A 243793-nucleotide genomic window follows, 5' to 3' on the forward strand; every position below is an offset into this window, starting at 1 on the left:
GTACTCACCTTCCGTCCTCAGGACTCCTCTATATCCAGGCACCTGGTACCTACCTGAGGATGGGGAACTCGCAATATACAAGCTCATATTATTAAGAACACCACTAAATCTATAGGGATACTAAGAATACTCACTGATTACTAGGGATATCCATACCCTACACCACACTTATTCACATCAGTTGGTCTCGCGGCCACCCTGACCCAGACCGTTCTACCCTAGGGCAGATCTGACACACAATCTGGTGCGTCTACACACGGGCCTGCAGAACCCAATGCTCCCTTTTCCAAATTGTTCGCGATCCTGCGAAACTACGCGTCAGTGTCCTTCCTGACGTTCTCACTTATTCAAGCCACAATCTGGTGGATTTACACGTCGGTATCCTCCCCGACGCTCTCATTAACGCCGCATATCAACGACGACCACATTCCTATGAACACCTATACATATATATATATATTGGGATATTATCTCAGCTGTCTACTCGGGATGAAACTACAATAATGACTTTGAATATAGTTCCAGATTATATGATGTACTCTCTGCTCTTGGCATCAAAGGTTCACTCACTCCCTATTTATGTGATCACCACTTACCTGATTGGGATTACTCATCCATTCACGTGCCTAGCAAGCACCTAGAAGCTATGTTTACCTTCAGTGAACAAGAATAGGGGCTACACACCAGTTTGTTATAAACTGGGGATCGTTTATTATAGCAATATAAACATTTATACAAATCTAACAAAGACTATAGGTAGAACACACCGCTTGAAAGAGAAGGATTACACATAACAGGAACACTCCGCTGAAAGGGAAAAGATTAGACATAAAGTGTAAATGTAGCTAATGTGATGAAAACAATATCACCTGATTAGTGTGAAGTCTTGTTCTAGCTGTCATCTGGGTTCCTCTCTCGTCTGTGCCTTGGCTCATCTCATGCTCTCTCTCTCTCCTGCACTCTTGGGTACACCTCTGCGCTGATCACTCTGTCTCTGGACTCCTCTCCCCCACACGAACTGTCTCTCCACCTTCCGTCTTCAATCTTAATGGTTCCTGCCGCTCTGATCACCGTTCATTCCACTAGCTTATTCACTCTGTCTCTGCGCCAATGTCCAATTCCATCTGCTCCCATAGGTTAATCCACGAGCTCTCCTCTATCTCTTCTAAAAGGCATTACTTCAGACTCCAGCTATTCACACCTCCTCCTGATAAGCAACTGCTTCTGACTGCTTCCTTCAGTTCCAGCTCACTATTCAACTCAGCTCTTCTCCAGATTGAACCCTCTCTCTCTCTCTGCCAACTCCACTCCACTGCTGGACTCTCTGCTGGACTCTCTCCTCGACTGCCCTCTGCTTGACTCACTCCTCGACTGACTGACTCCGCCTCTGCACTTCACAAATATAGAATGCTGTTTCCTCATGGAAAGTTCCAGCCAGCAGCTTCTTCCCACCAATCCCATGCACCAGGCTCCTTGCGCTAGACGCTCCCACAGTGACCAGTCTGCTTGTTTCGTCTAGAGACCTGAGCCCGGGAACAATTCCTGATTAGATTCAGCTCTGGCCGGTTCTCTCCGGTCCGCTTAGGGCGAACAACAGTTATAACTATAAACATTGCTTTTGCCCTAAAAAGCCTCTCTGCTTCCATCAAGATGGAGTCTCTCTAGCTTTAGGCCTGTAGGCCTGAAAGGGGTGAAATGCTCCTTAGCTCTGTCAGAATACCTACATAAACCATACCAATATGTCTAATATGTCAAAGCCAATAGGCAATAGACAGGTTAAAGTCAAGAATAAAGGCATATTAAGCAGCTATCCTCTTCTAGGTCTGGAAACAGGGCTTAAAAAGGCTAAGAATACCTATACTAGATGCGAGCAAGACTAATGATCTATATCACTGCTAAATAAAGCCAAAAACTCTGCCATTACACTGCACCCTAGATCCTTATCTTGCGAGCATCTTATAAACAACAACAACCATCAAAACAAACATCAACATAATCTATCCAACATAGGCTAAAAATACCTATCCTAGATGTGAGCAAGATTAAGATCTATATCACTGCTAAATAAAGCCCAAAAAACTCTGCCATTACACTCCACCCTTAGATCCTTATCTTGCGAGCATCTTATAAACAACAACAACCATCAAAACAAACATCAACATAATCTATCAACAAATCAAAACCTAAAAAACTCCCTAAAAACAATGACAACTCAAGGAAATTCCACCTGAAACTCAATTGTAGGGAATAGAAACCTAAAAACAAATCAAAGCACCCTTGACTTGAATGCTGAAAATATCTGAGATTGGATCTGATAACAACAGAAACTAACCAAAGCATCCTCAAACTAAATGTGCCTCAACTTCTAATGATAACTGGTGAAATCTAGTGATGTAGGGACTTATGTGTTGAATGAAAACAGCAAGGGGCCTAAATGGGCCTACTTCGGACAACTTAAGACTAAATGAGGCCTACCTACTAATGTCAATTTAAGAACTAAATGTGTTACAACTTCTAATGAGAAAACAAGAAAGGGCCTAAATGAGCCTTACGTACTATAGGCAACTTAAGCTAATGATGACACATGAAACTATTGGTGTAGGGGTTTGTTTGTGGGATGAAAATAACAATGGGCCTAAATGAGGCCTACCTGCTGACATTTGTCAATTTAAAGTGAAATCTGAGAAATAAAGTTGCAAGGTCTGGGCAAACATTAATACATAATCATACTAAAAGACACACCACCCAGAACAATCCAAATTTTAAGGTAACCACCCTCTGATCAATCAAGGTGAAAATGTAAGAACAGTAAAAAAAACTACAACAACCCCATTTAAGAACACATGTGGGCACCGCCATTCAAAAAAGTCCTTCATTGGCAAAAACTTGTGTTGAAGAAAACAGAAAAACTATAATAGGTGGCACGTTTTTTAAAAGTGGGGCCTGCTTGTCCAAGGGATTACGCATCAAATTCTTTTATAAGACTGTGACAAATAAAACATTTTTTTTTTTTAATTTTTTGTTCTTTAAAAGTGGGGCCTGATTGTCCAAGGGATTATTCAATGTCCAAATTCTTCAGTGTAGGCCACCACCCTGCATCCTCGGTACTTCCTCCAATGCGGCCATCCATCACCCGGTCTGGTCTGGTCTGGTCTGGTCTGGTTCCATCATCCAAAACAATAAACTAAAATAAAAACATGAAAATAAAAAGCTAAAACAAATAAAGGGAGTGGGAGGGGAATGGGCCGATCCACGCATAATAGCCACACCCCAGCAACCTAGGAACAAGAGAACAAGTATCATTATTCTTGCAAAATAAAATTTTCCATTTAAAAAGCACCCCGGGTGCCTTTCATTATCGAAAAGAAAATATCCTAATTAATTAAAAACATTCAAAATTTAACTTTTAATAACTTTGAGTGGGGCCTAATCATACCCTAATCCTAACTAAGCCAGTCCCACCCTTCAGGGCAGGAGCTAGGCTACAGTATGGAAAAAAAAAAAATTTGTATTAACGCCAAAGGATGAGTTCATAGCATCAGCAGGGCACTGCAAGCCTCCCATTTCCCTGGTCAGAGAAGTCCGCCCAGGCCCATCAAACTAACTAACTCCAAGGGAAGAGCCAGGCCACCCCGCCCTTAAATAAACAAGCCGTGCGCGGAAGAAAATTGAACTGTAGCCAATCATAACACACTGGGACGTGATCGAAACTTGCAGAATGAAGGCACAAACCAGCTGGTCTGCCAAGGTCGAAAAACAAATTTCTCATGCCTTATTTTGTAACTAACGGAAGCTCGAATTTAACAAAAAACAATTCTGTTACAGTGTATTGCCAATTAAAAAAGCTCCAGTTTTTTTTTAAAAAGACGTTAGTCCAACTAACTCAACTAAAGGCAAGACATTTAAAATATGGGCACTTATTTAGAAAGGGGAAACTACCTTTGGCATACAATATTATACATGCTGCATTTGAGAAACGAATTAACATGGTCCATTTGTCAAAGAGAAATAATTTGTAAAACAACATAAAATGCAGATACATTTCAACATTGTATTTAAGTTAAAAGCATACATTTTCATTTTAACATTTTGGAAAATAATAATGTTACATTTCAACATTTTTGTTTGTCTTTCAAAGGCACATGGTTGCATTCCACTAATTAAAAGCACATGTTACCATGCACAGTCGGGCAAGATTTATTAGTCTCAAACCAGCACATTCATGTCTAGATGGAAACCCCTCACAGAAATTATTAATGAAAACAGCTCGTAGCGTGCACTCTAACGGGCTATCTTTTTAACATTTCACTCAATTTAAAAGAACACAGCTTTCTCCGTAATCCACTGGTTGATTTATAACCACATCAGTTCCAAGGTGAACCCACACAAATTCGTAGACGCATTTCAAAAGGAATGTGAAATGAACAGAACCCTTCTCAAAACACAAGATGTTACCTTTCCGTCAAGAAACTGACAAAGCACGTAGGCTGACCAAGGAACCAAAAAAAAAAAAAGTCAAAATCAAACCATCAAAAAAAAAAAATCCACTGACTTTTATAGTCAGGTCAGATAACCATGCATGTTGACAGCATGTAAAAAATAAAGGCTGCCATCTCAACTCAAGATATTAACCCTTTGGCAGCTCAAATAGAAACATTTCCCAACGTCCATTTATACATGGGAAAATCATTAGCACATTTCTTCACGTTTACAAATGACACGTACACATATTTTCAAAAACGTTATCCCCAAGCACCCGAGAAAGATCCAGCTCTCTCCTGCCAAACGTAATGATAACATGCCCTGTCCAAGCCATGACCACATGGCGCTATTCACAAGCCATATTTACAAGACAAGCCTTTCACAAGCAACATTTCCAAGTAGCAATGCACAAGGAACACAGCAGATCAACATGAGAACATGCACCTCACAAATCACATTAATATGGCGCTATTCACAAGTCATATTTACAAGGAGCTATATTCAAAGAACTCCACAGATCATATTACAATGAACACATTTCACATTGCACAGCATAAGCAGATGCAGCAAGCAATTGAATGGGCAATTTAAAAGCATTTTTTACACACATTTATACAATTGGACCATCACATAGATGTAACTGGCTTCCTCATGTAATGCCATCCTTCAACTCTGACAGTTTAAACACCAAGATGAAAACCATTCCTTCCACCCTGAATAAACCAAATGCCATGATGTAATGCAATCTCCTCACGCTGCAACTGTTCAAGCCAATAGGTCTAACAGGCTACATAAACTGCAACATTACGCCAGATGGAACCAGCGTTCAGGGCATTCCCTCAGAACACATGGGCAACTCTCTAAGCACATGGCCAGGCACACAGGCTTCGTAAACTGTCCGACTACGCCAAAATGTAATGTCTGGCGCTCAGGGCACTCCCACACAACACATGGGAAACAATCTAAGCACATGGCCAGGCACACCGGCTTCGTAAACTGTCCGACTACGCCAAAATGTAATGGCTGGATTTTCTGAGTAGGTGGGATCAGCCCCCAGGGGCCCCTCCAACCCAGCCAGAACATACTCACCTTCCGTCCTCAGGACTCCTCTATATCCAGGCACCTGGTACCTACCTGAGGATGGGGAACTCGCAATATACAAGCTCATATTATTAAGAACACCACTAAATCTATAGGGATACTAAGAACACTCACTGATTACTAGGGATATCCATACCCTACACCACACTTATTCACATCAGTTGGTCTCGCGGCCACCCTGACCCAGACCGTTCTACCCTAGGGCAGATCTGACACACAATCTGGTGCGTCTACACACGGGCCTGCAGAACCCAATGCTCCCTTTTCCAAATTGTTCGCGATCCTGCGAAACTACGCGTCAGTGTCCTTCCTGACGTTCTCACTTATTCAAGCCACAATCTGGTGGATTTACACGTCGGTATCCTCCCCGACGCTCTCATTAACGCCGCATATCAACGACGACCACATTCCTATGAACACCTATACATATATATATATATTGGGATATTATCTCAGCTGTCTACTCGGGATGAAACTACAATAATGACTTTGAATATAGTTCCAGATTATATGATGTACTCTCTGCTCTTGGCATCAAAGGTTCACTCACTCCCTATTTATGTGATCACCACTTACCTGATTGGGATTACTCATCCATTCACGTGCCTAGCAAGCACCTAGAAGCTATGTTTACCTTCAGTGAACAAGAATAGGGGCTACACACCAGTTTGTTATAAACTGGGGATCGTTTATTATAGCAATATAAACATTTATACAAATCTAACAAAGACTATAGGTAGAACACACCGCTTGAAAGAGAAGGATTACACATAACAGGAACACTCCGCTGAAAGGGAAAAGATTAGACATAAAGTGTAAATGTAGCTAATGTGATGAAAACAATATCACCTGATTAGTGTGAAGTCTTGTTCTAGCTGTCATCTGGGTTCCTCTCTCGTCTGTGCCTTGGCTCATCTCATGCTCTCTCTCTCTCCTGCACTCTTGGGTACACCTCTGCGCTGATCACTCTGTCTCTGGACTCCTCTCCCCCACACGAACTGTCTCTCCACCTTCCGTCTTCAATCTTAATGGTTCCTGCCGCTCTGATCACCGTTCATTCCACTAGCTTATTCACTCTGTCTCTGCGCCAATGTCCAATTCCATCTGCTCCCATAGGTTAATCCACGAGCTCTCCTCTATCTCTTCTAAAAGGCATTACTTCAGACTCCAGCTATTCACACCTCCTCCTGATAAGCAACTGCTTCTGACTGCTTCCTTCAGTTCCAGCTCACTATTCAACTCAGCTCTTCTCCAGATTGAACCCTCTCTCTCTCTCTGCCAACTCCACTCCACTGCTGGACTCTCTGCTGGACTCTCTCCTCGACTGCCCTCTGCTTGACTCACTCCTCGACTGACTGACTCCGCCTCTGCACTTCACAAATATAGAATGCTGTTTCCTCATGGAAAGTTCCAGCCAGCAGCTTCTTCCCACCAATCCCATGCACCAGGCTCCTTGCGCTAGACGCTCCCACAGTGACCAGTCTGCTTGTTTCGTCTAGAGACCTGAGCCCGGGAACAATTCCTGATTAGATTCAGCTCTGGCCGGTTCTCTCCGGTCCGCTTAGGGCGAACAACAGTTATAACTATAAACATTGCTTTTGCCCTAAAAAGCCTCTCTGCTTCCATCAAGATGGAGTCTCTCTAGCTTTAGGCCTGTAGGCCTGAAAGGGGTGAAATGCTCCTTAGCTCTGTCAGAATACCTACATAAACCATACCAATATGTCTAATATGTCAAAGCCAATAGGCAATAGACAGGTTAAAGTCAAGAATAAAGGCATATTAAGCAGCTATCCTCTTCTAGGTCTGGAAAAAGGGCTTAAAAAGGCTAAGAATACCTATACTAGATGCGAGCAAGACTAATGATCTATATCACTGCTAAATAAAGCCAAAAACTCTGCCATTACACTGCACCCTAGATCCTTATCTTGCGAGCATCTTATAAACAACAACAACCATCAAAACAAACATCAACATAATCTATCCAACATAGGCTAAAAATACCTATCCTAGATGTGAGCAAGATTAAGATCTATATCACTGCTAAATAAAGCCCAAAAAACTCTGCCATTACAGGTGGTGTTGTCGGCCTGCCCCCTCTTGGATCGCACTGGTTCCGTTGCTCAACATGGCGGGCAGGGGTGATCCAGACAAAGGGAAGCCCCCGAGGGTCAGCAGAAAACCCATCCATTCACAATCCACCATCCCTGAACGATTCTCCCACTCCAGGGGATCGCCGGGAGCATCGGGCCACACCAAGGACCCGCAACGGGATGTGTCCCCAGATGATGCGGAACCCACCCTCCGGGACGTGATGGGAGCCATTGCTGGAGTGAAGGCCGAGATGCATAGCCAACACGAAGCGATGTCCAGCAAAGTGGATACCCTCAAGATTGAGCTTAATCTCATCAGGGCCGACCTCGGCAAAACCAACGACAGGGTCAAGTCACTCGACATTAAGACGTCGAGTTTGACTTCTGATATGTCGGATGTGCAGACCGAGGTACGGGACCTGAAGGCAGCTAATATGGCACTTGCTCGCCGGCTGGACGATTTTGAGGGACGGGCAAGGCGCCAGAACGTCTGTATTACAGGTGTGCCGGAGGGAGCGGAGAAGGAGGCCGTGGACTTGTTCGTGGAGGACTTGGTGGAGAAGCATTTGGCGCCGGGTGGTTTGAGTAAATTCTTCTCGGTCGAGAGAGCTCACAGACTGCCTGGAGGCCAGCCGAAGTTGGGTGCACCCCCGCGCCCCATCATTGCTAGACTATTCAATTACCGGGACCGAGACGCCATTTTGCAAGCGTCGAGAAGAGGAGGCCCGCTGCGGTTTCAGAACGCGGACATTAACTTCTTCCCCGACTTCACTCAGGCCGTCCAGAAACACCGTCAAAGTTTTATGGGTGTGAAACGGAAGCTGAGGGAGATGGGGTTAAGGTACTCTATGCTTTACCCGGCGAAACTGCGCATCGAACATGGCGATCGGACGGTGTTCTTCGATTTACCGGATGCTGCAGGGGACTGGTTGGACACTTTGCCTCAGCGTCGGACCACTCCGGAGGACCAGTCGGAAGGGGCGTCAGGTGGTCCAGGTTCTCAGGAATAAACTTTATGATGTTGGCCTTCTCTCTGGGAGGGATGCTGCGGACGGCATCATTCACTGACATTTGTTTCTTTTTTCTTTACTTCTTCTGTTTTCTCAACTCTGGAGGGTAACGGGGGGTGATAGGATGTCTCCTTTCTCCTCTGGGGGCTTTTTGTAGGTTAGTTCTAAGGGGCGACAGGCACACTGCTAGTTGGGGTGGCTTCTAGTCTAATGCAGGGGTGCAGGGTGGGGGTTGGTTGGGTTGCGTGCTTTCCTTTTACTCTTCTTTTCCTACTTTTCTCATGGCTAAGGTATTATTGTTTTGCTTTTGTTATCTCGGTGGCTGCTTTCTGGGTGGGAGGGCTGGGACGGGACGTCATTGATGATGGGTGTGAGAAGTTGGCCCGATATGCAGCGTTCGCTATTCTAGCGACCGCTATGTATCGTTCCAAACGACCCTTATGGTGATTGGTTGTAAGTCAACCTATAGACCAGCTATCCTAGTAGCGTGGATACGAGCAGTCTAAGGCTAAAGACTCGAGAGGGCGTGTTAAGCCAGCTGTTTACCACACACGTACCCCTTGAACACCAAGTGAAAGGACACCACACAAGTGTTATGAAAATAAACAGTTATTTATTAAAGATCACAACAGCCCTGGACTCTTTATGAGGACAGGGTACTAAGCACAAACCAAATCTCTTTAGGAAAATACTTCAAGTGCACAATTAAAACAAGTGTCCGAGGACACGGAAAGTTTAGTGGTCTCGGGCGGACCCGATAAGGCAAGTCGGAAGCGAGGGACTCGGGACCCTAGAGTAAAGAGGCTATGCAGGCACCGAAATGCCGAAGTTACCTAGCCACGAGGGCTGCGGCTGCACAAGTCTTACAGGCGTCGGGGTCTTCGCTGACGAGCCAGGAGCCGGAAGAAAAGGAGTTGCTGGCCGGCGACCAGTGATGAATAGTTCGTAGAGATCCAAGCCTGGATCAGAGATCGTTGACACCTGAAAGCAGAGGGGACCAAGTTCGTACTACTAGCCAGTAGTCAGAGGGTACCAGGAGGGCACCGGTTGGCCGTCACCTCGACTAGGTGAGTGGGCGACGCTAGGCTCTGCAGTCTCACGGACCAGGAGGCGTTGTCGGCGACCAGGATGGAGGTGCGAGCTGTCCCACGAAGGATGATGCTGTCGGCGTCGCTGGGCCCAGGATTGGGGCAACAAGCCTTGGCAGATTTCAGGGCCACGTGGTGGGCCTAAAATGGCGTCTTGAGTGGACCTGGAGGGTCCGGGATGCTTCTCTCAAAGATGGAAGCAAAGGCCAGTCTGGAGCAACCAGACCAGCAGCGTTGGTTGTCGGATGTCGTCAAGGAAGGGCACGAGCCAGCGGCTAGTGACCGGACAACGTGCTGAGCAGCGAGCAGAAGGGCCCCACGCAGATCGTGGAGATGCTGGGAGACTGCACTTCGGTGCTGGAGCGGCTCAGGGTCGGGGCTTCTCGGACCCCAGAGCACTCACCAGAGAATTACTTCGATGGTCGTGCTGATTAAGAAAGCGTGCAGGTTTTGATGATGGCCGGTCCCTTGAGGTCTCGTCGCACCCACAGATCACAGCTGAGCTGATGACGTGGGTAGAGGTCAGAGGTGCCAGGGAAGCCGGTTCTCGTCGAGCTGGGCCGTCGGATTCCTTGAGGAAGGACTTGCAGCAAACCGCAGAGTTCTTAGATGGTGCCCGCGGATGCAGGGTGACTACTCCTTAGTCACAAGAGAGAAATCTTGAGAAGAGTCTCGAATGTCCTTTCGTAGAAAGTAGTTCTTGATTCAAAGATGATCTGATTTGGAAGGGTCCCCGCTCCGGCCTTTATCCTAAAGAAAGGGGTGGGTACATGACTAGGTCCTGCCCTAAGGGTGGGACCAGGAAGGGGGGTAGTTACACCCCTCTCCCCTGCCGGACTTTCCCCAGGCCAGGGCTGGCGCCCCTGGAACTGGTTCTGACCGGCAGATGCGTAGTGAGCACCGGGGTGCCACTCCGCAGTCACCTTCTCGCAAAAGCCCTACCTACCCAGAATACACAAACCCTGTCTGGGACGGTGCGAACACCGCCCTCGACAGGAAACCCTTTGTCCAAGCGCTCCTCGCTGGAAGGACTCCCAGCAGCAGGAGGTCAGACTCGTGTCTGTGGTGGCAGCATCCATTTTGTGGAGCTGAGGCTTTCGTTAACTTTAACCGGGGTTCACAGTTACGTACATGTTGTGTCCCTCTAGAAGGGCGGAATGCTACCCTCGTCGCCAGAATTGGTGAGGGGGCAGTATCCCGATTCGTATGACACCTTACTCGACATGTCTTGATAACGCGATACCGAAGTTACCGATATGGTACGCGTTATCATGGAACAGCCATTGGGTCTTGATTCCGCAAGCTGCAACCGGGCTCGGCTCGGGCCAGAACCCAATTCACACGAGCCCACGCACTCTGCCTTCAGGATTGTCAAGGCCTGCCATAGGAGTGACTGATAGGAACTCGGGTGTCCATTGTACGGTTAGGTATAGGGCTACTATACCTAATGCAAAGGGTGATTACACGACTTTGCCCCAGCTGTCAGGCAGCCAGTTGTGTCAAATTTAGGAGGCCAGCCAGGGGTGGCATAATACATGCTGCAGCCCCTGGCGGCCCTGGGTACACCTATGCCCTGAGTTACAGGGTCTGATAAGGTGGCCCAGTACCAATTGGTAAATGCACCTAGGGTACATGTTGTAATTTAGAAAGAGAACAGCCAGGCTGTGGGTCTGATTGGCAGGCCCACAGCCAGAGAAAGTCGTAAACCAGTGAAACAAAAGCAAAAAATCTGGGTGATCATAGGATTGCAGACCCTACTCTCCTACAATGGGGGGTAAGACTTTAAATGTACTTAGCTGGAAAGTGAATGGGTTGGGGGATCGCATTAAATGTGGTGTTGTGCTGCAAATGCTTAAACGTTGTGTTCCGGATATTGTTGTAAGGCTCTTAATAGGAAGGGGTTCAAAATGGTGGCCCATTCCGGGTTCTCTACGGGGTCCCGAGGAGTGGGGATAATGGTGCGCATGTCTCTTCCCCTGGAGGTGGAGTCCACGCTGGTGGATGATAGGGGCCGCTATGTAGCCGTGGTGGGCAGATGGGAGGGGCGCACCCTGGTTTTGGTTTTGGTTTATGTCCCCCCGGGGTTGCAGGCGGCCACCTTCCGTGATCTTGGAGGCGCCATTTTGGGTGTCCCGGAGGGGCTGTTGATATTGGGTGGGGACCTCAACTCTGTGGTTTCAGGCACCTTGGATCGTTTCCCGTCCAGAGATCTCCGCAGCGCACAATCATGGCTCCCGGACTTCATGAGCACCATGGGCTTCGTTGATTGCTGGCGACTTCTACATCCCGCCCAGCGACAATATACTTTCCATTCTGGGGCTCATGGTAGTCTCTCTCGCATTGATTACATTCTGACGCCCTCAGCTCAGGCGCAGTCTGTCTCTGGTGCTCGTCTCATGGCTAGGGGTATCTCGGATCACTCTCCGGTTTGGGTGTCGTTTGACTTAGGCATCGTGGCGGCGACTGGGGTGGCGCTGGTCAACCCCTGGTATTTTCGCAATCCCAAAACTCGAGACCTCCTTGCTAAATCCATTGACCTGTATTTCACCGAAAATACGGGTTCGGTAACGTCGGCCATTTCCCTTTGGGAGGCCTTCAAAACTGTCCTTAGGGGGGAGGCTTTCTCCTTGATAGCCGAGGTGGTCAGACGACGAGATGAGGACATAGTGAGGTTGGAGTCGGATATTGCGGACCTGAATTCTCGGCTAGCGCTGGGACCGACACCTGAGCTGCTCCATGCTCTCTCCCTAAAGCAGTCGGACTACAGGGCCACTGCCACGGATGCGGCCAAGGCGATGGGCAGGGAACAGCAAGGGAGGATTTACGACGCCGGAGACAAGGCGGGCAAGCTTCTTGCCTGGTTGGACAAGAAGGAACTGGCTTCTCGGGTTGTGTCTGCTGTCCTGGGAGATGACGGACTGGTGGTTACTGACCCTCCCGCTATTGCCGCGACGTTTGCCGACTATTTTGAGTCGGTTTATACATCGGTTTCCGCTCCGACCGAGTCGGACTCAGCCTCCTTCTTGGAGGAGGTTGAGCTTCCTTGTCTGTCTGATATTGAGCGTGACGACATGGACCGCGGCATAACGGTTGACGAGGTGGCGTTGGCAATAAGGTCGTTACGTTCCGGAAAGGCTCCGGGACCCAACGGTCTCCCAGTGGAGCTGTACAAAATCAGGGCTGACACTTTCGCCGCTCCATTGCGGAATATGTTCCTGGCAGCTCGAGAGGCTGGCGAACTCCCGCTGGATCAACGCCTGGCCACCATAGTGGTCATACACAAGGAGGGGAAGCCCCGTGACCTTTGTAGGTCGTACCGTCCTATTTCCTTGTTAAACGCTGAGCCCAAAATCCTGGCAAAGTTGCTGGCCAATCGGCTCGTGGGCGTGATAGCGGACTTGGTCCATCCGGACCAGTCTGGTTTCATCCCTCATCGGAACACAGCCCTTAATCTGAGAAGGCTTCACGCTGTCATGGCGCGAGCGCGTCTGCTCAGTGAACCAACAGTTCTTGCCTCGCTTGACGCGACGATGGCGTTCGACTCGCTCGAGTGGAACTACCTCTGGGCGGTGCTTTCTAAATTTGGATGCGGCCCCGACTTCATTAGTTGGGTTCGGCTCCTTTATTCTTCCCCGATGGCCAATGTGACGGTCAATGGCCGCTTGTCAGCCTCTTTCGCTCTGCGCAGAGGAACCAGACAGGGTTGTCCGTTATTGCCGCTCCTCTTTGCCCTAGCGTTGGAGCCGCTGGCCGCTTGGATCCGCATTCACCCTGATATTACTGGTATCAAGTGGTCGCCCGGCTTTGAGGATCGCGTCTCGCTCTATGCAGACGATATTCTCCTTTATCTCACCTCCCCTTGTCGGTCTTTAATTGTGGCATTTGACGTACTGGGCACCTTTGGTAGATACTCGGGCCTGGTCATCAACTGGTCTAAGTCCTACCTATATGTGCTGCACGGAGACACTCCGCGTCTCCCTAGAGGCTGCGCCATACAGGTCTCGCAACAGGGCTTCAAGTACCTGGGCATCTATATCTCGACGGATGCCCGGACACGGTATGTGAACAACTTGCTTCCCCCTCTGGCGCGCCTTCGGCGTGACGTGGAGGGTTGGAAGAGACTGCCGCTGTCCCTGTTGGGCCGTGCGGCGCTGTTCAAAATGATGTCCCTGCCGAGGTTCCTCTATGCGCTTCAGAACACGCAGGACCCAGTACCATCTAAATACTTTGGGGAGATTGAGAGCCTGCAGCGTGCCTTGTTGTGGGATGGTAGACCGCGCATTGCCGTCGTCAAACTGACCATCCCGTGGTATGACGGTGGTATTGCTCTGCCGGACATCCGCCGCTACTATTGGGCGTCTCAGTTGGCAGCCATTAATCACGGCTTCTATGGGCCGGCGGTCAACCCGGGATACGCCATGGATCGCTGGCTCATGAACGACGGGATGTACTATAGAGCGCTGTACTCTAGATCTCTGGACCGGAAATTGACTGGTCCCACCAGGACTGCGGTGCACTTGTGGAGGGCTGTGACAAAGGCTCTGGGGTGGAAGGATAGGCTCACCATGGCTACTCCCCTTTATGATTCCGACTTATTGGGGAACCTGTGGCACTCTAAGGGGTTTGACCGATGGGACCTCATTGGTATCTCCAAGGTGGCGGGTGTGATGACCAAGGGGGACATTAAAACGTTTGCTGCTCTGCAGGCAGAATTCCAATTGGGGGCCACAGAGTATTTTCGATATGCACAGCTGAGACACGCCCTCATGTCTTCCTTGCCTGTGGGTGACAAAGTTCCCGAGTCATCCCCGCTTGAGGATAGAGTATTGGACGGCCACATGCCGGACAGCGCCATTTCCCTGACCTACAAGAAACTTATTAATGTACGGACGGACCTGTTGGTGAAAGTGCGAGACCTCTGGGTGAATGATGGGATTGAGATGGATGACGAGGACTGGCAGTCAGCGGTCGCCTCCCCTAAGGAGGTGGCCATTTCGGCCAGGTTGCGTTTGGTCCAGCTGAAAGTGCTCCACAGGGTGTATGTCACTGGCCCCAGGTTAATTCGTATGGGGCTCTCCCAGGATGGCCTTTGCAGGAGAGGATGTGGTGCGACGGCCACTTTCATGCACACTATTTGGGAGTGCCATGTCATAGCCTCCTACTGGGAACGAGTGCATGCAGTTATGAGGGTTGTGACTGGTGTGACTTTGCCTGCGGAGGCTCGACGCTGCCTGCTGAACGTGTGGGGTCCGACTGACTATAATACTGCTCAGACTCGCTGGGTCACCCTGGGTAATATGGTTGCTAAGAGGGACATCGCCCAGAGATGGGGTGCTCCGACCCCCCCCCCCCACTGTTAGTCTTTGGAAAACCAGCATAAACTGGTGCATGCTCCGGGAAAAAACTGTTTACGTGGCCCGGGGTAAGCCCAAGATGTGGGGTCTGATCTGGAGTGCCTGGAACTCGTATAGAGGAGACATCTGTGTCCCCCCAGAGACAGTTCGACCGGAGGTCCGCCTCTCTCCATAGTTTCCCCCTTACCCAAGTTTCACGTGGATTAATCCTGTATTTTTACTCCCCCTCCCATATGCTTGCTTTCATGTAATGGTTATTTCATGATGCTGTTGTTCCTGCCTCTCCCCCTGGATGTGTGCCTTACCGTTTTTCTATGCTCCTTTGCCTTGCCACCTTTCTCTTCCTCTCTCCCTTCTTTCTCTTCTTTGCTTTCTTTTTCTTGTTTTCTCTGGTTTTCCTTGTTCATCTTCAAAATTCATAAAATTAAACCTGATAGCTCCTTTTTCTGTTTTGTACGCATTTCCGAACTGCTTTCCAATGCTGCCTAGCCTCCGGGATGTATGGCTGAATAGCGGTGTACTTGTTTTAGTAAACAAAGGTTTTCCAAAAAAAAAAAAAAAAAAGAGTGTAGTTAAAGTGGAGTGATGGGTACATTACCAATAGTACTGCTCAGAGTGGACCTCCGTCCAAACTTGTAGGGGATGGGTCACCTATTGGATAGAAAGGGGATACTGAGTCAGAGCCCATCTCCCAAGGGCAACTTGGGAGATGGGCTCTGACTCAGTATCCCCTTTCTATCCAATATGTGACCCATCCCCTACAAGTTTGGACGGAGGTCCACTCTGAGCAGTACTATTGGTAATGTACCCATCACTCCACTTTAACTACACTCTTGTGTCTTTTTTAACATAGCCCTAACACTTACCTCATTCTTGTACTACAGGTGTTCACCTTAGATCACCCGTTGGAATACGGCAGAGCCTTCCCTTCCCTCCCACTCCTATCCCAACATTCTGTCCTGAAGAAGACCCGCAGCTGAGGTCCCAAATACCCCAAGAGCAATAGGGTCGAAACGTCGACGCTTATCATTTTGGATGCCTGTACCCGTTTCAGTTCAAGCCACTTCCCCTTTTAATTATTGTGGACAGGTTGTTATGATAGCGGAAGCTGTCCCGCTTTGGTTTCTGTAAAAAGTACAATTGTATATTGCACTCACTCCCCTTTCCCTTTTCCTCTCTACACCACCAAAAGCACCCCTTTTCCCTTTCTCACGGACTATACTCTGATAGTCCTTTGCGCCGTTTAGAATTGTTTTATGATATTGTAAATAAATACGTGATTTTTTGACATGACGAGAAATCAGAGTGTGGTTACAATCAATATTTCCTTTCACAAATTGATGTTGTTATATTTTGGGTACCCTTTATGATTGCAACCAATGTGCACAAAACTGATATTTCCTAAATATATCTCCCCCATGTTGCTTTAATCAACATTTGCAGATCTAATCGCACTATTAAGTAACAACATGAGTTTAGTACTAGTTCATAGTCAAGGACCATCTTTTTCTTTATACTATTTATACCCAGGTCCTTTGATTCTGTGGGTGAACCCCATTGATTTAACGGTTATTAGGAGGAAGACACGACAGTTGGGATTTGTTACAGCAAAGCAAAAGACAAATATTCCTGGCACTAGAGAGATTTCCCCCTGCTTCTCAGAGACAATTGAACATTTCTCTTCCCAGAGCTACCATGCTTTCCTAGTCTCCTCCCACAGAAACCATTTATTAACATATCACCATATCCCAGACCTACATATGGGTACAGTACGGGAATATCGTCGCAAAAATATCGACTTACCTAAATATCGCTGCAAAAATATCTACAGGAAGAAATATCGATGGCAAAAATATAGTCTGACCAGAATATCGACAGACAGGTAAGTAATATCGTTAACATTAATATAGTTGTAATAAATATCGTTTACAAAAACATAGTTTACAATAATATCGTTTTTTAAATAATTATAAGTAATGTAGTGTTTTTAATGTGTATTTGTAGATAAAGTAGTATTTTTAGTAGTATTTTATTAGTTAATAATGTATTTTATGTTGAATTTAGTATTAATAGTTCCGTAGCGGGTTGTGGGTTTATAGGGGAGTAGGGTGGGAAGTAATTTAAATATAATGAAATAATAGATTAATTAATGTTTTAAATGAATATAAATAGTGTAATAAATAATAGTTAATTAATTTCAATTAGTTAATTGATTAATAATTATGTAATTAATTATGTTAATTTATTAATTAATTTTAGGTGTGTGTACAGGAATTTTTTAGGGAAAATGTAGTAAATTAATTACAATTTAATTGATTAATTATTTAATTAATGAATAAAAAAATGTTATTTTATAAATGATTAAATACATTTAGTAATTTTTACCCCTACGCTATCCAACGCTTTCCCTACTGTTGCACCCTCTGGAGTGGGAATAGTAATTTTTACTTCTACGCTATCCAACGCTTTCCCTACTGTTGCACCCCCTGGAGTGGGAATAGTAATTTCTACCCCTACGCTATCCAACGCTTTCCCTACTGTTGCACCCCCTGGAGTGGGAATAGTAATTTTTACCCCTACGCTATCCAACGCTTTCCCTACTGTTGCACCCCCTGGAGTGGGAATAGTAATTTTTACCCCTACGCTATCCAACGCTTTCCCTACTGTTGCACCCCCTGGAGTGGGAATAGTAATTTTTACCCCTACGCTATCCAACGCTTTCCCTAGTGTTGCACCCCCTGGAGTGGGAATAGTAATTTTTACCACTACGCTATCCAACGCTTTCCCTACTGTTGCACCCCCTAGAGTGGGAATAGTAATTTTTACCCCTACGCTATCCAACGCTTTTCCTACTGTTGCACCCTTTGGAGTGGGAATAGTATTTTTTACTCCTACGCTATCAAATGTTTTAATTAGTAATATATTGTATATTTTAATTATATGTATGTATTATTTTTGTTATATAAAGTAATGTGTTATATATATGTATATGTCCACATTTATTAAGTTTATAATTAAAAAGTGTAGTAAATTTGTTTTAAATAGTTAAAAAATAAAAGTAATGTAATGTATTTTGTTAATAGTACTTATATTTATTTATTATTTAATGTAATTTTAATTATTTTAAAAAGTCGATATTTTTTACATCTATATTATTTACAACGATATTTTGGAGTCGATATTTATGTACTTACCTGTTTAAGTATAGGGAGTCGATATTTTTGTAAACGATATTTTTACAACTATATTTATGTCAGCTATATTTTTGTAATCGATATTTTAACACCCTACCCTACATATATGCTAACATTTTCAAGCTGTAAAGAGGGAGCTTTTGGAAACAAATAGGGGGAAATTATTTTCGCTATTGACTTACATGGAAGCAGAGGCAATTTTAAGCTGTAGACAGCTGAAATAAAGCCTTTTTTGGCTTAAAGAATCAGGAGTCTCCCATCTGAATCAGGTGTGTTGGCATGTATGCAGCTAAGCTGCATGTTACAACCACCCAGACATTGTAAAGAGACACGCTGGGTGACAGAGCCCTCCCATCCCACTTTCTGGCTAAGTGAACAATGGCACTCGCTCTCTGAATGAGAATTGCATTGCCCATTTTACTCTGCCTATCCCGCTTACTGTTTTGGCTCGGTTTAATACTCAGATAAATAATATCATTGACACTATCAAGATGAACATTATTCAAAGTGGTGTTGTGTCAGAATGTTTTATATGAGTTAAATGTAATCACCTTTGCTTTAAATGTATTAATAACAAGCTAATTCATTTCGCAGTAACTCTGAAAACTGTTTGCCCTGTTATGAATTCCCAATGGGGTAGGGGAAACAAGTACGTGTCATCTGCAAATAATAGTGTTTGCACCTTAAATTCTCGTAATGAGGGAGCATCATTTAAACACTTAAGCCAAGCCACTACATCAGCAGTTTTAACCTGAGCTCCGGGACTCCTGGAGGTCCACGACACCCACTCAGGGGGTCCACAACTCTGTAGAAAACTAAATATTATTAACAGATTAATAAGATGTGTATAAACAAAGAACTAAAGAAGCAAAAAGTAAACATTAACATTTTTAAAAGTTCTGTAGATGTGAAGGAATTTGAAATTGGAAGGGTAACAAAATTTGTATTCTCAGATTGATTCACGGGAGAAGTGCAATAGATAGTGGCATGAAGAATGGGTGACCTAACTTGATTTAAAAAAGACTCCACCCTTCACATTAAAATTAAAATGTAGAATTTGTTTTACATATATGCTTGTGAATTAAATTAAATATTTCATCATTTGCGTGTTTGAGAAATACTTGGTTTTGTATTTTTGTGTATTGTTTTGCGGTTCAAATCATTGGAATTACTTAGGCCAGGTCCCCTGATTCCAATCTCGACTCAGTAGAGGTCCTCTGATTCCAATAATGATTCAGTGGTGGTCCCTGGATTCCAGTAGGGATTATGTTGGGATGTATAGAAGTCAAAAGGTTAAGGACCACTGCATTACATTATGAAAATGAACTTTGGTCTAGCACACACACTGTCCGGACTCCTTGTTTAAATGGGAATTCATTAGTCAGTTTCCCACCATCTCTCCAATGCATTCAATGATAGATAACCTTGTGGAGCCATTTTAGTATTTTAAGTATATCAGAGTACATCCAAAGTTTGTCCATGGCAACCCATAATCATTCCAGAAGAATTCTATCAAAGCTGATTTTAGATGGTAGATTGCCCCAGCTCGCGGCCCTAGTGGGCTTCCGGGGTTGGGACGCGATAGGCATCTCTACATTAGGTGATGTCATGTCTGGGGGTGTGCTCAAGTCATTTTGCACTCTGCGGGAGGAATTCGAAATGCCACGTACCCAATTCTATAAATACCTCCAATTCCGGCATGCTCTGACCCCGTACCTTCAGGGAGTGGAAGACATACCGGAATTCAGTCCCATCGAGGCCAAGGTCTTTATGGGAGAACTACCAGACAAAAAGATATCCCGCATCTATCAAACCTTAGTGCGCCACAGCTCCACAGACCTTGCCCAACTTAGGACCAAGTGGGAGCAGGATGTTGGGGAGCTAGATGAGGAGGATTCGGTGGAGGCACTAGAGAGGCCCAGGGGAGCGGCAGTTTCCACACGCTTGCGACTGATACAATTCAGGTACCTTCATTGAACGTACTACACTAGGCAGCACCTGTGGAGGGCGGGATTGATAGCGTCCCCAGATTGCCTTAGGTGTGGATCAGAAGTGGGTACGCTGCTACACACAGTATGGGATTGCAGGGTCCTACAGTGGTCCTGGGATAGAGTATTTAGTTGTTTGAATGAGGTCCTGGCCTGGGCGCTTCAGAAAGATCCCAAATTGGCCCTTCTTCACGTGCTGGCTGGAGTGGGGGGCAACCGATATAAGCGTCATTTACTACTGTTGGGACTCACCCTGGCCAAAAGGGACATTGCACGATCTTGGAAGGAGCCCCGAGCCCCGTCACTCATAGCTTGGCAGAATGGGATGGACTTTTGTATGGGCCTGGAACAGCCAGTATATGTAGCAAGGGGGTGCCCGCTTAAGCACTACAGAATATGGAAGCGGTGGGCAGTCTATCGGGGCCTGGACCTGGAACCGCCTCCGGAGGAAGATGTCTTACAACTCTCTTAATAGTCTGACAGCCTATGATATGGGTAGGCACAGTGGCACGTTTGGCAGGAGTACCATGTTCCAAGCACAACACGGGCGGAGTAGGCAGCGGCGCGCGCGGGGGAGAGGGGGGGTTGAGGGTGGGTGGGGGGCGGGAGGGGGGGTTGTGCAACCTTGCATTTCTTTGTTTGTTTCAACTGTTTGATTACCAATGAAAATGCTTGCATGTCATTGTACTTGATAACTTGCCTCTAGTGATTGTCTCTGGATGTCAGAACATTACTTGATATGCTTCTACCATGCAACTAATAAAATCTGTTTTAAAAAAAAAAAAGCTGATTTTAGGTCGACAAAAACACATGAAAAATGTGTTCTTGAGTTTAATATACTTTTCAGTCAGCAGGTGGAACCTAAATAGCTAGTCCCTTTCCAAAATCCTGCTTGGCAATGTACAAGTATGCCATTAGCGACCACCTATTCCTCAATACCATTCAAAAACATATGGTCAAAAATGTCCCCATCATTCAGTAAATCCCGCAAAAATGTGAGGTTTGTCTCCCGTGGTAAAGCAGCAGGTACTAAGCAGGGAAGTCCCAAGACAACATACAGATTTGAATGCGACTGATGTGCTACCTCATAATAAATAAGGGCGGCCGTATGAGACTTTTGCTTTACCGACATTCCGTGGAGGTTTCTATGCTTACGGATACACAGCTAACTGGATACTTTTTGGTGTACGTCGTTTGAGTTTCTAATCCTGTTGGACTTCAGGATTCTCTGATTTAAATTTGAAGCCTTGAGAAAGTTGGTCTATGACGAAACACGTGTTGGCTGTTATCTAATGACAACTACGTGTCAACACTGCAAGATATTACCCAGCATTTTAATGCTCTTGTCATTATGATTGTTTTTGCCTATATTGCACTTTGATAATTAAAAACACTACTGACTTTTGTTGGTCAGTGATTACCATTGGTGTTGTTCTCTGCCTTTGTATTGTTATTTAGCGAAAACAATACAGCAGCATCTCCTTGACCAGTCCACACAAGTACAGCATATGATGTAAATGTATTTGAGCTTATATAGCGCACAGCTACCCGCAGTGGGTTTCCCGGCACTTGCTTAGGGAACCCGTCCTGGTATTCCCCTGTGAGATAACCCCGGCAGGGTATCCACAAGGTGAAAGCCAGGCATCCCGCCGCAAGGGGCCGTTGTGGAGATTAAGCAAGCTATTGCCCAGAGTCGCAGAGTGTGAACCCATGAGTCGAGAAGGCACCGGAGCGAGAATTATCGAGTCCGTGGAATTTTTTTAGCCCTAGACCCACTGAGGCGGGGAATTGAACCCTGGTCCAGGGCCGATCTCAGCTTCCGGGTCTGCCGCCTCTAACTCCTGAGCCACACTTCTCCACTTTGATTACATCTTCTAGAACATTTTGTGAGATCACACAGTATGACCACCTTATATATCCTCGTCTGAGATGTCCATCCCACATCTCGCGCCATTGTGGTAATTGTTCTGTAATGATGGGGATTGCATATGTTACCTCTATATTTGTTCCACTTTCGCCAGACCCGGTCCCATTTCTGCAGGCAGCCTCTGTTCTTATAAGCTTCTACTTCTGCAATCATGCACCAGTCCATGTCCCTTTTCTATTCATCTCGGGTTAGAGGTTCCACTGCTCCCCACCTTCGAGCGATGTTACGTTTTGCGATTATTAGGACCATAGTGGTCCAGGGTTGTTCGGGCCGATTCATATCCGTTGCCTCCCACACGTTTAACAGGCACAATTTATGAAATGATTGAATGGCCCCACTGCCTGCCTCCTGCATACCCTTTAGTGTAGCTTCCCAAAACGTGTTAATGGATGGACACTCCCAGAGGATGTGGATGAAGGAACCAACACTCCATGCATACCTTTTTTTGCACACTCAAATCTGTAATGGTTTTGGTCATTGTGAAAGGTGCAAATAAACATGAGATTGAACTAACCCAATTTGGCACTCTCCAATCACCTCTTTCGGAACCGGGTGTTACATTTTTATGAAGTGCAAACACTGGTGCCTAGGCATGATAAAAAGTACCCTGTGCCCTTTTTGATGGCTCTCAACAACATTTTCTGACCCCGTTGAAATCCCATGAGGCGACACCCCTGGAAGACTCTTGATTTAGTTTAAGGACTAGCTCCTGAATAACATTTTAGCAATTATATTTTAACTGGGGCCTCATCAAGCCATATTATGGGGGCCTTGGGGGTACGTCCGCAATTCATCAAGGGGCGATTTTTTCACTTTATTGCATGCACTTTAGACAAATGTATTCTTGATAGGCATATTGACCAATTTTAATTGCACTTCTCTATGAATTTTAATAACTTTTACCCCCAGCTCAGGGATCAGATCTTCAGGGTTTCTGTAAATTCTGCTGTGGTTTGGTTTCATTGTAATGATTTTAAATAATCGCACAATAAAGAATTCTTCTTCTGATGAATAAAGGTTGGAAAAGTGATCAAAAAATTATCTTCCCCTATATGTATTTCTGGAAGGAATGATACCTCTTTTGCTCAATGACCTATAATATGCCAAATTGTGCAGGCATCATTTCTGTCCGCTGCTTCTAAAAGCGCTTATCTATGTACATCTACTCATTAGTCTCTTTTGCTCTTCATCAAACTCTTGTAGATTCTATGGGCTGATGTAGCATCTTCTCTGTCATTTTTAGGTTTCGGCTACCGTCCCACTGCATAAGCAGTGGGTGGGCGGAGCCGAAATCTTTTGTTAGTAGTATGGGGGCCTGAACACGACCCTCTTCTCCATTGGCTGGCCTCGTAAATGCTGGCCAGCCATTGGAGGAGAGGAGCGTCACTGAATTCAGGGCCCTCCTTGACGCGATTCGGGGGCGTTTCCGTGTCTTTTTTTAAGTCACGCCCTCTCCTCTTCCCATTGGCTGGAATTTTACCTTCCAGCCAATGGGAAGGGGAGAGGGCGAAAAACACCCCCGAATCTCACACTGACCTTGTTTATTTTTTTTTAGATAAGACGCAGTAGCTCAGTAGGAGCTGAAACATGCAGAAAGTTCTCCTCAACCTTGCTTGGTATTAACCAGACATTAAAAAAGACACGTCATCAGGTATGCACCCACCTACGTGTGAGCCCATCTCACGAACGGGCACGAATTACGAAAGGTTGTCCACGGGCGTCAGAGTCCGTTTTTTCTTTCTTTCAATTTCATGAAAGCACTGACAGGTAACCGAGCGCAAAAGTGTATCCATCACAATTCACTTGAAAGAGGCCTTGAAGCAATGCCCCTCCTCCCCCCCCCCGCATGGAGACAGCCCCCCCCACCCGGCCCCCCAAGCACTGAGACCCCCGCCCCCACGCAACGCCCCTCCCCCCCGCATGGAGACCTCTCCGCCCCGGGCCCCCAGGTATGGAGACACCTGCCCGCCCCCCCCAAGCATTGAGACCCCCGCCCCCCCTCCCCTGCACCAGACTGACCGCCAGAGCCTTCACCAGCAAATGATGCCCCCCCCCCCACAGAAGCAGCAAAATACTGGTTTACGCGTTTATAAGCAGAGCCCTTAATTCCATCGTCTGCGCCCCTCTGAGACCCCCAGTGTTTTCATCCCACTTAACCCGGCCCTCCCTGCCTCTGCGGGCTGGGGGGCGGAGGGGGGTGGGGGGGGCTGAGGGCGAAATCCAAGAATTCAGGAATAGGCAGGCTACCAAAAAAGAATCTGAGACGAGCATTTAAATAACCCCTCATTTCCCAAAAGCGGACATTGCATTTAATGCATCTAAAAAATATTTACAGGGAAAACCGCTCTACAAATGACAGCATAATTCCGCCACCGAAACCACCCCGCACCACTGTTCGCTACACACCACGGTGCTCCCCGCCAACATCCATAGATCTCTGCTGCAGGTGCCTCAACCCCCTGTGGTATCTCACATACAGCCTCTCGGAGCAGCGTTCCTCGCACAGGCGGTGTCACGGGTTCAACGCTGGCTGCTGACAAGTGCAGTCATCAGCATGGGCCGAGCTCGAATCCCTCTTACAATTCAGGCTTCCATTACCCCTTCCGGAAAGGAAGAGACGGTTATTATTTACTGCATTTTAAATGCAAGTTGCTTTTTCATAAATTGTCTGATGTTCAATTCGTGCTGCTGGTTTGCTTGCTCTTCCTCCGTGAGAAGCAGGACTGGTTCCCATGGGTCCTCCCCCACATCCACGGTGCACTGCAGAGTCCACCTCCCACATCTGGAGCAGGTGTTCTTTCATGTCTTCTGCTCTAACAACGTAAAATAACAAGCTTTACCTGTCGCTTTCTGGACTGCTCGGTGGTTCTACATCTGGCCTCATCCAATGAGTAAAGGGACAGGAGTTGTGCCAAAGCACTGATAGTTTAACAAGTTCAGAGAGTTCACTCACTTCAATTCGAGGCAGGCGACGAGCAAAAACGTTTATTTATCTTATGCAACCAACAACCATCGCCAAAGCCAACAGTCCTTGCTTTTTTGAAGTGTAATGCTCCGGGTTATATTCTATATCTGGATGCAATGATCGAAGCAGCAAAATACTAGTTGACGCGTTTTTAAGCAAAGCTCTTAATTCCATCGACTGCGCCCCTTTAAACCCTCCCCCCCCCCCCCAGTTTTTCCATCCCACCTAAACCCCTGCCCGCCAGATCTACCCCCTCCTCTCGCCGAGCACCTTTGCTTATACTTACAGACACTCCTGCTCTTCTCCATTCTAAATAGGAGGGAACGGAGGCTGCAATGTCTTCTAGCGCCAGCTCTGCAAGTTTGCACTCCTGCTGAGGAGAACTGTATACAGTCTGTATACAGTTGAATTAACTTTGATTCCCCACTCTCTGACATGCTGTTATTTAACCAACACATCGGAGTCGTGAAACAATTTGCGGCATCGCCCCTCCAGTCTCCAGCCCGCCCCCTCCCAGCACAAAAACACACAATGCTTTTAGCGCTGTCACTGGTGATTGTTATCCGAGCAGCGCCAGATTACAGGCTGCTGTGATAATACCAGGGCGCTCGTGTGTGAGGGGTTGTGGCGTTGCCCCTCCTGCGGCAGGAGACCGGTACACTGCAGGGGGGTCGGGGGGTGGGGTTGGCAGGCTTGCAGACTCACTGTGGCTCATTCGAAAGTGGGGTGAGGGAGGGGGGTTTCATCATTGAAGAGAGGCGGGCCCAGTCTGAAGAGATGGCAGAGAGGGGCTGTTTATGTAACACGGAGACATCCCTGACACCAATCACAGTATCTGCTTAGCTGGCTGGTGAGGCTGTTGAAGATCCACTCCTATGTCAGGAAGGCCTGACATGCAACTACATCCTCTGCACACGCCAACGTTAGAGCCAGCTACCTGTCAAGCATTATCTCCGTTTCTCCACAGGCAGTCCATTTCTAGTCTCAGCCTCTTATTTGTTTCGGACATCGTTCGGATGTGGCTGAGCATGCCACCCAATGTGGTGCTAATGGTATCCGAGCAAAATCCTTTGGGACATGGAAAAGGTGTCATGCGTCATACGGAATGGAAGTTTGTGCGAGAGCACGCTTTGTCCCATTGATTCTTCCATTGTTGTCTGTCCGTGTCAGGTGTGCCTGCTGCATTGTTAGTGACTGCAGAGGCTATTGGCAATGTAAATGACAATGCCACTTATTTATGTTTTCAAAACCAACACATAAATGCAAATTTTGTCATTTACAATGCCAATAGCTCTAACTTCCAAAGGCGAAACCATTGCATTGTAAATGCTTGTTTCTTAATGTTATCTAGCAGGACTTTGTCCCTCTTTTAGTCTTAATCATACCAATTATGTGTCCCAAGGTGTCTGGTACTGGACACCAAAACTGGACTAGTTCTCTAGATTGTTGACTGTACATGGGAGATTTTTCTTGAATGTCAGGGTTAGACTCAAAGGATGAAGATCGCACTCTATCCTAGTGTCTATGAGCATATCCTCCATTAGATTTCAGTTATACTGGATTAAAAACATAATCAATGAAATTGCTATTCCCACCGGAATCAAACATTTGCCTGGGTATCTGCTTTCTCCAATTTGTCATCCTTAGGCTGTGTTTTACTGCCAGCAGAGCTATATGAAGGAGGTTTACCTCATGTAAATTAGTTTGGGGAACACCCCAGGTTCTACTTCCTTCCAAAGCTATGTAAAAGATACCTATCAATGATTCAAAGGCTGTATTAATATCTCCCGCTACTATCCATAGCGAAATTCAGTTTGCAACATCAATCTCTCAATTTGACATTAGATCATCCAGCAGATCCAAGGTTGGAGAGCTACCATTCCTTCTCGTTGTCATTAAAATGCAATTATATCTGTTAATAATGATCCAATGTGGACAAGGCTGGAATTTCCAATCCTCCTGCTGAACATCTCTTGACTGTGTATGTGTATGTATATATATATATATTCACAGAAAAAACCATAGGTTTCACACCAGTTATAGTTACCTGGAAATTTTACTGACATAAAACCATTGAAATTTCCACGTTATAGTTAGTTGGACTCACTATAACTTGCGCGTGTAATGCACTGCTGATGACATCACATATTACATCACTCATGACATGGTCAGTGACATCACTCATGACTCATCACTCATAGTTTTTTCAGTGAATTTAATAGGTTTTTTAAATGCTAATTCCTAACTATAACTGGTGTGAAACCTATGGTTTTTTCAGTGAATTTAATAGGTTTTTTAAATGCTAATTCCTAACTATAACTGGTGTGAAACCTATGGTTTTTTCTGTGAATTTCATAGGTTTTTAACTGCTAATTCCTAACTTTTTATAGGGCCTCATACCTATGTGTTTTTTAGTGAATTTCTAAGGTTATTTTTTCGCAAATGTCTATAGCTTAGAAAGGTATGTTTGTATATTAATATAATATATTTTTTTTAAAGTATATTCATTTTTTTTTTATATTTCACTCTGGAGCGCTCCCGGTGACATGGTCAGTGACATCACTGATGACATCACTGAATACATCTCAAATGACATCACTGATGACATCACGGATGACATCATCCGGTGACCTTATGTTTCTGTGAAGTTTAAATATGTTTTACATATTGAAGAATGAGTAGATGTATAAGTGTCTGGATGAAAGATTAAGTAGGTGCGTGACTGACTGTAGGAGTGAGTGATTAAATGTGTCTTTCTGAATGCATGGGTTAGTGACTAAACTGTCTGAATGTGTGTATCATTATGTTTGTTGTTGTATAACCTGTTGCATTTGTTGATCAGTAGCTATATGAGTGGCTATATGTGTTATTAATTGGTTGCCCAAGTATTTGTATGAGAGAATGAGTGTGTGTGTGGGTGGCTGGGAGGTGTGTGATTCTGTGCATAGATGTGTGAGCAGATGATCCACAAGATGTATGGGTTCAAGAGTGCATGTGGAAACACCTGTATGGGCGGTTGACTGTCTGCATGAGTGTATTGGTGAGTGAATTGATATCTCAGTGCTACATGTCCAAGTAAGTAAATATGTAAAACACAATGCGTGTGACAGTTGACATATATAAATGACTACACATGAGAGCCAGTGATTGTGCCAGTTCCTGTATGGATCATTGTGTACTTGTATCAGTGATTGTATTAGAGAGTAAGTATGTGTTAGTATATGTTTGAATAAGTAAGGTGTTGTATGTATAACTGTATAGTTGAGAAAATGGAAGTGTGATTGATTATTTGCATAACTGACTAGGTGTGTGAGTAACTCCATGGATGAGTTGTCGCGTTCTAATCTAGGACCCTGATCGATAATGTGACCTTATGCCCCTATACGGCTATAAATCCATTTATTCCCTATATTGGCATAACCGATCAAATGCAATATTCAGAAACTCGTCTCTGGCCTCACACGAGCAGAGCCACATTTCAGAATCGCTTCCTCTGCCACTTCCTTTGCAGCCAATTAGTGCAATGACATAGCAGAAGTTACTATCTAAGATTCCTAGATTAACACTCCGAGTTCTTCAACAAGATAAAAACTCAGCACCCTGCGAAAGCCCCGCTTGCTGTGTTTTGATTAGTAATAGAACTCTAATGAGCATTGATAGACGATCACTTCCTAGTGACATCTTTATTGACGTCTTATGTCCAAAAACTTACGTCAAACAAGGCACCTTTCAGGTATAAATATTACCAATGTTGCCTTAAGCAAATGCTGCTAGCTGCCTCAATGCCATCGCTGCTGAAGAAGCTGCTGTTATGCTGATGATACTATAGCTGCTATCGCTACTGCTATCGCTGCTAACTAGCGAACGATGGTGTGGTGAACTTAGGAGCTGAACAGCCGTCCCCTGCAAGAGCCCAGCAGATGCAAGCTGCCCGCGGACGCTGCCCCTCCTCTTCCTCGATGCGCTGAGAGAGACGCTGTCTTTTCTCCTGCAGAGAAATCTAGCTCCGGCGTTTCCAAGCCACTCTTGCGAGTGACTGGGATATCAAGTTCCCTGAAGGAGATACCAGACCTCCGTCATTCTATTCCAGAGGTATGGTGTTGACTAAACCCTTAGAGAGAATTCTTGAAGCAAACCTTGGCAAAACCAACTTAACTTAAAGCTACTTACTCCCCTCCCAAGTATTAGGCTTAGGTCAGGTACACTGGGGTAGGCGTAGTAAGAAGCACCAGTTGAGTATTTTAGCCTAATGTATATATGAATGTATATATGTTTTATTCATTTTAAACCATTGTATGGCTAAGAAACCATATCAATGCTTTTACAGTATTATTTCGCAATACTCATCTTACTGTACGTACTTTTTATAATAACAAGTCTTGCAATTGTGGCAATTCATTTCTCTTGTACGAGAAGAAAGACTGTTCAATAAATGTTACCCTTTATTGAAAACGCCTGTCTCTCTATTCTCTACATATTGTGAAAGTAAACTGCACAACCACTGACTGAGTAAAATAACTGTCTATTGTTTCACACGACCCTAGAGATTGACTCTTATCTGAGGAGCAAAGTTGTCATGTTGCACGGTTGTTGGAAAACTGAATCCCTTCTTGTCTGTACCAGGGAAGCTGATCACTTCCTATTCAGAGAAGAAAGTTTCCAGTGACCTCTGAGCTAGTTGGTAACAAACCCAATTAAGTTTAGCATAGTCAGTGGAGGCCTGGAAGATCTGCACTTCTACGTTGATACTACTATTTATGTTATTCCAATGCGCAGGGCCTATTGGGAAAATAGGAACTACACTACATGGCGCCCAAACGTTTGGTAAGGCGATAAACTAACGCAAGACGTTAGAGTAACTCAGTCGTGCATTTTTCACACAGACCCCTTTCTCCCGTAAATACTAAGATAGACGTCTGGGGTGGGTGAAAGGTTAAAATCCGCCCGAACTCAGTAGGAAGAGATTCCTATGTAAAGCTCTGGTTTATTCAACGTTGAAGGATACAGTGTTCCAAAATATTGTGCACCTAATCTTTGTCTCCATGGAGACCTGCTCTGCAAACCTTGTATTTATACAATGCCAGGAGAAAACGGAACCACTGGGGGTGCAGTAAATGCGACTCAGCAGGGTCCCGACGGGACTACTGAACCGGGTGCAATAATCATCCCAGCACATTTAAGAAAATCTATAACATTAAAACTTATAGAAAATGGACTGACCACACAAGGTGGCACAGTCGTCTTCGTGATAGAGGCACACGAATATCGGCAGACAGAGGTATTCTATTCATGGATAAAATTTCCAGCGGCAAACGCCGCAACACACGAGTTCCACTACTATGAAGTAGGAGTTCCACCGGATGAATACGCTCCTTTCGAGGAGATTGAAATCCCATTAAAATACCAAGAACATTTACTTTGGTTCACCCCTATCGAGGACGTCGGGGCTGTGGCCCACAGCGTCTATTCCGTACTCTACAGCGTGGTCTCTTCTGGGGGAGGTGTCGTCCGGGAGAGCTCCCGACGTCTGGCATTCACTATGGAAGGAGCTTAGCGTTTCGTCCCATAGCGTCACAATTGGGAACTGTCTCAGTCCTGCTGTCTCCTCATTATGAAGGGAAATGCTTTCTGCTCTTGCCAAGTTGTCTAGGGAGGTGCGCCAGTGTTCTGTCAGGGTCGGTTCTGCACGTTTTCAGTGTTTGGTGATTAGTCTCTTGGCCGTAAGGAGGCCAAGGTCCCAAAAACGGGAAGGGACTTTATTGTGTTTGGTCCTCTGGTAGAGGCCTAATAGGCGTGCCTCCCATGTGTGCGGTATTGGCATGGCTGTGCTCCACTCGAGTAACGGCAACACCGACTGCCAGTATGTTTGGATCCGTGGACACTGCCATAGCATGTGTAGCAGGTCCACCCCGGCCAGTGTGCATCGCAGGCAACCTGCCGCAGCTCCCGGGAAGTACTGGTTGATTTTATCTGGTGAGAGGTATGCTCTATGTAATATGTAAAACTGGATCTGTTTAAAGCGTGCATTGCGGGGGATGTTTTTGGGGCTCGCTAGTACCATCACCCATTCCTTGTCCGTCCAGGCTTTCCCCCTGTCAACTGCCCATTTGTCGCGCAGTGGTTGTAAGGTATGTTGTGTGTGTGATAACAGTGATTGTGTCAACCAGTGTACCACGTGTGAGCCATTTCCCATGACGTGCAGGCATTGTATTAGCTGGTGTGTGGGAGGTTCCTCAGTGATGTTTCCCCATTGTTGTGTGAATGCCTTGATTATGGAAGCGTATTGTAAGAACTGCCCCGCCGGTAACCCCGTGTCGTTGGCAAGTGTCGCGAAAGATATCAGGGCCCCGTCAGCGTATAAATCTGCCATGGTGTCTACTCCTGAGCGTGTCCAATTTTCCAGTGCCGCTTCTGTGACCACGGTTGTGGTCTTGGGGGTGCCTAGGAGTGGGAGCGCTGGGGCATATGGCTTAATAGTTTTAGTGAGTCGTAGACTCCGGGTATAGCATTTTATGGCCACTGATACATGTAGTTGGGTTTGTTTCCTTGCTTTTGTCAGCGGGTGGAATAATGAGTGTATCTGTAAGGGGGTCTGCGTGTCCACAGCTGTGGCCGTGTCCTCCTGGTTCCTGCCAGAGAGCCAGGCCGCCACCCATTGTAGTTGTGCCACCAGGTAATATAGCTCTAGGTTCGGTACTGCAAGGCCACCAGCACTGACGGGTGCATATAGTTTTCTCAGTGCTACTCTGGGCCTTCCAGCGTTCCAGATCAGATCTCTGATCATGGTTTCTAGTTCCTTGAAAGTGCGGACCGGGACGTATACTGGGATGTTGGCATAGTAATATAGGAGTCTGGGTAGGACAATCATTTTCGTTAGCGTCACTCTGCTTGGCACATTGAGTGGGAGAGTCTTCCAAAAGGCGACCTGGGATCTTATGGACGTGATGGTGCACGTCAGGTTGCCATCTAGGATATCCGGGGGCGTCCTATATATATTTATTTATTTATTTATTTTTAAGATTTGTAGAGCGCAACAAATACCACGTGTGGTGTCTCGGCGCTGGTTAGCAGAAAAAGAGAAAAAAAAGGCGGCACTCCCTGTAAGTTATTGAGTAAATAGCCATGTCTTCAGTTTCTTTCTGAAAATCATCAAAGATGGGCTGCTTTTTATGTGGGTAGGCAAAGAGTTCCAGAGTTTAGATGCGGCCACAAGGAAGCGTCTGTCTCCCCATGTGACCGTTCTCACCCGTTGAATACATAGAGCCGCAGAAGAGGCTGATCTTAAGACTCTGTTAGGGACATATCTACACAGAGATTCCCTGAAAAACTCAGGTCCCAGGCTGTTTAATGCTTTGTAGGTTATGCAAAAAGCTTTAAATTTAGTTCTCTTTCTGATCAGGAGCCAATGAAGTAGGGTGTATAATAGGGGAAATGGAAGCAAACCTTGGGGTTTTGGTCAGAATTCGTGCGGCTGCGTTCTGTACCGTTTGTAGTTTGTTGAAATTTGTTGATTCCTAGATATTTGAACGTGGTGTGGTGCCACGGTAGCCTCTCGCCATTGAATCTGATTTCAGGTTCTGGGGCGTCAGGAGCAAATGAGTACGCCCCCGATTTGGTCCAGTTTACCTTTAGGCCCGACATGGACTCAAAGGATCGGAAGATGTCCGATAACTCCGGCGGTAAATGGGTAAGGTCTCTGATGTACAGGAGCAGATCATCAGCGTATAACGATACAATGTGCGTGCCGTCTGCTAGTGGAATGCCCCAGTGTGCGCCTCTGCTACGCAATATCTCAGCGAGGGGTTCTATCGCTAACGAGAAGAGCAGTGGGGACAACGGGCAGCCCTGCCTGGTACCCCGTCGGACTCTAATGGCATCGGACAACAGCCTGCCCGTGCGTACTCGTACCTCGGGGCTCCTGTACAGCAATCCGACTAGCTCGATGTAGTCGTCTCCCAGGTCGAACTTTCGCAACACTGCCAGCAAATAGGGCCATTCAACCGAATCGAAATCCTTTTCGAGGTCTAAGATCAAGCAGCCCGATCTCGGCCAATTCCGCACCGCATATTCCTGCACTCGGAACAGTCTCCTAATATTCTGGGAGGTGCACCTAGTTTGCACAAAGCAGTTCTGGTCACTGTGTACCAGGGCGGGCACCAAGGTTGCCAGCCGTTGGGCTAGGGTTGATGCCAGGATCTTGTAGTCCGTATTCAAGAGTGCCAGAGGTCTGTATGAACCGAGTAGTGTGTCATCCCTACCTGGCTTAAGAAGAGACACCAATGTCACCTCATTCATCGACTGGGGCAAGGACAAGTCTTCTAGTGCCACTGAGTACACCCTGAGGAGCTCCGGGATCAGGATATAAGAGCAGGCTTTGTAGTATTCGGCTGGTAGCCCATCTGGGCCAGGGTCCTTGCCATTTGAAAGGGCGAAGATGGTGTCACGCAGCTCATCTGCCGCTATCGGTGACCCAAGGTCGTCCCGTTGGTCATCAGTCAGGTTGGGCAGCGTGACCTTATCTAGGTATGTGGCGATGTCTGGTTGTGGACTCTGCAGTTTCGACCTATACAGTACACTGTAGTGCGTCACAAAGGCTTCGTGGATTTTTACCTGTGTATATACCACTGGGCCGTCAGCTGGGTGTATTGCCATCACAGGTGACGTTCGATCCTCGCGCTGTATCAGCCAGGCTAACAATTTGCCGGGTTTATCTCCAGTGCTATGTGTGCGGGCCGAGTGAGCAGTATAATTAACGTGTTTTAATCTATTAACCAGTTTATCATGTTTCGCCCGTGCCTCTAGTAATCTGGTGTTTGTGCCCTCAGTCGCTTCCTGTTCCGCCTGCATCAGGTCTAACACCAGGCGTCTCAATTCTGTCTCTATCTGCCGTCGGGAATGAGCCTGTGTGCCCAGACATTGCCCCCTGAGGACTACGTTGAATGCGTCCCATTCAAGCTGAGGTGTCGATGCCGTGCCCGTGTTTTCTTCGAAATATTGCGCTGTTTGTGTGCATATGGAGCTCCTAAATGGGCCGTCCAATAGCAAATCAGGTTGTAGCCTCCAAGTAGGCACCGGGGGTCGCGGTTGCTCCCATGCCAGATCTATAAGGTGTGGGTTATGGTCAGAATGTGTGCGACCCATGTAGTAAGGGTCTGTGACGTATGGTAGAATCTCGCTGGTGACCATGTACCTGTCGAGGCGCACGTGTAGGGCATGTGCCCCTGAATAGTATGAGTAGACTCTGGTGTTGGGGTTACGGTTACGCCACGCATCTTGTAAGTCCCATTGCGCGGACCAAGCCTGAAGGGTGTTCGCGGCGTTCAGCGCCTGTGAGCTAGGTGGCGGGGGTGGGATCGGTCTAAGGTCAAATCTAATGTGCAGTTGTAGTCTCCACCCAGTACCCACGGGATACCATGCCAGGGCGCCAATGTGTTTGATAATTGTGCAAGGAAATCTGCCAGTACCGTGTTGGGCGCATACACCGAGGCCAGCACCAATGGGTTCCCGTCTAATCTACCTTTGACCACAACGTATCTCCCTCCGGGGTCCACGTAAGTGTCTAGTGTTGTCCATGGGGTGCCTGGCCTTACCCACACCAATGTCCTCCTAGCGTAAGATGAGTAGTGTGTGGCATATAGTTGCCCCCGCCATCTGCGTTGTAAGGTGTGAGTTTCCGATTCACTGAGGTGTGTCTCCTGTAAGAGGGCTATTTGTATGTGGTGGCGTTTAAGGTACGAATAGATCTGGTAGCGTGGGGATGGTGTGTGCATGCCCCTCACATTCCATGTACATATTTTAATAGCAGGCATTACAGTTCTTCAATAATTCCCCTCCTCCAGCTCTCCCACCATCCTCCCGCGAGCCCCGCAGTCCTCATCAAGCAATTGCTCCTTGCAATACTTAACGAAAGTGCATCTATTTCTTCACACCATTTCATCAAAATAGGGGGAGGGGTAAGAAACATGGCTAATGGAACAATAAGCCATTGAACTTGATAAACATATACAATACCAAAAGGTCGGAGGCCAAACATGCTCCCGTCCATACTCTCGAGGAGAGCAACAAAGTCTAAATCTAAGGGGGCTGCTGTGCGATGCGCACTATAACAGTGGTTTTAAGTCAACAAAGTCATTATATGAACGCCCCCCGCCTTCCCGGTAGGCGTATGCCAGTCTGAATCACACTTGCAATACAGGGAACCATTCGCACAAGTATTAACCACCTTACTTTACGTGTCCCAGTTGGTCGGCTGCTAGGTAAGTCATCTCTGGACTCGTGTGCCGGTCGCACACAAGTTACTGGGCCGTCCCCGGGTCGTGCACCCACTGAAGAGGTATCGGGTGTGCGCCCGCTCCTCAGATTGCAGTCAGGGTCAAGCTTGCTGCCTGTTGCTATGAACGTCACTTGCGTCCGTTGCGCCGCAGCTCAGACCGTCCATTTCTCTGCGGCCGCTGCGGCACTCCTCAGTAAGTGTCTCTGGGGTGTTGTATCCTATGCTGCAATCAGCTGATGTAGTCCGCTGTCTGAGGAGTGACGTCCGGTCTTTCCTCCGAGGCCTGGGAGTCCGGTACGCCATAGATGGCTTCGTCGCCACTGGGGAGGTCCCGTGGGCTGCCGCCTGCCGCTTCGCTTTGCATAGGGGATCGGCTGAGTTCCATCACCAGGCGGAGAGCGTCCTGTTTCTCTTGCTGTGCGGCGTCTGCTGGGGGGGTGTTCTCGCCGCTCCTCGCGTGCTGGTTTGCGATCTCTGGCGGGGTCTGCATCTCCTCCGGCTGCCTCCGGATTGGCGTCGAGTAGCGGGGCCCGCGGCTGTTCTGGGGTCCGTGTCTGTGCCACCGTCCAGCCATGCCTCCACTTCGGTTGGGTCAGTGAAGAAGTGCGTTCGTTCGCCAGCTACCACTCTCAATTTCGCGGGAAACAACAGAGAACATTGCAGACCCAGCTACCTCAGGCGTCTTTTCACCGCCAGGAAGGAGTGTCTTTGCCTCTGCACTTGCACAGTGTAGTCCGGAAAGAACATTACTGACGTATTCTCAATCCGTACCTCTTGAAGTTTGCGTGTTTTGCGTAGGATGGAGTCTCTGTCTCTTTAGTTCAGTATGCGGAGAAGCATGGGTCTCGGGTTGGAGCCCGTTGTCAAGGGTCTTGTAGGAACTCTGTGAGCACGTTCTACTACGAAGTGTGGCGAGAGTGACCCCTCCGGCAGTATATCTTTCAGCCGCCGTTCCATATGCTCCTCTGGGCTCCTTCCTTCCCATTTCTCCGGAACCCCAACCAGTCGCACGTTGTTCCTTTGTGCCCTACCTTCTGCATCCTCGGCTCTGTCTTCTAGAAATTCCACCCTGTTCAGCAGGTCTTGTATTTGCTTATTCGATTGGCTGACTTGGGGCTGAAGTTCCTTCACGTCGCTTTCCAGGGACGTGGTGCGGTCCGCCAATTTTTTATGGTCCGCTCTCAGATGTGTGAGGTCTATGACAACCCTATCGATTTTGGTGGCTAGGGAGGTGCGGGTAAGCTGGATGGACTCTTCCAGCCTTTCCATGGCTGCCAGCAAAGTGTCCAGTTTGGCCGTTGTTTGGTCCGGGTCGGTGTTCTTACCGGACTTGTCCATCTTGCCCTTAGAGCTTGCGCCTCCGGTTCCGGTCCGGGTCCTGGGTCCGTTAGACATCAGTGCCCTGGCTCTCGCTCAGCCACAGTAGTGATATCTGCAACAACACGGCCGCCGGAGGATGGGCCGGGGCGTGGGCCTGTATTGTGGGGGAAGCAGGGTCGGCTACTCAATGTCTGTGGCCGGTGGGTGGGGTGCTGCCTGCTCCTCTGCCCCTGTGGTGGCGATCGGCAGTATTCAGTGCCAGCCAGGCAGTTGCGCCATCGCGTGCATGCTGCGCAGCCCCAGAGTTCTCTCCCCAGGGGGGATACGTATGTGTCGTCTGGCCTTGCAAGCCTCCGTTAGCTCCTCAGGTGGCGCCGTGCCACGTGGCACTACCAGTTATGTGGGCGTCACGTACCTCGTATCTTCCCCTCTGTCCTGCCTGGTCATCCCTCAGCCGTGGGTACCCTCGTACTCTCGCCGCACACTGGTGGAGGGTGGGTGTTCTATCCCCGGCTGTGTTCGCTGGTGTCTGCCTGCAGTCCGCGCCCTTGGCCTCAGCCGCCCTTGTCTCCCGGGCCGCCTCCGCTCACCTCCGCCTGCCCCGTGGTGCGGGCCCGTGTTGTTCGTTGTCGGGAGTCCGGCTGTGGGCTTCAGTGATTGCCGGTTTCAGGCCTCTGACCTCAGCGGGTCGCGCCTCCGTTCCTCGCCTCCGGACCGCAGCTTTCCGGCGGGCACGTCACGTCCTTCTGTCGCCACCCCGCCGGGTCAACCCCAAGTCCTGCAGTACGCAGGAAACGGTGTCCCCAGGTGGTTAGGGTCGGGTCCCGGGTAGGCTGCCTGTGAGGCTGTGCGCTCCGCCAGCGCCTGCAGCAGGCCGCACTTTTGGGCCTGCCGCTTCCGCTGGAGCCTCGAGCTGTCCTGTGTGCCCGCCAGGCCTGGATGCGACGTGCTCGGCTGTGGCTCCGTGAAAACCGCGGTGCGGTTCGGTGTCACCGATTAATGCCAAAATCGGTGGGACACTTGGTCATGGCGTCTCACTGCAGCGCCTGTGGTTGCCGACCGGCTGCGAGGGTTAATTCACCGGATAATTACGCCGGGAAGGGGAGCTCGGCGCGGAGCTCTACCCGAAGGCGTCCATTGCAGTTGCGTGCGTAGCCACGCCCCCCTTGGGGAACGCAACTCCTCATAAGTCATTTGAAACATGTTGTCAATAGTGGTGACCAATGATAGTCAGCATCGTTTGGGACTGTACTGCTGCAGGTAAGGGAATGTAGGGAAGAGGAGATAGCTTTTGTATTGTGGCTCTCAGGGGTGCTGAATCGACCTACTCTGTGATAGAACGTGAGGCCTGGCTTGTTGGTGGGGCGTTGACCACTTTAGAAAGTACTTGTGGGGAACTAAATTTACCATCTGTATGGATCATAAGTTATGAGTCAGCTTTCTTACCACAAAAGGGGTGAGTAAAGCCACTCCCTGCATTGCCAAATGGCACTATAGACTGCAAGAATTCTAGTTCCAGTTGGAATACATACCAGGTGGGAAGAATGTTTTTTCAGATTATCTGTCGGGGTTGCTACTCAAAGATGAAGGGGAGGTTAAGGATGTGGATGATGACTTTTGCATTGTTGCAGTGTGGTTGAACTCTGAGTGTAGATGTAGATGCATATCGGCAGAAGAATAAAAAGGCTGCAGTCCAGGAAGAAGAGCTGTTGCAAGAAATTACAAATCTCTTCAGCAAGGATTGGGTGAATTAAAGTGCGAGTGAGTATGTGTATGCCATCAAGCGCTTATTATTGGAGTTGAGTGTCAAAGATGGGATATTAAGGAGAATAGATTTGCTGGTTGCCCACATGGCTTGCAGAGCAAATTGCTGAGCTTAGCACATGAGGGACACAAGGGGATGAAAGCCATGAAAAGGTGGATTATAGAAACATTCTGGTGGCCTGGGGTGGACAGAGTGTGAAGCATTTCATGAGAGAGTGTGTGGCATGGGCTCTAAGTGGCAAGATTCAGATCACTTTTATCCAAATCCAGTGGAAGCCATACCTGTCACAGAGAAACCCTGGCACAAACTGGGTTTGGATATCATTGCGGCAACGTAAATGTTGGATGATTGGTGCAAGTACGGTTTGTTGCTGGTAGATTATGGGCCGTGATGGCCTGAAGTGGTATTTGTTAGATATGCAAATACCAAGGAAGTGCTGGAGGTTTTATAGTCCCTGTTTTTGAGGGAGAGTGCCCCCGTGGAGCTTGTCACTGACAACAGCGTGCAGTATGTGTCAAAAGAGTTCCAGAAAGTCATGTCTCCTTGGGGTAAAACGTATCAACATCTTTGTATCACCCCCACAGTAATGGTTGGTGGTACATTGCAACTGAATAATAAAGGGCACCATTCATCTCTTTGTGGCTAGTGAGTTGAATTGGAGGAAAGAGCTTAAAAATGTAATGTGGACTATTCGCAATACACCTAATGCCAGAACAAATGTGTCCCCTTTTGCATTATTGAAGGGTCGCTTGGCTGCCACTAAATTAATGAGGCCCTGGATGTGTCAGTTGGTTGAGGCTAAAGAGAAACACGTGCAAGTGAAGGACAGTTGTGAAAAAGCTCAGAAAACGTATGTGAGCAAGGTGGAGGACAAAGGAAGACAACGGATTTTATAGTTGGAGATCGGGTTAAGATTAAACTGCATGGCCATAGTATCCTAAGGACAGTCAAAGTTTTCCAACTTGAAGGAAACTGTGTGTCAAGGATCCTGTGGTCAAGCTAAGCGATAGAAAGTGGTGGAACAAAGAGAAAATTTCCAAACAAAGAAGGGGGAAAACTTGGTTACCAACAAAGGGAAATCTTCATCCATATCAGTGGGTGCAGGGTGCCTAAGATCAGATGAGGAGAGAAGACCACCTGCCAAGTTCAAGGACTATATGTAAACCTAGACAGTGAACTGAGTATTAATGACATTCGAACTTTGAAAAGTTTGAACTTTTGATTAATTTCTTGAATTTGTCTTAAGGCGTGTAGAAGGTGGTATTTTGTACCGTTTATACTGTTTGCTTATTATCATCATTGTTGTTATTATTTGTATTTTCTTTAAGGGAAGAGTTGTGTTGGGTTCTGACTGTACAATTCTATTTAGAATTCTGACATGACAAAGGACATGGAATGTGGGACATGTGATGTTTGAAAAATAAAATATGGTAGTCGCTCGCCATTGCAAGGCCTGCCAGTTGTGTTGAGGACTTGGGCAATAAATCTTGAAATCTCACCTGAGTATTTTGGTAACTCAAGACTTTTCAGTAGGATTTAAACAAGTAGACTGAATTTCTGTGATTTCCATGGTGTACCACCCACTGCTATTTTGATACCTGTTTGAGCTTTCTATTATTGGATCCAGATATATAACTCAACAACTGATATCCACCTAAAACCAGACAGAAATATTGGCTTCGACAATGGTTGTTTAATATAAATGAATAACAACAATAATTTTGTTGTAAGTAATATTGAAAATATTTTAATTCTGAAATGTATATTGTATTAAACATTACTGAGGCCTGTGGAATGGATAGTCATCTTCAGATGTGTCTCAATCACACTTGTTATATTCACTTTATTTTATACATATAGACCCTTTTTCTTTCCAGATTTCGTCCATCTGGATAACTTACACCTCATTTTATTCCTCTTCAGCACCCTCTTTTACCTCTCTACTGAATGCACTTCCTCACAGCTCCTTCACTTTACTACCCCTTAAACACATAATGCATGCATTCACCTGTAAGCACTGCATATTCTTTTACTCAAGTCAATAGTTTGACAACTGTGTATCCCCTTCACACACATTTGCAAAGAATAACCATTGCAACTGAAACAGGTGACCATTGTTCTGTGCACTCTGCAGAGAGGCCAAGGATTGGACGACCACTTATTCTTAACACCTTTCTCATTGACAGGCACTGTGAAAAACTCACACTGCCTTCAGCTTCAACACCAGAGCTCAGAATCGAGGACCATATTAAACATCTGGAGGTTTCCCCGTTCAAAATATGCACTGAACAAGAGAGTAACACGAAAAAAACATTAACTCATCATCCTGAAAATAGCTCCATGGAACTAAATAACTGACATGGATTACCTCAAAAAAATTTACATTCATTGTTCAGAAGTTGATCACTGTTTTTGCCTGTAAAGTGAAGGAGAGGAATATAGTGCCAAATAGTGAAATCTATCAATGTCTGCTTTTAATTACTACCCGGAAGACCCAGCCCACTTAAAACTCTGACCCTAACCCTCTTTTATTACCCAGTTTAGTGTGAGTGGGGGGAGGGTTAGCATTTCTTATTTTGATTCCTTTCCTTTCAAAGGGTTACATTCCTAATGGATGTAATGACTGGGACATAGAGGTAAGGATTCTATGTCAGGAACGGAGGCTTCGGACTATGCTTCTCTTTCTTTACGAGTAAAACACAGCAGTCAACCAAACCTTAAACTACATAACCCATTGGCCCTCATGGCTCCTTCTCCCCATCAATCACCAGGTCTATTTTATGCATTTCCTCCATTTGCCATGATTCAGAGGGTCCTTTCACAAGTGAAAATCTACAAATAGCAGAATTGGTTGATTCACTCCTTGTTGGAAGGCACAGTCTTGGTTTCCAGTGGCTGTGATCCTGTCTTGTGGGCCTCCATGTGTGTCTTCTCTCCTTTCTAGTTCTTCTCTCGTACCCGAAGGGCATACCACAACCACAGGTGAATCAGGGACTATTGTCCCACGTGGCCTGGAGACTTTCAGGCAATGCTGGCAAGTACCAGGTTTTTTTCAGAGCGCTTTGTTCTTCCCGTCACAATCTTGGGTTCCCTCTACAAACAAACGTTATGAAACAGCCTGGCATAAATGGGTTGGTTGGTGTAGTGAGTGGGGTGTGGATCCATGGGATACGGAATCCACATGATTGTCCATTTTCTGTCAGATATTGCTAGTCAGGGCCTGGCTTAAAGGACAATGAACAACTTGTATTTGGCCATTTCAGCAGGTCATCCTCATCTGGATGGTAAACGGGTAGGTGATTATCCATTAGTGTACCATCTGTTGAGAGGGATTTGGATGGTTCGACCTCCTCAGCCTAAGCATTACATGGTGTGGGTTGTGAACATGGTATTATGTTTCCTCAGAAAGTGGCCCGCAATCGAGGGCCTTTCGTGTAAACAATTATCAGTGAAACGTACTCTCTTCTTATATCTGATTTCTTTTCTATGTGTCTTGGATGTAAAGGTTCTAGATTTAGCAGGTAGAGTATTTACTCCTTCAGGAGTGTCTTTTACTAGCTCTAGACATACCAAAACTGATTCCAGATGTTAGTTATCCTGCTTTTCCATATCATCAGAAATTGTGTCTTGTCAAGTTTCTAAAGTGTTACGAAGACTGTACATGTGAATTGTGTAATAATGTTACAGGACAATTGTTAATCTCTTTGCAGAGAACTTTCCACCCAGTTGCTTCGGCCACCTTGACCCGTTGGGTTAAATTGGTTGTTGTCTGAAGCTGTGATTGATGTCTGCATTTTTGGAGCTCATTCGGTGAGAGGGACTAAGGCCTCTAAGGCTTTTTCCACTGGTTCCCGTCTGGAGGACATTATGGCTGTGGCGGATTGGTCTTCTGATCTGACTTTTAAAGTATTCTATCATAACCCAATTGTAGATGTTGTGGCGTAACTTTAAACTTGCATAATCCGAAGCCTCCGTTCCTGACAAAGAATACATTTTTTATAGCTATCGCATCAAGAATTTTCTGTTCTATTAAGGACACGGAGGCAAGGATTATCCCGCCCGTGGAGGTTGTCTACTGAGTTAGTGCAGTATTTTGCTTTCATATATATTTTTGATGTTATAACAGTATGTTTTACTGTGATTAATGTAACTAACAATTCCCCCTGATGTTAGGACAGAAATTTCTGGAGTTGGGGTATTATGGATTTGATTTTTCTTTTCAGGCATTGATGCCAAGGCAACTTAAAGCTGTCTGATGTTAAGCCTGGCACTACGTCTGTTCCTTTGAAGGAAGTTCAAATTTGCCCAATAAAGCTGGCCCATTTGCTTCCTGTTCACACGGTTCACGGTTTTATGGATTTACGTTTGTTTTTCGCGCCAAGAAAGAGGAAGGACTACGATCCGATTGACATTTATAGACAGTCATGACCCTCAGTGATTTGAGGGATGAAGGAGCCGTGTGGGCTCATGGGTTAATAATAGAAATGGGGGTCTCTAGTTGGCAATGACTTGCACCTTTGTCCAAATAGGGAATCTTCCTTCTAGGCAGGATAAGGGAGATACACTACTGAAATAACCCCTGCTCATCCCCTTGATAGCTTGGCACGAACAGTCAGGCTTATCTCAGAGCCAGTGTGTGAAGCATTTGCACATAACCAACAACAATACAATGAAAACACTACAAAAGGACACCTCACCAGTTTTAGAAAAATAACCAATATTTATCTGTGCAGACAAGACCAAAATGATAAGACCAAAATACAGTAATCTAATAGGTGCACTTTGCAAGAATGACTTTAAAATGCAGTTCCTTAAGGCCTGTAGCTCTGTCCAGGGCTACAGCAGTGCTGAAAATAACGGAATCGGGGGGCGTGGCCAAGATGGCGACGGAGTGAGACGCGTTTTGCGGTCCCTTCGGCGCCGAACTCCACAAAGCTTCGTTTAGCACCCCGGAGCCGTGAATTTGCCTGGGAGCTTTCTCCTCGGGACCGTTCTCGCATCCACGGAGAGCAATTTGGCTGCTTGGCCCGGCTCCGTGAGACGTCTGGAGGGAGCGGGCCCGCCACAGCAGCAGCAGCGAAGAGAGGCCTGGACGTCCCCGCCCTGGCGTAGAGGGCGGACGCCGGAGCGCAAGAGTAGGCCGGCGGCCGGAGGGGAGCGGCGAAAGACCGGGCTCCGCTTAGAGCCGCGGTGCCCGGAGAGAGTCAGCGGCGCTGCCGCGGGGCGGACCCCCCCCCTCCTCGCTTGCGGAGTGGAGCCCTGTGTGACCGTGGGTTTCCGCCAGAGGGGGGAACTGGAGCGACGGAGCGGAGGAGCCGGGACGCTTGGAGAGGTGAGCGGCCTGGAGGTGTCTGTGGCCTGACTAGCCCTCGGTCTGGAGCATGAGGGCAGCCCCTGTTGCGGGCGGGCAAAGCAGGAGGATCGGACCTGCGGTGGTCCGCCGCACTCGATCGGAGCCTTCTCCCTCTGATCTGCGGTGCCACACGAGACGGGGGGAAGGAGGAGGCAGCTTACTTCACCCGGCAGAGCGGTGACCGGTGCGGACATTGGCTCCATCGGAGGGCGCATTGAACAGGGCACCCCGTGGCACGCTGGAGCTGCGGCCTTGGAGGTGTCGCCCCATCCCCCCAGCTTAACCGGCGTGGGCGCAACGGCAGGGTGCCGCCATTGCGGCCTGGCGGCCAGGCGCAGGTAGCGGCCTGCGGATCAGCACGAATTTGGCGCCAACGACTGGGACCGGCGGCGGAGGCTCTGGTCTTGACCGCGCATTGGGGAGCCTGTTCATCTGCAACCATCTGACTTACTGTGGATCGAGTGCTAGGGGCTGATCTCGGAGGACTTGGGCCTGATCACGACGGGGGGTAGCTGGTCGCGAAGAGCCACTTCCTGGGGGTCGCAGCTGAGCACGGAGGAGTCTGCTTGTGTGGAGTACAGTCGGTGGCCTGGTCCGGAGGTGCCTCCTGGTGGACCGGCGGTCGGCGTTGTCGGCCCAGTTACACGTTGGGGAGGACACACACGACCACTGGGGGAGACTTTCAGCGGCCAGGAGGGTCGAGATGGCAGGCAACCCGCGGGGAGGGAAGAATGGCAAGAATGGCCTAACCAAAGGATCCCAGCATCCACCGTCCCCTGGGACGAGTGCTTCGTCTACGTCGAGGGACGATGAGGCCCCAGCCACCAAGGCGTTCATGACGGAGCTTTTCGCCTCCATTAAGGAAGACATATCCGAACTGCGTAACCAGCTGGCGTCGGACCTTCGAGAGGTGTGGAGGGACGTGGATGGTATCGGGGAAAGGGTGGCCACCTTGGAGGATCACGACCTGAATGTGGCGAATGATGTGCACCAGTTGCAACAGGATGTGCTTCGCCTCACGGAGCAAAATCTGGACCTTCAATCGCATGCGGAGGATCTGGAGAATCGCTCTAGAAGGAACAACATCCGCATACGATCGGTGCCATGGGACGGGGAGTCTGACGATCTGAGGGGCTATGTACTGGCGCTGTTTCTACAGATTTTGGACGATGAAGACATCAGTGAGATCAAGATGGACAGGGCACATAGGGTTGGGCTGCCCAGGCGTGGATGGGGCCCTCCGCTGGACATCCTAGTCTGTGTCCACGATTTTCAGTTGAAGGAGCGCATTCTGCGGAAGGCACGGGAGACTCCATCTCTGCAGTTTCGGGGTCATCATCCTCAACTATATCAGGACCTGGCAGCATCCACTCTCCGGAAGCGGCGTGAGATTCGACCCGTGACTGCATTCTTGAGGGAACGTAACATTGCTTATTCCTGGGGTCATCCGTTCCGCATCATTTTCTGATGGCAAAACAGGCTTGCGCAGATCAGGTCACTGCAGGTGGCGAAGGACCTCCTGGGCATTGATGACGCGGGGTCTCCCCCTGGCAGCGGGAGTCCTCCTGCGAGGGGACGGAGGCGGTCCCCCTCCTGGTACAGAGTGGGCGGAGAGGTAGAGCGGAGAATGCCGGATCGAGCTACCAGTCTCCAAGAAAGAGATGAGGCGGTGGCTTCGGTTGCTTCCGCCACCCTGGCGGCCTCACAGCTTGGCTCCGGGGCGGCATGACCTGTGGAGTGTGGACTGACTGGCGCCGGAGGGACATGATCATGCAGGTACCGTGGGTTCATTTGTACTTTGTGGGAAGACGCCCCGGTATATGGTCATTGGGACGCACTGACAGATGTTCCTCTCTCGGCCCCTAGAGGACTTCCTGGACTTCTTGGACTGCCATCTTCGCGGGTGGTTTGGTCTTTACATTTTTTGCTTGTTTTGTTGGGTATGGAATTGTGTTGGGGTTCTTTCTGGGGGGAGGGTGGTCCTGTGGGGAGGGGTTGGGGAGTTGACGGGGGAAGGGATGGGAGGGACACTGGTGGTGACATGGGTGAGCAGAGGAGTGTGTGGCTGGGTGTGTGCGGGAGGTTGTGGTGTGCATGGGGTGGGTGCGGTTTGCCCCGAGGCCACTGACGACTTACTGTCAGATTGGTGGTGGCAGGGGGGGTGCCTTGGGACGTTCTCCTGCATTGCCTGCGATCGATGGACTTTCAGATGTGGGAGGGGGGACTTTTGAGGTGCTTCTAGAGAGGGCTGGTTTGTTGCTTCATTATGCCTGTTAGTATAGGAACTTGGAACGTTAAGGGCCTGAATTCCCCCGCAAAAGCGACAGAAGGTATGGAAATATGTGAACGATCATCAGTTGGATGTTGTGGGGCTTCAGGAGACTCATTTAGCGCGCAAGGATGAGCTGCGCCTTCGGCATAGGGCGTATCCCCTTATCTACAGGTCTTCAGCTTCCACGAAACCTAGAGGGGTGGCACTCCTCTTCCGCGCTGCGCTGCACTTTCAACCTCTGGAGGTGCGCAATGATAAGGATGGCCGCTGGCTGATGGTGAAAGGTCTTGTTCAGGGGAGGTTGTGTACCTTTGTAGTGGTGTATCTCCCCAATGCTGGTCAGAATGGGTTTCTACAAGGCTTGTTGCAGAGGGTGGGAGACTTTGCTGAGGGGCACTTGTTCTTAATGGGGGACTTTAATTTGGTGTGGAACAGGACGGTAGATAGCTCTGGTGCCAACAGGGCCAACACGGGCGTGTTTTCTGCTTCAACGCAGCAGTTGGTTGGGGAACTGGGGCTGTTTGATAACTGGCGATCTACTCACCCTACATCCCGGGATTACACATTCTTCTCACATGTTCATCACTCCTATTCACGATTGGACCACATCTTCCTCAGCCAGGCTCTTAGGGGAGATGTCCTAGACTCTACCATTCTTCCGCTCTCAGTTTTTGATCACAGTATGCTGGTGCTCAGCCTACGCTGGCGACGGGCAGCGGAAATGGTATTTCGCAGCCTCGGTGGTCAGGGATGATACCTCTAATAAGGCGCTGCGAAGAGCAATAAGGAACTTTTTTGAGCTTAATCCCGTGTCTGATACCTCGGTCTCCACTACCTAGGACGCCTTTAAGGCGTCGATCAGGGGCACGTACCTGGGCCTCAATGCACATCTCAATCGCCTGCGGCGCCGGGAGCGGGAGGAACTGGAAGCAGAGTTGGCGGTCCTCGAACAGGCCCAAAAGCTTAACCCCTCGAGACTGACCCTCCGGCCACTGACGGCGGTACGGGGGAAGCTGAGGGCCCACTATAATAACAGGGCAGAATTTACGTTATTGAGGCTGGGAAGACAATCTTATTCTTGTGGGAATAAGGTGGGTAGACACCTGGCTCGCCAACTGCGTGATAGGAGGGAGCGTGAGTATATCGGGGGATCCGAGATGCGTCGGGCGTGATGCAGCACCGGGACGAAACGAAAGCGGCCATTTTTGGCCACTTCTATGCGGAACTCTATGCGGGGGACAGGCTCCACGCGGGTGACCAATGGGAGTACTTGCGGCGCCTGCCCATCCCCCAGGTATCTAAGGAGTGGAATGAATTGTTGGAGGCCCCGATTACCAGAGAGGAGGTGCTGGAGGCCATCAAGAACTTGAAACTTCACAAAGCGCCTGGGCCTGATGGCTATACCGCCATCTTTTACAAATCGTATGCCACGGAGCTCTGTGATTTTCTAGTCTCCATTTTTAATGACATGGCCATGTCTGGCTCTTCCGCTGGCTCCCTTGCAGAGGCCGTGATAACGGTTTTGCCTAAACCAGGGAAGGACCTCGCCCATTGCTCTTCATTCCGCCCCATAGCTCTCCTTAACATCGATGCCAAACTGTACTCGGCGATCTTGGCACATAGGCTACAAGACTTGATGCCGGCGATTATACACCCTGACCAATCAGGATTCATCAAGGGGCGCCAGACTCATGACAACACGCGAAGGGTGATTCACTTAATAGAAAAAGCAGACAGGTTCCGAATCCCGGCGGTCCTCGTGGGTCTGGATGCCGAAAAGGCTTTTGACCGTGTAGACTGGGGATTCTTGTTTAATACTATGTCGGCCTTCGGTTTCTCGGATAGGTTCATCACCATGGTGAGGGCGAATTTTTGCGGTCCCAGGTCTCGAGTGGCGGTGAATGGCCATCTGTTGGCGTTCTTCCCGCATTCTCGCGGCACTAGGCAGGGTTGCCCTCTATCCCCCCTTCTCTTCGCGCTGAGCATTGAGCCCTTGGCGATGGCGGTACGGGATCACGAAGGGATCCGGGGCCTTACGTTCACAGGAGAGCAACACAAAATTACGCTCTTTGCGGACGACATCTTGTTTTCTGTCGCGGATCCGGTACACTCACTACCATGTATCAGGGAGGCCTTGCTGCGTTATGAAGAGGTGGCCGGCTTCAAAGTCAACTACGACAAGTCGTATATCCTGAATCTTACGCTTTCGCAGTCGGAGGTGGACCGAGTACGCCCCTTGACGCCTTTGGCATGGGCCATCGGTTCGATTGTCTACCTAGGGGTCCATCTGACACCGACGGTGGGGAAACTGTTCTCAGCTAACTTCCCACCTTTGTTAGCGAAGACCCGAGCGGACTTAGATCGGTGGAAACCTAAATTCTTATCGTGGCTGGGCAGAATTCATGCCATTAAGATGGTCCTTCTGCCTAAATATCTGTATCTATTCCAAGCACTGCCTATTCCACTAGACAACGAATTTTTCTGACACCTCAAGACACAGATGTTGCGGTTTGTGTTACAAGGGGGTCGGGCGCGCTTTTCCTTTGCGGTCTTGCGACGTTCGAGCAATGAGGGTGGCGTGGGACTTCCTGACTTGCAGCTTTATTACAAAGCGGCGCAACTGAGAGTGCTGGTGGAGTGGTCCCAACAATCATCGGAGAAACATTGGTTGCACATGGACCGGAGCGTGGCTGGCATATCGGTCTGGGACTTGGCTTGGAAACCCAAGAAGGACCGGCCATTGAACACCTTTATTAGTACCCCAACGAGTACCACTCTGAAGGTTTGGGACACGTTGGCCGTGGATGAGCACTGGACCACATTACCCTCACCGTTCACGCCTTTACACTTCAACCCAGCCTTCCCGCCGGCGATGCGAGAGGGGGCCTTCGATGTTTGGAGGGAGGGTGGTTGCAGGGCTCTGACCCATCTATTTCATGTATAACAACAAAGCCTGTAAGTCAATTGGTGCTGAGGTATGAAAGTTGACACTGGTGTTATTGCACATGAGTAAATCAAAAGAACGACTATCAACAATGGCTGATTAAGTCCTATCAGCCCACCAGATGGCGGAGCCTCATCATGTAGGACTCCAGTACCAAGGTAAGAGTGCAGTCGCCCAGTTGTAATTTGGCGACGCAACCCAAAACCATGGTATGGTCACCACAGTTGTTAGACCAAAGAGTGAGGCTGATATGTGCAGTGCAGAAAAATAAAAAGAAGTGAAGTGCGTTAAAATGGCGATCAAGGCAAACAAAGACCTTTATTCGCGTTTGCCTGGACGTCAAATAAAAATAGTGGAGTAACAGTGTGAAAGAATCACTGTTTGGCTTGCTTAGTAGAAGACGAAGTAAGATATATAAAGGGCCAACATGTTTCTGCCTTAATGTGAAGGGTCACTGGCATTCGTCAGGGCCATGTCAAAATCTGCTACTGCAAGGGCACTATGATATGTGCAGAACTTGTAGAAAATTAAATTAACAAAAAAAGTAAACATTACAGAACCATCCTACCACATCTTCTCAGTAATTGTTCTGGTGATGCGATAGGTCTTTCCTATATAGGGAAAAGAGGAAAAAACAGACAAGAGAAGAACAGTGTAGACATTGCATATAATTCTTGCTCAAAATTCAATCTAACATCAACCTATTGGAAGTGGATGATGTAACTGTGCATAACCTGTGCATAACCAGTGAAAACTCAAAATACCATCAGACTGGGCCATCACTAATTAATGATAGTCAAATGTGAAATGCATTGCATTATGTCACTCAAGGGTTAACAAGATAAAAAAATTTCACTTACCCAGCTGTGTGTGGGAACTGGACCTCACCTCACCCGGCAACTGCTCGGACGGATAAGGCACCGCTCTAAACACATGAAGACAAACTCTGTAAAAGGTGCTTGTCTAGAGGATACGGCCTCAGTGTATTATTAAAACCCACATACTCTCTCATCTGTCTATCACATGTATCCCACTGGTGTCTAAGGTGGCCACATCTAGCGACTATGGCATCCTACCCCTTCCAGTGTACTCATTAGAAGTACTAAGGCAACTAATGTTTTCATCTAAACTGCCCAGTAATGGTGTTGATTAATGCAGTTTGAAACTAATAGATAAGTAGCCAAATATTCTTTAACACCAGAAAACAATCAAAACAGCAGAGTAATGATGTTATTTACTGCTGTTCAAAGCTAGTGGAAAGAACTCACTCCATTCTTATCTAATCAATAAGGTAAAAGAAGGTAAAAGAATCCACCCTGTACTCTTTGACCCTTTTTGTCTCTAAAAACCCAGGTCACTCCTTACCTGTCCGTCGGTACCTTGAGGCTGAATGGCGAGCCGAAGGGGAGGCACCGATCGGACGGTCTGGTGTCTATTTATAGCGCCGCTTAATCAGTAATTGGGCTCAGCTGAGTTTCTTAGTGACTGCGTTGCATTTGCGCGAAACAGGGCTGCTAAACCTCACGCATGCGCTCAACTAAGGTCTGAAATGGCGCGCATGCTTGAAAACAAGGACGCTCGGTAGCGCGTCATGCACTGGCGCGCATGCCTGAGAACAAGGACGCTTGGTAGCGCGTCATGCGCATGTCCATTGTCACCGCGCTTTGTTATTGGTTGGCGAGACACTGCTGTCTCGCGCTTGCGCGTAGTGACCTTAATACAACACTGTTTATCGCGTGTTGTTAAACAGTGACGGCGCGGTTGAAAATCTAATAACTCCGCGATGTGGTCGCAAAATAACCGGGCAGGAGCCATGTTTAAGCTAATAACTCAGCGACCTGAATGTTAAGTAACTGGACAAGAGCCATGTTAAAGCAACCATGGTTAGCGGTACTCTCAGGATAAGGACCCAATGGTTAGTACCCAAACCTAGGGGGCGCGATCGAACCCTATACTGCAAAATCGGCAGTGACTCGATGTAGGACTGGGATATAGACAAAAGTCCTTGAACAACTTCCATGGAGACCTATACCCCATCTATGGATGTTGTGTCATAATTGGTGTAGGTCAGTCAATGATGAGTTGTCTGTTATAAAGTCCAGGGTAGAACTATGGACTGACAAAAACTTAGGAACCTGAAAATAGTTAACGAAGAGCCTGGTATGATCAGTGCCACAATATTGTGGCAGTCCCCAGCTCTATACATAACTCGTCGTGACAACAAAGAGCACCAAATGGCAAGTGGACCATTTAGATGGATAACCATGGAATATTGTCATTCAATCCATCGACATCGGAATGTAATCTGTAAATCCACCGTTGCTCCTTAGCAAAGAGGAAATGGGAGACATTGGTGATATGCGGAGGGATAAATGGCATTTCCAGCACTACCCAAAACAAATCCTCAGGTTTATGTTTTGCTTCGAGGAAGTGATTGGTTAGGCCTGTAGATTGCTTCCTGCACCGGATTGTGCTTTTGTGTTCACTGATGCGGGCCTTGATCATCCGCGTTGTATGGCCCACGTACTGTTTTTTGCAAGGGCAGGTGATCAAGTAAATCAGTTTTTCTGAATTACAGTTCGTATGTTTTGTCAGTTTCCAGGGTCTATTGGTGCCAATGTCTACTGTTAGAGTTTTGCGTGTCTGTGGACAAGCAGCACAATTCCCACACGGGTAATGACCTTGAACTGGATTGCTGTTCCAGAGGGTATTAGTACTTTGTCTCATATCGGTGCGGGGTCTAGTGTGCACCAGATTATCTCGAATAGAGGGTCCTCTTTTGAATGCAAACAAAGGGCGAGGTATTGTGCCTGCTGCTGTATTCAGAATTTTCCAATGCTTAAGTATAGTTTTCTTTACTTGATTGGAAGATGTGGTGAAGGTTTGAACCATAGTCATCTGGTCTCTTGTAGTCTCTGGCCTCTTGTGTTCCAGAAGTGCCTCGCGATTGTTATTAAAGGCTCTCTTCCGCGCTTGACTTATTAGATGATTAGGATAATGACGATCTCTCAGGTTGTGAGTTAGTATTTTGGCATGTTGTTCGTATAGTATGTTGGACGAACAATTCCTCCTCACCCTGAGAAATTGGCCAACAGGTAAATTCTCACGAAGGGATTGAGGGTGAAAACTCTGGTATGACAAAAGAGAGTTACGTGCCATTGGTTTCCTAAAGAGCTCACACTGTAAGCCTCCTTCTGCCGGAAAGATCTGGAGATCCAGGTACGCCAACTTCTCTTTGCTGCTCTCCATGGTGAACTTAAGGAACTGATTCCTAGAGTTTAACCATGTGTGAAAGGATGAAACCTCCGTTGACGTCCCTCTCCAAATTACCAAAATATCGTCGATGTAACGTTTCCACAGTACCACCTGATGGATGAAGGGGTTACTGTGGTTTAATACATGCTCTTGTTCAAATTGGTGCATGTAGGTAGGTAGAAAAAGCTTTATTCGAGTTATACACTCATAAAAGCACACACATGTAAATACATACATTTCTAAAAAACTTCAAACATTCTATAACAATAAATTTATAATTAAGAATACATAATACATAGCATAAAAATTGTTATCGATTAGAATTAAAATAGCTTTTTCATGATATGCGGAAACTAAATGCATGTTACAATATAGAAACCTCCGCGTTACGGACCATTCCCGAGTTTATACAATAAAAACTCATACCATACATATTAGCCGCATTTTAAAGTTAAAATTCATATATATCTCCCAGTTGTTGTCTGCAAGGATAAATCATACATAGGAAAATGTAAAATTCAGAACACATTAGAGGATAGAGCCCTCCTCCTTATGGACCAAGCCCACCCCAGATATTTAGCAGTTCCAACTACGATTGACATTTCAGTGGAGGAACAAATAATTCTCAACCCCTCAACACCACTTTGGACACCGAGGTTCCTACAAACTGGAGCCAACCAAGATTTTCTTGGATTTACATAAGCATCGCATAAAAAAAGAAAGTGTGCGATGCTTTCATTAGGGGCCCCACATGACGGACAACACGAGCCACTATTAGTTCTCCATCTGGACGTCATACACCTCAAGGGGAGAGAACCTGCCCTTAACTGGAAAAATAATTTCCTGTCTAATGGAACAGTTATGCTGTCCCAATACTTTTCTAGGGAAGGTCTTTGTTAAATTTTCCATGAATCTACCCCCCATGGATTCCGAGGTTACGCTCCTCCAAAGTTTCTGATCGATGTGGTTCCAATATAGTTCTTTAATACTGGATTTACTAGGGAATACTTCCCCAAGGGGGTTTTCCCATAATTTGGAGAGCCCAAGCTCAGCAAGGATATCCCTTAGCATTTTTAACCATGTGATTTTGCGAAAAACATCTAATTTGGCTAATGCTAAGAACCCCTCAGCATAGTGTCTTATTTCCACGATTGTCCATAGCCGTCTCCAATAGAGGATAGGCCTCAGTCGGGCACGGTCACTCAGCGATCTTCTACCTAGATCCAAACCAAGCGGTATCAGTGGGGTACTTTGGGGGAGGCTAGTTATCCCTCTCACAAACCTGTTCTCAGATCTTTGAAGGGTGGTAAGACTCTCAAAGCCCCAGACTTCAGCCCCGTAAAGGGTTGCGCCCAAGGCTTTTGCGTCGTAAACCATGAGAACAGGTTTTATAGGCCTGGTTTTGGATTTTACTTGCTCGACCCTGAGGGCTCCTGAAATCTGCTGGTGTTTCAACACCGCCTTCTCTATGTGTCTTGACCAACCAAGTTTACTTGAGATCTCGACCCCAAGGTATGTAAAAACATTTACCAACTCTAATTTGATATTGTTCAAAAATACATTGGGTCGAGATTGACGCTTTTGCCCAAAGGCCATCAACTTGGTTTTATTTACATTAACCTCGAGACCCCGTTCTTTACAGAATGAGTCAAAAATGTTCAAGGCTTGCTGGAGACCCGACGGGGTTTTGGACACGATCAAAGTGTCGTCAGCGAACATCAGAATTGGAACTCTGATGCCCGCTAACGAAGGTGCGTCAACCATTGCGTCCATCATCCTGTCTACAATGCCATTAATGAACAGGGAGAACAGCAGGGGTGCCATTGCACATCCCTGCCGGACCCCCCGCTCGACTGGGAAGTTGGTGGTGGATTCCCCATTCCTCCCCCACTGGACCTTTGCATAGTTGCTTTCATGCAGACGCATTATCAGCGTAAGCAAATCAGGTGGGACCCCTATTTTGGACAGAACCTCCCACAGCGTGCACCTGGGCACCAGATCAAAGGCAGCCCTTAGATCTACAAATGCTACATAGAGGCTGCCTTTGCCCAGGAGTACAGTCCCCCACCGCAGCATGGTGAAACGAAAAATTTGATCGACCGTACTAGTTGCACGTCTGAATCCTGCCTGGAAGGGGAATAAAGCATTGTTGTCATCTACCCAGGCCATGAGTTTGTCGACCAGCATCTTCCCCACTACTTTTTGCATGGTGGCCAGCAAAATTATTGGTCTATAATTTGCCGGGAGTGACCGATCGCCTTTCTTAAAGATCGGTATTATTATTGCCCCCTTCCATATATTTGGGATTTTTGCCCCTTTCGCTAGGCCGTTTCCCAACAAGATCGCGTATTTTGCCCACTGGACCTTGTCGTGTTTAAAAATGTCTGAAGGGATTCCATCTAGCCCAGGGGCTTTCCCCCCCTGCAAACTTGCTATTACGTGTTCCGCGTCCTTAGTTGAAAATAAATCACCCTTGCAAAATACCATAGGGATTGGTTCAATGGCCATTATATCCCTACTCTCAGCATACTGGGGTTTAAAATATTCGACCCACAACGCCTCATCGACATTGTTGTCGGGATTGTTGGGGGCGCCCCCTCTTCCCCATTTCACAATTTTCCAGAAAAGTCTGGAATCCTTTTGCCCTGAAGCCTCGAGTAGCTCCTCCCAGTACTCCTCGTCCCACAGCTTCTTGGCCTTGCGGATACTGTCATTATAATATTTCCTAGTGGCGCTAATCGAGGCCTTGTCCCTGCTTTTGAGTGCTCTGCCCAACTCCAGTCTGGCTACCCTGCACTGTTTGTTGAACCAGGTCGCCATTGTGCTTGGTACTTTTCTGATAGTCTTTGAAGGCTTGGTAAAGTGCGGTTTTATCAAAGAGAAGAATGTGTCATGTATATCAGTTAATTGGACAGAGTCTGGTGTTACCGGGTCTACTTTTGCCATGGCATCAATAGCATTGACTGTCTCCATATTAATGGACTCCATAGTGGACAAATTGGCCAGGACATATGGCCATCTCACCCGTCTTGAGTCATTAGCCATAACAGGTACACTCCCACTACCTGACACTAAGTTGGTTCGTGCGGCCTTCCACCATGAGTGGGAGACACAGAGGGGGTTATGGTCACTTTCTACTCTCCCCACAATTTCCATGTCACCCACGCCACACCATAACTCAAGACTACAGATGACATAGTCAATCCTACTTTTATTATGTCCATTGTCGAATGTACAATTGCCACCTTGGTCGCTTTTTGTCCTGCCATTAAGGGCCCTCAAACCATACTCCAGACATAACGCATTCAACAACAGAATATCTTTTGTCCACCGCTTCACAGGTATGAGGTTTAGATTTGGGATGCCCCAAAGGGCATCTTCCTCTATTCCTATTGGGTATGCAGTATTTTCTAAAGGCTCAAATGTCCTATTCAAATCACCAGCCAAGATTACCCTGTTTCCAAGTGACCGGGATTCGAGGGAGGCGGATAAGACCTCTAGGGTAGCAGAATTCCCAAGACTCTTGCCCCTAGCATATATGTTATAGATGTCTATCAAGCCACCCTTTCCTGCAGATAATCTCAATAATTGTATATCCTTGCAACCTAGATCAATAATTTTTACTTTGACATTAGAGTTTTGCTTGATCCAAATTGCGAGGCCTCCCATAGGTCTACCCCTGGGGCCTCTCGTAGCTGGTATACAAAAATTTAAATATCCTGGGAAATATATTGGGTCGCAAGCCCACGTCTCTTGGAATAGGCACATTTCAAACCCACTTACAAAATCAATCCAATGCTGTGACAACAATCTGACCCCCAGCCCCGCTATATTCCATGACAAAAGTCTCTCCAGGGTATTTTCTATACAAGTCCCCTTTTCGTTAGATGCCATGGGCAAGAAATCGTCCAGCTTCCCACAATCACAATCCTTTCCTAGAACAATATTTATACAGTTTGCATCTATTCCCTCCTTGATGCAAATAGTGGTTGGAATGGCTAGTTCACCCGCACAACCTGCCGGACTTGCAATGATGCTCCCATCACTCACATTCACTACTTCAGATGTTGGGCTCATTTCAACTTCCTTGTGTATCATTGTTTCAACAGGGTTACTTCCCCCAACCTTTTCCCCTTCCAGATGTAATTGCTCAACTGATCTATGTCAACATCCCCACCTCATCTGCCCCTGCCCATTCTGGGGGATAAATGCCGGTATATAGCAATTATTTGTTCTTGATATGGGAGCAGCAGTGGGGCCAGCCTCTACCCCGGTATAGAGACTGGATCTCGATAGCTCCCTACAGCCCCCTGGGTAGATGACCGGTCTGGGATAAAAAAAAGGTGAGGTCCACAACCCCAATCCCACCAATGCTAATATTCCAACCAGGTCCCGTTATCAGCCCCACGACCCTTGGATCCTGGAAGTTAATTATAATACACTCACCCCCCTGCTTTTTTAGGGTATTCCCTATCCAGTTGACCCTTCTTGCCCCAATTATCAGGCCATCCACTCCCCCTGGCAGGGGTCTATTGACACGAAGCCAATGCATGGCCTTATTTTTTAGCGTGTCATAAGTTTCTCTTTGGCCCTCCATTAACGGTGGAACATTCGTAAGTATGGCCAAGTATGGGTGGGAGTCCGGGGTGAGCTGTACTGGGGGGATCCTAGTCAGCAGTTTAGTTATATGGGGTTTTGTTTGTGCTTGCTCTGGGAGAACACGGCACTGTGTAAGGATGTTTTCCACTGCCACAACAGAATTAGTCCCGTTCCCGATACTAGGGGCATCCCTCGTGGGACCACCACCCATTACTATCTGGGAGGTAGGCCCCCCCTTATTCCCGTTGCCATTACTAGAAGGGATTTTGTCCTTTCCTGGCCATTTGGCCACAGTTTTCCCCGGTCCGGTCGGCAGAAGTGTGGCATTTTTACTAATAATGGTGGGCAGGTTTTTCACACTATCCTTACTACCCTTGTTGGTAATGTTATTGGGCTTAGTTTTCCCGCTATTACTAATGATTTTGGTGGACATTAAATCAGATACATTCTTACTGTTCGCCCCTTTATTTTCCTGGACAGGAGTAACACTTACAGGCGGGGATTGTAAGTCTACCAACGCGACTCCTTGGTCTTTATCAACTATCTGTAGGTGTTTCCCAATCTCACCCATTTTATTGCCAGCCTTAATTAGAGATTTAATAGAAAAAAAATTATCTAAGCTAGCTTGTTCTAGGTGGTCAAGTTGTTCAGCTAGCTTTTGCAGTCTGAGCTCTACGGGATGTAGGAGGGAACGCATTATTTTTTCCACTTCTACCAGGAAATCATGATTGGGAGATAGTGGCCCCGGCAGTGCTATGCAGGTTGGATCTGCGGCTGGTATCGCCAATTTTGTAGAAGGCACCATAATTACAGGGTCCACTTCTAATTGGACTGCTATAGCCTCCCCCATTGGTATTACTGCGCCATTCTTTGCAGGGACATGGCTTAAGAGTGGTTTGGTACCCAGCTTCCTGTACTTTCTAGCAGGTTTTTGAGGTTGTGGTTTTTTAACAGTAACTCCCCATTTCCTTTTAACACCGGGCTTGGGTTTAAGCACTTCCAAATGCACACAGGGTTTTTCCACAACTCCTTTCTCTTTAGATAATTGACTAGGTACATCAGAATGCTCAACAGATAGACTAGTTGCTACAGTGACTAATGATGAGATGTCAGCTAACTCATTATGGGAGGGTAGATCAAGTAGTAGGTCCTGAGTGACTGGTAAAACAATAGATGACAGAGGTGTAACCAGCGCAGGAAAGTTCAGACCTTGGTTTTTCTCAGGCGGGTTTTTCAAAAGCTCAATCGAGAGCCTACGCCCAGCTCGTCTTTCCGCCAGTGCGATCTCTTTATCAATATCCTGTGGCAAGCGTTTAAAGTAGGAATCAAGGGGGGCCCATGACAGCCGGCTCTGCCTCGGCCATTGGAGGCAACAGGGTAGAGGTGCTTGTTGAGCAAGCCATAGTACAGGGATCCCCCCTTCAACCCCCCAATAAACCCACAAGTCACGAATCAGTTAATATATCAGTAGGTGGGTCAATACCTGGACCGTAGATGTTAATGGGGTAGCCCAGCCCGGCCTCCCTCGGCCCCGGACGGCCACAGACGGTCCCGCCCTTGTCCCGGGCTTCTCCCGCGCAGCGGGGATGCAAGGTGCGTAATATACGGTATGTGCACAAATAGGTGAAGAGGGGGGAGGGGTCGGGGAGAGCGGCCCAGGTGTAACAAGTCAAGCAGGCAGGCGGGCGCTCCTGGGATATGCAGTCCCAGTTGAGCGCGCGCACTCGCTCGCAGCCCCGGCAAAAATCCTTCCCTCAGCGTCCCCTTGTGAAAAACGGCAGGCAGCACTCCTAGCGCAGCGGGACCCGCGGAGCGGGTTCCGCAAGTAGTGGGCTGATGGCAAACTCCAAACTCCAAATAGGTCACAACAAAATGCAGAGAGGCGTCCCACTCGCCAAATCCAGAGAAGCAGTTGATAAGCGCTCGATGAGAGGGGGGAGGGGTCGGGGAGAGCGGCCCAGGTGTAACAAGTCAAGCAGGCAGGCGGGTGCTCCTGGGATATGCAGTCCCAGTTGAGCGCGCGCACTCGCTCGCAGCCCCGGCAAAAATCCTTCCCTCAGCGTCCCCTTGTGAAAAACGGCAGGCAGCACTCCTAGCGCAGCGGGACCCGCGGAGTGGGTTCCGCAAGTAGTGGGCTGATGGCAAACTCCAAACTCCAAATAGGTCACAACAAAATGCAGAGAGGCGTCCCACTCGCCAAATCCAGAGAAGCAGTTGATAAGCGCTCGATGAGAGGGGGGAGGGGTCGGGGAGAGCGGCCCAGGTGTAACAAGTCAAGCAGGCAGGCGGGCGCTCCTGGGATATGCAGTCCCAGTTGAGCGCGCGCACTCGCTCGCAGCCCCGGCAAAAATCCTTCCCTCAGCGTCCCCTTGTGAAAAACGGCAGGCAGCACTCCTAGCGCAGCGGGACCCGCGGAGCGGGTTCCGCAAGTAGTGGGCTGATGGCAAACTCCAAACTCCAAATAGGTCACAACAAAATGCAGAGAGGCGTGTATGTATAGGTTTGCCAAGCTCGGCGCAAAGACACTACCCATTGAGGTCCCTGAGACCTGGAGGTAGAGATCGTTTTGATATTGAAAATTTTTTTCCATCATGGCGATCCTCGCAAACTCCATAATGAAAGCGACGGGTGTAATGGTGTCCATTTGTTTAGACTCTAGGAGGCCCCTGATGCAGTCCAAAGTTTCTTGTTGGGGAATTGACGTATACAACGATTCAACGTCGAAACTCACCAAAAGGTCTGTCTCAACGTTGAATTCCACATTGGCCAGAAGTCTCAGTACATCACCAGTATCTTGGAGGTACGTTGGTGTTTCCTTCACGATAGGTTTGAGGAAGACATCTACAAAAGTAGATAAAGGCTCGAGTAACGAACCTATGCCCGAAATAATGGGCCTACCAGGAGGCGGTCTTTGGGCCTTATGAATTTTGGGAAGGCAGTAAAAGTATGGGGTGACTGGATGCGTAGTGATTAAACATCTTGCTTCATGCGAAGTGATCCAGCCCTCTGCCATTCCTTCCTCAACCAAACTCTTGATGTCATTAGAGATTCTCAGAGTTGGATCTTCGTTGAGGCGACGGTAGGATTTAGTGTCATCAAGTTGTCTTTGGCATTCTTGTTGGTAAACTAAAGTGTCCTGTAACACTATAGCACCGCCCTTATCAGCTGGCTTGATGGTAAGGGATCTATCGTTTGACAGAGTAGCAAGTGCTGATTTCTCCAGATTGGACATATTGTGGAAGGTTTTACGTCGTTGCTCAAGGTTCATAACGTCATGCGTCACTGCTTGTTCAAAGGCTAAGACATTAGCTGGTACCTGTTGGTTCAAAGGTGTAAATGTCGACTTTGGTCTAAGGCCCGTGTTCTGCTCGCCCTGGTCAATCAAGTTCGGCTCGTTCATGTTGGAACTGGATGATTTGAAAAAGAAGTGCAGGCGTATTTTCCTGTAGAAGCTTTCAAGCTCGCACCTCAGTTTAAACAGGTCACCTGTGTTGGTAGGGACAAAGCCCAACCCTCTGTTGAGGACAATGTTTTCAGTTGGTGTAATAGTCCTCGAACTCAGGTTTACTACTAAGTCGCAGCTCCTGTTGTTGGGCCTGTCTTGTTGAGCTGAGGAGCCCAGTTCACATTCAGTTGGCCTCTCCTTTTGCCGCGGTTCCTGCCTCAGCCCTGCCATAAAAAAGACTGGTCATAGTAGAATGACGGGCCAGTGCATGACGCGCTACCGAGCGTCCTTGTTTTCAAGCATGCGCGCCATTTCAGACCTTAGTTGAGCGCATGCGTGAGGTTTAGCAGCCCTGTTTCGCGCAAATGCAACGCAGTCACTAAGAAACTCAGCTGAGCCCAATTACTGATTAAGCGGCGCTATAAATAGACGCCAGACCGTCCGATCGGTGCCTCCCCTTCGGCTCGCCATTCAGCCTCAAGGTACCGACGGACAGGTAAGGAGTGACCTGGGTTTTTAGAGACAAAAAGGGTCAAAGAGTACAGGGTGGATTCTTTTACCTTATTTTACCTTATTGATTAGATAAGAATGGAGTGAGTTCTTTCCACTAGCTTTGAACAGCAGTAAATAACATCATTACTCTGCTGTTTTGATTGTTTTCTGGTGTTAAAGAATATTTGGCTACTTATCTATTAGTTTCAAACTGCATTAATCAACACCATTACTGGGCAGTTTAGATGAAAACATTAGTTGCCTTAGTACTTCTAATGAGTACACTGGAAGGGGTAGGATGCCATAGTCGCTAGATGTGGCCACCTTAGACACCAGTGGGATACATGTGATAGACAGGTGAGAGAGTATGTGGGTTTTAATAATACACTGAGGCCGTATCCTCTAGACAAGCACCTTTTACAGAGTTTGTCTTCATGTGTTTAGAGCGGTGCCTTATCCGTCCGAGCAGTTGCCGGGTGAGGTGAGGTCCACTTCCCACACACAGCTGGGTAAGTGAAAATTTTTTATCTTGTTAACCCTTGAGTGACATAATGCAATGCATTTCACATTTGACTATCATTAATTAGTGATGGCCCAGTCTGATGGTATTTTGAGTTTTCACTGGTTATGCACAGGTTATGCACAGTTACATCATCCACTTCCAATAGGTTGATGTTAGATTGAATTTTGAGCAAGAATTATATGCAATGTCTACACTGTTCTTCTCTTGTCTGTTTTTTCCTCTTTTCCCTATATAGGAAAGACCTATCGCATCACCAGAACAATTACTGAGAAGATGTGGTAGGATGGTTCTGTAATGTTTACTTTTTTTGTTAATTTAATTTTCTACAAGTTCTGCACATATCATAGTGCCCTTGCAGTAGCAGATTTTGACATGGCCCTGACGAATGCCAGTGACCCTTCACATTAAGGCAGAAACATGTTGGCCCTTTATATATCTTACTTCGTCTTCTACTAAGCAAGCCAAACAGTGATTCTTTCACACTGTTACTCCACTATTTTTATTTGACGTCCAGGCAAACGCGAATAAAGGTCTTTGTTTGCCTTGATAGCCATTTTAACGCACTTCACTTCTTTTTATTTTTCTGCACTGCACATATCAGCCTCACTCTTTGGTCTAACAACTGTGGTGACCATACCATGGTTTTGGGTTGCGTCGCCAAATTACAACTGGGCGACTGCACTCTTACCTTGGTACTGGAGTCCTACATGATGAGGCTCCGCCATCTGGTGGGCTGATAGGACTTAATCAGCCATTGTTGATAGTCGTTCTTTTGATTTACTCATGTGCAATAACACCAGTGTCAACTTTCATACCTCAGCACCAATTGACTTACAGGCTTTGTTGTTATATAAGTAGTTACACAGGGGGTATTAGCCTGTTTTGTCATTAAACACCTCCCTCGGACCCTCCCTTACGAGTTGTTTCATAATACCATCTATTTCATGGCCAGGAACCCCTCACCTTTGCTAACTGTATGAGGGACTACGGGGTCCCTCGTCGGAACGATATCGCCATGTCCAGTTACTTCACTGGGCCACATCACCTGGGGTGTTGGAGGCAGCTACGAGACCCCCGTCGCCCTTTGAGGCCTTCATACTACGGACTTCTGCCATGAAAGGGGTCATCTCCTTTATACACCAGCTCTTACTTAAGTCAGCGGTGGCGCCTCGCCCTCGCTACATGGGACAGTGGGAAGAGATGTTGGGGAGAGATATCTCCGATACAGAGTGGTCGGCGTTGTGGAGGGATTTAACAGCGTTTAACCACTCGCTGCATTTGAGGGAAGCCCACCTCAAGACGCTCATGCACTGGTATCTATGCCCAGCCAGACTCCATCGCATATACCCGGCCACCTCTGACAGGTGCTGGAGGGGATGTGGGCTTCTTGGGGACTTCCCCCACATTTGGTGGGATTGCCCAGTAATCCGACCATACTGGGAGGAGATTCTCTCGCATATCAAGGACATGCTTGGCTACCCCTTGGAGGACTCTATGGCCTATGTCCTATTGGGCCTTCGTGAGCCCGGCCTTGAGTATCAGACACGTGCGGACAAACAGATCCTGTGGCTCTGCCTTGGAGCAGCCAAGCTTACGCTAGCCGCCGCATGGAAAAAGAAGGAGGCACCAGCAATTTCCTTATGGCACGCGCTGCTCTGGAAGCTGCTTAGCATGGAAAGAGTAGCGGACATCTTCCTCGGCAATTTCAAGAATTTCCAGTTTAAGTGGGGACCCTTGGTTGCCTATCTCTCTAAGGGCTTACCATTGGCTGTCTGCCCTGCATCATTGCGGTCACTGCACATCTTTGAGGTCTAGAATGAATGTTTGTATGTATGCATGGTTTGTATGGAGTCACCACCCTGGGGGGAGGGGGTGGGGGGGGAGGGGATGGTTAGTCTCTTGGTTCTTGGGTTTGTTGCGGTGCTCGCAGACGAGTTCAAGGCTTTTTCAATCTGGTACGAGGAATCGTGGGCCAGGCAGATTTCCATCTTTGGCTTTCCTTAGCGTGCATTGCCCTCTGACAGGCACAACGGCATTATTGCTTTAATGCTTATGGCACCGATTGATTGATTTCGGACTCGATGCGCATCTGCTACCATAGAATGCCGCTGATCTTTGTTTTCTGATTGTGCCCCCTGCATGGGGAAATGTGCGGGACCTCCGCAGTTTCATTTCTTTATGTTTCTACTCATAAATAAAGATTTTACACAAAAAAAAATAACGGAATCCAACAGTTCTGGCCGACGGCATTGGTACGGTCCAGCATTAGTGTCAGCAGACTCGTAAACAGTAACTTTGGTTCCAGCCGACCGCGTTGGTGCGGGCCGGACGTGGCAACCATTGTGGTTGTGATGGGAAACATAGCAGTGCGGCGTGCGGTGCCCTCAAGTTGCGCTGCAGGCAACGGCACGGTGACGGTCGTCCAGCAGCATCAGTGCGACCAGAACTGCAGTGCGGAGTGAGGAAGTGCTTGTTTCTGTGCTCAAAGTGGTAGTGTATGCGGAGCCCCGCAAGAACATCCCCTAATGGAGCACACCAATTGGGATCACACAAGGTGCTTCTGTTTAAAGCAGTGAGGCTTTATTGCTTCATTTAATGATAATTTTTCTGGTATGCACGGCTTCGATATTTAACAGCATATCGAGAATGTTATAATCCATTTACATGTGAACATTATGCTCCAATGCATTTCGGGCGAATGCGCCCTTGGTCACGGAGAGCTAAAAGAGGAAGCAGAACAACAGGGTGGTGAGGGAAACGGAAAAGTAAAAGGAGTCTAATAGGGTGCTCTTGGGTGTGGGACCTCTAGGTTAAAAGTGCGCGATAAAAGTGCAAGGTATCAGAGTGATAAGGGTATTACTGCCGGTGGAATACGTAAATGGTGAGTCTCTGGGTCTTCAAAAACGTGCTCTATAGTGTGGGGCTTTGAAGTTAAGTGCGCGTCACTGAGGTGTGGGGTAGGGGGGTGATGGAAGTTTTACCGCCGTTGAAAGTAAAGTCTCTGGGCATGCATTAGTGACCTTACTTACTTCACTGTAAAGCGTGATGTCCTCGGGTATAATCCTATGGTCATCTGTAGCCGCCAGAGCCGCGTGTAAAACAATCGGCTAAATGGCTTGGGTTGACATAGATGACGGACTCGCGTCCGTGTGTACGGGGGCCATCTTGGAGTGGAGTACTCCACTAAAGACATTACGTAGTGAGTACATGCGTGTGTACACGGGTGGGGTAGACGGGATGCGGGTGATACATATAGATTACGGGGAATGTGGGAAAGGTGGGAAAGGTTTCTGTGCTGACAGGTCACGGTGGAAGCAGCAGCGCCGGTTGATAGGAGCTGGCGTCAGTCGGCCCAGACTGCGGTGTGGGATGAGGCGGTGCGTCGTGTGACTTAGGAGTGGTGCCCCCAAACCACGTTGTGGTCATGGGTCTCAAGGTCAGCGGGCAGCGTCGTCGTCGGTGAGACCAGGGCGGCGGAGTGAAGCGAGGCAGTGCAGAGTGCGGTGCCCACAGGTCGCAGTGCAAGCAGCGGCTTGGTGGCAGCTGCAATCGTCAGTGAGACCAGGGTTGCGGTGCGAGGTGTGGCAGTGCCCTCTGCGGTGCCTTTAGGACACGGAGCCAGCAGCGGTGTCTGTGATGATGTTGGCTGCTTTCCCCCTCTGTGGCAACTGAAACCCACGGTTCCAGAGGCAGTACCCTGAGGTAAGTGAAGTCTTTTCTAACCCTGAGAGTTTGTGAACAGGAGGCAAGCTCTAATTCAAGCCATTGGAGATACTCAGCAACAAGTAAAGAATGTTCAGTCCAGTCCTTTCACTGCCCAAGGCAGAAGCAGCAACTGCAGGCCAACCCACCAAAGCAACAAAACAGCAAAGGGGCAGTACTCCTCCTGACAGTTCTTCCAACTCTTCTTCTTGGCAGGTTTCTTGATCCAAGCGGGTTCTAAAGTTCTGGGGTTTGGGCCTCAATATTTATACTCAGTTTCTCCTTGTTCTATTGGGCAGAGAGTGTCTGTGCTCAGTCTAAACCAGTTTTGTCCTCTCTGGCCCAGCTTTCCGGGAGGAGGTGGAAACAGCATTGTCCAAGGCAGAGTGGGCCCATTCGGGTGAAGGGAAATCTCCTCCAACTACTCTAAATGCGGCCCAGGTCTATTCAGCCCAGAGCTGACTCATTCAGGAAAGACAGGACACAACCCGACCCTCCCAGTGGCTGTCTAAAGAGAATGCACATCCCCAGCCCCTGCAACTCCAAAGCCAGACAGTCAATCCACAACCCAGAAGAGGCACACAAGATGGCTAGGAAGAAAATGCCTATTTTCTAAAAGTGGTATTTTCAAACACAGAACATAAAAGTCATCTTTACTAAAAGATGCATTTCTACATTCTGAGTTCAGGCGTACTGAACTCTATTTCTCTATTGTGTTCCCATGGGAAGATATACTCAAAAATGTTACGAAGTAGTCCCCATTCTGTCCTATGGGACAGATAGTCTTTCGTCAGTGAAAAACGAAATACACTTTATTTCACTATCAAGCAGGCGCGGTTCGTCCATTGGGGCGTGGGGGCGTAGCCCCCCCTGCCCGACGCCGCTCGCAGCTCCCTCATGACAATCATGTCAATGAATCAACATGACGTCAGACCGCCGGGCGGGCGTCATGTTGATTCATTGACATGATTGTACAGACGGCAACATAAGTACGCATGCGTGGGGACGGAGGGTGAATTTTTACCCGTGCTCACGCATGCGAACTTGTGTTTTGGCGACGTTGCCCATGCCCATCAGGAACCCTAATGGGCGTGCTGCGGGCGAGAGGGTACCTGTGCCCCTGGCGCCAGGATTGGCCAGGGGCGCTGTGAGCCTGTGACGTGTGCGGGACCGGCAGCAAGGTAAGAGTGTGTGTTTTTCGGTGTTCCAGTAAACTAGCTTGCACAAATGACTTCAGATAGTTCAGTGTGTTAAAGCATCTGCTGCAGAAATGTGTGTGTCTATTCCAGGTCACCCGTTTATTTCACGGCATGGGGTTTTGGAAATGTAAAAATTCTCAGAATTTCTTTTTTGATAGTTGCAACAACAGCCTTCAACAGATTTCATTTTATAAACATTTTCCAGAAAATGAGTTAACAACTGTCACCACAAATATAATGTACTCTTTGAACTAAGGTTATAAAATTTCAAAATGTTAACAAACGGTAGAGGCGGAATAGCATGATATATGCATTTATTATTGCATGCATGTTGGTGTATGTTTGTATGTGAATTTGTATAGTACATACCTAGGGCTTACAGGATGGCAAATACATGGGCGGTAGAAGGTTTCCAGCATAAAAAGGTAGGGGTGATGTAATATGTAAACTGGCACATCCTTCAACATTGATCCTAAAGGCTTGTTAGAGTCCATAATTTATTTTTATATGGTCATAAAAATACATGAATGATGGATGGATGCAGGGTGGGTGCATTAATGATTGTTCGGTGGATGGGTGGGTGGATGGGTGCATGGATGGATGCATGCATGATGGGTGGATGGATGCATGAATGATGGATGCAGGATGGATGGGTGGGTGGATGGGTGGATGCATGAATGAATGATGTATGGATGCAGGATGGGTGGATGGATGGGTGGATGCATGCATGATGGGTGGATGCATGATGGATGGATGGGTGAATGGATGGATGGATGCATGAATGATGTATGGATGGATGCATGCATGCATGATGGGTGGATGGATGGGTGGATGGATGGATGGGTGGGTGGGTGCATGAATGAATGATGTATGAATGCAGGATGGGTGGGTGGATGGATGGGTGGATGCATGAATGATGTATGGATGGATGCATGCATGATGGGTGGATGCATGATGGATGGATGGGTGGATGGGTGCATGAATGAATGATGTATGGATGCAGGATGGTTGGGTGGATGGATGGATGGATGCATGGGTGGATGCATGAATGATGTATGGATGGATGCATGCATGATGGGTGGATGCATGATGGATGGATGGGTGGATGCATGAATGAATGATGTATGGATGCAGGGTGGGTGGGTGGATGGATGGGTGGATGCATGAATGATGTATGGATGGATGCATGGATGCATGCATGATGGGTGGATGCATGATGGATGGATGGGTGGATGGGTGGGTGCGTGAATGATGGATGGATGGGTGGATGGATGGATGGATGCATGAAGGATGTATGGATGGATGCTTGCATGATGGGTGGATGCATGATGGATGGATGGGTGGATGGATGGATGGGTGGGTGCATGAATGAATGATGTATGGATGCAGGATGGGTGGGTGGATGGATGGGTGGATGCATGAATGATGTATGGATGGATGCATGCATGATGGGTGGATGCATGATGGATGGATGGGTGGATGGATGGATGGGTGGGTGCATGAATGAATGATGTATGGATGCAGGATGGTTGGGTGGATGGATGGGTGGATGCATGAATGATGTATGGATGCATGCATGCATGATGGGTGGATGCATGAATGAATGAATGATGTATGCAGGGTGGGTGGGTGGATGGATGGGTGGGTGCATGGATGCATGCATGATGGGTGGATGCATGATGGATGGATGGATGGGTGGATGGGTGGGTGCATGAATGAATGATGTATGGATGCAGGATGGGTGGGTGGATGTATGAATGATGTATGGATGCATGCATGCATGATGGGTGGATGCATGATGGATGGATGGGTGGATGCATGAATGAATGATGTATGGATGCAGGGTGGGTGGGTGGATAGATGGGTGGATGCATGAATGATGTATGGATGGATGCAAGGTGGTTCGGGCTCGCTCGCTGCGCTCGATCGCTGCGGTGCAATATGCTAATTAGTTTACGCTCCACCACTTTCAAATGTCACCAGCCGCCCCTGCTATCAAGGCATATCACACACACCAGTAAATGCCCTACCTTTCAAATACAGTGTACCCTGCCTATAGGGGTACCTTGAGCCTACCTTAGGGGTAACTCATGTGTAATAAAAGGGAAGGTTAGGGCTGGACATGGCAATAAAAAACGCACAGACACTGAAGTGGCAGGTCTGCAAACCCTTTGAAAGGCTGCTCGTGTGGGTGGTACAATGCTGCAGGTCCATTATCAGCATTTAATTTACAGACCCTGGCACTCTCAGTACACTTCACTAGGGAAGTACCAGTAAATCAAATATGCCAATCATGGAAACACCAATCCATAATACAATTTACAATAGGAGCACTTGCACTTTTCCACTGGACAGCAGTGAGAAAGTGCGCCGTGACACTAAACCAGTAAAAACACAGTCAAAACCAAGAGGTCAGAAAGCAAAAAGACAGGGAAAACACGCCAAGACATGCCAGCTCTAACAGTTTTGTAGTTTAAAACAGCTGCTGTGTTAGAATGGCCTTAGTTAGTATTTGTTATTGTTCTTTGGTGTAGAAATTTGTCAGGTCAAAACATCGTGAATAAAAATGCTATGACATCCCCATGTCATATAGCTAGTGGCTCACGCGCTACTAGTTCGCGTAGCTTGAAGCACGCACGACCATAGTATTTGAGAGGACGGAAAAAAGCCAAACAAAAACATACTCCGGCCGCTTGCGCGCAAGCCCATACGTCATAATGTTTGCAAAGCGGCCTCCAAAGGGAGGCTTGGCCCCGCCAGCACGGCAGTTGGTGAGTCACGACGTTGTAATCACACAAACATTTTAGTCATGACATCGTGGAATTCTTTCGTACAACTTTACTGATCATCGAAAAGCCTAGGTAGGGCCTGGAACGATGCTAGCGCAAACCATGAGGAGTGACGTCCCATTCTTAGGCGGCGTCAAAATAACGACGTCATAAGCACTGCACATGACGCTGCGCGCAAGCGTATGCGTTTCCAGCCAGTAGGCAACATTGGCAGTGGTCGTTCTCCGCCTTTTTCCTTTGACCTGCCCCCGTTATTTGTTGACACGCCTCCTGTCGTTTTTGATTGGCCAGGAGAGTTGACGTTGGCCCCGCCCCCGGGCCGTGGTTGTACCTGCAGCAGTGAGGGTTGCTGCCAGGGCTCTGAGGGCAGCGGCTGCCGCAGCCCCGCCGAGCGCGGCCCCAGCCCCAGCGGCATGAGCGGCCGGCGGGAGTCGTCGCGGCTCGCAGGCCCTGTGAGCCCACTTCCCGAAGCCCCGGGGGAGACAGAGGAGGAGGCGAGTGAGTCCCCGCCACAAGGCTCTTCCTCGTCGGAACCGTTGCTGGCGCCTGAGCTCCAGGGGCAAGAGCCAAGCACAGCTACCTTCCCCGCAGGACCCAAGAATGACACTGACTCCGAGTCAAGCGGCGCCGAATGCTGCCCAACACCCATCTGCAAGATATGCTTCCAGGGAGCCGAACAGGTATGAATGCCCCTCCCTCTGGGGGTTATTGAGGGGAGGAGAGCACCGCCAGTGGCACCCGCCTCACCAGAAAGTCCAACGTCATGGAGTCCCTGAGCCCAAGGTATAGCCCCGGGCACCAGAAAGAGCCCACACAGCTCCAGGGATAATTCTTCAAACCAAAAGAGCCACCCCAGCCCTGGAGCAAATAGGCTACAAAACACCACATCTTTCGCCAACATGCCGGACCCAGTATACCATGGAGATCCTACAAAACCATGGTTTGGTTCATCCCCTCTCCAGATCGTAAAAGAGCGTCTAGCCCAAAGGAGCCTCCCCAGTACCAGAAAGGACCACCCTTAGGGCCAGATCCTCCCGTGATCAGGCCCCTACCACTGCTATTGAATTGCCCTCTAGTTTTTACAGGGGGGCAGAAAAGTCTCCCAGAACCAGGAAGACACCCCCCCCCCCCTTCACTTACCAATGTGTGCCCCCTCCTCATCCCCGCGTCCAAGGGATGCCCTTCAAACACTAAGGCAGCGCAGCATCAGTTATCAGCGAGAGCCCCCCAGCAAGCTGCCCGTGTTCCACTGCATCGGAAGTCTCTGGTGACCCCACCCCAATCTCCGGTCGGGGAGAGTTTATAACACTGGTGAGAGCTTTCTGCTACGCCCCCACCCTGCCCTCCCTTCACCAATACATGGCAATGGCAACTCTCCTTCGCGAACTTCCTAAACCCCAAATACCCCTCGGCGTCCCCTACCAACTCAAAGCACATCCATTCCCTGCCGCCACACAGCTTCAGCACCATGGACAGAAGCTGCGGTTGCCTCGGGAGCTCTCGCATATCTTCGCACTGTCACTTCCTGATCAGCAACAAGTGCGTTTGTAAAAAGCAGATCAGGCACCATTCGAAGCTGCGACTTCCTTATCTGTGCAGAGGGGCCACCCGAACCCACTTGTGAATTTGGCACGTTCATCATTACAGCCTACTGCGTCAGGTGGCGACCCAGCGCATGACCCCGCTGTTCCGACAGCTGCCTTTCTTGAAATGTCAATTTCTTCTCCATGGTTGCGTTTATCTTTTGAAAATCTCATTTTGCGTTCAGTGTGAGCAAAACCAAGAGCTGTGTAGAGAATTTTTGGGCGACATACTTTTTTTACCAATCCAACGTAAAAAAACGCATTGCTTACTAATATGTATGCTATCAGCAAATAAAAAAGAGAGAATGGAATGGAAGTCGCATTCAAGCCATTGACGAGGATGCTTTGCTGAAGCTCGGATAATACAGTGCAGCAAAAGCGTTACTTTTAAATCGCATTAGTGCTTCGCCCAGAACGCTCTTTCTTTACTTTCACTACAATCGTTTTTTTGCACCCAACGTATTTAATTTGCAAATATGAATAGTTATCTCTATGACTGCGTAGACAGCCTGCGCTAAGGTACGTCTTCTTGCCTTTAATCAATCTTTACGTATAGAATAAGTTGGACCCTTACCCGAGGTGGCGGTTTAGTTTGGTGTTGGCTTGATAACGTCTATGTTTTTTTTATAAACAACCTGGTTCAAGCCTAGTTTATCGTGTTAGCATTTAGCATGTTATCCAATATTGTTTTACATATCTTGAAGACAGGCAGTCTCTGATTAGCAGTGTCAGTATTACCAGTTCGTGATTTCCATGGACCTACAGGTGTTCATAGTACTTAGATTGAAGTTGACTTGCCTGCATTCAGAGTAAGACATTTAAAGACCATTTCGTACCTACCCCTTTTGCGCTCTACGGAACAGCTGGGAATGGCAATTTCCAATATTTAAACAGGTTAGGCTACGTTAGGACCCACATAAATTCCAACATTGTTACATTATGCTGTATTTAATCCAGAAAAGCGGCACATTTAAATTATCAGCAATGAAATATATTGACGGTCGCTGCTTTTTGTATTTGTCTCCCAACAGTGTGCGTTTCCAGCTTTTGAGATTTTTACAAACCTCTTTCCAAAATTAAAACCGTTTGCATTATGCGTGAAGTCTGCATGTTATTGATAGTATTTCTTTTATGTTGTATTATTGACAATTGTGTAGCGCCGTGACTGCCATTCATATTGTTCTTTGGTCTCCAGCAGAGACCGGGTTCTATGTCGTCCTGGGATGCGTTGCATGTATTTCTGTTCTGATTGGTCTTTGGTTGGGGAGCACTGTTTTGGTAAAGGAGCTATGAGTGGATGCTTGAATGTTGCCTCGCCTAATGGTTGCAATGATGGACAAGTACCTTCTTTTTCGAAACCATGCAGGCCCCACCAGTGACGTAACGCAAAATGATGGGCACCCTCTGCAGAATGTGAAGAGGGGCCACCGAGTCCCGCATTTATGAAAGATATTCACTGACCTCCGGCTGAATGCCCCTCCCCCTTCCCGAAAAATAAGGGGCCCCTGAACCTTTGCGCCCCCTCCCCTGCACCGCAGGGCCTGCCTCACGCCCCTGGCCGCACCTTTAGAGGTTAGTTTGTAATTGACGAGGTAAGATTTATCAAGGATAACGGGGCATCACGTGACCAACCTGTTGTAGTCGTGTAACTGCTGAAATTCCAGACAACGTTCTTTTCCGGCTCGTGGGCTTGTGTGCCTCTTCACACTGGAAATACTGGTATTTATTGCAACGATTGTTCGAGGTTTACTAAAGTTTGCACGCACACCGAAACGTTTTGAGAGATGGGCAAAGTGGGCTCTGGCCAATGGCCCCAACCATCCAAGGGGCCCCTGATAGAGCCAGCTCTGTTATGAAGAGAATCTTTCCCTGATGACCTTGAATAATTCTTAAACAGATTGTTTTACATACTTTTTCCGTTACAATATTTTTAATGTGGGTGATGAGTGAGAGTCTATTACAGACATTTTGCAGAGAAATGTGTTTGTTTCATGCAACATCCATTAAAAAGTTTCTTTTAGATCAAAACATGAGAAATAGGAGGGGTTCACACGTAACAGAGAATATTTGTAGTGATGTTAGTGTGCTGCTGCTGTGTTACAACATTGAAAACACACATCACTATCCCCTCAGATCATAATTTCAAATATGTTCCGAACAGGGGTCCCCAAAAAATATTTGGCCAAGGCCCCCCCAATCCTTAAGATGTCACTGCACATACAGTTATTACATCACCAACTCTGACCCCAGAGACATTTCCACGGGAAACCTGCAGTCTGCATGGCTTTGTAAAATAAGTGATGTGCTCGAAAACGACTCCACTACATACACAAATCGTTTTTTGGGCCGTAGCATTGGCAATCTTTTTTCCACAAGTGCACACTTATTACTTTTAAACAATTTGAAGTTTACAAGTTAATATATACATTTTCTCTTCACTTTTTTTTGTATTATTCTGGTATTTTTCATTTTGTAAAGCCATATATTTAATGTATATGATATCCTTAATCAAGTTGGTCTGCAACTTACAGTATGCCAAAATTGATGCTAGGATACAATACCAGGGACCCACTTAGATTTATTGAAGCCAGATGATGAGCCCAATGGCTAGTATCATGTTCTTACTCTCGTACGACTGAACGTAATATGGACCGAGTGTGATTGGAGGATATTTCTACTCACTGTCAAGGTAGAAAAAGACACAGATAGAATCCAAGTGATCAGCAGGCAACCTATAGACTCCATGCTCTCTCTTCTTGAAACGGCCGTGATTTTTAAGACATTCTGTAAGTCCAGGTTTACTTTATTCTATTCATAGCCACTTTCCAGTGGTACATTTCCTTCAAAACTGCGAGCTTCCTAATGGCTTCCGCGGCTTAATGTAATCTTCTATAGACCTCAGCGGATGTACTTCTGTGTTCTAGAGCTTTTCGAATGTGACTAATGAGCCCATACTGCCAGTTAATCCTCTCCATCAAACCCCATCAGCTGTTATATGTTGCCTCTATTCACTCTGCCTATTTGGTAATCCATATGTTTAGAAATCAAAATCTTTTGACTGTGATGCCCTCGCACGAGCTTCAGGGAATTATGACTGCTGCATTACAAATATTACATGTTTATTTCTAGCCTGATTCGCTGCTCTGTGGGAAACAAAACCACCTGGAGGGAGAGATTTGATGGTTGGGGAGTTAACATTTACACGGATACATCCATGGAGGGAAACAGTCGATCAGGGTCATTTCTATTGCTCTTATGTTGAATCACCGGGGTCTTAAAGTGAATAGGGAAGGGTAACTAGAGTATGGAACATTTTGTCCTTCCCGCTTATTTTATCCTCTTCATTACTTTCAGATGACAGAATTCCTCACAGATGTAGTTGCCACTTTAGACATTTCGTCGTTGTATCAAATTCTCACAGAGCCCCTGACAGGCTTGTAAACAACACTTGGGCAAAATAAATCCTTACAAGCTTAAACATCTGGATTTTATTTGATCGCAAGTGACACTGTATTTAACTGTCTAGTAAAAAATAAGACGGTCTGGCAGGGTTCAAGTAATATTGTTGCCCCCTTACAGAAGTTGCCATAATGATGATTTTTTTTATAACTGACATAATCTAGCCAATGTTGAAAGCAGTTATTCTGGTTCAAAATGCAGCGAATAACTGGCAACTCGTATAAGAGTGGCTATATTTTAATTTTATTATTTATCAGTAATTGTGCAGTAGGGAGGTATGGTATTTGCTTAGCCACTAATAGGGAACATTTTCAAATGTTTTGTTATTCACCACATGATGCTTTCTCGTGGGTGCCACAACATGTCATCATTCGGGAGAGGGTTCTGGAGTAACACGTTTATTATTTTCATGAATTTTCCTGCTGGACACAGAACCCTGATGATGACAAGGTGACAGGTGTATCAGGAAGAAGTTTGAGATGTACAATATACGCCTCAATAGCTCCTGTGTTGCAAGCGGACTTGCAGCTCCTCAGACCACTCCAGGTCAGCATTACCATCCCAAGACCTCAGACACTAACAGGCCAGCACCCCACTGTCGTTGAAACTAAGAGCTATGCAGAGGTTCACTGGGCAGTAGGTAGAATTAAGCAGTTACGCCAAAGATGGCTTGAATCTTAGAGGGCACATACCATGTTTTGCAGTGGATGCAAGTGACAAGAGGATTTGTTTAGTTTGCTTCCACGTGGCGATTCAGCAGCCTGGTAATGGGCGAACTCGCAGCACAGCAGACAGTAGCGCCTAGAAATGCATCTCGCCAGGCTGCATATTATTTTTTTGTGGTTGGTAGTATAACGCTACTTGGTTAGCATAGCCTTTGTTACGCCTTGACTGTTGGAAATTGGGCTACTGATTGAGGGGGATGAAACCCTACTCAAGCAACAACCTCAATTCCTGTCACGGTGAAGTCACAAGCAAACCACAAATTAACCTGTACTTAACCCTCTGGTAGCTTGGCACAAAGCAGTCCGGCATAACACAGAGGCAATGGGTAAATAATTTATCCAGCACTTCAAACAGTAATAAGGTGAAAACACAAAACAAGAAAAATCCCACACCAATCTAGAAAACTAGAGTGACATTTATTAAATTAGTTGAGACCAAAATGACAAAAATCCAATCAGTAGAACAGGAGGAATGCAACTGTAAAGATTTCAGGTAAAGGAAGCACCTAAAAGCACAAAGGGCTACTCACAACTATTTGGTCATGCCAGACCGGGCAAAGTCACAAGTTCAGACCGGCCACAATAGAGTATGCACCGGATACAGGGACCGGAATATTCCAGCCTAAAGAGCTACCTTCCAAAGTTCAGCATGAAGAGTTCAGTTTGCGGTGGAGGGGGCCGCGAGGAGTAGGAAAAGCGCCGCAGATGGTTGTCAATGTAACCTGAAAAGCAGGCTGGGCATCATGGACAGTCGCCGCTGTAGCTTGAAGATCCTGTTCACCATCTCAGATGGTCATTGCTCATGTTGGCGGTCACTGCAGGCTGTGAATGCTGTAGTGCGAAGTGCAGATCTTCCATTTCCAGATGTCGCTGGAAGTTGATGCGGTGCGAAGAGTCAGGCTGCTGGAACTTGAAGTTGGCAGGTGGCAAGATCTTGGCGCAAACACATTCGTTCGCGAGGAGCCCAGATCTTCAGGATTTCTCCTTTTCTTTGGAGAGGAGCTGAACTGATGCCACACCAATTGTCCAGGGCCTGAGAGGCTCCTCTTAGGGCTCAGGAACTCACTCAATCAGAGGTTAATAGAGCTGAGGGAGGTTCAGTTGCAGATCCTCCAGGCAGCAGGTCCGCTGGGCAATTGCAGGGGGCCTCTGAAGCTTGTTATGTCCGTGTAGCTCAAAAGAGGAGGTCAGTCAGTTGACCCTTGAAGTTACGCCTGGGATAAAATGTGCAGGTCCAGTCTTCTTTCTCAGCAAGCAGAGTAGTAGGGCAGCAGAGTGGTAGTCCTGGCAGCAAAGCAGCACAGCAGTGCATCTTCTGTACCCCCCATAGATCCAGGAGCGTAGTATGGCGTGTGCCTGATGGTTTCCCTTTTCATACATGGTGCCTTCTTTGAAGGAGGATAGGCTCCTGGAGGATTTCCTTTGACGTGCTTGAAGTTTCCTGACTCCCCCACCCTGTTGGCTGCATGAACAATGCAGGGGTGACAAGTCCTTTGTGTGAAGGCAGAGCATAGCCTATTCAGGTGCAAGTGGGCCTGTACCTAGCCCGCCCCCATCCTGCTAGGTGTTGGACCAACCAGGTCCATCTAATCCCTCTGTTGTGTGGCTGTTTGGGAGGAATAAACAATGTCTACCGGTCAGTTAACCCCAGCCCAGAGATCCTGGAGCAGGCACCAAATAGAGCAGGAACATGCTAACTTTCTAAAAGTTTTTAGGACACAAGGGAACCCAGTAGGGGACCTTCGGACCGTGGGTTACTTAACTTATTTCAAAGAACAATGGTCTTAAGGGATCAAGATATAACAAAAAATGGCAATACAGACTACAATGAGTACTATATTTTTTTGAAACACGTCCAGCCGGGCGTAAGTTTATTCAAAAGATAACATGAAGTTGTTGGCCCAAGAGGAGGCCAAAAAATAATGGCAAGATAGGGTACAGTCCTGTACCTATCCCGAGAGGTTTAAGAGAAGATAAACCAGGAAGAGGGAGATAGAAAAAGGAAAACACTTTTCAGGCAAAACAAGAAGTTTTTGAGCCAATTGGTGACTTGTAGTTAAAGTAAATACAAATACAACAAATTCACCATGCAGTGCCAAACATTTCATATGACCATATTAAATAATATGCTACACTGCTTATTGCGTCGACGTTTCGATCCCTAAGGGCTCATAGTACAATGGGATCATCATCAGGACTATTTTTATAGTTATTGCCTGCAATACATAAAGCCTGTAGAAAGGAAGGGGGAGATAAAAGACAATTTTTAGGCCTAGGCCTACAGCAACGAAAAATCAGACAATACTTGACAGGGCACAATTAAAAGTTTAAAAGCGGTCATTATTTGGGCTCGCCGGTTTTTTGCTAGTGTGTTTGTGATTTTAAGGAAAAACATTTTGTGCCGGTGAAAACGTGCGGAAAAACGGCGCAGTGACATCGGTGTCATTCATCAAGACTCGTGCTGTATCGACGGTGACATTAGGGTCGCTTTTGTTACATTGTCATGGTTTGTGAATAAGTGACATAGTGAGTGAAACAGTGCCTAACAGCATCTACCATTAAGGATTATGCATGCTTAGGGGGTTGTGCAATCTAGGTTGTTTGCGCCCCCACGGGAATTGCTGAGCTAAAATCAACGCCTTTGTATAAAGGTGTTGCACCGGAAAAACAAGATGTATTACCCGGTATGCAATGTCAATTGCAAGGAAGTATTAGAGTAAATGAACCATTATACATTATGGAAGCATCGGCAGCAAGCAGGAAGCTTACCTACCAAATGATGTTGACTAATGAGGCCTGGAGAGATAACCTGTAATTGGTTGTGGCAGCGAGGTTCCCTCTGATGGATCCTCGTGGTTGCTGGGGGTTAAATGTAAAGGATAAGTGGCGCAGCTCCACTTTTGGGAGTAATACTACTTTTCGTTTTGGGCTGGCTTACCTAGCTACATGTGTTGTAGCAGGGCATCGGATGGTCTCTGTTTTCGGTGGGCTTGGAGTCAGACCGTTCTTTTTACTGGGGATAAAAATTAGCGTGATAAGGTGTCGGGCTTCGAGAATGGCGGATTATTGCAACCATCGGTATTTAAACCGTGGGCTTACCTTGCTTCCAGTTGAAAAGCAATGGAGGGTTAGGGCGAAGCTCAATCGGCTTTGGCCCCTTCTTGGTTACAGCGCGAGTCCGCTGTATGTAGACCCTCAATGCCAGGCTAGTAGGGATGGTAGAGATTCTCAAAACGTTCAGTGGCTGGGAAAATAGAATTAATGACTGGATCAGAGGTCGGGCTCCGTGGGTGGCGGAGTTTTACGATTAACGGCTTTTACAGGGGCTTACCTTGCTTTCCGATGAAAGCAGCGGCGGGTGGGGCGACGCACGATCTGCTTCTGCCCCCTTCTCAGTTGCAGCGCAGGTCCGCTGTATGTGGAACCCACGTTGGACAGGCTTATGGGGTGGTTAGTAGAAATTAAAGAGAGACTTATTCCAGGAATGTGGCGATGGCAGCCATCTTGGAGTGGTTTTCAAGTCAATGTCGGTTCACTAATGTGCGGCAGACATCTTGGAATGGTTTAGGAGGAGCGTGATCCAATGCTTGCGATTTACCCGCTGATTATATCAGAGTTTAGAGGAGTGATATATACAAAGTTTACACATGGAGCATTATGGCATGCAGTGCTGCTAGGAAAGTGGAGTGAATTATATTAATGGAACAGGCGAGTGGTGCTGACCGACCATGCTTTGCATACATACACATCTGGGTTAATATAGTGACAACGTCAAAATTCAGATGTTCAATTCAAAAACATTATCTGCAATGTAGGACTGTATACAGTTACTTAGAGAAGTGATGTCCAATCCTCTGTTCGATTAAGTCCCTTGTGAATAGAGTCCAGTAGGATTATACATTTGAGCTCTTCTTTGTTCAGTAGGTGGGGCATGCTGCCCCCTCTGGGTGGGAGCTTTAGTGATTTCAGTATAGTCCAGCGAATGTCATCTTCATTATGGTTGAATTCCTCGAAGTGTTCCACCAGTGGGGCGTTAGGTGTGCGGCATCTGATGCGGCTCCTATGTTGGCATATCCTGGTTTTGATTTTCTGAGCAGTCTGTCCTACATAGTTTTTCTTACACGGGCATTGGATCAGATAAATCACATTGGTGGTGTTACAATTTGTTAGTGTAGTGCATGTGAAAGTGACCTTGTCAAATACAAAACTTTTCCCTTCAATTGTGAAATTGCAAACTACACAACCACCGCATTTAACATGTCCGACTGTGGGGGACAGACCCCAAGCGGATTCCAGAGTGGAGGAGTTGCTAGGGCTAGGAAGGGCAGCACGGACCAAATGGTCCTTAAGGTTCCTACTCTTTTTGAATGCAAAAAGTGGGCGTTCCAAGTCTAGGATTCCTGCATTTATTACAGGCCAGTGTTTCAGAATCATTTTCCTTATATTATTGGAAATGGGAGAGAATGTTGTGACACAAGCTATTCTGTCCTGTTTAGTTTTCTGGTTAGGGACAAGAAGTGTCTCTCGTGGGCGATACCACGCTCTTTTGAGTGCATTTTTAACAATCTTTCCTGGATATCCCCTATTTTTCAGTTTGTTCGATAAGATGGTGCTTTCAAGGAAGTAGTCTTCCTTGCGGGAACAATTGCGCCTGATGCGTAGGAATTGGGAGAAAGGTAAGGAGTCCCTCAATGCCCTAGGGTGGTTACTTGAGTATTCCAACAAGGTATTTCTCTCTGTGGGCTTCCTGTAAAGTTTTGTGAACAGCTCACCATCCTGATGTAATATTGTCAGGTCAAGAAAGTTAATGGACTCTTTGTCAGAGGTATGGGTGAATTTAAGACCCATGCAATTGTTATTCATCCAGTGTAAGAATTGGGAAAGCACATCGATGTCTAATCTCCATAGCATGAAGATGTCATCGATGTACCTCCGCCACATAATGACACCGGAGAAAAAGGGGTTGGAAGGTACAAGGATGGTTAATCTCTCCAACTCGTCCATGAACAACACGGCTTAGTTCGGAGCAAAAATAGCTCCCATGGAGGTCCCCTTGACTTGTTGGTAAAATAGGCCTTGGACCGCTTTTAAACTTTTAATTGTGCCCTGTCAAGTATTGTCTGATTTTTCGTTGCTGTAGGCCTAGGCCTAAAAATTGTCTTTTATCTCCCCCTTCCTTTCTACAGGCTTTATGTATTGCAGGCAATAACTATAAAAATAGTCCTGATGATGATCCCATTGTACTATGAGCCCTTAGGGATCGAAACGTCGACGCAATAAGCAGTGTAGCATATTATTTAATATGGTCATATGAAATGTTTGGCACTGCATGGTGAATTTGTTGTATTTGTATTTACTTTAACTACAAGTCACCAATTGGCTCAAAAACTTCTTGTTTTGCCTGAAAAGTGTTTTCCTTTTTCTATCTCCCTCTTCCTGGTTTATCTTCTCTTAAACCTCTCGGGATAGGTACAGGACTGTACCCTATCTTGCCATTATTTTTTGGCCTCCTCTTGGGCCAACAACTTCATGTTATCTTTTGAATAAACTTACGCCCGGCTGGACGTGTTTCAAAAAAATATAGTACTCATTGTAGTCTGTATTGCCATTTTTTGTTATATCTTGATCCCTTAGGACCATTGTTCTTTGAAATAAGTTAAGTAACCCACGGTCCGAAGGTCCCCTACTGGGTTCCCTTGTGTCCTAAAAACGATTTGAGCGCAAACGCTGGTTTGCAAGGTCTCCAATCCTGTCCAAACTAATTAGTTTGGGTCCCCTAGTACCTAGTACTTTTTACCCCACTGTTTCTACCTCTATTCCACACGGGCTATCCTCACTCTTCCCCTTTGTTTCTTTTCCTATTTTTTGACAGGGTTACTATGTCAAATCATGCCCCGTTATACACAGATGACTACTTAAAACATTTATGTTCACGTCCATCACTACTTTCTGACAATGCAGACATTTCCAACCAAGTTAACAACTCACTCCCAGAACAGCTTGAAAAATTGAGGAAAAAACAAGTCCGCCTACAGCTGATGATTTTAATGTTAACTGACTATCTTAAAGCAGAGGTAATCCCTGTGGGCTTACAAGTCCGGAATGTACCAGGTATCTTCACGGACAATCCAAAATATATAACAGGATTTAGTTATATAGGTACCACCTGCTCCCGCCATTGGCTGGCACTAGGGATAGACACAGCCTCCGAAACTCTAAAAACATTGGAGACAGAAATTGAAGAAATCTTGAAACAACTTGAGGCTCCTGACAACATTGCCGACAGTAAAAAGCTAATAGAACAAGTAGACAAAACCGTAGCAGAGTTCTATAGGATTGAGCAAAATAAGAAATCAAATAAAATTAAAAAGGACATAAAAACCTATAATATTGAAACAACCTATCCCTATTTACAAAAAGATTTTTACACCACTAAAGCATACAGCAACCCCCAACAAAACAGACCTTGGGGTAGATTCAACAGGAGACAGAACCTGGTCGGTTTTTCCGATACTTCTGCCGAATCTTCTGATAATTCAGACGCAGGCGAAGGCCCAAGTACATCAAGACGAGGTGGTACATATCAGAATCAGAATTCTTTTTTAGCCAAAGGCCAGCAAGAACCACCACAGCGAGGGAAAGTAAAAAAACCCCAGAGATGGGTAAACCCACCCGGGGAAAGGAGGACCAGGAACAATTACTACCAATGGTAATACAGCCTAGCCCCATAACAGAGACTATTCCTATCTTTAATCTTTCCACTCATGTGCTTGCACATGACGAACTCTCCCTCCTGAAAAAAGGCCTTACTTTTGTCCCAACTGTGGCCCCTAATTTTATGGAATTGCACACCGAACTCCTAAGATTCTTTAGAAGAATACGCCTTAAAGCATTTTTTCAAATCCATCCCTCTCCCGAGATAAATGCTCAAACTCCCTTTCGGCCACCATCTACCTTTCTACCATCAGCCAATATGATCCCATCTGAGGTCACTACATTTGAGAAATTGATCCTCAAGGACCTAACGCACCTAAAAGGACAAAAAAAGTTTGTACCATATAACATCACCCTTAAAGAGAAAGAATCCATTGCCTCCCTAAAAAACAATGACTCCATCGTGATAAAAAGTGCTGATAAAGGTGGCGGCATTGTTATACAGGAGTTAGACTCCTACACAGCTGAAATTCAGAGGCAGCTAGGAAACAAAGACCACTATCTCAGACTAGCATCCAACCCAACCAAAGCCATCCAAGAAATAATACTGAAAATAACAACTGAGGCATTGCATGAGGGTTTTCTGACCAAAAAAGAATTTAACTACCTTAATGTAAAAAACCCAAGATTACCGGTAATATACACCCTACCTAAGATTCACAAGAATCTGAATGCTCCGCCTGGCCGCCCAATCGTGTCAGCATGTGGCTCAATATTGGAGCCCCTAGGAGCTTTTGTTGACTTCTTTATCAAAGAATTTGTCCCTCAAACATTCTGCTATGTGCGAGACTCCATGGCCATGATCAATCTGATTGAACACCACCCCTTCAATCCCACCTCTGATACACTCTGCACCATGGACGTGGAATCATTATATACGAATATCCCACAAACAGCAGCCCTACTTGTTATACAACGGACCTTGGACAATCGTCCTCGTCCCCATGCCATTCCTACATCGTTTATCTGTAAACTTTTGGAAATATGCCTGACTAAAAATTTCTTCACCTTCCAAGGCCTATTTTACCAACAAGTCAAGGGGACCTCCATGGGAGCTATTTTTGCTCCGAACCTAGCCGTGTTGTTCATGGACGAGTTGGAGAGATTAACCATCCTTGTACCTTCCAACCCCTTTTTCTCCGGTGTCATTATGTGGCGGAGGTACATCGATGACATCTTCATGCTATGGAGATTAGACATCGATGTGCTTTCCCAATTCTTACACTGGATGAATAACAATTGCATGGGTCTTAAATTCACCCATACCTCTGACAAAGAGTCCATTAACTTTCTTGACCTGACAATATTACATCAGGATGGTGAGCTGTTCACAAAACTTTACAGGAAGCCCACAGAGAGAAATACCTTGTTGGAATACTCAAGTAACCACCCTAGGGCATTGAGGGACTCCTTACCTTTCTCCCAATTCCTACGCATCAGGCGCAATTGTTCCCGCAAGGAAGACTACTTCCTTGAAAGCACCATCTTATCGAACAAACTGAAAAATAGGGGATATCCAGGAAAGATTGTTAAAAATGCACTCAAAAGAGCGTGGTATCGCCCACGAGAGACACTTCTTGTCCCTAACCAGAAAACTAAACAGGACAGAATAGCTTGTGTCACAACATTCTCTCCCATTTCCAATAATATAAGGAAAATGATTCTGAAACACTGGCCTGTAATAAATGCAGGAATCCTAGACTTGGAACGCCCACTTTTTGCATTCAAAAAGAGTAGGAACCTTAAGGACCATTTGGTCCGTGCTGCCCTTCCTAGCCCTAGCAACTCCTCCACTCTGGAATCCGCTTGGGGTCTGTCCCCCACAGTCGGACATGTTAAATGCGGTGGTTGTGTAGTTTGCAATTTCACAATTGAAGGGAAAAGTTTTGTATTTGACAAGGTCACTTTCACATGCACTACACTAACAAATTGTAACACCACCAATGTGATTTATCTGATCCAATGCCCGTGTAAGAAAAACTATGTAGGACAGACTGCTCAGAAAATCAAAACCAGGATATGCCAACATAGGAGCCGCACACCTAACGCCCCACTGGTGGAACACTTCGAGGAATTCAACCATAATGAAGATGACATTCGCTGGACTATACTGAAATCACTAAAGCTCCCACCCAGAGGGGGCAGCATGCCCCACCTACTGAACAAAGAAGAGCTCAAATGTATAATCCTACTGGACTCTATTCACAAGGGACTTAATCGAACAGAGGATTGGACATCACTTCTCTAAGTAACTGTATACAGTCCTACATTGCAGATAATGTTTTTGAATTGAACATCTGAATTTTGACGTTGTCACTATATTAACCCAGATGTGTATGTATGCAAAGCATGGTCGGTCAGCACCACTCGCCTGTTCCATTAATATAATTCACTCCACTTTCCTAGCAGCACTGCATGCCATAATGCTCCATGTGTAAACTTTGTATATATCACTCCTCTAAACTCTGATATAATCAGCGGGTAAATCGCAAGCATTGGATCACGCTCCTCCTAAACCATTCCAAGATGTCTGCCGCACATTAGTGAACCGACATTGACTTGAAAACCACTCCAAGATGGCTGCCATCGCCACATTCCTGGAATAAGTCTCTCTTTAATTTCTACTAACCACCCCATAAGCCTGTCCAACGTGGGTTCCACATACAGCGGACCTGCGCTGCAACTGAGAAGGGGGCAGAAGCAGATCGTGCGTCGCCCCACCCGCCGCTGCTTTCATCGGAAAGCAAGGTAAGCCCCTGTAAAAGCCGTTAATCGTAAAACTCCGCCACCCACGGAGCCCGACCTCTGATCCAGTCATTAATTCTATTTTCCCAGCCACTGAACGTTTTGAGAATCTCTACCATCCCTACTAGCCTGGCATTGAGGGTCTACATACAGCGGACTCGCGCTGTAACCAAGAAGGGGCCAAAGCCGATTGAGCTTCGCCCTAACCCTCCATTGCTTTTCAACTGGAAGCAAGGTAAGCCCACGGTTTAAATACCGATGGTTGCAATAATCCGCCATTCTCGAAGCCCGACACCTTATCACGCTAATTTTTATCCCCAGTAAAAAGAACGGTCTGACTCCAAGCCCACCGAAAACAGAGACCATCCGATGCCCTGCTACAACACATGTAGCTAGGTAAGCCAGCCCAAAACGAAAAGTAGTATTACTCCCAAAAGTGGAGCTGCGCCACTTATCCTTTACATTTAACCCCCAGCAACCACGAGGATCCATCAGAGGGAACCTCGCTGCCACAACCAATTACAGGTTATCTCTCCAGGCCTCATTAGTCAACATCATTTGGTAGGTAAGCTTCCTGCTTGCTGCCGATGCTTCCATAATGTATAATGGTTCATTTACTCTAATACTTCCTTGCAATTGACATTGCATACCGGGTAATACATCTTGTTTTTCCGGTGCAACACCTTTATACAAAGGCGTTGATTTTAGCTCAGCAATTCCCGTGGGGGCGCAAACAACCTAGATTGCACAACCCCCTAAGCATGCATAATCCTTAATGCTAGATGCTGTTAGGCACTGTTTCACTCACTATGTCACTTATTCACAAACCATGACAATGTAACAAAAGCGACCCTAATGTCACCGTCGATACAGCACGAGTCTTGATGAATGACACCGATGTCACTGCGCCGTTTTTCCGCACGTTTTCACCGGCACAAAATGTTTTTCCTTAAAATCACAAACACACTAGCAAAAAACCGGCGAGCCCAAATAATGACCGCTTTTAAACTTTTAATTGTGCCCTGTCAAGTATTGTCTGATTTTTCGTTGCTGTAGGCCTAGGCCTAAAAATTGTCTTTTATCTCCCCCTTCCTTTCTACAGGCTTTATGTATTGCAGGCAATAACTATAAAAATAGTCCTGATGATGATCCCATTGTACTATGAGCCCTTAGGGATCGAAACGTCGACGCAATAAGCAGTGTAGCATATTATTTAATATGGTCATATGAAATGTTTGGCACTGCATGGTGAATTTGTTGTATTTGTATTTACTTTAACTACAAGTCACCAATTGGCTCAAAAACTTCTTGTTTTGCCTGAAAAGTGTTTTCCTTTTTCTATCTCCCTCTTCCTGGTTTATCTTCTCTTAAACCTCTCGGGATAGGTACAGGACTGTACCCTATCTTGCCATTATTTTTTGGCCTCCTCTTGGGCCAACAACTTCATGTTATCTTTTGAATAAACTTACGCCCGGCTGGACGTGTTTCAAAAAAATATAGTACTCATTGTAGTCTGTATTGCCATTTTTTGTTATATCTTGATCCCTTAGGACCATTGTTCTTTGAAATAACTTTCTAAAAGTGGCATTTTAGAAATTGTAACTTAAAATCTGTCTTTGCCATCAAAGAGGATTTTTAATTACAATTTCTCAGACATCAAACACGAAAAGTCTACTTATTCCCAATCAAACGTTTCCACTTATTAAATGTAATAAGGAAGCCAAATGTTAGCCTATGGGAGAGGTATACCTCACAGTAGCAAATATTTTAGGAGTTTTTCACTACAATACATGTAAAGCTAAAAGGACAAGTCCAACTTTTTAAATACATTGCACCCTGCCTTATAGGCTGGTTAGGGCCTATGCTAGGGGTGACATATACGTATTAAAAAGGAAGGTTTAGGCCTGGTAAAGGTTCATTTTGCCCTGCTGAAAGAGCAGTTTAATAGTTTAATACTGCACACATGATATACCACTTTGCAAGGGACTTCTAAGTAAATTAAATGTGTGAATCAGGTGTTTTACCATGATTAAAGAAAAGAGCACAAGCCCTTTAGCTCTGGCTAGCAGTGGCAAAGTGCATAGAGTGCACTATTTTGTTTGATCTCCTAACCTACATTTTTGATCAATGTATAATAAAAATGTAGTCCACATATAGAGTACACATGACCCCTGACTTGCCTCTTAGTTAACTGATAGCACTGTCATCAGGGCGGGGCAGGAATCTTTCTTAGTTGTATTTAAAAACTCTTGTGTTTAACAATATATATAACTTAAGCGTGATGTGGCAGCACACTGTCATTTACAGACAGACATTTTCCATTTTTGAAATAATTGTACAGTTCATTTATAAATCTAGTGTGCCCAGCACAATTGTCCACTATTCACTTTACGAAATCCTCTAACTATTCAGTCAGAGGAAAAAAACACCAATCTCCAGGATAAAATAAGCAGCAATTTACAAGAAGACATATGCTGACTTTGACCCCTGTCTTTGAACGCATATTAAATGTGAAAAGATAAAAGCAAGATTTAAAGGCACCTTTTTTGCTCATTTACTTTATTAGTGAACAAAACACTTGTTCGTTGCCAGCTCAAGCTCTTTCTTTTTGCATAGCACTCTCTCCAGACCAGGCCAGAAGGCCCTAAAAATAGTTTGCTCTGATAAAATGTGGCTTGTAATACTGAGTGAGCGAGTAGATTTCTCGAGGCCTGCAATCTTCATCACAGTTTTAAATCAGTGCTCAATTTCAACATCTCACTTTACTGAAGATAACTTGAAAACTAAAGTAACTAAACATGTCACCTTTCTCAGCCGGATTAAGGAGGAACAACAACATCGGCGATGTTTAAGCCCTATCATTATCACCTCTAGTTATCACGTTATGCCAAGTGTTGACTGCCTCTCCCATCACCCTTATTTATTCAGGGGAACATCACAAGGAGGATCCTTTGGAACTCAAATCAAGCATTTGACATTTGTTCCCGGCCTTTTCCCCTGGTTGCTCCCACATTTGGTCTCCAGGAAGTCTTGGATAGAGGTAACTGGGTGAACATGTTACCGTTATCACCCTTTATTACTCTCAGCTTTGCTGTATTCACAAGAGAAGGTACCACATTTAGTTTTATAAGGTCTCTCTTACTTCCTATAGTCTCCACATTATCATCCTGCTCAAGTTAGGGAATACACACATTTTTGTTTTTTACACCTCGGAATTGAAGATTCCGCTGTCTTGCAGCACCCTGAGTGACTGTTTCCCTTTAAGCCAGACTACTCAACCCCACAAGGCTTGTGCCTGCTCCGTTTGTCTCAGACATATTCCAATCTGTTCTTCTCGTGGGAATTCTCTCCACGCTTATAATGGGTATCTCAGCCTCTGTCGTTGCTTGCAGGACATTTCCTCGCAGGGTAGAAAGTAGCAGGGCTTCTATATCTTCCAACTCAGAGTGTAGGCAATGCCAACACTGATTCGAGCAGCTCTTATTCTATTCTAAGGGCTTTCTATCTCCGACTCCATTTTGAACAGGATTTCCAGCATTTCCTTGCAATGTCTTACCCTGGCATTTCCTATTTTGACACACCTTCCTCTGGGTCTCTCACACAGCAAGATTTTGGTCCAGCATTGTGAATCTGTTCCGCTTATATATGTCGCAATGTGAGGTCCCCCAGACAAACCTTTGTCTTTTATCTTTGGTCTTCTATGGACACCAAAAAATGAGTGTTCTCATCTCCATCTTAACTATTCTTTGGTGTACTCTGGACACTGAAATATTAGTGTCCTCAAAGTGCCCCAAATAAGGGCCCCCCTCTGCGTAAGTTGTGCTTCCCTCTGGCTCCCTTCCTCCCGTTTAGTTTTATTCAGAACATCAGTAGAGGAGCAATGTTGCTTGAAGAAATTCTGTTTTTGCTTTGAGGCATTTTGGCCTCTGCTTTTTGGGTGGCATACTTATCCCTCTTGGCCAGTGGGCCACCCTTGGAGTGTTACCTTAGACTCAGCATCTGGGATTCCCAGGGAGCACCTCTTTCACCATCTCAAAGGCAGCCCTGTGCTGATTCACAACAGTTAGCAGTTCCTCCTTCACTGCCCGCAGGGCCCTATATCTTTTCCCTGGGGTGAAGGAGGTAGGTGTGCACTTCTTGTGCTTTCCATAACCACGCTAGGCATTCTAAGGCTGGTGTGTCCTGACAGCGCCAGTTCAGAGCAGGAAACTCTGAGATATAGTGTCCTCACCAGTTGCCTCCTCGCTCGCCAATTTCTACAGGTTAGGAAAATACATGGCCTGACCTCAATGTTTTTAAGTCCCATTTGGGCCATTTGCTCATCTTGCAGTCCCTTTTGGCACCACCTTAAAGTGAACAGCTGTTACTAGCCTTACAACTTCTCTATTTATAGCCACCAGGGAGCAGACCCAGAACATTACATTGCTTCTCAATGCATGCCACAAGTACAGGGTCCACCCACCCCTGGCTCCACCATCAAGGTCAGATTGGCCCATAGGGCATTAAAGCAGTGCCTAAAGGGCTGGTCTGATGGATCAGAGTGTGGGTCGTTTTTTTGAGGTTTGTGAGACAATTGTATGGTCTGGTGGCCTGAGGTTTCCTGGTAATTTCCCCATTATTACAGCAAACATTTCCTTCATCAGGTACAAATGTAAGCAGTCTTCCACACCTTGCAAAACACCTATATAACATGTTTAAATCTGCCTTATTTGCAAATATGGGCCACTTTTTCTAGCTATCGAAGTCGCTAAAGGGAGCAACTTTTATTTTCTATTTTCTGTCCCAGTTCGACACAGTCCACCGTACCCTCTAAATCATGGGTACTAACAAACTTTCTCTCGGGGGCCAAATTTACAGTGTGGTTTGAGGCCGAGGGCCGCACTGGTGGGGGTGGGGCCAGAGGGGGGGGGGGGGGGGGGGGGGGGTGGGTCTAGAGCAAAATAAAAACTGTGACCATGAGTTTGAACACAGGTCTCTGCATCGGACGCCTTCGTCCACTGAGCCACTTGACCCGGCGCGCACACACACACATGCGCACACGCACACACACACACACACACACCTCTCTCTCTCTCTCTTTCACCCGCTGTCACCCTCACTCTGACTGGCTCTCTCTCCCTGTCTCACTCCCTCTCTCTCACACCCTCTGTCACCCTCACTCTGACAGTCTCCCTCCCTCCCTCTGTCTCTCTCCCTCCGTCTCCCTCTCTCCCTCTATCTGTCTCTCTCCCTCCCTCTGTCTCCCTCCCTCCCTCTGTCTCCCTCCCTCCCTCTGTCTTCCTCCCTCTCTCTGTCTCCCTCCCTCTCTCTGTCACCCTCCCTCTCTCTGTCTCCCTCTGTCAGTCACCCTCTTTCAACCTCCCTCTGTCTCCCTCCCTGTCTCCCTCACTCTGTCTCCTTCCCTCTCTCTGTCTCCTTCCCTCTCTCTGTCTCCTTCCCTCTCTGTCTCCTTCCCTCTTTCTGTCTCCTTCCATCTGTCTCCTTCCCTCTGTCTCCCTCCCTCCGTCTACCTCTCTCTGTCTCCCTCCCTCTGTTTCCCTCCCTCTGTCTCCCTCTCAGTCTGTCTCCCTCCCTCTGTCTCCCTCTCCCTCTGTCTCCCTTCCCCTCTGTCTCCCTTCCCCTCTGTCTCCCTCCCTCTGTATCCCTCCCTCTGTTTCCCTCCCTCTGTCTCCTTGCCACTGTCTCCCTCTTTCTCTCTCCCTCTGTCTCCCTCCCTCTCTGTCTCCCTCCCCCTATCTCCCGCCCTCTGTTTCCCTCCCTCTGTCTTCCCCTCCCTCCTTCTGTCTGCCCTCCCTCCTTCTGTCTCCCTCCGTCTCCCTCCCTCCGTCTCCCTCCGCTCTGTCTCCCTCCCTCTCTGTCTCCATTTATAGACTTCTGTCTAGTAAACCTTTATGTAAAGACAGTACACTTCTAAATGATAGCCCTTCAGGAAGTGATCCTGTATTGAAGGAGATAGGAGAGGGACTTTCTCAGTTTTATCTTCTTTTGTGGCAAGCAAACGTATTCCCAATTTAGTCTTGCGTTGCGGAATAATGTCAACTACATGGACGTTTACAAATTGTTTGACGGTAGTTGCGGCACATTTACATTGTGAAAGGGCTCATGTATATCATAAGTCTATAATTAGATGGCTGGTGTAGGAGAGCACAGCTCAAAAATACCATTTACTGGCTCAAAAACTTTGCTACTCAATCTTTGTTTTAATACCATGGTCAAAAAGTCGGATCACTGACATAATATCAAGGGACATAATATCGACTACCTAAAATATCGGCGACAAAATATTGACAGAGAGAATATCGACTTTGTATCTACAAACAGGTAAGTACAAAAATATTGAGTAAAAAATATCGTTTACTAAAATATAGTTTGTAAAAATATCGACTTTAGTAAAAACAATGTTAAATTAAATTAATATTAAAAATTATTTACTAAAATATACTTAAAAATACTTACATTAACTTATAATAATTAAATAATTAATTAAAGTTATAAAAAAAATTACAATCATATTTGTTAAAACATATATATATAGTAACATAATATAATTAAAAAAATATCCAATATTATTACCGTACGATCGCGGAAGTGTAAAATTACTATTCCCACTCCAAAGAGTGCAACAGTAGATAAGGCGTTGGATAGCGTAGGGGTAAAAATTACTATTCCCACTCCAGAGAGTGCAACAGTAGGGAAAGGGTTGGATAGCGTAGGGGTAAAAATTACTATTCCCACTCCAGAGAGTGCAACAGTAGGGAAAGCGTTGGATAGCGTAGGGGTAAAATTTACTATTCCCACTCCAGAGAGTGCAAAAGTAGGGAAAGCGTTGGATAGCGTAAGGGTAAAAATTACTATTCCCACTCCCGAGAGTGCAACAGTAGGGAAAGCGTTGGATAGCGTAGGGGTAAAATTTACTATTCCCACTCCAGAGAGTACAACAGTAGGGAAAGCGTTGGATAGCGTAGGGGTAAAAATTACTATTCCCACTCCAAAGAGTGCAACAAATCCAATAAATACATTTACATATTTAATTAATTATAAATAAATTACTTCCCACCCTACTCCCCTATAAACCCACAACCCGCCACAAAAATAAAATTAATTAAATTAACATAATTATCAATTAAATAAAATTAATTGGCAATTAAAATAAAATTAATTACAAAATAAAAATTAATGAACAATTAATTATAAACAAATACCAATAAATAAATTTACATATTTAATTATTTACAATGAAATTACTTCCCACCCTATTCCCCTATAAACCCACAACCCGCTACAAAAATTACATTAATTAAATTGACATAATTATCAATTAATCAATTAAATAAATTTAATTGGCAATTAAAATTTAATTAATTACAAAATAAAAATTAACAATTAATTATAAACAAATACCAATAAATACATTTACATATTTAATTAATTATAATTAAATTACTTACCACCCTATTCCCCTATAAACCCACAACCCGCTACAGAATTAAATTACGCAAAATTTAAATAACATTACATTCATTAATTAAAATACATTATAACATAAATAAACACTTTTAACACATAAAATACACTATAAAAATTCGATATTATTACATTTTCGATATTTTTAATAACCTATATTATGTACTTCGATATTTTGACTATCTATATTTTAAATTTCGATATTACATTACTTACCTTCAAAACGATATTTTTGATGTCTATATTCTGTCCATTCGATATTCTGTCCAGCCTATATTTTAAACTCAATATTATGTCCATTCGATATTTTGTAGTCGATATTTTGTCTGTTTACCGTAAAAGTCACATCTGCATTCCTAGTAAATACAGAATTTTCTGGATGAAACTCTCAATTTAATTATGGAAAAGGTTTACTCTTAAACCAAGCGACTATGGTTGTTTCTTCTTAACTACATGTCACAGCCTCTAAGAGTGAGAAAAGTAAGAAACTTAATAGTAATGCTGGTGGCACGCATCGCATTGGCTCTAAATGCTCATTTTCAAATGAATTCCTTGCTGGAATCATTGGCACAGAAGAGGTTAGAAGCAACTAGTGTTCTTCCATTCATTCAGCACGCCTGGTCACTTTTCAGGCATTTTACACATGCACCAAGAGTATTTCCTCACTCATTGCCAGACAGGGCTGTTCCTCAGCTGTCATATGACAGAGAATAAAATAAATCTCTTAAGCACTGACACAACAAACTACTGTTTGACCCCTAACCACATTGAGCAATAATGTGCTTTAAATAAACTTCGCACAAACACGGCCAGCGCTTCTGGGCAGTTTTGCAGACCCACATTCACTAGTAACTTTGTCTCCCTCCCTCCCTCTGACTCTCTCTCCCTTCCTTCCCCCCTCCCTCTGTCACCTCACCTGGCGTGCGCGTGTGTCAGCCGGGGCTGAGGCAGCTTGCCGGCCGCACCGGAGTACTTCACAGGTCTTTAAAAGACCACTTACTTGTTAATGAGGCTTTGTTGTATTTCGCCTCTTCTTAGCACCCCTGCAATACTCTCTGACCTTCGCTGGAATCGCCCGGCCCCCATAGAGTGCTGCTGCAACCGCAGTGTTTGCAGACACTCTTTAAATGAAAAAAAATAAAAAACACAGGTAGGATGTCGGAAAGGTCCGCGGTAGGGTGACCAACTGGCATTGGTGCAAATTCAGGACGGTGAGTGTAAAAATTCAGGACAAAGGGTCAAAATTCAGGACACAAATTCAGGACAGGAGGTAAAAATTCAGGACAAAACATCAGGACAATTGGATACGTTTTACAGACACGTCAGAGGTCGCGCAATAGTATATAAGTAAGCCCAGCCATATCCAAACATATTCAACCATTTGCAAACCTATCCATCATGTATCCTTCCATCTATCCTTTCACTCATCCATCCCTTCATCCAACCTTTGTATATAAGTAAGCCCAGCCATATCCAAACATATTCAACCATTTGCAAACCTATCCATCATGTATCCTTCCATCTATCCTTTCACTCATCCATCCCTTCATCCAACCTTTATCCGTCCATCCACCCTTTCACCCTAGCCATCTGTACACTCATACATCCACTCTTCTACCCATCCATCCATTCACTCATCCATCCCTCCATCCACCCTTTCACTCATCCATCCATTATCCATCCATCCACCCTTTCACCCTATCCATCTGTACACTCCTTCATCCACTCTTCTACCCATCATCCATTCACTCATCCATCCAGCCATTTACCATTTCACCCATCCAGCGATCCTTTCACTTATTCATCCATCCACTCAGTCACTCATCCTCCCTCCCATCCACCCTTTCAGTCATCCATCCATCCTCCCTTTCTCTCTCCATCGACCCTTTCACTTAGCCATCCTTCCTTCCATCCATCCACCCACCCATCCATCTACTCATCCACTCATGAATCCATCCATTGACCCTATCACTCATCCATCATTTCTCTCATCCATTTATCCTTTCACTCCTTCACTCATCTATTCATCCTTTAGTCCATCTACCATCCCTTTCACTCACTCATCCATCCTTACATCCACCCTTTCACTCGTCCATCCATTCACCCTTGCACTTATCAATTCATCAATCCATCCATCCATCTTTTCACTCATCCATCCACCCATCCACTCACTCATCCACCTTTTTACTCATCCATACTTTCCCTCATCCATCCACCCTGTTACCCATCCAGTTACCCTTCCACCCATACATCCAGCTATTTACCCTTTCTCCCTTCCATCCTTCCACCACTCACTCATCAATCCACCCATCCTCTTTTATTATCCATCTATTTAATCTTTCATTCATCCATTCACCCTTTTACTAATTCATCCAGCCATCCACCCATCCCTTCACTTACTCACTCGCCCACCTTTTCATATTAATTTTTTGAGCTGAGCCTTTTTGAGCTGCAGGAGCCATTCCTGGACTGGGACAGAAGCCAACCAGGGCAGAGACAGGATCCACCACAGGTGGGGGGGCGAGGGACAGGAGCCATCACTGGGGGAGGGTAGGCAGGAGGGGGACCAGGATCCACCAGGGTGGGCACAGGGGTGGGCATGCGGTATTCTAGTATCATCTTGGTCTCTTCCAGGGTGGGGTAGGGCTCCTCACCCCCTCCTGGACAAGACAATGAGAAGTCAGTCTCTCTTTCCAAAGTGTTACTTTTGTCATCCCCCACTGTGATGTACAGCGCTTAAAGGAGATACTCAAAGAGAACTAATTTAACCATTGTCCTCCATACTTTGTTAGTGTGGGTGCGATTGTGCCATTTCTTTATTTTATTATATTAAAGACTTCATGTTTGAAGAATCGAGGTTTGTTTACAATTTAGTGACAGTAATTAAGCTCTGTGCTGTGAAGAGAACAACGTGCTGCCTCGGTGCTGCTCGGTGTAATCCAGACCAGTTGTAGGATGTTTGGGGCCCTGGTCAGAAAGGGAATATCTCACACCTCACACAAATTGCAGAGCCATGACGCATTCATCTGAATAGATGCCCCCTGCTCCTGAACCGCCCCCCCCACCCCCCCTCAGTCACCTTCGAGCACCTCTCAACAGCTCATCAAGGGCTGGAGGTGTGAGGGGAGGGGCGGCAGCTTCAAGAGCAGGGGCATCTATTCAGATGTAAACAGCCCTGTAAGCGTCACGTCAAGAAGGGAGGTGAGTGGAAGCTGTGCCGGCTTTAGGGAGGTGCCACCGGTGCCCGGTTAAAATTACGGACAAATGGCGTCCGTTAAAGAATCCTTCACGGACAACGGACAGACGGCCGAAATTACGGACTGTCCGTGAAATTTACGGACGGTTGGTCACCCTAGTCCGCGGGCCGCCAAGGAAAGCTTGCCGGGCCGCTGGCGGCCCGTGGGCTGTACTATGAGTACCCCTGCTCTAAATCATACATGGGTCTGAAAGGGAAGCCTAGCAGAAGCGGTGGAGAAACACTTCTGTCTGCTCACATGTCTGGCCCGCCCACTCTTTGTTTTTAAACGAGAAGAACCTATCACTCGAGCAGTTACCACAAGCTTGTATACCATGACATTTATTGTGGTAAAACAAAAAACACACAGTGGACATGAATAAACTCCAAGTAAAGTAAGTTGATCAGTTTTCCAGGAGATAAGTCCACCTCTTACCTTGCGGAATAGTCCGCCTCACTCTATATAGTACATTCAGGCAGAGGAGCATGCATATTCACCCATCCCAGGCATTCTCCATCAGTGGCAGTGAAGGGGGTACGCCCCAGTCCAACCCCTGGATACCTTGCGGCCTGCCTCAGGCCTGCTCGCGTTAGGAGACACACTGCATCACACTTGTCCCACGCTATCTAGTCTTGTAAAGTACTTACCTTCCAATTTCTTATAGTCATCCTGGCACTCCCAGGTGTGCTGAACTAACATTTTGTATAAATATTTAATCCGTTTCATAGCGCTACCTGGGTTGCTTTGAAGGTAGAAATGCGAAATTTAAAAAGTCTATAGAAACAGATGTGAAAGACAGTATGTAATGTGGGAAGAGAGATGTATGCCTGATTGACAGTGTGAAATGGAAAAAGGAAACCTCCCTGCTGCAGATGGGCAGGAGTCTCTAAGCAAGAGAGAGCCCATTACTGTAATAGGAACAAACCGAATCAGCACATGTTCCTAATTTTATAAAGCCCAAAACTGCAAGGTGGCATATCCAAGCTTTTATACCCTGGTTCTTTCAGTCAATATTTACGGTTCATTTTCCGACAACAGTAAAACAGGAGGCAGGTTTGCTGTCAGCAACTAGCTGCTTTCTTTGATGTCATGCAGCCAGAAAGCACAGATGCACTCGCAAAGCCATTTAAAAGTTTTAGAAGGATGCATTATTACTCATTATTCCCAAGGGCAGCCCTAGTGGAGTCGATAAGCAAATATCAAGGCATATTGTTTTAAAAAGACACTAGCAGTCGATAGTAGTTCAGATATTTTAGATATAATTTGCTTTGCTTTGTTACAGTACACTGAAGGGAATTATGATAGTAGGTTGCAGTTTCCATTCAATGGTTTTGCTTGAGGATATTAAGGTCAGGGGACTGTATTTTCAGAGTGTGTATTAGGTCCACTGGTAGACAACTTGAGAGCTCGATCGAATGGGTTTTCTGATCACTGGCAGCCAGAGTGGAAAGGGTGACGAGTGATATTATTTCGAGGGGGCCTGACCGTAAATAAAGTTACTCCAGCTTGAAAATATTTTAGTTATGAATGCCTCAGTTACCCCCCTCACCCCATCTCATGTCGTTATTTAGAAAATATATTTTTTATTAATTTTCATTATTTAAAATCATTATTATATCATTGAAAAACACATATTTATAGCTCAGGAATTAAGCAATGTTCATACATTAATGTTTGTCACACATATCTTCAATTATTGAAAATAAGTAAGGTGCAATAAAGAAGGAGGGTGGGACTGGGTGAGTCAACTCTAATTTTCAATGTTCAGTCTAAGCTACAAGGTTTACCGCAAGTTTATTTTATCATTACGTATTTCCTAGTGCAGCCTCTACTTTCATGTGTGCTCTTTTCGACTAGCACACGCCAGTATCAATTGGTCTTTTAATCTGACATTTTTGGGGCATGTCCGCTACCCCAATGTCTTCTGATATCTCTCCTTGCCCCCACTAGACCCGCATTTATAAACATTTGCGTACATATGTGACTTATGATCATATTCCCAGTATGGAAAGTTAGAGGCTTGCACCCTGTGTGATCTGTGCTACTTGTGCCATAACTCAAAGGTCTCCAGTCCTGTCGAGAACCTTTTTGGGTAAAGCCCCAATTGTGTTTTGAAAAGTTCCTACTTGGCCAAAGCCTCTTAGTCATAGATAAGTTGTGTCCCCTCCGAACTTCACAATTTGAATTCTGATAAAATGGACTACAATCTTGGTAATTGCATCCACCGAAAGCCTGACTTGATAGTGACTTTTCCAGGGTGTTGGGTTGCTTCTTCCCATTTCAGTCCTCTACAGCTCGTAGATCCTCCCCACGCCTTGACAATGTGTTTGGTATTTTATTGATGAAGGTTTTATATATTAAAGGTGCAGCTTTTTTTGGACAGAACTCTGTTTTCTGTTTGGGGTGTACTCTAAAATCTCTGTCACGAAGGTTGCATGCACCTTCGGACATGCTTCAGCCTGATATACCAAAAGATTTCGAAATTGTTGAGGTTGAAATCAATTTGTAATTCTTCAAACCATTCATGCTACTTTGATTCCAAAAATACTCAACGGCTGATATACCTATCAGGTCCCATTTGATAAATCCTTCAAGCTATGCTGCTTCTTTTAAATATAGCCACATCCATAGTGGTGGGTTATGTGTTAGTCTTTTTTAAACTCTATAGCACAGTTGCGGTACGCCATACTTTAATTGTCATTAGGTTGTTATGGGGGGACCAGTCCCACTAATACTTCTGCATATGACTCCTAGTTACCCTTCTTTGCCCATCACATGTCAGTCTATTCTAAGAGAGGGTTATTTTTGATTGAAGAAGGCCCATTCATTGATAACAGTTAGATGGACTTCTCAGTAACATTTACGTACGTCCGGTAGAGCTATCCCTCCACCATAGACTTCTCCGCTGAGAGTTCAAGTTGAGATTCTGTCCGATTTTCCCATCCTATAGTAACCCTCTAAGTTCTATCTCTACCTTTTGGAGGAATATATCAGGGATTCCCTATGGGATATTTTGCAGTATATAAAAAAATTCGGCAGGGCCATCATTTTTATATAATATAATGCATTATATAATATAATGCTGCTCTTCCCATAAATGAAAGGGGTAACTCCCCCCAATGTTGCACTCTAGTGCTGACTTTTCGTAGGATTTTGTAGAGGTTGTTATTTAGATATTTTGGTGGGTCCCGTGTTACACAGATACCTCACTATTGAAAACTGTTATGCACAATCTAATATGGATTTCTCAAACAGTAACTAAGTAATCATTGTGTTAGTGAATTTATAATAGATCTATCCCAATTAATAATGAGTCCGGAGTATTTATCAAATATTTGAAGGAGTTGTATTCGTTTTTCTACGGTTTTTCAAGGCTCGTTATATATAACAGAATATCATTGGCATTAAGTGATATTCTTTCCTCCCATTATCTCCCACCCACTCCCACAATCCCTATATCAGTATATCACCTCTTATCCAATAAGCTTGTGGCTCAAGGGCCAAGCCAAAAAGCACTGGGGAGAGGGGACAGGCCTGTCTCTTTCTCTTTTTTGTTCTTGATTTATTGAAATCTCCATTTATATTGACTCTTGGTAGTGGTTTCCTGTATCCATAAGATAAATTAATCCGAAACCTGTTTTTTTAACCTTTATTTAAAGAATTTCTAAGCAATAAAGAGAGAGAGAGAAAAAAAGAGAGAGGGTCGGAGTCCAGGGTGATCTCAGAAGAAGAAGGACATAAACCAGAGGACTAACATCAGGGCAGTTTGTAACTTCAAATGACTCGAACATAGGAAAAACTATTAGACAAGTAAATTGTCATTGCACAATGATACTGGTGCTGGAACTTGTCTTAACAACTAATCTCCCTCCCCTCCAATTCGCTATCTGAGACTCCTTATACAAGCTTGTCGTAGGGTATATTTATAGTGGTGGTTGGGTTCACATTTGCCCTATTCCTTTTGATGTAAGTCTTGAAGGGTAGCCAAGTACATCTTGTCTGTAATCATTTCAGTCACTCGTTCCATGATATGTATATATGCCATACCTTAATCCACCACAGAGCCAAGTTCGGTGGATGAGGGTCCTTCCAGGTGTGGACTATAGTTAGTCTTGTTGCAATAAGAAATAATGTGAGCAACTACCTACAAGGGGTTGTATATGGATAGACTGAATCTTCTCTTACATCGCCTAGTAAAAACACTAGGCGGTCCATTGGCAGGGTCACTTAACAAATCTGGGAGATCAAAAGGAGCACCTCCATCCAGAAGTTATTAACATGTGTGCATTACCACCACATAAGTAAATAGGTGGCCCTAGATTCAGAACCCCACCAGCAGTGATTGGGAGTTCCTGCCATGGCATGCAATCGGACTGGGGTGAAGTACCATCTTGTGAGAAGTTTATAAGAAATGGCCTTATGTTGTAAGCAAATGAAGGTTGTGTTCGCCCAAAGCCGATGCCAGCGTGTCATCAGCAATAGTGATGCCTAAATCCTGTTTCCATCATGACTGTTTAGGATATTGCTGTGAATGGAATAGGCCACATGTCACTGTGGATGGATTAGGCCTCATAAGGACACGTGGAGGCAGATAATACCCTTCCTAGTGGATCCTTGTGCAAAGAGTTGTTCAAGGGATGTTTTGGCTCTACTACCTTTATCTTTCATTGTGGGTGCATTTGCTCAGTGTAGTAGTTTATTAAGGCGAAATTCATCTGTGGCGGTCAGGTGAAAGCATTGCCTGAAAGTCTGCGGGTCCAAGGTGGTCCCGTCATGGTAGAGATCTCCCAACAATGGGGACACTTTCCCTCCCCAGTCTGCAAAGTCAATGCCCAGAGTGCACGGCAGAAATTCCAGATTATGCGCAATGGGGGAAAGTCGAGGAAGGCGATGTAGTGGATGCCTGGCTACCATTAATTTTGTCCCAGTGCTTCAAAAGGGTTGCAGTAGCATACAATGGTGTTTTTGAAGGAGGAAAGCAGCCTCGGGCCTCACTTACATGATATGTTATAGGGGAATGACGGAGCATCCTTGTTCCAAAAGCCCCCAAGGTTTATGTGAGGCTTAGAGTTATGCCACACAAATTGAGTAGTTGCTTTTGGGCTTGCTGGACAGTCTCACAGGAGATCCGAAGGGGCGGAGTGTGTGTTATGTACACTAGTTGGTGCAGATAGTTTATCTTCACAGCATTGATTCGACCAAGCCAGGATATCTCCAGCCTGCCCCAGCGGTAGAGATCTTTGAGTAGAACCTCTAGTACCGGTGCTATGTTCTGATCATAAAGCTTACAACTGGAGCTAGCCAGGTGGATCGCCAGGCAGCACAGGGAGGTAGCCCCCGCCCCGGCCAAAAGTGGAAAGTAAGTGGCGGATCCTATGGGTGGGATTAGTTACCCCTATGCCCGTTGACTTTGGGCTATTAATGCGGAATCCCAAGCTTCTTCAAGTTGTTTTAGTTCTTCCAACAGCCGTGGAAGAGACGACTCAGGGCACATGAGAAAACACAGTCTATTGTTGGCAAAGAGTGCCAAGTTATAGTGTTTCCCATCCACCTTGAGCCCCTGAATCCTGATATTCATTTCAATGCAGTGGGCCGTTGGTTCCATTGGGAGTGCAAATATCAATGGTGACGGGGGCTTCCCTGTGTTTGGCCTTTGTTAAGGTGTATTGAAGAGGAGAGGGTGCCATCAACTCTGATTCGAGCTGTTGGGGTTACATAGTTGACCAGAAGGTATGTCGTCATATGGGGACCTATCCCCTTCTTCGAGAGTACAGCATGTAGGGACTCCCTGTTCATTTGGTTTAAAGCCTTTTCCGCATATAGTGAGAGAAGGAGGGTCATTGTTTTGGATCTTTCTGCCACATTAACCACATTCACTGCCAGCCGCACATTATCTCGAGCCTGTCTATTTCGAATAAAACCCGACTGGCAGCTAGCATCAATGCTGGCCCAATGGAGTGTGGGCAAGAAACCAAGACGGAGGTAAATATTTTAACATTACAGGTTAGCAGGACAGTGGGTTTATAGGAAGAGCAGGCCAAAAGGTCCTTGCCCAGTTTAAACCACAGAGTTACAGTAAATTCCAAAATGGTCGGCATTACTGATTTGGTAAAAGACCTTGGTTAGGAGTTTCGCTAACAGTTCACAATAGGTAGTATGAAATGATACCAAGAACCCATCTGGCCCGGGCAGCCTATTGGCTTTCATTCGGTGTATGGCTGACTTCATCTCTTCTGGGTTATGGGCTTCTCTAGTTCATGGACAAGCACAGGGTAAATATGTGGAAAGGTAAAATCTTGTAAATAGCAGTCCTGGTGCCTGCAGATGGGGAATGGACTTGATAGAGAAATGCATCTTATGTCTTGAAAATGTCGAGGATATCAGTTGTATCTGTATGAGAAACCCCCTCCTCATCCCTAATGGCAGAAATATGGTTTCTTCTTAGTTTCTGCCTCAATGTATATTCCAACAATCAATGTTCCCTATCCCCCTTTTCATAGTGTTTCTGGTTGATGTATAGGAGTTTTTGCTCTGTTTTTGTCAAATAGAGCTGCTCAAATTCACCCTGAACTCATCTCAGTTCTCTATAAACCCTATTTGAGCCTGTGGCCTTGTGCTTCGACTCAAGCTGGGAAAGGCGGGCCCCAGGTCTGCCCTTTGAACCCTGGTTACTCTTACAAAGATGGATGTGTGATTCATAACTTTACCTCTCAGTACCGCCTTTGTCGCATCCCATAGGATAGCCCATGATACCCCCCGGTGTTGTTTTCCTTGAAGTAATGCTGTAAGGACTCTTGCACTGTCACACGATTCTGCGAGTGCCCAACCTCCGAGCTAGATGCTAACTTTTAAAGCAAGAATCGTCTAGTGGGTTGTCTGTCTTCGTCCGGTTCAGTCTGGTCTATCTGCCAATTGTGCCAGCACATGCATGAGTTTCCTTGAAGCCTTGCTGGTCTTCTTTGAGGGTGGTCTCTGCTATTTGTACGACTGTGGGGAGCTGGGGGGTGCCAATGGGTCACCCCAGGCTTAGAGGAGGGGCCAATCGCAGTAGGGTTTGGGCTTCGGGTGTGCATGTGTCTACTCGATTTGTTGTCAATTGCGAAGATTAATTACAGGGGGAAGCCCCAGCGATACAGGAGTTTCTTGTCCTGTATTTAAAACATTACTTTCCTAAAGTCAGTGTTTGGCCAGGGTCTAGAGCAATATATCCTGAAAAAGTGTGAGGTTGTCGCACCTGAAGGTGATGGAATCCATCTTCCGAGCGACTCTCAAAATGTCCTCCTTGTCTCGGTAGAAGGGAACTCTGGTAAGCACAGATGGGGCCAGTTGGTTCACACACTGGTACATGGAGAAAACATGAGTGCATTCGAGGGTGGGTTTCTGCCCCTCAGAATCCTGGAGGATGTTTTGGAACAGCTCCCAGACATAGTTTTCAAGCTCATTGATAGGCACAGTGGCGCTCTTCCCTCTTATCTGTATATTGTTGTGCTGGGAGTGGTTCGCGTAGTCCTCCAGGGCATCTCCCAGGAGTCATTGTTGGGTTTCAAGTGCCAACACCCTCTCTATCAGGTCATTCTGCACCTGGTCCTGCTGCGCCACTGTCACCTCCTCAAGGTCCACACAAGACTCGACCCCTTTTACTGATTGATCAAGCTCTGTGAGCGATATGGTGAAGTTTGAAGTCGTGGCCGAAATATCCCTCTTCCTCTCCTGAATGCGTGATTCAATATCTCCTTTCGTTGCTGGCAGGGATAGATTGCTGTTGTCGTCCCTATCAGACCCATTGGATAGCGGTGTCAGCCATTTGCAGGAACCCCGGCTCAGGAGCTCAGGCTAGAGACGCCATCATGAGTCCTCGTTCAGGCAATGCCCCCTCTATTTTCTTTTTTAAGAATTATCATTTGTAAAGGCTATTTCAATGTGTCAAATGCTTTGGTTGCATCCAACGAAAGCACCAATATTGGTTCTTGTTCCTTCATGGTGTAGGGCAGCTAGTCTATCAGATATTCATTGTAGGTTCAGTCTAGTGCTTCTGTTTGTGATAAACCCAAATTGATTACAGTATGCCAGCCATTCTATAATTTTGCCTAGTTTTATTGCCAGTGTCCTTGTAGGAACTTTGTATCCACATTTAGGAGTGATATTAAACTATATGACACAGTCACTTTAGGATTTCCCTTTTTAAATATCAGTATTTGTGTAGCCAGTTGAAGAGGTCCTGTGAGTTTTCCTTTTCCCAGAGCTTCTTTGTCCATGAAAAGCAAGTGGCACATAATTGCTTGATAGTCTCTTGGGTAATTCGCTCGGAAGTCCACTAGGACAAGGCGCATTACCACTCTGCATCTGAGAGATAGCATCAGCGATTTCCTCCTCAGTTATCTATGCTTCTAGCAAATCCCTTGTTTCATGGCGCATTTGCAAGGTAGGGACCTCTTTAACTAAGTTTGTGAGCCCCTCCTCATCTAATCTGTTCTATGGTGTAATTCCAGGCGATCTGTGAACATTTCTGCTATATTGGAATTTCTGCCTACTCTTGTGTTATTTGGAGCATCTGTCTCGTTCACCCACCGACCGACCTACTGTCGTCTTCTTACCCCAGCAATAAGTTTGCCTGCTTTATTTCACACGTCGTATAGTTTTTGCCATGTGCGATATACTGATTCCTTACGTCTCTTTTCACTGTTGTCTAACTAATGTTTCAGTTCTAATTTGTTACATAAGTCTTTTCAACTTGTATACATTTGTCTTATACATGTTTGACTTGCTTTTCTGACTTCTTTCCTATCATGTAGGTATTTGCCTGTTGTCTTCTTATTACTGTTTTGTAGGCTTCCCAAATTGTCATTTTATATTCCACTGAGTCCTTATTATTCTCAGAGTATTCTTCTGTGTTAGATCTAAGAGAAGGGGCGTGGAATGCCCATCACTTAAAACCCAAGACATATTTATTGTCTGGGGACAGGTACAAAAAGTCTACATGTTTATTTTGTCCACAGGACAAATAGTCTTCAGTGTTTAAAATGATCATGTTTGGAAGTCTAGATATGGCTTAGTCATACAAAGCCTTGAATGTTACTGTGAACAAAGGGAATGCAGTGAGCTGTCATCCCTGCTTATATTAATTACAGTTCTAATATAAAAATGTGTACACGTATGCAAAATTAAACAATTTGTGGCTATTGCTCCCATAATGCTCATTTATGTTACGCTAATACAATTAGAATAATATAAGCAAGATTTGGGTTTTATTTTGGAATCAAACAAAATACCCCAAAATATATCTGTATCTTGAAAACAATGGATGAAGGATTGCAGACAGTATTTTAAATATTGCTCAATTTGTTTGCTTTAAAAAAAAATGTACCACAATTTGAAAAAATGGACAAAGGTTACATACAGCTGTACTGAACTGTAGTGCACTTTTAATATCACCTTTAAATAGCATCATTTAATTAAGCGTGTTTGATGCATGTAATAGCTAAAAAATAATGGAAGCGGGTGTGTAAAACCATATGGGTAGTGTAAATCCAAAATGTGTCCCAAATTCAAAGAAGGCCATGAAAGTGCAGCTGCAAGTCTGACCTTGCATTGGTGCAGATTTACAACTTTCAAGAATTCACAAGATTTTCCAGAAGTAGTCCTGGAAACGTGCAAATTTTAAGTTTTCTGGCTTCAACACATTTGAATCCTCAGGGGGATTAGCATCTGGGTCCATTAACTTAGAACTCTGATTGGTGGGTGTGGCTGGGGTCGGGTTCCTCATCAGGAACCCCCTCCTCCACACCCCATACGCGCCGCTGTCAGTCCCAAGGTCCTGTTCCACAAAAGGAACCGGAGCCCCAACAGCCTCAGGAACACAGGTTAGCTAACCCACTGGTTTGGAATGCATTAGAATGGTATCCCAAGTATTGTGGTGGGCTTTCCCCACATACTTATATTTAGCCTTTACTTTCGTAGGAGCTACAGACGATACACTATCACCCTGGGGTTTCTGGCTCAAAGGAACCTTGTGGAGGTGCTTCCCAACTGGGAAAAGCTTCTGGGTAGGCAGCTGCCAGGAGCATCAGCTGTCTGCTCAGGAGTTGTAGAGCCTCAGACACTGCCCTTTTGACCGAGTTATCGATGGCCTTAGGGTTGGAATCATAAGTTTAGTATGAATCTCACAAAACCTCCTTACAGAGGGTCCTCCTCAAACAGCTCTGCCATGCTTTTCAGAGATGGCTTACAAGAGGGTAATGAGCAAAAGGACTCCCTTATAACCACTTTAAAATTAGATTTTACTCAGTGACTTGCCCACTTTATGTTGAAGCTCTGCAGGGTTTCTCAAGGTTCACACAGGAAGCCGATAAGTGAGCAATGAGCATGAGGGTCCTTTGCCAACTTTTCCGTTATGCCTTATTAGCAACTCATGCGAGGTCTAAGCAGGGCAGGCCAAAAGGGGAAAAAGTGCTTTCTCTATGAAAAGGAAAGCAGGAGATCAGTGCACGAAGTGCACGCCTCCACAAAGGTCTCAGGTTTGCAAGAAAGATCCCCCTGGTAGGCTGGACCATGAACCAAAGACAGAAAGTGCAGATGAGGATATTGCTGCAAGAGTAGGAATCAAAGAGGACGTCTCAGGGAAAGCAGCATGTTTTAAAGACGAAGATGGCCCCAAACTGGTTTAGGACCTAGGGCAAGCATGCCTCTGGGACGTGTAGTTCTTTTTCTCATAAGCTGCTTGTTATATATATGTGAGATTTGATTGAAGTTCTTAAGCTTGTTGTGCTGCTAAAGCTAGTAATTAAAGAAGTGTATGCATAAGGCTCACCTCCGGTCCTGACATAGAAAATGTCAGGACCGGAGGTGAGCCTTATGCAGTGAGTCATCTGATATCCATCTTGCTAGGATTGTATTTCTCTGACTTTTCAGGGAGAGTATGCAGTCAATCCAGGAGAATGGGTTATGTGCCCCAGAGTAGTAGGAGTACTGTGTAGTGTCTTGGTTGTGAGTTCTCCAGAGATCACACATGCCCTGTGCATTTAGGAATCTCAAAGGTTTTCTGTTCTAGGCTGGCTTTTTAGGTGCACTACCTCATTTATAGCCAGATTTAGATCCCCGTATTATCGAAATGTTGTGATGTGTTTGGATTAATAGTGAACTGATCTTGTCCATTGTGATGGTTTTTAATTTCAGCTGTATAGCGATATGAGCCTTTGTTATGGCAGATTTGAGGATCTTTGCGGCTACATAGCATCCTTGGGGATCCCTCCAAATTTGTTCAAAATAGATTGGTACTAATTCGTTTTTTATAATGACTTGCCTCTAGAATCTGTAGTAAAGCCGACATGTGCAACTTTCTTGTATATTTCTCTACTCAATAACTCCCATTCTCTACCTAGGAGGTGCGTTCTTTTTTGCTAGTAGTACCCCTGGGGCATTGTGAGTTGATCCATTTTCACATTTATTTATATCATTCTTAACTCACCCTTTGCACCTGAAGGCCCACCCAGAAGCATTTTGCATATCTGTTATCCTGAACTGAAATAACTTTAAACATGAACATATCACCCTCCAACTCCCCCCTCTGCGCATCCCCATGCCATAGGGTTCAAACCTTCTGCTTCCTCAATCCTTGAGGGGCCTTTTTCCCTTAACTACCCTTCCCTATCATTGTGACTCTGGCTTATATGGGAATCACTTCTCGACTAGGATGAGGGACGTTCTTTACAACAGATTGTGTGTGCCTTAACCGCTTTCCTGCATCTTTTCTTTGTATAGCTTTATTGTACCTTCAGAAACATATAGACTTGGAGTGGCAAGTTTCTCACTTAGATGCTAAGATTCTTAGTGTTGGCTAATACATTACCAGAAAGAACTTACTTTACTTCCCCCCCATCTTTGCTCTGGATGATATAGTTCCAAATGTATCAATCAGTTGTTTTTGGTTATCGTACTCAGTTTCTGGGGTGTTTAACAATTCCACTTTTCTCTGACGATATCTCTGCTTGTTCATGCTCTACATTTGCCTCAATGGTACTCTGAAGTCCTTCCTCCATCTGTCCCATTTTTGCATCACAGCTAGCATTTCTTTCTGATCTTTTGGCTGTTTGTGATGGTGGATGCTTGGTTGTCTCATGTCCTTTCTGTTTTACTTTACTTTTTTAATCCCTAAATCCCTTTCCAAGCATTGTTAGGACTTGTGAAGTACCATGTTTTCAAACAATAAAATCCTCTAGGTGGCTGGGATTAGCATCATATATTTGATGCCCATCTTTCTTAGCTCTCTTTTAATATTCTCAAATGCTCTTCTTTGTTTCTGTACCACTTTTGTAAAATCAGGGCAGAAAAGCACCAAAGATCCTTAAATTTCAAGGGGACCCTTTTGCTTTACTGGCTGAAGAATAGCATCCCCATACCTATAACTTAGCAGTCATGGTATAATGGCTCTGATCCTCGCCCCGGGCTTGTGCTGAGGGTCCGGCACTTGAAGAGCTCTTTTTGGCAGGAAGAATATAGATAGTCCTTTGTGCTGCAGACACAAAAGAATCAGATCTTCCACGAATAGTTCAAATGAGGGCCCTTCTGAGCATAACCCCAAATATACTAGTATTGTCTTAGCAATATCTACTTTCTGCATCATCCGGTCTAGCCATAAGGAGGTCTGTTTTATGATTTTGTGCTGCGTTCTCTTTCACACTTGTCATGTCTTTCATTTGGTCCCTCACCTTCCACTTTACCATCCCCACTGCTACCTTTGCAAAGATGCACTCTTTTGCAGTTCACATTGATCGCCAAGGTGTCTATCTTGTGTTGTAAAGCAGTTCTCAATTGGACAACAGCCGTGTACTGCTGCCACTTCCTTCTTGTGACAATCGAGATGAAGCATGTCCTCCTCAATAACAGCCGCGTACTGCTGCCAAGTCCTTTATGTGGTAATCTAGACGACACATGTCCTCCTCGATAACAACCGCGTACAGCTGACACTTCCTTCATGTGACAATCTAGATCACGGGTACTCAAAGTAAGGCCCGTGGGCCGCCAGCGGCCCGGCAAGCCTTCCCTGGTGGCCCGAGGACCTTGCACATATCATACCAGTGTTTTATTTTTTTTATTTGAAAGAGTGTCTGCAAACACAAGTAGCCGCAGCGCGACTCAGAGACTGCTGCTCTTTGGGGGCCGGCCGGGCGATTCCTGCCATAGTTAGAGTGGAGCTGCAGGGGCGCTGAGAGGTGAACAACACAGTTAACATGTTAATGGTCTTATAAAGACCTGTTAATGCGCTCGGTGCGGCTGTGTGTGTGTGTGTGTGTGTGTGTGTGTGTGTGTGCTCTGAAGCTGTCTCAGCCCGGCTGACACAGAGGCAGGGTGAAATTACAGAGGGAAAGGGAGGGAGAGGGAAAGAAAGTGAGACAAAGTAAGGGAGAGAAAGGGAGACCGGGATGAGGGAGTGAGAGAGGGAAGGAGGGAAAGGTAAAGGGAGGAAGGGAAAGGGAGGGCGAGGGAGGGAGGGAAAGGGAGTGGCTTTACTGGCTACCCTCAACCAAAGTTAAAGGTTTCGAACAAGAATGAACTCTTAACTGGTATAGCCTGCAGCAGAAAGGCTATTTGACATTCTGTACCCTGCGAGTAGAATGTTGTAAATTAAAGAGTGCAACAAAGACCAATGTTGGATTGCTAATCTACAAGTTGTATGCTACACCATTTTCTTTAATTGAGCTCTCAACATTCTAGTGACCAAATAGACCAGTTTAATTTGCTGTGACTAGTAACTTTTCCTTGGGTTGTGGGACTTGAAGGTGGCTTCCCCGTCCCCTGCAACTTGCGTTGCATTATGTATTCCAAGTCCTCGTATGTAAAAGTTAGCACAAGAACTGATGTGTTGAGGAATAGCCTAATGTTATCGTGGGCACATAGACACATTAACTACTAACTTTACAATTCACTTGTATCCAACTTGACAATCCTCTGGCTCAAATTTTCCTGTCATTTTGGTTAGTATCTTGGGTTGTAGCAGGTTAATTGGATTGGTAAATTAGAGCTGAAAGTAGGCGGATAAAGTTATCATGGCAGCATTACGAATGTTAAAATGCTTATCTTTACTCATATTTAACTATGTGACGTTTAGGAGGGTGCCATGTGCTTTACTGCAGAGTCATTTGCACTTGAGTCTACTGCATTCAAGATCCTATTAGCTTTGATTCAACAATAGTTTCTGCCTAATACTAATACACTGGTAATAATTGTGAATTATTCTTACTGCAGGCAAATAATGAAACAAATCAAGGAGTGCGGAATCCCTGAAGTTGAGACAAAGTGAGGGAGGGAAAGGGAGACCGGGTGAGGGAGTGAGAGGGAAGGAAGGAAAGGGAAAGGGAGGGTGAGGGAGGGAAAGGGAGTCACAGTGAGGGAGGGAAAGGAAGGGAGGGAAAGGGAGTGACAGAGTGAGGGAGTGATAGAGGGAAAGGGAGACAGAGTGAGGGAGTGAGAGAGGGAAAGGGAGGGAGGGAAAGGGAGTGACAGAGTGAGGGAGTGAGAGAGGGAGAGAGGGAAAGGGAGACACGAGTGAGGGAGTGAGAGAGGGAAAGGGAGACAGAGTGAGGGAGTGAGAGAGGGAAAGGGAGACAGAGGGAGGGGACAGAGTAAGGGAGAGTGAGAAAGGGAGGGAGAGGGAGACAGAGAGAGAAAGAGAGCGAGGAGAGAGGTGTGTATTCGCGGTCTGGTGGCTCAGTGGACGAAGGTGTCCACTGCAGGGACCAGTGATCAACCTCATGGTCAGTTTTTTTTGGTTGCTCTAGCCCCGCCCCCTCCCCCACTGGCCCGCCCCCACTGGTGCGGCCCTCAGACACAAACCACATTGTCAATTTGGCCCCCAAGAGAAAGTTTGTGAGTACCCATGATCTAGATGAAGCATGTCCTCCTCAGTAACAGCCGTGTGCTGCTGCATCATCCTTTATGTGGCAATCTAGAAGACACATGTCCTCCTCGATAACAGCCGCGTACAGCTGCCACCTCCTTCATGTGACAATCTAGATGAAGCATGTCCTTCTCAATAATAGCCACGTACTGCTGCCACCTCCTTCATGTGACAATCTAGTTGACACATGTCCTCTTCAATAACAGCCGCATAAGCTGCCACCTCCTTCATGTGACAATCTAGATGACATATGTCCACCTCAATAACAGCCGCGTACTGCTGCCATCTCCTCCATGTGACAATCTAGATGACACATGTCCTCCTCAATAACAGCCGCATACTGCTGCCACCTCCTTCGTGTGACAATCTAATGACACATGTCCTCCTTAATAACAGCCGCGTACTGCTGCCACCTCCTTTATGTGGCAATCTAGATGACACAGGTCCTCCTCGATAACAGCTGCGTACTGCTGCCACCTCCTTCATGTGACAATCTTGATGAAGCATGTCCTCCTCAATAACAGCCGCGTACAGCGGCCACCTCCTTCATGTGACAATCTAGATGAAGCATGTCCTCCCCTGAAGAATAATTTCTGGAATAATATATTGAGAGTAATCTGTACACACATTGTACCTGCTTGTATGTTATTGCTTATCTACATTGCTGTGCTCTTTGTTGTGTTGCCTAATAAAAAGAGTTTTAAAAAAAGCATGTCCTCCCCATGCACACTATTTTAGCGGTGCGTTAAGTTTCTACCTGAGCATGCTTACATCTAGATGCTTCATGCACCCACCTTCGGTGTACACATGGCCGTTTTCACTGCTCCTTATGTTAATATAGTGAATGTAAGCAACAGATATTTTCACAATCGAAGTCCACTGTCCAGTGACAAGATGAAGAGCTGCACCCAACTGTTGAAGGCCTCCTATCTCTTAGATTATCGTGCCCCCCCCCCCCCAAAATTGGGACTCTTGGTCCATGTAATATAGGCTAGTATCGTCCCGTCCTAGCCCCCTTACCCGAGCCTGTTGAAGAGGCCTAATGCATACAAGTACCCTGACATAGCAGATGGAAGTCTGCAGCACACCATGAAAGTAATTACATTGTAAAGTTCAACACCCCAGGCTCAAGACTTGTGCTTATTGCTTTAGCACTATTGGATCCAACAGGCTTACTGGTCTCCTAATCCTTATTTTTGTAAAGCGCGAACATATCACCCCTTATGGTTTCAAGGCACTGGGGGATGTCAGAGAGATTAAGGGCCAGATGTAGTTGGCCAAATAGCGAGTGTTGATCATTTGCAATCGCTATTTGGCAGCGAGCAATGTAGATAAGTTGAAACCTACTAGCAAAATAAGGAGTCGCAAAATTGCGATTCCTTATTTTTCTCTTGCTTTTAAGGAATCGCAAATTGTGATTTCTTAAATGCAATGTAAGTAGCATAAAAGAAAGTGCACTTTAGCCATTAAGGAATCGCTAATTACCACCAACTTCAAGTTAGTGGTAATTAGCGATTTCCTTTAAAAAAGGACTTTTTTGCTTTTGTTTAAGTGCCATGTGGCACACATTCCTGCCCTTGGGGCATGTATGTGCGCTACATGTGCACCCATGCACATTTCAGGGGTGCAACAGAGTGTCCTTTGGAACCCTGGCACCCTTGAAATTGCACCCGCAATTTGCGAGTGCGTCTTGGTGACTCGCAAATTCAATTCCTACTCAATCCTATGGGCATCTTGGCCTATAGGAATGAATGGGAAAGTATTCCTTAATTGCGAATCGCAATTTGCGATTCACAATTAAGAAATCACAAAAAATATTGCGATTCCTACCTACATGGCATTTTTCAGATCCTTAATAGCGATTCCCAAAAAATCGCTATTAAGAAATCGCAAACATACATTTACCTACATCTGGCCCTAAGTGAGCTATTGCCCAGAGTCACATGGAGCTGAGCTGAGCTGCCACCGGCGATCGAACCGTGATCACTGGGCTCCGGAGTCAGCCGCTCTGACCGCTGCACTACACCTCTCACACACCTCGCCACAGCTCTCTTCCACTGCTTTCCCAGTATGTGGCTGGTTACTTTTCACTAGACCCTTCACTGGCTTAGCTTAAAGTAGCCTTTCCATCCTGCAAGATCTTATTTCCAGAAAGTGTCAGCACTTGAAATACAAGACAAGACTGATAGACCAGTAATTAATAGAAGCACCAGACAGGATTTAGTCAGATACAAACTGAGCTCTTTCTTTCTGTTGGGATCCAGGTTACATATATAGGAAAAGCCAAAAACAACAGAACCTGCATGTCTTCTCCACTCTGCTACCTCTGCCACTGGTCCAGCAGGCAGAAATACAAACTATTGTGCAACTACGCTCTAAACCTCATTCCACAATCCAACTTTAACTTGAAGATAGCTAAATGCTCAGAAGAACAGGCCAACACAGATTGCATGCCTATAAAGCAGAGAACAAACTGACGTCAGGTAAGAAAGGAATCCATGCATCAATAATGTGAGAGATCAATTGAGGAATGGAAACTGGAAAATATCCAGATTTTTGAGAAGTGAAATGAAGAAGGCTGGCAGTTCTTTGCTCTCTGGGAAGGAAGCACTTCTGAAGAGAGATAGATCTGAGAGAAAGTTTTCTTTACAATCTGAGTAGATCTAGACAAGAGAATTTATTCCTGGAGTTTCTCCGAAGAATCCCCTAATTCCCTTCGCACTTGTAGAAAAATGCTATTGTTTCAGGGCAGTAAGTGGAAGATTAACTACCCTACACTGTTTCAAATTAAACTTAATCACAGTCACCAAATTGTTTGCCCGGGAAGCACTAGTCCTCTTTCAAATCCAGTGCTGATCTGTGTCACTCTTTGGTCATTAGAGAGAATGCAGAATTTTAAGCTGTTATTTAATAATTTTTAACATCTAGCGCCAGATGTAGGAAGCCTAATACCGGTCGGTAACGGCCGAAATTACTGAGGGCCAGATGTAGGTAAATACTATTTACCTATTGTTAAATACCGAATCATACCCATTCGGTATTTAAGAATAGGTAAATAGTATGTAGGTAATATTTCGGTAAATTTGACAGAATCTGTAAAATTCGGTATTTACCGAATCGGTATTTACTGATTCGGTAATTCCCATTCATTCCTATGGGCCTGGAGGCCCATAGGAATGATTGTCAATTACCGAATCAGTAAATACAGATTTGGTAAAAGGGGGAAACATTGAAGGGTGGCAGGGTATCACTTTGACACCCTGTTGCACCCCTCAATTGTGTATAGGTGCACATGTTGCAGACATACATGCCCTAGGGGCATGTATGTCTGCAACATGGCACTGTTGGAAAAGCAAAACAAATGCTTTTTCAAAGGTTTTCATTATTTACCACCAACTTCTAGTTGGTGGTAAATAACGAATCCTTAACTCAGGAATGCACTAACTTGAGTGCTCCCTACATCCTGGATTCGGTAATTTACTGAATCGGTATGTTAAGAATTCGGTATTTTCCCGAATCCTTAAATTACTGATTCGGTAAAATATCGACTCCTACAAAAATGCCACCTACATCTAAAAAGCCCAATACCGGTCGGTAACGGCCGAAATTCGGTAATTTCGGCCGTTACCGACCAGTATTGGGCGACCTACATCTGGCCCTGAATTTCGGCCGTTACAGTCCGGTATTAGGCATTTTAGATGTAGGGGCCTAATTTAAGGATTCAGTAGTTTACTGAATCTGTAATTTAAGGATTCGGTAAATTGCCAAATTCTTAAATACCGATTCAGTAAATTACCGAATCCCTAATGTAGGAAACACTCAAGTGAGTGCTTTTCACTTGTAAGGATTCGTTATTTTACACCAACTAAAAGTTGGTGGTAAATAACGAAAACCGTTAAAAAAGCAGTTTTGAGCATTTTTAACAGTATGATGTGTGCCACATGTGCACCCATGCACTATTCAGAGGTGAAACAAGGTGTCAAAGTGACACCCTGCCACCCTTGAATGTGTTCCCCATTTTACCGAATCAGTATTTACCGATTCGGTAATTCCCATTCATTCCTATGGGCCTGGAGGCCCATTGGGATGAATGTCAAGTCAAGTCATAAAATTTGTATAGCGCACTACATACCCAGAGGGTTTCAAGGCGCTTAGGAAGGGGAGGAGGATTATTTGTCAAATATCCACGTTTTAAGCTGCTTTCTGAACGCTAGGTGGTTCTGGGTGAGGCGAAGGTAAGCGGGGAGTGAGTTCCATGTTTTAGCAGCCAGGTATGAAAAAGATCTGCCTCCCATGGTGGTCTTGTTGATGCGAGGTACAGTGGCGAAGGCTTGGCTGGAAGAACGTAGTTGGCGGGAGGGGGTGTAGAAGGGCAGTCGAGAGTTGAGGCAATCTGGTCCGATGTCGTAGAGTGATTTGTGTGCGTGGGTAAGCAGTCGGAAAGTGATCCTCTTATTGACGGGTAGCCAGTGGAGGTCTTTAAGGTGACCGGAGATGTGTTCGTTGCGTGGGATGTCTAATATGAGCCTGGCTGAGGCGTTTTGGATTCGTTGGAGTTTCTTCTGGAGTTTAGCGGTGGTACCTGCGTAGAGGGTGTTTCCGTAGTCCAGTCGGCTCGTGACCAGAGCGTGGGTGACTGTTTTCCTTGTTTCGGAGGGGATCCAGCGAAATGTTTTTCTGAGCATGCGAAGAATGTTGAAGCAGGAAGAGGATACGGCGTTGACTTGTCTGTTCATTGAGAGTGAAGAATCCAGGATGACGCCAATGTTCCGTGCGTGGTCTGTCGGGATGGGTGCTTTTCCGAGGGCTTCCGGCCACCAGGAGTCGTCCCAAGCAGAGGGGGATGTGCCTAAGATGAGGACTTCTGTTTTATCTGAGTTCAGTTTCAGACGGCTTTGTTTCATCCATTCGGCGACTTCTTTCATTCCTTCGTGTAGGTTAGTTTTGGCGGTGCTGGGGTCCTTGGTGAGAGAAAGGATCAGTTGAGTGTCGTCCGCGTAAGAGATGATGTTGAGGTTGTGTTGGCGGGCGATGGCCGCGAGGGGGCTCATGTATACGTTGAAGAGGGTGGGGCTGAGTGATGATCCTTGAGGCACGCCGCAGATGACTTCAGAGGCCTCGGACTTGAATGGAGGAAGGCGGACTCTCTGGGTTCTTCCGGTGAGGAACGAGGTGATCCATTCAAGTGCTTTTCCTTGGATTCCGATGTTATTGAGGCGTTGTAGAAGGGTGCTGTGGCAGACTGTGTCGAATGCTGCAGAGAGGTCGAGAAGGATGAGGGCGACTGTGTCTCCATTGTCCAGTAGAGTTCGAATGTCGTCTGTTGCTGCGATGAGGGCGGTCTCAGTGCTGTGTTTTGCTCGGAAGCCAGATTGTGAGGGGTCGAGTGATTTGTTGGCTTCGAGGAAGGCGGCGAGCTGGTTGTTGACGGCTTTCTCGATGACTTTGGCCGGGAATGGAAGAAGCGAGATGGGGCGGTAATTTTTGAGTTCGGTGGGGTCCGCTGTTGGTTTTTTCAGAAGGGCGGTGAGTTCAGCGTGTTTCCAGTCTTCTGGGAAGGTCGCGGATATCAAGGAGCAGTTGATGACGTCTCGGAGGTGCGGTGCTATGACGGAGTCTGCTTTGTTGAAGATGTGGTGAGGGCATGGGTCTGTGGGGGATCCAGAGTGGATGGAATTCATCAGGCGGATGGTTTCCTCAGTGGAGATTGGGTTCCAGGCGTTAAGGGTGTTTACGGGGGGAAGATGGTCACCAGATGGTGGGGTGGGTTGGTTTCCGGGTTGGTTGTCAAAGCTGTTGTGGATGTCTGCAATCATGTTGTGGAAAAAGGAGGCTAGGGAGTCGCAGAGGGTTTGAGAGGGGGTGATGTCGTTGGAGTTGGCCGAGGGGTTGGAAAATTCCTTGACGATGTTGAAAAGTTCCTTGCTGTTGTGGGCGTTGTTGTCAAGTCGATCCTTGAATGCTGTTTTCTTGGCTTTTCGGATCAGTTGGTGGTGAGTGCGGGTGGCGCTTTTGAAGGCGTCTTTGGTGCTGGTGGATGGGTCTTTTTTCCAGGCTTTTTCAAGGGAGCGGCAGAGTTTCTTGGATTTCTTAAGATCATCGTTGAACCATGAGGCCTTCTTGCTGCCAGGTTTGCTTTGACGTTTTTTCAGTGGTGCTAAGGTGTCAGCGGTGTTGGATAGCCATAGGGTGAGGTTGGCTGTGGCTTCGTTGGCGTTAGAAGAGAGGGCTGGGGGGTTTCGAAGGAGCGAAGCGGAGATTTGGTCCGTGGTGATTTTCTTCCAGTTTCTTTGCAGGGTAGGTTGGGTGTGGTTGATGGGTTTCGGCTTGTTGTAGGTGAAGTGAACGCAGCTGTGGTCGGTCCATAGGAGGTCCGTAGTGTGGCTGAAGGAGACATGATTGCTGGAGGTGAAGATAGGGTCGAGTGTGTGACCTGCGATGTGGGTGGGGGAAGTGACCAGTTGTTTAAGTCCGAGGTTGGCGAGGTTGTCCAAGAGGGTGGTGGTGTTGTGGTCGTTTATCTTTTCAAGGTGAAAGTTGAGGTCTCCCAGAAGAATATAGTCTTTGGAGGGGAGCGCGTGTGGAGAGATGAAGTCCGTGATGTCTTCACTGAATTTTGCGCGGGGTCCTGGTGGTCTGTAGAGGAGAGTGCCTCTGAGTGTTGTTTTGGGGTTGATGTGGATCTGGAAGTGAAGGTGTTCGGAGTTGGCGAGGTTGGCGTCAGAGCTGGTTGAGATGCGGATAGATTTCTTATGGACGATAGCGATTCCTCCTCCTGTGTGGCTGGTACGGTCTTTGCGGGTGATCTTGTAGTCTTCAGGGATGGCAATGGTGATGTCTGGTGCGGAGGAAGCGTTCATCCATGTTTCCGTTAGGAAGGCGACGTCTGGAGAGAAGGTGTCTAGAAGGTTCCAAAGGTCAATGGCGTGTCTGTGCACCGAGCGGGTGTTGAGAAGGATGCATTGTAGGTGGTTGGGGTCGGGAATCTGTGGTGTAGTCGTATCGGAGATGTTGTCGGTGCCGCTGAATTTGCAGGAGTAGCAGGAGAAAGGTCCATGGGTGTGTCCAGGAGCGGCTTGGACGCAGTTGGGGGCGCGACCGGGGTTAAGGGCTAGGAGGGAGGCGGCATCATAGGTAATGCGGGAGGGCAGGGCAGCGCGAGGGGCAGGGGGTCTGGCGCTGGGCGCGGTCCAGGCGCGGACGGGCGTAGACGGGCTTACCTTTGGCGCACCTTCGGCGCGGATTGGGCGCGGACGCTGCGCGTGGACGCTGCGCGCGGGAGTAACTGTCATATATTGATGGTGGAGGGGGAGGGGCGAGGGCGCTTCAGCTGGGAGGCGGGGCGGGCTAAGGAGGACGACAACAACAACAAAATGGAGGTGGAGGGGTCAGGGCGGCAGGAGAGCTTGGGGGGGAAACGCAAATACTGCAACAGGGTCGCGCTGTTCAACAAAATGCAAATGAGCAAAAGCGGCGAGAAGTAAATAAATTAAACAACAGAGTCACGCTGGCAGTATCACACTGCAAATGGGCAGATCGGCAAATACAGCAAACAAAATGGGCAAAGCGGCAGTTTCAGCACACAGCGGCAGTTAGAGCGCACAGCAGGCTGTAGTAATTAATTGCAGTCCAGAACAGAGCAAAAGCGCTGCACAAACGATACCTCAGCAGCAGGGGAGCGACCACTCAGCTCGGAAGCGTAGAGCGAGTCACGGCGCTTCTAGGTGTGTGAGCGCTGTTTGTTGTCTGTGGGAGGGCGCTTCAGCTGGGAGGCGGGGCGGGCTAAGGAGGACGACAACAACAACAAAATGGAGGTGGAGGGGTCAGGGCGGCAGGAGAGCTTGGGGGGGAAACGCAAATACTGCAACAGGGTCGCGCTGTTCAACAAAATGCAAATGAGCAAAAGCGGCGAGAAGTAAATAAATTAAACAACAGAGTCACGCTGGCAGTATCACACTGCAAATGGGCAGATCGGCAAATACAGCAAACAAAATGGGCAAAGCGGCAGTTTCAGCACACAGCGGCAGTTAGAGCGCATAGCAGGCTGTAGTAATTAATTGCAGTCCAGAACAGAGCAAAAGCGCTGCACAAACGATACCTCAGCAGCAGGGGAGCGACCACTCAGCTCGGAAGCGTAGAATTCCGTAATTGGTAAATACCGAATCGGTAAATACCGATTCGGTATTTACCAATTATTACCAATTCGGTAAAAAATACCGAATGAATACCTACATCTCATTTACCGATTTTAAAATACCGAATCGGTAAAATTCGATATTTTAGAATCTGTAAATCTGAATTACCTACATCTGGCCCCTAGTGTGCTGGCAAAATTATCCCTATTATCATTTATACCCTTACATAAGGTCAGTAATACTGTGTATTGCCCCTTATCGCCATTATACATCTTTGGATATGACTTCAACCTATTTAGTTAAGTAAAGGCCTTTGACTAGTATTTTCAATGAACTCTGCAGTCACTTCAAGTGAGTTAAAAAATCCTTGAACAAACATAAGGCAAAATTCTGTAAAAAATGTCTATAATCAAGCTTGCTTTCTTTTTAGGGCGTCCTGCTGAATCCTTGCAGATGTGATGGATCTGTACGGTACACACATCAACTCTGTTTGTTAAAGTGGATCAGTGAAAGAGGATCGTGGACATGCGAACTTTGCTGCTATAGATACCACGTCATAGCAATAAGGATGAAAAGACCTTGTCAGGTAATGTCAGATCCAGTCACACTTTTGGGACCTATTAAGTAAATAATACAATAATATCTTTGTTTTTAGGTTACAAATATGTTTTTAAAGACTGGGTGCAAAGTATTTCGTGCGTGTCCCTTTATATAGTTTATTGCAATAGTCTTAAAACAGATGTATTAAAAACAAACATATGCAGTGTCACTGGCCCTTCAAAAGTGTCTTGCTCCATTTCATAAGAATCATAATCTCATTGTCACAGACACCTCAATCACTTCAGATTAGGTACATCATGCAGAAGATAGATCGGTTGAAGGATAAAATTGACATACACTTAACAGAGCACCATGCAGCTTCCTTGTCAGTGCAGATGTTGCAGGAAATACTTTGATGGTTATGGTGGCTTCTTACAGGCCATAAGCTATCTTGAACAGCTGAGTTTTTTAAAATCTACTGTTGACCTTATTGTCTGACTAATGTAAAATATTAAGAGTAAGATCATTCCAGAAAATCACATTGCCATAGAAAAGAGGATCTCTCACACATGTTCTTTAGCCAGGATTCAGAAATGGTTATCAATAGAAAGTTGGATGACTTAAATTTGAATGATAGAGTTAAAATGTAAGTTTCTAATCTTTGGAATTAATGAATTAATCAGCACACACGACAAGCTCACCCTTGCATCCCATCCTTGATACATGCATGTATCAATGAATCCTCCCCTCTGCGTTTAAATAAGCAGCACTATGTCAACAAAAAGTTAAAACCAGTGTCTCACACTGCACTTCATATTCCTATATTCAGGGCCTGCTCTAGAGTTTAGGGTCCAGAGTACAGTTTATCCGGGTGGTGGAGCACATTATGTCTACCACCCTGAATGATAGTGGTACACCAGATTGTGGCTCACTGCCTGTTCACCAGTGATCTCTGTACCTTGATGGAATCGCCCTCTTGGTGGTTCCTGTCGAGATGCAAAAGGTTTGGGGTACACCTCCAGCAGTAAGGACAACTGTTCACCAAGCTTTACCAAAGTTTTTGTTTTTCAAAAACAAACTCCCAAAGTGGGAGTTTGTTATTGAAAAACAAATAATGAATAACCCCACATCCCAGGAGTTTTTCCATGGGTGTGGCGGTTATTGTTTTGTTTTTTCTGTCTGTCACCACCAGGTCATTGGCGGGGACAGACAGAGAAAAAAGGACATCACACTTTTATTAATATACAATAAAACACAAATGTACCTCACTTGGACACTGAACTACTGCCCTTGTGCCAGGTGAGATAAGTTTGGCAGCAATGGCAACACATTTCTGAGTCCTAGTTACAGGGTAGGTTTTGTTCCCTGTACCCCATGCATGATATTGGGTAGATTCTAGATTGAGCCAATGGAGTGTATGGAATCTGTCTCAGTAGAATCCATTAGGGATTTTCACTGCCTAAAAGCTGCACAAAATGGTGGTGGTATGTAGACTGACAGACTGGCATTGTGTATTGCTAGCCTTTCTGAGACACAAACTCTGAATTGCGGGAGCATGGATAACATGGCTCCATGCAGAAGTGACTATGTTGTGGGACCCTTCCTTTAGTTACTTCTTGGAGCACTCCACTTAGTCTGTATGGAGGGTGTGGTGAGACGGAAACAGCAGTCTTTTTGTTTTTTTAGGGACAGAGTGAATGTTTTTGGTTGGGCCTGTCATTTGTTCTTTCAGAGTTTCTGCTTCCAAAAAGGCTAATAGGTGCTAGGTGTGAGTACTTCACTCTTTATACTAGTGTTAGGGGTGCTCATCTTGGAAACTCCACTCATCAGCCCCCTGATGCTTAACCATTACCTGAAGACAACGACTGTAAGGAAGGATACACAAACGAGGAAACCAAGTCAAACAGGTACAAAGAACAGAGCATAAGTAATCCCGTTTTTGAAAAGCAGTATAAAAGGATGACTGTACTAGACACAAATGATTCCAGGATTACTCATTGACCAGTGTAGATGACACCCCACAGAGTGTCAAGGAAACCTTTGAGACCCATGGCTGGTGTTGATTACTGCCTTTCTCCCAGAGGTGAAGAGACATCACTGGAAGACCCACATCCGCACCTACAACATCGGTCCTCCAAGAAGCTCAGGAAGTTCCACACTGCTCTAGAGGGTGACCCAGTTACCATTAAGGCCCCCTGAGACCAGCTCTAGTCATCCTAGAAACTCCTGCGAGGTTGCCAACAATCTTTTGGGTGGACTTTTCACCTTCATTTGGGTGGTGTTTTTTTGTTTGGGCCTGAACCACTTCTTCCCCAGCATGAACGCAGCATCTACAAAACCCATCACCCATGCCTAGGAAAAGGCGGGGCAAGACGTGCCGTATAACAGCAGGGACCTTGTGACTAAATCCTACTGTAACATGCAGGTTGTTACGCAGGCACTGACATTGCTGAAGAGTCCAAGTGCATTCCAGAGACCTTGTTCTGATTTTAAAACTATTATCTAATGAGGTGCGAGTACAAGAGACTGACCTACGGGAATGCCGCCCCACTGCCGCACCACTCTTACCTTCACGAGCCGCTCTTGTATAGCAGTTCCTAGAATGGGGAGAGCAGAACATTGCTTGTAATTTGCTTTACTAAACATGCTATTTGCAATCACAATCTTGCATCTGTGCCTCACTGAATTGTGTTTTATTAGGTTGGACCATGTTAATGAAAATACTTTATTTTTACTAAGATAAGCACGGGTCTGGAACACATAATTATTGTGTTTGTTGTTTGACTGTGGAATTCTGAGCTCTTTCCCTCCACACTACCTCTCTGAAAAGCCTTTAACGGCTCTCCAAAAGCTACCATTTTTTCCTGTCCCCAGAGAAGGGATGGGATTAGTTGGATGGTTGGGGGAAACCTTGATGATCCTACATGGACAAAACTATTTCGGGGGCGTGGCCACGGAGCGGATGAGGGAAGATGTGTGAGCTTGGAGCTCCGCGCCGAGCCCGACACTTATCCTGATTCGGGACACTGAAATGAGCCCCTAAGCGCCTGGAGAGGTGTCGGCAGGGGGCTGGGGGCTTCCGCAGCGCTGACGGGGAGATTTCACACCTTGCTAGCCGAGGAACTGACGAAGCGGCTTGATCGAACAAGGGAGGCACAAGATGGCGGCCATGGCGGAGAAGCAGACTTGGAGAAGGCACTGAGAGGTGGCTTCGAAACTCGCCATGGGAGCAGTGGAGATCGGTGAGCCGTTCGGGGCCTCGAGAGGACACAAGGCTAGGAGTGCATGGATAAAGCCATGACACATTGAATATATCAATGATGCGCCGCTAAGGGAGACGGGCAGCGGACGGACTGATGTATGGCGGTGAGGTCCGCCGACTTGGGATCATATGTGAATGAAAGAGCAAGCAAAGTACAACAGATTGAGTGGTGAAGGTGGGCGCAACCGAGAGAGAAGGGACTGGTCTCGGGTGGGCATTTAGGCGGTGGCGGACTGCGGGTAAAGCACCAGAGGCTGCATATAACGGCGCTGGTTGGGGAGCCCTGAATGGGAGCGGAAACCGAAAATAAGAGAGTCCACTCACTGTAACTGGAAACGCGGGGAGGCTATAGGACACCAGTAGGTGCAGAGGAGGGGCCCTGGGGCACTAAGAAGCGGATGGTGCGGCACCACTCTTGCTAAGGCGATTCATGACCCGGCCTCCAGCACATAGAGGGTCTCCTCCCGCTGCTGTATGGCGGACCTTGAGGTGGAGATCCCCCACATAAGGAAACAAGCGGGGGTAAACTGATTGAGATTCTGCATGTGGAAGTGAGTGGTGGGCAGTTGCACTACAGTGAAAGGGACGGGGCAGTGGAGACTGCGTAATAGGGAAGACACTGGAAAGGGTCATAACGGCTGTACGGGACCCTAGACCATATTCCCTACCCCTGTGGGTTAAAACACTGTCACAAGGAGAGGCCTGGATCTCCAGTGGACCACTGCCTTGTATCTGACCTGCGGCGGTGGGTGGAAACTTTGTGGAGAGTTGGTGCATTGAGTGGACTGCAGCTGGGGGTGCTTATGAGATGAGCCAGTGGGGCGGAAGCCTACAAGGTGAGATGGGAGAATTGTGTCGGTGAGAGCAGCCCCTACTGTTAGAGTCACTTACTTAAAACTGAAGCTGGGCATGCACAACCTTGGAATTCGTAAGGGGGTTTGCCTGGGTGCTACTAATGGGGAAGCCCAGAGGGAAGCAGGCGGGGCACCCCCTGAGCTGGAAGAAGATACGGGTGCATCGGACAAGCAGGAAGGGCTCCCACAACAACCAGAAAGGATGCTGCAACAGCAAGTGGATCAAACACTTAAGGCCATTACCGACACCAGGGAAGCTCTCCAGCTGGACATTGCACATGTGGCACAAGGGCACGGATTGCTTTGAGCTGATCACGCTAAACTTGTTGACAGGGTGAAGCAGGCGGAAGTCACCCTAGAGACCCTGGAACCTGCCCAAAAGGCAATGGACGCTCAGATGACGGATGTCCAGAATCGCTTGCAAATCCTGGAACGGAGGGCAAAAGACGCCAAAGGGAGGAATCGAAGGCACAACGCCCGAGTGGTGGGGCTGCCGGAAGGAGTGGAGGGGACTAACATGGTGGACTACCTGGAAGCCTGGTTGAGAACGGAGGTTGCACCTGAAGGCCTGTCGTCGTTTTCTACTCTGGAAGGAGCACATAGAGTTCCAGCTCGACCACTGGCTCCCGGGAGGCCGCCCAGACCAGTGGTGGCTAGACTGCTCCACTACAAAGACAGGGACCTCCTGTTGCACAAGGCACGAACCATGGGCCCATACAAGGTGGGCAATGGCAAAGTGACGCTATCCCGGACTACACACTCGAAGTACAGCGCCGCAGAGCTATGTTCTTAGAAGTCAAGAGGGCGCTCCGAGACGAGGGCCTCCAGTATTCCCAGATGTTCCCGGCACACCTCAAGATAGCCATGGATGACAAGACGTACTTCCAGGACAGCCCTGAGGAGGCCTGGAATTGGCTGGAGTCGTACAGAGCGGGCACAGGGGAAGCGGGTGTGACATGAGCACACTTGCGGAGGGGCCGGGTCTGCGTCGATCGCTGCGCATCAGAAGACACCGCCCTGCAGCTCAAAAACCTACGGAGACACAGACGGAAAAAGAACGCACTGCCGCTTTGCAGGCCATTATGGCCATTTCGCAAGAACAAAGACTAGAGATGCTGATAGCATCAGAATAGGAGAAGGGCTTGCTGGGATCGGACACCGAAGTGTCGGAAACAGGAAGTGTTCATTTGCCACATTTGACACCTGGGACAGCAGATGAGATATTAGATGCATAACACCATGGATTGTCTTGTAAGGATGTAGGAGAAGAGGGAGAGTTGGGGACGGTTCTGGGGTTTGGTTGGGGTAGTTAGGTCCACTGGTGTGTTACAATGTGAGGGGCAGATGCTTAGGAGGACTTGGTCTCACAATGGAAATGTTCCTTGATTTGAAATGCATTACCTGGAATGTACAGGGGCTCCACACCATGCTGCGATGTCACGTAGCCTTTCTTCAGGAAACACATATTAATCGAACTGAGGGGTTGGCACTGAAACGTAGATGGAGGGGACAATTGTTTTATACGACCTACTCTGCTTTTGCTAGGGGTGCACTGATATGGGTCAGAGCGGGAGTCCCATTCCAACTGATGCAACAATTGGTGGATCCAGAGGGGAGGTTTGTGGTGGTGGCAGGTCGCTTGAATGGCATGGGTGTGACGCTCTGTAGCATATATGCCCCTTAATGTGGATCAGGTCTCTTTCTTTAGTCACTCGTCAGGGAGATTGGCACCATACCGGACTAGTTTAATACTGATGGGACAGGACTTTAACTCAATTGCAGATGTAGAGATGGATAGGTCCTAACACCCCAATACATAGACTTTCCAAGGTTAGATGCACTTGGCAGGATAATTGGGGGCTAGTAGATACATGGCGTGCACATCATTTAGAGAAGCGGGATTACTCTTATTACTCCGGCCTCCATGAGCTGCACGTGAGGTATGATGCGATACTGTGTACCCCTGATATTCATGCCAAAGTGATCCATAGTGAATACCTCACTAGGACAGTATCGGATCATAACCCGCTACTAGTACAGATACAATAGGTCTGAGAGAGAGCTGTGATTCTGAGCTGCGACCGGAGGCACTGGAAGACCCAGCCTTCCGCGAAGACCTGGGAACGGGTATAAATCAGTACGTTGCTGAAAATTAGGGCACAGCGACAACGGTGGCTTTTGAGTGGGATGCTTTTAAGGTGGTGGTGCAGTGCTTATGTATCACCAAAATGGTGGTAGTGAGGAAAACGTTATTAATCGACATAGAGGCAGCTGAGCGCCGGTTGCGTAGGGCTGAGACAGACCGCCCTGAGGACTTGGGGGGCACAGGGGGAGGTCTTGGAAGCTAGAGCGGCAATGGTGTTTCAGGTGGAGAGGCTACGCTCCTTTGACCATTAGTCATATCGGGCGAGGGTGCATGCAGAGGGAGATAAGACAGGCACGCTGCTGGCATGGATGGCTAACCCAACTCCCCGGAGACACCTATGCTGGGACTGACAGCCCCGTCAGGAGAGTTGGTGTACACACAGCAGGGGATAAATGGTTTATTTCTGGACTATTATGCTGAACTCTATTGCAGCACATTGCGACAGGACGGGGATGCTATAGAGGAGTTCGTCTCTGGAGTGACCCTATCTAGATTGGAGAAGGAGCAAGCGGACCTGTTAGGGCAGGAGATTACGCTCGGAGAAATTTGGGGCGCAATTAAGCATATGGCGCGTAGCAAAACGCCTGAGGTGGATGGCCTACCAATAGAATTCTACTCCGTGTACATTGATTGCTTAGCTTCACGACTATTAGCGATGTATCAGGAGGCACAGAAAGTGGGGTAGTTACCAGTAACCACTCGCGAGGCTATTATTATTCCGTTGTTGAAGCCTGGGAGAGAACCGTCTGATATGACGGCATATCGCCCACTGTCAATGTTGACCACTGACTACAACATTTTGAGTAGGATCTTGAGAGAACCGTTTGATATAACGGCATATCGCCCACTGTCACTGTTGACCACTGACTAAAAATTTTTGAGTAGGATCCTTGCCACCCGGCTCCTCCCATACATAACACAGCTGGTCCAGCAGGATAAAGCGGGCTTCATCCCCACACGGAACACATCTGTTAACGTGTGGCACCTACTTAGTATATTGGAGGGGGACCACAGTTCAGAACCTACTGCAACGGTCCTTTCGGTTGATATTGAAAAGCTTTTGATAGTTCGGAATGGCTGTTCCTAAATCAGGTTATGCGAGTGATGGGCCTGGGAGAGGCTTTTGTGGGATGGACTCAGATCCTTTACAGATCAGCAACAGCCAGTGTGCGGACGGGGCGATGGTTTCTTTAACCTGTTCAATTGGGGGGGAATGAGGCAGGGGTGCTCACTGTCTCCACTGCTGTTTGCTCTTGCAATTGAGCCACTGGCTGCCCGTGCCAGATCGGGGAGGCACTATGCTGGTCTAGAGTTCTGTGGAGACATGCAGTACATCTCGCTTTACATGGATGATTTACTCATGTTCCTGGCCACTACAGGAAAGGCTTTAACGGGGGCAACAACATTATTGCATACGTTCGGCGCAGTGTCAGGGCTCCGGGTGAACTGGGCAAAGACTTGCTTCTTTCCTGTGAATCAGATGACAGTGAGCCCTAATCAGATGGGAACAATACGATGGGAGCCTCATTGTTTACCTTACCTTGGAACTAACATCTATCACACGCAAGAGGACCTGCTGGAGGGTAATGTGGGCAGAGAGCTGAGAGGGATCAAGGGGAACATGGCATTCTGATAGATACATCTGCCTTGTGGATTCCTCACCTTGTGAATATCCCCCTTGCGCCAGCAACGTTCGGAAAATTCTTTGTAGCACGCCGGCGTGGAACGGCGTCATAGGAGCACGGCATCGCGCGCGACTCCATCTGACGTCACCGACTCCTTATTAGACCCACGATGGCGTGATGACGTCAGTTCCCTTTTTTCCGCGTCGCCGACGCTAACGCTTTCTAGGATCTTCTCTGATTCAGATAGTAACTTGTTGCTATTTTGTGTTACTGTTTCCCTGTCGAGTGTCTCTTCTTCGTCGAGGATGTCGTCGAGGAAGACGGGTTTTAAGCAGTGCGGATCATCTGCCCGAATGATGTCTATTACCGATCCGCATGACGATTGTTTGTGGTTTCTTGGATCGGGCCATGATGTTAAGAACTGTCGATCCTGCTTCAAGATGAACCCTAAGGCTTTGCGAGAGCAGGAGGCTAAGCTTCTGCTTGCGAAGGTGAAAGGAAGAGAGGCTGGAAGGTCTTCGAGGTCGACGTCGAGACGTTCGAGGTCGAGGCAGAAGTCGCGATCGAAGTCGAGGTCCAGATCGTCTTCGAGGTCGAGATCCAGAGTGAGGTCGAGGTCCAGAGAGAGGTCGAGGTCCGGATCGAAGTCGGCTTCGGGTCATGCTTCGGGCTCCTCGAAAAAGAGGCACAAGAGGAGGAAGCATAGCTCAAGACATCACTCTGGTAAAGATTCTTCAGATTCGAAGAAAAGGTCTAAAAAACATTGCAAAAACTTCGTGTCTCCTTCTCCTACGCAGTCTCGTGGAGGTTCCCCGGTTCCGGAGCAGGAACCAGATCCGGAGTCGAGTCATTCTTCGGAACATGAAGGAGATGGTGGGATTCCTCGGGCCCGACTCCGGTGGAAGACCCTGAGAATCAAGAGGGCCAAGATGAACCGACGCCGGAGCAGCCTCCTTCAGAGCAGCCGTTGGGTTTGTACCCTCCCTTTCCTAGTCCTGGACAGGACCCCTCGCATTTCCTTAATGCTATGTTTGGCATTTATGCGAGGGCAATGTACCCCACTGGTGCACCGGCTGGTCCCATTGGTCCGTTGTCTTTTAACTTGGGCGTCCCTCAAGCTTACGCCCCGGCGCCTTTTATGCCGTTTATGCCGACGCCTTTTACACCTTGGCTCGGTACGGCGCCGCCGAGGTCATCGACTCCACACACGGCTTCGCCGGCTCCGGAGCGACCTCGTGAATTGGATCGAGGTGCCATGCCGGTTTGAGAATCTCAACCTCCATCTGTCCCGGCTCCTCGTTCGACGCCGGTTCCGGCTCCGTCGGAGTCTTTACCGGATTCGTCGACTTCGCTTCGTATGGAGTGGTCGAGGCGCAGAGCTCAGCGCCTTTTGGAGGAAAAGGAGTATGAAGATCCTGAAGTAGAGGAAGGAGAACTTCTGGATCAAGGGGACTGTTTTGAGGATCTGCATAGTGCTAGTGGCCTGGAACTCTCTCCTAAGTGGGGTTTGCCATCAGTTTCTGATGCTCCATCTAAGGACGTGGCACCCTACCATGTAGTAATTAGGAAAGCTGCGGATCTCCTTAATCTGACTTTACCTACTGTTGAGTACAAGCCTAATATTCTCACTGAGGTTTTGCATTCGCCTTCTTCTGTCATAGAGCCTACACTCCCATTCACTGAGGCTTTGACTGAGCCAATAATGGAGGTATGGAAGAGACCTTTGACTGCTCCTGCGGTTTCCAGGTCGGTGGCGAGACGTTACAGGGTGGCACCTGGTGACCCTGAGTTTCTCTCTTCACACCCTTCTCCGGAAAGTCTGGTTGCGCAGGCCGCTTGTTCCAACAGGTCTGCAGGTTCTTTTTCTCAGGTGTCTGCAGATAAAGACTCTAAAAAATTGGACCAGTCTGCGAAAAAGATTTTCTCCTCGGGTAGCATGGCTCTAAAATCTACCAATGCTACTTGCCTGCTAGGAAGATATGTTCATGCATTGATGGACTCTGTGAAACAGTTGTCAACTAAGGTTCCAGAGGAGGATAGAAAGAACTTCATTGATTGAAGTAGTCTCTGATACACAAGCTGCAGCCCGCTTAGTAATTCAGAGTGGCATGGACACGGCGGACTCTGTGGCCAGGATAATGGCCTCTACTGTTGCCACGAGAAGGGCCTCATGGCTTAAATCTTCTGAATTTTCGGCAGATGTACAATCTACTTTAATGGACTTGCCATTTGACGGGACAGGCCTCTTTGGGAAGAAAGCGGATGTAGCCTTGGAGAGGTTCAAAGATAGCCGGGCAACGGCAAGGTCTTTGGGCCTGCAGGCTAGAGGCTCTACCACTAAGATATTTAGGGGATTTGGTAGATACACTTTTCGCCCCTATAAATAAGGCCAGCAGCAGCAGCAGCAGCAGCAAAACCCTATATATAGATCATACAGAGGTAAACAAAGGGGTCGTGCTCGTGGACGCCAAGCCTCCTCCTCCTCAACTTCCTCCTCTAACAATCAACCCCCACCCGCAGCAGCAAAGCAGCCCTAGATCCGCCATTCCGAATCATGCGGGTCCGGTAGGGGGTCGATTTACTCATTTTCTACGGGATTGGGAATCAGTTACATCAGATATTTGGGTTCTCAATCTCGTAGAAAATAGGTATGCACTTCCTTTTCAGGAGTTCCCTCCCAATTACCCTCCTTGCCAAGGTTATTGTTTGGAGGACCACCTGCTTCTCCTGCAGGAAGAAGTCCTGGCACTGTTCCGGTAACGTGCAATAGAGGTGGTTCCAGAGCAGGAAAGGGGTCAGGGGTGCTACTCCTGGTATTTCCTGATCCCCAAGAAGGATGGCAGGTTATGTCCAATCCTGGACCCCAGGATTTTGAACCTTTATCTCAAACAGGAGAAGTTCAAAATGCTCACACTTGCACAGGTTCTTCAGGCGCTGATGGAAGAAGACTGGATGGTGTCGATCGACTTGCAGGACGCGTATTTTCACATCCCCATTCTGAAGTCGCACAGAAAGTATATCCGTTTTACGGTGGGATTGCAACACTACCAGTTTGCGGTCCTTCGGTTTGGGCTTACTACTGTGCCTCGAGTTTTCACCAAGGTGATGGCAGTGGTGGCTGCGCATCTCAGAAGGTCGGGGTCCCTGTGTTCCCCTATCTGGACGACTGGCTGATCAAAGCAGAGTCACCGGAGAAGGTGCTCCATCATCTGCAAGAGACAACTCAGTTGTTGCACAGGTTGGGCTTTTCGATAAATGTACCCAAGTCTCACCTGGGGCCCTCCCAGCGCAACCTGTTCATAGGTGCGGTACTGGACACTTCTGTATGTCGTGCATTCCCTCCTCCTCAAAGGATTCGCGACATACAGGAAATTATTCCTTTATTCTACAATGGAGCGGTTGTTCCAGTCCTGAAGGTCCTTTGTCTGCTCGGTTTGATGGCTTCTTGCATTCTGTTAGTCAACCATGCACGCTGGCACATGAGGGCACTCCAGTGGTGCCTCCGTAGGCAGTGGTATCAGCACAACGGAGATCTCAGGGAGTCTGTGAGGATCTCCAGAGAAACTGCAGCGGATCTATCATGGTGGATCATGGAAGGCAATCTATCTCAAGGGAAGCCTTTCCAACGACCTCCATTGGTTGCCACAGTGATAACGGATGCATCCACTCTCGGGTGGGGTGCTCAACTGGGGATCTGGAGATCAAAGGTCTTTGGTCTCCAGAGGAAAGGTTTCTTCACATCAACCTTCTAGAGTTGCGGGAGATACGTCTGGCGCTCAAGGCCTTCCTCCCTTCCCTTCGCGGTCGGTCGGTTCAAGTCCTGACGGACAACACGACCGCGATGTGGTATATCAACAAACCGGGAGGAGTGGGGTCGCAGTGTCTCTGCAGGGAAGCTCTGCGTCTCTGGTCCTGGGTTCAGGACCATCAGATTTGTCTGATGGCAAATCATCTGGCCGGAGTTCTGAACGTACGTGCAGACGTTCTCAGTCGGCAGTTCTCTGCCGACCACGAGTGGAGGCTCCATCCGGAGGTTGTTCACGACATCTTTCAGATGTGGGGGACTCCTCGGGTGGACCTGTTCGCGCTTGCGAGAATGCTCACTGCCTGTCATTCTGCAGTCTCCAGTATCCGATGCAAGGAGCTTTGGGGGACGCGTTTCAAATGAATTGGGGAAGTCAGCTCCTTTACGCATTTCCTCCCATACATTTGACTCCTCGGGTTCTGAGGAAGATTCGCCAGGACCGGGCCCAAGTCATAATGGTCGCCCCGGATTGGCCAGGAAGGGTGTGGTACACGGACCTTCTCCACCTCTCCTCTCTCCCGCCGCTCCGTCTCCCTCTCAGGGCAGACCTCCTCTCACAATGTATATGTGGCCCCCTTGGTGGACATTGTGAGAGCGTATGGGTTCACCCTGGTATCGTACGCTGACAACACCCAGCTTTTGTTCCCGTTTCAAACCCTCACACCCTCAATTAGGAAATTTTTCGCTGAAGGTATGAGAGCAGTGGCGGATTGGATGGCTTCTAACTGCCTCCAATGTAACGTAGGCAAAACTGAGGTTATGTTGTTTGGGGACCTGGGCCCGTCTCCATGTCCCAAGCAGATAGCAAAGAATCTTGGAGTACGCCTAGACCAGGCCTTGTTGCTAAGAGCACATGTTAATCAGGTGACTGGGTCTTGTTTCCATACTATCGGACTCTTAAGACGTATTTTTCCATTTCTGCCTGATTTGTATAGAAAGACCCTTGTTCAGACCCTTGTAATAAGTAGACTAGACTACTGCAATGGCCTTTACATCTCTGCCAATGAGGAACAACTCAGTAGATTGCAAGTGGTCCAGAACACCGCGGCAAGACTGGTCCTTAATGCTCCGGCCAGATCCCCCTCCCATCCCCTCCTTGATACACTTCACTGGTTACCAGTGCGACAACGTATCAAGTTTAAGGTTTGCTGTACCATATTTAAATGTCTTTCTGGTTCTGGACCAAAATACCTGACAGAAAAATTCATCCCCTACAGGCCTGAACGTGTTTTACGTTCCAGCAATCAAATGCTCCTTCAGGTACCACGTGTGAGGAAAGTAAGACAGGGAGGTCAAGCTCTGTCCTACAAGGGTCCCATACTATGGAACTCGCTCCCCTTTATCTTGAGACAGGGTACCAACTTCCAGAGCTTTAAGAAATCCCTCAAAACCCATCTTTTCCCGTCCTTGTAACTATAGCACATCTCCCTGCACAAGATTAGGTAACACAGCTTTGGCACAAGCGCGGAGATACCCTTTAGGGGGTCGATTCCTGCGCTATACAAGAAATTAAATAAATAAATGGAGGGGCAAGTTCTACACCTCCACCTCCAGACATTACACCTTCATGCCTGGTGATTGAACGGGGCAACTTGAATTTCTTTTCTCTCCCTCACGATGTGGTGGATGTCATTCTTTCTGCCAGGCGTGACTCCACTAAGTCCATCTATTCTTATAGGTGGTCTAAATTTGTCTCTTGGTGTGGGGAGAGGGCTGTTGACCCTTTGAAGGCTCATTTGTTTGACATTTTGCAGTTTGCTCTTTCTCTGGCGCAGCAGGGTTTTGCTGTTGCCACAGTCAAGGGGTATCTTTCGGCCTTGTCGGCATTTCTTTGTTTGCCGGATCAGCCTTCTCTTTTTAAGTCACCTGTGGTTTTAAGATTTTTGAAGGGTCTCACTAATAAGTTCCCTCCTACCCCTTTTGTTGTTCCTCATTGGGATTTGAATCTTGTGTTAACTTATTTGATGGGTTCTCCTTTCGAACCCTTACACAAGTGTCCTTTGAGGCTTCTATCTTTTAAAACGGTCTTCCTGGTTGCAATTACCTCGGCAAGGAGGGTAAGTGAGCTTCAAGCTCTTAGTTCCAAGCACCCATTCTTGGCCATTCATGCTGAAAGAATGGTTCTCAGGACCAGGGCTGCTTTTCTTCCTAAGGTGGTAACTCCCTTCCATCTAGGACAATCCATTACCCTTCCTACCTTTTATTCTCCCCTCACCCTTCCAAGGAGGAGGAGAGGCTTCATCGCTTGGACCCTAAGAGAGCAGTCAGTTTCTATCTTGATAGGACTAAAGACTATCGTGTTGATGATCAACTCTTCGTGGGTTTTGCTGGCTGCAAAAAGGGCAGAGCGGTGCACAAGTGCACACTTTCCAGATGGATAATCCTGTACATCAAGATTTGCTTCTCTCTGGCTGGTAAGGACATTCCTGAGGGTATCAGAGCTCATTCAACTAGAGCAAAGTCTGCAACATCCGCTTTGTCTAGAGGTGTTCCTGTTGAGGACATTTGCAGAGCCGCGACTTGGGCCTCCCTCCACACTTTCGCGAAGCACTCCGGCTTGGATACTGAGGTGAGGAGGGACGGCCACTTCGCGCGTTCTGTCCTCCAAGATTTCCTGGTATAGCAGAGTGGACACCCTCCTCCGGGAGTGGGGACTGCTGTGGGACTCTATTCACAAGGTGAGGAATCCACAAGGCAGATGTATCTATCAGAAGAACAAGTTACTTACCTTCGGTAACGCTTTTACTGGTAGATACAGTATCTGCCTGTGGATTCCTCACTGACCCACCCGCCTCCCCGTTGTCCGCTCTGCTATACCTGGGTTTATGTATTTATATTTCTGGTTTTTTTTTTATACCTTTGCTACACACTATGTGTGCAGTTTTGATTTGTATGTACTATGTGCTCTGTATATATGTATATTTACTGTCGTTGGTCCGTCCGGGTGCCTCGAAGGCACGGAAAAAAGGGCGGAACTGACGTAATCACGCCAACGTGGGTCTAATAAGGAGTCGGTGACGTCAGACGGAGTTGCGCGCGATGCCGTGCTCCTATGACGTTGTTCCACGCCGGCGTGCTACAAAGAATTTTCCGAAGTTGCTGGCGCAAGGGGGATATTCACAAGATGAGGAATCCACAAGGCAGATACTGTATCTATCAGAAAAAGTGTTACCGAAGGTAAGTAACTTGTTCTTCTGGAGCACATTGCCACTGTCGGTGGCGGGTCGTGTGGCACTCTTGAAGATGGTGGCGTTACCTCGGCTGCTGTATTATTTTAGGACGCTACTGATCTGGATTCCAGGCTCATTATTTAAAACGCTCCGCTCCTTGATAGGAGGGTATATATGGGGGAGTGGCAGACGACAGGTGGCACTGAGTACGATGATGCGACCCCGAGCTGAGAGAGGATGAGCGGTCCCGGACTTTGAACTATATAATCTAGCAGCTCAGCTGCAGTGGCAAGAGAGTTTAGGGGTCCAGATGGCCCAATGAGCCGGAGGATTCCGCATCATGAGTTGTCCTTTGTTGTACTCTGTCAACGGCTACAGATTGGATCACTAATTCAGGAGGAGAGGACGCTGAGACTCTGTTGGATCCGAAGCCAACGTAGGGGCGGAGTTGCCCGGCCGTACGCGCCAGAGATTTATTTGGGCATGTGCACAGCACTACCACATGGAAGGGACTGATCAGCTCTGGCAGCGTGGGAGGAACAGGGGTTACAAGTGATGGGGGTTCTATACGAAGAGGGCATTCTCTTGCCCTATCAGACACTGCACGATAGATATGGCTTTCCCAGGGACGATTTCCTACTGCATTCAGCCCTTGTATCAGCAATTCAGCGCCTTTGGGGAGGAGTGCTAATGGAGCCACAGACATCGTTAGCATGTCACTATGTAGTGATGGCAGCGGGGACCTTCAAAGCCATAACGGGCTTTTACAGACGAATGATGGGTGAGGGGATGCAGCCATTGAGCCAATTGAAAAAATATGGGAGGCGGACCTTGGTAAGGAGATTCCTGAAAATGCGTGGCCTAAGATAGTGAAGAGCGTGGAAGAGCATGCGTAATGCTAGGTTCCAGCTAATCCATTTCTATGTGTTACATAGGGCGTACCTAACCCCGGCATTAATAAATAGGTACTTTAAGATGGACACAGCTCGGTGTCCTCATTGCATTTCAGAAGAGGTGGACTTTATCCATATGCTGTGGAGTTGCCCGCAACTGGGAACTTATTGGGAGGAAGTGATAGACATATTATGTGAGGTGACAGATAGGCAGATAGAACCAAACATGGGCGCGTGTATATTGCACTGGTTTCCTCATACGGCTAGGACGACAATTACGAGTAAGTTCTTAGACCTAGGGTTGTTACTATCTAAAAGGTAGTTAACGATGCATTGGAAATCCAGGCAGCGACCCAACATTGGGCCCTGGAATGCAGAATTAACCAAATAGGCAGCCAGTGAGGGCACGGTAAAGTTCCAGCAAGCTAGGAGAGCTAACAATGATAAGGCACTAAAAACTGCAAAAGCGTGGGAGGCGATGGTTGTGCTGCTGCTACTACCTGAATCGGGGTCAGATGAAAACTCGTTGGATACGCTGATAGAAACACCCTGGGTTGAGGGGCTATAGTGTGTCTCCCAGAAATTCCAGGAGGCGTTGCGGCGGAACTAGAAATGACCTAGATCAGGCTAACCAATTCAGATGTGGAGGAGAAGTGCATTCCCCTGAATCATTATATATTATTATTGGTATTTATAATTATGTTATTGACGGACACGCCAGTGGCGCAGGTTAGGGAGGGTTAAAGGGGAGGGGTTGGTCTTTAAATGGGTGGACGCACTGATTGATCAAATTAAAGATACATACGTTGGAGTTGTACAAACCATTAAGCCAGTATTATATATTGAGGATGTTAATACTTGGGAGGAAGCGTAAGCATGAAGAGAAAATAATCATCCAGATGTATCCACATGTGAAGATGTTTACGCTAAATGCAATGTAAAAGTATTGGGAAATATGGCCATTGATAATTATGTAAGATGATAGATGATTGTTTGTGAGAAAAATCAATAAAAATATGTTTTTAAAAAATGGACAAAACTATTTCAGAAGGAAGATTGACTGTTAAGGAAACAATTCCTCAGTTGGGTGAGGCTGTGGAAACTGGACGCTCCCCCATCAGTTAGAGTAAGTGTGCACAAATACAAAAATCATGGGTATAGATTAAGAGACTGAAGACCATGGAGAACAACTAAGTAGTGAACCTGGAGGAGGATAGTGAATACACCAGGGAAATCCTCCTGGTAAAGGAAGTCCAAGGGGCCAAATGGCGGCCTTACCGACCCCCACCTCTCCTTCTCTAAATATGTTAGACTTTAGCTGACTTAGGGCTGGCACTTGGCCCCTTTTGAGGCCAGCCGAGTATTGTATTTCTCACTCTTTGCTTGCATATGATTTGTACTGAGTTGATGTAGGACTGGGGAAGGAAGGGGAAGTTTGTGAAGTTGAATGTAATCTGACAGGAGACAAGCACATGATGACCGGTGTTCCCAGGTAGGGGTGTGAGCAAGGTTTAGAGTTTTGTGTACGTTTATTGAAGGCCCTTTGCAGAGCTGACCAGATAGATACGTGGAGTGGAGCTACTGTGTGGCTGATGTGCTAGTTAGTAACACATGCATGTATTAGATACTTTGAAACATATTCACAGACTGCATTTTGTAGTACATTTACTAGTATTACAGTAGTACTACTCATGTACTACACATTACTATTTGTATACCTACATGCTGAGGTCTCAGCCTCTGCTCTCCTTTCTGTGTGTAGATCTCGACCCAAGTGCAGATTCTCTGCTCATATACACATGTTTGTGTGGTAAATGTAGGACGGATTCGAGAGTGGCTAGAAAATGAGGAATGTTTACAACTAAATCTGATTGGTATGTGGAGGATTAAGGAGGGGTTTAAGGAGAGACATGCACTCACCGACAAAAGAGTAAGCCAATTCCTATTCACAAACTGCACTTCTGAACTTACTGCAGCCAAAAAGAACAGAAAACAGTTGTAAATGTACTCCAGCTCAGACTTGGAGTAAGTCCAACACAAAACATGACCAACCACTGGTACTGCATCATATTGCCGTAAAAAATAACAAAGTTAGGGATTTAAAATAATATGTATGAATCGCACGTGTTCAGATTCCAGCCCATTGTTCTTTTTTCCACAATGCCACCTCAGATTAGACCCAGCAATATTCAAATCAGAGTTGGTCCTGCCAAGCAAGGTCATTTCTTAATCGGAACACAAGCAATCCAAGACAGGTTTTGCCCTGATTGGGGTTCATCAGTCAAGTGTAGCTTGGTTCTAGTGGCACAGTGAGCACAGGATCTGTGTCTGATCCCTTATAGAGGGGGCTTTGCCTAGCAGTTCCCATGAGTAGCAGGACCGGTACCGATTTGCATAAGGTGGGCATTTGCCTACAGTGAAAGGGTGGATGAAAAACGATGAACTAGAATGCGACTCCAAGCAACTGCCAGTGGCTGAGATTATTTCAATTCTTCCATCTTTACCTTGTTGTTGTTGCAGTTAACACCCTAAGTGTGACGCATATACCTGGACTTGGGTCCTATGCTCACTGTGTCATTGAACTCAAGCCAACCCCTACTGATGATTCTCATGTAGGGTGAAACTGGTTTGGGCTTGCTTGAGGTCCCTTCTAGAGAGAGCTTCACCTGGCAGTTCGGGACTGAGTGTCCAGGAGGAGAAGGGCGGGTACTCATTTACATAAAGCAGGCCTTTGTCCAGAGTGGGTAGATGGACGAAAAATGGCTGAGATCAATTCAAGCATTCTATCCATCACCTTGTTTTTGTTTCATGTTAAGGGTAAGGTAATTAGCATTGCATTTGGTATGCATGCCATGGGTTACATGGCTGTTGTACAAATTATGGATTGTGAAGCTGATTCACAGATATTTATAAGTAAATATCTATCCCAGTGGCGATTGGGTAGTTATAGTTCGTTTTGCATTTCCTTAGGAAGAGATTTTTTTTGGCTTGCTAATAACATTGGCACCGTTTGCTGAATCTTCACAAAACTTTTTCAAAAGCATTCATTAACCTCTAATCCTTCCTGGAAAGTTTTATGGTGATCTGTCAAGCCGTGGCTAAGAAAAAAGGGGGCTTCCAAAATGTAAAATTCCCATGCATTTTCCATAGACTTTTTTGTTAAGTGCTACCACAAAACTGCAGAAAGGAATTACACCATATTTGGCAGGAAGCTAGATATTGGTCCAATAAGCGTGCTTGTTGTGATTTTGTGTAAGTCCATTCAGCTGTTTCCGATAAATTAATGTGCAAAAATATTTGTATACCTGGACAGTCATCGCAAGGGTCACTCGAACCCAACTAAAAAAAATTGAATTTTCTGATTGGCTCAGGGGCTTTTTTCCTTTGTGCTAATTCACTCCCATGAGAGTCAGACTCCTGCAGGAGCGAGAGCTTTGTTTGTCTGCACCATGAGGAAAAATGTTGCAGAAAGCCATTATATAAGGTGAGCAGGATAGGGATACCCTGCTCCTCTAGCCCTCCTCTGGGACCCCCAGAGCCAAAATAACAACAAAAAAAGAAAAGCGTTGCGACTCCTGCTGGATAGTGACTTAAAAAAGAAAAGAAAATGCTTTTAAATAATTGATTAAATATGGGGAGAGGAATGTGAGTGGGGCCTCCCTCCCCGAGCCATGCAGGGCCCTGGGACCCCATGCTCTGGGGTCAAATATAGATATAAGGAAAGTGGCACATGCCCCCCTCCCCGAGCCACTTATGGGCCTGAGGCCAAATGCCTTAAGACTGGGAGGGTTGCATTTGGGCCCCTCCCCAGGCTCTAACTGGGCCCCTGAGGACCTCATCCCTTGGGGTCAAACAAATAGAAGAAAGTAAGTGGGGGTTGCATACCCCGCTCCCAGTGCTCATATCCACCCCAGGACCCAACTCAAGGGTGTGATACAAAACACTTGCTGGGAATGTGTGGGTATACCCTCCCACAATCTCTCCTGGGCACAGAACTCAACTTTGGTCCTGCCCGGCTGGAGCAGTTAAAAATACTCTTATTATGGTGCCGGGTGGAGAGCCGACTGGGGCCCTGGGACTCTCCCTGCAGCCTCCAATGGTGTCCCTGGTGGGAACCCACTAGAGGCCGCAAGGGATGGGATAACCGGGGCTGTTAAGTCTCAGTAAGGGGGCAGCACACCCCCTCACATTAAATTTAAGGAAACGGCCCCAGGGGGTAGGGTCCCTGGGACCCTTGCTGGCTCGGTGAGGGGGGCGCGTGCCTCTTCTCCTATCTTAAATAAGCATTGGCAAAGCCAATAGATCTAGCTTATGCAAGATCAATTGCTTTAGCCATGTTGTACACAAGTGTGGCCGCTGGTCAGCATGGCTAAAAGTTGTTCAAGTGGCGTGGGGTAGATTGGAGAGGAGTAGACTTAGGTAGAATGTAGCTGAGTAGTTTGGGGTAGAGTGTAGTGGACTACAGTGCAGTATATTGGCGTAGATTATAGAAGGAGTAGAATTGGGTAGATTGGTTTGAAGTAGAGTGGGTTAGATTGGAGTTGTGTGGGGTAGATTGAAATGGTGTGCGTGGTAGACTACAGTGCAGTGGATGTGGGTAGATTGGGGTAAAGTGGGGTAGATTGGGGTGAAGTGGGGTAGATTAGGTGGATTGGAGTAGATTGGGTGGATTGGAGTGTGGTAGATTTGAATGGAGTGAGGTATATTGTGGTAGAGTTGAATGGGGTGGATTAGTGTAGGCTAGATTGTGGTAGACTGCAATGTGGTGGAGTAGATTGGAGTGGAGTGAGGTGAATAGGGGTAGATTGGAGTACAGTGAAGTAGATTTGAGAAGATTGGTTTCAACTGTTTTGATGGTGGTACATTGAAGTTGGGTACATTGGAGTGGGTTGAGGTGGGGTAGATTGGAGTGGAGTGGGGTGAAGTGGGCTAAATTGGAGTGGGGGTAGACTGGAGTGAAGTGGGGATATTGGGGTAGAGCGGAGTGGAGTAGATTGGGGTAGAGTAGAGTGGGGTAGATTGAGGTACAATGGAATGGTGAGGGGTAGATTGGAGTGAGGTGGATTGGGGCATTCGAGTTGGGTAGATTGGAGTGGAGTGGGGAAGATTGTGGTGGAGTGGAGTGGGGAAGATAGTGGTATATTGGAGTGGGTTGGATTGTGGTAGATTGGAGTTGGGTAGATTGTGGTGGAGTGGAGTGGGGTAGATTGGAGTGGAGTGGGGTGGATTGGAGTCGGTCGAATGGAATGGGGTAAATTGTGGTTGATTGGAGTGGGGGTACATTGGAGAGGGGTAGATTAGATTGGGGTGGGTAGAGTCTGTGGAATGGGGTAGATTCGGTTGGACTAGAGTGCCCTTGAGTAGACTTGAGTGTGGTTGATTGGGGTAGATTGGAGTGGTTTACATTGGGGGGTAGATTATAAGTGGGGTAGATTGTGGGAATGGGGAGGGGTAGATTGGAGTGGAGTAGGCTAGACTGAGGAGGGTAGATTTTAGTGGCATGAAGTAGAATGAGGGATTGGAGTGGGGATACTTTGGGATAGATTGGGGTAGAGTGTGGTAGACTGTGGTGGAGTGGGGTAGATTGTGGTAGATTGGAGTGAAGTGGAGATTGGAGTGGGGTAGATTTGAGTGGAGTGTAATTGATTGTAGGGCAGTGGCAGATTGGAGTGGAATGGGGTAGAGTGGAGTAGGTGGTATGGGGTGAATTGTTGTAGGTTGGTTGGAGTGGGGTAGATTGGAGTGTGGGGGAGTAGATTGTAGTGGATTAGACGTGATGTGGGTAGATTTGAGTGGTTTACATTGGAGTCTGTAGATTAACTTGGGGTAAATTGGGGTGGGGTTGGGTAGATTAGAGGGGTGGATTGGGGTACACTGAAGTAGTTAGGCTGTAGTGGTATATGTTTGAGTTGAGTGGCGTGGGTTGGGGTAGTGTGGAATGGGATAGATTAGTGTAGATTGTAGTAAAGTAGATTGTAGTGGTGTTGATTAGGGGATTGGTGTGAGATAGATTGTGGTAGAGTCTAGTAGAGTAGTTTGAGGTAGATTGGGGTGAGGTGGGATAGATTGGAGTGGAGGGTGGTAGATTGTGGTATATTGGAATGGGTTAGGTTGGAGTGGAGTGGGGTAGGCTGGAGTGGAGTCAATTGGGGGAGTAAGGTAGATTGTGATGGAGTGGGGTAGATTGGGGTGGGGTAGCTTGGAGTTAAGTCGAGTAGATTGGGGTAGAGTGGAGTTGGGTAGATTGAGATGGATTGGTGTAAATGGGAGTGGGATCAAATGGAGGGGGTAGAGTTGGTTAGATAGAGCGCAGTGGTGTAGATTGGAGTGGGATAGTTTGTGGTGGAGTATATTGTGGTAGATTGGATCAGAGTAGAGTGAGGTAGATTAGGGTTGTTTGTAGTGGAGTAGATTGGATCGGAGTGGAATGGATTGGGGTAGACTGAGGTGGTAGGAGTGGGGTGGGGTATAGTGATTTGGGGTGGGGGTAGATTGGGGTAGAGTGGGGCTTATTGGAGTGGGGCAGACTGGTGTGGGCGGAGAAGACTGGTGTGGAGTGGGGTAGAGTGGAGTGGAGTGAGATAGATTGGGGTAGGATGGAGTGGTGTTGATTGGGGTATAGTTGAGTGGAGTGTCTTAGATTGGGGTGGAGTGGTGTGGGGTACATTGGGGTGGGGTGTGTTAGATTAGGGTAGATTTCGACTTAGACTGGCTGGGATCCTGCTATCCAGGACCCCAGCCTAGCTGCTTTCTCCTCTAAATTGATTACATGCACTTTAGGTACAATCCAGATTGGATTCTGGGGTACCCTTATAAGTCCCTAGTATATGGTATACTATGTACGGCATAGATACCCCAGATGCCTCCCAGGGGCTGCAGCATGTATTGTGCCACCCCTGAGAGACCATTCAAAAAGACACCACAGGTCTGCTACTGCAGCCTGTGTAAAGTGGTGCATGCACCCCTTACTTTGATATATGTTCACTAAATCTACCTTATATAACTGCACATATAAACCTATCAGTCACCCCTATGGCAGGCCTTATCAATCCTGAAGGCAGGGTGCTGGGTTTTATGTGAGAGCATGCCCCTGCATGAGCAGAGCCCCTCTGCAGGCTTCGGAACCTATTCTCCGGGGTTGTTTGTGATGCAGCCAACCATATACTTTTAAGTGCATTATAACTTTGCATTAAATGCTAACTTTAAATCAGCTGCTTAGAAAGATGTTGTGTTTGGTGTCAAACACCTTGGAATCATGCCTCCCCGCCAGTAACTGGCGGGGGAGGTATGATTCCACCCTCCTAAAGGGCATATGCGACACTCCGGTACACCCGGTACCAGCTTTCTCGACCTGGTAATCACAAAATGGATGCTGCCAGCCACAGACATGAGTCTGCCCTCCTGCTGCTGAGCCAAGCTCGAGCAGGGAAAGGCTTGACAATAGGCTTCCTGTCACAGAGAGGTGTAACCACCTCCCAGACAGGCTTTAGTGTATTGGGGCTGGGTGGGTGCACTCTGAGAGTGCTTTGATATCTGCACTGTGGGTAGATTTGGTGTCCCTGTGCATAGTCCAGCTCAAACCGGTTGCAGGAGCCATTTGCTCCTGCTCTGGCGCAAAACTGGACAAAGTACATGGGTGTAGCCACCCCTCTGTCCTGACCCTCCCATAGGTGGGTCCCCAGAGTTTGTCCCACCTCTTCCTTGGGTATAAAGTAGGAACCCCTGACTACAGGACTTAAGATTTTACCTGGACTAAACTCTGCTACAGACACCAAGTACTTCGACGATCTACACTACGCTGAATGACTGAAGAATCTCCCTTGGAGTAAAGGAGTTACTCCCATGCAAGGCAGGCACCTAAACGCATCTGATCGGCTTGCATCTCCCACGCTCCTGAGGACTCTGAAGATTTCTGCAGCACAGGAGGTGGGTTCCTGAGGTCTCTGAGGTTAAACAGCTCTCTCAGCAATTCTGAGGCCTGTATCCCTTGTGGGGACCGTGCAACTCGAACCCCTGTGCACCGTGTACTTTTGCAGCAGCATATGCTTTTTGGTGATCCCTGAGGCTGGGCTTTGGGCTACTTGTAGTCCTGACCCCGGGCAGTGTTTCCACCGATGATTTCCGGCCTACACTCCACTAGTGTTCCATGGGCTGGTATTTCGTGATTCATCTCGAGGTCCTTTCGCGATCCCTGGTCCATTGGTCTGTGGGTCCCTGTGAAGGTAACTTTAACTTGCCGTAGGCTTCTCAGGTTGCTCCAGACGTGACCAGACTCTCAATTGCTTGGAGAGTACCCAGGACCTTGCTGGTCCTCACCGAAGCTGATTTCTTCTGACCGCATGGGTTGCAGTTGCCAAGGCTTGTTGGTGTTCAATTCGGACACTGACCCCTCCCCCAGCAGTCACCATCCTTCATGGGACAGCTCACCCATTGACTTTGGTCGTTGTCGATGTCTCCTGGTCCCCGTGGCTGCAGAGTCAAGCATTGCGTCATCTCACCTGAAGCACCGGACGTCGGTGGGCATTCGTCTACCGAGCCCATGGCCACCTTGAAGTGACCCAGACTCTGTCCCCTCTGCTTTCAGGTTCTTCTCACCTCGAATCCAAGCTTGGATTCCACCAGACACTTTTCCTCTTCAGCGCAGCAGCACTTTTCCGCATCACGCCATTGAAAACGATTCCTGACATCACTTGACACCTATGCACCCAGCTCCCCTGGGTTAGGTAACACGAGTACTCTGGTGCTCACAAGGGTGCTGGCCTTAGAACCTTCTATGTTTTAAAGGGTTTGCTCAATGTCCTCTCCAAAGTGTCCTTAATTGATAAAATTCCAACTGCGACTTTCCCATAGAGTTGTACGGAGCTCATGCCGTTGTTCTCATTGCACCCGTCCTCCGTGGGTCGCCTGTGTCACTACCTTCGGTGGTTCCTTGGGGTCCCAGCGATTCTACTTGCTCTAGGCACTGTGTCTAGTCAAGTCGTGGTTGTTATACCACTTTCTTTTAGTATACGGTTTGGTCTCCCCCTGGAGCCCACTGTGTATTGTGCTATTTACTGTCGTTCTAGTGATTTAATATTGTGTGCTTTGTTCACTAATCTCATGAAGAGGTTAGTAGAGAGTGTTTAGTAATAAATACATATATTTTATATATTCCTGGTGTGGTTCTCCTTTCATTTGGTCACTCAGGAGGTTCAGATCTGGTAAAAGAAGCTGCTTTACATTCTTTTGTGACTTAGCCTGAAGGCTGCTCTCCATAGCTACCACTAGGATAGCTTTTAATAAAGGTTGTCTTTAACCTAATCATCAATAAGGGTTGTTTGAACTGGTACAAGGTGCCCACTATAATTAGGGTCAGCATAGACCAGGCTCTCTTCTCACAGGGTGTAGAGTGGAGGGGTTTAGAGCAGTGTCTTAGAGTGGAGGTGCTTAAAGTGGAGTGGCATGCTATTGAGTGGAGTGTCGTAGAATGAAGAGGCATGGCGTAGAGTTGAGGGACGTAGAGTAGAGTGTTGTAGAGTGGAGTGGTGTAGAGTGGAGTAGCATACTGTGGAGTGTGCATGGTGTGGTAGTGCACTGCCAATACAGACAACACATTTTCAACTGGAATGGCCATTACATTTGCACAGCCGTACAGTTTCAGTGCACACAAACGATGTGTGAAATGTCATCACCTAATGAACTGATGTGTGGTGATCATATTCAAATATTTGTTTGCACCACACTTCAGAATTACAAAAAAAAAGTAATTTGTACTTTCCTAATTCTGCTACATTCTGAACTATCAGCACAGTTAATTTTTTGTTGTCTGCTAGCAAAAGCCTGTTGTTTTACAGCAAGAGTGTCACATAAATGCTCTTACTTTGAAGTCAAAGGAAGAGAAGTAAACACGAAGCTCCCCCAGAAGACCAAGCCTAACCTTTGAATGCACTACAAATGTGACCAGATAGGAACAAGATTTAGAAAGCCTATTTACAGAAAACGAGCACTCAGAAGAATGCAGTAAACAGGCAATTGTCCACCAGATGGACAAACTCAAGCTGGACAGCCTAAAACAAATAACACCAGAAAATGAAAAGCAAGCAAATGTGAGTTGCAAACTGCAAATGGACGGAATGCATCTCCTGGGAAGCTTTCTGAATGTTCCCAAGATGTCTTCAGCAAACCAGACAACTGTGCCTTCTGGTATGCTTTGACCTACAAATAGGCTCAGGGAATGGGGTCCCTGGGGCCCTTGCTGGCTTATGAAGAGGGACTTTGTCACACCTCCCCTTAACAAAAAAAAGGACCCAGGCGATGTGGTCACTTTGGCCACTAGTGTCTCAGGAAGGGGAGGCATGTGCCCCCCCCCCCTCATTAAATAAAATACAGCCCCTGGGGGTGGGGTCTCTGGGCTTGGAAAGGCTTAGAGAGGGGTGCACTCCCCTCTCCACTTATAAAAATATTATATGAGTGCCCAAATGGGTCTGGGACAGCCACAGTATTTTGTTTTCTTTTAAGTGAATAATCAGTGGCAGGAGCCGCTCATTTATTATTCACTGCTCTTTTGTAGGAGCTGCCCATAATGCTCTGCAAGGGCTTCATTTTGTATATTTGTTTGAGCTTGGTGGTGCCCCCAGAATAGGGTGGGACACCACCAAGCCTTTTTTCTAAATGCTGTTGGAGGCTGCAGAGAATCTAGCAGCTTCCCCAGCACCAACAGAAAAACAGTAGGTCTACTTTGTCATTAAATCCATGACCCCAGGAGAACTTACCATTTTTTTAACCGCATGCGCGCTAGCGGGTTTTCCCGCTGCGCGCTGAAATTTGAAAATCGCGGCAGCGCAGGTAACGCCCATGACGAGCTGGCTTTGTCATGCGCATCGAAGCGGTTAAGTACTTTTTTTTTAACTGAAGCTTTATGCCTTTTAGCTGGTGTGCAGGGCCCTCTTGTGGTTGTTTTTATATTTGCATTTTCTTGGCCAACACATGTTATAAGAAAACTCAGACATGTTAATTTTACTCATTTGAAAGAAAAAAAAACAGTATGTCTCTGATTATGTATATAGACTTTTCTTCACCGACAAAATGTAGTTGTAAACGTTATGACAAGCTTAAAATTTTTTTTTATATAACATTGTTATAATAATCAATATTAATAGAGATTGCATTGTGTGAATTAATGAAACATATATGTAATTTAAAATATTAGTGGTTTTTGGAAATAGGTCATAGATCTGCTTTATATATATTGATATGCTTACCCCTTGATAAAGCCAACAGCTAGCTTTTTACATTTTCATGTTGCAGAAGGCTGTGAGTAACGTAGGGTTGACTGCTGGGGTGAGGGGTGGATGTATGGCCTTTAGAAATGTGCAGCAGGGGTCTGCTTTATGTAAAAAAAAAAAAAACTAGAAATTCACTGAAAAAAACAAAGGGTAAAGTGACATTTTATTAGATGGAATATATATGTGTGTATATATATATATATATATATATATATATATATATATATGTTGCAGGCTGCGTCTGAGTTCCTTCTTCGCCGGGAAACGGAAGTGGTGGGAATTGTTTGGCGTATATATATATATATATATATATATATATATATATATATATATATATATATATATATATATATATATATATGCTTCACAGTCCTGCTCCGCGTTTCGGTCACGACACGGTGACCTTGATCATATATATATATATATAGAGAGAGAGAGAGAGAGAGAGAGAGAGAGAGAGAGAGAGAGAGAGAGAGAGAGAGAGAGAGAGAGAGAGAGAGAGAGAGAGAGAGAGAGAGAGAGAGAGAGAGAGAGAGAGAGAGAGAGAGAGATGGTTATGCTTTTGGGGTAGTTAGATAAATATGTACAAACATTTCCAATAAAAAGTTCATCTGATTTGGGTTTTGCATGATAAGTTGTGTGCAGATCATTCAACCAGGACCCAAAAAGTGGGTGGGGTCCAAAATGAAGCATAGCATTCTCTGTTTTCTGATGAAAAACACAGCTTATCCGGCTAAATGTGAAGAATGTGCAAGAAGAATGAAAAGAGCAGGGACCTAGGGACACTGTTTTCTATCATTTGGGAAGTCTGTCCCTACAGTTGGAAGATCATAGTTTCATTACTGTTGGACTTGGCCCTTCTGGCAGGTTCACCCCTGAAGTTTTTGCTTTTAATGGTGGCCTGTGTTAGTGATTTTTGGCTTCTGCGCACTTTACCACTGTGTCCCAGGGTAAAGTGCGTTCGTGTATTGAGGTTGGCCTGCCTTCCCATAGGAATACATGGGGAATGTATGTGTCCCTGGTAGTTCCTGATGCGTGGGGAGTGCAGGTGCGAGTTTGGTATGTGCGGACTCGTGTGATTAAATGCTGTGCGATGATGTGTGCGGCATAAATGTTCCTAGTGCGGAAGTGCCACTTCTAGAAGTTGGCCTGTCTGTGTAATTTATGTGAATTGGCTGTCTGGCTTGTGATTGGCTGAAGCTGGCTGGTGAGCCTGGCTCCAGGAGTCAGGATGGGTCTGCCCCGGTGGTGAGTGGAGAGATCTGCATAATTGATGTGAGGGAGGAGTGCACCTGGGACCTGAATAGGGCTGGGCTTTCCCCACACAATGCTGGCTCCGCCCCATGTGGTGCGACTAATGACCCTTGCCTGACTAGTGAATAGGAAGAGTGGCTGAGCACAACAGAGTGCTCCAGAACCACCTGCGACTGGTTTTTCCCTTCACACCCTGAAGCCTAAACAAAGGGAATTGGTGTATAAAAGAGGGGCTGTGACCCCATGTAAATGTTCTCTTCCTGATCCTGCCTTGAAGGGGGGGCCTGCTGCTGCTGGTCAACAGGAGGATACCGCCACTGGGTGCTGCCTCCCTGCCTGGAGGGCCCTGTGAGCTGGCCTCTGGGCCCAGCCTTTGCCCCCCCCCCATTCTGAAGGATTTTGTTCTTTGACTATAGCGCCTGGAAGCGCTTGCTTCCTGTAGTAGGGTAAAGAAGAGCTTTGTTTGTTCCTTGAGAGCGCTCTGTTCCTGCCCTGCTGGAGTGGGACTTTAGTTTCCTAAGGCAGGAGCCCACCCTGCCCTGTGTGGGGGAAAGCACTGCGCTGTTTGGCTGGCCGCCGCCTGTTTGGGAATTCCACACGGGTGCCCACCCCGCGTTGTGGCCGCCGTGGTGACTGTGACTTGAAGCGCACAGGTGCCCACCCCGCGACTTTGCCGCCCTGTGATTTCTATAGTTCTCCCTAGCGGGTGCCCACCCCGCCAGGGACCTTTGATTGGGTTTAGTGCCTACCCCGCTTATCTGCCCTTCTCATCCCTAGTGGGTGCTCACCCCGCCAGGGACGCGCCAAGACTTTGGGATTCAAGACTGGAGCCTACCCCGTATTGTGCGGGAAGAGTCACCGCCGCCGACGCCCGGGCTGCGCTGCTATTGGCTGCCCCAGGCGTGAAAGCAGGAAGTCCCACCTCCCCGGTCTCCGGAGGGAGGAGGAGGGATCTCTGCCCGAAGTCACATCCCCGAAAGGGGACAGGCGGCCCTGAGCAGGAAGCGGAGCCCGGCCGGAGGTGAACCCCGCGAGCACAGCTGTGCATGGTCGGCACCTTCCCCTGGGAGACCGAGGAGAGGATCGGAGCGACCTCGGATGTGAGTAAAGCGCCATGTGATTGGGCTATCTTAGTGGGTGCCGAATTACCAGAGCGGGACTCTGACATTGGGAGACAGTTTGTTGGGTAAAGAGTCCCCCGAGTGGGGCTCACACGCATAGTGGTGGCCTGTCCCAAGCCCCGTCACTTAATTCAGAGCCCCGTGGCTCCAACATTGGTGGCAGCCTTTCTTTGGCTGATAGAGCGGCCCCTGAAGGCAGCGGGCCGCTCCCCCCTGTAATCTCAGCTCAAAGGGGGCCTTTTGTTCTTCGGAGCCCACGAGGCTCCACCTGGGCGGGGGCATTTCTTCCAAACCCACAAGAGGCTCTTGGAGGCATCAATGCATTTCGAGCCCCAGGGCGCCAACGATCCTGGGGCATTGTAGTTGCGAGCCCACGTGGTTCCCGGGCACAGTTATATTCAGAGCCCAGGGGGCTCCAACCTGGGAGCATTTGATTTCTAGAGCCTAGAAGGCTCCCAGGGCGCATTTTGATTTCTAGAGCCCACGTGGCTCCCATGTCGTGCTTGGGCCCTATGCTCTCTGTGGAAGCCCAGAAGAGATCCCCAGCTGCCCAGCACTTAGTGGGAAGCTGCTACGTTTAGGCTTGTCCCTCGAGCGCAGTTCTGTTGGCCGCCCGTGCAGTCTGCCCTGACTTTGCTGGACATAGGGCGTGTCAGCCCCAGAGAAGCCAGGTTGGCCTGGGGACGGTCTATGTGATGGGCCCTTGCGTGGGGTACATGTTTTTGCCCCATGTGATCTTTTGCGCAATTGTGATTACCTGCCTAATTTGATTGTTATATCATATGTAATGCCTTTTTACCTCCACCTCTGAATGTCTGTTTATTCTTAGGAGGGTGTTTTCCTAGTATAGGTGATGCTAGTGAGTTCATGGTTCCCTGCGTGATATTTACCTAAGGTGGTTAGGGTTGCGTAGGTGGTACTTACCTTTTACCAGTGATTACTGGTTGTGTGCTACATTTGCTATTTGGTGCTACAGCTATTATATGTGCTATGTGCTGAGCGTTATTCCTAAGTGCTAATTCTACCAAGTGCTAGTTCTAAAAGTGCTCATTCCTGACAGTGGTCCATGTGGCCCTGTCCCATGTATATAATCCCCTGTAAATTCTGCCCGTGCCTATGGCACATTGTAAAGTGTGTGTTTATTATCTAATGTGTTTGGTATAATACAAAAGCTATTTTTATATATAACCTTGTGTTGAGTTTCTTTTGTGGTGGGCCTTGAGTGTTGCTGCGGGTTGCTCGCGCAAAGGCTTTACACCTAGCCTCCGGGATAAGCCTGACTCCTCATGCCAAGCTACCAAGGGGTGAGCAGGGGTTATCTTGGCGGGTGACCTCCTTGCCCTGACTAGAGTGGTGGTTTCTGCCTGGCTTTGGCGCAAGCCTTAGCCAACCGGAAATCGCCATTTCTAACAATTACCATGACCAGTATGGGATAGTGTACACAGGCTGCTGTGCCTTCCCTTGAGATCATATGAAAAATTGTGTTAATGCTGGTGTGTTTGTATGTTCCATTCTTTGTTTAAATAATTAATTTGGGTTATAATTCATGTTTCTGAATAATAAATTGTAGTTTAATCAAACCTGAAGGAACCCATCTCTATTTAAGCAGCCTTTACCCAGCAAGGTGCACCGAGTTCAGTACCCACCATGCGTCGTTCCATGGCGAGGCGTTGTTCCCAAAGATGAGGACTTCTGACTTATATGTGTTGAGCTTGTGACAGTTCTCCTTCATCCAGTCGGCAACGTTCATGATACATCTGTGGAAGTTGGTCCTGTGGTGGAGGGGGTCTTCTGACAGTAAGAGGATGAGCTGGGTATCTCCGGGATAGGAGATGATGTTGAGTCCGTGCAATCTGATGGTGTTGGCCACAGGGGTCAGATGATCTTCTTGTGTTATGAGGTGAACAGTGGGAGGCAGATTCTCTGGGTTCTTCCGGTGAAATATGAGGTGATCCATTTGAGGGCATCTCCCTTGATTCCGATGTGGTGGAGTCTGTTGATCAAGATGTGAATGGAGATGGTGTCGAAGGCGGGTGATACGTCCAGGAGTATGAGGTCTGTCGTTTTGCAGTGGTCCATGAGGTTCCTGATGTCAGTTACTGCAATCAAGACTGTTTCAATGCTGTGGTTGGCTTGGAATCCGATTTGAGAGGGGTCCAGGAGTTTGTTGTGTTCTAGGTGCTCAGTGAGTTGCTGGTTGATTGCCCTCTTGAAAACCTTCACTGGAAAAGGGAGCGGGGAGATGGGCCGGTAGTTCTTCGGTTCTGCTGGGTCGGCGGATGGTTTCTTCAGGAAGGGCCTCACTTCAGCACTTCAGACTTTCTTGAGCTCATCCTGCTCCAGAGGTAGCAGATGTGGTGGGGACAGGGGTACATGGGTGCTCCTGAGTGCCTAGAGTTCCTAATGGAGACTTTAGCTAGAGTTGGGAGAGGTTGAGCAAGAGTTCGTATTTGTGTTCATGGTTGTGAGCAGGCTGATGCTGTCAATGGCAGAGGGTTGGAGTTTGAAGTTTTCGAAGATGACTGAGATCTTGTCATGGAAGAATTCCGCCAGGGTGTCACAAAGTTCTTGGGAAGGGGTGATGTCGTTCTCGGCAGCTGCAGGGTAGGTGAACTCCTTCATTATGGCAAAGAGTTACTTGTTGCGGTTTGTGCTGGCTTCTATGTGGTCTGCTAGGGCGTCCTTCTTTGCTTCTTTCAGGAGGCAGTGGTACTGGTTTAGTGCTGCCTTGAAGGTGGTATAATCACCTATCTCTTTGCTGGTGCACCACTTCCTTTCTAGATGCTGGTAGTTGAATTTGGCAGATCTCAGCTATGCGGTGAGCTAGTGGTCTCTTTGGATATGGCTTGCTTGGCGGGGGAAATTGTGTCAGCGCATTTTGTGATCCACTGGGAGAAGTTCTTCTCAGCCTGTTCTGGGCTGGATGTTGTGTCTGGGAGGTGGGAGTTGAGAGCGTTGTTCAATTATATGTTTTCCCACTTTCTGCACACGGAGCTGGGGAGCATGGGGAGCATGGGGCCGAAGTTGCTAGGTCCTCTGCTGGTGTGTGGAGATGTGCGGCAGCAGTTGTTGTTATTATTATCGATACGCCTGGGATCCAGAGTTCGGAGGTCTGCGGTGGTGTAGCAGCACGGGGAGGAAGAATCAGGGTTCTTGGTGCTGGGCGTGGTCCAGGCATGGACAAGGTCGGACAGGCTTGCCTTAGGCACGCCTTTGGCTTTCTGGTGGCCTGACTGGGCATGACTTGAAGTTCTTGAGCATTTCCACTTTGCAACCGTGCAGTACTTGAAGCCCTTGAGCATTTATTCATTCAGAGAGCCAGAGTTTAATTTATCCCTCAATTTGCCTTAACCTCTTTCAGTAATAGAAAAATAATTAGTTGTGACACTAAAATATTAATGAAGTTAAATTCAGTTTAATGAAGTGTTCAAGCTGGACCAGCGTTTTAATGTCAGAGAACCTTCATTACAACTGAGAGTAAATGGGTTACAAGGAAAGGATCAAAGCTTTCAGCCTCTCCTAGCTTTTAATACAACAGAAATGGCATCTTAGGCTTCGTAATTTCCTTTTCATTAATTGATTCTAAACTGGTTTAACGTGTTAAGGAGAAAGAGCAGAGTTGTGAGGAAAAAGAGGTGTTATAGATAATGGGAGCAAGTAAAGCAGAGGAATAGGGGTCACAGATACTAAGAGTAAGTGAGAGGAAGAAATAGGGGTCATTAAAACCGGGGGGCTGTAAGGGTCCAAAGATGTTTGTTGTTGGTTGTAGACGTGTCAGGTCTAATTTGCATATAGTAGAAGTGGGGTTGAGTGAGTGGAGAACTTTATCTTTTGAAGCTGGATTGTACAACAACATTGACATTGTGGAAACCCCACCTGTGGCGGATCAGAGACTCGCAGCTAGGAAATCCGACAGAAGGTGGAGAAAAACAAAAGAGATTATTTTAATCTGTAAAATAGTTCTTCACCGGGTACAGAGTGTTGACCAGTACATGCTTCTAAAAAATAAAAATAAAAGTCTATGAGGTACACTGGACTGGAAAAGAGGGGACTATAGACCTTGGTGCACAGGACAAAAAAATATATTCCTCCCATGGATCTGCTTTAAAGAACAGATGGGAGGCAAAACTACAGTTTCAGCCCTAGGGGAATGAATCACCCACAGGTTAGCTCTTACCATCCATACTCCTTAAATTATAAACAGGGCTAAATTCAGATTAACACATCTCCAAAAAGGCACAAGAAATGGAAAGCCATTTCGTTCAAGGCCCTTGTCCTGTAGATAAAGGAATACTTCCTCATTGTTGTTTTCAGACTATGGTGGCGTCCAACCGAGAACAATAATGATTTCAATAAGTTCGTCCGCAATGATGTTACATTTAGGTTCTGAGTAGGTCACAAATTTCGCCTAAGTCTGAACAACTGGATCACCAGAGAGAATAGTACAGGTCGATGCGTTTCTGCTGCTCCCTTCCTCAGGGCCAGCAGACCTTAATTAGTTTCGATTTGGTGTGGACTGCATTCAATAACTGCCGTGAAACCACCATTAGACTCCACAGTAAACATAGTAGCATAACAACATATGAAAGTTGTTGTGTGTATACATCATCCACACCAGCAGCCTAGCAAGTAGTGGTTGCATGCTTATGAGGTCGTCAAAGAATGACCTAAGCTGCAGCTGAAGATTACTGGCCAAGCTGGCCTTTCGCTCCACTTGTTAAGACCTATGCTTTAAAATGATAGCACAGAAATAAGGTGGCATGTTATGTCCGAGGTGTAATCAGTGGCGGCTGCCCCGATTCTAGGGTGGTGAGGCATCGTGCGGGAAATGGAAGACGAGGGTGAGGGAAAAATAATGTAAAAAAAAAACGTACATGCTCCTGTGGCCGCCGCCTCGGTGCTCCTCTTCTGACACTGCACAGGCTCCCAAGGGTCAAGTTATACCAGCATGAGAGCAGCGCTGTGATTGGCCTGAGCAGTCGGACGTGACACTGGCTCAGGCACAGGGAGCCTGGGGCTTTTGTCCAACTCGGCTGTACAACCCAGCTGGGTTGGAGAAACACGAGTGTGCGTGTCTGTTTGGTAGGCCTGAAATGGCCGTCAAAACAGACAGGCGCACTTACAAGTGCCCAAACATTCCTGCAGCAGGACGCTTGGCAGGATGGCCACGCCATAACCTTGTCTGGGAGAAATGACAAATAGAATGATAATAAAGTGGTTTATTATCATTTTATTTTTCAGTGGGGCGACGCTCCTCCACCATAATGGAGGAGCCGCCTTAGTAGGGGTATTGCAAGAAATAAACATGAAAACATAATAAAGGGAACAGTAAATATAGGTGAAAAAAACGGTGAGTATGGAGACCTGTACAGTACTTTCCAATGTCTGCCACAAGGTGAAATAGACACTTATTTTCTTTTAGACTACAAGGTCTATGGAAAAGCAACGGTTCAGGGGTAAAAGCACTATCACCGTCCTCATTTCACACTCTTTGACACATTTTAATAACTTGCTTCACAATTTGGGTTCTATATTGTTTCCCTCAATCTAAAAACAAAAACAACGCACAACATAAACTTTGCTTTCCCAGCTTTTACTGCCAGCAATATTGCATACTCCATTTCTTAATCTGCCATTAGTTACACAGTTACACATTCAAACATTGAGAAAAATAAAAGCTTCGTATCCGATTCACTATACAGTCCAGAAGACAATTGCACTTCCAGTTCAATACAATAGGAGGAGCATGTCAGGGTTATAACAAAGCTGGCAAAATATTCACAGATTGGCTTATCGGAAGAAAACAGAAGCAGTGCTTGAAATAAAAGCGGTGGAGAAGCAAAGTGATGTTAGCTCATTTATTACACACTCCGTTTATTTATTAAATCTTCAGTTTTCCTACTGAATATAAATAGCTGCATCCCTTATCTGTTTGGTGCTTTAGTTAGAGCTGGCACAGGGCCCAGCCTCATCATTGCATTGGCAGCACACAGCTTCACACACAAATCACAACGATAACTCCACTTTAACTGTGCGTTTTTTAGTAGATTTCTAAGGTTTTTAACATTCATAAGGAGGTATAAGCAAAGCTACCCATAACTTCACTTTAACCTTTTTTACCTCAGTGATTTTTTGCATTTTTTTGTTCATATACCAAATGCAACAGTTCCATGAGCCCAACCCACCATGGGCCGCCAACCCCAACTGGGCATAGCCTTTGGACCTGTATTCCAGACCCCACACCCAACATGTCGTGTGCAGGAAATCCCTGCAGTGCACAGCCTTCAAGTGGGTTTGCTGTGAGCCTGGTCTGCAGTCAGGCTCTGCACCCAATTGTGTGCGGGTGGCCAATACTCTACTTCTCACCAACTGGCCTTTGGCTATGCCCGGTGCCCAACCCCAGCTGATTATTCAAAACCACATGTAACCACTGGCCAAACAGCTGTAGTGCGCTAAATTCTTTTTTTAAGCAACATAAATAAATGATTTCAGGATTTGTGATACTACGTTTTCTGGCTTTGGAAAGCCTAGGATACCAGGAGGGTCTGCGGGACTTAAAGAGGTAAATCCTATGAAAAAAATGTTTTTAAACATTTATTTTAATTCCAACACGGTCCCATTGGGCACCTACACACCCAGGCCGGGGATAGGATAGGCTCATCCAGCCCTCTATGCCTTTGGTTCTGTGATATTTATTAATTCAACACATTTTTCACGTGCTGGGGGGAAGAAAGAAAGAGACAGGAAAGTGGGAGAGATGGACGACCTGGAAGAGGAGTATATGGTAAGTTCCCTCCCTAGAACTCGCCCATAAGATCGAGAGGCTGAGGGCAGATTAAGGCACACAACCAAATGAGAAGTGAGGACAAGGTTCTAGGCCCAAATGGGTAGGATTTACAAGACCAGCAACAAGGCGAGAACGTTTCTGGCCTGGCTGTCATGCAGAGAGGAGGGGTAACGATAGGTGTAGGCGGTCAGGACTCCTACGGGTGACGTGGCTGAAACCGCTGTGACGATCACACAAGCTTATGCTGCCTATCTGGAGGGCCTATACCTAACCTGGACCAGAGGGTATGAAAAAGATGTAAGAGACTTCGTGGCAGAAGTCCTAAATCCTAAATTGGGGAGATATGGGTTAGAAGTCTAGATTACGGAGGTTGGAAATCTCGGAAGCTGTAGGCCAAATGAAAGGGTGGAAATCTCCAGGCCCTAATGGTCTGCCCGCCTAGTTCTTCAAGTATGTCCGATCACGCATGGCAGGTGCGATGCAAGGTATGTTTTCCAGGGCCTCACAGGATGGGACCCTACCGTAGGGTCTGAGGAAAGCAACAATAGTGGTGATTCACAAGCCGGGAAGCCCCCTGGGGAGTGTTCCTCCTGTCGGCCAATCTCCTTGCTCAACCTAGAGACTAATACCCTGGCGAAGGCCCTGGATGCGAGTGATAGACTTCCTGGTGGAGACCAACGAGTCTGGATTTATGCCCTACTGGGTGACCAGACACAACCTGAGACGACTGACTAGCCCGTAGGGACAGAAGAGCTGAACCGGCCATTCTACTAGGCCCAGATGCCGAGAAGGCGTTTGACTCCCATGAATGGCCCTATCTGTGGGCACTGTAGCAAAAGATGGGCTTTGGCCCAAATTATCTGTCCTGGGTGAGGCTGCTCTATAAAGATCAAATGGCCAGGGTAAAAGTCAACTGGGCGATCACAGCGGAATTCGACCTAAGCAGTGGGACTTGCCTAGGGCCCACTATCCCTCCTACTTTTTGTGGTGGCAGTTGACCCACTAGCATTGTGAATATTCCAGGACGCACGGCATAGGGGGCTGCCATGGGATCCAGAGTGGGAGGACCAATATCCCTCTATGTCGAAGACATACACGCTCTACTTGGCTGACCCAGACCACTCTATGCCCCTGATCCTCCAGATTCGGGCGGTATGTGGGTCCGGCCTGGGACTCTGCATTAATTGGTGCAACTCAATACCTACCCACTATCACGATGAGGACGAAAAGGAGTTTGGAGCTGTCCTAGATGGATTTAAGTACCTGGGCATCTTTGTGACCATGGACAAGGAGCTATGTATCCTGGAAAACCTCTCTAGGGTCTTGGACAACTACAGAGGAGATGTGGATCAATGATTGAAGCTCCCTTTGTCTCTGCTAGGAAGGGCTGACCTCAATAAAAATCATCTATTTGCTGACATTTCTTTACATGCTACAAAACATTCCATTTGATGTTCCGGAGTGGTTTTTCATAGCAGTAGCCGATGTGACGAGAACCATACTGTGGGTCAGGGCGCCCGAAGACAGCCCTTTTCACTCTGACTAGGAAATCCCTGGAGGAGGGATCGCCGTTCCTAACCTGTGTCTCTACTACAGGGCAACCCAGCTCCAGGTGGTTAATGGTTGGGCCTTCTCATCCCAAAAAGAGCCATCGCTAATGGCAGACTGGGGGGTGATAAATCCTGAGGGCTATGTCCGCCGCCTAAATGAGGGTAAAGAGAGGGCACCACTACCCCCACGAGAGAGATGGTGGTAAACATCTAGAAAAGGGCAACAAGTGCCCTGGGGTGAAAGGGTAAGGTGATACTGGAAACTCCGCTGTAGGAGTTGGTTGTCCTTAACAGGGTACCCACAATAAAAGGGTATACCAAGTGGAACCTGCTGGGCATGTCCAAAGTAGGAGACGTCTGGCGTGATGATAACATGATACCGTTTTCTGAGCTACATGAACAATCTGACCTGGCAAGCACCAATACTAATACCTACAACTGTCATATCTTACGGAATTACGGAGACCTGATGGAAGAGATTCCAGAGGAAACCCCTCCGGAATATAGAGTCCTAGGGGCTCCCTTGCTTAGCCATGCAGTGTCAAGAAATATGCTATACCCTGCTACCCAATAGTCTTCCCCCGCCTGACGACCGAAGGAGTAAATCAGAGGAGGGCCTGGTTAGGTTGGAGGACGACTTAGCAAAGCCAAAGGGGATGATGGACGGAGTGTTAAACATTGCAAGCACTCACCCCCAGTCAACTGATCTGGGTTTAATCCATCACCATTCTTTAGCTCACTCCACCACCCCACTTCAGACATGGCCATATGCAAATCAGTCTGACCCTGTGCCTCATGGGAACAGTCCAGGCTGAACTGCCAATCCATGTCTTCCCTGGACTGGAAACAAGCATCCTTGGACCGGTTGCGGGTTCATAACCCTCATCAGCCAGGCTATCTTGAATCCAGTGGCAAAGTGAGCAGGGATCCACGTCTGGGCTTACCCTGCCAACTTAGGGTCAACTTAGCAAAACCAAAGGGGATGATGAACGGAGTGTTGAACATTGCAAGCACTCACCCCCAGTCAACTGATCTGATCTGGGTTTAATCCATCACCATTCTTTAGCTCACTCCACCACCCCTGTTCAGACATAGCCATACGCAACTCAGTCTGACCCTGTGCCTCATGGGAACAGTCCAGGCCGAACTTCCAAGCCATGTCTTCCCTGGACCGGAAACACGCATCCTGGGACCGGTTGCGGGTTCATAACCCTCATCAGCCAGGCTATCTTGAATCCAGTGGCAAAGTGAGCAAGGGACCCACGTCTGGGCATACCCTGTCAACTTAGAGCCAACTTAGCAAAACCAAAGGGGATGATGGACAGAGTGTTGAACATTGATTGGAGGATGACTACTGTGTGGGGGCGATCAGGGCAGGATTCCAGCTGATACAGCTGAAGATTCTACAACAGGCGTACTACACCAGGACCAGGCTGTTTCATATGGGTAAAATAGAGACAGACCTTTACGCACAGGGGGTGTGGACACAGAGGGATACTACTCCATATGATCTAGGGCCTCTGGAAGGGCGTGCGGGATAGGAGTTCAGCTACCCTGAATATAGCGATACAACTCATTCTGCAATTGGGGCCTTGGGAGTGTAGCTAGATCAGACTCTGGAATGGAACATGCGCCATTTCAGTAACGTCGGTCTGATGGTGGCGCGGCGTGACTTGATCCAGAGGTGGGAAAGTGGTACGTCCCATTAATTCAGGAATAGCTAGCAGATGGGTATGGATTCGTGCATGAGTGCTGAGGAACTGGTGTACCAGGCGAAGGGTTGCCCCAAGCAAGTCAATTAAATCTGGGTCCTGTGACGTGCAGCATAGGATGTGGCCTTCTGAGAGCTTCCGGGAGCATTGGCAAGTGAGATGGACTGGGATGGGGGTGTGATGGGGACACAGAGTTAAATAGGACGTGTTAATGGTCTTTCCACCTGGCGAACGGACACACTGTAGTAAACCCATAGCTTCACTTCTGGGGGTTTATTTTAATGTGTTTTGATATATGAGGGAATATTGGAATGATGACTGAGCTAGCGTGGCTTGCATAGATGTTTTCTTGTTGTATTCCAATCCTTTGTTTGTTGTTATCACTGCGGTGGAATTTACTTTAATAAAAAAGATTTGGAAAAAAATCTACCTACTAGCTGAAGCAGCTGCTCATCTTGTAGGATGCAGAGAAGCCTTCCACCTGGTGCAATTGGACTTCTGTATGCTATGAAAGTTCCAGTATGCCAGGACACTATGACTTAGTGCTATGTTTTTCATTTGCCAATTGACAAGGTTGATGTCTTTGTATTACGGATCACAGATTCAAATTATTGTGGGAGTGATTAGGGATATAACATACGCAACTGGTCTATGTTCCCTGTACCCAATATTGTTTGCTATATTTATTGAACCAAGCTTGTGCATATTTTTTACATCAGCCTGTTTGCTTTCTGCTGCCCTATCCTTTTAATCGTTTAACTAAATGCCAATGTCAGCTGATTTCTTATAAGCTGAAAAATAGACTTTCATATTGCTTTAGATACATACAGTCAACATATACAGAGTGCTGGGTCACTCCATGATACACTGTTATCAGACTTAACCACTATTACATAGTCAAAAACAACAATTGATGGACGGAACGTTGCACAATGGCAAAACATTTACCCCCAGTCACAGATCTGGGTTTAATCCATCGTTATTTTGCTCACCACACCACCCCAGTTCAGACATGGCCATATGCAAATCAGTCTTGTCCCTGTGCCTCATGGGAACAGTCCAGCCAGAACTGCCAAGCCATGTCTTCCCTGGACCAGAATCAAGCATCCTAGGACCGGTTTCTGGCTATCAGCCGTCTTCAGCCAGGATAGCTTGATTCCAGTGGCATGAAGAGCATGGGACTCACGTCTGAGCATACCTGTCCCACTCGGGCTGACAAATGCAAAAACAACAATTGATGGACGGAATGTTGCACAATGGCAAAACATTCACCCCCAGTCACAGATCTGGGTTTAATCCATCATTATTTTTCTCACCACACTGCCCCAGTTCAGACATGGCCATATGCAAATCAGTCTTGTCCCTGTGCCTCATGGTAACAGTCCAGCCCGAACTGCCATGCCATGTCTTCCCTGGACCAGAATCAAGCATCCTAGGACCGGTTTCTGGCTTACTGAAGACAAACACGGCAGCTCCTGCAGTTGCAAAGTTCATGTGCAATGTTGTGCCATACGCGTTTCGAGAATCCTTTCTCTTTCTCAATGGCTAAGCACCAAGGGAATTTCACAGGCCAAGATAACGTTGCATTAGCAGCGTGATTTTGAATCTTTCCGCAGATTCAGTGATTCAGTGATTCAGTGATTCAGTGCCGTGCCGGCCTCGTATGGGGAACCACTCCAGCATTCATAAACAAAACAAAGGGGAGACGGCACTCCAGAAAGCGTTATTCTTGTTTGCTTTCTGTTTATTGTGGATCTCATGATCTTCTTGTTTTTAAAATAAACAAGAATACTGCTTTTCTGGAATGCCACAGCTCCTTTGTATTTTTATGCATACAGGATATCGCCTGGGAGGACAATTGTGAGTTCCATTGGGTCCCTCTTGGAAATCAGTCGAGATATTTAGATTTGTTACTACAACAATGCACATTGGGCAGATCTGGTTAATACAATATATGGGCTTATAGATAGCTAAAATTAACAAAATCTAACCTGAATAAGTTTTATTCTGCTAGTTTTGCAAGTCCTTTTTTAAACGGTCTTAGCTATGAATTATGCATTTTAACATTATAGGAAGTTTTTTAGTCTCTTGTTAATCTGATATTTATTTCTAGCCCAATGTATACGAAGTAGAATGACTTAACCTGCCCCTATGTACTTGCTTGGTTTTCCAGTCTTAAATATTATCTACATCTATATGTTCTCCTTTAAAGTTTTGACATCACTAGTATTGTGCTGCATGGATTTCTATGACTTCTCCTGCTCTTCTGCTTACTTTGCACTTTAACTATGAACTTTGATTTTTATTTGTTTTACTGTAAATGGTTTTATCTTTGTAATATATGTTGTTTGGGCTGGTTCCCGAAATAAAACATTTTTGACTGACAACTGTAGTAATGACTTATGTCTGTTTAGGTTTATGAAATAGAATCAGTACGTCACTTTAGGATTATTGGAATAGTACTGCTCACAAATGGATAATAGATTAAGTAACTTAAAGCAGGGCACACAATTCTAAATCACCAGACGGTCATTGGGACAGTAAAAAAGGTGCCACACCAACATATGCAACAGACACTTTAAGATTGATTTATAAGTATTTATCAATCATAAGGCAGAACTGAACAAATGCATTGAACACACTTGAGCACTCGTCACTTTAAAATCATTGTTATATTGGTAATTGGAGTCTTAGCACCATTGGATTGTAATAGTGCTTTTCGTTTTAGGTGTAGTGCCATAGTATTTAGATTAGGCACTTTTAATGTTACCTAAGTCACTTTTGGGCTCATCCCAACATACAATGACAAGTCAAGAAAGGTGGCAAACATCAGACTAGGAACTGGGCAATCTTAAGAAATGTACACTCCATTGAAAACCATAGAGGGTATAAACCCGGTATGTCATATCGGAGAGGAAAGGAAAAATCATCAAAGATATGTTAGTTAGAAGCCATCTACAAACACAGACACCACAGACCTGGCTGGGAGGGGGACCAATGGGTTTCTTCCTCTGTACTCGATGAAAAGATTGCAAACATAGTTCCATTAGAAGTACATATTCTGTCCCTCTCCGTGATACACCCTTTAAAATCAGAAAACACATAACGTGCAAACTAGACCATGTTGTGTATTGCATCAAGTGTCCTTAACCAAAAAAGTACATTGGAATTACTATGTTCCAAGTAAAAATGCATTTTCTGGAACATTGAGGGCTATCACTAATATATATCAACTTAGACCCTCCTCTGTACAGGTTGTTCAATCTTTGTGTTTATTTTTTTTGGCTTTTTTCAAGTGTTATTTGTCATTTTCACCTTTATAGTCTTAATATTTTACCTGGTTTATTCTCACTTTCCAGATGTTTATATTTGCACTTCCTCCGTATTCACATATTTTGTCTCAATGGAACCAAAGATATAGATTCATTGAGTAGAATCATGCTTACACATTTTTGAAGGTTGATGGTTTTCCTTTCCCAAGAAATGATTGTGCCCACTAGGGCTTTAATCAGTCAATCTTAGTATTTTCCTTTATGGGATTGGGGCTATTGTGCACTGTAGAGATGAAATTAAGATGACATGAGATGATTCTCATTGGAATACATTGTACCCATATATGAGGGAGAACCAACTAACTATTTCAGTTTCTTACAGTCGTGAGACAGAATGAAACCTAATGATTTTCTTAATCTTTTTTTAACTATTTCTCCTTACTATTGGTTGAATGATTACACAAAGGGAATGGGGATATACAAAAATGATAAAATGAAACAAATGAGACAAAACATATGAATTTGAGTTTGTATATTTAGTATTTGTTTCATGTCTTTTAAAGTTTGTGAGCACACAGGAACTTTTCATTTAAAAACTGTCTGTAAAGAAATCATGCCCCACCGTGAGCAAGGTTCAAGCCAAAATGCGTAAAAAGGGCCTGTTTTGCCAAATTAAACTAAGTATTTATCAATCATTAGTCCAGTTGTGGCCATCAGCATTGTCCTTTCACGAGGAGAGTAAATGTCAGCGATATGTAGCAGGTTTCTGTTTACCGCAAACTTTGGCCACCACATTAGGGAAGGGGACTGAGTCAAACAGAACATGTAATGATATATATTTTTTTAACATTTAGTTATTATATTATTATAAAATTGGATAATAAACGTATTTAAATATTACTTTTAAAAAAAATTTAAAAATGTAAATTAATTCTATTCGGAACTTTAAATACATTGGCTCAATAACCTGTAATGCTGGGCAGATCCTTTCATCTCCCTATGTCTAAAAATAATTTGACCATGTGTATTGTAATCTGGGGATCCTATAAAGCACTCTAATGCCCTTGGTACTAGCTCCTGTTATATAAAAACAGCATAGAAATAATTCTACTGTAGGTGGGATTTTTTTAAATTAAATTTTAAGAAATATTATTTCATGTTTTAATTATTTAATGCACATTTAACTTAATGTGCTGAAACATTTTATTTGTTTTAAATCTAGGTTTCATCTCAATATATACAATTATTTTACATTATTACTTTATATTCAATATTTTTTATTGTTTTTTTTTAAGAACAATACACTTTAATAATTTTGCCTATGCTCAGTCAAATTCAGAAAAAGTGAATAGCAAAAACGTGTGCAGGTTCTTCTGGGTCAAGTAGTAGATTTACACATCAATACATTTACATGTGTAAATTTACCTTTGTGAATAGGGCCCTTAGTTTGTACATCACACATGGAAGCTTATATTGATAATGCATTTTTACAAAGATGTTGTTTAATACATCTGGTGCATTTATTTTTTTTGTATTTCAGTGGCAAAGCATTACAGTAACACTGGTTGAAAAAGTGCAAATTATAGCTGTAATTCTAGGATCTTTGTTCCTAGTCTCAAGTGTATCTTGGCTCCTGTGGTCAGCTTTCAGTCCCAACGCATTATGGCAAAGGAAGGACATCCTCTTTCAGATCTGCTATGGAATGTATGGTTTTATGGACCTAGTATGCATAGGTAAGCTCACAACTGTAACTGTTTTACATATCCAGTTATGAGATAAGTGTTTCATGTACATTTTGGTATTACAAGATAAACGTAGAACTGCACATCATGAAATCTTTGATTTGCACAATTGCATTTCACATAATTGCACTTTAAGCTAATTGAGATTAAGTGATTTGCTCAGAATCACATGATAAATAAATTGTTATAAACTTTTATTCCTTTTAAGACAATTATTCTCACGGGTGCTAAAAAGTCGGAAATTAAACATTTCTGAAATATTTGTCATGTATTACCACTGTGACATATAAGCAGTCTTTATCTCTTGTTGTGACTCCTTTGTTTTTTTTGCAGAACTGTGGTAATTTGTTTAACAGATTTATAAAGATTGTAGCACTGTAAACAACCCTTGGTATTACAGTCAAAATTATATCCTAAAGGATATGGTTTGTAGTCCGGAAAATTGGTTAAGTGAGAATGCCCTGATCACTTCTTGGTCATTACACTGAGTTCTTCTCATCCTTTTAGTCACCCCTCTCCATTTCTCTTCTCCCTACTGTTTGCAATCAGGTTTTATCACAGAGTATTTCATGGGTGGTTGTCTATCATTCATTACCCTGGATATGGATATGCTTAAAATAAAAATCTACACTGAAATCAAATGTATATGCAACAAGGTGCCTGTTCACCCTAAATAGATAATGGCTGTGACAAGTGCAATGAGGCGTTATGGGGATTACAAAAAAGAGATCAGAGCATTACATTGTTCATCATTCCCCAAGGCGGTTTCTAGCTGTCCAACAATACTTTCCCTTAAGTTATTTCGTTTGCACCACACAAATTTGCCAGGCTAAATCATATTAAATTGGCTTTTACGTAACAGTTTCTCTTTTCTCTTCAAATCACTGCCATCCTCTGTTTGCTAAAGCTGATTTTCTGCTAGATGGCTCAGTTAAATCACTGGATGATTAACCTCTTAAGTTTTCTCCTACTCTAATTCTTTTTTTTAGATAACCTTCTTCACGCATAGTTCTGATTTATTGAAAAAAAGTTTTTTTGTAGTTTTTTTCTTTCACTCTAGAAAGTACCTGGTTGATTTTTCATGTTTTTGGGGTCAATATTAGATTTTTCCACAATAGAACACAGTTAACGTTTCTACCTTTAAAAGCAGATACAGTTTACTATCCTCTCTTGATTTCTCCACCAAAAGTAGAGTGAAATTTGATGGGGTAGTATATGCCTTAGCAGACCATGTCATTTAAACCGTTTGTACATGTGGTATTTGAATTTTGTGGTGGTACTGGCCACCTCAGGTGAAAAGCTTTGCTTTACCAATAATTTATTTAGCAGTAGAAACTGTTGCTCCATGTAGTGTAATGTTGTTTAGTTTCATGTAGCCAATAACTTTTAGAGGCGATAAATTCAAATACCAACAATGGAAATCTGTTTGATACTGTCAGTGCCAGCAACAAATTCAAATACATCCAACTATTAAATGCTAAGGCCCTGGATCTTTCTTAAAATTCTAACACTCTCCATTTTATGTGAAGTCTAGAGGGCTGCAATATCTTCATTTACAAAGCATATCAATCACGTCCTTAGATGCAAGCTCAGAACCTTAGCTGGATATACCAAAAGTTACCTGTCTCCACCAGGTACTTGTTTTATGATATTTATCCCTTGGCCAAAGTAGAAGACCCAAGATTTAATGGTTTAACATATTAATTTAATACCCGATATGTGCTGGTTCAGGTAAACTAATCTGATTTAGGCTTCTCTTCTTTCAATAATCTCACAATCAACTTTTTCTTTATATTTAACAGCTATTCAACAGCTATTCATAAAATGTTTTCAGAAAAATACCACGCACAATAAGTGTGAGTTGTTTCAAGATTGTGAGAATTAAGGCGTTTCAAGATTATAATATTTTCCGGCCAACTAAGGAACAGCCCATTGACATCCACAAAAAATTGATACGTCTCCGATCTCGAACCTGGTTCTTTCTACAAGAACGGAATAATATAGGCTTATCGTAATAATATAGGCTTATCGTACCTGTAGTATCTCCCATTATGAAAAGTTTCCGATAGAAATTTGAACACAAACATTAAAAAATATTAAATAGGTATTCAAACGTTTCCCAATGTGACTGCTAGATAAAACTTCATAAGGTGTCACGGCAAGAAGGGATCATATCATTTCCAGTCGCTTTCAACATACGAATATGTGTATTTGAGGTCAATGATTTTAGATCCTGCGTTAAATTGAGTAATCCTGGAAGCTGTGCCACCAAAGGTCTTGATAACAAATCAAAATCTAATGAACCAGGAGTTCCACACCCTTCTATCTGTCAACAAGTCAACCAGCACAGACCAATGAAACCGTAGGTTATTTGAGTCCTGAAACGCACCAATGTCCCGTCTTAAGACCAAAAGGAAGCACATAAACTGCCATTTTCTTTTATTCTAAACAAATTTAGTTTAACCCTGAGGATTCACTTGGACATCACTGTAAAATATGCATCATTCAGATACAATCTTACCATCTAGTCCTTATGGAGCAACATATATCTTGGCAGATAGATGTATTCGATGTTTAGGAACCATAAGTTTATCACTTGTTTTTCACCATTTTCCTCCCCAAAAACACAGTTTTTAGTAGCCACGAAAAGAAAAAATGTACCTGAATGATAATATTTAATTACTGCAGTCTTTACTGCTTGATTCACCTTCTCCTTTTACTGTTTCGTCACAACTGTGAGATGTGGTGCCTCTGTGTGAACCGATAGTAGGTTTATTTCTTATCATAGATGTTTCAGTTTGTGCATTTCCTTGCTTTTCTGGAAGTCTAACCAAGAGGACGACTCACTTGAAAGCTTATGCCTTTATCCCAGCTGTCTAGCATGGTAGGCTTATTTTCAGCCAGACCTGCCTTTCATTGGAAATAAATAGTTGCATTTCCACATTTAAAGAATTGAGAACACTAGTCTTCCTGGAAAATACAGAGACATTTGAAAAGCTTGCATAGAAAAAGCTCATCTTCTACCTCTTGTAAAACCACTTCTGCTTCAAGCAAGAATTTCGCCTCTGCACCAGACTGCTTGATGGCCCGGTTAAAGAGGTTTGGATAAACATTTTTATTACGATTGACTAGTGCTCTCTGATTTAGAGGAACAGAGATGTCCGATGTCACCTCTATTGTTAATTGTTTATACCAGCAATATATACATACTCTCACCTTAGCAGCTTTCTCTAGTTCATTCAGCTATCTATTTATCACAAACTTCAACTTAACTCAACTCTAAACCCCATTACTTTACTATAACCCACACTACTATTATTATAATCACACTTTCTTATAAAAGGTTTTTCTAAATCTATTTGGAATAGGAAGATATTCTTACATTGCATGTGTCTACACAACTGAGATATTTACATGACACTTCTAACTAAGAGGCCTATTAGGATGGCGGACGGATCTGCCTCCGTCCGCCACCCCCGAGGTGGAGGGACCTTCCGCAGGGGCAGCGGCGGTCCCTCCATACCAATTAGGATGTGACCGCCACCCTGGCGGTCACATCCCGTATCTTTAACCTTGCGGCGGGTGCTGCTTGAAGCAGCACACGCCGCAAGGTTAAAAATGCATGCTTTGCATTCACATGCACAAAGCGGCAGGCACCGTGCGGTGCCTGCCACTTTGTGCATGTAAATGCAGGGGGGTACCTTAGGTACCCCCCATGTGCACCCCACACCCCCTGACACCCTGGGGTCCCGCAATGGGCCCCCAAACACAAAAGACCACATGCTTGTCCACGGCGGAAAAGCCGCCGTGGAAAAGCATGTTTCCGCCTGCAACCTAATATGGCTGGCGGTGTCTTGCAGACACCGCCACCATATTTGTGTGCATTCACCGTGGATCAGCGGCGGACGGACTTGCTGTCCGCCGCTGATCCCACCGGCATCCTAATGTCGCGGTGGGTGTTTGCAATGTCCGCAGCGGTGAATCCGCATCCTCCGGGCCGGCGGTGGTTTCCACCGGCCCGGAGGATACGGATTCACCGCCAACATAATCGACCCCTAGGTCTGCAGTTTTTTTAAAAATATTTTTTATTTAAGCAACACCAGTTTATACATATACAAAAGGTATAAAACAGAGAATAAATATATAAATACATTCATGAATAGTAGCAAAATGCAACAGTTCTATACAAAGGGAAAATATCAAGAGGATCATAGGAAAGCCAAGATGGACAATCACTTTAAAATATTTTACCAACAGATCAATTCATTAGAAGATATCACAAATAATAATATTTGTATTAATAAGGTATTCTTATGGCCCCCTTACGTCTCTGATATAGGCAGCAATGGGTGACCAGACCTTGTGACCACGCATTCTCGAGTGTCTACCCCTAGTGGAGTAGATAGCTTTTTTTCTGATTATAAACTCCCAAAAATCTGCAAAGCCACATTTGAAAAGTTGGAGGATCAACATCTTTCCAGCTAGCTGCCAATAGTATTCTATATTCCGCCGTCCCAACAAAAAAGACATGAATCCTCCTCCAGGCGTAGCCCTATAATGCTATCGTAGCCAAGAATAAACAATGCAGATGATTCAGCCAAGCTATGCCCGAATACCTCCTCCCAAAACCCTGATAGCCCTTTCTTTAGTACTGTTAATTTATCACAATCATAAAACATATGGGTCAAGGTGGCTGGCCCTGACCCACATCTGGGGCAGTAATCATCTATCCTTTTTCCCCATGTAAACAATTTGGCTGGGGTAAAATATACGTTAAAAATAGTTTTATATAGCTGGGCTTTTAAATTTGGGGATAGAAGTATTTTCGATGTTAAAGATGAGCTCATATCAATGTCAGTGTTAGGATTAGCAAGCTTCAAAGCCCAAGATGACTCTGTATGTTCCAAGTCATCAGGTAATTTATCAAGAAGCAGGCTATACAGTTTCCCAATTCTAGTTGAATTCCTGGCCAAGATATCAAGAAGCGGAATCCTTTCGAGTGTGATCATTTAAAATAGTGGCTATTAGGAATTTCAAAAGTTCTCTGTAAAGCTAAAAAACTAAAATCTAATTCTCCTCCAGAAAAATCCCAGATTGTTCTTAGACCCATGCTTTCCCATTTTTTAGCCATATCATCATTAGCCTGTAAGGGCAATAATGATGAGTGCCACAGGGGGTATACCTGTTAAACTTCGGGATTGCCATAAATCTAGAGACCTTTCTCCATACTTTCCAAGCACTAGTAATTACCTTAAATTGAACTTTTTTTGTAGTAACTTGGCTCTACCTGTTTCAGTAAGAGCCCTTGGGCTTTCCAACAGAAAGTTCATATATGGTGGGTATTTCTAAATCTGGCGGAGTCTCACTTGAAATCATAATATTAAGCAAAGGGGTCATTTGATGGAGAAGGGCCGCCCAACAGTGCAACATGATGTTCGAAATTTCTAAGCCACCCCTGCTTTGTGGCAAGGATAGGTACTACGGCAACCTCCTAATCTTCCCATATTTTGACAATTGTGATTCTAGTGTTTTTAAAATATTATCTTCTACGATTAAAGGTATGTCTCAAAATAAGTATAATACTTTTGGGAGTACATTCATTTTTTTAAAATTGCCCCTACCGATAATACATAGATGTAAACTATTGACTCTCCTAAGATCTTTCCCTATGTTTTTAATCAGGGGTTCATAATTCAATTTACTAATATCTTCCATTTTTTAACTTAAACATACCCCGAGATAAGTAGCCTTATCTGTTTTCCTTGGGTCATCATAATCAATGTTATCAGTGCATAGGATAACCGTTTTGTCTTTATTAAGTGAGTATCCAGAATACCAACCAAATTGCTGAGTGATTATATCTATTTCTAAAATTGCCTCCGCTGGGTTGGGTGTTAATACTGCCACATCATCGGCATAAACTAGTACTTTGGTCTCGTAAGCACCAACAACAATTGGTTTAATTTTCTCGCTCTGCAACAATTTAATAATCAGGGGGTTGATGTATAGGGCATATAAAATTGGAGAACATTGGCAACTTTGTCTCGTTCCCCTAGATATACTAATCTTGCGAGATTCCTTGCCCATTAATTGCAATTGAGCTTTCGGTTGTTGGTACATAGCTCTAATTTTAAACTCGGGCCCAAATCTATTAGGTTCAAGCACCCCCCATAAAAACTCCCAAGACACCCGATCAAAAGCTTTCTCGGCGTCAAGGAGGATCATTGACATCTGGCCCCCCGTCCCGGACATGATATCGAAAAGTGAGATGACTCTACGGGTATGATCCATTGTGCCCTTGCCCAGGATAAAACCATGTTGCCAGGGGGAGTGAAGATGTTCAATGACCCTTCCGAGCCGATTAGCTAAAATTTTGGCGTATAGTTTAGAATCTGAAAAGAGCAATAGCTGGCCATGGCAAGGAATGACGTAACATGGAAACATCTTGTGGGGAACTTACAGTTGACAGCGCTTGCACGTTAGCTGCATCAGGGGTCATGCTCCCATCAGAAGAGATATGGATTCATACCTTCTTTGCTGATCCTACCTGCTGCTGTCAGAGGTGCCGCTGCACTGCCGTGAGCCCAGCCACTTTGCCCAAGACACTGCCCAAGATACTGCCGCCATTCTTGCCACTTTGCCCGGGACTCTGCCGCCGCTCTCGCCATCTGAGCTGGCTGCCTGAGGGGCTTTGTGGCAACGAGGACCACATCTCCCAGCGTGCTTGGGGCCGTGCGCATCAGGGTACGTCATCGAAAAGCGCCCGGAAGCGTTTAAATCAAGGCTGCGCCTCTTGCGGCGCGGGATTCATCCCTTCTTTGCTGACCCTACCTGCTGCTGTCAGAGGTGCCGCTGCATTGCCGTGAGCCTGGCCACTTTACCCAAGACACTGCCCAAGATACTGCCGCCATTCTCGCCACTTTGCCCGGGACTCTGCCACTGCTCTCGCCATCTGAGCTGGCTGCCTAAGGGGCTTTGTGGCAACGAGGACCACATCTCGCAGCGTGCTAGGGTCCACCCACATCGGGGGATGTCATCGAGGCTGTGCCTCCCGCGGCGTGGGCGCGCCCGGGCTAAGCCCGGGCCAAGGGCGGGCCCGTCCGTGCCCGTCAGTGGCCGACTGGGGCCGGGCCGGGCTAATCCCCTTGGTTACTATATTTCCTATTGTACTTTTAATATTGTAGTAACAATCATTTGAGAGACTATAGTGAATATTGCAAAAACGCTAAGAGCAGGATCTTGGACATAAGTAGAAAAATGGGTAAATGTAAGCATGCTAGTCCAAAGCCTACTGGGGGAGGGAGGGCTATCGCGGACTCGCAACAAACATTGTTAAATTACTTAACGGGGCGATGGGGGCCTTAGACAATCAGATAAGCTCAGCTGAGGAATTAATTAAGGCCAATTTCCTGCAGCTTAACCTTCCGGCCTCTAGATTGAGTCCCAGACAAGCAGCCTCAAGGGAAATAGTTACGAATGGCTGTGCTCAGCATACTGCTGATAGAATTTCCTTAAGTGACTCAGACTTATCCCAACAGCCGCCCCAGAAAAAACAAAGAAACCCGACCCTCGCGGGTAGTAAGCACCCATTGAACCCCACAACCCACGCCAACACTTGCTTACAGCAACCCCAAAAAGGAAATACACCAAACAAGGAAAGAGGAAAGTGGGCGCAGGGAAATCATCCACACAAGCCCAAAGGGCCAACGACAGGGGTACGGCAAAGGCCAATAATGATATCAAGTCCCTTATCACAGTGGTGGAAAGGCTGGATATGTATCTTAGGATAAGGCTGGATCAAATGGAAGCTAGATTGATGCAAATAGAACAATCATTATCATCGCACCCAGGGTTCCTTAAAAACACTACCCATTCTGTCCATAACAAACAAGCTCCATTCGCAGAAGGGCACAACCAGACTAACGGGCATCCAGATAAACACCAGAACACTAACATAAGATCAAATACTCAGATAAATAATGCTCCCCAAACTATAGACCGAGGAAAGGGTAACAACCCTGTCTGTTAGGGCTACTATAGACATCACCTCAACAGGAAACCCTGACCACCCGTTTTCCTTCTCTAATTCTGATACTCAGATTAGGGTAAAAGCAGGAGTAGATGAAACTTTAGATCTTCCTCCTGCAGCGACACCCTACGTAATAGTGTTGGCAAATGTTCCACGAAAGCCTCCTCTAGAATTAGAGGGGTGGGAAAGGCTTAGAAACAAGGCCTTACATTGGCTAGGGATCAAAACAGGCTTAGATGACTGTTTATTCAGAGAATTTAAAATGGCCAGAAGGGTGCAGTGGGTGGGACCCGGTGTAAGATCTCTCCCGGGGGACTGTATTGTACTCACCTTTAGATCACCCTTGCTGGTCAAAAGAATTCTCTATGAATTGGGCAGTAAGTACATCGTAAGGGGTGAGATAAACATATTCCTGTTGGGTTTTTTCTATCCCCCTCCTAACTGTATGTCACACATTCCGAGCCTTGAACTCTTTAAGAGAGACGACCCAAATCAGGCGCTTCCCGCAGCAAATAGATTCAGTATACTTTCTGGACTGGAAGATCAAGATTGACTCCCTAAAAGCTACCCACATTGCAGGTCCTCACAGGGACAAGAGACAAAGCTACCTCACGATGTCATGGCAGAACCTAATATCACATACGATCCTGTAGAAAACAATAGTGTGACCTCCCAAGGGCTCCTTATAATGGAATATCCCAATGAGGCCGAAATAAGTTTACTCTTCTGGAATGTCGCAGGTCTGAAATCCAAACTAAATAATGAAATTTGGATAAACTTTATTAGTAAATTCAACATTACATGTATTCAGACCTGGGCAATAACAGCAATGCACGTAGAGGGCTACATAAGATTTTACTCTATGGCCCTGCCCTCAACTTCTTGAAGAGCAAAGGGTGGATTAGCCGTTTTTATTTTTAACACCATAAAATTACTGAAAGTTGACCAAATCAAAGTAGCGGCAAACTATCAAATTATTACCCTGAAAGTTGATAAAACTAATCTTATAGCACTTGTGAATTTTTACAATAACCTTAGTCGGGGTGAGTTCACAAGTGTAACAACTGAGATCCACAATAGCCTGCTAGAGCTAAAAAGTAAAACAAGGAAGGACTTAGTTATAGTGTGGGGGGGGGGGGACTTTAACCAATATATATGTGGGCACAGTTTTGGTCCAACATGTGGTCTCGAGGATGAAAACCATATCCCTCTTACTCATTTCCTGCACACCCCACGGGGAACTCCTTAAACGAGAAAATGTTTGTCCTCGAACTGGGACTAGCAAACGAGCTAGTGCACCCCCCAATTCCCCTTACAAACACATATCATGGGAGAGGTTCCTCCAGTGGTATTGACTGCATATTAATCACTACAGCTTCAGTGTTCCGATTATGTAATTTTGTAACGCATGATATCGCATTAAGCGATCATTACCCTAATAGTGTTACACTATTTCTGCCAAGCACCGTAGACAGAGGGAATCCCCTAGAACACCTGGGCCAGGCAATCCTGTCCCTCGACAGACTAAATGGCTACACACTTAAATGGGGGAAAATAGATCCACAAAAAATTACAAGTAAGATAGTGATGAATTCCCTTGGCGCCATCGAAAAATGTCTCGACCACACTACTGAGTATCAGGCGGTCCTGGAAAATTTCCAGATAATCACCCACTCGGTAAAAGAAGCCCTTACTGCCAACGCAAGACCAAAAACTGCAAAAGTGAAGGGATGGTTTAACACAAATTGTACCAAAGCATACTCCAAATTAAAACCCCTTTGGGAGGAGGAGCTTCGCCGGCGACCAAGATGGCCGCGTGAGCTCGGAGCTCCGAAGACCTCCCGATCCTCCGCAATAATCCTGCTATCCATCCTGTCCCACGATTGTGGGAATCTATTGCTGAGCCGGTCCTGAGGCGGCACCCGCTTTCGGAATGAAAATCCGACATTCCTGGACTTAGTTAGCTCGACGGACCCCGGAGGCTCCGCCCGTATCATTGGCGAACGTTGAGGGGTACAGCGGTGTCCTCATACGGCGCCTCCCTGCCTATGCTTCGTCTCCCCGGTGACTGCCCCTGGTATCTGAACTCTACTGCGAAACGGCCTCAGTGACGGACCTTGGAGTCTCCATCGTGCATACTGCGGGCACATCATAAGGCTTCCTCGCCCCTCTTGACCACCCTGTCCGGGCGTGCCAACATGGCGGGCAAAGGAGATTTGGACAAAGGCAAGGCTCAGCGAGTCAACAGAAAACCGCCCCAGTCCCAATCTACCATTCCGGAGCGATTCTCCCAGTCTAAGGGATCACCGGGACTGGCGGGCCGCACTACAGACCCGAGAAGGGACGAATCCCCGGACGACTCCGAAATAACGCTTCGAGATGTTATGGGTGCGATAACGGGGGTGAAGACGGAGATGCACATTCTCCACGAGGCACTGTCCGGCAAGGTTGACTCTCTGAAGATCGAGTTAAACCTCATCAGGACCGACCTCGGTAAGACTAATGACCGGGTGAAATCACTGGATCTCAAGACATCGAGCCTGGTCACTGATGTGTCCGACATCCAGACCGAGGTGCGAGACCTGAAGATGGCGAATGGGCTGCTGGCACGCCGACTGGACGAGTTTGAGGGTCGTGCGCGACGCCAAAATGTCCGCATCACCGGGGTGCCGGAGAAGGCAGAGGAGGACTCAACTGAACTTTTTGTCGAGGACCTGGTGGTTAAGAACTTGGCACCGGGGGGCCTGAGTAAGTTCTTCTCGGTGGAGAGGGCCCACAGGATACCGGGTGGGCCGCCGAAGTCGGGCGCTTCCCCTCGCCCTATCATCGCAAGACTTTTCAATTATAGGGACAGAGACGCAATCCTGCAGGCATCGAGAACCGCGGGCCCACTGCGCTTCCAGACATTGCTGCTATTGGTTTGAATATTTTGTTAGTAATATGGGGGGTGACGGGGGGGGGGATAGGATGTCTCCTTTCTCCTCTGTGGGCTTCTTGTAGATTAGTTAAGGGGCGACAGGCACACTGCTAGTTGGGGTGGCTTATAGTCTAATGCAGGGGTGCAGGGTGGTGGGTAGTTGGGGTGTGTTTGTTCTATTTCTTTACTTGTTTCATTCTCTGTTCTGGCTGAGGTTTCGTTTGAACGCTATGATATATTTGTGGGCGCCATTGCGGGCGGGGGGGAGGGGGCGGAACGTCCTTGATGATGGGGGGTAAATTTCTTAACTTGTTGAGATGGAACGTGAACGGATTAGGGGACCGAATTAAAAGAGGGATTGTACTGCAACTGCTCAAACGTTGTTCGCCAGATGTAGTTTTCCTGCAGGAGACCCATTTAGTGGGACATGCGTGTAAAGCTTTGAATAGACGTGGGTTCAAAATGGTGGCACATTCGGGGTTCTCCTCGGGCTCCAGAGGGGTGGGCATTATGGTGCGCACGTCCCTCCCGTTGGAGGTGGAGTCTACACTTGTTGACGAGAGGGGCAGATTTGTGGCGGTGGTGGGCAAGTGGGAGGGCCGCACGTTAGTATTGGTTTCGGTTTATGTTCCCCCGGGGCTGCAGGAGACTACTTTCAGGGATCTGGGTGGCGCCATCTTAGGTCTCCCCGAGGGTTTGTTAATCGTGGGTGGTGACTTCAATTCTGTAGTTTCAGGGGACTTGGACCGCTTCCCATCCAGAGACCTACGTGCTTCACAGTCCTGGCTCCCGGATTTCCTGAGCTCCATGGGGATGGTTGATTGCTGGCGTTTACTGCACCCCACCCAGCGGCAGTATACCTTCCTATCGGGTGCCCACGGCAGCCTTTCGCGTATAGACTACGTACTCACCCCGGCGGCCCAGGCGCAATCCGTTTCCACCGCTCGTCTCTTAGCTAGGGGCATTTCGGACCATTCACCGGTTTGGGTTTCCTTCGATTTCCAGATACCCGCGACCTCGCGAGTAGCTCCCATTAATCCGTGGTACTTCCGGGACCCAAAGACCAGGGCACTCCTGGCTAAAGCTATAGAACGGTACTTTGCCGAGAACACTGGTTCGGTTGACTCCGCCGTTTCCCTCTGGGAGGCCTTTAAAACCGTGCTTCGCGGAGAGGCCTTCTCTCTGATTGCAGAGGCCTGCCGACGGCGGGACGCGGACGTGGTGCGGCTGGAATCCGACCTCGCCGATTTAAATTCTCATCTGGCACTGGGCCCATCTCCCGAACTACTGCATGCCCTTTCCCTTAAACAGTCTGAACTCCGAGCTACTGCCACTGACGCGGCGAAGGCCTTGAGTAGGGAACAACAGGGCAGGATCTATGACTCGGGAGACAAAGCGGGCAAGCTTTTGGCTTGGCTGGACAGACGGGAGCTCGCGTCCCGGGTAGTCCCAGAGATACTGAGTGATGACGGACTGTCTCTTACAGACCCGGCAGCCATTGTTGGGTCCTTCGCAGAATATTTTGCGGTGGTCTATACATCTGCGAATCCCCTACCAGAATCTGCCTCGGCTTCCCTTCTGGAAGACATCGTGCTTCCCTGCCTCTCAGATATCGAACGGGAGGACATGGATCGGGACCTGACCATAGATGAGATGGCATTGGCGATTCGATCGTTGCGCTCAGGCAAGGCGCCGGGGCCCAATGGCATTCCGGTTGAGCTGTATAAACTCAAGGCCGACACGCTTGCCGCGCCCCTGCTGGGTATGTTTCTTGAAGCCCGCGAAGCCGGGGAGCTCCCGCTCGACCAACGACTTGCCACCATTGTGGTGATACATAAGGAGGGGAAACCACGTGATCTTTGCCGGTCGTACCGACCCATCTCACTTTTGAACGCCGAACCCAAGATTCTGGCCAAATTGTTGGCCAACCGGCTGGTGGGAGTGATCTCGGACTTGGTTCATCCGGACCAGTCTGGCTTCATACCACACCGTAACACGGCGCTCAACTTGAGACGGCTTCATGCGGTCATGGCACGGGCTCACCTGCTTAGTGAACCCACAGTACTCGCCTCACTTGACGCCACTATGGCCTTTGATTCCTTGGAGTGGAACTACTTATGGGCTGTGCTAGCCAAGTTGGGGTTTGGACCCGTTTACATCGGCTGGGTCCGGCTCCTGTACTCTACCCCGCTGGCGAACGTAGCTGTTAATGGACGGTTGTCTGCCTCCTTTGCATTGCACAGAGGCACTAGGCAGGGATGCCCGCTCTCGCCGCTCCTGTTCGCCCTAGCGCTTGAGCCTCTGGCGGCATGGATCAGGACACATCCTGATATCACCGGGATAACGTGGTCTCCAGGATTCGAGGACCGGGTGTCGCTCTATGCGGACGATATCCTTCTATACCTTACCTCCCCCTGCCGCTCGCTCATAGTGGTTTTTGACCTGCTGAGAACCTTTGGTACCCACTCGGGCCTGGTAATCAACTGGTCCAAGTCCTCACTGTACACGCTGTGTGGTGACACTCCGCGCCTTCCCCGTGGGTGCTCAATACAGATTGCCCAGCAGGGTTTTCGGTACTTGGGCATTTACGTGTCGCAGGACTCCCAAGCCCGATACTCACATAACTTGCTTCCGCCTCTGGCGCGTTTGCGCCGAGACGTTGAGGGCTGGAAAAAACTACCGATCTCCCTGATGGGCAGGGCTGCGCTGTTTAAAATGATGGCGTTGCCACGCTTCCTTTATGGCCTACAGAATACCCAGGACCCTGTACCGGCCAAATACTTTGGGGAGATCGAATCCTTGCAGCGAGCGTTGTTATGGGACGGTAGACCACGGATCTCGCTGGTCAAGCTGACCATACCGTGCTATGATGAGGGCATTGCTTTGCCTGATATACGGCGTTACTACTGGGCGTCTCAACTCGCGGCACTCAACCATGGCCTCTATGGCCCGGCGACCAGCCCGGGCTATGCCATGGATCGGTGGCTCATGAGTGACGGAAATTACTATAGAGCGCTATACTCCAGGTCTCTGGATCGGAAGTTAACGGGTCCCACTAAGACGGCGGTACACTTATGGCGGGCAGTCACTAAAACCTTGGGCTGGCAGGACAAGATTACCATGGCCACTCCACTGTACGACTCAGACATATTGGGAAAACTGTGGCATACCAAGGGCTTTGACAGGTGGGACATTATTGGTATATCTAAGGTTGGGGACATGGTGGCTGGGGGAAGGATTAAGTCATTTGAGGCACTGCAGTCCGAGTTCCAACTAGGGGCGACGGAATACTTCCGATATGCCCAGCTTAGGCATGCCCTCTCTTCCCACATTTCGGAGGGGGAGACGATACCTGAGTCATCTCCCCTGGAGGATCGGGTGCTGGACGGTCATATGCCGGACAGCGCTATTTCCCTGACATACAAGAAGCTCATTAATGTGCGTGCTGACCTACTGGCGCGATTGAGGGAGCTCTGGGTGAACGATGGCATAGAGGTGGACGATGAGGAGTGGCAATCGGCGGTCTCCTCCCCTAGGGAGGTGGCCATATCGGCGCGGCTCCGCCTTGTCCAGCTGAAGATATTGCATAGAGTGTACGTCACGGGCCCCAGACTTATACATATGGGGCTCTCACTGGATGGTATGTGCCGGAGAGGATGTGGTATGACTGCGACCTTCATGCACATTATATGGGAATGTCCTGAGGTCACTCGATATTGGGCACGTGTGCATGACGTGATGAAGGAGGTGACTGGTGTGGCTTTACCAGCGGAGGCCCGGCGATGCCTCCTCAACATTTGGGGCCCGAATGACTACAGTGTTGCCCAGACCCGTTGGGTCACCCTGGGCAACATGGTGGCCAAGAGAGACATCGCTCAGAAGTGGGGTGCGCTTGTTCCTCCCTCGCTCAGCTTGTGGGAAACCAACATGGACTGGTGCATGCTGCGTGAGAAGACAGTGTACGTGGCCAGGGGCAAACCCAGAATGTGGAGGTCTGTGTGGGGAGCTTGGAACTCGTACCGAGGTGATATTTGTGCACCCCCAGTGGAGATGGAATCTGATGTCCAGCTGTCCCCGTAGTGCCCCCTTACCCGTGGTTCCATGCTGTTTATCCTGTTGTGAAACTCCCCACACGACCCACTGTTGCTAATAGTATTGTGAGCTGCTTAGGGTGTGTAGCCCTTGACCTCTCCCCGCGATGCAAACCCACTGTCTAAGATCCGTCCTCAGCCTATTTTCTTCTTTCTTTCCTTTTTCTTTCTTGTTTCTCATACTTCCTTTCCTAGCCTGTGCGGCTTTCTTATTCCATGGTTTATTTATTCTTGAGTTTTGTTCTATTTGAAAATTAAACCTGATTGCTTCTGCTAACAGTTTGGTACACGTATTTACCTGCTACCTCAATGCTGCCTGGCCTCCGGGATGTATGTCTGAATAGCGGTGTATTTTTATACAAATAAAGGTTTTCCAAAAAAAAAAAAAAAAAAAAAAAAAGACCCCTTTGCAGACCAATTAGGGACAAAAATTAAATATCAAAGCTCAGAAGAGAATACAATAGCGCACTAAAACAAAGGAAGAAGGAAATGAAAGAGGAGTTATGGGTAGAACCTCATAAAAGTTGTGCTACAAAGGATAATATTGCTTTTTGGGCTGTAGTTAAGTCCCCCTTTCTTGTGGGTAATAACAGCAATACCAAGTTAGATGTAGCAATTGATGAACAAACATGGATTAACCATTTTGCTCCGATTTTTGACTTACCTCACGAAGAAGATCCTCTCTCGATGATCGAGAATGGGGGAACTGTTTCGGATATTAATCCCCCCCCTCCCAATACATCTTGACTTTACCTTAGCGGAAGTAGAGTCAGCACTATTAGCAAGTAGGAGTAGTAAAGCTCCGGGCCCCGACGGAGTTCCCGTAGATCTCTATAAATACAACCTGGAACTCTGGGCCCCAATTCTAACTTGCGTGCTGGAAGCATCCTGATGGTGGGACTGCTTAACACATGGTCCACCAGTGTCCTAGTCCCAAACTTCAAGAAGGGAGATAGGCAATCCCCCTCTTGCTATCGCCCAACATCACTTCTGGACTCGCATGGTAAGGTGGCGGGCCGTATTATTTTAGAGCGACTCCAACTATGGGCAACAGAGAACATGGTTCTATCGGACCTCCAATTTGGATTCCGCGAGGGTCTGGGTACTACCTAATAGGTATTAAACGTAACACTTTTAGCAGGAAAATATGTGTCCGCAAAGGGTGGCTCCCTGCATCTGGCATATATCGACCTATCTGCAGCGTTTTACTGCGTCAGCCACAGTAAGCTATGGTCTGTTCTGCAGGAAATGGGGGTAGAACCAGCTAAAGTGAATTTTATACGTTAACTTTATTCTGGGGCAAGCGCCCGAGTAAGCTATGGTACCGGCGGACAGTTGACTGCGCTGTTCGCTGTACAGCGGGGAGTAAGGCAGGGCTGTGTCCTGGCACCCTTCCTTTTCACACTCTACACCAATGGCCTTGAGTTAGCCATGGTGGAAGGGTGCCGGGATCTACCACAAATTAAGAAACGCCCTATACCAGCCCTGCTCTACGCGGACGACGCAGTCATCTTAGCCCGTACGCCCCAGGAACTGCAGCGCGCCCTAGCTAGATACCACACATATATGGCTGACCTAGAGTTAAAAATCAATATCAAAAAAACATATGTCATGACCTTAGGCAGCACCTTACACAGGTCTAAGGCAATATTCGTAGACAACACTAAGCTGGAAAGCGCGAATACGTACCCCTACCTGGGCATCGTGATAGATAATAAGCAATCGTGGAAACAAGCCATTGATACCAGGAAAGTGCTGTTCACAAGAGCAACCGCGGCACTAATTAGCTTTTCGCGTAGACTGGGGAAGCGATGCCCAACCGAATAAATATATATTTACAAAGCAAAATGCATAGCTACTGCAATTTATGAGGCAGGGATATGGGGGCACGGGAAAATTTATTTTTAAGATATCTCCTTGCACTGCCACAGGGCTCCGCAACCTATTCTTGCCATGCAGAGTTAGGTCTGCCATTCCTGACAGACCTGATAAGAATCCAGCCCCTCTTGTTGTGGCATCGAATCAGGTCTTCCACGAAAACATCTTTCTGCCAAAATCTCATACTGGATTGTCTTTCACTGGATAAAGCACACAAGATAGGATGGTTTGCCTATATCAGGAACTTTCTTTACGATCTGTGAATGGCAGACCTTTTTCATATGCCCCAAGAAATCGCAAAGGTGTCTAGAAAATCCTTCAAATTAATTTGTATGACCCACTAAGAACAGCTGCGACTAAGTAACGAGGTGACAAAAAAAGAGTGTACAACACTCGCGGTTGTACGGCTTTACAACGCGTGCTTTTACACCGCGTGCCGTTACAACGCGGTTATTTCAACGCAAGTCGTTACCACAACTTGCGTTGGCGGGGGTGCGGACTTAGGAATTTTTTTAATTTACTATTCTAACTCCAGCCTACGTACAGTAGGGAAGGTGTTAGATAGTAAATAAAAAATTCCTTGTTCTGCAGCGCCCTCCAGCGCAAGTCGTGCTAACGACTTGCGTTGAAAAAAACGCGTTGTAACGGCCCGCGGTGTAACAGCCGCGTTGTAAAGGCTGTTCCCCAACACTCGCTAACGGTACAAACTACACTCTTCATCCAGCCTTATCTTACTTTTAACTTGACCTCTTATGATAGGTTACTTTTAACTCGGTTTAGGATGAACATTTTTTTTTTTTCCAAAACCTTTATTGCACTTTGCATAGTACACAGCGGAGTGCCTACAACCCTGCGGGCCGGCCGCTATCAAAGGATCAATGCATATAACGTTTTCAGTAGAACGGATATTAAAGTCATAGTTACATTAAAGTCATGATGAGGCGTACTGAAAAAATAAAAGTGCCTGTTAAGCAATTATTCAATGCAGGAAGTGAGGTTTTGATGGAGTTTTTTCGTTTTTTATGAAAAATAACAAACACATAACATCAACAGGTAGGAATGACAATACGGTCTGGCATGAATCAGTGCATTTCAGGTTACAGATGTTTCTTGGGAGCATGGAGATCCTGCATCCCCGTTCAATACATGCATGCCTCTGCGTCCCACATATGCCCCCTCCCCCCCTCGAGTCCTTAGTTTAGGTTCCAGTAAGAGGCCACCCGACACAATCAAGGCCTCCCTCCCTCTCCTACCTCCCGTCTGAATTACCTTTCCTCAACCTCATCATCGGAATCATCCTGATCATCCTCCCGTAAGGGTTCGCAGATGTCCCCTCTATATTCGTTCCATTTCAGCCATATCTTATTCCATTTCCCCGGACAGGCTCGGTTGGAGTACACTGCCCGTTCGGTTAACATCACACGATCCATGTTCAGGCACCACTGGGATTTTGTTGGGAGGTCTACCGCCCCCCAGCGCTGCGCTATATCACGTTTCGCTACCATTAGCCCTGCTGTGACCCAGAGTTGTTCATAACGAGACAAGTCAGTGGGCTCCCAAATGTTCAGCAAGCACCTTCTCGGGTTGGGTAGTATAGAGTGGTCGAGCGTCTGTGAGAGTGTACGGAGTATTTGTTTCCAATATTCCTGGATCTTGGGGTAGTCCCATATGGTGTGAAAGAACGTGCCCTCCTCCCCGCACCCTCGTAGACAGTAGGGATGCGGCGCTCTGTGTATGCGGTGCAGCATTGTCCTTGTATAATAAACCCTGTGCAGGATCTTAAATTGCACCAGTCGCATGCGCGCTGAGATGCCTACTTCTTTGGGGGACCCAAGTGCCTCATTCCATTCATGTTCATCCATGTCATCAATCTCCCCTTCCCATTTCTCTTTTAGGTGTGATGTGGGTTTGGGGGAGTTGTTAAGTAATTTGCGATAAATGAGGGACGTCGCCCGCTCTATCATGCAATCTGTGAGTAGGCGATCCTCCAAGGGTGAGGATTCTGGCAGTGGTGTGTCGGCTGGGATGGCCGCAAGCAGGGCATGGCGGACCTGAATGTACCTATAGAGTTCCCTGTCGTTGAGCTCATAAAGTTCTTTCAAGCGGGCAAAGGGGATCACCTCATTCCTCTCCCACAGATCGCCCACCGTGGAGATACCTATCGTGTCCCATTGTGTGAACCCTTTGGTGTTCCTCAGGTTGCCCAGTGCGCGGGAGTCCCACAGTGGCGTCATCTTAGTGATTGTCCCTTTCCAGCCTAGTGCTGCCGTCGCAGCGTGCCATATCTGCACAGTTAATTTGGTGGGGCCGACCAGAGTCCGTAGTTTACGGTGATCGTACAGCGGACCCAGCAGACCTTCCGTGCCTAATTGTACCCTGTCTGAGTGAAATGCCGGCTCAGTATGTGGTGCGTGGATCCATTGATTAATGGGTTTGAGATGTGCTGCCCAGTAGTACAGTTTTAGGTCTGGTAGCGCAATGCCTCCGCTGTACCAGTCCCTGCGTAATTTGGCTTGTGCCACTCTTGCCGGAAGGGCGCCCCATAGTAGGTTGGAGACCAGTGCTGCTACCTTCTGAAAGAATTTGGGTGGCATAGGGTAGGGTGAATTCTCAAGGACATATAAAAAAGCGCGGCAGCGCCATCATCTTGTAAAGTGCTGCCCGACCCAGGAGTGTTAGCGGCAGGCCGGACCAGAACTCAACATCGCGTTTGAGCCTTTCTAAGGACGGCTTTAGATTTTTGTCTGTGAATTCTGTCGAGTCCTTAGTAACGTATATGCCTAGGTATTTGAAGGACGATCCCGCCAGTCGTAGTGGGCAAGTATCGTCGAGAGTCGGAGCCGGACCTCGTAAGACGTATAACTCCGACTTAGACCAGTTTAGCGTACATGTCGCAAATGCGCAAGAGGGCCGGTATCCCTTCCTCGGGTTCTGTTAGATACAGCAGCATGTCATCTGCGTATAGGGACAGGCGGTCTTCCCAACCCCCGGTCCCCGGTATACCTTTGAGGAGGGGAGAGGCTCGTATGAGAGTCGCCAGGGGCTCTAGCGAGATGGCAAACAGTAGTGGTGATAGAGGGCAACCCTGTCGTGTGCCCCTCCCCAGCGGGAAAGTGCGTGAAATATGGCCATTCGCCACTACGTGGGCCACTGGGGCCGTGTACAGCAGTCTGACCCACGCCAGAAAGCGAGGCCCAAACCCCATACGCTTCAACGTTTCGAAGAGGTACTCCCACTCCACCAGGTCAAATGCCATCTTGGCATCAAGCGCCAGGATCACCGCCGGCGCGTTGATATCATCAGATCTGGCCAGGACACCATGCAGTCGCCGCAAGTTCAGAGCTGTGTTCCTGTGCGGCATAAACCCAGACTGGTCCGGGTGTATAATCGAGGACAGATGGGGCAGGATCCTCTGTGCCAGGAGCTTGGCCAGGATTTTCACTTCCGCGTTCAAAAGGGAAATGGGTCGATATGAGGAGCAATCTTCCGGTGGTTTACCCGGTTTGGGGATTGTCACAATAGTCGCCACACGCTGGTCTAGCGGAAGGGAGCCCCCCTCCAGACAGTCCTTGAACATCCCCAACAAGTGTGTGCTGAGGGTGTCCGGCATCGCCTGATACCATTCTACCGGTATCCCGTTCGGTCCCGATGCCTTGCCCGGGTTCAGTGCCATAATGGCCATCTGGATTTCGTCTGCTGTAATGTCCGCCTCCAAGTCGTTCGATACCTCTGGTGATAGGGTCTGGACCTCAATCGGCGCCAGGAGTGCCCTGGCATCCTCAGGTGTAATCTGACGTGTCGGGGTGAACACTTGCTCATAATAGGTCGCAAGTAGCTCTGTTATACGTCTCGGATCAGTGTGTGGCACCCCCTGCTCGTCTTTTAAACGTTGGATCCCCCTGGAGCTGCCCTCACGCTTATCGAGCCACGCCAACAGCTTCCCCGCCTTGTCCCCTACTTCGTAGACCCTGTTCTGAGTGTCGGTGATGTGACCCTTAACTACCGACCGAAGGTGGTCATTGTAAAGCTGTTGCTGGAGAGTGAGTGCGTGCAGGGTAGAGGGAGAAGGGTGGGATTCATGAGCCTCGGTCCGTTCCCGCAAAGCGATCTCCAGGTCGGCCAGATCTTGCGATTGCTGTCTTTTATGCCCGGTTATGGTGTTAATGGCTTGGCCCCGCAGAACTGTTTTATAGGCCTCCCAAAGCGTTGCCGGGGAACGCACCGACTGTGCGTTTTCGAGGAAGTAGTGTTTTGTGGCGTGCTTGAGTGCCTTTCGTACCTGTGGAACCTTAAGATAAGATGCGTGCATGGGGTAAATGCGCCTACGTGCTCTCGTCTGTAGGGAAAGTGTTAGTGTGAGTGGTGAGTGGTCAGAAATACCTCTGGGGTGAATCACCGAGGTGTCCACATGGCAAAGGGCCTCCCCTAGTGACAGGAAGTAGTCTATGCGGGACAGGCTTCCGTGCACCGTGGAATGAAAAGTGTATTGCTGCATGCCCGGGTGTAGGTGTCTCCAAATGTCTGTTAGGCCCATGGCTGTGGTGAATCGTCGGAAATATGTTTCCCCCCCAGTCTGGTTTGGAGCGGGGTATTTATCCAGTTGTGGGTCTAAGACAGCATTGAAGTCCCCCCCCCAGAATTATCTCACCCTCGGGGAGAGTTAAGAGGAAGTCCCCTAGTCTCGGGAGGTGGACTGAGTGCAAAGCCGGTGGAACATACACTGACACTAGATTGAAGAGTTTCCCCTCCCATTGTCCCTGCACGGCCGCAAAACAGCCCTGGTCGTCAGTTTTGGTGGACAGGGGCAGGAATCGTGAGTTTTTCTGCACGAGAATGCCGGACCCCCTGGAGCCGGACGTGAATGCAGAGTGTGCCCACATTTTGTAACCTCGCCTATCTAAGGCCTTAGTAGCCCCCCCCACCAGGTGTGTTTCTTGCAGTAGGGCCACAGTAGGCCGCAGGCGTTTAATAGCAGTTAGAACCAATCCCCGTTTTACCTTGTCCCCCAGGCCTCTCACATTCCAGGACATCAAGGTCAGTGGTGGGCATTGCGCATCAGCGGGGTTCAATCCCCCTGCCTGTACAGTATTGTTAGCCATCGGGGAGTATGAGACACACGCTGTAGCGCCCCAGAGATGAGACTGGTCTATCGGCTGCGTCGTCGCGCAGCGAGGCGTTCAGAATCTTCATGGGGGCATAGTGTCACTGTCTGTTCTCAACAATGTCTCCCAATTACCATTAGCCCTGAAACAATGTCCTCGACCCTTTGTGCACATTCCTAACAGAAACCATTCAAAACAGTCCCCCCTCCCTGCCCCCCTGCTTAACGGACCTTCAACTGCCCGCCACCCCAACTGAGCAGAGTGCTTTACCCATCCCAAAACCAGAGTACTTGCGTGTAAGGGGGAGAGCGTCTCCCCGGGTTGGCGGCTCCCCTGTAGGCTCTCGGGGTTGCCATGCCAGAGTCAACGTGCAGCTGTGAAACATAAAGTCTGTCCGGTGATTGGCGAGCTCGTTCAGTTCAGATCAATGGCCGCCGACGGAGTCACTCATTTTCGCCCACCCCTTCAAATCCATGGGAAGGCGAGCGTTCTGCGCCCTCCACACGCCCAGATGCCTGCGAGCCATTTCTGCTGCCTCCTCTGCGATCCGACTCCGGTCTGTTCGTCCTGCGCTGTCGCCCAACGGTGTGCCAACCTTCCAGCCAATCCTGGGCCGTGTCGAGAGAATCGAAAATCCAAACTTTTTTGTCCGCTACCACCCGTAGCTTGGCCGGGAATATCATTGAGTAAGGTAGCTCTTTCTCCCGTAGGGTTTTCTTGACTTCCAGGAATGTTCTCCTCTTCCTCGACACCTCCGCTGTGTAGTCCGGGAAGAAAGCGATTTTGGAGTTCTGGATTTGAATGGTCGGCGCCACTCTTGCAGCCTGCAAAATGGCGTCCCTGTCTCGGAAATTGAACAACCTCGCCAATATTGGTCGCGGTGGGCCCCCGGTCCTGGGTTTCCCTCCCGGAACACGGTGGGCTCTCTCGACCGAGAAAAAGTTTGACAGGCCTTTAGGTTGGAGTCGAGTCTTTACCAGATCTTCCACATACAGGTCTAGGGCCCCAGTGTCTTCCGATTCCGGAACGCCTAGAATACGGACATTATTGCGTCGTGAGCGACCTTCCTGGTCGTCCAGTTTGTCCCTGAGTAGTTTGTTGTCCGTTTGCAGGCGTTCCATAGCAATCTGCAGTTCGGACACATCTTCAACCAGCGATTTCGTGACCACTTCGACTTGCTTGACCCGTTCGTTCATCTTCTGCAGATCCGCCCTGATTAAGGTGACTTCAGTCGCCGTGGCCCCCACAGTCTCTTGTACCTGCGCCAGCGCCGCCAGGACATCGTCCAGTGTGGCCTTCCTCACCACCTCGGCCTCCGCGATTTTCCCTCCAACGGGTTTGCGCTGTTCCAGTGAGGGCGAGCGTCTGTCGTACGCAAATTTGTCCAGCTTGGCCTGGGTTGTCGTGTTTTTGGGGCCTCTGTGCGACATGGTGCAGTTCTTGTCGAGGCGGCACAGTGATTTTCCCGGTCTTCTTCTCCGGGTAATGGCGGCGACGAGCCTAGAGGACTTGTCGTCTTCTGAGTCTCTGGCAGCGCTTAATACGCCCGGCGAGGGTCAACAGGTGATTGTGGAGTGGGCTCATGAGTTTGGTCGCTGCGGAGAGATTCCGCGGGTCTTCGGAAGGAAGCAGTTGATGAGCCGACACTTCCGGCCCTCCGGCCCCGGCTTCAGGCCGCTTCCGGCTGGGACGCCCAAACTGTGGCTCCGCGGTCTCGTGGTCGCGTGTAGGCCCGGCTCCTCCTCCGCCGTCGGCCAGCGGTAAAGTGCTGGTTCGGACTGTCGCCGCACCGGAAAGTTCTGGAGACGTTCGCTGCACGGTCTCTGGGTCCGGTCAACCCTTTGTAGCCGGAGTAGAGCAGGATAAGTGTACGGATTGATGCGGAAAGCCGCCTTTACCCGGGAGCCTCCCTAAGCTGCGGCCGCCATCGTTGGCTGCTAGCCACGCCCCCCAGGATGAACATTTTTCACCATTTTGTCACCTTTCCCCGAACGAATGACTGGGCAAGAAATCTATCCCCATGCCCATGAGACGACATATCCACTCAAACAACTATTCATGTTGTCTTGTTTTGTAAATTTTATACAGTTCAAAGAAAACTATGGCTAATCCCTATTTTAAAGGCAATGAGTTTACGCAGATGTCTCCCAGCATTCCTTCAATTACAATATTTAGGGGAAGTGCATACAGCAAACCAGGTAGCTAGATTCCTGAAATCAACGTTAAGATGTAGGGCCAGCTTAGACCGCAGTATGAATTTGACACCTTGATTCTGAACTTGTATTTGCTTAAACGCTATACTTAACTTTTTTTAACTTATGAAGAGACTGTTACTTATTTAATGCACTTTATGCTCATGTAATTTTAAATGTTCTCTTCTTTTTTAACAATTATTGTATTTTTTTATGTACTTTTATGGTTGTTCTAAACTATGAAAACCAAATAAAGTATTTTTTAATTGGAATTTGATATGGCAAAATAATTTCAACTTTGTCTTATGGAACCCACATTTCTCGGCATTCAAAGTTAAGCCATCATCAGGGAGCAAATGACACACTTGGATGAGAGCTTTTTCGTGCACATTCTGCGCAGCTCCAAAACCTAATATGCCATCATTATTGAAAGATTTCATGACAGGCTGTATGATACGTCAAATGACATCTTGAAATGGGTCTGCAACTGATGACACACTAAAATTTAGTTTTTTGTAATGGAACAGACCAAAATATGTAGAAAACATTGTAATGTTCCTACAGTTCTCCTCAAGCACCAACTGATGATATCCTTTATTCAGATCAAGGCGATAGTATACCTTTGAACCATTCAATTGTGTTTTCATGTCACCAGGATGTCGTTCTCTTTCAATTTCCTTATTCGCTTGACTCATATCCACGCAGATGCATACAGCTCCTTCACTGTTTTTTTTGGGTACTACCACTATGGGAGAAACCCATGGAGTTGGACCAGAAGAACACTCAATGATTGATTGAGTAAGGATTCGTGTTCTTTTTCAACAGCTTTCTGTAAGTGCAAGGCAATTTGTCTGTGTCTTTGAGCAATAGGACATCCTAAATAATGTGTAATTGGACTTTCTTGGTCTTAAGTTTTCCTAACCCATGAAGCTACGAAGGGAATTAACTTACTATTTTGTGATTAGCATTTATGTTATAGTTCACAGATATCATCAGTCCCATATCAGCAGCTGTGCTGAAGCTGATTAAACAGGCGTGTGACACTATACCTTGTAAATGAATGGGTGCTTGTACTCTGGTTGTCTTGTGTTTCATCATTGCTACAAATTAACCTTGACTTTTTAGTGGTGTCAATGCAGCTCAAATATACACTTTAGTTTTTGATGGCATAAGTTGGGAGAATGGAGACAGTTCCATATATTTCTCCTCAGCCATAATATTTACTGATGCACCACTATCAATAATGAAAAGTATCGACCAACCGTTGACTTTTAGTATGATTTTCAGACAATGTTTGAAAGACTAGTGTCTGTCATTCCACTTTTCTTGCACCGCTATTTTTCCTCACAGGTGGCCGGTCCAAAATGCTCATGTTTCTCTGAGGCAAACATCGACATGGCACAACCATCGTCTTCACTTTCACAATACGTTGATACGGAAAAACAGTTTGACGAAGATTTAGATGTTGATCACCTTCATTTGATTTCAATTTGCCTCAGCTGATGTGTTTGCTTGGCTTTAAGGGTGTGCGCCGAACTTCGCTTCTTGAACTTTCAGACTGCCCTTTTGTCTTTCGGTCATGATGCACGTACTTTTTCATTCGGTTTGCAAACTGTTACCAAATGTTTCTTGTTAGAAATGGGATTTCTGGTTGGCTAAGGCTTGCACCAAAGCCAGGCAGAAACCACGACTCTAGTCAGGGCAAGGGAGTTACATGCCAAAGATAACCCTTGTTCACCCCCTTGGTAGCTTGGCAAGAGCAGTCCGGCTTATCCCGGAGGCCATGTGTAAAGCATTTGCGCACGCACACAGCAACAATATCCCAGGCACACCATAAAAGGAACTCCACACAAGGTTATATCAAAAATAGCCTTTGTATTCTCATAACACATTAGAATAGTACTCACATAATATACAAGGTGCCACCTAAACACTAGGTCATACCTACAAGTTATTATTTACACCTGACAGGGCCCACTGGACCACCGTCAGAACCATCACAAAGTGAACTTAGTAAACGTAAGGCATATCATAAGCGTACAACCAGGAATCACCGGTAACCACTGTACCCAGCATCAGCCTGTAACATAAACCACATTATGCCCAGTATCACATTAGGCACAAATTACATTCTGCGCCAACCCATATTATGCAAATAACCTCATACATAAACCACAGTTAGAGGCATCAGTCAGGGTGCGTAAATCATACTATATAAATTACATTTTCTAGCACCACATAAATCACATCAGGGCCTAGCGCCATAAAAACCTAACAGTGCCCCTGGCCAACTGGCCTTCTCAAAGGGGCTCAAATGCCCTATGTTCAAGAGTCAGGGCACGCTGCCAATGCAGCAGAAGTCAAGAGTGCTCAATTTGCGCAGACCTATATGTGGCAGCTGGCACTAACTGCTGCGCAGCTGTGGGTCACACCTGAAGGCCTGGCACAAACTGTGCCCTTAGAACAAATATGCACAATGTTGCAGCTGCCCGCGCTGGTGTGGTGCAGCTGAGAATCATGGGAAGGGGCCCTGGCACGACTGTGCCCTCGGGGCCCCACTGGGTCTCCTAAATTAACTTGGTCCCCATAACGTTGCAGCTGCCCTCTAGCAAAATGGGGCAGCTGTAGAGAATGGCCAAAACGGGGAAGCACGGGAACCACTGGCCCTCGGGACCCCAACTAGGGCCCTTAAAGAAAATATGGCCCACGTTGGAGCAGCCCTCTGCCATGTGGGGCCGCTCAGACACTACGCACTACAAAGGTGAGTGCAGAGAAATGCCCCCAATCCTCCACGGGGACTCCGTACCATAAATGCGGCTTCCTGCCAGAGATCAGCCCTGACTCACCGGGCTCTCTCTCGGGACTCCGCTCTTCTCCGTGGCTTCACCCGGGCCCCCTCCTGGGACCCGGGACTTGGATGTGGAGCCTGGGAGGCTCCAGACTTTTCTCTGGCACTTCGGTTGACGGGACTCTTAATGCGGCGGGAGCAGGCACCGACAATGTGCCTCGGTCCACTCCACCTCACCTCCAAAAATGTGGCTGGACACAGGACTCTCCTCTACACTGGGGAGCTCCGCTAACGACTGCAGCACTTCTCCCCATCCCTGCTTCACCCGGGCCCCCTCATGGAACACGAGACTTCACCATGGAGCCTGCGAGGCTCCGGACGGATCTCCGGCGGCCGGGCGGGACTTCCTCTCCCCGCTCCGCCCAATGCCAGGCAACTCTGCCTAACTTCCGGGTCTGGGCCGCGGAAGTGATTTCCTCCGAGATGCGGGGTGGGCACCCGCCAGTAAACTTAAGCGGGGTCGGCACCCACAATTAGTATCAAAATGATTTGCGGCATAAAAGTGGGGTGGTCACCCGCTCAACTTAGGCATAAACAGGCCATGTGGGGGGGGGGGGGGGGGGCACCCATGATTTAAATAACAGAATCCCTACGCTGGGGATGCCCTCCCAAAGCGATCGTAGCCCAGTGCTGCAAGTGGGAAAACTGAAGTGCTCCTCCTCAGGACAAATAAAGTGCTCTGCAGAAATGGAAATTAAAGCGCTCACAAGGCGCTAGGATTACCAAAAGTCCTGAATGTCCTGGAGGATGATCAGAAGAGCAAAAGTTGTCCCAAAAGTCCTTTAGGCATCAAGGGGCAATGCAGGGGTCAGGGAGGCAAGCCCTCATGGCAGCCCCCCCCCCCCCCCTGGGCCCCAGCAGCAGCAGGCCCCAGCAGGAACAGCACACCAAAGCTGAGCATTTTCATGGGGTCGCAGCCCCTATATTTATATCAACATTTCCCTTTGTATCACATCACAGGCTTGGGAATACCAGTCAGAACTGGTTTAGGGGGGATTTGGAGCACTTTGTTTTATAAGCTCCTCTTCCCCTTTGTCAGGTGGGGGCTCAGTGATCAGACAAACCACAGGGGGCAGAGCCAGCATTGTACGGCCTGGGCACAGTCCTATTCAGAATCAGAGGATTCCCCGTCCCACTACTCTTAGCCCAGGTGTCCTTATTCAGTCTGGCTGACTCACCCTGCCCCTACTGGAGCCACCCACACCTCTTAGCTCCTGTCAATCACAAGGCAGACATGCAATTCACATCAGACACATAGCACACAGAAATTCCAACTTCTAAAAGTGCCATTTTGGGGGGCGTGGCCAAGATGGCGGCGTGATCGGTCGCAGGTCCCGGAGGCTCCCTGCCCGATCCCACCTAATAACACCTAACTGCATAGCCAGATCTGCCTGCGGCATAAAATACCGCGGAATCCGTTGCCAGCAATTCACCGAGTCCTCCGGAGCCCCGAACGCCAACATCTGGGCCGAGCACGAGACCGGGGGTGCTGAGGACTGCGGACTGCAGCCGCGTAATTGCGGCCGCCCCGGCCCTGTGAGAGTCGGCGCGCTTGCTACCCCCGGCCCTAAGGGGATCCTGCGGCGAATCGGAGCACCCGCCTGAGTGACCCTGGCAGGAACGCGGGCTCGGCGATCCGGGTTGGTGTGCGCCTACGCTCCTGAGGCCTGGCCGGCGTTGTGGTGCGGGCCGGCCCGGCACTGCAGAAATCGACCTCCCGGCTTTGGGCCTTCCGGCGCTGCCTACCGGGCGGCGCTGCCTACCGGGCGGCGCTGCCTACCGGGCGGCGCTGCCTACCGGGCGGCCCTGCGGGGCCGAGGCGCGCCCAGACAGAGTCCAGCAAAGTGACAGCTTCACCGGCATCGCCGGAGCGGACGCGGGAGACCCCGCCAGCCAAGCAGCATCGCCAGGGTCGACGGAACGCACCGAGGCCGCACTCCGCTGATCTGGGGTGGTGCTGGAGAACCAGACCTGCCTGAGGGGCTGACCGGACATAGCCCAGCGGATCCGCGGAGCGCCGCGGGACTACGGCTGTGGAGAGAGACCACCCCTGAACCACCACACGGAGCGGTCACACCCAGGTGAGAGGGGCTGAGGTGGGCTGCACCACGAGACTCGGGGGGCAGCATCAAGCCTCCGGCGCTGGGGACCCCTGGGGCCTATAGACTGCGCCTTACATACAACGGCAAGGGGGCGCCTGCATCTGAACTAGACTCTCACCACCCAGCATAGCCACGAGCCTCGGCGACCATACCCGTTAGTGCCCGCCACCGCTGACCACTTTCCACATTGGTCCACTGCCGGGCTGCTCCCTGAGGCGGACTTCTGGGCGCCCACCCCTCCGATCACTACAGGGGGAACACTACCACGCCATCCGTGAGCCAGGTTCCCGGGGACAGGGAAGTGACGGCCCCCCGGAATTACTAGTCTCGCCATTGATCTCAAGTAGCCGCGCCCGACACCCTGACTGACGAGCTCACATGCCGCTGAGGTCCCGGATACAACATGGCGAGACAGCGATCGAAGAAAGGGTCGCAGACGCTTCCAGAACTCTTGGCCAAAACCCAGCCGAAAACTAGCAAAGACCCACCCTCCCCATCGGCCGCGAAAGTAACGCCAGCGCGGCAGATGACCAGTCGCCCATCACTAGAACTTTCTTGGAAACACTATTTAATTCCCTAAGTGACGACTTCAGGTCCTTAAAGCAGGAGGTGGCGGGTGAGGTCCGGGAGCTCCGACGGGACGTGGAGGGCCTTGTGGACCGAGTGGTAGCAGTAGAGGAAGCGGATCAGACCAGAAGCCTGGAAATAACGCACCTCCAGCAAGAAATAGTGCGACTTACTGACCAGCAGATGGACCTCCAAGCCCATGCAGAGGATCTTGAGAACCGCTCCCGTCGGAAAAACATACGGGTCCGGGGAGTTCCTCAGAAAACAGAGGGGTCTGATGTCACCGGTTACCTGCAAACCTTATTCAGGGCCGTTTTGGGAGAACGGCAGACTTTGAGATACGCATCGACAGGGCGCATAGGGTTGGGTTGCCTAGACGCTCCTCCGCTCCGCCACCAGACCTATTGGCCTTTCTACCCGACTTTCTGCTGAAGGAGCGGATCCTCCGAGAAGCACGGCGGGCCCAACCTCTTCAATTCCAAGGTAACTCTATAGCCTGTATCAGGACCTGTCGGCCATTACCCTGCAAAAACGCAAAGAATTCCGGAAAGCAACGGACTTCCTGAGGCAACATGAAACTCCGTATTCCTGGGGCCACCCGTTTAGACTAATATTCAAATGGAACGGGAAGCTACACCAGCTGCGCTCACTCAAAGACACCTGCACCCTCCTAGGCCTTGAGCATGACGTTGACGAACCCACTCCTAGCTCGTCTCAGAGGCCTTCTGAAGGGGACTGGCAGACCGTGAACCGCAGGCGGTCAACCTCGCACCACCTGAAGCCGGATGCCTCCATCATCACGCAGGAACGGGCGACAGCAGTGGCGGAGGCGGCCAAGGAGACCTCTTCCTCTGGGTGAAGGCTGCACTCTCAGGGAGATCAATCACAGCTTGTCTCATCCCCATGAGGGGGGTGGGAATCGGGCGGGGGGCCGATGTGACCGCCACGGGACATGACCCGGACAAGGACCTTTACCACAGCCCTGTGTGGACTAACAGGACTGGGACTATACCTATTCACATTTGGGTGTTGGGGCCTGGGGAGTGGGAGGGGGGTGGGGGGGATTGTTGGTAAAAGTTTGACTTCATGAAGTTTGACCGTGAGTACATGGGGTGTTTTGGGGGTACAGTTGGGGTGGGAGTTAGGGTGGGAACCAGTGTGCCGGGGGGGAATTGATACTCATAGAACAGCCGCGTCGTATATCCGCACCTCAATGCTACACCTCATCCTACGGGTGTTTCTACAGTTGTGCACAGTCATACCGAGAACACACACACACTCTCTATGTGACACACAGTGGTCGGGGCTCCTTTCGCTCTGTCCAACCTACTCCCCAACTGCTGAGTTGAGTGACACTGCTATACTGGACGCTGTCAGACCCATATTTTATAACAATGGCTAGCCCTAAACTGAAGTTATTAACACTAACCGTCAAAGGCCTGAACAACCCCATTAAAAGAAGGGCGATAATCTCTTATTTGGAAAAACTCCGGGGCCGACCTCTGTTTGCTTCAGGAGACCCACCTTTTGCCCAAGGACTGGCACAGGATGCGCTCGCGCGCCTTTCCCCAACAATTCTTTTCCTCCCTTCCCACAAAGAAAGCCGGGGTGGCCATCTTAGTATCTAGACACTTTAGCGGGAAGATAGGGGTCAAGGCGGGTGAGGTTAGGGGCCGTCTTCTCACGCACACCTTCCAGCTTGGAAGCATGAGCCTTACAATAGTAACTATGCTAAATAAAGATTACTTACTTACTTACTTACTTACTTACTTATGAGCCTTACAATAGGGTCAGTTTACGCTCCCAACACAGGACAGGAAGCCTTTCTGAAAGGCGCACTCTCTGAATCTCTTCAATCATCCAACACATTTTTACTCATCGGGGGGGACCTTAATTTAGTCATGGACACTAGCAAAGACAGGTCGGGACACCGCTATGGGGACACTGGCGCTATCACTGAGGCAGGGGCGGAGTGGCTGCGAGATAGGGGTTTGGTAGACCTATGGCACACCGCGCACCCGAACGCAACGCAATTCACCTTCTACTCCCACGTCCATCACACCTACGCCAGGCTGGACCACTTCATTGGATCGTCCGAGTTGGTCTCTAACTTAGCTGAGATTGACATCGTGCCCGCAGCGCTCTCGGACCACGACGCAATAGAACTGACTATCACTGCCCCTACACCCTCCCGCCCCCGAGGTGCATGGCGTCTCCGCGAAACCATGTTACAGCGGCCAGAAGTCCGAGAACGCCTACATAAATGCATTGTCGACTACCTGACTATTAATGACACACCGGAGGTGTCGTTGTCGGCCTTATGGGGAGCCTTAAAATCAGTGGTCCGTGGGGAATTGATTGCAATCGCTGCCAAAGAGGCTAAGGATCGGAAAGAGAAGAGATCCGAACTCACGACCCAAGTTGCCGAATTAGAGAGAGTGCACAGTCGCACGGGCGCCCCACGGATATGGCGACAACTGAAAGCTGCTAGGGCCCAGCTGGCTTCCCTTGACAAGGATAGAGCGGAATTCGCTGCGCTCCGCCTTCGACATACGTATTATGTTGGAGGACACTTGTTAGCCAGCGCCCTCAAAGCTAAATCCCAGCACACGAAAATTACTGACCTTACGGACAGCTCTGGGAACACCCTCACCGAGGAAACCCAGATAGCAAACGCGTTCCGCACCTACTACACCTCACTATAAGGCGCAGACGTGCCATCTCTCAGAGGTATTGAAACATACCTGTCCTCAGCGACAATTATGGAGTTGTCCCGGACCAGTGCGAACGTGCTAGACACTCCCATCCGCCTAGAGGAGGTCACAGCGGCTATATCCAGACTTCGCCCACTGAAATCCCCCGGACCAGATGGCTTTTCGGCGGGGTTTTACAAATCACTTGCCAACTTGTGGCTCCCGTCCTTACCCGGCTCTTTAACTCTTTTGAGGGACCTGGCTCCATTCCCCCCGATATGCTGGCAGCCGAAGTGATCGTCCTGCCCAAACCGTGCAAGAAACCGACACATTGCTAAGCATTCCGCCAGATCTCCTTGCAGAACTTAGATCTAAAGCTCTTCACCGGAGTTCTAGCAGCTCGCCTGGGCCCGCTCCTGCCCGGAATCCTGGAACCTGACCAATCGGGCTTCATGCCCAATCGTCAATGCAGCGATAACACCAAAAGAATGCTGCATCTAATAGATAAGGCACACTTCCAGGAGTCCGATGCTGTGCTTGTGGCCATAGATGCGGAGAAAGCGTTTGACCGCGTTGACTGGACATACTTACAGCAGGTGTTGCTACGCTTCGGACTTGGTGACCACTTTCGTTCCTGGATCGTCAGCTGTTACCACCATCCCCAAGCTCGGGTCCGGCTGGGCGGCGTGCGCTCTGACCCCTTTGACATTCAACGTGGGACGAGACAGGGCTGCCCCCTGTCTCCCCTTCTGTTTGCCCTCTACATTGAACCTTTGGCGCAGAAAATCCAAGACAACACCGACATTAATGGTGTCACCTTCGGCGGAGAACCACATACAATCAACCTCTATGCAGACGACATCATAGTCGCTCTTGACCGACCTAACCACTCGGTGCCTGCCTTCCTGGAGGAGTTGGACACGTTTGGCACGGTCGCAGGCTTCAAAATCAACAGAGGGAAGTCCCTAATATTACCGCTGGGGGGAAACGCTCGCCCTCACACGCCGGCCTCCACCTATGGCTGTGACCTTCAAATAACTACAGAACTCCCATACTTGGGGATTACCCTTACCTCTTCGACAGCATCTACAGTTGCTCTTAACTATAAGTCCCTCATCACTCAGATCCGAGTGGACCTAGCGCGCTGGTCCAAACAACCTCTGTCCCTCCTGGGTAGAGTCGCAGCTGTGAAAATGTCAACCCTGCCTAAAATCCTGTATATCTTCCAGACCCTCCCAGTAGCTCCCCCGAGAGGCACCATCTCAGATCTCCAGGCAGCGCTACATCACTTTATCTGGGAGGGCAAGCGGGCGCGCCTACGTAAACAATTGTCCCACAGGGGTATGGATGACGGGGGCTTGGGGATCCCCAACCTACTACAATACTTCCAAGCCACACAACTCAGATACCTAGTGGAATGGTATAGACCCGAGTCAGAGAAAAGGTGGCTCTTTCAGGACAGAGCCATGGCTCAAAGATCCCTCTGGGACATTCCCTTTTTAACCAACAACAAAAAATACAGAGTTCCCCGGGCAAAGTCAACTAAATGACTAACGTTAACCTCTCTCTCATTGGGTTCAACAGAAAAAGTGAATGTTGTGAACCCTTTACGGAATTTAGGGATACCTCACACAGGTCACCGGTTGGACAACTATTGTCATCCCACCCGGTGATCGTCCAGCGTCATCATCGGTATCCTGCCCCTGCGACAGACTGGCGGTGCAATGCCTGTCGGGCAACAACGGATGCTGCACTTTGGCGGGGATCTTTTATTCCTTAGCCAAAGGGTGTGTGGGTGTGAGGGGCCTAAAAAAGTGCAATAGTGAGCGTGAGTGTAGTCTAAAAAAAGTCAGTAGAGTCCATAGGGCAAAATTTTAATGGCATGGCTCACTGCTTTATTAAAAGGAACGATAAGGGGTATTGAGGCGGGACAATTAAAGTAATCGAGCCTCATTCAACCCTTCGTGAACGTATGGTCAACATGTTTCTTGCCACTAAGGCAATTCGTCAGGACCAAAACAGTGCTCATATGATTGCTGAAGATCCCTCAGTGATCAGAGGAATCGAGTATACGACCTGGTGTGTGTCGTAGGACAATCCTTCGTCCAGTCCCTCCCCAGAACTAGGCAGGAAAAAGAAGAAGAAGAGTATAGTCAAAAATATGTCTGTGTACCCCAGCCATCTTTAGATGCAAAAATTACATGCTGGTGCTGCATTTCGGGGTGTTGATGGGTATATGAAGACCCCATCATGAAGAGACATTCGAGTGAGAGAGACGGTTAGAGAATAATGTGAACGAGGACTTACCGCGTTCTATATGTGTAAACAGTGCTCATTGAGTAGGCATGCGACATGTGTGCCCTGGAAATGGCATGCACAGTGGTTTATACCTGTATCGTTTGCCGTAACATGCCCTGCGTTTATATCCTTGTAATATAAACAACTGTGAATGTGCACATTTGCACACGTGAAATTAAAATTATTTCGAGACAACATGAAGGGAGAGAAACATATTATCAACAGGCTCATAAATCAATGGCAACCACAGAATGGCGCCAGTGTAGTGGAAAGGCCTTATCGTGAAACACCCAACACAATGGGAAAACGGTAACAGTGCAAGCCTTACCCGTAGTCCCAGGGTTGGAAATCCCTCGCGCTGACCTGGTGGGGCCAGAACTGGGTGTAAGGCACCTAGAACGAGTAAACAGCGCCGCCGAGTCAGGGAGTTGTTTAGCGGAGCGGCTTACCGTCTAATGTGGTCCCGCATGGGTCCTCGGCACGGCGATCTGGAGGAAATGCTCGCGGAGGTCCCTGCGTGAATCAGTGCGCCTTACCTGTTCGTTGCTGGCAGAGGGCGTCTAGTCACCTACCCCTCCCACATTGGCATTACCGCAGGACAGCCGGTGGAGCCGCGAAGTGCCGCTGCCTCAGATGAGACCGGGAAGCGCGGGCTCCGTGGAGGCGTGTCCAAGGCGTGTTGCAAGGCAACGTGACGCCGAGGTGAAAAGCGATGATTACACCAGGTTGTGTAAAGGGTAAACGGTGGGTGCCATCTTGGAACGGGGAGGTAGTATACTTGATGGCAACAATTAAGAGCTATCAGTCCACCGTATGTTCTGTATATTGGGATGACGATGCGCCCTGTGAAACAGCGCATCATGGAGCACAATAGTAATATCCGTTGTGCAAAAACACATACAAGGCTATATGACCATTGTAAAGAACACAACCACTCCACTGAGAACATACGGTGGACTGTCCTCGAATGCCAACCTGGAATGAACCAACAAGCCCTCTTCAGATTGGAGCAGAGATGGGTGCACCGTCTGCACACCGACGAACTCGGTCTCAATGATGCGGTGCCTTGGACAATGCTAGCCAGATAGCTCAGTACTTGGACTTATTGTCCTTATCCAAGTTACCTCCAATACGAGCAATACACTATCCTCCCGTTCTTGAGACGGCGCTAGAGGGTTCTGTGTACAAACTCATTGCCCCTTTCCCTAGCATTAATTGTTGCCATCAAGTATACTACCTCCCCGTTCCAAGATGGCACCCACCGTTTACCCTTTACACAACCTGGGGTAATCATCGCTTTTCACCTCGGCGTCACGTTGCCTAGCAACACGCCTTGGACACGCCTCCACGGAGCCCGCGCTTCCCGGTCTCATCTGAGGCAGCGGCACTTCGCGGCTCCACCGGCTGTCCCGCGGTAATACCGATGTGGGAGGGGTAGGTGACTAGACGCCCTCTGCCAGCAACGAACAGGTAAGGCGCACTGATTCACGCAGGGACCCCCGCGAGCGTTTCCTCCAGATCGCCGTGGCGAGGACCCATGCGGGACCACATTAGACGGTAAGCCGCGCCGCTAAACAACTCCCTGACTCGGCGGCGCTGTTTACTCGTTCTAGGTGCCTTACACCCAGTTCTGGCCCCACCAGGTCAGCGCGAGGGATTTCCAACCCTGGGACTACGGGTAAGGCTTGCACTGTTACCGTTTTCCCATTGTGTTGGGTGTTTCACGATAAGGCCTTTCCACTACACTGGCGCCATTCTGTGGTTGCCATTGATTTATGAGCCTGTTGATAATATGTTTCTCTCCCTTCATGTTGTCTCGAAATAATTTTAATTTCACGTGTGCAAATGTGCACACTCACAGTTGTTTATATTACAAGGATATAAACGCAGGGCATGTTACGGCAAACGATACAGGTATAAACCACTGTGCATGCCATTTCCAGGGCACACATGTCGCATGCCTACTCAATGAGCACTGTTTACACATATAGAACGCGGTAAGTCCTCGTTCACATTATTCTCTAACCGTCTCTCTCACTCGAATGTCTCTTCATGATGGGGTCTTCATATACCCATCAACACCCCGAAATGCAGCACCAGCATGTAATTTTGCATCTAAAGATGGCTGGGGTACACAGACATATTTTTGACTATACTCTTCTTCTTCTTTTTCCTGCCTAGTTCTGGGGAGGGACTGGACGAAGGATTGTCCTACGACACACACCAGGTCGTATACTCGATTCCTCTGATCACTGAGGGATCTTCAGCAATCATATGAGCACTGTTTTGGTCCTGACGAATTGCCTTAGTGGCAAGAAACATGTTGACCATACGTTCACTAAGGGTTGAATGAGGCTCGATTACTTTAATTGTCCCGCCTCAATACCCCTTATCGTTCCTTTTAATAAAGCAGTGAGCCATGCCATTAAAATTTTGCCCTATGGACTCTACTGACTTTTTTTAGACTACACTCACGCTCACTATTGCACTTTTTTAGGCCCCTCACACCCACACACCCTTTGGCTAAGGAATAAAAGATCCCCGCCAAAGTGCAGCATCCGTTGTTGCCCGACAGGCATTGCACCGCCAGTCTGTCGCAGGGGCAGGATACCGATGATGACGCTGGACGATCACCGGGTGGGATGACAATAGTTGTCCAACCGGTGACCTGTGTGAGGTATCCCTAAATTCCGTAAAGGGTTCACAACATTCACTTTTTCTGTTGAACCCAATGAGAGAGAGGTTAACGTTAGTCATTTAGTTGACTTTGCCCGGGGAACTCTGTATTTTTTGTTGTTGGTTAGACTTTCTGGGACATATACATTGGACCCCGTTAAAAATTGTCCTAGTTCCTTGCTTCCCCCTTGTTGATACATTCCCTTTTTACCCAGAAGACACCGACCGACTTACCTCACCAACTCACCTATAACGCGCACTGTCACTAAAGTCTGGGACACGGTGGCAGTCAAAAGAGGCCTGACCACATTTCCCTCTCCATTCACCCCAATTCTAGACAACCCAGAATTCCCACCGGGCAACGACCCCCGAGCCTTCACACAATGGCGGGGCACCGCATGCAAGTGCTCTGGGGACCTCTTTGACACGCAAGGCTTTCTCACTCTTTCAGACATCAAGCAAGGTTATGATATCACAGACCCTCACCTTTATCAGTATTTTCAATTACGTCACTGGCTGACTGACCCTGCGATTGTCACCCTGGTGGGACGCCCGCTGACCTCCTTTGAGAATGGGCTCCTGACCAAAGACACTGATCGACATCTAATATCGGACCTATATAAAATGCTTACACCCCGCTTAGCGCTAAGCAAAACAGCAGGTCAGAAAAGGTGGGAAGCTTAACTGGGCAGGACATTAACACCTAAGGAATGGGGCCAGGAATACTACAGGGCATCACATACCACACTTAACACAGCGGGCAGGGAAACGGCCGTAAAATTAGCGACATATTGGCACCTTACACCAGTCCGGCTTCACAAGGGCAATCCCTCCCGAAGCGACTTATGTTGGAGAGGATACGGGGAACAGGGCACTTTGACACATATCCTCTGGGACTGTAGAGAAGTTCGCAGTTACTGGGACACTGTTTTGAATGATATAGATGCAACCTTTGACACCCAAATTCCAAGATTCCCCGTGTACGCCATCCTGGGACTCCCAAATGCACTTACCTTTCCCTTGAAATCTACCCGGGGTCGCCAGATGGGCATTGCCATGCAGGCAGCTACACAACATATTTTATCACTCTGGGGATCGCCAACCAAACCCACACATACAGGATGGCTACACAAACTCTGGTTCACTCTTGGCATGGAACGCATCCAAGCTACCCTCACACAAACTACAGATACATTTCAAAAGATCTGGCAGCCGTTTATATCTCTCCTATCTAAGGAGTTCAATGAAATAACCTGCCCGAGATATCTCCGATTGCTGCGCCTTACGGATACGACTACTTGGACTCAGGAACCTCAGGGGTAATCATGACAGCTCTTTTCTGACCAGAGACCGATGGATCTCCCACATACAGCACACTGGTGAGGGAGGGGGGCGGGGGGTAGGCCGGGGGGGTGGAGGGGTTTTGTGGGCATTGTTTGTTCAAACTTGTTTGCTAATATTGCCTACCATTTGCCTTCTGCGCATCAAAACGCTCTCATCGGGAAGCCATCTTTTTCGCCATATCGCACAGCGTGCTGAACACACGCCTGCCTGTCATTTTCGATTGGTTTACCTGTTACGAGTACTTTGTAATGTGATGCTTTACTATGCTTACTGGCTCAATAAAATACATTTAAAACTAAAAGTGGCATTTCTCCACCAGTCAGCATAAATCTGTGCACACCATTGCGCAGCATTTATCCTCAAGAGTTCATTCATACTAAACTCAACTCTGCACTCCTCTCATACCAGGAAGTACCTTGGACACACTTATCCCCCATGCATTCCTATGGGAGGGCAGGCCAACCGTACCAATGTAAAACAGAGAGCGCACGCACTTTACACTGGACCACAGTGCTAAAGTGCTCAGAGGCCTAAAATCACCAACACAGAAAAAGGCTAGGAGAATGCAAAAAGTTTCGGGGTGATCCTGCCAAAAGGGCCAAGTCCAACAGTTCTCCTTTCCACAGCCTTTGCAGATCTGCCCAAGGGCAGGACATTTACCTTTGTGTGGAAACAAAAATCCACACCTGAAGCACAACTTCTTTTTCTGTGGAAAATCACTCAATGTCCCTCTGCCTTGGGCTTTGGCTTACATTTCACATTCATACCTGACTCACTCTGGGCACCTCCGGCCTCCATGTCAGCATATTGTCAAATAGCAAGCTCTTCAGCTTTGGCAGGCATGAGACCTTGCTCCAGACTGAGTTTCTCCCAGCATTCATCGTCTGAACAAGTCTGACACACATCCGTCAATCACTTTGATGTGCATAACTTCCTCATCATTAAATTAATTGAACTTATAGTGTTTGCGCATATCCAGTCTCTCAACAAATTTATCAATGGTCTTACCCGCTTTCTCTCATTCTTGACTGAATATGTATCTTTCATAATTTACATTTGGCATTGGATTGAACTTGAGATTCAAAGCTTCTTTGATTTGACTAAATGTGATTTTGTCAGTTCGCAGCATTTTCTTTATGACTTCTTTTCCTTCTTCACCAGCAAGATTCCTAATGTACTTGATGATCTTTTATCTGCTTTTTTTATCGCATCAATTAAATCATCAAATGTCTCTATCCAGACAGTCCATCTGTTGCCAATATTCAGCTCTTTAGTGGTATCGAATTACAGTGGTAGTTTCAAGAAGGCGGCGGCATTGTAATAATTGTTGGAACTTACAGATATGGAAAATAGCGTTCTTTCTGACGCTGCTTGGTATTCTTGCTTATGCAAACCATATCTGAGGCCTTGCAACGTTCTGGCCTCTGGGTAGTCTTTGATAATGACAGGAAGCATGACCTCTTTCTTGGTCTCCATTGGTGAAGCAACATTTCACGATTCTGATCGCCACTCTCGGCTTTCTGAACTTTGGATACCTTTGGAGTTGTACTGAGCCACACTCTGCAGCTTTGGTGGTGTGCAGCTTCAGTTGTGGATGGCTCCGCAAGCACAACCCTGGGTGCTTCCTCTGGGATCACTCTCTCTTGTGTTGTGGCATGATGACTGTTTAATCAGTACTGGTAAGCAGATTACCTTTTCTTGTATCCCTCTGCATCGATACCTCTTTGTGCTGTCTGATGCCTGGTTGATCTCTGCCTCGCAGCTCTTCTGTTCGCAGCATTATCTTGCACTTTACTGCTCTTTCAAAACCTGGTTGCAACCGCCTATATCGCTATCACTCTGTATGATGTACAGCTTTGGGTTGCGCAGTAAGGCACTACTGCTCTTTGCAGCATCCCCAGCAGGTTCTCAGTCAATGATGTGTAGACTTCTAAGTGAAGCTTTCGTTATCTTCAAATGCTTTACACGGACTGGGGCTGCGCTTTGACTCCACATATGCTAAACGTCGATTTGCACTTTGACAGAGGGCACATGTGGCCCACGCAAGCAGTTTGCTGGAGCTCGGCAAACTCTCTGGGAGAGAACTGTGGATCTTCGGGTTATTTATCCCCTATCTCATCGCCATTTGTAGTGTCCTCCCAAGCCCGGGCACTCACCAATGACTACGTCACACACAGAGCTTAGTATAACACATCTTTATTCTTCTGCGTGTAACCGCAAACTCAACATTCTAAACCTGCATTCACTTCACTGAGCTCCAACTCCTATGTCACAGTTCTACAGAGTCCATTAGGAGCCACAAGGGTTCCATTATTACAAATTCACACAACACTTCAAGGTGAAGTACACTTTAACAACAGCCAAGGGCATTACTTGGGTGTTCGGAATCACTCCAACAGAGGCCAACAGCAAGGTCCAGGGTAGGTCCAGTTGGTACTGGTCAGCTGGGCAGTTGCAAGGGAAGGCTCTGGAAGCATATTGTGTCCCTGTAGCCCTTTAAGGAGGTCAGCCAACTCACACTTGGGGTCACATCTGAGGTCTTGGGTTCAAGAATAGCAGGCCCAGTCTTCTTTCAAGTTCTTCATACAGAAGGACAGACCTTCTGATTCTCCACTGGTCCAGGAGTGTTCTGAAGATGGTTCTTGGGATGCCACTTGTATGTCCAGCGCAAGCCTGTGGGTGGGGGAAACTCCTGGTCACTCCAACTGAGGCCAAAAGCAAGGTCCCCAGGGTAGGTCCAGTTGGTATTGGTCAGCTGGGCAGTTGCAGAAAAAAGCCCCTGGAAGCTTGTGTCCCTGTAGCGCAATTGGAGGTCGGCAAACTCACCTATGGGGTCACTTTTGGGTTCCTGGTTTCCAGACAAGCGGGTCCAGTTATTTTTCATGTTATTGATACAGCAGGGCAGTAGTTCTGTACACACTTTTGCAGCACTTCCCCTGGGTGTTTTTACTGTAAGCTGTCCCACAGTACCCAGCTTTCCTAAATTCCAACAGGGGAGAACCTCTTTTCCCCTGGTCAGAGCTCTCTTTTCCAACCTAGAACGGTGGCTTTGGAAATGGGCAAACCCTCCCATGTGGTCACTCTAAATGGTTCTGGGGCAGCTCCCTATTCCCACTGGGTTTGGAGCCAAGCTGGCTAGGAGGACAATCGAGAGGGCAGGCTCATGTGCAAGCTTCATCTGCCTGTGACAGGACAGGCCCCTTTGAAGCTCAGCAAGTGGCTGGCACAGCCCCCACTCCCCTCTCTCAAGAACGGCTCTCCACATCCAAGCCTTGTGTCTACTGTCTGGGAGCAATCTACATCTCACACTGTGGATCCATTCAGTTTGGTGACACTGGCGGAAAGGTCCCTATAGTTTAGGCAAAGAAATGACAACTTTCTAAAAGAGTTATTTCTATAATAGTAAAATATAACCCAACTTTACCAATAAATTGGATTTAAAATTACTAATAAAATGAGTCCTTGAAACATTATTCTAGCTGCTCCCAAACTGAAATTAAGCATTACAAGGGGTTTCCTACGGAAGAGAAAGCCTTGCTAAGGTGAAAAATGACTTGGGAGGTGGGGGGGGGGGGGGGGTAGTTTCACTGCCAGGATATGTAAAACATTAAATATATGTCCTACTTTTTAAATGTCATGTACCCTTCCCGGTGAGCATTTAGGGCCTACCTAAGGGGTGACTTATAAGCATTAAAAGGGAAGGTTCATGCGAGGCAAAATATTTATTTTACTAGATCAAAATGGCAGTTTAAAACTGCATAACCAGGCTGCAAGGACAAGCCTGGAGAAATGTTGTGGAGTGCTGCTTTAGTGGATGGCACAATGAGTACTTCAGTCTACTAGTAGAATTTAATTTACAGGCCCTGTCAATGTGTAATACCACCTACTAGGGACTTATAATTAAATGAAATGTGCCAACTAGGAATATGTCAGTTTTACCACGTTTAAAGGGAGAGCATAAGCACTTTTGAGAGTAAAGTGTGTAGAGTCATATGGCCAACAAAAACTGGTTCAGTAAAAGAAGGAAAACATCTGGGGAATGACACGCAAAGGTTTGTTGTTTCCAACACAGTCATTCCCATTTGCACTATTTTTGCTTCGGCGATATTGGGTAGTGATATATTGACGATTTCCCTCGATTAGTAACTTCCTAGAGGGGCTTAGAATAGTACTCCCTTTTATCCATCTTGATTGCTGTATATTTGTCTCTACAGATAATTCACCACTGTATTTTTCCACTTCGATATTGGTCCTTAACCTGCACTTCAGTTGTTGGCTTAATGTTTTCAAGTTGGTGAAATCGAAGTTATACGATTTGTTGGTAGTGTATTGCCTTGTTTCTATCTATTAGAGAGATTGTGTCAAGTGTCTTTCTGATGTTGCAGTGGGCTGTCTCTAGGAGGATTTAAGGACCATCTGTGCTTCCCAACTGGGAGAAGATCTTTCTGAACATAAGGCATTATCAGCACACTCACTCTACTGATGCAAGAATGTTACTTATTTGTCTTTGGTACACGTACTCTCTCGCTGACCTATTTGCTTACTTTCCCATTCTCTTATTTCTCTTTTTTCTCTGCCTTCTGTAATCTCTTCTCTACCTTTTTTCCAACTTGCTTTTATCCCTTTTCCATATGGAATTGGGGAATGTTATGAATGAGCAAAAGACAATAATTAATGATTTATGTGAGTTACATTTCCATGAATGAGATGCACAAGACTGAGCAATTTGCTCGCACATTCACAGGATATTGCACGGCACAGCTCGATGTCAAGTCTGATGTTAGATTTGGCAGAGCAGTCCTACAGATACAGATCTTATTTCTATTAATATTCCTGCTGAGTATCACTACTGATGCTGGTATATGAACCTGAATACATCACACAGTCAAAGGATAAATGTTACGTACCTGAAAACAAATTCCTAAGACTTGCGGTGCATATAGGTTACCTGTTTTTCTTACAGTCACATGACTACTACTGTGTACCTTAAATGTTCCAACCCTGTTGTGATTCACAACTAAGTGAAACGTGTGTGGCAACTACAGAGGATTACATTAACGCTGGAAGGAATCCATCATGGCCCAAAGGGGGAATAGGAGAGTGTTGAGAATATTGGGAAGAGATTTTCCTTGTCCTCTGTAGTATTTACTTCAGCGAATATAAAGAGGACCACTAAAGACATTTTTGTTACCTTTTACAGGCATCCCCACCATTACTGGTGGCACCTTGCATACTCCCCAAGGTTTGGGAACCATTACGCACAGGTAAGTATCTTATATTTCCTGCTCTCCCATTTTTATGCACCAGTCTTTCCAGAAAACAATGATGTCATGCCAAAAATCATACACTTATCATTCTCTGCCATCCCACTTCAACATGAAGGACTATTTTTCTTTCCTTCAGCAGTATAACATTATTAAGGCATATCTTAGGGTCTTGGACATAAGGAAAAGGCATACCCTATGTTGTTGACTGTACTCCACCAGTCATATTTAAAAACAATTATTCCTTGATCTCCCAGTACAACAAAAATAAATCTCAGTGGCTGAGGTATGTTTGTATGCTTAGTTTATATAATGTGTTGTATGTTGCCTTAAATTTGCACAGTACAACAAATGGCTGATCAATATACTTCCAGATTCTTTTGGGAAAAGAACTGAGATCCACACATCAACCCCAGTAGTCTCTCGCATTTTCTTATGTTAGGATATTTTCCCCACTTACCTAGAGTTGCGGAATTCTGAGCAGGGACCTCCTAAATTGTTCAAGTGCAATTGGAGACTTTCTGTAAGTGTGTGTCACACCAGCGCTACTCTGCCGTAGCCGTGTATGCAGTCACTGTCCCAAGAGAATGCAGAAGGGCCTTGAAGCACCCTGAGTCAAGTGTACAAAAATTTACTACTTCCAAGTTGCTTGGTAGATGTTAAAGTTGTAACAGTGTGTACGCTGATTTCACATTCTCAGTTCCTCACATATTTCGTTTGGACCTCCGGCTTCCCCTAAACACATTTCTCCAGAAAAACTCAGAATTAAGAAGTAAAACCACCTAGGGAAAAACCGCATTGTGTCTATAATAGTATTTCCCTTATTAGTTGTACTTACCACAGTGTCTGCGGGACTCTGACTGACAGGCAAGGTCTATCAAATGGATAAAAAAAAAACATAAAGCATGGTTATGTTTAATGTCTTTAATCAAAAATGTCACAGAGGCTTTTGGCATCTGGTTCCTAGATGCTTGTGGGATAGGTATGTAAATGAGTTTGAATGGGCTTCATATAATAGGGATGGTACCCATGATCTGAATGAAGATAAAATATTTTGCAATATGATGGTCTTAAATTCTTTTTAAGCTGGAAAATTTGATGTGACAGGAGTTTCTTCGATGGCCTGAGTAACCTTTTTGCGGTGGAGCGTGCACATAGAATCCCGGGCGGCAGACGCAAACAGGGGGCTACACCGCGACCCATCATTGCGTGGATCTTCAACTATAGGGACAGAGACGCCATTTTGCAGGCCTCGAGGACTAGCGGCCCCACCAAGTTCGAGAATGCGTCCATCAACTTCTACCCTGATTTTACTTACCCCATCGGTGCAAAACCAGAGACTGGGATTTTCTGGGGTGAAGCGGAGACTAAGAGACCTGGGCATGAAGTATGCTATGCTTTTCCCCGCCCGACTGCGCATTGAACATAATGAGCGGGTGCTGTTCTTTGACATGCCAGAGGTGGTCAATGACTGGTTGGACACACTATCAATGCCACGAGACAATGCGGAATGATCCAGAGGTGCTGAAGGTAGCCAACAGGACCAGGAGGAGTAGGGACACCAGCGTCTGCTACCATCGTACCGTGTTGCGGTGGATTGTTATCCTTTTTTTGGGTCAATGACATTCTTAAAGACAAACCCTGGGGCGGCGGGGAGTTCGGGACTTTTCCTCCTCCGGGGGTGTTTCCTTTTCTACTTGTAGACTAGTTTTCTGGGGTAGGGTGACAGGCACACTGCAGAATGGGGTGGTTTTTTGGTTTTATCGCAGGGGTGCAGGGTGGGGGGTTGTTGTTCTGGGTATTTTGGGGGAGGGGGGTTCTTCTTTTTACTGTTTGCATTGTTTTCGAGGCTACTTATTGCTGAATGACTTATTCTGTGTTTCCTTCGTGGGGTTTGGGGGACCCTGCAATTTTTTTCGGGACGGGGGGTAGGGGGCTGAGAGTCTTGAGTTGGAATGTCAACGGCTTGGGGGACAAAATAAAGCGGGGGATTGTACTCCAATATGTAAAGCAGCATTCCCCCGACATTGTACTACTGCAGGAAACACACTTGGTGGGGAACACGTTCCATGCAATGAACCGGAGGGGCAACCGGTTAATGGCACACTCGGGATTCACTTCGGGCTCTAGAGGGGCGGGGGTTATGATCCATGGTTCCCTTCCCTTGGAGATTGATGAAACGATACTGGACGATAGGGGAAGATATGCAGCGATTGTTGGCAGGTGGGAGGGGAGAACGGTCGCAATTCTCTCGATATATGCCCCCCCTGGTCTGCAGACCACCACATTTGTCGACCTGGGGAAACTGGTGTTGAGGCTTCCTGAGGGAATTCTGGTGGTTGGAGGGGACTTCAACTCGGTGGTTAACGGCCTGGAGGATCGTCATCCCCCCAGGGCTCTCACGCCATTGCAGTCCTGCCTGAGTGGTTTCTTGGAAACGTTTGGTATGGTGGATTGTTGGCGGATGCTTCACCCAGGGCAGGCTCAATATACTTTCCACTCCGGGGCCCATGGGAGCTTAGCTAGACTTGACTATATTCTTGTCCCCGCAGCCCAAGCCACAACGGTGCGAGAGGCCGGACATTTGCCTAGAGGCATCTCGGATCACTCCCCACTATGGATTCATATGGATCTCCATTTAGTCGCAGGGGGCCGGGTCGCCCCAATTAATCCCTGGTATCTCCGTGATCCGGAGACCAGGGCTGGGGTAATCAAAGCCATTGATCACTACTTCGTTGAAAATGTGGGATTGGTGTCCTCTTCTGTATCCCTTTGGGAGGCCTTCAAAACTGTGATACGGGGTCAGACGCTGTCGCTGGTCGCCAGGGCTAAGAAGCGCCACAATGGAGAGGTGGAGCAGCTGGAGTCCGATATAGTGGCTTTAGAGAGGGATCTTGAGTGTGGGGTCACGCGTGAAAAGGTGCATGTTTTGCAACTGAAGCAGTCTGACTATAAAGCATTGGTTACGAATGCTGCGAAAGCCATGAGTCGAGAGCAACAGGGCCGTTTATATGATGTGGGCGACAAGGCGGGGAAGTTGATAGCTTGGCTGGACAAGAGGGAGAGACTGAATCGAGTGGTACTGGTGGTTGAGCGAGTGGATGGTGTACGCGTGACGGATCCGTTGGACATTGTGGAGGAGTTCGCCTGCCACTTTCGAACGGTGTACGCGCCGGTCTCGGACCGGCCGGAGGAAGACTCCCATCTTTTGCTTAGGGATATATCTTTGCCTTGCTTGTCCGAATCTGATAGAGAGCAAATGGAGGCGGACTTCTCCACCGATGAGGTAGCGCTCGCTATTCGCTCCATCCGCTCTGGGAAAGCCACGGGCCCAAACGGCATACCCATCGAGCTGTACAAGTTATGTCCAAACAAAACGGCGTTGTATCTTTGCTCAATGTTCTTGGAATCTAGGGAGAGGGGTTCGCTTCCCCGTGACCAGCGTTTAGCGTCTATTGTGGTGATCCCTAAAGAGGGTAAACCCTGTGAACTCTGTACATCCTATAGACCTATCTCACTTCTTAATGTGGAGCCTAAAATTTTGGCAAAAATGTTAGCTAACCGTCTGATTAAAGTGATCGGTGATTTGGTGCACCCGGACCAGTCTGGCTTTATTCCGGCCCGCAATACCGCGTTGAATTTACGCCGTCTTCATGGTGTGCTGGCGAGGGCAGAGACGCTGCGTGAGCCGGCCATTTTGGTTTCTTTAGATGCCACTATGGCATTTGACACTGTGGAATGGCCATACCTATGGGCAGCGCTGGTGAAGTTCGGCTTCGAACCGGTGTTCATCGGTTGGGTCCGGTTACTCTAAGAGGAGCCCCTAGCTCAGGTAGTCGTTAACGGTCGAGTGTCGGCTCCCTTTGTTCTGGGGAGGGGTACGCGACAGGGGTGCCCTCTGTCTCCGCTGCTTTTTGCCCTGGCTCTGGAGCCCTTGGCCGCGTGGTTGCGATGGGAGCGGTCCCTCAGAGGTATTAGGTGGGCTCCCGGTTTTGAAGACCGCATCTCACTTTATGCGGACGACATTCTCCTTTACCTCACCTCTCCTCGGAAATCTCTGGGGGTATTGTTCGACGTCCTTAATTCCTTTGGGTGGAACTCCGGACTAGTCATCAATTGGGGGAAATCTTGCGTTTACTCGCTCACAGACGATGCTCCACTTGTACTGCGCAATTGTCCGATACAAATTTCATCCGCCGGGTTCAAGTATTTGGGTATCTATGTCTCGCGTGATTCAGCTGTTAGGTATCAGCGCAACTTACTCCCCCCGCTTCTTCGCCTAAGAGCGGACTGAAAGCCTGGAGCAGACTGCCGCTGTCCCTAGTGGGCAGAGCAGCCTTATTCAAAATGATGTCCCTCCCCAGATTTTTATATGCGCTCCAGAACACACTGGATCTAATCCCTTCCAGCTACTTCCACGAGATCGAGTGCCTACAAAGGAAACTGCTGTGGGGCGGACGTCTCCGGATTGCCTTGGCCAAGCTTACGCTGCCTTGGTATGATGGCGGTATAGCATTACCGGATATAAGACGATATTACTGGGCCTCACAACTGAGCTCAGTTAATCATGCGATGTATGGTCCAGCTTCTAACCCGGCTTTTGCTATGGACAAATGGTTGCTGCCGGGTGGAGACTATAACAGGGCGCTTTATTCCAAACGGTCTGATGTTGCGTTGACGGGGCCCACCAGAGTTGCGGTGCGGGTCTGGTATAACGCTACTGCTGCAACGGGCTGGTTGGACACTCTCACTCGAGCGACTCCACTCTACGCAGCGGAGAGGTTAGGCAATTTGTGGACCACCAAGGGTTTCGAAAAATGGGACCTTATTGGGATTAGTAGGGTGGGGGACCTCTGGCGAAAAGACAAGATAAAGTCTTTTGAAGAGCTGCAACTTAAATTCAAACTCAGAGATCAAGAATACTTTCGGTACCTACAGGTCTGACACGCCCTTTCCTCTGTTTGTCCAGCCGGCACGCTCGTTCCAGAATCCTCACCCCTGGAGCACAGAGTACTCAACGGACATGTCCCGGACAGTACAATCTCACTTATATATAAAAAGCTGATAAATGACCGTGCAGACCTTCTTCTACAGCTCTGTACGGCCTGGACCAGTGATGGACTGGAACTTGATGATGAGGACTGGCAGGCGGCGATATCCTCCCCAAAGGAGGCAGCGATCTCGGCCCGTCTAAGATTGGTGCAGTTGAAATTCCTACACCGAGTGTATATGACGGGTCCTCGCTTGTTACGTATGGGGTATGTTTCGGATGATTTGTGCAAGCGCGGATGTGGAATGGTGGGTACGTTCCTTCATATTCTGTGGGAGTGTCCGGCGATAGTGTCTTTTTGGAATCGTGTGCATGGTGTTATGGCTGAGGTGACGGGTGTTTCGCTTTTGCCTGAGGCCAGAAGGTGTCTATTGAATGTGTGGGAGCCCAATGATTATAATGTAGCACAGACACAGTGGGCTACCCTGGGTAATATGATCGCTAAGCGTGACATTGTGCAATTGTGGGGATAGTCGAGGGCACCCACTCTGTCGGCCTGGTCTAGAAACATGGACTGGTGCATGTTTCGTGAAAAAACAGTCTACATTGCTCGGGGCAGGCCCAGGAAGTGGGGGAGGGTGTGGAATCAGTGGAACCAGTATCGTGGTGAAATTTGTACTCCCCCTTTTGTGCCTCCACCGGAGGTGTTGCACTCCCCTTAGCGTGATGTTCCTTCCAGTCTGATTTTTCGTTTATGTATTGCTGGCTTGCTCTCTTTCCCCCTTTCCACCTCCCGTCTGCTCTACTTATAGCTTCTCAATTTCGCCTGTTACTATGTAACAGTTGTAGATGTGGTACTCCCTCCCCTGAAGGATTACTTATGTATCGGCCTTGCGTTTAGCCTCCGCAGTTTTTAATTTTTTTTTTGTGTGGTTGATTTTCTAAAAACATAAAACAAAGACCTTATTCCTCCTGTGATTTAATGTATGACATGACATGTTTATTTAAACGCCGCCGGGCCCTAGGGTTGTCGGCTGAAGGGCTGTGTATTCATTCGTCCTGTTATGATCATCGGAAATGTTGCCAGCCGACCCGCTGTGGCTGTATGATTGCTAATGTATATCCATGTTTATCAATAAAGGTTTTTTTTTTTTAAAAAACCCTATGAATGTTGTTTTTACAATAATGCCTCTCTCAACTTTTGTGTTCTAAGGCTGGCCAAGCTCCAAAGAGCCGGGATGTGACACAATTGATGTAATAGCAAAGGATATCATGTGAGTGGTGGTGAATGATGCTTCTTCTCCTTTTAACTGAGCTGTGTCCCTAAACAGTATTCCCCAGTCGTGGATAGGGCAGGTTGGAATGATCTGCCGAAATAAAAAGTGCATGTCATCCAGGATTATCAGTGTGTCTGTTTCAATGCTAAAATAAGCATGAAACCCAGATCGGTAGTGTGCAACTAGATGTTTCTTGGCAATGATGGCAACAGTCACTTAACAATGAAATAGAATATTGCCCTGACCCACGTGTATATGATTCACCTATAGCATTATCATATAGAACCTTTGCGCTGCAGGGTTCACAAAGGCCTTTTGATCTTCAATATTAAATGTTGTTAGACTACACTTCATCTTGGAATGGCGGCAACAAGGCTAGACCATGTTCTTAAATCCTGGACCATGTACTTGTGCTTGGCCTGTACTAACATTTCTCCTACAACAATATGTTTAAACTATCTTGATATTTTTGAAGATGGTATAACAGCAGGTGCCATCATTATTTTGACACTAGTAAGAACATCATAATTGGGCCTGCAATGTTTGCTTCTTTGACCTGGCCCTCAGCAGGTTGCCAAAAGCTGATATAGTTATAGTTAACGGTATGCAGTTGTATTTTGTTATAACAAAATGCTTGTGTCTTTATACTTACCTACTTTAGCTTAATGAGGGAAATACATTTTAAGTATTATTCATTAAGTACATATTTGGTACTTGACTCCATTGTGATTAGTATTTGATAGATTCTGTATTAGGAGAATGGTGCAAGTAAAATCATGTTTTTATTAAATTGTTTTAAATGCTTTTACTTGCATTGGTATACGTTATTAATTATTATTTTTTCATTTGTTTTTGCTGTGTGTCTGATTATGTATTTGTTGTTGTACTGTTTTTTTCTGACAAGGACTACAAATAAGACTTACTAAACAAAAATAGCAGGGTGGTGTAAAGTTAGGATTTGACTTTCATTTCATGATGGTTTGAAATAGGGTTTTAGTATTTTTATTTTTGTGGCGTGAGGTTTCAACAACAGATGCCTGTGTATGAGAAATGGTAGGATTTTGCTGTATCTCTTGGTTTCAGACATTTGCCATATAAATTGTTTATTCAGATTGTTATGTTTCTTTATCACCATACAAACTGCGTCCCGCTATCACGGGACTCATGCTTGTTTAGCTGTTGTGTCTGTAGGTGAGAATTACAATCATCAACTTCATTTTAGTTTGTTTTTTTTTAATTAATTTATTTATTTCAAAACCTTTATTGCAGCATTCATAAAAGACAAGTATGGGCCTGCAATCGTAGGGGCCGGCCGCTAAACAGAAGTAAAGATCGATTCATCATAACACAACACAGCTCTTCAGCCGACAACCCTGAGGTCCGGCAGCGATTCAGGATGGATCTTGTATTAAAACGCATTGTTAGGTCACAGGATATAATAAAGGTCTTCATTTTTATATTATTTAAATGATCGGATCAGGTGCCATACAGTCTAACAATAGGATCCTGGGAACAGGCCAAGAAAACAGGATATGCATGAAGAAATTACCATTCTCAGAACTCTGGCATCAATGTCAATATAGCAGTATAAACAGTAAAACAGTATACATTTTCGTGAACGCCAGTTCTCAGGGCCCGCCCGCCCAAAAGGTCGACTAACGAGAGAGTCATGGACACTAATTTCAGGTCACAGTGAAATCAAAATAAAGCACAAACCTTACAGATCCTAAAGGAATATATGGGAAGGGAGAAAAAGGCCATAGAAAATAAAAAAGGAAAAATAAACCCCCCCCCCCTCCAACCCCCCACCCTGCACCCCTGCCGATGGCTATAGCCCAACCCCACTAGCAGCGTGCCTGTCGCCCCTTACCCTAAACCCTAAAAGAAGGAAAAAGAAGAAGAATGGAGGAGGGCATAGTCATACGATGTTCCCGGCCCCTTGGCTCCCCCGCCAAAACACAGACACCCCTTGCCACAAAAGACGGACGTATAGCAACTCTTTCAATAGACAAGAAGGGGCACCGTGAATCACCGCCCAGCCTCTATAGTTAAACGGTTACAATTTAAACTTCCATACCAAGTGTTCCAAACCATCCCAATTCAATTGACTCAACCTTGTCCCTTTCGAATCAGCACACGAACCCTCCCTATCGAAACCCCTGAGGACACAAACAAGTCATAGACGAGGGGGGAACCATCAAAAGTCAATCCGTTACCCCATGTAGCTGGTAACTCCACGAGAACTTCCCGCGCTGAAAATTCCCCTCTCCAAGCTGGACCGTCCCAATGTTTCTTACCCCGGGACCGTGGAGCGTCCAAAAATGGGGGATAAAACCCCAAGATGAGGGAAGAGTTTACAACACAGGGTTCCGGGGGGGGGAACGCCATTCGATACCTCCAAAGTCAACGATGATGAAAGGCACGGTGATACACTCATGATCTCGGGGACACCATCTTCCAGGGTGCCATACGCTGGAGTCGATATTAACATCGATTCACGGTCCCATACGGGGTCCTCGCACGAAGTCAAAATGGCCGCGGCTTGAGTGGCTGTTGTTTGCTGGTTCAACCGTGGGGCAGAGTCCGGTACCTCGAACAGAATCCTAGTCAGGCTTGCATCCATTTTAGTCATGAACACATCCACTTGTGCGTGAAACGCCCAAAGTTCTGCCATAATTGATCTCAGCGTTAGCCCAGACGCCGTTTGATCCATGATGTCAAGTTCGATAGCTTACGATCGACTCCCCGGGTAAATCCGGCTTTTTCGGGGGGGGGGACGAACAGGATAATGAGAGGGCAAGCGTGGACGGAGACCCGTAGTTATCCACTGCCGGGAAAACACGGTACAGCACCGCAGTCCGGGGTCCCGAACTGCCAAGCCCCGGCAGGAATCCAAACTGGGTCAGCGGAACGGGGATTCCCACACACAGTCAGCAGCAGCGGGTCACCACTCTCCCAGCGCTGAGCAAGGAAACATTCACCACCAAATTCGGGCATAGACAAAGTCTCCACTACGATGGACCGGACCCTGCCAGGGTCTCTCAGCCGATGTTGTTGCACTGCAACCTGGCCATGCAATCACTCGAGGCCCCGGTTTCACCGCTGGAACAGGCCACGATCTTTAACTCGCTGTAAGTCAGTGAAATCAACCGATAAAAGCTTGGGGATTTCACCGCTGGAATTAGGAACACTTCATCAAGGCAGAGGCTGGGTGTAAGATCAGGATATTGTACAGGATCTTGTGGCGGAATACGGAGGTCGGCGGAGCCGGGAACCTAAGCAGCCATCTTGTTTGCCGTTGTAGCTCCTCCTCGTTCATTTTAGTTTTGATGACTGCTGAACATTGACTTTTTTTACCCGGTCTGTTAGAATTCATTTTCAAGCAAACTGATTTTTCATCTTTTTTTTTTTAAAACCTTTATTGATAAACATGGATATACATTAGCAATCACACAGCCACAGCGGGTCGGCTGGCAACATTTCCGATGATCATAACAGGATGAATGAATACACAGCCCTTCAGCTGACAACCCTAGGGCCCGGCGGCAATTAAATAGACATGTCATGTCATACATTAAATCACAGGACGAATACGGTCTTGGTTTTATGTTTTTTGAAAACCAACCACACAAAAATAAAGAAAAAACTGCGGAGGCTAAACGCAAGGCCGATATATAAGTAATCCTTCAGGGGAGGGAGTACCACATCTACAACTGTTACGTAGTAACAGGCGAAATTGAAAAAGCTATAAGTAGAGCAGTCGGGAGGCGGAGAGCAAGCCAGCAATACATAACCGAAAACCCAGACTGGAAGGAACATCACGCTAAGGGGAGAGCAACACCTCCGGTGGAGGCACAAAAGGGGGAGTACAAATTTCACCACGATACTGGTTCCACTGATTCCACACCCTCCCCCACTTCTTGGACCTGCCCCGAGCAATGTAGACCGTTTTTTCACGAAACATGCACCACTCCATGTTTCTAGACCAGGCCGACAGACTGGGTGCCCTCAACGATCCCCACAATTGCGCAATGTCACGCTTACCGACCATATTACCCAAGGTGACCCACTGCGTCTGTGCCACATTATAATCATTGGGCTCCCACATATTCAATAGACACTTTCGGGCCTCAGGCAAAAGCGAAACACCCGTCACCTCAGCCATAACACCATGCACACGATTCCAAAAAGACATTATCGCCGGACACTCCCACAGAATATGAAGGAATGTACCCACCATTCCACATCCGCGCTTGCACAAATCATCCGAGACATACCCCATACGTAACAAGCGAGTACCCGTCATGTACACTCGGTGTAGGATCTTCAACTGCACCAATCTCAGACGGGCCGAGATTGCTACCTCCTTTGGGGAGGATATCGCCGCCTGCCAGTCCTCATCATCAAGTTCCAGTCCATCACTGGTCCAACCGTACGGAGCTGTAGAAGAAGGTCCGCACGGTCATTTATCAGCTTTTTATATAGAAGTGAGATTGTACTGTCCGGGACATGTCCGTCGAGTACTCTATCCTCCAAGGGTGAGGATTCTGGAATGAGCGTGCCGGCCGGGAAAACAGAGGAAAGGGCGTGTTGGACCTGTAGATACCGAAAGTATTCTCGATCGCTGAGTTTGAATTCGAGTTGCAGCTCTTCAAAAGACTTTATCTTGTCTTTTCGCCAAAGGTCCCCCACCTTACTAATCCCAATAAGGTTCCATTTTTCGAATCCCTTGGTGGACCACAAATTGCCGAACCTCTCGGCTGCGTAGAGCGGATTCGCTCGAGTGAGAGTGTCCGACCAGCCCGTTGCAGCGGTAGCGTTATACCAGACCCGCACCGCAACCCTGGTGGGCCCCGTCAACGCAACATCAGACTGTTTGGAATAAAGCGCCCTGTTATAGTCTCCGCCCGGCAGCAACCATTTGTCCATAGCAAAAGCCGGGTTGGAAGCCGGACCATACATCGCATGATTAACTGAGCTCAGTTGTGAGGCCCAGTAATATCGTCTTATATCCGGCAACGCTATACCGCCATCATACCAAGGCAACGTAAGCTTGGCCAAGGCAATCCGGGGACGTCCGGCCCACAGCAGTTTCCTTTGTAGGCACTCAATCTCGTTGAAGTAGCCGGAAGGGACGAGATCCAGTGTGTTCTGGAGCGCATATAAAAATCTGGGGAGGGACATCATTTTGAATAAGGCTGCTCTGCCCACTAGGGGCAGCGGCAGTCTGCTCCAGGCTTTCACGTCCGCTTTTAGGCTAATAAGCGGGGGGAGTAAGTTGCGCTGATACCTGACAGCTGAATCACGCGAGACATAGATACCTAAATACTTGGACCCGGTGGATGAAATTTGTATCGGACAATTGCGCGGTACGAGTGGAGCATCGTCTGTGAGCGAGTAAACGCAAGATTTCCCCCAATTGATGACTAGTCCGGAGTTCCTCCCAAAGGAATTAAGGACGTTGAACATTACCCCCAGAGATTTCCAAGGGGAGGTGAGGTAAAGGAGAATGTCGTCCGCATAAAGTGAGATGCGGTCCTCAAAACCGGGAGCCCACCTAATACCTCTGAGGGACGGCTCCCATCGCAATCAAGCGGCCAAGGGCTCCAGGGCAAAAAGCAGCAGAGACAGAGGGCACCCCTGTCGCGTACCCCGCCCCAGAACAAAGGGAGCTGACACTCGACCGTTAACGACTACCTGAGCTAGGGGCTCCTCATAGAGTAACCGGACCCAGCCGATGAACACCGGTCCGAAGCCGAACTTCGCCAGCGCTGCCCATAGGTAAGGCCATTCCACAGTGTCAAATACCATAGTGGCATCCAAAGAAACCAAAATGGCCGGCTCACGCAGCGTCTCCGCCCTCGCCAGCACGCCATGAAGACGGCGTAAATTCAACGCGGTATTGCGGGCCGGATTAATACCAGACTCACCGATCACTTTAATCAGACGGTTAGCTAACATTTTTGCCAAAATTTTAGGCTCCACATTAAGAAGTGAGATAGGTCTATAGGATGTACAGAGTTTAGGGGGTTTACCCTCTTTAGGGATCACCACGATAGATGCTAAACGCTGATCACGGGGAAGCGAACCCCTCTCCCTATATTCCAAGAACATCGAGCGAAGATACAACGCCATTTTGTTTGGACACAACTTGTACAGCTCGATGGGTATGCCGTTCGGGCCCGTGGCTTTTCCAGAGCGGATGGAGCGAATAGCGAGCGCTACTTCATCGGTGGAGAAGTCTGCCTCCATTAGCTCACTATCAGATTCGGACAAGCAAGGCAAAGCGATATCCCTAAGCAAAAGATGGGAGTCTTCCTCCGGCCGGTCCAAGACCGGCACGTACACCGTTCGAAAGTGGCAGGCAAATTCCTCCACAATCTCCAACGGATCCGTCACGCGTACACCATCCATTCTCTCAACCACCGGTACCACTCGATTCAGTCTCTCCATCTTGTCCAGCCAAGCTATCAACTTCCCCGCCTTGTCGCCCACATCATACAAACAGCCCTGTTGCTCTCGACTCATGGCTTCCGCAGCATTCGTAACCAAGGCTTTATAGTCAGACTGCTTCAGTTGCAAAACATGCACCTTCTCACGCGTAACCCCACACTCAAGATCCCTCTCCAAAGCCACTATATCAGACTCCAGCTGCTCCACCTCTCCATTGTGGCGCGTCTTAGCGCTGGCGACTAACGACAGCGTCTGACCCCGTATCACAGTTTTGAAGGCCTCCCAAAGGGATACAGACGAGGACACCGATCCCACATTGTCAACGAAGTAATGATCAATGGCTTTGATCACCCCAGCCCTGGTCTCCGGATCACGGAGATGCCAGGGATTAATTGGGGCGACTCGGCCCCCTGCGTCTAAATGGAGATCCATATGAATCCATAGCGGGGAGTGATCCGAGATGCCTCTAGGCAAATGTCGGGCCTCTCGCACCGTTGTGGCTTGGGCTGCGGGGACAAGAATATAGTCAAGTCTAGCTAAGCTCCCATGGGCCCCGGAGTGGAAAGTGTATTGAGCCTGCCCTGGGTGAAGCATCCGCCAACAATCCACCATACCAAACGTTTCCAAGAAACCACTCAGGCAGGACTGGGATGGCGTGAGAGCCCTGGGGGGATGCCGATCCTCCCGGCCGTCAACCACCGAGTTGAAGTCCCCTCCAACCGATTTTTCATCTTTTGACTTCGGTTCCAAGTTGTGTCTTTTCAGTAATCCTATTCAAGCAACATTAGGCATTCATTTCTGTGACGTAACCTCTGAAGTTTAACTTACAGACTACTTGTGTGTTTTGTTTGATCTAATCATGATCCTTTGAAAACCTCATTGAGCATTTCATTTTGAGAAATAACTGGCTTTAGTCGTTTTATTGTGTTGATTGTGTTGGAGGGTATTATTGAGGGTCAAACTCACAGATTGATCACTTTTACAATTCGGTTTCATGGACTTTGGCTAAATATAAAAAAAAGTATTGGTGCACACAAATCATACTTAAAGGGTTATCAAACCATCTAGTCAGAAATTTGACGATCTCCGGGTTTATAGCACAATAGTTGTTGATTCACGATCAAAGTTTCAAGTGTGCTAAATGCCATTTAAAAATATATATATATGTATTCATGTAAAATTGTATTCCGAATTTTTATGAACAACTTTTGTAGCTGAAATTGTAACACTAGAATGCATCATAATACTAGGTAGCAATACGATGATATTTATTTCTAAAATCTAAATTACTGCAATAAACTGATTTGATAAAATATGAATCGGCAACCGGGGAATAACACCTTTTACAACCCTTCTAATTAGTTTTGCTTTTATAGAACTGAAGCTGAATATCTCAGTTTTGCCCAGTCTTTAGCACAACCCAATCGAAAAGTAAAATATATATGAAAGTACTTCTTTTTGCATGCAATAAGCAAATGGCTGTACCTTTATTAACTTTTTGTAATAAACTGATTGCCAAGTGGGAAGCATTGACCAATGAGTGCAAAGTGAACTCTGGGTGTTACATGTTTGAGAAGTTAAAATCCTCCATAAGTATAAGTGCTCTTAATTCTTTCTTACAGATGTTTGGCCTATGTTGTATTAAAGCTTTAAAAAGCAAAGAGCAACGCAAAATTAATTTAGTATCCCTTGTACTAGTTCGTTCAATAGTCATACCCTGCTTTGAAAAAAAACACATTTTGTATGCCCTAGAAGTTTGTCTTAAACCTTAAAGCAACTTCGTAAACCTCATATTAATCATGTCTCAAATGTATGTATGTATGTATAGGCATTTATATAGCGCACTACTTACCCGGAGGGTCCCAAGGCGCTTCGACCGCTGCGAAACCCTTCCTGGCTTCCTTGAGAGATGGTCCCTTAATGGGTATCTCCAGGGTGAGACCAGGCATCCCCGGCGGTCTGGTGGGGCCGTTAGTGAAGATGAGGCAAGCTAATGCCCAGAGTTGCCGAGTGTGATCGCTGATCAGAGTGGGCTCCGAGGCGAGAGAATTATCGAGTCCGCTGACCCTGGTCCAGAAACCTGCTGCGCCGGGATTCGAACCCTGGTCCCGGGCCGTCCTCTGCTCTCGGGTCTGCCGCCTCTAACCAGTGAGCCACACTACTTCACAAACAGTAATTACATGTTACTCTTAAGGATCACAACAGACTAGTTTGAATAACAGAGTTGGAAAGGACTAGTAACAGCCTTATTTTTCAAAGCCATGCCAAATTATCCAAGAATGTAGTTCACCAGTACCCTCAGTCCGAGTTCTTCCTTTTTTTTGACTCTCCACAAATGATGCTGTTGTGCCATTCACCCGAACAATTCTCGATTTTAATGAGATCTGCTGCCTTTATCCAGTGGCAAAAAAGGCATCAGGTGTTGAAGCTCCCTATGGTGTATGTCGGAATCACATATTTCTAAACCACGCCTCCCGTAACAGCGTGGTCTTAAAAACGACCACATCTTAACCACCCATACCTTTACCACGCATGCTTTTACAACAATTTTAGTTGTAATGGCATAATTGGTAAAATCATATGCGTGGTTAAGATTATAAAGTTCTAAAGCCCAGTCACCTGCCCCGAGTTCCCCCGGACCCCCAGCCCTAAAAATAGCCTAACACCCTACCCTGACCCCTCAAAAGGGACCACAGCCCAAAAAACAAATCCCACTCCAGCACTAAAAACACCCCAGCCCCCATTGCCCTAAAACCCCACCCTGAGCCCTAAACCCCCTGCCCTAAGCCCTAAATCCTTGACCCCATATTTTAAAATCATCCCAGGCCCCGCCCTAAGCCCTAAACTACCTCCGACCCACCCACCAGCCAGAAAACTAACCCCTCTGCCCTAAACCCTAAAACCTTGACCCCGTATCTAAAAAATATCCCAGCCCTGCCCTGAGCCCTAAACTACCTCGGACCCACCCCAAGCCCTGAAAACGCCCCCGGACATAGCCCAGAAAACTACCCCTGACATCCCCAGCCCTTCACCCTAAAAACAAAGCCAAGAAAACTACCCCCGCCCCACCCCCAGCCCAGAAAACTAAAGCCCCTGCCCTATCCCCTTAAACCTTAACCGCATATATAAAAAACATCCCAGCCCCCGCCGTAAACTCCCCTGACCCATCTCCAGCTATGAAAACTACCCTGACCCACCCCCAGCCCATAAAACTACCCTCTACACCCTCAACCCTCCACCCTAAAAATAAAGCCCTGAAAACTAACCCAACCCACCCCCCAGCCTGCAAAACTACCCACACCCCCCCAGGCCCCCACTCTAAAAACAAAGTTACTCACCAGCACACTTTCGACCCTTCGCCTAGCTCACATCCGACCTGCAAACTACAGACTAGAGCACTAACTACCACGGACATCTGACCCACACATATGCGTGGTTTAGAGGTCCGTGGTTACGCCTGCGGTGTTCAGCCATGTGTGGTACACACTACGTGGTTTAGGCAGTTTCCCACTCCCTATACCTGGAAGTCACAAGATTCAGAACATCTTTTGTCCAGCGCATTCCTTCACTGTAGTCGCCACTAATGTCTTGAACTCTCTGCCTCTAGAAATTCGTACGACCCTTCTCTTTTCCAGAAAGTACTTAAAACAAGCATTGGCAAACCCAGTAGATCTAGTGTTGACTGGCAAGTTTTTGTTTGGCTTTGTCAACACTTGCTTTGTCGTGGTTTTTTGTGAAATGGTATTAATGAGGAATGTTCCAGGCCCTCCTAATCATAGAAACCAAAACATTAGTAGTCCTTGGCTCTGTAGGGAACTATGTTGTGTGTACATGTGCTCCTTGTGAAAGGGCAGAATGTAGTCACTCACAGTTAAGTGAGGTTATGGCTGAAGTGGACTGCCCCATGCTTTAGGCTCTTATGAGCATAGAAACGTGAATGACACAATAACAGAACAATGGATAAAAAAAGGCTGGCTGAAAGCCTCTATGAATAGGTATAATATATACATATATAATGTTAGTAATTCAAACGTTCTTGTCCAGATCTAATCATCTTTTCCACGTCTTCTTACCAGTGCTTAATTTGAGCAGGTGCTTACAGGTGCTCAGCACCAGCACTTCTTTCACAGGCCTGGGGCTACAATTTCTGGTCCTGCAGGTGGTGGTCTCAATATTAATTGCCCAATTTAAAATTTAAAAAAACACATACCTTGCATGGTGACGGGCTGGTATGTTTTCATAGGCAGGCATACATTTGTTCAGGTAGGCATGATTGTGTATCATCACTTTAGTGATGATGTTATCACGCCTGTCATGAATCCAAGAAGTCACCATTAACTAATGGCTTGCATTCTATTCTCCGAAAGTGCTGCACCCTGCCACTGCCTGGGCCTAAGCCTCCCAATGGATAATTGTAATGGAGGCCTGCAGCCCTGCATTGCTACTATCCTCAACGTGCTTTATGTGGCTGTAGCTCACAGCAACTTTTGTGTGCTATGGAGTCACCTGCAGTTTCCGTGCGCTGCCTCCAAGCATGCTAATTGCTGAGTGTGCTTGAGCCCAGTAGGTGCAACAGCCATACTCACGTCTTTCAGGCATTGCAGCATTGCGGCTGGGGCAAGTGATTGTGCTGTAGCAGGCAGGGCCACAGCAAGCTGAGCAGTGGATGCCTATGCCGTCGTCATAACTGGACCAAACTAAGGGGCCGATTATGATTGCGGTTTTTCCGCATCCTCCGGGCCGGCATTACGACCGCGGCGGAAAAGCCCTAATATGGTGGCGGTGTCTAACAGAAACCGCCAGCCATATTAGGATGGTGGGAAAGACTTGCTTTTCCGCTGCGGCTTTTCCGCCGTGGAAAAGCATACGGACTTTCACTTTGGGGCCCGTTGCGGGCCACCTGGGTGAAGGGGGTTGGAGGGTGCACATGGGGGGTACCTATGGTACCCCACTGCATTTGCATGCACAAAGCAGCAGGCACTGCGCGGTGCCTGACGCTTTGTGCATGCAAATGCGATGCATGCATTTCTTGCCTTGCGGCGGGTGCAGCTTGAGGCTGCACCCGCCGCAATGTTAAAGATAGAGGATGTGACCGCCACCCTGGCGGTCACATCCTAATCTGCTCGGAGGGAACGCCGCAGCCCCTGTGGACGTTCCCTCCTCCTCAGGTGTCGCGGACGGACTCAAGTCCGTCCGCGATCATAATCGGGCCCTTATTACGGGTAGCACTAGCAGTCACATGACCTGCTGTGCTAAAGCAGCCTCCTGACCTGCAACAAACCCAGTCAGACCGCACTGATTAATATGTTCAAATAAAGCATTTTCATTTGGTGTACATTTTGTTGTCGCACTCATCTGTCAGTGCAGGTAAAGAAGTAAAACGCATGTCTTAGGGGACAGACAGCAGAGCATGGTTACAGGATAGAGACTGAGGCAGTGCGGGTGTTGAAAGTTGGGCACACCGGAGGTAGAAGTGGGCTGTAGCCTCCTTGGCAGCATTTTCAGCCCCGGCACCTCATTTTTTTTTTACAAATGAAGCACTGCTTCTTACAGTATACTCACTTATCTTCTTAGCCACATCAGTGCGGCGCAAATTTTCACGCTGTGCTGAACGTTCTTAAGAACGGCGTGGTCATGACGGAACGGTTCCGTCATGAGCACAGCCCAACCGACGCTCATGACGGAACCGCTCCGTCATGAGCGTCGAAGGGGTTAAATCCTACCTTGAATCTACAGAAATTCATTTAAATCTGATGTTTTTATAAGTTCTCTGCAAGCTCCGCGTCTATTGAGCTGTACTTCCTATTGCTCGGTGTTCTTCTGTGTTTATAGTGTTATCTGTTAAGTGAGCTTCAGTACTCTTTGGTCAAGTGCACTCAATAATAATGTTAAATTCCTTCATGCTTGCATCTACATTTGTTCTCCCGCTAAGCATCAGACAATTGCTGCTCGGTGTACAGCTGACTTGCTGCTATGTTTTTGGGGCGCATGCTGCTTGCTCCACCTCCATTTATCCAGTATGCTGACTGCCTTCGGCTTTTGGACTTGTAAGGCAAAGCTACAAGCAAATGGGGTGGCCATCTTGAAAGAGACATTTGCTTTCTGTAGTTGTTTCATAACTGTTAAGAAAAAAATAACTTGTTTTCTACTGATTAAATACATTATTTAGTGTCTTAGTTTCCAAGTTGATTCCGGGACACTTCTGGAAAAATATTAACGAAAGACGGCTTGTTTTAATTTAATTTAATTTGGCTTAAACTCCACAGAAGGGGAATTTTGATCCGTCAGCATTCTTCTGGTTATGTTTAATGTTGAGCATTAGGGCTTTTATTTTCCACTTTGGGTAATCAGTATTAGCTGGGCAGTTTTACTGATTGATACTGCCATTTGTCAATATTGGTACATGTCCCTTTTTACTGTTTCAATTCAAGTACATATTCTTTTGAACTCGACTTTCCAATAGTAACTTGGATGAAAAACAAAAACTTACTGCCGGGGGTAATAGTAGATTTCTAGCACAAATATATTATGACTCTAATCCTCACCTATAAAGTGAATGCCGAGTGATTTTGCTCCTCAACAAATTTGGTTATTCATCCAAAAAAGAAATCACAGTTTAAAAACAGTACTGATAACTAGGAGATGCGAGCACATTCTAGGCAAATATGTGAACATAAACATGATTTCACTGCTTATTAAAGTATTGCACGAAGAACCAAATATCTGCTTTGAAGTGGTTATATGACCACTAAGGGCTTTTTTCATTTCAGCTCTCTGGCCTCTGACATCTGTGGAGACTGGTGACACACCTGACCATGTCATCTTCTAGAGTGCGTGGCTCACATAACAATGTTTCTAAGTCGTTTCAGTGTGCCTTGCTTTTGTTCTTGTGTCCTCTAATGCTTCATGTTAAGGGTAGGTGGCTCAGTGGGTGTGGGCTAGTGCTACAGAGATCATACCCAAGGCCTAGTAACCCACCATCCAATCGTGACTTGGATCTCAACCTACTAATGAGAAGGTTGAAAAGGTAAACACGTCTCTTGAGTCTACAGGATGTAAGGTATAACAGAGCCTGAAGGCTCCAATGAAAGTGACTGGGTTACTGAACACAGTTCAGAGGACTAGTAATGAATCCACACCGACCCACGCAAGTAAAGGGGACCAGCTAGTGTGTCCCTTAGGTTCACAAACTGGTGTATGACCATAAATGTGTACCAGGCATGGGAAGAAGTGACATTCTGGTCATTGTCATATACTTTTTTTGAATTAAGTTTTTATTGGGTCTTTTGATTTGAGAAATAAGAATGACACACATCAGGTACATACAAACCAGGTATTATTGACAGCATCACAAACAAACCCGGTATTATTGACATACTAGCAATCCGTTATGTAACAAAGTCGAAATATTGGATGACATTATAGTATATGAGAAATATGTCAACTGTGTGGGAACCTGTATTAGAAGCAGTTTTGGCCACGCGGTGCAGCACAGGCAGTGCTAGAAGCATCAAAGAAAGTGCAAAAAATGCGATCAGGGTGGCTTATCGTCAGACCGTGAGCTATATCTAATAAGTGTGTTCTAGCTTGTGATTCCTGATCACCACCAGCCTTTCTTAGGAGAATACAAGTTTCCTTTTCAGGTACAGCTCTTTTCAGTAGGTCATATTCATGCTTCTGCGCTAGGTGCATGAGTAGATTAACAGCTCATCGCTGTGTCTTTGCTTGGATAGTTAAAATACCAAATCTACAAAGCTATCTGTCACTAGCTTAGTAAATCCACGAATTCTTGCGCCTCCTATAATTACCAATGAATGCAGCATCTCGTCAGTGTCCGGCTTGTCCAATGTGTTCCCTCATGTCACTTTAATTGTGATTCCATTCAAGCAACTTTATTTGGCAATATGCCATCAAAGTTCATAAAACATCACAATAGAATATTTAAACTCCGAGAGTTCAAATAAAACTGGATATAATATGCATAAAAGTTGTATAAAAACCATGCAAAGACCAAATGATTAAATAGTTAAAAATATACATAAAATAAAACAAAAGACTCAAAATTGGCGCAAATGAGCGGGAGGAAAATTCATTAGTGCTTTGCAGCACTGACTGGAATACTTTTTGGTCTAAATCTCCACATAGCCAGCAGTAACCGCAGACCACAAAAACCACACATTGACTAGTATCTGTTTTTAAAACTCTCAATGCCTCTTTAAATACCGAAGCCCCTTATGTTACAAAAGAGTGGTAGAATCCATATTTTTCTAATGCTCTGATATGCGGGGCAAAAAAGTAAAACCTGCTCAACTGTTTCATTTGGGTCAGTACAGGATAGGTCACTGCACACCTCTTGACCTGGATTCTCACCCCCAACTAGCTGTAAAAGAGAAGAGTGGCAAGGTTCCATATCTAAATTGCAAGTAAAGCTTCCTGGAAGTTGTGTGCTCTATTTCGTCCACTGTTCTTCCTCATATCCATCCTTTAACAGGATAAAAATCCAGGTCGGAGGGCACAGGCTAGACTGGCCTTGCAACAGATTCAATTTATGTTGCCAATAGGTTCTCTTAATTTGGTCTTTGGAGATCGCACACGCCTGTACTGGAGCATCCCACAGTAGGGTGATCAACCATCTGTAAATTGCACGGACAGTTCGTAATTTCGGCCGTCTGTCCGTTGTCCGTGAAGGATTCTTTAACGGATGCCATTTGTCCGTAATTTTAACCGGGCACTGGTCGCACCACCCTAAAGCCGGCACAGCTTCCACCCACCTCCCTTTTTGACTCCGATGCTATTGAGGTCGGGTGTAACAGACTCCGATGCAGTACCAAAGCCCAGATACCCAGCAGCATTGGAATATTACCTTCACATAACAGACCTTATTGTTACTCAATTATTTTCAAATGGACCAACCTTCGGGAGGATGGAGACTACAGACGACTTTTCCATGATTCGAACTCCTAACCTGCCAAAACCACTTTGAACAGGTGATAAACATTCAATGCTTAAATTATTGAGAGAGACCCTTATCTGCCAGGGGATTGGAGTACTTCAAACAGTAAAAAAAGGTTTTCCCCAGGCTAACACACTAGTATTCTCATACACATTCGCATGTATTTTTATGAGTAGTGAGCTACATACATTGCAGTCTATCCACACATTTGTTATAAAATTTGAAACATTTATTCTTAAAAATCTTTTTACTTTGGTACACAATTGTTAGACAGTTTAAAAGGAATTTTTCATAATCACAGAACACATTCACAATATGACATTTTACAATATAGCATTAAAAAACATTTCATTAACACAGTATTATACACTTAAATGATTAAAAAGCGCAATGGTAAATATTTTGCACTGGGTTATAAATAGGAAAAATCACATCAAGGGAGAGACATACAAAAGACATCAAAAATTAGTCATAAAGATTACACATCTGAGAACCTAATATTGTCAAAATCTACTCCTAGGCCCATTATTTTCTGAACTCCAGGGTAGATTGGTTCTCTTGATTGTGTGTATGCTGCGTCGACGCGTTTCGATGGCTATTTATTGATACAATGCCATTTTTTCAAGACTGTATGATTAGTCTCTCCTAGGGGCTGGGCACTGGATGGTTGCCACTGTCAAAAATTCTCCTGGGAATAAACAATATGCTATCAGAATTTGTACATAGAGATCATTCTCACTTCAAAAAAATATTTTTTAATTTACGTATTCACTGCATTCATGAGGATAATATGTTTAGGGAACAAATCCCAAGGATTATGTCATTTTCTTCATCCTTAACTCTTATATTTTTAAGCGTTTCTATGGGGTCCCTTGTTATTACTATGCCTCCATATCTTTAGGTAACCGCCCAGAAACTTTGTTCATACATGATAGAAGAGGACCATTCTCTTATTTCCCAACCTCTTTTTTTAATGTGAAATTGGTCCATATATAATTATTGGGATGGGAGAGGTTGCAACCAATATTATAGGTTACAAGGTATGCCTGGAGAACATAATTGTTCTTCATCTTGATCTGTTAAGCTCCCCTTTAAACCCTATGGGCTTCTTGGACCTACCTACAATCTAACATGTCATGGGTGTTGATTCCTACACCACTTTTTATACAGGAGAATCACTTTTTCTATTTTTACCTGTTTACATGACAGTTACAATCCTAAGCAGTTTGTTCGCGTCCTCAAACTCCGGACATATATTTCCTCTCAAAACAGCATTCTTTATAGGAAAAAGATGAACGTATTAATTCCCTGATATCACTTGACTGGATAAATGTAGGTCATAAGATATGATTAAACGGATACCTTATGGTGGATATAAAGATTCTTCGAGTCCGCCTGTCTTTGAAATTCATTCGTTTCATACACCAATTTGCCTGAAACATATATTGTATATTTTACTGTCTAGGGTGCCACTCTGTTCCATAACTTGCGATCTAAATTATTATTATTTACTTCTTACCAATAGTCTCTATATGATGTTATATACTAATTGGTCTCTTGTTTGACGGACTCTAGTTCTTTATTCCGGGTTCCCCGTCCTGATAAAATGCCCACGCCTTGTCTCTGAAATACACATTGAATGCTCGTTATTGTATGAGCCTATCCTTCAGATTATACTGGCCCAGTATGGCCCAGATAATTACCCAGTCTAGGCCCCACGTCTTACCGTGTAAAATCAGGTGAACCTCCTAGTGGGAAATGGTACAGCTGACAGACTTCTTAAGGTGGTGTTTGGTCTCTAGGTAACCTTTCTGGGTAGTCTTCAATCTAAAAAAATTTTGAATAAAGGGCAGGGACTTTTTTAGTGGTCATACTTCCCGCATATTTAATATTTAACTAAGGTCGGGGTAGGGAAGTTATCTTACCGGCTATCTCCTACAGAGTAGCGTTCCACTCCCTTCTCTGGCAACAGTCCTGACGACTCGGCTCGCGGTCACGGCAAAAAAAGATCATTCACTGCCGTTCCCATTGGAATTTAAACCCATATTGTGGCTTTGTCATTGGCTAAGTTTTAATGCCCGACAGCTGGTTGCACTAATTAGTATTGCCAAGCGTTTGTTTCTTGGTTTTTCATATTCCGCTGCGGCGCGAGTTCCAAGCCTCGTTTTCGTTCTTGCGATTCAAGCCTCGTTATCAACCCCGGCCGCGATCTTCACCTCACTCTGATGTTGTTCGGAACGCGTCCCAATGCTCTCTCAGTCGCGGCCATATTTATGTATTTATGGACCTATCAGTTCTAATCCAGGCGCATCCTTTAATTATTTTTTAAGCCACTGTGTATAAAACTATTCTAATACTATTAAGGATTTTCGTATTTCTGATTTGCATTATTCGAAGCAGATTTTTGGTTTATTTAATTATTTATTTAATCCATCAATCCTTTTATATTTACTATTTGCCGATATATAGACTGCTATTTCTAAAGTTATATATTTGGCCATTTCGGATTTACATTATGTAATTAATCAATCTTTATGACTAATTTTTGATGTCTTTTGTATGTCTCTCCCTTGATGTGATTTTTCCTATTTATAACCCAGTGCAAAATATTTACCATTGTGCTTTTTAATCATTTAAGTGTATAATACTGTGATAATGAAATGTTTTTTAATGCTATATTGTAAAACGTCATATTGTGAATGTGTTCTGTGATTATGAAAAATTCCTTTTAAACTGTCTAACAATTGTGTACCAAAGTAAAAAGATTTTTAAGAATAAATGTTTCAAATTTTATAACAAATGTGTGGATAGATTGCAATGTATGTAGCTCACTACTCATAAAAATACATGCGAATGTGTATGAGAATACTAGTGTGTTAGCCTGGGGAAAACCTTTTTTTACGATAAACATTCAATACATTAATCCATGCCTCCCAATTTAAACTGCAAGCCTCTATGCTTCCCTATCAGATATGCCCCTTGGACTTGTTTATCTTTAAATCGTACCCGGCATGTCCTCCTCCTGCTATAGTGTGGACCTTCAGCCTACCGGACAGGCCTGCTTTGCAGAATAGGAAAAGTAATATTTTAATGTGTTTGTGTTTTGTTGGAGGCACACGGTAGCTTAAACAAAGAACCAGTCTCTTCGATTTAAGCTGCAACTAGCTCTCCTGTGGGGCATATGCTAGAACTTACATTTAAATGTGAATACTCTTGATAATTGAGGAGCGTGCTGCAATCTTTTTTAAACTCTAAAAAGTGAGCATTACACCGACGCAGCACGTGGTTCACTTCACAGAGCAGAGCTTAATTACTGTCACTAAATTGTAAGCAAACCTCGGTTCTTCAAACATGCAATCTATTATGCAATAAAATAAAGAAATAGTACAATCCCACCCACACTGATTAACAAAGTACGGAGGGCAATCAGTTAAATCAGTTCCCTTGGAGCAACTCCTTTAAGTACTGTACATCACAGTGGGGGATGGCAAAACTAACATTTTGAAAAGAGAGCCTGTCTTCTCGTTGTCTTGTTCCAGGAGGGGGTGAGGAGCCCAAACCCACACTGGAAGAGACCAACATGATACTAGAATACTGCATGCCCACCCTGGGCAGTTCCTGTGCCCGACCTGGATGGCTCCTGTCCCCCTGTGATGGATCCTGTCTCCCCCTGTGATGGATCCTGTCCCCCCTCGTGATGGATCCTGTCCCCCCTCTGATGGCTCCTGACACCCCCCGGTGATGGCTCCTGCCCCCCATGTGGTGGCTCCTATCCCACCCCCTGTGATGGCTACTTCCCCCATGTGGTGGCTCCTCCCCCCCCCCCAACTGTGATGGCTCTTGTCCCCCCATGTGGTGGAACCTGCCCCCCCCCCCCTGTGATGGCTCCTGCCCCCGTGATGACTCCTGTCCCCCCATGTGGTGGCTCCTGCCCCTTCCCGCCTGTGATGGCTCCTGTCCCCCTGTCCCCCCGTGGTGGATCCTGTCTCCACCTTGGGTGACTCCTGTCGCAGTCTTGGGGTGGCTCCTGCAGCGAGGGTGACGTTCTTAATGGGCCTCTTCTGTCTGCAGACAAAGGCTCAGCTCAAAATTAATATGAAATGGTGGGCGAGTGAGTAAGTGAAGGGATGGGATGGGTGGATGGCTGGATGAATTAGTGAAAGGGTGAACGGATGAATGAAAGATTGAATAGATGGATAATGAGAGAGGATGGATTGATGAGTGAGTGGATTGGTGGATGAGAGAAAAGGTAAATAGCTGGATGTATGGGTGGAAGGGTAGCTGGATGGGTAAAAGGGTGGATGCATGATTGAAAGGATGGATGGATGAGTGAAAAGGTGTATGATGAGCGAGTGAGTGGGTGGATGGATGAGTGAAATGATGGATGGATTGATGAATTGATAAGTGCAACGGTGAATGAATGGAAAGATGAGTGAAAGGGTGGATGTAAGGATGGATGATTGAGTGAAAGAGAGGGTAGATGGACAAAAGGATGAATAGATGAGTGAAGGAGTGAAAGGATAGATGGGTGAGAGAAAGGATGGATGAGTGATAGGGTCAATAGATGGATTCATGAGTGGATGAGTAAATGGATGGATGGATGGGTGGGTGGGTGGATGGAAAGAAGGATGGCTAAGTGAAAGCGTTGATGGAGAGAGAAAGGGAGGATGGATGGATGACTGAAAGGGTGAATGGGTGGAAGGATGAGTGATTGGTTGGATGGATGAGTAAGTGAAAGGATGGCTGGATGAGTGAAAGTGTAAATGGCTGGATGGATGCGTGAATGGATGGATGGGTAGAAGAGTGGATGGATGAGTGTACAGATAGGGTGAAAGGGTGGATGGATGGATAATGGATGGATGAGTGAAAGGGTGGATGAGTGAAAAGATAGATGGAAGGATACATGATGGATAGGTTTGCAAATGGTTGAATATGTTTGGATATGGATGGGTTTACTTATATACTACTTTTCAACCTCCTCTGGTGTGTCTGTAAAACTTACCTTTTGTCCTTAACTTTTGTCCTGAATTTTGACCTCCTGTCCTGAATTTGTGTCCTGAATTTTGACCCTTTGTCCTGAATTTGTACACTCACCGTCCTGAATTTGCACCAATGCCAATTGGTCACCCTATCCCACAGCCGTTCCAACCCAATGTTTGTGAGGGTTAACTTCACTTTCCTGAATCACGGAAGATCACCAGCACTTGGCATGAGTATTACCTTGGCTAAACCCAACTGGTAAGAACACACAGCTCCTCCAGAACAAAATGGTCCTTACACTAACCTTATCTGAGACATTTTGTAGCCCCAAAACTAGCCTTAGGGGAAGGAGCTGGGTATTAATGGGAAGGCCTGTCAGTTGGTGCATAAAGCGTTTTTCAACTGCAGCTAGAGAGGACACCTCCCATGTCCCACAGCTCGGCACCATACAAGACTAATCCTAATGCCTGGTAGTTATAGACTTGAAGTGCTGGAGAAATGGGGCTATATTGTGAGCCCTTGTGCATCTTCACGAATCCCCCTGAGATTTGCTCTAATGTAGGTCTTCACTGTGCAATATGGGTGTGCCAATCAAAATGTGTGGTTAAAGTGACTCCCAAGTAATCCAATGTGTGAACACATTTGAAGGGCAACACTCAACATGGGATTTGGGTGAGTAGAATGACATGGCTAAAAACCATACATTTAATTCTGATAATTATAATGTCTAAGCCCCTTTGTGTCAAGGATTCTTTGAAGGCCCATGGGAGATTTTGAGAGGAGCAGGGTATCATCGGCAAACATCAGGCCCGCACCATGACATTTGCAAGGCTTGGTACACCAGACTCACGATGATCCACATAAGCTACTAAATCATTGACAAAAATCGTGAAAAGAGTGGGTGCGAGGACACATCCCTGCCTGACTCCTCTATTTACTGGGAATGGATTTGTCATTTTCCCCATCTGCCCACATCTGACTTGTGCAGAATTATTATCATGGAGCCTTGGGATCATCTTCAACAAATATTGTTGAACCCCTAGGTCAGCCAAATATCTGCCACAGCTTGGGATGAGATATAAGGTCAAAAGCTGACCTAAGATTGACAAACACCACATAAAGACACTCCCACCCTATGAGAATGAACTCCCAGTACAACAGCTGAAGACGAAGCACCAGGTCTATTGTACTGGTGTGTTCTCTGAAGCCAACTTGTAAGGGGGTCAATATCTCTGTGGCGGTCATCCAGTCTTGTAATCTGCTCTCAGAGCTTTTGTGTACTATCTATTAGACCTATGGACCTGTCATTTGGTTTCCTTCTTAAAGATAGGGATGATCTCAAGCCCCTGCCCAATGAGGGGTGGGGGCCCCCTTCATTATAGCACTGAAATTTAGAACCAAATAGGGTTCCAAACCATAGGCCTTTCCCAAAAAATTCCCCTGGTACCTCTATGTCGGTAGTGGCTGCTCCCGGTAAGCAGCAGTGAGGCAGGGAGGGTGGAAGAGGGGAAGGATGAGGGGTCTAAAATGAAAACACTTACCTCAAAACGCTGCAATGCAGCATTTTTATTGGTCTGAGCGCCATGGATCGGCGCTCAGCCAGAGAATGGGAGGCTGGGCATGTTCTCCATGCAGGCTGAAAAGCAGCCTGCATGGAGAACATGCAAAGTGTGCATGAATGTTTGCCCTGCCCGAGAGAGCCAGTCATACATTCATGCACACTTACATAGTGAGAGAGGAGTACCATCATGGGAAAGTCAGAATGAGATTCCTAATGTGGTGATAGGATGACAAAAGGAAAGGATTTATCCTTTTGTTAAAAACCCCTCACTCACCAACCTAGCGGTGACATGCTTCATCATCGGGGTCCACCCTAGTGGCCTAACGTCACTAGGGTGTGCTACGACACCTGGGTTACAGTGGAGCAGGTTGTGAATGTAAGTGCAGAATTTTTTTTTTTAATTGTCCTGGTTTATCTTAAAATACATTTTATTAACAAGAAACTGGACAATGTTAAAAAGAGTGAGGCGAGATACTGTGTGGTTATATTAAGAACCAGAGTATCTCTTATATGTGTGATGGTCTACGTGTTTCAACCGTGATTGGGATGTACCAGGTTTTCATCAGGACCGTATAGTCAGGGAACTGGTAGGTATGTACCCCCTAAAATGCACACCCTTTCCTAGTTCGCTATGACCCAAAATAGCAAAAATCTGCTATCTGTTACAGTAGCAGGGCAGCGGAGGACAAGCATAGGTAACCGGCATTTCTACCATGAAGTAACTAAATCGGTTAAGTAGTGGGGATACCCCCTCCCGCCCTCAGATGAGATAGGACTCCAAAACAGTAGTCTTTTTTCATTGTTTTGGACTCACCCACTGTGGTTAGAGTCTTCTATACCAGATAGCAGATTTTTGCTATTTTGGGTCACAGAGAACTAGGAAAGGGTGTGCCTTTTAGGGGGTACATACCTACCAGTTCCCTGACTACACGGTCCTGATGAAAGCCTGGTACATCCCAATGACGGTTGAAACATGTAGACCATCACACATATAAGAGATACTCTGGTTCTTAATATACCCACACAGTATCTTGCCTCACTCTTTTTAACATTGTCCAGTTTCTTGTTAATAAAATTTATTTTAAGATAAACCAGGACAATTTTTAACATTTTTTCTGCACTTACATTCACAACCTGCTCCACTGTAACCCAGGTGTCGTAGCCCACCCTAGTGACGTTAGGCCACTAGGGTGGACCCCGATGATGAAGCATGTCACCACTAGGTTGGTGAGTGAGGGGTTTTTAACAAAAGGATAAATCCTTTCCTTTTGTCATCCTATCACCACATTAGGAATCTCATTCTGTCTTTCCCATGATGGTACTCCTCTCTTTGTTTTTCTAGTTCTTCCACAGGGGAACAGGAGTACACTCCGTTCACCTTCAGTGAACATGATCCCTTGCTCTCTCCTTTGTTAGCACACACACACTTACATAGTGCCCACCACTCCTCCCCCTGCTCTGAGAGCAGAGCAGATATGCCCGCCCCGCCCGCTGAGACACTGAAGCAGGAAAAATAAAATGAATATAAAGTAGCTTTATTATCATTTTATTTTTTGACTGCAAAAAGCAGTGGGACGACGCTCCTCCACCTTAGCAGTGGAGCGGCCACTGCTCTATGTCCTTTGCAACTTCTATTTATTTTTGGAATTTCTATCTGTCTATCTCTGCAAACCTATCTGTCTATCTCTATCTTTGCAATTCTATTTATATACAACCCTCTTTATCTAGTCATCTGTCTATGCAACCATAACTGTCTATCTCGCTTTGCAGGCCTCCGTCTTTGCAAGCCTCTCTATCTTTACAGCCCTCTCAATTTGTCTATCTTTTCAACCCCCTCTATTTGTTATCTTTTCAACCCCCCCCCCCATTGTTTATCTATCTTTTCAATTATCTCTTTATCTAGCTGTTTAATTATCTCGATTTATCTATCTTTTCAATGATCTCTATGTATCTAGCTTTTCAATTATCGCTATCTTTTCAATGATCTCTATTTATAATAAAAATTACAATAACATTACAAAAAAGCATTAGCAAAGGCAAGAGGCTGGCAGCTAACACCAGACTGGCTGGCTTTTTTAGGCTTGGTGTTAGCTAAACCTTTTTAGATTGGTGAGGAGCCAACATCTTCCCCAACAATAATGTTTTGCAAAAACTATGATGAACAAAACAAGAATTTCTAAAGCCAAAGGGCTGGCACATGAAGCCAAAGATATTGATCTTGCCACTGCATGTTTTCGGAAATGAAGCCCTTGCCTCTGTAAGTGAAAGGTGCTGCACTGACAGCACTTTGCGAATGCAGATTCATACATATCTGCTATCCCTTGCAGTCCTAGCTTCTCTGCACTTGTATCTAATGACATAAGGAATCCTGCCTCTTGAATGTTAATGAGGCAGATGTTTGTGAACCGTTTCAGATGACCTTTTAAAACTGGGCTTGATTATTACATTCCAAAACAAAATGGTCATGTTGCATCTCATTTTAACTTCCCCCCCCCCCCCAGCTATCCCCCCGCCCGAAAAAGAGAACACTTATAAGTTTTCCTCATTATTTTCGCAATTAACCAAGTGCCTCCATTTTGTCCAAAGAACTGCTGTGTTTTCATTATCTGAATTGTTAACGACCCTTACAGAAAGGTCTAAGTCAAGCTTCCTAGATGTTGGTGCTTCCCGGGGTGGTGCTGGGAGCAAGATGGAGGCTTGGTGAGTGGAGGGGAGATACAGAAGTCCACAGGTAGAACTGAGATATAGGGGAAGGCAATGGCATTCCACGTGGGTGAGGGCTGGCACAGACTCTCAAATTACATTTATAACTGTTACTTTTATGACAGGCTCATTACCTTAGACCAAGACTATTGGTCTTACATGAATTAGTGCAGTCCCAAGGAATGTACAAGTGGACCTATGGGTCTTTTATGAACGATGTCCGCAAATTAATCTGCACCAACTGTATGGAGAGAAAGTTCCAGCAAGTATGACCCTAGTAGGAAAAGACTTTCCCCCCTCGGGAGCGCTGTTTATCCTAGGCTTCTCAGTAAAAGTGTAAACGAATCTTCTACCATTCATAGTGGCCACATGACTGTGAATCCAGTTTGTGAAATATGCTGGAGCTAGAGTGTGTATACATTTGAAAACTAACAAACCTAGCCTGAACTAGATACTTCCATTCACTATAAGCCAGAACAGCTATCGGCTGGCTGCTGTGATGGCAACTCAAAAAGATGATGGACGGAATACTGAACATTGTCAAACATTCACTCCCCAGTCACAGATCTGGGTTAACCCCAGTTTGACCCGAGCCATATACCAATCACTTTCGACCCTGCTCCCCATGGGAACAGTAAAGCCCAAACCGCAAGGCCAAGTCCTCACTGGACCGGAAAACGAGCATCAGGAGACCATTTTCGGGGGATATTACCCCTCATCAGCCATGCTAGCATGAGTCCAGTGGCATAGTGATCACAGGACCCAGGTCTGGGCATACCGTTGCAACTTAGGATAACTATGGCAACACAAGAGGATGATAAATAGAATGCTGAACATTGTCAAAAATTCACTTCAGTCACAGATCTGCGTAAAATCCATCTTGTTTAGCTCACCATGCCATCTAAGTTTAGACCCAGCCATATACAAATCAGTCTTGACTCTGCTCCCCATGGAAACGGTCCAGCCCGAACTGCCAGGCCAGTCATGCCCAGATGTGGGGCCAATGCTCACTATGCCATTGGTATTAAACAAGCCCGGCTGATTAGGGGTACCCAGAAACCGGTCCAAGGATGCTTGATTCCTGTCCAAGGAGCACCTGGCCTGGCAGTTTGAGCGGGACTTTCCCATGGCGCGCAGGGTCAAGATTGATTTGCATATGGGTGGATCCAAACTGGAGTGGCATGGTGAGCAAAAAAAACGATGGAATTAGGCCCAGATATTTGTACAGGGGGTGATTGTTTGACAATGTTCAGAATTCCATCCATCATCTTTTTGTGTTGCTATAGTTGCCCCAAGAGGTAAGAGTATGCCCAGACATGGGTCCCGTGCTCACTATGCCATTAGATTCAATCTAGCCTGGCTGATGAGGGTTGATACCCCGAAACTGGTCCAGGATGCTTGCTTCCAGTCCAGGGTCATGTTTGACAATGTTCAGCATTCAGTCTATCATCTTTTTGTGTTGCTGTGATGTGATCCCATTTTCAGAAGCCCATTACTGGCCTGTCAGCTCACAGGGCGGCACCAAGTGATGCACGGTTTCACACCTCTTTACACAGCCACCCAGTGAAGAGGCACATTCTCACAGTGAGCCACAACCTATCATAGAATTGGTTTCCAGCTCAGGTGTGAATGCTTTGCACAGCAGGGCTCCATTTCAAACCTCCCCAGGGCATGATTGGTCCCTCCAGATGTGTTCCTTCTTGCTTTATTTAGGGAAGTGTTACAGGAGTGGTAGGTGGGGCAGTTTAGGTCAGAGCATGGCATCCAAAGCCCTACTCACCGTGTACATGCCCCCTTCTCTAAACAATCCCATGGTGCAAAGTATCTTAAGGTTGGATATGTGCTGCTTCGCAAGACAGTAGAAGTTAATTAATTGACCACCTACAAAGTATATGCCCTCTCTGTTTCAACAAAGAACAATAACAAAAAGGCATGCTATGAACAGTGATGATTAGGAGCTTAAGTGGTCACAATGGTCAGCCATTTTTAAACAGAATCCTATTTCCAGTGGGTGGGATAGATTCAACATGAGAGCCACCAGAAAAATAAAGTTCAGTGGTGTTCATTTACTAATTCCTTTTCAAGGTGCAATGAAGCTTCCACTGTGTTATCATTATAGAAGTTGTTCTTGTGGCTGCCTGCAGGAGCAACACATTAACCACAATGTTTGTACACTATTCATTACAGTTTTTGTTCAATGGGAAGAATGTAAGGGCGATTGTTTTAGTTTTTACATAAATGAATGTAAGTTCATCTCAAATTTCTCGTTTTTGTGATTATATGTACATTCAAATTGTGTGAAAAAAGACAAAGGAAACGTAATATGCTTCTGGGTGTGACATAGTCCACATCATATGTAAATGCCCCATGGTTAAACAATATTGGTCCTATAATGGTCAGGTTTTGCATAACACCATTCCTTTACATTTACCACTCTCGCCAGCCACTATTTTACTGCATGATTTACGAGACTCCTCCACCCTTTCCAAACCGCAATGTCGTCTTGTACATACCGCATCGGCTACTGCAAAAATCTGTATATTAAGGCAATGGAAATCCCTGTCTCCGCCATCTCAAGAGAATTGGTTAGCATCAATGATCCACACTGCCTCACATGAGAGAGTTATATATAACATTCAAGATCGAACTGAATTGTTCTTACAAGTATGGGATCCTTTCTTACATGTAGAAGATGTCTCTGCAACTACCTCCACTTCTTAAGTTACTTTGGCCATTTTGCCAAATTGATATCTAATTATTTATAGTTCATAGACTAGTACTTTTATTACATTTTATTCAGCTAATAAATATATCAATAATAAACTACCTATTACTGGAGTGATCCTATTCTCAATAGTGTATTACCTTTTTTTATTTCAAATGAACTTTCTTAATTAAATGTGTAATTCATGTTTTACCAAATTAATATTTTATTATCTTCAGTTTTTAATGATTTGTTGACAATTGATTGGCTTAACACTTTAATATTTCATATCCACTATTTAATATTTAATGGTGACTGCATTAATTTTACTTGATATAATATGTTCTGCCCCAAATTATCTAATTTTTCTGCTATTCTATGGATTTTGATGTATTTGCTGTTCTATTTATAATTATATTCATTAATATTTCTCTATTACAAAATGTTTCAGAATTTGTAATTTTATCATATATTCTTTGTATTATATTTATATAATGCTAATAAAAAATTATAACACAAAAAAATAAAGGAAACGTAATGGTGCGTGCATTTGAAATGTGCTCTGCCGGAACCCTATTATCTATTCTGGTTTCTTCCCCTAAACCTTTCCTGTTGTAGAAGATTTGATTTGTTCTTGATGTGTCGAAAGGTGAAAGATGGTTCTTTGTACCATGGGGGTGGGGATAGGGGTAAAAACAAGATAAAGGGAGTAAGGTCCACTACATTTTCAGATGACCACAGCATTATTTCTCCTCAGAAAAACAGGTCACGCCAACTGTTTCCTAAGTTAACCTAAGAATCTTGTTTGACAGAAAACGAAAATACAGCGATGTTTTTTAAAAAAAAGATACAAACATTATAATTTCAATTTTTCCCAAAATTCGTCATTGTTATAAATGTAAATACCATACAGGAGTGTTCAGTGTTATTGCCGCTAATTCTGCTTCACGTGTCTTGCTATGCATTACGGTAAAGAACATCCAAAGCACCTGCATCTAACGTGTAATTTTATATATTTTCAGCTCTCATTTTGCACGAAGGAGCTGCCGTTTACAAGGTGTTCATGCGCTGGCGCGCGGTTAACATTCACTGGAACGTATTAAATTATGACAAGGCGATGGACATTGAGGAAAGCAGTCAAGCGATGTCGTCTGCGGCCAGGACACTATGGCTACCGCTGACGTCATTAAGATCACGGACTTTAGTGCACCCTACGCAGCTGAGCTCCCCAAGGCTTCCGTGCGGCTATGTCCTTATACAGCTGTTCAATCGGATACGGCCTCAGCACAACGCACTGGAGAACGGCAATACTGGAGAAGTTGTCATGAGAGTGACTTCAGTGTGAGGGAATATTTTTACGAGAACGACAATGCACTCCTCGGACTCTGACAGTGTTTCGGAATGTAATTAAAATAAATGTTGGAACCATAGCACCTTCAACAGTACTATATTATTATCTATGAAAATTTTTACATTTATGTTTTATATTGTAATTTAAATGACAAAATACAATTTTTGGAGAAAAATTAGTCAAATGTTTCCTATTTCCAAATTCATGTTTTGGGGAATTTTCCTCAAGTCTTTTATCCATAGTTTAACACCTAGTAGGCAATTAATATAGTGATTCATCTGTGTTTTCTAGAGTTATTTACTTTTTTCCTCTTACCAACTTAATTGAAAATGCATTGCTATGTTGACAATCGAAAATCAAAATGTTGTCAAAAGTGATACCAATTGGTAGCGGGCCGGTAAGCAGCCAAGCACGTAACAATCCATTGCCTCAGTAGTTAACATACTGGTTAGCCATCATTATTTCTATATCCATCTTCCTTGTCACAGTCCTGACATGCCTTAGGAGGCCTGCCTCCCATGAGGCATTTACTCTCCTATGCATAGCTGGGAAGAAATATGTTTTCTAACTTGCTAGAAGAGGTCTTCTTTTCTCCCCATAATGTATGTGAAGCCCTCCATTTCCCTATAACCCCTCTTCCAGCTCTCTAGATTTACTTTTCTTTGTGTGTCCTGCAGTGATGATTAACCATTAGTGCCATGCAGGTAAGTCTGCTCTTACTATTGTCCAAAATATTGTTTACTGTCCAGTGTTTATGAACAATATGTTTTTAAGACTAATCTCCAGCCCCAACTGATGCAATGGTACTCAGGAAACACTGCTTGTGTCATCCTTTATTGTGGACAATGGCTGCTGTTCTAGACTCACCCTTCCGACTCGTTCTATATAGCTGTAGTGAGGTAATACCAGCAGTGCTCCTTACACATAACCATCCAGCTCTTATGCAGTAGCAGGAGTTGGACATGTACTTCAAATGTGGTAACCATCACCTTTCATAAACTGTACCTGGAGCGTGGATGGTGGTGAGAATGTAGCATTTCTAGCTATTGAGAAGGAAAGTTTCAATTCTATGAAGGATGTGGAGGCAAGAATGATGCTCTTCTTTCTTCTCTTTATTTGACAGCAGTTGTTACCAAATGCATTTTTTAAATAAAAAAATAATAATTTCCCAAAGAACACAAGCCTCAGAGTAACCACACTTTCCACCAATCACAAAACTCATTCCATTAAAAAGTCATCTGATAAAGTCCTCATTTTTTCATGTGAAGAAATCCTAATAAATCCTATTCACTGTTCGGTTTCTGATACAATCTTCCTAAAATACACCTGTTATTCAGTTCTTTCACCAGATGTGTTTCAAATCAAGTGATATCTCAATTAATCAAGACAAACAATATTGTATATATAATTCTAAAAACAACCTTGTCTCAAGACAACCTCTGACATAAATGATAGAGATAACTCATTCCGACAAAGAAATAATGCCCTGAGATGTCTAAAGCCCTGACATCAGAATTCTTTCGATATGATTCTAGGTATAATAACATGGCCAACTTGCTGATAATTCTTTCCTAGTTAAGAATTCATTGTCATGCCAGGTCAACAGAAGATTTGAAACTCTGTCCACATTTCATACATTGGAGTACATAGGCTCCGGGGGTTTAGACAGCCATATCCCTCTCATTAGCTTACATACCGAAGGGTGTTCCCCCCACTGGAGAGTCACTCAACTGGCGGTG

General features: G+C 46.7%; 1 protein-coding gene across 1 annotated transcript; it reads left to right on the forward strand.

The window, feature by feature from the left end:
- Positions 1-69448: 69448 nt before the first annotated feature.
- MARCHF11 (membrane associated ring-CH-type finger 11) lies at positions 69449-242143 on the forward strand. The gene is made up of 4 exons (XM_086966929.1): positions 69449-69810; positions 118515-118670; positions 162880-163072; positions 241726-242143. Exons 1-4 carry the CDS (start codon positions 69544-69546, stop codon positions 242046-242048), a joined length of 939 nt encoding a protein of 312 aa, XP_086823055.1. The 5' UTR covers positions 69449-69543; the 3' UTR covers positions 242049-242143.
- The last annotated feature ends 1650 nt before the right edge of the window (positions 242144-243793 follow it).

This window comes from Lissotriton vulgaris, chromosome 4_1, assembly GCF_964263255.1.
Source record: "Lissotriton vulgaris chromosome 4_1, aLisVul1.2, whole genome shotgun sequence".
Taxonomy (NCBI): Eukaryota; Metazoa; Chordata; class Amphibia; order Caudata; family Salamandridae; genus Lissotriton; species Lissotriton vulgaris.

What these genes read in the sequence shown, in the direction of transcription:
- MARCHF11 (XM_086966929.1), top strand. Translation starts at nt 69,544, where the DNA reads ATGAGCGGCCGGCGGGAGTCGTCGCGGCTCGCAGGCCCTGTGAGCCCA. An exon ending in GGATGAAAAGACCTTGTCAG is followed by an intron (nt 118,671 to 162,879) that starts GTAATGTCAGAT and finishes TTTGTATTTCAG; the next exon opens with TGGCAAAGCATTACAGTAAC. An exon ending in TATGGACCTAGTATGCATAG is followed by an intron (nt 163,073 to 241,725) that starts GTAAGCTCACAA and finishes ATATATTTTCAG; the next exon opens with CTCTCATTTTGCACGAAGGA.